This window comes from Vidua chalybeata, chromosome 10 (genome assembly GCF_026979565.1).
Source record: "Vidua chalybeata isolate OUT-0048 chromosome 10, bVidCha1 merged haplotype, whole genome shotgun sequence".
NCBI classification, from domain to species: domain Eukaryota; kingdom Metazoa; phylum Chordata; class Aves; order Passeriformes; family Viduidae; genus Vidua; species Vidua chalybeata.
This window is the reverse complement of record NC_071539.1, coordinates 14,448,189-14,710,816: the sequence shown is the minus strand read 5'-3', so window position 1 is coordinate 14,710,816 and position 262,628 is coordinate 14,448,189. Positions and strand designations below refer to the sequence as shown.

General features: G+C 39.8%; 3 protein-coding genes and 2 long non-coding RNA genes across 6 annotated transcripts in view; 3 read left to right on the top strand and 2 right to left on the bottom strand.

Moving 5' to 3' along the window:
* Positions 1-6,609: 6,609 nt before the first annotated feature.
* On the top strand, positions 6,610-9,868 carry CHST2 (carbohydrate sulfotransferase 2). The gene has a single exon (XM_053952095.1). It carries the CDS (start codon positions 6,671-6,673, stop codon positions 7,958-7,960), a length of 1,290 nt encoding a protein of 429 aa, XP_053808070.1. The 5' UTR covers positions 6,610-6,670; the 3' UTR covers positions 7,961-9,868.
* A 2,693-nt stretch (positions 9,869-12,561) lies between these two features.
* LOC128793102 (uncharacterized) lies at positions 12,562-15,007 on the bottom strand. Its single transcript, XR_008432657.1, has 2 exons — positions 14,909-15,007; positions 12,562-12,808 (listed from the first exon to the last, which is right to left on the bottom strand). It is a non-coding gene; the product is annotated as an uncharacterized LOC128793102 (long non-coding RNA).
* Positions 15,008-55,698: 40,691 nt separating this feature from the next.
* On the bottom strand, positions 55,699-238,296 carry SLC9A9 (solute carrier family 9 member A9). Its single transcript, XM_053951725.1, has 17 exons — positions 238,225-238,296; positions 235,662-235,866; positions 229,863-230,065; positions 226,968-227,045; positions 226,282-226,358; positions 195,301-195,416; positions 187,211-187,316; positions 165,775-165,913; positions 164,812-164,917; positions 154,763-154,851; positions 135,644-135,757; positions 133,402-133,513; positions 127,859-128,012; positions 103,628-103,676; positions 98,491-98,570; positions 59,258-59,363; positions 55,699-58,753 (listed from the first exon to the last, which is right to left on the bottom strand). The coding sequence occupies exons 1-17, from the start codon at positions 238,225-238,227 to the stop codon at positions 58,532-58,534; spliced, it is 1,959 nt and encodes a 652-aa protein (XP_053807700.1). The 5' UTR covers positions 238,228-238,296; the 3' UTR covers positions 55,699-58,531.
* LOC128792864 (uncharacterized) lies at positions 234,865-244,797 on the top strand. 2 transcript variants are annotated; one of them, XR_008432582.1, is made up of 5 exons: positions 234,865-234,949; positions 235,853-235,980; positions 237,206-237,359; positions 243,621-243,723; positions 243,861-244,797. It is a non-coding gene; the product is annotated as an uncharacterized LOC128792864 (long non-coding RNA). The 2 variants fall into 2 exon arrangements; XR_008432581.1 differs by having other exon boundaries at positions 243,621-244,797.
* A 15,425-nt stretch (positions 244,798-260,222) lies between these two features.
* DIPK2A (divergent protein kinase domain 2A) overlaps positions 260,223-262,628 on the top strand; it is an 18,683-nt gene continuing 16,277 nt past the window's right edge. The window contains exon 1 of the mRNA XM_053952103.1: positions 260,223-261,101. Within this exon, the coding sequence (XP_053808078.1) occupies positions 260,448-261,101 (654 nt within the window). The 5' untranslated portion in view covers positions 260,223-260,447. The remainder of the gene's footprint in view (positions 261,102-262,628) is intronic.

The following is a 262,628-nucleotide window of genomic DNA, read 5'->3' as shown; positions in this document are numbered from 1 at the left end:
AAATACAAACCATCAGTTTGACTCTTCAAGACCTTGTTAAGAGGCTGCCTGCAAGCAAGTGTGGAACGTGTTTCCTGAATCCTGGCCTCCTGAGGCTGGAGCTAGGTCTGAAATTAGAGCTTGTGTATGGTAACTATGCTTGTAGAGAGGTAAGCAAGGGGAAACGGTAAGTATAAGGTCTGTGCAAAGCTCTCAGAAATCTTTCACAGAAAGATTTAACCGGGCAGAATTTCTTAATTTTGTATGACAAATTGTTCTTGTTTTAAAATTTAGCTGGCGTGGGAAGAGGAGGGTGGAATTGATGCATACAGTTTGGATTTGTGGAAGATGGAGCAGCCTCTGCCCAGGATTGAACTCCAGGATCATTACCAGCAATCAGAATCATCACCAAAGCCATCACTGGGAGTAGAAACCAGTTTTCATCTTTTTTGAGCCATGCTAAAGAGGTACAGCTCTGGTGTTTCAGGCATAGTTTAGCCAAATGTTTTCACCTGCTAGATTCTGCTAGAGCAAACATTGACCACATTGTTGCAAATAGAAACTCAGGAAGGCAGAGGTGAATCTTCTGAAGTTATTATGGTTAGAGGTTTGCACTGCAGCTGATACTGGGCATTTTCACCATGAAGTCTGCATCTCTTGGATTGCTGGTGATTTTTTTTTTTTCAGGCATTTCAGGTTATCTTCCCTGTCCTATCAGAAAAGAGCAGTCTGCTGATTAACTGAATGGAGACTTCTGCTTTGGGCAAATTCTGGAAAAAAATTTGCTATAAACTTTTAGACATGAGACTGGAATTGGATTCTGACCATTGTGTGAACTACAGGTCTGGAGATTCTCATCTTCTGTTTTTGCACAGGGTAATTATACTAAACAAATAAATAAACAGAAAGAAAGAAGATAAGTTTGTAATAAAGCCTGATTTCTAGGCAGTTTCACCAGAGAAAACTCATCTTTCATGCCAGCCTGCAGGAAGTCTTCACTGTGGTATGGAGTAGAAATATGAAAATGCTACAGGTAGAGTGTCCCTTTTTCTCAAATCCTTGGGATTTTCAAGAGTAATTATTTATGTTACTCTGAGTTTTGAAGAAATGCAAGAACCTTCCTAGAAAATCATATATAGCACAATGTATGTTATGAGAGAAACTGAATTCTCACTCTTGCCCAAAGCTCTGTGTTTGAATTTTTAGACAAGGATTGGCAACTCTCTTCCCCGGGATTTAAATTTGTCCAATCCATAGTCAAATGAGGACTGGCTATTTTGCTCTATCACCTGAGAGTTTAGATCCAAGGGAACATTGTTGTGTGGCTTCTGCCTGCTGCTCTCGGGGCGAGGAGAGGTAAGGGAGGCCCCTGGGACTGTGCAGCAGGAGGTGTGGGGTGCCAGGCAGAGCCCTGGGACAGGGATGCTATCCAGCCCCTGGGACAGGGATGTTACCCAGGGACAGGGCTGCCCTGAGCAGCTGAAGGCCTCCTGGGCACCCCAAGCCCTGGGGGTGAAGGGTGTTTGGGTCATGGATTTGGAGTTTAGAGATGCCCAATTGTGTGGGGCTGAGGTAGCTCATAGGTGTAACCTGCTAAAAGTTTGGGAAAATTTGATGTGAAACAGTGCATTGCCCGTTGTTTTAAAGGTACATGGCTATAAAAGTAGAGTCTCTTCATTTCCTTTAGAACTTGAACCAGTTACACAACAGCCAAAAAAAAAAAATTTAATCTTAATAAAAGTCAAGCAGAGACTAATCTACACTGCAGTGTCCCCAGGACATTTGCAAAGTTCTGGAATTCCTTCAGCTGCACAAACAAAAATTTATAAATATTTATTGAAATGTAGCTTATTGAAAATGTCACCTGTGCAACTGGAAATGAACATGAAAGAGAAACTGGGGTGGCAGGGAACAGCTTGTTATAGACAGGTTGTCCACTTGGCTTTGTACTTCTGGTTTTTCAGTGGCTGCTTTAATTTTGGCCCCTGCCAGCTGCTTCTGCACACACAGTTCAGAAGGAACATCCAAGAGAAAATGGTTACTTTAGGAGGCAGATTGCAGCAGCTATCACTTAATGCAACGGCTGCTGAAGGATTCATCATTATTGGAAAAAAGTGGGTTTTGAGGGAAATCAGCTGCCACTGCTGCATGACATGTTGAATATGATGTTAAGATATCATGCACAATACTAAAAGGAAGGGTGCAAAATATAAACACCTGCAATTTTATATGCTACTGTAGAGATTCTTCTCACCTATCACCAGTGATGAGACTAAAATACAGTCTTAAACGAATTCCTAGGTTTCCCAAGTTTTGAGAGCTACTCAATTTTATATAAATTTTGTTCATGTTTTGTGGTCTGTAATTTGTGCTTTAGTGTTAAGAATCTTACTTTTGGGCAATGTTTGAGGAATTCAGGATCTCTCTTTATCCTAAATTCAGGATCTCTATTTATCCTGAACAGATTAGGCTAGATCCAGGACTATTTAATCAACACCCAGAACTTACCTCACACTAGGTTTATAACAGCATAAATCTCCATCTTTCAATTTCTTTTAAAAGATAAAACCTTGCTCAAGTTTGACTTAAGGAAAAACTTCTCCTTGTGCCCATTACATGCTTGTGAACATGAGAAAGGCAAATCTTAAAGCATGAAAAAATAGAATGTTGGGAGGTGTTCCAGTAAGGATGAAACCTTTTTCAGTCCCATTGCTTAAATGGAAGGATGTCATGGAGGGGATCTTGGAGAATTCTGACTGGGGCAGTATCACTTTAAGGGAGGAAGAAACTCAGCTAGTCAGGATTTGGGTTACCTAAATATTACATATAAGATTCACAAACATAATTACTAAATATAAAATACTAAACTGTACCATAAAATATCTAAGTACTGAATGAAAAAAAATTCCCCATATATTTTAAATTGGGGCATTTTAATTGCAGGTACTTATCCCTCACTTTACACATTGCTGGCTGCAGAGTTTGAGGTAAATGCAGCCACCCTACTTCTGTCTGAGTTTTGTAGTGTGTAACAATCTGCACTGGAAAAGGAGCATTCTCTTCTGCTCCTCAAAGCAAACTACATGTAATTGTCAGAAAGTAAAGCTGGCCTAGAAAGAAGTGTTGGGGCTTTGAATTTTACTTTTTGAATGATGAATTTTGGTTTTTGAAGAAAGGAAACTTTTTATTATTTGACATGGGTGATCTAGTATACTAAAATTAATGAGCCTAAAATAGATTGACATGAAGTAAAATAGAGGGTGGAAAATGTACACTGAAGTACCTGAATATATTTGTGAAGAACTGTATTTGTTCAGCTGCAGAATGTTCCTCTTTCACACACTTTCTGTGCCTCTTACTATTTTTTATACTTTGTGTTTCTTTGCCATATATGTTTCTGATGCTTTGCAACAGATGTACAAATGATTTTAAAAACTAACCAACCAAAGCTCCAATCTTGTGAGTTGAAAGTTGGCTGTATAAATCTGTTCCATATAAACTTATTCAATATTCATTGATATTGAATTATTCAAAGTGCTAACTTGACTATCAGGTCTGAAACTTCTGGGAAGATCAGATAAAGCAGCTGCACTGAACCTGATTGATTGCAGTTGTGTTGTGCGTGGGTACTTGGATCCTCCTGCACAGCGTAAATGCCTACATTGCTCCAGTTTTGAAAAGTAAGATTCTGTTCAGCAGCACGTAGGTCGAATTAAAGAGCTGCTGGCCTTGTGTTTTCCTCGTTGAGTTAGAGCAGTTTGATGAAGGCAGCGTTGCTTTCAGTTCTTCTGCACTCACTGATTCAGGGAGATGTAAACACTGTGTAGCAGCAGGGAAGGTGCAGAATCCAATTACAGCTTTTCATGTTTGGGTTTACTGATTAGTTTTACCATTTCAGATATTATACCTGCAGTTCATGTTTGCTTATCTTTATTTGTTACTTGCTAAATTTTAAATGCTGTGAGAACTGGAGCTGGCATTGTAGGTTTTTTGAGAAAAAATCATATCTCTCTTCAAACAAGTGAAATGGAAAGAAGGGATTAATTTGAACTTCATGGTATTGTAATGATTTTTTACTGCTATGAATTGGTTTTGCTCCCTGTAGTCTCTGTCCTTTATTGCATTAGTGCTGCAGAACAATAGTGGTGGGAGATACTGCTTTATGAACTCCAGCGTCTCAGTACTGCCATTGTCATTCATCATCTAATATAGGCTAATTGATGCTACTACAGACCATTCCAGAATGAAAAAGAAACATTTCTTCTTTAGCTCGGTGATGGTCACTTCATCTGTAGTGAGCACGGAAAGCCAAATAAATATTTGATGTGAAGCTTTATAAAAATATATTAAAAAAGCAAAAGTCTTGTTTTATGTGAGGAAATCTTGGATTAGAACTAAAGAATAAAGTAACTGCAAGAATTTTATGCTACAAGATGCTCCAGAAGGTAATTATTTTTCATTATATGCTTTGTTTCAAGAGTTACAAGTCAATCGTTTTAAGTTAATCAGGTTTAAACTGCACATTTCTTTGCTAACTAGATACAAATAATTTGTACACAATGTGGCTTTAAAGACTTCCTCTGGAGCACTGTAGGGTAAAATGGCTTCCCCTTCCCCCTCACTTTGATGAGATAGAGACTTTTTCTTGAATATTTAATGGTTATTTGAAGTCTGCTATTAAAAAATTACTTCTGTATGAAAAGTCACCGTGACATTTAAACACTGCCGCCAGGGTCACTGGCGGCTCGTGGGACAGTTCTGAGTTGCCCTGTGTGCTTTGGTGGCCGTGTCGCAGCCGGGACGGCGGCTGAGGGTGGCACTGGTGTCGCACACCAGGGGAGCTCCCTGCTCCCATCCCGCTGCCACCCTGCCCTGACAAGGCTCGGAGAGGGGAGTCCTCCTGCTGCAGATCTTACCCTTCACTTTGAGCCTGGAAGGGGCTTAGAAGTTTTTCCAGAAAGGGAGCTTGGCTGTTAATATCCCTGCAGAAAACGTGGGAGGAGTATTGAAATGTTTTGAAAAGGGATACGAAGATTGCTTACATATTTAGCTCCTTCACCCTCTTGTACTGTTTTCGTGCATTTATTGAATAGTGTGCTACCAGGCAAGACACACACTGGGTGAATTTGTGCTTTATTTGTTTTCTGAGTGTAAAAGCTTTTGCTGTAGTGTCAGATCCGTGCTGTTAATAAATGTTCCGGCAAAATCTCCCCAGTGTCGTTTGTTTGTGGAGGGATTGGTCTGAGCCAGGGGCAGCCGCCCAGCAGCTCCAGGCTCCCAGCTGCCCGGGGAGACGGGCCGTGTATATCTGTGCATGGTGAGAAAGGCTGCAGCAGTGCGAGAGCTGCTGGGTAGAGAAAGCAAAGGACAGGAGAGAGCCGCCAAATGCTTCTGTAACTCGTGAGCAGCCCCGGAGTGCTCCGAGCTTGGTCGGGCGCAGAGGAAGCCAGTGAGAAAATTCCGTAAGAGTCACTGGGCTTTGCCGCAAGCCCATCGGGAAGCCTGTGCCCCACGAGTGCGCTGTCCCCGCGGGACCCGCCACTTCGCACCCTTTTCAGGCGCGTTTTGGGTCGTCTTTAAAGCACCAGTGCTGCCTGGAGCTGCACCACTGCTTACGCTGCCCTTCCCACAGCGCTGTGTCTCCAGGACACAGGAGAAAGCGCTGCCCGTTGTCGTTCCCACCTGGGGCAGGGAGTCTCGGGGCCCATCGCCGGCCAGCTGCCGGCTCGGTGCTAGCGGGGCCGCGGCCGGAGCGGGGCCGGGGCCGGAGCGGGGCTGCCCTGGGGCAGCACCGCGACCGAAGGGGGCCGCCCGGTGACCGGGCACCGGCTATAAAAGCACTGTGAAGAACTGCGGGCAGATGGATTTGTGCTGAGCTCTGCCAGGAAGATCCATCCAGTGCGAAGATTTTTTTAACGTTTTGGAGAACCTTTGAGAACTCCGAGTTTCTGTACAAACAAATACAAGCCCCGGAACCTCTCAGGCCTTGCAGGGATCTTTTCCCCCCTCTTCTGTTTTTCCCGTTACCGGCGCAGCTCCGCTGTGCGAGGGGTACCCGGTGAGGAACCTCCCGCCGGGCTGGGCTGACGGAAGCGCCCCGGCAAAGCCGAGAGGGGCTCCAAGAATCGCCCGCCGCCCTCCGGCGGTGGGGGCCCGGCCGGGGTCGGGGTCGGTGCCGATCAGTCCGGGCTCTCCCAGGAGGCGGCCGGGCGGAGCGGGCGGAGCGCCGCAGCCGAGGCCGGGCGGCGGGGCCGCCAATCGGGGCCGCCCCTCGGTGGCGGCGGCGGCACCGGAGCTCTCCCGGCGCGACGGGGGCGGGGCGGGGAGCGATGCGCTCTGTCGGGGCGGCGCAGCCCCCGCCCGCCCCTCGCTGCCGCCCCGCGCTGTGGGGCGGAGCGGAGCGCGGTTCCGCCTCGCCTCGGCGGCCGCCGTGAGCTGCGCTGCGGCGGCGCCCGCGGCCGCTCGGCGATGGCGGCGCGGGAGAAGCGCGGGGCGGGCGGGCGGCCGTGCCGCTGCTAAGTAGGGCAGGGGCGGGGGCGGCGGCGGCGGGGCCGTCGCGGCGGCTGCGCTATGCGGGCCGGGCGCGGGGGGCCGGCCGGGACACGGCGCCGGGGGCGGCGCGCCCTGCTGCCCGCCGCGGGCCCCGGGGCGCCGGGGCGCTGAGCAACAGTTGGCCCCGCCGCCGCCCAGCATGAAAGTGTGCCGGCGGAAGGCGCTGGCGCTGTGCCTGGGCTACGCGCTGCTGCTGCTGCTCGCCGCGCTCAACCTGCTGGAGTACAAGTGGCGGCGGGAGCCGCGGCGCTGCGGGGAGCCCCCGGCAGCCCCCCGCCACCACCCCCCGCCGCCGCCGCCACCGGCCGGGAGCCGCGGCCCGGCGGGCGCCCGGCGGCAGCTGGTCTATGTCTTCACCACCTGGCGCTCGGGCTCGTCCTTCTTCGGGGAGCTCTTCAACCAGAACCCCGAGGTCTTTTTCCTCTACGAGCCGGTGTGGCACGTCTGGCAGAAGCTGTACCCCGGTGACGCCGTCTCGCTGCAAGGGGCGGCCCGCGACATGCTGAGCTCCCTGTACCGATGCGACCTCTCCGTCTTCCAGCTCTACAGCACGGCGGGCGCCGGCAAGAACCTCACCACGCTCGGCATCTTCGGGGCGGCCACCAACAAGGTCATCTGCTCCTCGCCCCTTTGCCCGGCCTATCGCAAGGAGGTGGTGGGGATGGTGGACGACCGGGTGTGCAAAAAGTGTCCCCCGCAGCGCCTCAGCCGCTTCCAGGAGGAATGCCACAAGTACCACACGCTGGTCATCAAGGGCGTACGTGTCTTTGACCTGGCGGTCCTGGCCCCGCTCATGCGGGACCCGACCCTGGACCTCAAAGTCATCCATCTGGTGCGGGACCCCCGGGCCGTCGCCAGCTCCCGCATCAAGTCCCGGCACGGCCTCATCCGGGAGAGCCTGCAGGTGGTGAGGAGCCGGGACCCCCACATCCACCGCATGCCCTTCCTTGATGCTGGCCACAAGCTGGGCGGGAAGAAGGAGGGGGCGGGCGGCTCGGACTACCATGCCCTGGGTGCCATGGAGGTCATCTGCAGCAGCATGGCCAAGACCCTGCAGACTGCCCTGCACCCCCCTGACTGGCTCCAGGGCAATTACATGGCCGTGCGCTACGAGGACCTGGTGGTGGAGCCCATCAAGACCCTGCGGCAGGTGTACGGCTTTGTGAACCTGGCAGTCAGCCCGGAGATGGAGAAGTTCGCCCTCAACATGACCAGTGGCCCCGGCTACTCCTCCAAGCCGTTCGTGGTGTCGGCCAGGAACGCAACCCAGGCGCTGAGTGCCTGGAGGACTGCGCTCAGCTACCAGCAGATCAAGCAGGTCGAGGAGTACTGCCACCAGCCCATGGCCCTGCTGGGCTACGAGCGGGTCGGCAGCCCCGAGGAGGTGAAGGACCTCAGCAGAACGTTGCTCAGGAAGCCGCGGCTGTGACGGGGCAGCGGCGCCCGCCGGGCGCCCGGGGGTGGCGGAGCGCGGGCAGAGGAGCTGCTCCGGCTGCCTTGAGTGAGGGAGGGAGCCGGGAAAAGCACCCTGGTCTCCGATTTCCTCCAAAGACTGCTGAAGGGTAACATACAGTAATGTGATGATTTTTTTTTTTTTTTTTTTTTTTTGGTTTGGTTTGGTTTGGTTTTTTTTTGTGGTTTTTTTTTTGTTGTTGTTTTGTTTTTTTTTTTTACCCGCCCCCTTTGCATTATGTTAGATGCGATTTAAAAACCAAAATCAAGTGGAACTGAAAATATGTGTAAAGCCCCTTCCTCCTCTCTACAACGCCAGGCAGTTATTCTGTACCAGTATCGTGTTCATGAAGTTCTTGTGGGTTTGAAGATGGTAACAAAAAACTCTTGCACAATTCCTAACACATCTTTATCTCCCTTGGTGTGGAGGGGATGCCCTTGGAAAACATAATGCTGAAAATCAGACTTTTGTATGAAAACAAATGTTCAGACATGATAGTAATAAAAGAAAATAATAAATGATATTCATTTTTATAATTACCTCAATTGTTTGGGAAATACAGTGTTGCTTATGTACAGCTGGAGGGGATGCTTGCTTAAAATAACAACGTGGACTTCTTAAAGGGTATGGGCAGAGGGCTGGAGTGCAACATTTGATGTGTTCAAAGATCAGGAGCTGCTCTTGCAGAAACAAATACAGATCTTGCAAGTGTAGTACAGGTTATATGGCTGTGTCAAAGCAGGTTTCTATTTAACTATTGTCTTTTCTGTTGTATTTAAAAAGTCTTTCAAGTGCCACTGTATTAGTGTCCTAAGAGTTTTAAAATGTTTGCCATCGCAGCAGTATTTATTTTTGTCTTGACATGTATGTCCAGGAGTCACTGTTAAGTAGAAGTGGATCTACAGTGTGACAAGAAATGCAGGATTTAAAAAGACATTTATCATACTGGAAACATTAGCATGTGTGACAACAAAAATAAAATTATATATATTATATATATTCTATAGTGCTAACAAAACATAAGATGTAAGATATTTCTTGACATTGATTGGTAACAGGCAGAGCAGGGGAGCATAGAAAAATGCATAAAATGATTTATTTTTTCCCTTTGTCTGTGTCCGAGGGTATATTTATGTACCAAGAGGGAGGAAATGTACAGCTGTGTGTTTGTGGCTGTAATAGAGCCTTTATGGAGCCAGCCCAGCGTTTGATTTCAGAGCACTGGTTGGAGACTCATTGCCTGTGAATTGTCATTGCTCTGTGATGGAGCCAGATGGTGGTCTGGCTCTTTCTGGGAGCTCTGCCTAGAGTCTGTCCCATCGTTAAAACTTGATGATTAAAAAAAAAAAAAAAAAAAAAGAAAAAAGGAGATTTTGCTACTTCTGCTTTTGTAATTTCTAGGAAAAAAGTCCTGATTTACTAAAGGTTAAGTGGTGTGTTGCATGTGAAAAGTGCAGACACCCTAAGTAGTTTTTAATCTTGGTGTTCTCTGCTGCTCTTTGAAGGCTCATTTTGGAACTTGAGTTTTTAAACAAACGTAGTTTTGCCAAACTGTTCTCTTAGGAGACTACAGACTTTTCTACAGGAAGTACATTTTACATTGCCTATTTGGGTGTTGTGCCTTCAGAAAATGTGAAGAGTATGAGTAGGAAAAAGGAGACTGATTTGTGAAAATAAATTAATATAAACCGGATACTGATACGTGTGTGTGTATGCGTGGGTGTATGTGTGAAAATTTTAGTGATGTGTAATATGTCTATTTCTTGTAACTCAAACAGCTGATAACTGACTACTAAGATTTTTGAGTTCTTGATGAAATTTTGGCATTAGATGTTGAATTTATTCTGAAAAGGAAAAACATTTAATAAACTAGTTAAAAGATTATTTCATAAGGTTGCCTATACACTTGCTGAATGACTGCATTACATGTTGGTTCCCTCAGCTCATTTTCACCATCAGTGAAATAACATAAAATCTAGCAATGGGAGATCTTTTAATTGACCTGTTAGGATGTATTCCCAGATTCCAGACATCAGTGCTAGAAATGGGAGGGATAGTTAATTTGGTATTTAAAATACAGATTAAGGTACTTGTGTTGTTGTGGAATGATGTGTTTTGTGTTACCACTGTGCATGTTCAGTGCAGTGATGAGAGGATTTTGGGTGTTTGGCTTTGGGCTGTACCCAGCGGGGTTTTTTATTTTCTTTGGTTGTTGTGTCCGGGGGCAGTGCTTGAAAATCTGACCTGCTTGTAGAGCACGGTGCTTGCTTTTTCTCCATGCCTGCTGTCTGAGGCTGCCTGCTCCCCTGCCCTGCCCTGTCTGTGCTCCAGCAGCGCTGCTGCGGGCAGGGCAGGCGGCTGGAGCCGGGAGCCCCTCGGAGCTGCCCGTGGAACGCCAGCCCCGCTCCGGGACACTGCCACTGCCCCGGCTCCCGCTGCCGTCAGCGGGGAACTTGCCTTGGGTCTCTAGATGGGGGCTTTCCATGGCAGCATGTTACAGCAAAAGCTCTTTTGATTTTGGGAGCTGAAGCATGGTCATTTCTGTGTGCAGAATTCCTTGGTCTTTTTTTGGGAAAGTTTTCAGGATGAGTAAAATGAACAGGAATTGATTGCCCTCCGGGAGTGTGAAACAGATGAGCCCAATTGACTTAGCTTCCAAAAATGTCCTTTGGCTCCTAATTATGTTAAAAATCTCGTCCTGTCATTCTGAGAGAGCACTTGCTGCTCTTCTAATAGTGGTGCATTGCAAGCATCTGCTTCACTTTCCCGATACAAACACTGCCAGTAGAGTTACAGCGTCTGAATCTGGTCCCTAATTTGGGCTCCACCTACTACATTGCAGCAAGGAATCACCCAACATACTGTACAACTGTACCCTGGTGTGCTTTGGTGAACAGAAAGAAACAATGCAATGTTCATTTTGTGAAAATAAAGGACTGCAAGTTTTTCAGGTAAAGCTTCAGGAAAATGGAATGGTTCCAGATCCTGCTTGTGTAAAATGCTGGTGGGCTAAGCCCTATGTTTAATGCTGCTCTATTAAATATGTATGTGAACAACTGGCAATTAAAATATGATTTTTAGCCCTTTTTTTCTATTCAGGAAATAGAATTAGAGGAACTTTAACAAGCCAGAGTTGAAAAAAATTTTAAAAATAGGGTACCAGAAAGATGAAGGGCATGGTTACAAAAGAAGTTTTCCTTTTGTGAAGATGGACAGCTAGCTGTGGTCAGAATAAACTTGACTTTTAAGCTTGAGAGTAGTCCTGAGTTTGTTTTCTGTCTGATTTAATAATTACAGTGTGCTTCTTCAGCTGAAGCTAATGCTTGTATTGGTGAAGAATCAATAGCATAAACAGGGCGCAGGGTGCACTCAGGTGCATGGGTGGGAGATGCTTCTGAAGACTTGACACGTTGGTTTGGTGGAAGAGAAAGGCCAATGGGCAAGTACGTGTTGCTTCCTGCTGTGAACAAAGCCAGAACACCAAACTGCTGTGGTAAATTGCAATGATCATTCAGTGCATGAAAACAGGAAAACCCTCTGTCTTCCACTGAATCAACTAAACCACAAGATGTGTAGAAGTGTGCAAGTTGCTGCTGCTAACTTTGGAGCTGACAATGAAAAAAATGTTAGATCAAGTATCTTTCATTCTTTCTTAACAAAAGGAGGAAGTCCTTTATTTTTCCAATCACTTTGTAATTTGACAGACATTAAGCATCATGCCGTGAATGGGAAGAGGAACATAATTTAAACCCACAAACCTTGTATTTCCATTATGATAAGAGCTTGGGTCTTCAGAGGTGAAATACTGATGGTTATAGGCAATCCTGAAACAAGTGTTTCTCATCCTGTAGGCCATGAGGAGAGCAGTGAGATTATTTCCCCTTCATTTCTATTTGCTAGTGGTGTGTTGAAAATGAAAGGTGTTTAACGTGAGCCCTTGCACACCACACAGGTGGTCTAAGAGTTGGTGTTCCAGCTTTGCTCCTGTGCCTCCCATAAATGCAGGCATGGATCCCTTTGGAGAGGTGAATGCCAGTTGTGCCCAGTTGTGTGGGGCTGCTTTATGTGAACAGACTGAACATGGGGCAAATGCTGTCTCTCTTGTTACTTCATTGGATGGATCAAAAATGTTCTTTTTCTACTGCCATTTCAATTAAGGGTGTTGTATAAATATTACTCTGCTGGAATTATGCATATGAATAAGGTAAGCAGATTTAATTTGGAGGCTCTAAGTGAATGTGAGACTGCTTTCCATTGATGGATCTGACTTCAACTGTCATTGCTTTCTGCTGAGTTATCCTGGCAGTCAGTACACAGGGTTTGTATTTTGTATCAGAGGTCCTGAGCAAGATCTTACAAAAATATGCATGTTTTATAATTAAAGAATACATAGGATAACATTTCAGCAATACTCATTATATTGTGCACATTTAAAGTAAAAAATAAGGTTTATCTGGTTTATTTGGGTTCCCTGGCAACAAATGAGCTCTGTTAACGTGTCTAAATAACAGCTCTTCGCTGTTGTGACATACATGATTCCTCATGTAAGTTATCATTCTGCAAAGAAAATGCATAGAATTGGTACAACACAGACTGATTTATATTTGCAAGTTGGAAAATTTCCTTCTATTTACTCTAATTTGCAGTTTGGGGCTCCTTGCATCATGAGATTATGAAAGAACACAAGAATGGGCCTGCATTATTGACTGTGCAGAGTCTGGGTCAATGCAAATTCAGTGAGAATCAGTGCAAAATGTAAGGTGTCCCATCTTCCCTTGATCCATGAAGAGCTGGAATTCCTCACACAGGTCAACACCATGAAAGCTATGAAAAAAAAATCGTAATATAATGGCCTTGAAAATGGGAGAACTGGGATTAAAGAATCATCTGCTTCTGCACTAAAATACAAAGCTTTAATATATGTATAAAAATATATGGCTTATTTCCTCACAGAAGAAAATTCTGTATGTGAGACTCACATTTACACCAACTGATGTGGGTGAGCTCTCTGGTGTCCACTGCAGTTCTGAGACAGGAATGTGCTTGTTATAAACAGGGTGATGGGAAGGGATTTGAGGTCGAGTGGTGGGTTACCATCTCTTTGTTCCTCAGAAAAATTGGTGAGTAGCCAGCACAGCCTGCAGGGCTTTTAATATGAGGTACTGCAAACTTCTGTCTGGATATAATTTCATTATTCTGATGGGATTTGAATGGAAATAGGATTTTCATGCTGAAAAACAAGATGAAAATGTGGTTGCAGGAACTCCCCAAATTAAATATTATTACTAGCAAAGCAGCCTGAGCGAGAAAGGATCTGCTGAGCCACCTTTGTCCCAGCATCAGTTGAAGTGGAAGTTGTTAACTGGAAGGGGCTCTACAGATACAATATTAAGAAATCTGCAGATTCTAGTAAGCTTTAAGTGTGGTTTTCGAGAATATCTGCATGTGCCATTTTCATTGGAGTTGGAATATTATGCAGGAGCCAGCAGGAGTTGTATTTCAGGGTGCCTCTGGAAGTCATGGCCTCATAAATTTGTATTGGGAGGGGGCCTATGGGGATTTCTGGTCCAAACTATTACTCAAAGCAGGGTCAGCTTATGAGATCAAACTAGGTTGCTCCAGGTTTAACTTGGTGGGTCTTGCAAACCTGCAAGGGCAGGTTTGCCTCCCTGGGCAACCTCAGTGCTCTGTGGCCCTTGTGGTGATCCATGGTGCTTCAGCAAAACCAGCCCCAAAATCACTAAGCATGTTACATAAATTTATTAATATTTGCCTGTGACTACTGACATGGATCATATCCTCACTTCCCTTTGACTGCAAGAGATGTTGGCTGCAGCTCAGCCTTTGCAAAGGGTCATTAGCAAAGTGGCTAATAAGTAGTGATCTCAGTGGAAAAATGTGGATTCACAATTAGAACGCTGCATCCAGCAATATCCCTTGTTCCACACAAGAGGGATAAAGAGGAGAGCAAAGGCAAAAGAAATTCACTTAGAAGAAAGGAAAGGAATACAAAGCAGGGCTTATCAAAAGTTGCTCTTTCTCTGCTATAGAAAGAAAGAAATACTGTTAAGGAAAATTGAAAGAAACAAATGACACCACGAAGCAAGGTCAGGAGAGGATGAATAAAAGCATTTGCATGTTAAAAGCAGCGAGGATAGAAACCTGAAGGACAGAAGATGAAATGTGATGCTTGTGCTGTAACCATTTGTAATTAATCATGATATGCAGAAAGAATTCCTCACTTCTAAGTTCACAGTTTTAGATTCACTGATTTTCCTCACAGTTTCAAGATGAATTTCAAACAGGAATAATTTTCATAATTATTCAGATAGTTTTGATGTTCCAGTTTGTTTTGTGTATAGATAGAAACAGAGTTGCTGAACTTTTGTCTAAATATTCCTCTCTGCAGACCTCTATGCATAAATTCACAGGCCCCCTAGTCTGCTAAATTCTTGGCACCTTCTTGTTTTCCATCTGCCAGATGGTTCCTTCTCCCACCAGTCAGGGTTATCAACAATTATCTGTTTCAAGCCATGCGCATGTCTCATAACAGTTTATCATGGGAGACATAAAATGGAAAAGTGACATATTTAGTGTTTATGTAACTTTGAGAATCACTCTTGGCAGCTTTCATTACTTGCTTATTTGCTACTGGTGGTTCCTATGTATGTTTGCTGTACTGATGTGGCATCAGCCCTTCAGATCTCAATTATTCAGTTAATTTACTAAAATCAGACACCTTGCACACTCAGTCAGCCAGTGTTGTTAGGTGTACTGACTTAGCTGGTGGTGTTTTGTTCTTCAGAACTCCCTTATACCTGCTTGACGTCTCTTTTCCCAAGTAACAAGTAGTAGGAAATGAGGAAATGGACTCAAGTTGCATCAATGAAGGTTTAGATTGGATATTTGGAAACATTTCATTACCTTGAAAGGCTTGCCAAGGAATGGAACAGGCTGCTTAGGGAAGTGGTCCAGTCCCCAACTCTGGAGGTATTGAAAAGACATGTGGATGTGGTGCTTAGGGACACAGCTTAGAGCTGGGTTAATGGTTGGACTTGATATCATAAAGGTCTTTAGAACCGAAATGGTTCTCTGATGTGATGGTGACATCAGACCCTGGCAGTGCCATACGGGGGTGGTTGGAAGCACTGGGGCTCCTGCAGCTCGTGAAGGAAGCAGTGAGAAAGGTCTGACTGCCAGAGCAGAGTCTGGGGCTGAAGTCTGCTTGACCTCCCTGGGCTCGTGCTTTTCACCTGCTTCACTGGCCGTAGCTCCACCACAAACTGCCAGAGCTCTCAATGGTAAAGGACACTTCGTTCAAAGAGGTACAGTGGTAACGAGTAAGTGGTGGAAAACAGGTCTTTGTGCTTCTCTGCCCCTCTCCAGGGATGAGCACACAGCAGCCTGCACTGACCATCACACTTTGGTTTTGTAAGAGTTTAATTTCTGGTCCCTAATTACATGTTCTTTCATGCTGAGCAGAGGTAAAAATACACAGAGTAAAAGTGTTGTGGCTACTACCTAGAGAATACCTGCTGTGTTATTTTAACCCAGGAATCCTCATCCCAGGACACGACTTAGACACACATGAGCCCCTCTCCTTTTATTTTACTTTAAATAGGAAAATGTTGTACCTGATGCCACACACCTGAGAGGCAGCTGTTGCCTTTCGGCAGGTGGTGCCCCACAGGTGTTAATGAGGAATGTTAATGAACCTGATACAGAAAAGGGACACCTGAAATTTGTTAGTGGGTCGTGCTGCTCAACCTTTTCCCCTCACAGACAGGTGACTCTTGGCAAAACGAGATGGAAGCCGAGCTCTGCCCTGTGCTTTGTTATTTCTGGCTGTGCTCTGCTGGGCCAGGGGGCTGCCATGTGCCCTCAGCCTCACAGGGGCAGCTGGTGGGAGCTTTCCTGGGGGACCATGGGCTCCAGGGAGGATAAATGCAGGAGGGGAGCTGCTCTTGGGGATGGTGGCGTTTGCCAGAAGCATCTTTGATGGGAAGGGCTGCTGCAGGCTCTGAGTGCCTGTGGTCCCCTAGGAACCTGCTGGAAGGTGCCCGAGCTAAAGCCCTTTCCAGCGCTGGGGCCTTGCTGTGCGCTGGGCTGTGGGGATGCTGCCCAAGCTGCCGGAAAATCGGTATATTTTCCAACAGGGAGAGGTGGTGAGGCTGCTGTGCTCAGGCACGTTTCAGTATAAAGAGTTGATAGAGCACATGGAAAAGCACCAGCTGGGACTAAGGAGGCTCCCGAGCGCACTGGAGCAAGGAACACCGCTCCAGAGTGGCGCAGGTAGCCGCGCACCGTGCGGGGCCTGCGGCCGGGCGGCGCCTGGGGCCGGTGGAGCCGAGGCGAGCCACGGCGGGGCGGCTGCGCTGCGAGGCTGGGGGTGGTGCTGGGACACCCCTTCAGCCAGGCTCGGCTGCCGGGGTGGAGCTGCTCCGGGAGCACGGGCTGCTGAGCTGCGCTGGAGATGAGCACCAGCCGCCTGTTGCTGGTGGCAGCGGGGCTCCGGGAGGGCTGCTGTGGGCTGGGAATGAGCGGGGCTGAAGCGTGCGGAAAACGCGTCTGGGGAGGTTTTGTAAGGGAATCTGTTGCTTGTCTGGGCTGGTGGCTGTGGGGTTCAGGCTCTGGGGGTGCTCTGCTGCTGTAAGGACATCTGGCTCCTGTCCCTGCCGTGGAGCGTGGCACATCACCGTGGGCTGTGGTACTGCCGTATCCCCACAGGCACCATCTCCTGCTGTGCTCTGGGTACCTGCCTGTGTCCACCTCTTCAGGGACATGCAATGCTCAGGCAAATTTCCTACGTGCGAGGAGAGGCTTCAGAGTTGATGGTTTCTTGCACACATGTACTGACAGAAAAATTTTATGCATTTCCTTGCCATTTACATATCTTGTTTGGTTTCAATGTGGAGTCCTTTAGTGTATCTACTGGTCCTGTCCCACGCCTGCAGTCACAGATGAGTCACAGAATGTGTCTGTTTTTCTTTGTCTTCTTTCTGAAATGGACATGGCTCTCCTGACCTCTCATCCCTCCTGTACAGGTGAGCTTTTGTCTTGCCCCTGTCTCATTCAGAATGGTGACCATGCTCCCTGTTGCTTAATTAGTCCTTTCATAATGAATAATTTGGGTGCTTTGCTCTGAGTAGTAGCCAGCCATTTATCTTTGCCATGTCTCTTTGAACAAAGAATTATTTGGAAGTTTAACATTTCACCATTGCTGGCTTTGACTGTGGTGCAGCCTGTAAACTATACTTAGATTGCTGAAATCATATCAAGAAATCAATGGACTTTTCCTCGCTGCAGGCTTCAGGTCTTGGCACAACAACTCGTAATGGCTCCTTATTTTCACTTATCTCCTACACTTATGTGTAGGCAATGCTAAGAAAGTGCTTGTGTGTGGCTTACAGCTGGAGTCCTGCTGGCTGCTCTGAGCACCATGAATGTGCGTCCCTATACGCAGTAACCCCTGGTTAGAGCAACAGACATAAATTATTCTCATGTGGAAGCCTTGGATTGTCTTGCCTTAGGTATACAGCTTTTTGGGTAGCTGATGAGTTTATCCCTGTTGATGCTAAAAACACACAAAGGCGAAATGGAAGAAATGAAAAATCAAAACATAATTTTAGAGAAAGGGTAGCTGAATGCACAGGCAGATGATGCATTTAAAATGGTTTGTGTTTTAAAAAAATCCCTCATAACTATTTAGCTAGTACTTTGGTAATTAAGACAATTACTTTAAATGTTCCCAGCAGTTCTTCTGCATTAGGTTACTGAAGCTAAATCAAGATCCCACTCTTATTTCTTCTCTGACTTGTGTTGAGGGGTCACTTTGCAGGCTGCTGGTGATGGGCATTCTGCTTCCAGGTTAAATGGGTTGCCTTGGAGGGAGAAGAGGGGGTATTCCATGATATCCAGATGGTGAATAAACTTCCTGTAGCCACACTGGCTATTAGAGAGTGTACTAGCATCCTTTGGTACAAGGCTGTGCTGGGTACTCTGGGGATTGATGAACAAGTGTGGCAGTGAGGAGATGATAACATGTTTGGCACAGTAGACCACATTATTGTCTAAAATGTTTGTTTAACATATGGTTATTCTAACACAAATAGTAAATACCTCATTATACAAAGCTATTATTGTTTCTAACTTGGATTTCTGGTACTTCAGTGAAAGCAATGTATCTCTGGCATTTACTGGATTGTAGTAGTGACAAAAACACAGCACACTGGCATCATTATGTATGTACAGAACTCTATTTTTCAGGCCACTGGATACATCACAGATGCAGATCTATTTCCCTTCATTGTTCATGTACTTAGCCTTAAAATCTGAGCTCTTCTACTGGCAGTGTGAGCCGGGAGAGGCAGCCCAGAGCTCGTGTGTGACATTTCTTTCTAAGTGAAGCTTCTCTGCAGAGGGAGGTTGTGGTGAGAATGGGTAGAATAGGTCATGCTGCTCCTGGGGATTTCTGACAACCCCAAATTGGGGTAATTAGGACTTAAAACAGCCGTGAGCAGCCTACAGGGCTCTGTGCCTGATAGGGAGCCTGTGTCCAAGAGCTCCTGGTTTCTCTCCTAATCCCCTGAGAATAACCAAGATTTTTGAGCCAATGGCTGTGAGGAAAAAAAGCCATAAAAATACAGTGAATCATGTAAGAATGTGTTTTCAGAAAGTTTTTAAAATGGTCCTGCAATGCTGCTAATTGTGCATATATTTTCATTGCAACTATCCAGGTTTGGTCTGTGTGATGAACACACTCAGGGGCAGGGCCAGTGGTACAAGAGGTTGCTCAGTGATCTGGTTGTCCAGATCCAGGGCTGGATCAGGACATGGTTAGATACAGAGATAAATTTAGTTCATTGATGTAATATATTCTTAATTAAAAAACCTATCCTCACTAAAAAGTATTATTAGATTTGGATTAGAATGTTCCTAACTCATAGACATTTAATTTTCACATAAACCCCTCTTAAGTACAAAAAGGAAGTAAGGTAATTTAGAAGAAGCATTTCTATGCTAATGTGAAGCATTTAGGGAACAAGTGGTGCATGAGCAGGCCACTGAAGACATAGTATCTGAAGAATGAGAATGGAGATAAGTTTGATTTTTACACCTAATGGCAAGAGCTTACCAGGCAGCAGACTCAAAATGAATTTCTGAAAACTAGGACTGGGAGCTGAGGTATGGCATGACAGAATTATGGATTTACAGGAGAGGATAGGTAAAGAGGTGCAAATATACTTTTTGTATAGATGTATCATCTTGTTTTAATAAAGCATGTTGCATTGTAACAACACTTCCCTTCTATTAGGCTGAGCAGTGTTTGAAGTGTATCCTCCCCCACCCTAAAATGGAATTGAAATACCTAATAATTGCTTCCAGGTGTGTTGAATTTTGCTTTAGCCTTGCCTTGCCTTGTTCCTGGAGTTTGGCTTGCTTTAGTCCCTGACACTTCATCTTGCCCTGGATGCCCCTGTAAGTTGCAGGCTTTGCTCTGCAGCCAAGTACAGAGCAGTATGTGCCCCAGAACCTGCTGGAACTGTGCCACATCCCAGCAACATCTCTGGCAGGCAATTGTTTCACAGTTGTTCTCACATACAGTTTTACAGCAATCTGTGCCCTGGCAGCAAGGATAGTGTTTACAAATTTCCTAATATGGAGCTTTTAGGGTCACAGGAACACTTCTGGTTCTAGCAGGAATTTAGTAAACTACAGTCCTTTGCATAAAAGGAAAGCAGGATTTTGCCCTGTATTTCCAAAAATATTTATTTATTTTTATAAGAGCAGTTGGCTTCCTGAACGCTCCTATTATTTCTAAGGTGTTGTGGGAATTGGTGTTGCTGATCTGGCACTCTTGCTTTCTTATCTGCTGCTTCATCATGATTTCACTGCAGTGACATCTGTTGTCAGAAAATCAATACACTGAGTTTGGGAAGAGCTGCAGCCGCTTGGGAAGTGGAAGCAACAAGCTAAACAGCTGATCTATCAAGTTCACTTGCAATATTTGTTTCAGTAATGGATCACAGCCTTATCCAGTTAAGTGATGGCCTTGGCAGTCACCTCAGTACCAGCTCAGGCTGGCTCTGGTGATAGAAAAATCTGTTTGTACAACAGAGGCAATACTCCTTCTGGAGTCCCTGAAGGAAAACCAGGAAGTCAACCTCAGACAGGGCAGATGCAGCCCAGCCCTTGTTCCCTCCATACCCCTTTTTTCCCTGCACATACCTGATTTTTGGCATGTGAACAGAGAGGCTTGGCAATGGAATATGCTTTGGTATTGGAATATGCTTTCTGAAGTGCTACCCTGAGGGGTCATGACTCTTCACCCTTCAGGATTGCTAAAATCTTGAAAAGATTCTTTAATATGCAGATTGATTGAATGAAATTACTAAAAAGGATGCGCTCATTATTGCCCTGAATCAGGATTGAAATTTGATTGTGTATTATATTCTTAAATATATTCAGCACAAAATGCCTTGCATATCAGTGTGTGAAATGGTAGACAGGGCATCAGCTGAAATGGGCTATGCACTGACTCATTAGACAATGTGTCTGATTTTTACTGAGTACCTCTATTTCAATGGCAAGTTTAGCTCTTCTGATGGGAACCAGAAATGTTCAGTAGGTAATATAACAAAATCAGCTGGTTATTTGATGGGGCTGAAAAATGAATTGCCTTTTCAGTTCAGTGAAGGATGAATATTTCTGAATGAAGCTCATCAGATTCATAACCATGCCAAATCCAAGACTAGCTGGCTGGAAATCTTTCTTTGAAAAGCATTACCCTTATTTTTTAGAAAACTCCCAATGTGCTGGCTGTGAGCCTGAGATGTGGTACCTTGTTTTAGTACAAAAGTGAGGATCAAATGTGTTACTGGAGTGCATTTTAAAAATACATGAATTAAATAGCTAATTTAAAAAGCTCTTGGGATTTGCCAATTATCATACAAAAAGCTCTGCTCTCTGGAATCTATTTCAGAGATACTATCCCAAAGTTTCTTGATACAAGGTTCTTAAGTTACAACTTAGACTACTGAAAGCTTAAGAGTATAGGTACCTATCAATAGGCTATATTAATGTGTCTAAATTGGTTTTCTCTCCTTTTTGAAGTCATGAAACTGGATTCTACTCACATGCAAATATTTAAATCAAGAATTTTCCTGTGGATAATCAAGTTGAAATAGTGCCTAATCACATCCTTTCTTAGAGGAGGACTAAGTTATGGATTCTGTGGATAATTTTCAGATTCTTAATAATTACCAGATTCTTATGGATTCTTGTGGATGTCTGGCATGAATACTTTCCAAAAAGGGCAGTACTTCTTCCAAATTGATTTGAGTCTGCATGATTCAAAGTAGCCATGTGCTAGCTCTACACTCCCCAGGTCCAGTGTTATATATAGATAAGGTTGGATTATTTAGGAAGAGAATAAGGGAAAGGAAAAGTGAGATTATGGAACCCAGCTGTGGAATGAAGCAGTTTCTAGCTAACCAAGAGGCACTAAACATCTATGGCAGCCTAATGAACAATGCAAGGCCAAATTTCTGTGAAAGGGAGTGATTTTTAATGCACAGTAAGTGCCAGCTCCAGGAACTGGTGGCCTCCTGTTGGTGTCCGGCGCGTTGTTTGTGTGGCACTGCGGGCGCGGAGAAGGGACCAAGCGAGGGACACGGGCAGAGGGAGACCTGTGTGCTCTTGTGCCAGTGCTGTGCAAACAGCTGTCTGCACATCCTGCACCCTCATCATATGCTGGGTGTCTGGATGCTGAACCAGCAGTGCAGTTGTGTGTCCATCTCTTTAAGTCTTCCATGATTATAAAACTCTCATTGTAATCACTCGTTGGTGTAAGCGAGAGGGAGGGTGTGACAAACTTGTGTAATTTTTCTACTTATTGTCAAGCTCCCCCACTTGTAGATAACACAAATTAAAGCACATCAGTAACCCAGTCAATGTGCACTATAGCAAATCTCACATGTGTTTCTGAACTGGGCTGGAGATCAAATTGGAATGTATTTTTTAGATAGTTTATAGCACACATACTGAACATCACGATTCTTTTGCATACTGAAAAACATGAGAAACAATGTTAAGTTCATTATATATTATCATAGGATGGTTTGGGTTTAAGAGACCTTTAGTTCCAATCACACTTTAAATTTTGTATTTTTTTTTTTTCAAAATCTAGTATTTAGTATAGCAGTATTTCAAGTAATCAAATGGTAAGTTTTTGTCCCTAGGTTTAATCTTTTTTCTATATATCTGCCTTGAGATTGATTCTGCTGCTTTTTTCTACCACAGTGCTTTTGTGTGAAGTCACTTGAACTTCATTTTTAAAACCCAATGAAATAAGACTTCTTTGTACTCTTGGGGTTGTTGAATAAGAGTCTGTACATATTTTGTGAATATTGTTACTCTTATTCATTATATATATTTGTAGATGAATAGCAATATGAATAACTATCATTGAAATATCTTTGATTCCAAGAATATCTGAAATTACCAAGGTAGTAACACCAGAGTTATTTTTGCAGAACTTATCAATAATTCCTTAACTAGGAAACTGTTTTTTCAACTCAAATATCTGGATAAACATCTGATGTACTAAGTGTGAAACTTAGTCTTCAGGGAAAGGTTTCATTGATATTTGACTTACAATGGACTAGGTACTCTGACAACTACTGTCTCTATCTGACTTCTTTCAAATGGGACACACAAAATGCTTGATCTCTGTTCAGAGCAAATATGCAGTGAAGTCTTTTTGCCGAAATACTCTTAAATCTGCAGAAGGAAAAGAATTTCTGGGTTGAACTCACATCTCAAGAAGTTCTAAGTATTTTTAGTGATTGAAATCATGTAGCCATTTACGTTTTGATTAGAACAGAACAATATATACATAGGTATTTGCATAGGACTTGTGCTGCTGAATTCTACTCTAGAAGTTAGAGTACTGACTTTATAGCTGGCTTGACTTTTGGCAATGCCTTTTGCAACAGTTAATCCCACAAAAGTACTGTGCAATGTATGAACTTACGCATTATATAGCAGTAACTTACTAAGTACTGTTTAATTTGTGTGTACCTTGCCAAGTCTCTCCTTTGGCTACAATTCCAAAAAAGAGGTCTGAAGTCAGCAAATATGAACTTTCTGACTTTAGGCATTCGAAGGAGCAGAAAGCTTTCACAGTGCCTGACACTGGTGCATTGGAAGGGTGGTTCTCAGTGCTTTCTTATAGGGAATGCCTCATCTACAATATCTCCCAGAACAATCCTTTGGCACTTTTGTGATGGACCTTATGCAGAGTTTAGTTTCTCATTGCACAGAACTACTTGGAAGGAGGGAAGGAGGAAGGGCCTGAGTTTCTGGTGCCATCACTGTAATGAGAAATAATTAGATGCAACGAGCACTTGTGTTGGGCCTCATGATTTGGTGCTGTCATGCTGTGTTGTGACTAATGCTTTTTCCCACTTTATTGTTGCTGAAATCAATGGCAAAACTCCATTTATGTTAAGAGCACATGACAAGATCCAGAATAAGTGAAAGAAGCAGATGACTAACAGTAATGGATATAATTGGGAAAAAACAGTCCTATCCAAGGGTCTATTCAGGGCTGATTTAGAGCATTAAGGAAAGATCATTCATGTCAGACTAAAAGCAAGATAAAGGCAACTGCTATTAAAGGCACATCCACTGTGCACAGAGAGACAGAGGGAAAGAGTCTCTTTATTCATTTTAATTGGGGGGGGGGGGGAATGACTGCAGATGGTAGTTATGTAAATGATCTTTTAATTGGTAAACAGGAATATTTCTCTTTGCCCATATTTATTTTTTGAGATTAAACTTTTGTTTGTGCAAACAGTGTCCTCAGGCTGGTACACAGCAATGGGCATCTGTGCTTTTTCAAATCCTTAGCACTAGATTAGAAATTTTGGCTAAAATTTGGAGTATTAAGTACTAGCTTGCAGAACCTGGTTTCAGTTGATCCACATTAGGGCGGGGTACTATCCTTTCTCTGGCCTGCTATCTACAGTTTTTGAGCCTTTCTTTTACTGAAGCAGCATTTCTTTTCATGGGAAAGCTCTGCCAGATGTGCTGCCTTCTGGCTTCTCTTGTTCTTGGTAAGGGGCTGCCTGAGAGCTACCTGTGCTGCTGGCTCATGTGCTGTGCAGAGGGATTACCTCATAGGTTAGGGATGAGCTATTTAAGAAGTTGATCTGAACTTGGCCTCACTTGATGTGACCTCAAACACTGTTCTGGCAATATGAAGTAGCTGTAGTCTTTTTTCCTTCTCAAAATGTGTGCATGGACAAGTGCTTGGTATAGCCATGAATCTGGATTGCAAGTATGGAGGAGAATGAAGCTGGGATGTGAGCAGTTAGCTATTTGCTATCAGCTTTTGTTGTGGCTCATTTGGGATCTAAGTCACATAGTTCAAGCCGCTGTCTTCCTTGGTGTGGTGCTACTGTGTTTAAGGAGTTTAGAAAGATGCTGTAAAGTGTGGAACTGTTGGGTAACCTGATTAATGTCTCTAACTAGCAGGGAGATTCATGGCTCCTGCTTGGTTTAGAGCGATGAATGGCCAGAATCCAAACTGCTCTTCTGTGACAGGGTTGTGCAGGGGAGCTCAAATTCTCTGAATCATTGCTTTTAGCTTGGTTGGTCAAATGTATCAAATGGCTAAATTACAAGTGACTCCAGGAGCCCTGATGTGATCCCCAGTATTTATGTCCATTCAGTTTGTGAGCTGCATGGACACTGTGCTCTGCAGCACAAATCAGCAGGAAAGTTAGGTTAAGAGTTGTGTGAAGAAAATGAAACTCTAGTGTGAACAGAAAAGAGGAAAACTATTTAAACATTTAAGCAGTAGAGAGACTGACATTAGAAAGCTAGAGGTGTCAGCAGACAAGGGAAATCTGCAATCCAGTTTATTGATAGCACAGATCTTGGGTATTTTTTCTTCAAAACAGTGGGTTTACACCCTGTCTGTTTGTGGATCCCAAACCATATTTCACTGGAGATATGGACCTGTGACCACTAAATTTATTGTTCTTGATTAAACCTAAAAATGCATGCTCTTAGTTTCTTCCTTTAGAGTTCTTAGAAGCCGTTTCTGGAAGTTGAGGATTCATGGCTTAGAATTAATGGATTACTTTAACTCAGGAGAATTGCTGACTTGCAAAGGAACTCAGTAGAAATAGGCAGATGTATGTAAATTTAATTTCCAGTTGCTGGTTAATTAGAAGAAAATGTCCTGTATCCTGGGGAGAAAAAGAACACAACGTGGCACTTGGCCACCATTTGAAGCCACAGTTTTTGGCCTCTGCAGTAACCTTGTTTCCTGCAACTCCAGCTACTCTTCTCTGCTGTGCCTGCCTGTGGCTCCCTGCCCCACGAACTGTGTTGATACAACTGTTGTAATATTATGCTATAAATGAGATCAGTGAGTGGGGGGCTGAGTTAAAAATAAGCTGCTTTGAACCTCGGTTATGTCACCGGTCCTGTGAGCAGCGGTCACATGGCCGGCAGGCAGGGGCGGCCACCTCGGAGCTGTGGGTGGAGGGGAAGGGGCTGAGTGCCTGGGACACACAGGCAGGGCTGGCAGCCTGTCAAGCAAGCTTGACATTGAAACTGTGAGCTGTAAAATGGCATGTTCGGGTGCTACACCTTCAAACGTGGGCTGCTACAGCGCTGTGTTTGTGTCCCTGGCATCGGGCGTGTGCTGTAGGTGCTGTGGAGCTGAAGGTGAGGGTGGCTGGCCCTGAAATGCAGGTTGTATGCGACAGGATCTCACTGCTCCACTGTGGCCATGGAGGGCAAGGCACACGGTGCTCCAGCAGACTGAACAGGGAGCTGCCACTGCTGACATCTGGAAATGGCAGGGCAGGGCTGTGCCTTGCATACCTGCCTTTCCTGGGAGCCACATCAGGGGTGCACATCGTGCAGATGCCATTTCTAATCACAAGGATGCTGAGCAATGTTCCCAGGCCATACTTGGTAAGATGGCCAAGCTGTTGGAATACCTGTGGAGGAGATGCAGGATGATTCCTTTCTTGGCTGTAGGTATCCCTTGCTGTCAGTGCTAGTGGCCTTTGGAGGGGTAAAATCATGGCCTATCTCAAATCTAGCTCTTAGTGCTGGGATGAGGCTCAGGAAAGGGTGGGCAAGGAACACCTTGGCTTTATAACCTCCTAATTAGAGCATTCACATTGAAGTGGTCATTAGCTCCTGCTTCAAGGACTGTGTTAGGCACTCACTAAAATGTAATCATCCCCCAGGACTGAAGCAGCCACATCTTCCAGGTTGCACCTCCTGGAGGTGTTCTTGTCCCAGCCACTGTAACAGCTGAGTTTGTCAGGGCTCTGCCACTTGTTAGTGCTTAACGGGTCATGGGAGAATGACAAGGCAGGATAATAGAATATTTTGTCCATGTTAATGGTTGAAATTTGGAAGTCAACCTCAACAGGGCTTCAGATTGAGTCAAAGGTGAGAACAAATAAGGTGCCAATCCTTTATTTGGAGCATTTAGTCCTGAGATTTGTGAGCACAATCAAAATAGCTTGACAAAGATGCAGCTGAAACTGATGACTTATACAGCTCTGCAGTGTCATGGGATGAAGCAGTTATAAATAATTTCTATAAGAAATTTAAAAGACAGAATAATTACTATTTGGCAAATAATGTGTGGAGGCAGTAATCTTTACTGTGTAACAGCAGTATATACATTATTGAAAACTGCTGAGAAAAAACAATCTACAAATGCTGTGTATGGAAATTTCTTAAATTCTGCTTTAATACTGGAGAAATTAGCAGGTTTTGAGTCTTCCTGGTGTTTGACTTTTTGTAAGTTATTTGGCTGCTTTTCTACATTCAGATTTCAAAAATATGATGCTAAGATGAAATGCAAAAGTTCAGCTCTGTTCAGAGACGTGGAGGAGCAGTAATGGCTGCTGTGCAGAAGCATTTAGCATGAGCCTACCCTGTGCAGTGCCTGGCCAGGGGGGTCCAGGGACAGCAGGACGGCCGTGGCACTGTGCTCTGCCTCTGCAAGCCTGCCCTCCTGCTTGGCAGAGCTCATTAGCTAAAGAGAAGGCTGCAGTCAGGTGTTTATACTCTTTCCAGGATGGAGGTGATTTCTCTTTAAAATTAATTTTACCATCTGTAGTGTCTCATGCTTTCTTTTACTGATATCTTCCTCTCTCTCCAGAAGACAAGTTTTAACACAAGCAGAAGAGGATGTTTGTGGGACAATTGTAGGAACAATGCTGGTTTTGAAGGTCTCTCTATAATGTTTGAGCTACTGGAATAAATTACTGCATCATTGTGTATCAATGCTTTTTTTTTTTTTCTTAAGAGTACTTTCTATATGTGATTACTCAGCCTTGTTTCTGTACCTCAAGAGTTTCTGTACTTAAAATAACCATACTTGAGCTTAGTTTTGCATAGTTGATCTGTGGTAAGATTTCAAGATGCTGCAGCTGATATTTTGGGGCTTTTTAATGCTTCTGAGGACACTGGCATGATATTACATCTCAGTCCTACCATAGCTGGTTTCTTGTAGAGAAGAAAGCCAAACAAATGCTGTAGAGGAGGATGAGGCACTTCCTTATTGTTAAATAGTTTGCTAGAATCTGTAGACTAATTAATGAATATTATTTATACATTTATTTATATTATGAATAATATAAACATATATTTTGCATAATATAAACATACAGGTCATTTTTAGAAGTTATGTATATTATCACCCATATTATTTGTGACTCTACTTGTTTTTCTTGTGCTGCCTGTAACTAGGATTGCTCACCTGGAAAATCATTTGTCTTTACCATACAAACTATTGCCACCTACCCAGGTTTTGTATTTTAAGGAAGTGATTAATGGTCCCTGTCGAGACTGGTCTGTTGCTGTTGGCTTTTTATGGAAGCTTGTTTCATTCATGCATCTATTTCTGTATATTTTCTTTGGCTTATTTCTCTTCAGAAGCAGATCCTCTCACACAGCTCAGTTGCAGTTGTCACACCTGTGCTCAGAAAAAGACAGTGTTGAAGGGAGGGTTTTGCTTGGGGTTGTACTGTGAACAGCATGATCATCTCTTGCTAAATCTACCAAAAACCACAGAACTGAGGGGCTGCTGTGGCACTCTGCTGACACATTGTATCCCAGAGCAGTTTGTGGAGTGACATCTTCAGTCTGTTGCCAAGTTGGAGGTGTGATATTGTGATGATTTTGGTTCATTTTAGGCTTGTGTTTATTGAAAGTAACTACAAGCTCAGGTTATTTGCTGACCTCTTTTAGGAGACTGATGACTGCAGATACTGACTCTAGCAAGAATCCATCCTTAGAACTGATGTCCTTGTTTTCAGTGTCAAAAAGAAATCATGCAGTAGTGTCTGCAAAAGTTTTCCCACTTTAATATTCCCTGTTTCATATTTTTGACACACTTAAGTATTCTGGGCTATGAACCTTTCATTTCTGGAGGCCTAAATTAACTATAAAAGGATATAGATCTCTCAGTTGTTAAAATTTAGCAGAGGCTATTGGTAGTGGGGACTGATCTAACTGTCCATGTTTCATTGTCCCTGCTTTCCCATTTTAGCCTTTTTACTGAAAACATAGCAGTGATCTTTCTAGGTAATCTTTAGTTGCTTATTCTGGTTTCATGCATGTTGACTAGATTTTTTTAAAATTTTAATTTCCTGTTCCTGCCTCAGAAGAGGCAATTTGTATTACTACTTCTGGTGCCACTGGATTTCGGACAACACCTGACTAAATTGATCTATACCTGTATTATACCTGCCTGGCTTTTGGTAGTCTCTCTATTCTGCAGATTTGCCTGACAAGTTGCTTCCTGATAAGACAACGTTGTTAGTGATGGTCAGCTGCTAGTAGAGCTCTATCATCTTTGCTGGCTGTTTTCCACTGACAACAATTTCCTTCCGTGCTTCCAAAACTCATTGCCATCTTTTACTTTGAATGTTCTTGTGAGGCTAATATTTATTTGTTTTATTCTTTGAATTTACACAGAACTCTGGTAGCTTTAATTAACAGGCATCCATCTATGCTCTCACAGCCCTGATGGTAATTAAAATTAAGCATCTCTACATTTTCCAGACCAATATATAGAACCAAATTTTTCAAAACATTTCTAGAAATGTCTGTGAGTAGGGGTTTCTCCTGCTGGCTTCCCTTAGTTTGTGCTGTTGTAGTGCAATCACTGCTGTGAATTAAGCATGTATTGTAACAGCTTTGCCTGCTGCTTCTCTTCAAAGCATAGCAGGTTTTATTTATGCACACCTCTTACACACCAAGGAGTGGCATTTCCAAGGCACCCAGTGCCTGCAGCACAAATTGACTCCTGGTGGGGCAGGAATAGGCATGCCAGAATGATCCCAGCAGGGCCCCAACACTGCTGCTCCTACAGCTTTCTGATCTGCACCAGCCATGGGTCTGGGTTTGGGCTAGTGTTATAGTGGTGGTCAGGCATAGGGTTAGGATTGAGAGAGTCAAATATCCTACAGCTCCAAGGACACTGGGGCAGGAAAGGGCATGCCAAGGCGATCCTGGCAGGGCATCAGCATTGCTGCTCCTGGATTTTTCTGATCCTACCAACCATGATGGTGGTGTTGGGGTTGGGCCAGGGTTAGTGTCACAGTTAGGGTTAAAAGATTCAGAGAGCCTACAAGTCCAAGAGCACTGGTGCTGGAATAGGCATACCAGAGTGATTCTCCCAAGGTCATTCTTTGTGTGGGTTTTTACCATTTTGAATACGGCCCCACAGTTTTTTAATAGTAATATTTCACATTATGTGCTGGAGTTCACACCCTCTCCCCAAAGGGGTGAAGCCCACAAGCTCCTGTGAAATGGCAAGGTGCTGGGAAAGCAAAATAGAGTGATAACATAAATGCAAAAGTTGTGTTCTAGTTCATCCCACGAGCTGTGCTGTTAAAGATTGTGCTGATAGCTTGCAGGAGGCCTACCAAAGGAACTATTTGTGGAGCTTGTGGGTTCCAACCTGCAGCACCAGGTTCCTGCCTCAGTGCTCCCTGAGCTGTAGAATACTGAACTCTCTAAACCCTAATCCTAATCTCAACCTTCACCCTGAACCTAGCCCAAACCCAATACCATGGCAGGTCCAGATCAGAAATCTGTAGGAGCAGCAATGTTGATGCTCTGCTGAGATTGTTTTGGCATGCCTTTTGTAGCCCTAATGTTCTTGGAGGTATACTGTATTTGACTTTAACCCTAACAGTAATCCTAACCCTCACCTTAACCCTGGTAAAGTGCAAAACAATTGTTTTCTCCCATTCAGTGTCTCGAGTTCTAATGATCTTCTTCTAGTCACAAAATAATTGCTTTTCATTAGTTTATTCTCTCTCTTCCTTCTCATCCCAAAAGCTGCAGAGTACTTTTTGGAAACTATTATTAGGTATCGGGGATTATCATTTCTTTCTGTGTGGCCCGCTTGCTCTATCAGTGTTAGTTCATTTGAACCTTCTTACCTCAGCACTGAGAGGTCTCATGGCAGTGAAGGATGGGAAGATGATGGGTTTATTGCACTGTACTAACAACCTCATGTGAGGTGCCTGCTGCCTGTGTCTTGAGACGTGTTTAGGTAAGGGCAGTCTCCAGTGAAAGTTTTTAGTCCTCTTTAATCTGGTAGAGCAGAGGTTGCAGGACAGAAGGCTGGAGGGGTAATTTCAGGGTAACCTGTAGGTAAAACTGTTGCCTCAGCCTTGAGTCTGCCTCAGTTCACAGGGGAGCTGTATAACCAACTTGTGACATTGCAGATGCCACACAATAAGCAGTGTGTTTAATATTGCTTAATGGGGCATTTTTATCTTTAAGGTCCCTGTACTGGTGAATTACTGATAAGGATAATGGGAGTTATGATGACAAGCAGATCCCAAGGATTGGGTTTTTTTGTAGCATTGGCTGTTCAGATCTATTTTGAGATTTGCAGCTATTAGTTTTCCTCTGTCTTTAACTCATGTTACCAGAGAGAGTCTGTTATAACCCAGGTGCCCTCAACATTATTCACACCAAAGTTCTCTTCTGACACTTGAAACAGTGTGCCTGCTGTCTTGCACCCATTTGCATTTCTGCTTTTGGAAGAACAGATCTGGGGAGCAACAAAAGAGGAGATTCAGGGTAGGAAAAAAACACACTAAATACCTGAGATATGAAAGGGAGCACAGGTTTTTAACAAACTGTACCTCATAGTTTAAGGGTTAATATTTTCAAGTTGCTGCTTTGCTAGAAATGTGTCAAAAGGCTGGTAACACCATCTTAGAAGCTATTTTTTCCCCCACTTACTGTTTAAAATGATTATGCTTCTGACTTGCAGATCTGGCATCTGTAGTGTATTGATTTTCATATTTAAAAATATAAATTGGGTAATCCTTACACTGATTGGTCTGGCATCCTGCACTTATTTTGGCATAAAAGACAAAATTTATGGGTTGAAATGATGTATTTTATTGGAACATCTGATCCACCTAGAAGAAAGTTGGAAACTGTTTGGGCACAAGGTCTCCACATTAGGCTTCATAAAATTAGTGTAGCCTTCAAGCTAAGGACATTAGCTGAAGAGCTGTTGTGCTTGCTGTAACCTCCATGTATTAATCAGCTGAATAATTTCAAGGAAATGTACAGGCAATTGTAGGTGTCTAAAAGTGCTATTTTCTCAAAGACAATTCATGTGACTGTTTTGAAGGGCTGAATGTATTTTGGAAGTAATTGCTAGAAAACCCCCTTCAGATAAAAGGATTTCCAGCTTGGTTTTTTAGGACCATAGACTGCTTCTAGAATAAGACTTTGGGGCAATTCAACAAAAATAATTTGTTAGCCAAAAGTAGGTTTGACTGAAATAGTCTGTGTTTCATTTGTCATGGCTCAAAGGACTCTTCAAGAGACCTCTTATGTTTGGACCTTCTGGGAAAATTGCTTTTCAGCCAAATCTGAGCCTGTGAATAACAGCAGAATAAGCACCACAAGTGGTAATCCCACATTAAATTGTCAGTCATAGTCAATGTTACTTTCTTCTATTTTTTTCCCCAATTAACTGCACTATGGAGTTGGAACATGGGGCTTGATTCCAAAGGGGGAAGCATTTATTTGTAAAATAGGATATATGGTGAGTGTAAGACTTGGGGTCTGAGCTGTTAATCCCACTCACAAGAGGAGAATTTGGAGATAGAAGTCACTTGTTTCAGCATGTGCTGGGAGGACCTACTCATTACTGGGGGTTTTGCCTTTGTAGTTATTTCCCCACCACTGAAGGGAGAAATGTTTGATGTAAGTAAATGCAGTCTAATGTGGAGGCTGGTAGCACTAGAGCTAGGAGTGAATTAAAAAACTCACTTTTGTGCATGTATTTATGCAAGACAAATACTGAAGTCAGAACAGTACCTGGTTCTGTTTCCTCTGTGAATAGATGTAAAAGCATGAGAAGAAATATGTTCAAGTATTTAAACAGTGCCATCTATACATTATTGTCAAACTTCGGAATACTGTTCCTAGATTAAAACAAACAAACAATAATAAGACTCAGCAGCCTGATACCTGTTAGAATGATAATTATTAATGCAAACAACTGCTTCATGCTAGATGTGATAGATGGGACACTTTGAGAAGAATACTCTTTGGTCCAAACCTAACCATATGGGATATTTGTGTGCATGGAATTGATTTTGTCCTTATGTAGTTTTCTACCCTCTTTTACACTGTGTAAATTGCTCAGCTGACTGAAGGCAGTTCTGTGCTCATCAGGAATCACAGCAGAGAAACTTCAGGAGGCTGATGCATACAATTCCCTTTGGCAGCTGTGTCAGATGTTGCAGATTATCCTGTGTAGGATTACCTGTTCCAGCAGCCCTGTGACTGGAAACTCCAGGGAACTTGAACCTGACAGGCAATACATCTGGTCTGGGATCTAGACTCAGTTACTCAAAACCATAAAATTATCGAGAAGTTACTCACCCAGTGTGAAGTGGGAACTGGGGGAATCTCTGTATTTGTACTGTTGAGCATCTGTGTGTTTTACTTTGTGGAAATATGTAAAAGAAGAAGAGAGGCAGCCTGGAAGAACAGGTGGAGAAAAGATGAGTAAGGGGAATGAAACTGGAAGCAAAGGGAAGGGGCTGAGGGCTGCAGTATTGCTGGAAGGGGATTTGTTGATTGACCATAAAACCTTGTGAACAAATACACACTGCATGTACGCTGTTGTAGTTTGCAGTGCATCCATATCGCCTCTCCCTCCCTTCTCTCCAATGAATGCTGCTCATGGCCTTGCTGAGGTTTGACTGGTTGCTTTGTGGCTCATTCTGGATCTCTTTAAGGTCTGGCATAAAAATAGATATTGTGCTGCTGGGTTGAGCAGATGAACTTGCATCATTCTGGAAGAATTTGTAGGTCTAACTTTTCTACTTTTGAGACTGTAATGATACAGTGTTCCCTTTCAGTAGAATAAAGATGTTCAGATAAGGATAGTGCTATTTACTATGCCAATAAATTATTGATGAGAGGCAGCTAAAGAAATAATGTGGGTTTTTCTCTGCCAGCTGGGGCCTGAAAGGCAAAAGTTGCAAATACTATTTCTTAGTGATACCAAAAGGCATAGTTCTTTAGGTTTGTTAGAATAAAGACTATGGATGTGAAATATTCCCATCGTTCTGGGTTGCTAATAGACTCTTGGTGTTGCTCTCCAGTGTGGGATCTGTATCAGCCCCCCTACCTCCCCTGCAGTGCTGCAGAAACTCTTGTGTGCCTCAATGCAGACCTGGCCTCGTGGTCTCTGTTGAAAGCACTGGGGTTATGGCAGTAGGGGGAAGGGGGTAGAGCTTTCCACAAGGCATGTCCAAGTACTTAATACCATAACTCAGCATCACGTGTTTTTCACCTTCATTCTTCATTCACGTCTTTTTGAACACAATCCAGGGCATGTTTCTTTGCTTTATCTAATTGAATTAGGTAGTTGGATTGAAATTAGCATACAGTAAATTGGCAAAGCAGCAATTGCCTACAATAACAGAGCCTGGGCACTAAGCACAGCTTAACATCTTTTCCTAAAAAGAAAAGCCACCCTTAAAGCAGAGAAAGTGAGCTGAATTTGCAAAAATGTTACCTTTTATTCCTTGGGGGATCCTCTGAGATTGCTCCCAAATCAACGCTCTGTAGAACAATGGAGCCATTGTCTGTGGGCTGGCAGCAGCATTTGCACAGCTTGCTTCAATGAATATTTTGTCAGAACGGTTTCTGCATTGCCAAACTATGCTAACCTCAACCCCCCAGGTTGGAGCTAATTAGTAATGCATAACAGAGGAAGTGGCTTTGTTTCTTGTCCTCTCCCTGGAAGAATAATTTGACCTGCTAATGGATAACTTTTGTGACTATGGGAAGAACAGGCCACAGAAATGTTTTTCTTATAGTAAAGATGCAGCAGGAGGAATTCTCTGCTTTTTAGAGGCTGTCTTGGGATTGTTTGCTTGCCAAACATCAAATATACCATGGAAAACTGACTTTGTTTCTCAGAATTTGCCTTTTTGTCCCCTCTGCTTTTTACTGAATTGGATATACTTATTATAGTTCTCCTGTAAAACAAATAGTTCACAAGCCCATGCTCTGTCACACCTACCATTTGTTAGTTTATCATCAGAAGCTCTTCTGATTTGTTTTCTTCCTATCTCCACCCACACCACAGCATCCCTGTGAATTCTTTTGTGGAGGCCGCAGCTTTCGGGGCCCTTTAGGTGAGCTCTGAGAAGAGCATCATGAGCAATGCAGTGGCCTCCTCCAGGCTGTGTCTCTTCTGAAGATGGCAAAATGTAAATTAGCTGTTGGTAAAATCCCAGATTAATTCCTCTTTTATAGCTAAGAATGGCTCAAGTAAAAATCTAATTTACAACATAATCTGAGGGAAATTCTTAATTAGGTACCAGGGAGGAGAAAATGGTTAAGGGGGAAATGACAACAAGCCCAAAAAACATCAAAACTAATGTATGCTGTGAAAATCCACAAGAACTAAAGCGGACAACATAATTTATAAAAAACTATATAAGTTTTCTTATTCCTTGAAGGAAGAGAGATACTCTGCATTAATGTTGCCCTGAACAAAGCCCTTTTATCTTCTAGGGCTGATTTTGTATTCAGTGATATTAAAATAATTCTAATTCAAATTTAAATTACTACTTGCCTTGAAATCACCTAAAGGTAGGTTTGGCCCTAATTTCTGATAACTTATTCTTCACATACTGCTTTTCAACACTGGGCATTGTGCTCTGTTGTAAGCTGCATCCTTTTATTCATGGGAAATCTGACCACCATCTCAGGCCAGAATAATTCAGTAACATTGCTATTGGGTTTGCCTCATTTTCTTCCTTTATTAAAAGTTCCAGCTTTTGGTGTTACTGAGGATAATGAAATGGTTTATAGCAGTAAACCTGAGGAGAAACACCTGCAGTTGTTGTTGAACTTCTCATAACTGGTCCTTGGCTGTGTTTGTGGATCTCTGGAATTGCATTATTTGTGAAATATATTGTTTAAATAGAGAAATGAATTCTGAATCCCATAGAAGACATCATCAAATTGGGTGAAACTGAACATGTTGAGTTATAAGTGTTTTCCTGTTGGTTGTATTTTTAATTAGAGCATTGATGGACAAGACCTCTGTTACTGTCTAGATCTTAGCACAGTTAAAGTTGTCACATGCACAATTCTCATTTCCCCTTCCATGATTTCAAGGCTTCTATTAGCTGTAATTTCAAATTAGCATGATTTACTGAGCATGTTTGTAAGACACTTATGAAACAAAATTTTACTGAAATAGCTGTTTGAACACAACAAAAGATGATGATGAAGCTACTCTGTAAAATTCTTCCCTAAAAGCAGTTTTGGATTTGGTTTTGCAAATAAATCTTTCTTCAGCACAGCTCAAAGGCAGTGTCAAAATGTGCTTGACTGTCTCAAGTTTTTGATCTTAATAGGAGAATTATCAGAAGCAATTAGGAGGCCAAAATCATGGAATTAAGAGAAGTGGTGAACAGTGAGAGTGACTGAGAGCATGACACTTCTATCACTGGTAGAAACTAATATTGAGATGAGAGATTTGCTTGGAAAGAATAATATGAGGTGTATATTGCTTTGATGGCATTCCTTAAGATCATAACGTTTTCTATATGAAGCTTGCTGTATGATGTCTCAGAAGGCTGAATGTAAATTGCTGCATCCTGTGAAAAGCTGGAATGCTTTAGGGATCATGTTTAAGCAGTTAGACTTGAAATGTTAGTCCTGGTGTCAGGACCTGGGAAACAGGAGCAGCGTCATCTCTGGTCAGCAGATGCTTGTCTCTGGTCTGTGCAGTGATGCTGCTGGCTCAGACAGTAAGGCAGTGTGTAGGATCCTGGAATTATTATCTGATGAAAAGGCTGCTGACCATACATCAAATATCTTGTCCATCCTGCAGATGGTCTTCCTCCTGTATAATATGGCATAGAAGTTATTTTCCATCTGTGACACTGATTCCTTTGAATAAAATGTATCTCACAATCGTTCTGTATGTGAATTCTTCTGGCTGCTTGTAAATGTGTTTTGTGATAAATTCACGGACAGAAATTGCTTAAGGTTGCCTCAGAAAAAGTAGTTAGACACAAGTCAGTTCTCCTGTTTTCTTTTCAATTGCAAAGCCTGGCTTTCAATTATGCATACTATTCAAGAATTTCTCGCCATGAAATATGACAGTCATATGAGGCAGTGTGCTTTCAGGGGAGGTTCTTCAGTAGCTTTATCCCTAATACCAGCACATATGGGAGCTTTTTGAGCAGTTCTGCAGGAATGTGCATCATCTTGCTAGACCATATGCTCATAAGGAACAGGAATGTAGAAGTCCTCCAGTATTTTTCAGGCACAATTATTAAACTGTTTCCTGTTTTTTCAGTCCAAGTGATCAACTGTGGCGTTAGCATCATGTTGTGATAATGTGTGCAGTTTCTCTGAGGAAAAGCAAGATGCAGATTTTAAGGGATTAGTAGGAGCATACTTTTACTTCAGTCCAGACTAGAATTGATCCTTGTGTAGACTGAAGAACAACAGCTGTGGTAAAGCTCCCCTCTGAAAGCAGCCATGCTTTTGAAGCATGATCTGAGCTATTGAGAGCAAACTTGGGATCCTGAATGGGCTTGTGCAGGCCCTGGTGGATCCCAGGGATCTGCAGTCTTACTGATATGGGTAGAGCTGTCTTGCCCAAAGCTGGTTTGAGTGTTTTCTTAGGTACTGCAGATACAGTTCTTGACTGCATTGCAGATAAACTGTATATATAACTTGATTTATGTATGTACATATTTATTCACCCTGAAACAGAGAAACACAAAGACTGTGTGCAGCATTATCCTTGCTGTGCAAAGTCTTCCAATGGCAATAAGCTGATTTCCAGGGAAAAGCTCTGCCTATTTGCCTTAAATAAGGTTTTCCAACCGCTTAGTAAGGTATCTTACAGTTTTGACATCAGCTTGCATCATCATAAAGATGGATACACGCTGATGCACAGCAAAAATAGTTGAGGAAGCTGTCTGTGAGTTACCCTTCTGTGTGTCCTGTGATACCAGTGTAGTGTGTGTGACGCTCATGGTGGTTAACATCTGGTGAACTGCTGTCCCCTCAGGTAACATGGGAAAATTGGAGAGCATATGTCCAAACTGTCACTGAGTCTAAGATTTTTAAAAAGGATTCCTTTATTATGGCCTTCTTTAACTCTTTGAGGGTATGACTGCAATTTCTATTTTAATTTCAATGAACTATTCAAGTATGTGAAAGTAGTGATATGTGAAGTGTCACAAAAAATATGGTAATCTGTAGCAAAAAGAACTAAGTGCACCCCCAGAAACCATAGGGGAGGGGGGAATAGCAATTTAGCCAAAGGTTCAGAGGGAATAATTTTGTGCCTTTACCTGCCTTTTTGAAGTTTGTGAGCATAAGGCAGAGCCAGACTTAGAATTCAACATGGCTCTAATTGGTGACTGAGGAAAGAAGGTGTATTTGCGTGTCAGCTGGAAAAATGTGCCTTCAAGGACTTGGCTTTGTTAGTCTTGGATCTGCTTTCAAATTGACTGACTTGCAAAACAGCCCTTTAAACTTAGATAATGCTTCAGAACGACTGTCAAAACAGTGGAAAAACCAAAAAAGTCCCATATATCTAACCCTGTAGTATATGTGAAAAGCAGCTCTAGGAGCAGCATGGCTGACTGTTATAAGTGATGTGCCACAGGCATCCAGCTGTGTAGATGTAAGGCTTCTTCCTCTGGAAACATGTGTGCTTCCCTTTGTGTTTGCTGAGCATTATCCAAACTCAAACATACAATATTTTCTTGGGAATGGAACTGCATTTTTAAATGCTCTAATGGCCTCAAACAGTCTGGAAGAAATACAGCTGAGTGCTGTATACATTTGAGGACAGAGGAACAATCACACCTTCTCCAAACAGGGTTACATGGAACAGAGATTGGAGAGGTAATGCTTGTCCACAGAAAATGGTGAGATTTTATGTAGCCTCCCAAGCTGTCCTGTGCAACTTTGTCCCACAATTCCAGCAGTGAATCTAGCTTTTCAGATGCATCTGTACATTTATGGGATGATTCAAGCATGAAGAGGATTAATCTGCTGCTGTTTTGGGTTCAGGTTTTGCAAGAATATATATGCCTGCCTAGGAGTTCTTTGGGTATTGCAGAGTTTGTAGGATTCAAAGACAGCAGAGTAGCTTATAGATTGATGCTAGAAAGAGCTGATCAAAAGCTGATGTTTGTTTAAACAGTTTTGGATTTGCCTTTCAATTCAGTTTTCACACTCAAACTTTGTGTGTGTGCTTTTCAATAAAATGGGGGGAAAAGTAAGTACTTATTTTGTGGTCAATTTAATTTTTTCCCCCCCTAGTAATAAAGTAGGGTTTTGGATTATTTCACCAACATAACCCCTGTTCTCTGAAAAAATTCTTAGAAATATAATTTTGATCTAGTTGAACACTCATTTTGAACATATCTTGGTATTTTTCAAGAGAACCTCATCTGAAAATGTAAAAAAAAGAGGTATTTAAACATCTCCAAGAATCCTCATCTACACTTTTCAAAAACATGTGTGCTGAGTTTGACATGGGGCTGTGAATGTTTTTGTTCCCTTGGAACTGCATTTCTTTGGGGTTGGAAATGGAGAGCAAATGCTCTGTCATGACTTGCTATTTGATGGGAGGCAAGCGGTGCCCTCCGTGTGCCCAGTGTTTGTAGGGGACACTGCACACACTTGTGTGTCCTGTCATTTCATGTTACAAGACAGGCTCAGCCTTGGCCAAAACAGACCTTGTTGGTGAGGTCTGGGGACTTCCTGGAGCTGCACGTGGTGTTTGGAAGCAGCAGAGCTGGGGAAGCAACCTGGCTGATGCTGCAAACAGAGCTGTTATCCAGAGCACCTCTGCATCTGCAGGTTATGAGCTGCAAATTGCTGTTGCCAAGCCTGGTCTTCTCCAAAGCTGTATATGTGTGTCAACAAATTACAGCAGGGGAACAAGTGACCTGGCACTCCTGGCTTGGCTTACTCCCAAAAAATGATCTACTTTCACAGTCTAAATTTCTCTTGACTGTAAGGAAGCAGGACATGAGTTTAATATTCTGGATAATAAACAGGATACTGGATTAAAGCAGGGATAATGCACCAGACAGAGAATTGTTTGTGCTGCTCTGCTTGTCTCTTCAGGCTTTTTGCCTAGCTGGCCAACACCCAGGGAGCACAAACTGCTGCTCTCCAGGAGAGCAGCAACTGAGGGAAACTGGTTGGGAATTAAGTCCTGCTTCCTATTCCTGATGATGAGAGGCACTAAGTAAGTGCAGCAAGGGATTTGATGGTTTTTCTAAGGAAAGCAGCTTGCCAGTACTCCAGAGGGAATAGCAGCTGCTCGGGGAAAAGGAGCAAAGCTTTGGGTGCAGTGGTGCATAAGGCCAAGCCTACAGCTGTAACAGAAAATGTTATTTTAGAAATTCTGAGCTAACTCAAATAAGTCTGGCTGAACAACTTCAGCATGTAACACTGCCACGATGAAGGCACTGTGAGAGACTTGCCTGAAGCACCAGGGCAGCTGGAGATCACCAACTAAGGAAGCAAAATGGAGCAGCCTGCGGAGAGGTTTCAGGCTTGATCAGAGTCCGAGTGGGACTGTGGCTGTGCTGGGAGCTCACCTGGCTGCAGAGAGAAACTGTGTGCCCTGGGGGTACGTGCAGACAGGGCAGCAGGGTCAGTTCTGCACCTGAAGTTGTCACAGGCACTTGGGATGTGTGTAATGGGAAGGTGCCCACAAGCAAAAAAGGCGAGAAAAGTCAGGAAGCCTGCTAATGTCCACTATGATGAAAATTGAAAGGGGAAGAATGGAGCATGGAGAGGGAAATGGGAAAACTGGAATATTGAAATGTAGTGGGAAAGAGGGATTTGGAGGCTGAAAATGTTTTTTGGGACCAAAAAGTACACTTCTGGGACCTGCTTTTACTACAAATGATCCTGTTCCTCCGTGCCATGAGCTTCTCCCCTTTGTTAAACTGGGACACTAACAATTGTCAATCTAATGTTGTGGGTATGTGCCCATCATTTGTGTGTGGGAAGGCCCAGAGACCCCAGTCAGGGGCTGAATCTTGTTATACCAAGTGCTGTAAACACCAGAAATGCCCAGACAGCTTTTAAAATAATTCATATGCAATTTAAGTCTATTTATGTACCACTTTAAGGAAGCTGTTAGGAGAGTCCCAGCAATATGCTACAGCCTAAAAAAAGAGGACATAGGTGGGAAGTGAAGAATAACTGTGAAATAGCAAAAATAAAATAAATGAAGCTCACAGTGTTTTAGTTCTTAGTTACAGACATGAAATAAAGGCATATAGGCAGAACTGAGAATGGTCTTTCCTGACCTTTCAGTGCAGATGAAGATTAAAACCAAATAAGACTTGTGATCCATAGGAGAAAGGGGCACAGAATTAGAATGGATTATGCTGCTCCTGCTGTGAGAATAAGGGTGATCATAAGTTCTTAGTCTGTAACTTCTGTGGCTTAATATGGTGTATATTGTTAATTATATTATTTGGAATCATAAAAGGATTACTTGGTGTCCTGTATGTGTTAACTGGCCCAAATGTGGTGCCTGATTTTGTGGTGTGGTTGTATTTTTTTTTTGTTTTTTGTTTCTTTTTCCAAATGAATAGCGTAGGCAGAGTGCATTCAATCCCGATCTGGTTAGAGGGAGGGTTGTTAAATGGGAAGTGGTTTATTGATTACTATTTTTGCACACTGTGATAGCCTACCTTTATCATTTTAAGAGATTCTTGTTTTGCCCTTTCACTTAGTGCAAGGTCACAGAACAATTGATTTGGCATTTGGTACAATTTGCAGTTAAAGGGATGGGTGAGGAACTAAAATGGTTGCAGTGTTTGCTTTACTTCTTCCTCCTGCTCTTTTCCCCTCCCCCAAATGATTACTTGCTGCATTTTCAAGGAAGATTAATAATCAGAGTGTCAATCTGTCTACAGATTTCAGTTTGATCAAATGCTCAGTGGGATCCAATAGTTTTCTCCAGCAGGTGTTGAAGATAGGATTCTTCTCCCCTTATCCACACCCTCCCTCCCTTTCCCTTCACTAAGAGAGCAGCAAATCTATATTACAAGCTGTTATCAAAAAGTGTAATTCAACATTTGGGGTGTGTGCATGGTTATTCTTTATTTATTATTTAAAATCCTTTATAAGGCTCTTGTCTAACATTACAGCTTTTAAATTGTAAAAAAAGTGTGATTTGACTGTTGTCTGCAGATAGAATTTTGAATTTATTTTTAAAAAACTGGACCACACCACAAACTAACACTCGATAAACTATCTATGACAAAGATGCTCTATTGTGATGTTAGATATTGATTTGACATAATGTCCCTCATAATGAAGCATCTCTTTCTCCATAGGGGATAGAGAGGTCCTGCTGTGTTTGGGGGTTGTCAAAACTGGTGGGAATTTTTATGCAGTGTGGATGGGCAGTGGTTTGGCTTTTGGGTTGGAACAAAAGCAGCAGCAGCTCGCTGCCAGCAGCTGTGTTTGACACTCCTGCCATGACAGAATTCCCCAGCAGCACAGCTGGGGTGGGTGTCCCCTCCACACTGCCGGGGCTGGGCAGGAAGGGCCCGCTGCAGCCTGCCCTGGGCACCTGGACAATGCACAGCACTGCCCTGTCAGTGACAGGCACTCTGCACAGCTGCTGCTGTGTGCCCAGGACTCACTGCAGGCTGGGAGGAAACACGTTGTGACACATTAGCTGGAGTTTATGGAGGCTTATGTCCAGAATAGATCATATGGGCTCTAGCGTCCAAAGGAGACACTATTCCTTGTACTGGGGACAAAAATGAAATACAGACTGCAGAGATGTCTTTCCTTTCTCTTTATGAAGAGGAGTTTGTGATTAGACTAATTTGTCATAGAGCAGATGCAAAAAGACAAACCAACTTCTGCGATCTTGTATCTAAGACCATTTTAACTTTAAAGAAGACTGTAAGGAGCAAATTGTCCTTAACCCTATTTTCACAATGAAAACAGTAAATCTAATTAAAACAGAGAAATCTAATAAGCCTTTTGTCATTAGTGATGATCAGACACTTAAGGCTGTCACTAGCCCAATTCTTTCTGTGCAACCTCTCTAGGTAATAGATTGCTCCTTGTGCTTTCTTAAGGGACATTTTCTGTTAACAAGCTCTATTTAGAATGTGCAATGAGTTAATTATATCCAGTGCTTAATGAGTTCTTAGCTTCTGAGAATTTCTCTGGCTGAGGCTGAAAACTATTGACATATTTCATAGGCAAACAATTTGCTGTTATCTCTGCTGTGGTGAACGGCTGCAATTGCTTTACCTTTGTAGGTGCTGGTAGTAGAGCAGAGAGCTGGATAATAGGAATGGGAATTCCCTGAGAAAACTGCTATTAAAAAAAGTGCTGTGTAAATTCCATGGGAGGTTTCTTACTCTTTGTATCCTTGCTCTTTCAAGCCACCCAGCTTCAGGAAAAGTAGCTGCGTGTAATGAACTACCTGTGCCATGGAGCCATTTAGAGAGGAAATGTGGGGATGAGGTGGCAATTCCGCTAGACCTGGAAATAACATGAAGATGCATGATTATTCCTTTACTTTGTAATGGAACTGGGCTTTGTGTTTATAACATTAGATAAGCTTATTAATATTGCAGTTACTTCATCTTATAAACTGCACTTGAAGATGTGGGGAAGGTTTAAGCTGTCTGTTGTGCCTACCTAATTTTATCTCTAATAAAAATCTAGTTTGAGAGCTATTGATTTTCATGTCCTAGAGCTGGGGATGCCCAGCACTGGACAGGAGGGAACCTTTTGTTTGTTTTTTTTCTGATGTAAATCGGGACTAAAAATCCACGGATGTGCTGACATGATTATGGTGAAAGAGAGAAGAATGGACCCCTAAGATGTTGTTGTGGGCTTTTTTTTTTTTTTTAATCAGGATGCTGGCTACGGCAGTGGAAGATTGCATGTGTGAATGATAATGACAAATGAATCAGGAAATGTATGGAGGAGAGCATGTCAGGAAATGGCAGTTAATATCAACTGAAAATAAAATGAGCTGTGTACAGCACTTAACACAGCCAGGAATGAAAAGGACAGGAGCATTATAGTTAATATGGCTTCTTTCATCATATTTAATTTTTTTCATGGGCCTGAAAGCCTGAAAATAAGCTGGAGGCAGCAGACTTTGTCTAATCCCCAAGCACCTCCCCCTTTTCCAGTGTAACTAGGGGAACCTGGCATTAGTCATCACTGCAGGTGATTGGGGAGCAGGAGGGATTTATGGCTGAGAAGTGAAGGGTTTAGAAGTCAGCCACAATTCATCTAATCACAGGCACTGAACTGACTTTAATTAGAGAGCATTTGGTGTGTTGTTGGCAAGCTTTCCATCCATCATAAACAAAGACACCAAACTAACAAAAATACTTGCCAGCCCCCTTACCTCCTACACGAAAACATTAAAAAGGCAAGTGGCAAAGACATATCTGATAAAGAATTATTACTGGCAGGGATGGGAGAGCACCTATTGATCTGCTTCATGTAGGCATGTCTATAACTCAGATGGCTGTGTTAAGATGAAATAGCAGGTAGAGATATGAGGTTTAGTATTGGCAAAGAAGAAATCTGCCTGCAATAATTATATGCATGGGCAAAGAAGCTTTTAAAGCAAATCAAAGTGAAGCTTGGTCCAAATTCAACTCTATTATACTCTACTGAGGGCAGTAGTGTTACACCAAGGATGGATTTGTCTTTTAGGTCCTCACAAAGGGGATGTTATTGAGGCTGGTTAAAAGAATTGCCAATACAGTGGGTCTCAGGAGGGGTTATTCAGAGCAGTAAAAGCCCTGGCCTTTTTTTGCCAGGCAAGTACTGCAGCCAGCACAAAGGGCTCAGTGCTCCCCTCAGTGCCACAGGGAGGGATCTTTCTTTTTGTGCAAGGGAAAGGTAGTGATGAGAGAGAGAGATGGCAGCCTACCTGCCTATAGGAGTAGCCATTAACATGAGAGGAAATAATCAGCCCTTTGTCTGGAGAGGTGGAAACAGCCAGCAGCCTTGCTGAACAAATGAATATGTTCAGCCAGGTTATGCACATCTCTGCTGGGGCAGGAAAAGGAAGCAGTTGTAGAGCAAGTGCAAAGCTCATGTGGTAGTGCTATTCCGTTTTATTTATGGTTCATAGTGCTTTCAACTCTGGCTTCTTTGTCCACAGCTAAAGAAAAGCAGTGCTGGACATCCCCAGACAAACAGCCTTCCAAAAAATGACTCTAAAATGATTCTGTTGATTCAGTGAGTGGTAATGTTTTTTTCTTGACTCAGTCCTATAGCACTAGGAGGCCAGGGGATACTGGTATCTGTCATTTATCTCAACACTAATAATGAGCTCTTGGTAACTTCTGACAGAGAAGGTGCCTGTTCATCTTTCTGAGAAAATGTAAGAGATGTATTCATGTGGAGAATCAGCTGCTTCAGAAAGGAAAATTAGGTTATTCTAAATGAAATTTTTGTCCATTGCTTTACACATGCCTGTTAAGGTGTAAGGGCTGAAAGTACCACTTCTCTGCTTAAATTTTCACTCTAAAAAGTGGAAGTGAAAGGCTTTCCTTGGCTCATGCTCCAGTCTCTTTCCCAGCTGAGGTGAACTTGGCTTGGGCTGTTTAAAAAAGCAGAAAAAGTAAACTCATTTTCTGGGAGAACATTAAAATCTTCAAGTTTCTGAAGGGTGTAAATGACAAGAAGGAAGAGGCTTCATTTCCATAATGATGAGCAACATGCTGGGAGCAACAGATTGAAATTAAGGGAAGAAAAATTTAGGGATTGAAATTAAGGGAAGAAAAGTTTATATAATGAAATATTGTCTTTCAATGGAGTCTATGTGCCACTGGTGCATTCTGAGGAAGAGGCACACCATGCCAGCAACTGGCTCTTTTAAAAGTGGGGAAGCTGAAACACTGATCCCCTGGTCCTGGCAGTAGCTGGTGATGGTGTGATGGTCTGAGACCAGCGTGTTCAGTGAGACTGAGGTTATAATTTTATTTGTGCCTCGTGCTGAGTGCTGGCATATGTGGCAGAGATTTGGGTCACTGCTGTGCTCCTCAGCAGGAGGGATGCAGTGCTTTCCAAGCGTTGGGCATGCGTAGGCACCACGACTTCAGATCTAAGAAACACCCTGGAAAGCTAATTGTGAAATAATTTATTTTCAATTTAGTATATATTAAATATATAAGTATGTATTAAATATTTTATGTTCCCCTTTGTCACTGGAAAACTGGAGTAGCTAGAGGAGATCAGGAAACTGGCACTGGTGACCATGTGCACAGGCTTGTGGCAGAAACAAGGTGACAGATGAAGGAAAGAGTCAAAACCAGAATTGCAATAGGAGACTCAGACCGTAATTCCCAACCTTTTCAAACTTGAGGTAAAGATCCTTTAGGCCTTGGCTTCTGGCTAGGGTCTGTCCACTCCCAGAACTGGTAGCACAAAGCTCATTCCTCCCAAAGTGTGACTGTGGCCTAATGTGTAGAGTTTTTGTAAGAGAAACAAGAAGCAGCCTCTGATGCAATCTGCTCCCACCAGATGGGTCAGTTTTTGTGTTCGGCCTCAGCTCTCTGCTGCTCTGGATGTAAACCCACCGTAATTCTATCCATCTGAACACACATCCCCCAGCCCTTCTGCAGCTTGTCATACAACAGGGGCAAAGCAACAGATTTTTGTTGGAGTAAATGAGACCCCTCTGTTATCTAATGGTTGCTGATTTGCACAGAATTGCTTCCAGCAAACACAATTTGTTGCTTTGTTGATTAAGGATAGGTGAATTAAAGCTGTTAATTTCCTCATCAATATTTTGAGAGGGATGGGGATAGGAGGAAGTTAAAGCCCCACAAAAACCCCTCCCCCCTCTGAAGGCCAGGAAACAGAACAGGAATGTATTATATGGCATGTCCTCTTTAAGAATGGTTCAGCCAGCAAGAAAACATCAGTGAATAAACCCACTCTCAGAAATGGTCTCCTTTAACTGCTCTTACTAACATCCCAGCTGTGTAAGAGCAGTGCCCAAGTCCCCTGTCCTCCTACTCCTTGGAGCACTGACCTTGAGTTCATCTTCTGCTTCAGCAGAAAAGATGATTCCAAAGGCTCTCGCAGCTTTGCCTCCCTGTACTGCAGCATGTCTGAGTTCAGCTGAGGGCAGGCACTGCTTCCCCGTGGCTGGGTTGCTTGGCAGCCCTGGCAAAGGAGACCAGACACATGCACAGTGACATGTGGCTGGCACACCTGTCCTGGTAAACTTCCTAAGCTACATTCCCCAAAATACGGTGAAGAGGAGGCTCCATTTATGCATCTGATCCCCAGGTGCAAAGGAAGGTGGTGCTTTAGGGTAAAAGGCAGACAGGATATTTTTGGTGTTATCCCCTTCAAGTTCAAAGTTGAGTTCAAAGTTGAGTTCAAAGATCAGTGAAATAAATTGATGTTTGCCTTCTGAGTTTTTAAATTTCTGAAGTCAAGCTGGTCCCCGTCCTTCAAAAAAACCCCAGTAAAATATAAAAATGCAAACCAGGTTCCTAGTCAGAAGGATATATTCTCTCAGAAAAACCAATTGACAGTATATTAGAGAAATTGGCTGCACTGTTCAGATGTATGCACTGTTCCATTCTTCAGATTGCTGGAAAACCTACTTTAGGTATTTGAATTCAAGCCACTGATGCAAGGCAGGAAAAAGCAGCATCACAGAAAAGGAAACATTTACAGGGCAATGGTCACTGTGCATGGCAGGCTCCTTTCTTAACACAAGAATACTGCCCACTGGAACTAAATCCTCAGGATGCAGTTTTTTTACACATAATGACAAACCCAAAGCTGGGCTAATGCACAGATTAAGATTTCTGCAGGTGGATCTGAAGTTAAGATCACACTGAGTCCCTGTTACTCTCTTCTCTGTTAAGGTGAACCACACCTGTTTTGCTGACATCTGAGAATCAGGGTGGTTACAACTTGGTTATTATAGGGCTGTTGTGAGGGTTGCCAGCAGCATCTGTGCCATCAGCACTGGAAATACAGGTGGGAGGCATGTGGGAGCTGCCTGGGGGTCCCAGCTCTGGTGGCTGGGAGGGTTTCCCAGGGCTGCAGTCTGTGAAGTGTTGCTGTTCTCTGTCCAGCCCCCAGCACTGGTGGCAGCCCTGTGCCAGCTCTCCTCCGAGTGTTGGGATTGTCACTGTGATCTCCTGCCCTCCTTCAAACTGAATAACACTTCATGTTTTAAAGTGTCCTAATTGCACTAAATAATTTAAAGAGATGGGGTAAAAAAAGCAAGGAAAAAAAAAAAAGAAACTGATGCTTTTCAGTTACTTTTGTGCATGCAGCTTTCTTTTGAGCAATAACAAATTAGATGTTGTGGAGGAAAAAAAGGTACTTTTCTGTTGTTTGGTTTGAAAAAGGTATTTTTAGTTTGTCCAAGAAAAACGTTGAAGAAAATTAAAGTGTTTTCTTCTAAATGTAGAAGTCCTGATTTTTACACTTACAGAAGTGATTTTACTGGGAAAAGGATTCATATACTTTGTCTCTCAAAAAAAGTTTTTTTTCCTTTTTTCTAAACTTTGTTAGATACATTCTTTTTTCCCCAGTACTTTTCCTAAAAAAACACCACACCAGAATAACTCTTAAACCCAAACTTTGCAAACCCAGAGAATGTGCCAAGTTCTCCCAAATATATGATTCCTATTGTATAGGTTTCTTTTTGACATAAAGATATATGACACTTGAAAATATCTTTTTTCCCTGTAAGAGGATAAAATGAATGTTTGTCAAAAGGACAGCTTATATAAATGACTTATAATTTTATTTTTTAATAGAAATCTGTCAGCTATGTGCAGCTGGGTGTTTAATTCATAGTGAATAATTTATGCAAGAAATTTCTCTTTTATGTATTCATAAACTGGAGTTAAGCATGAAATTAAGATTATGTTAAAAAAAGAATTTGACAGATGCTTTTGCTCATGGTCATATTAATAGGCAGCTGTCCTTCCTTTAACTAGTGTGAGTTTCCTGGCTTTGTTGTCATGTTCCCATTTAAACCTCTGGGGGATTTGAGGGCTTGTCATGGAAAAAGATGATTGCTGTGGGATGGAACTTATTTGGGTGAAGCCCATGGGGAACCAGGAAAGACAGGAAGTGAGCTGGTTTGAGAGTGCTGGAGTTCATGTGATAAATGACATTCTTTGCTATCCTGTCACTGGCTGGAGCAGAGAGATACTTCTCCTTTCTTATCTGGGAGGCCCTGTGCATGTCCTGCATCCCCAGAGGGGCTGTGGGCTGTAGTAGTTTAGCTGGAAGCAGCCTAAAACCACTGTTAGCTAAGGTTCAAAGAGACATAGTGGTGTTTTTATGGTGGTTAATCCTAGGGGAGACAGAAATTTTTTCTATCTGAAATACTTCCTCCCCTTCCGTATTAGAATAAAAGCCTGAAATTTCTTATGAGGACATTAACCATTATTGTTTCGTAACTGAATTATTTTAAGATTTGCTTGTGAATTTGGGTATAGTATATGGGCAAATAACATCACTCTATATTAATTTTTAATGCATAAAATTAATAATAAATGGGCAAAATTTTAACCAAAAAAAATCAAAATGATTAATGTTAGACTTCTGTTCCATGGAACCTTTAATGAAATCAGCACAATACTGTACAGTCTTTGATTTTGATGCAAAGGTGCTTTTTTGTTGCAAAACATTTGAGTGGTATTTTTGGTCAGTTCTACAGTAAGTGCCTTGCAAAAACAAGAGATAATTTAACTATGCCTGAGTCACCCTGAATTCCATAACCTATGGACAGCTCTGCAGTGGAACAGCAAAGGCATGATTGTCCAGGAAGGAATAAGTATAAAAATGAACCATCAGTGAATGCCAAAGTTCTCTGACTTTGTCCTGTCAACTCTTGCACTGACTTTGCCAGTTTTCTGCACTGCTGAGACAAGAAAGAATGTTCTTGTCTCTAATCTATAGAAGGGGACAAAAAAGGACATGACTGATTCTGAGGGCAGGAGGGTTTATGGCTGCCTTCAAAGGGATGTTGCTTGCTGACCCTTCCCTTCGCACACACACTGCATTTTTCATGGCTCTTGGGGCAGATCTGACCCTTCTAAAGATGACAGGCCCGTGAAGGAGGACAGCTTGCCATCTTCAGGGAAGCACCAGCATAACACTGTGACAGCAGCCACGGAGGATAAGTGCTGGGAATGAGGGATTTGTTTCTCCAGCCTCCAGGGGTGGTGGCTTCTTGTCAAACCAGTTTACCTGAGAGTAAAGTGTGGAAATACGAGTCCCTGCAGAAGGAGAGTGGGAAGGGTGAATTTCTTGTCTGCCTAGAATGGCTGCTGTGCATGCAGGTGAGGGCAGGCTCCTCTTTCCTTGGGAGCTTGTGGAGCATCCTTTGAGGGTCCTTCACAGAAGTCTGCTTGGGGAACCTCAGTGCCTCATCCCCAGCAGTTAGGCAACTGATACGTATAAAGTCTGGGAAGTTGGGGCAGAGTTTGCTGAGGCATCATTTGTCAAGTAAGTGGAAATAGGTTGAAAAGTCAGGGATAAGGTCTGGAGGCTGTACTTTAAGGAAATCAGGTATTCATGGATTTCCTTCATTGGACTGTGGTTTGAAGGCATTTAAAAAATGTTGTAGCTGTAACTTAGCTTGCTAATTATTCAGATTTTAATTTCTAGGTAATAAAATCTCTAAGAATCATGTGATGACAGGTGATGTATTAGTGAAGTTAGCCAGTTTAATTAGAAAGTCTTTTAAGTCATCTTAGTTTCAAAGAGTTTGAGTCTCTACTTCCATAGTATGAAGATGTATGATGGTGAATTCATGTAAACTAGGGAATTCTTTCACTGTGGCAAAAAGTGAAAGCATTAGAGCTTCTCAATTTATGCCTGAAGGAGAAGCCTCAGAGATGTTATGAATTATTTTCCCTGTATGCAGTATATTCCAGTATAAACTGCAGAGCTCATCTGTGTTTGTAGCTGCTTGTGAAGTGTATTTTCTTCATGTTTTCAGGATTTGGAAGAACAGATGGTGAAAGCTCTTCTAAATAAATTGAGTCCCAACCAGGGCTCTGCACATGCATAAATCCTGGATGCTAAAACCACAAAGAATGCAGGAACTTCAGGCACTGGTTCATGCTTCTCTAGCCTTACGCTATTGTGACCTGAAGTTATACGTTTTTGTATAGAAGTTTCAGAAAAAAATCCCCATCAACTGAGGCTGTTCTGAGCACGTGGCCAAATCATACAGAAGGCATATGCTGGAGCAGCCAAGGGAAAATAAGCTGCAACACACTGGGCTTTCACACAAATTGTGGCTCTACTGAGAATTCATGCAGACTGTTCCACACCACCTTGGCTGGGAGGCTGAAAAAAAGATGAGGTCATCACTCCTCAGGCTTAGTCTGGTCCACCCCAGGTAGCCTTCAAAAAAGAAAAAGGAAATAAAAAAACCTCAAACCAAATCCAGCACCAATGTCCTGAAGGGGGTCAGTCCTGTTTCAATTGCTAATTTATTCCTTACACAGAAGCTGAGTCACCCTGTGATAAAATCAGTTTCATTCCTGGAATAGGGAGCTTATTGTGCCAATCAAAATAAGGTGTATTTTATGCTGTATTTTTGTCTTGGAGGCTCTGCTGGGAGCAGTGTGTGTTGTGGCACTTCTATGGACTAATTTCAGTGTGACTTTAGGGCTGTATTAGGTTTCAGTGTGAGTTCTTGAGTATTCATCACTTGAAAAATTTTGTTAGTACACATTAAATGTGTCACTACTTGTTCATTGAGGGTATTGCATGAACAGAAAGGAATATTACAAATTACTTTTATAGTTGTATGTACAGATGGTGGAGATGTCTGTAAAATAGCCATAAGAGTTGTATTTCTTGTGAAGTTCAGCTGGAATGCCTGCCTTTGGTTACAAACATGTGCCAATAGTGCTCCTTAGGTGTAGGTGGGTTTTTTTAGGTGAAAGTTAATTTTTGGCAGCTGTGGTTTACAGTTATCCTTCCAGAGAACCTGAACTACACTAAGAATTGGGGAATCTGCATCCTTGTACCTTTTCATTGAAATTCTCTTCCAGTGCTTGAAAATTTCAGTTCAGAGATAGACCATTGCAGTTTTCCTGTGAACCAGGCTGGTGTGAAATCCTGTCAGATGATGGCCTATGGGGGAGCTCATGCAGAGGGGGAGGATGCTCATTCTGAGCCAAATATAGGGAGTTTGAGGGCTCCTAACAGATCTCCATTACTGGTGTTTAGGCCTTCAAATATCAGGGGCTCGGTGGTTGTAGACAGATTCTTGCTGTAAACAAAACAGTTAAGAAATAGAACAGCATTTTAATTTTTCTTTGCATGGGCCTGATGGTTCATTCAGCAGAAACTGGAGTACTTGTCTCAAGTGTCCACTTCACATTAGCTTTCATCAGAAAAGATGCTCCAGTCACTTCTCTAATCAGCAGTGGCAGCAGTACTCTCTGAGTATCAGCAGAAAAACGTGCCTGGACCACGAAAGAGCAAGAGCGCAGCACCACATTGCCTGCTCTGCCAGCTGGAAACCCCTGCTTGGTTTGCTGCAGTTAAATGTGAGCTCTCCCATGGGTGAGGGAGTTGTCCCTCCTGGAGATCCCCAGGCTGTGGGAATTTGTGCAAAGGGTAAAGAGAGGGTTTGGATTTAGGGTGTGTGTTGGTGCTCTTGCCTGTATGCCAGCCCCTCCTGGAGCGGTGCAATCCTGTGTGCCCAAGCTTGTGAAGGCCCATCCTCACTGTGAGATAAAACCATGCAGACAGAGTGCTCTTATGATGTTGCTGCCTGGCACTGGAAATCTCATGTCAGCCTCGCTGAGAATGGTACTGCAGCTTTTCTTAATGGTTTTTCCTCCTCTTGGTTCCTCTAGTTAAAAATACATGAGCTCTTGCTCTTAGCATCTGCAGTGATAGAGAAGTGCCTAAAGGATGTTGCAATGTGTTTGAGCCCCTGATTTTGAGCACGATCACCACTTGGGGTAGAAGTTATGTAGTTCATGCAATCTTGCATCATATCAGTTTCTTTTTGAAGAAGTATTTAAAATTGTGCTGGGTGTGGATATCATGCAGAGGGAGAATAGGACTTCATAATACTGTTAGCTCAAGGGATGGGAAAAATAAAGTTTTCATCTTCAAGATAAGGTTACACCCAGAGAAGGTGTAAGAGACAACTGAGTGAAGAAAGGGAATAGTTGGTGAAGGAGGGAGAGATGAAATAAGAGGCCTGAAGAACTTATATCTATATCTGAAGAACTTATATCTTCAGTCATTTTTCCACCCTTCTGCAAATACAAAGCTTGTGTTGCTTTTATTGCTTTCCAACAGTGCTGTTGGAGGATTAGCCTTTCAGCTTTGCTCCTTTTACTTAATTTTCTTTAAATTTGGTCAATTTTCAGCTGGTAGCTGTTCCTGCCTTTAAGTCTGTGGAATACCTAAGGTTTGCAATATAGCAGTGTCAGGGCTATCTATAGCTCAGTAAAGTTTTTACGAGTGTTCTTTGAGATAATCCTTAGTTTCTCACACTGCGTAATTTGGGTTTTAGCCTGCAGTTGCTACGAATATCTTTCTGATCTATTTAAATTTGAATCTCCTTGGCACTGATTCTTTCCACCCTTGCTCCTCCTTTCCTTCCTTCATCATTCATTTTTTCATGTAGTTTTCTCTTTTATATTTTCATTTCCAGTCAGGCATGCATTCTAAAGTTACTTTACCTCTGGAATAAGGAATCTCATTATGCTTATGGGATATTATCCTATTTCAATTCACTTATGTATAACTTGTCCTAGACTTAACATGATACCTAATATCATGGCATAAAATGATTTCTTTCCATGTTTAGCTTGTTGGATGTAAGGCTCCATCTAGTCTCATGTCCTTATTCAATAAAGTACCCATACTTTTTTTATGTCCATCTGCTTTTGCTGTAGCACACCAGAAGCAGACAGCTTTGTGGTAAATAATGATGTAGAACAGTAGCAGCAAAACGCTCCTGGATATTCTTTACTGCTTCCTGTGCCAGAATTTCAAGCTCTGCTGGGTTCTCAGAAGGATGATGTTAATTTGATGTGCTCAGATTTGGGAGCCTCTGAGGCCTGAAACAATATTTGTTCTTGCATACCTCAGATATGATTTTTGTAGGGTAATAATGTTGACCAGTAACACTGAATTAGTTGGGGAAAATGTAGCTTCTGCTCTGACACTGGTGGAGAGAAAAAGGTTTATTTGTAAGCAGAATCATTCCTGTTGCACGTCTTGCTGCCTCCCCTGGTGTGTGGAGGGAACACTGCCCAGAGCCAGGTGGGCTGCTGTGGGAGGAAGCCAGTGTGCTTGTTTACAGTGGGAAAGCTGGAAGGATTGGAATTCCAGTTTCCTAAGTGGAGACACAAAGCCTGTGGGTTTTTCCTGTGGCATTCCATGGAAGTATGAGATGGTCTTGGCTGGTGGCTTTTCTAGCACTGCTGGGCCTATGCAGAGCCAAAGGTGGAGATGGACACCTGACACACCTTGGGGTAACTGCAGGAAAGTCCCTTTTTCACAGAGGAAAGACAAACCTGGGGCATAGTTTGGCACCATGGGGCTGACTGACATTGTTTTGGTTTTTAAGAATTAGTCTGCATTTTTCAAGACGTGCCAGGATGTTGAGTAGGCAGTTTTAAGACTGGAAGTATGACTTGCACCACCAGGCTGTTGAAGGGGATAGTCACCTGGCTGATGCCTATCACTGCACTGATCACTGCACTAGGCTGTCTTACTCTTTTAATCACTTGAAAGGCATGAATAAAGAGAGAGATAATTACTATATTGGCAAAGCTTTCTTTTGTACTGTTCAGAAACTTGCACTCCACTATATGATCATGATATAAAAAATGAAGAGGTTGCCAAGAGCAAAAATCCCAAAACACCAATAGACCAGTATTCAAGGAAACATATTTTGTCTAACTCTCCTGAACAGTAATATCTACCACAAAAACTAATTACTGAGCCCAAGGAAGGATGAGGTTTCATGATCTGAAAACTGATAGGTTATGGGACCAAGGCTGTAGGATAAATTAATATTTGCTTACAAAATTTGGGTTAACTGGAGAATTTTCAAGTACTGAAATACAGTTTCTAAAATAAAATTTTGATGAATCCTTTGCAGTTCACTATGCAGAACTCATGTCTGTTGGGATTATATTGCCAGAGATGAGCTTCCTTATATTAAGTTATTTAAAATGCTCGGAACAGGTTTGCTTTAAGATGTCAATTTTCCACTTTGCTAGAAGGAAGTAGAGGAAAAACAATTGTCTTTAGAATTGGAAGTAGTATTTTTCAATCTCTGCAGTGTCTTTTAGGATGTTGTCTTGGTTCTCTGAAGTTTATAATTAATATTTGTATCCTAGGAATTCTCAATCTCTGTGAAAACAAAGAATTTCAAAAGCACACGTGTAATGCTCCTGTGCATCTAAAATACAGATCTGAATATTGTTGCATTTATGTTGTACCCAAATCTACACAGCACTCAGGATGTTACAGGGCTCACATTTCTTGATGGCTGATAGCAAAACACAGAGGAAGAAAGGAAAGAGACCAGCTCAGCAAGGCACTTGAGTAAGTTGCTAGGTTAAAAAGGTGTGAACTGCTCTCAGGGCTTCAAGGCAATTAGTTTCCTGCTGAAGTTGTACACAGGGTTCATCATCTTGGAGATAGACTTTATGTTGTTATGATTGAAAGGTTTAAGCTTTTAACACAGCAACATAAGTGTTCACTTCCAATGGCCCCTGTTTTCAATGAGGTTACCAAATATTGCACGTCTCTGTGAAATTTATCATAGTGATCTGATATTTTCAGTAGAGTTTCTTTTTGGACTGGCTCTGCTGTGTAGCCAGGATTTGTTCCACTGCTTTCAAACTTAGCAAAATGCTCTTCATAGTTCTGTATAAAATGCTAGTTATTACTTTTGAAACCTGAAAGGTTTAGTAGTATTCCAGATTTCCACCTTGCCTCACATTTTGGCCTTTGTTTTGAATATGTAGTCACCACATTTTTTGACAATATATATTACATTTCATTTTCCAAGCAGACTTTTATTAGATTAAGTCAGATAGAAGGAATGGCCTCATATTTATAATGAATAACTTGCACATTCAGACACACATTCTGTGATATTGAGTAGTTTAAATCTCCAGTGTATAAACTGTAAATTAACATTGAAGACCTCTCTTAACATTCATTACTCTGTTTAAACAGTCATGCAGAATTACTAGCTGTCAGTAATTTTTTCTTGAATACAAATATGTCATTTGTTCTAATGTTGTTACTGTCTTGAGCTATGTGTCATGAAAAGAGTATCTTAAAATAGGGAAATGGTGAGTGTAATAGACAATTGGGACTCTTATTGCAATTTAGCGGAAGCTTCAGGTTTGCTTGCAGCTCATATTGCTAATTTTCCTAAAAGCCAATGATACTTTGGTTGCTAAGCATGATCCCAGATGATAAATACCCTTCCTGCTGGGACTACTGATTCAGCCTCTTTGGTAGTCTTAGCATAAAGATCTGACCTGTGATATGTGAAGTATGACTTGTCTGTCATAAGGGATGACTTTCTTTACCAAGTAAAGTAGCCCTTTAAGGCATAGGGGTAGAACAGTGTGAAAAGTATTCGTTGCAGACTTTTTTTATAAACAGAATTTCAGACCCCAGAGCTCTCCATTTATCATTGTACAAATGTGAGAAGCCTGGATATAGGCACAATGAATAAATCAATCAGTAAGCCCCTGTACAGTATGCTGCTGGATGCATTTCAGAATAGAATCTAAGAGCAAAACTATTGAAGAGCTTGTAATTTCCAGTTCATGTTGCAGTTGTGAAAAACAGCTTTGCATCTTCGTTATGCTACAGCACTTTATTGATTTCCAGTATAATCTAAGGACTGGAATCCATGCTTCTCAAGAAATTTAGTAAGCCTGGTGACATGCCCTCAGTACTTCCAGAGGCTGAAACCTGAAACTGGCTGCTGAAGTCAGGATGGTGTTAGCGCCTACCCCAAGAGCTTCTTGCTGTGTTGCCACATTTTCACCTCACTCCCGGGTCTGCCTGCTTCTCTTTCCTCTGTTCTCTGCTGTCTCCCAGTACTTGGCCACAAAACCTTCCCTCCTTACCCATTCTCCATCCCTTCTTGCAAGCTGCTGCATGTCTTTTCCCAGCCCATGTAGCTAAACAAAGCAAAGCAGGAAGTTGGAAATTCAATAGTTCCAAGAACTTATGCCTGAATATTATTTGTTTTAAACCACATGGGGATTAAGGCCCTTTGAAGATTCTTGATTAGAATTTAGGAAAAAATAAAATGCTGGTTTAAGCTTCTGATCTTTTGTAACAGCACATACAACTCCATTGTGTTCAAATTTATGCTTAAAATGGTTGTTCTAGAGTCACATATAACCAGAAATTAATTACACTGGAAAATAATGACTGAAAATTGATTATATTTGTATTCTAAGTTTTATTTTTGGTGAAATTAAGACCTATTCATCTTTAGGAATATTAATAGAGAGAGTTTGATTTTTATCCTTCTAGATCACAAATTTCTTCTTGCCCATTATCTTTATATGCTAAGAATGATCTTCCTTAAAAGTTCCTGATGTTTTGACTTTCTTAGTAGGAGCATCATCATGCATAGTTAGTTGAAACCTCTGCTGTGAGGAAAGGCACAAGCTCTAACAACAGAAGCCTGGCTCTGGTTTTGCACTGCTTAGCTCTGCTGTGTGCCAAAGCTATCTGAACTAATGCTTCACAGTATTTGACAGCCAGCTGTATGTATGGCTGAGCAGTTGGTTATCCATTTACTGTCTTTATGCAGAACAATGAACACTTTGAAACCTCTCTTGTGTGGTGTGGATTTTTTTCTTTCATATCTAACCACCACAGTCTTCATTTCTAGCGTAACATTGAGTGCCCAGCATAAGTAGAGAGACAGACAAATTTATCCTTGGAGCAGGCAGTCTGAAGATATAACTGTTTAGCAGAAATATTTGATTAGAAACAATTCTTCTTAAACAGTAAAAAAAGAAACATTTGAATTCTTAAATAAAAGTATATGTTCAGAATGATCTTTCAAAACAAAGCCTTTCCCCCCATTTAAGCTTTGTGTGTTGCCAAGCAGTAATGACAAATGCCTTTGGAGCAACTACTGGTTTTAAATAGTGGTTTTGCCTATTCAGTGCTGCCATGAAGGGTGTTTGTTGCTGATTTCATACACCTCGATGTCTCCTAGTATCAGTGTTCAGTTTGTGGCAGCTTAGTGAAACCCTCTGTGGACCAGGCTATAAGGTGCATTTAGAAAACAAATATTTGGCTGGATGTCAGGAAGAGTCTGTACTGTGGGCATGAGGCTTTATCTATCAAGACTGAGGTGCTGCAATGCATGTTTTAAGCATTCTCAGATCACACACTCCTTGGATAAGGAATCTTCTGCTTCTTCCTTATAAATGTAATAGCTACTGAGTAGTTATGTGGGGATCTTGTCAAGACCAGTTGTACAAAAGAGCTGTCATCATGTGAGCAAGAATGTTAGGAAGCTATTTCTCTCCATTTCCACTTACTGAATACTCTAAGTGATATTCAAAGGCCTGTGTACATGTGAGGGGCACAGTACAACCAAGCGCTGAGACAAAACATTACTGTAATGGATTTACAGTAGGCTGGTACTGCCCTATGCCTTTATCCTTAAAACTGCTACAGTCATAAAACCTGCATATAGTTGTAGATATATGGATATGATAGCAAACTCCTTTCCTGGGAGGAGCAGGCATTTAGTTGCTGAAATCGAAATTTTCTTTGATTTTTGTGCTTAGTACATTTTTTCTGACCTCGGTTTACATAACAGGATCTTTTGTTTCATTGTTTCTGTCTTCTTTCTTGTGATTAACATTACACTGCTCATGCCAATGAATTCTTCTGGGGTTGACCTGCAGTGTGTTGAAGCTGGAGTTTGTATCCTCCTAATCCTAGGTCTCCTTCCTGAATATCTTCCTTGCCTGTAGCCTGGATGGAGGCTGTGCTGTCCTGTGCTGGCACTGGTATGTGAGCAGATGATTCATAGTTTTCAGTCAATTCATCATTATTGATGATATAAACAGTGTCACCGTCCTTCAGCTGGTCCTGTATTCAAACAAAGAAAAAGATCTGTGGAAGAGAGACTCTTGAGGGCGATTTTTGTTAAAGCTTAAATGAACAAGAACTCTGATGCAATTTCACTTTCATTTTGTTTCATTACTTGCTTATTTTCTCAGGTGTTCATTTACCATCTTGCTGATTAAAGCCAATAGTTAGTTACCATGTTCTGCTCTCAAGCAGCATTGAGGAACATAACCTACCCTTCAGATGTTTTAGATAACTTCAGTGCTTAAATATTGCTGATGGGTAGCCAATATTTCAGCATCTGGATGAATTATTTAGAATATATCACTCACATTTGAAGTTCATAGTATTTAGTGGCCATTCATGAAAATGTACCTCGTTGTCTTCTTTACAACTGAAGAAATTGTGTAATTCTTAGCATTAAAAGTAAAAAGTTTTAGAAAGGGGACTGTACTGAAGTGTTCAATCTGAAGTGGCAGGTTTTGGCTAACACCTTGAGCACAACAAACCAAGCTGGGTACTCACCCCATATGCCCTGGGGCTGGTCAGAAGCCTGGCCACAGGGTTGCACCATTCAGGCAAGGTTGATGTGAGAGGTGGCCCAGCGTGGGTTAGGAGAGGCTTTAGATATCTGTGAGGTTTGTTAAAGGATATTTGCAATAGAGATACTGGTGGCAACATGCTGCTCTATTACACTTAGAAATTTCATTTTAAAGCACAAGAAAATAATCTAACTAAATGGAAAAATATAAAATACTATATCCTTATCCCCCCACCTCCCCCATTACTGCATACATTCACCTGTCATCAGTCTTGTTGAATGTTTTCCAGTAACAGGAAAAAAACAACCTGAAAGCTCCCCCAAAACCCAAACTCATGATGCTCAAAGCCTGTCTTGAAAGGCTATCAGAATGGCTGGAGGGAATGTCATGGCATACATAATGCAGCAGGAGCTGAAATACAGGAAGTGTATACTAGATTGTCTCCTGATCAAATTGCATAAGAAATCACACTTGGAGCAAGACACAGAAGAGTAAAAAGAACAATTTAAGATGCCATTCTACCAGCTAATTTATATAAGAACAGGTGCAAATGTTTTCTTAAACACATATCTTTAGCCTTTTGTAAAATCAATATATTTCTTTAACAGACAAAGTGTATTTCCTCAAATATTAAATTCCTTTATCACTGGGAGTGCATGTAAGTTTTTCTCTGTAATATTTATCTTCAACATTCAATGCATTTCTTTTCCACTTCATACATCAACTCTTCTCTACATAAAATTATGTAAGTTAGGAACAGACTTTATGCTATTGTCTCATACCTGGCTTTCCAATCTTTTTATCCAGAAGTGCTTTATTGAGATAAAAGAAAAACCTGCTCATCTTGAGCAATTACATCATCTGCGTGTCTGTCAATAGCAGCTCTCCCATGAGTCCTTCAAATTGCCTTATCTTCTCTGCCATTTTTACTCGCAAAGTAATTTTCAGTGTTCTTTGGGAAGCAGATCTGTCAGCTATTTTTGCTGCTAGGGAAAATTTACTTCATTGATTTGTCATCCCACTTTTTCTCCCCTGCTCCTTCTCTTGCATTCTTGCTTGTGCCATCTTCCCCAATCTTTCTCTCTGCCTCCTTAAACATGAAAGGAACAAATGTAACAGAAGTGAATCAGGTTCTGCAGCAATATTGTAGAAATACTGAGGAAGGAACGCTGAGCCTTGGGCCTATCCACACCAGTGCCTCCTTTTCTTTCATTGTTAGCTGTTTATGGTATCACTGCTTTACACACAATACAAAATCTTTATACTGAAGTGATGTAAAATATTCTTCCAATCTCAGTTAAAAATTGAAAGGCTAAATAATTTGCTGTGTCCTATATGCTACAGACATGGAAATTGTTCCATAGTGGTGTTTGTACGTGCACATTTTGTATTTATTTTTAAAAGTTAAGCTGCATCTGTCAGAAGGTTGGGTGATTTCTTCACCCAAGGTCATATACTGAGTTTGTGTGAAAAATTAAGTCTACTTCAGAAAAGATGGTGGGATCTTAATATAAATTCTTATCTGAACCATGATCAAGGTGAGAATCTCATGAGGTCTAATTGTGGCAGGAAAAATTTAGATTGGTCTCACTTCTGTTAGAATAAAATCAAGCCAAACAATCTTTTCTGAGCCATTCCCATTTTATCTGAAACCTCCAAACTGCCAGGCTATTAAGACCTATTATTAAAAAGCAAAGTATGAAAGCCATTAATTAGAGTTGCTCTGTTTTCAGCACTTCAGAAAAACCTAATTAAAAGGCCAAAAATGGAAATACAAGCCTCATTCTAGTTTTTTAATCTTTGGGAATATTTGCTTTGTTATTACAAACAACTTGAATTGTTTGAACTGAGTTGTCAGACTGAGCATGAAACATACAGGCTTGTAAGGGAAGCAGCATTTGATTATACTGAGTTCTGTCTGCTCTGTTCTTTCATTCTTTTCCAGAATAAGTAATTGAAGATGAGTATTACTCTACCTTTCTTAATCTGATGATGTCTGAGCTAGGCCTTACTTGTAAGTGGCCTTATAATTTCCTAATGAGCATTTATCCCACTCTGTAAAAATGAGTCCTGGTTTTGCCTGTGCTAGCACAGAGATTGACCACACAGAGTAGGAGGAGCTGTGTGCTGAAGCAAACAATCTACCCAGCCACCACTGAAATCTTCAGTCCCTTGAGCCACTACTACTTTTAGCACAAACTTTTGTCTGGTGTGTTTAACTGGCTGGCATTTATGTATGTGGACATTCTAAAGTTGAGTGATTACTCCATTTTGCAACAGGTTCTCTAAATCCCCTTCATTTTGCATTTGCTCTGACACATTCATTGTGTGCTGTCCGTGCTTCTGCTCTGAAGCCTCTTGAGATGCAGTTTAAAGTGAATGCAATTTTCTTGTGCTTGTTGTGTTGATTCTGTAATAAATTATTTATCTTTGTTCCTTATTTAACTAGTTATTATTCAGCCCACTCAAAGAACTTAAATTGCACTGGCCTATTTTTCATTGTTTTAATAACCTATGCCATAAATGTTTCCTCTTTATAGTTGACACAGTTGCTTTATATTATTACAGACATAACCACATCGTTTAGGGCAGCATAAAAGAGGAAGAAAAATCTGTGTGCAGTGCTGGCATTTCAAAAGCATATCAGATGTGGGTCCTACAGCATTTTAAGGCTGGCAAGAAGCCTTATCACACTCCAGCTGCTCTGGTTGCATCTCCAGGGAGATGTAATTTAAATAGTGTAATAGAAAAAGGTAGATGTTGCACTAAGGCTGCTTTAAAAATTTGGAGAAACGAAGTGCAAACCTCTTGGCACAACAGGGAAATTACAGTCAGACCAAGTTCCTGCCTGCCCCATTCAGGGATGGGGAGAAGACAGCAGGGCAGCTGCTTTGCCCTCCAGCCCTCCCTGGGCAGCACAGCCCACCCACACTACATAACTGCCTGTCTTAAAGAATGCTATTAATATTGGAGAAGTGGCAACTTCTGAGTTGTGAAACTGGATTAAGGATGCCAATACAGGCATGTGCACAGAATTTTAATGCATGTATAATGCAGGAATGTTACCATGCCCTGCTTTTATATCAAATACCCATTTTCCCATTGATCTCCTGGCTTCCACTCTCAGTTCACATACCCAGAAATGTTTACCCTGGTTTGCCTCATTGCTGTTTTACCATCCCTTTGCCCAGGCAGTTTCAATCTTGCCAGGCATAGTTCTTCTCCCTTTCTGTCTCACTGACACCAGGCTCAGTACCTAAATCTGTTTCCTCAGTCCTGGTTCAGCTTCTGCCTATTCTGAGTTTGACTGGTCTGATGTCCTCTTTGCTCTAAGTGCAATGTATTTAAAAATAATCTCATGAGGATTTATCAGGAACCAAACCATGGAATTGTGATTTTTTTTTAAAACATTGTCTGAAACAAATATATATTATTGAAATCTTCCTTCTGTGTAGCTCCTGCTTCACAAAGATACAGGTAACCTGAAAACACATTTTTAAGTGAGAAGTCACACATAAATCTGAGGAGAAATGCTGCTGCTATTAGCTATATTGCAGAATGATTAGGTTTTCCATCACACAAAAAATTGAAGATGTAGAAAAAAGTTTTGACTTAATACTAGTACAAAAAATCAGAACCTAAAAATTTCTGTGACCACACTTCTTTTAATTGACAAGTTCTGTCAAAATTTGAGGATGCTAGCAAAAATCACTATCTTTTTGATGAAATAGCATTAGCATGTTCAAATAGAGAAAGATATTCTGGCAGAAATGTTGTGGCTGTTTAGACTTGGACTTCAGAGTTCACTTTCCTTTTGTTGGAGGAGCAGAGTCCTAGTCCAACTGTGGCTCTGCTATGAAAAATATTATAGTAAGAGAGAAATAACTTGCTGGGGGGGACACCTTCCCCCCAGTAAACCAACCAAAACAACAAAGAAATTCAAACCCAAGCACCCCACCCACCCCCTTCAACAAAGCAGCAGCTGTGGTCCCAGGTGGAAATACACGTGGCAGCTCTGTAAAGCCCTGCATTTGGCCCAAAGGTGGTTTGCCTTTTGCCTCATCACGTAATGGGGGCTCTGTAACTGAAGGCAATCCCATCCTCCTCAAAGGAAAATATGCTCTCACTTTATTTACTATTAAAAAGCCCCAAAGTATAGGAATTTGTATGTTCTATATTTGTATCTTTAGATTTTTGTATCTAGATACAAAGTATATAGAATTTGATACTAATCAAAATTGCATAGAAGAATTTTTCAGAGGATGTTTTCTTATGTCATACTTCTATAAGTGCACAATTGTTACATATGTTGTTTGTTATTCTGCTGCTAGGTGCTATATTTCTGCTGCAGGCATGAATCTCAAGAAGCTAATGTCACCACTCCCCAAATCCATCCTTTGTGCAATGTTTTTAAGATTTCTTGAGCTCTTCAGCTTTTTGTTTTAGTGTCCTTTTTGTGAATATTTTGGAGTCTCAATTTGTAGATTACTTATGAGTTTTTTAATATTACTTTTTGTTGTGTTTATGAAGAAATATAATTAAGAAAGGTACGAAAGTAAAGATGTCACTTCTATTTTTTCAATCTGTTTTTTGTAATAAGGGGACCTCACATTTTGCTCTTTGTTAGAGTTCAGTCTGTGTGTGTGTGTGTGTGTGTTTTTTTAAAGGATTATTTGGTATCAGTTGTGTTCCTAAGGAGCAAACATTCCCATTTTGGTTGTATTTGATTGGGAGCAGGCAAACCATGAAACTTTCCTCTGGCTGAGCTGTGCACGTGGCTGACTCCTGCTAACAGCTGACTGAGATTATTGGGGTGCTGAAGAGCACAGCTTGTGTGCATGACTGAGCTGGGGAGGCACGGAGACATCGCCAGCTCTGGAGTGCACGTAGAGCAGATTAAAATGCCCCAAAGGAGGGGAGGTGTGTTAGAGGGAGCTCTCCTCCTGGCTCTTGCAGGAGAGGATGCTCTACATGCTCTTGTGTACCATGGAATTTGTAGAGGATGGGGAGCTATCAGTATAGACTGGTTGAAAAATTGGGTAATGGTGATGTTAGATGTAATTGTTAGAATAACAGATGTGTGTTTGAAAAACCTGTGAGATCTATGGTGATTTTACATATAAAGGTAATCTGCACTGTGGAGAAATCACTAAATCTGGTATAAATTATGTTTTAATTTTAACTTATAGCTGTTACTAGCAAATTCTGTTCTAGTCCTTTGTGACTTTTTAAAATCTTTTCAAGGAGTGGTTTAAAAAAAATTAAAAAGCCTGCTACTGTTGTAACTTAAAATACTAAACAATTGAGGATGAAAGGAATAATACTGTAGCTCTGCAAAGTCAAATCATCAGGTCTCTTTTTTTTTAAAAGATTCATTCTTTCTGTCTTTGTCTTTCTCCTGTCTGAAAGAAGGGAGAGTAATGAAAATCAGTATTAATAAGATCTGGTTCAATGTGTATGTATGGGAAAGTCTGTCTGACTTAAATTCCAGATCCAGATGTAATGTCAAACCCTAAGAATTAACTCTGCTTTTTTTGCAGAATAGGGCTAAAAATTTGGTGCTTTCAGCTTTGAAACTGGAAGCATTGCAGAGATGTGGGCAAAATGGAGGAAGTTAGTGAAAGCAATCTTAGTTACATCTTTTTATTTATAAGTAGCTGCAGACTGAGAAGTGGCTTGTTCTCTTATGTGTGCTGAGTAAAATGTCTGGGGGATTTGCAGACCACAGTCTTAGTTACTTAGACCACTACTTAGTCTTGTAGTTAGCTCCCTGAGGCAGAGCAGAAAATTGAGATATCTTACTCAAGTTATTTGAAGTCTATTATATCCTGAATATAACGCCTCCATGTAAGTAAAAATCAGAGACCTAAATGGAAACCTGCTTATATAACTGATGAGTGGTAATGCAGCTACTCTTAAAAGTGGAAGGATAGAGCATGCAAAGGATGGAAGAATACTCATATAAGATGAAAAAAGAATATATGAAGAGACAAATTACCATTAGAAAAAGGTTTGGAAGATGCAGACTACATGAGGCTGATAAAGAGTAGAAGAAAAACTTTCCCTGCCATCAGTTGTATGATAACAAGACAATTACTCTTCATCTGACAAAACCCAGCAACAGTCCCTCAAAATAGCCTCCCAACCCTCCCCAACAAAACAAGCACTACCACCTCCACCACCAAAATCAAAACCAATCAGATGAAAAATACCAAAAAACTTACAAACAACTAAACAGCACCACCAGAGATGCATAAGAGTCAGCTACACACAGTGAATAGGCAAGACTGCTGCACTAATGACATTGGTGCTCACGACATGCATGGGACTTCTCTGAAAAATGTGTGTGATTTTAGGCTGACATCATTGGTATCCCCTATTTTCAGACACCTTTCAGCAGGTATCAAGCAGACATCTAGCCTGCCAGTCTTACTTTTTCATCAGCAAAGAGAAATGGCCAAATCCAAGACCATTAAGTCCAGCACTGAAGGATAAGACTAACTGGAATTAATTGAGGTTAGGATGAGCTTCTTTCCCTTTCTTGACTGTAAAACAGTCTAAACAATTCATTTAGATGTAGATGCCTAATAATTAAGTATCTAAAACTTGGTGAAATGAATCTCATTTCAGAAGGTGAGAATATAGAATTCCTAAGGCAAAATATAAGAAATCAAACACAATGTCCTCCATACCAAGGAAACTAGGAGTATAAAAAGCATCTGTTTTCATAATTAGAAAACATTAAGTTAAATACATCTAGAAGAAAAAGAAAGATAAAAAGCATATAAATTTCTGTGTAAGAAGTATGGCACCAAACCCAGCAAAAACTTCAAAAATGTTTAGCTAGTGAAAACCTGAGTGAACATGGGATTCATAAAAAGAAATTTGACCTCAGAAAACTTAAAAGGATTTCCTGGCATGTTTTAAGGTATAGAAATTTCTCAGGACATTCCAAAATTGCTCTGCCTGTAGTTTGGCAATAGGGTTTCTTTTCCTGCAGAGGAGGAACCTCTGTACATGGTACATTTAACATGATTACAGAACTGGAGATACCATTGGTATGAGTAAGATAAATTATTGCATTAGAAAGGATGAGCTCTGTTGTGACCTGGCTGTGCACAGACCCTTAAAGCCTTAGAAAGTCTCTGGTGCCAGCTGCCTCAGGTGAGATCACTCTGAAGCTCTTCACTTGAAGTGCAGCTTTTGTATAAAACACTTGAACCCTGGTGCTGTCAGAGGGAACTAATTTAGAAGCACAGGCAAGTTAGCAGGGGTTTCTGCACTCTGTGTGGAAGATTGTTTCATGAGATTATCCTTGGCATCACCATCTGGCAGAGAAGTATGCCAGAAAGCAGATGTGTGAAGAATGTGGACTGGCAGCAGTTACACCCCTTGCTAATGATAGTTTAATACCAGTGGCACCACAAATCTAATCATTTGCAGGGTGCAGGGAGAATAAACCTTAACCATTAAATGCAGTGACATATAAGTAAAAATTGATTTTGATCAAGTAAATTACTTCAATATCAGAGAAGAACAGAGAAGGTCTGATTCAAATGAAGTGAAAGCTTTCAGAAACCTTTCATCAATAAATTATGTCAGGTAATGAATCTGCACCAAGACAGCTCCTGAGGATAGCAGTGGTTGTAGTGTCTCTATCCTGGAACAGGAGAACCTTGGAACCAGGAACATGATGGAGGTAGAAGGTAACAAGAGAATAATGTGAGCAAGATTTTCCAAACCAACGGGCAGCATTCTGTTCAAACTAAAATACTGCAGTGAAAGCAAGGCAAGAAAATAGCTGCTAGAACTTTGTGAGTAACAGCTGGATTAATAGTCCTGCTACGGGCCTCTGGTGATGCAGATGGAGAGCTAAAGCCAAAGCACCAAAATTATGTTCCAATAGAAAAATAATTATTAGGCATTTTTCCAAGAAGTCAGATGAGATACTTAATCAAATACATGAGATATAGCAGCATAATAATAGTTAAAATAGTTCACAGATCTGTGGAGAGGGTTTTTGAGAAATCTCCAGCTTCTGCGTTGCCACAAGTCAAAGAATGCTCTCAGAGTTTTGAAGGTACAACTTGAAAGGAAAATACAATCCCTTATGAGAAAAATCCTGTAAAGAACTTCTTTTCTTACAGAATTTAGTAGAAGGACAAGCAACAAAAGTGGAAGAAGTCTTGGAGGAACAATGTCTCTTTTTATTCTGATGCTTGCTTGTTTTCGTAAGGATTATAAAAAAATAGAAACAAAAGTGATAATTCACTATATATTTTAGAAAAGAAAATCTGTATAAAGATAATAGAATCTCTCTTTCTTTGTCAGAAGATTGGTATAAAGAATAAAACACGAGATTGGTGTCATGTCAGAAGGGAACAGTAGCTCCAAGGAAAATGAAAATTCTGGAAAAGCTTTTTGAAGACTGGTACAGTAGTGAGGATAGACTGGAGTGCTACTCTCTTAGCCCAGTATGAGTGTACAAACAGAACTTGTAATCAGGGATGTGTGTGTCCCTGTGGAATGTAAAAGCAGGATCCCAACATGAGCTGTGCTGGGTGAAGCCTTTGAGCGAGCTGGCCGCACCTGCAGAACATACAGTGTAGTCATGGAAATATAGCATTGCTTTTTGTGTGATTGTGAGAAACCATGCTCATTCCAGATATGGAAGTAGATTCAAAAGCTGTGTGGCAAGATCAGGACACGGTTTGGCATTTTTGCAGGAGTGTATTTTACTAAGTAGCATGTTGTACTTCTGGCCAGATTGGTAATGAGTAAGAAGTGCTGGGACTGGCTTAAAATAAGCAGTCCTTACATCTCCCTGTGCTGAGCTGCTGAGAGCAGAAGAACCTTTGTAAAGTCTTGCTAATAGAAAGTCTGTTTAGTTTAACACAACCTCTGAAAATCAGTGCTCCTGTGAGCAGGTTGGTCCAAGGACTGCATTTGGATTCTCCAGCAGCTTTTTCTAATGTGTAACCCATGTTACAGACACAATTAGCTAGTTGGATGAAGTTGGAACTCTCTAATAGGTTTGTAAAGAAAGCACATTAAGAAGGGGAGGGCTCAGTGTTGAAGATGTGAAGACACATTGCCTAGGAATAGGTTCTGCTGTGATCCAAAGAAAGCAGCCTTCTGGCAAGCCAGATCTTTGCTGTTGTAAGGATATTTTAATACAGAGAGAGACCCGCTAGAAAGCCCTCACAAAATAATGTTCCCTAAGAGGTATGGAAATTCTAGTGCAAAGAACAAATGAGGATAATTAATTGTGGCACATACCTAAGAATAAAATAGGTTAGTGAAAGTGGAAAGAAATATGAGGCATTTATTCTAATATTAGTTTAAAATTCTGAATAGATAAACCAGAATACTTTATGAACACTGCCAGATTAAAATAACAGAACAGAGGATACATATTAAGAGATTAAACCACCTTTTGATCAGCAGAGCAACTTAGCAAATATAAATCAGAAATAGGAAAAGCAGATGGCAGATCTCCAGCCAGGATGGCTCATCACCCTGCTCCTGTCCCTGCACTAGTCTGGAGCAGGACAATTGTCTTGAGAGGGCCTGAGGCTTTCCTGTGAGCTGTGAATGCTGGCAAGCTGTGAGTGGGGACAGTGAAATGTGATGGGCAAAGCTGGAGAAACATGGGGCAGGATGTGGGTGGGAACAAGACAGATTTTTGCAAGTGTGACAAGTGACTTCTGTGGTTGGCATCAGTCCCTTGTTTTGATTGCCTGCACACTGCACACACACACTGGTGCTGCCCCCGACACAAATACAGATTGTGATAGAGGTGGGGAAAAGTACAGTACAGCATGAATGAGCATGAGGCTTTTTTCATGCTGTGTTTTATTACAGGGGGAGAGGTCACTTGTTAGGGTATCAGTCATGAGCTGCTCATAATACAAAAGCCAGCAATATTGTGCATGAGCAGGTATAGCTATTCTATGAACATGATTTGGTTAAGGAACACGTTTATTGAGATCATGGTTTTTCTTTCCCATCTTTGAGAAGTCCTGCATGAATTTCTGAAATCAATACAGGATGAAAATTAAGTGTCTGATGGTCAGGAGTTCAGACTTGATAATGTAAAAGACCATGTGCAGCCTAAAATTCAGGCTTTATTAATTTAATTAACACCTTTAGAAGGTATTTGTAGCTAGGAAAGCCATAAAAGTACTTCAAGTTAATCCCTTCTGCTAAGTTAGTTGATTGAGTATCTGAGAAAATATTCAGTTTTCTTATTACATTTTATTTTGGTGTTCCTAGTTGTCCTGGGTTATGTCTGTGTGACTACACTTGCTAAACCGTATCTAGTTACTTAGCTCTGCTTCATTTATCTTGCTAGCATTCTGTAGGAGCACATCATCTTGGATCCTCTTTGTTCTCCAGCAGTGGAATAAGCACTTCATTGTCTTTGTGTGTGAACCTGTAGTTCTTCAATGAGTTTTACAATCCTGCATTGGCTTTGTACTCAGTTATAGATATTAGCTTGAAGTTTGTCAACAAAGCAACACTTAACTCATTTAGCATATTGAGAAAAATGCTTTGTGCAATTTATTGAGATTTGAAGTAGTTTTTCTTTGTTCTTGTTGTTAAACTCCTGTCTCTAACATAGAAGAATACAATTACAGTAATCAACTATTCTCTCTTATTCTGGAAAAAAAAATCTGCAAATTGCACTGTAGATCTTGTGGAAATTGACACCAGTTCAAAGATTCCTCTGTTTCCCCAGAACTGTTGTTAGCAAGGTGCAAAGGGAAAGCACTATCTCAGCCAGAACATTAGTGATGAATGGCATTCAGAGGCTCAAATGTTTATTCTACTGCAGGTGTTGAACAAAATAGGTATCCTGGCAATAGATACTTTCAGTACTGTCACAGAAGCTGACTTAAAGCCCAGTTAAGTAGACTCAATCTCTGTGAACATGATGATGATGAATGTTTCCCTGGTGAAATTACCAGGCAGTGGCAGTATCTACAGCAAACAGTTTGGTGTGTGGCCATAGATCGCCCTGGATAGCCGGGCCATCTCTGCATGCTGTGCCTTTCTTCTCTCCTGTGCCCTCCAGTTCCTATCCTGGTGCTTTGCACAGTCTCTGTTTCTCCTGACCAGGAACTGCTTTTCCCTCCTTTCTGCCTGGCCAGTGGTGCCACTCTCTGTGCTCCCCGAGGGGCCGGAGCGAAGCTGTGTGTGACCAGCTGTGCATGGCTGGAGCCTGGCATGCAGCAGTGAGGGACGGAGCTGCGCTGGGACAGGCTGGTCCCAGTGCCTCTGCCTGTGACAGCTTCTCTCCCAGGGGCAGTGCTCATCTTCTGGGGAGCTAAGGGAACTCCAGCAGAGATACTGGTATGGTCTCCAGAAATCTCATCAGCTTTTTGTCCACAAGGCTTAATAATGTGGCAGAAGCTGATATCTGGTGTGTGAACGATCATTTGTGGGTGTCCATGTCATGAAAGGTTTAAATAAGCTTGCCTCTCTTTAGCTATGCTTCCTCAGCCCACAGAAATAACCTGAAAGGGTCAATTTCCTTGCATTCATTTGTATCAATGGCATAGACAAGAGATTGAAACCTTTACTAAAAATATGTATTTTTCACTCTGTAAGTAATTGTTTTCCACAGCACCATTGGAGCAGCTCCCTCTGCTATTTCTGGCTTATACATGTCTAGATAGTACACAAGAGCTCTCTTGTCTACAGTCTAGAGGTGTATATGCCAAATTATTTAGGAAGCTTGGCCCTTCCTAAATTATTATTTTATATATCTGTGCACGATGGTGGGTGTTGTCCCAGATTTATTCATAGTAGCTCTTGGTCCACTCTCAGGAAAACTGTTTGATCAGTGAGGGATTTGACCTAAATTTCTGCAAGACATTAAATTATCCTTTATAATAGAAATATCTTTGATTTCTCAGTAGGAAATAATTCTGGGTTTAGATGCCAGACAGTTCAATGAAAAGTCAAAATTTTTCCAAGGGCTTTTTCATTTAGTTGAAAGCTGATTTTGCAGTTCAAAAAAATTTGACCATCACATTTAATACAGCTTTGTCTGACTTATGATAGTAGTCAAGGACAGAGATTTGTAAATACTTTGGATTGAGGATGGCTATGTATGTCTGACCTCACTACTAACAAAGTCTTTGAACTACTTTTGAAGGAAAAGGGTAGTTCAAGGACGTGGAGTTACGTGGAAAATTGGATAAAATGCAATGTGTTTTTAACAAAAGCCAATTGTGTCAGATTAGACCAGTATCTGTCTTCGATAAGAACTGTTTGGCTGGGCAAGGTTGAAGTAGCAAATCAAATCTATAGATGTAGTTTTAAGTAAGGCACATAAGGTGCGCTGCCTCATGGGACATTATTATTTCAGAGAGACAAAAGGGAAAAGTATGCATTTGAAGACAGATAAAAAATTAATTTCCAGTTTAGCCAGCTTGGGTCATCTGAGAAAGGGCATTTAGAAAGGGAAGAGAGAGCATGAGGGGTGTGCCTCAGGCCCAAGTCTTGGCAACAGAGAGCTTTGAATCTGGTGGTGTTGCATGGCTGTCCTTTGCTGTGCTTGTGAATATCATTTACTATAAAATGGTATGCCCTCTCTGTATCATTCCCTCCTTGATTTTCTTATTTCTAGTTGTTTTTCTCAGTATCACACTGATTGTCACTCACAGTAAAGCACTCTGACATATGAGAAGTGCCTGAGACGTGCATGTTTCCTCTCCTGTCACTCTGGGGCACTGAGGCATTGTCCTGTGAACCTTCTCAGGTGAGCAAACTGAAAGGAACCTGTGACACATGAAGTGGAAGGAATTTAAGATGCAGAAAGGTTTAATAGCAGAGCACTCTTTTGACCTCAGAGTTTTGACAAAGAAACTCTTAAAACATCATATTGAGAGGCAAGCAGAAGACTTTTTATCCTGAGAGAAAAGATGACAGCAGATTATCTTTTATGGCTGCAGTAACATTGCCTGAATGGTTAAATCAGGCTTCTGTGTTTGTGTAAAGATGAGATGGAACTTAGAACAGACCTATCATCATTTTGAGATTCTGTGTGTCAGGTTTTATTTGCCCGCATCTCAGTTCTGTCACCGAGGAACCTGAGAGAACTCATTCAATCTTTGGCTGTAACCTGCTGAGCTACATCCACTTCACGCTCTGTTCCTCGCTTCAGCAGTGTACAGAAAATACTCTGCAGTTTCCTTGAGGAATTGAGACTGGCAGGTCCCAGCTCCCAGGCAGTATCTGTGCCTCTGCTATATCAAGTCATTCTGGTTTACTTAATAGTGCATGGTCTGTACCTGCAGGGTTTGACTTTCAGTTAAGGCATGGTTGATCCCCCTGTGTGTGTGTATGTGATAACATTATGGGGCAGCCTAGCAAAGGGCAGAAAATTCAAATACACAATGCCAGTACTAATATTAGTTTGATTTTTCTCATTGGCAGTGTAATACTTTATAGGAGTTCAAATAGCTAAAAGCTATTTGAACTCCTATAAACATTTCCATTTTGAATGTTTTTTTGGTAATCAAGGGATGATTGTTTTGAAATACATTTGTGATTCACTTTCTTCCCTCCTCCAGTTCTAAACCTGCCCTAATGATCTTTGTCTTTTAGATGCCAAGATAAATTATTTTATATGTGCATTTGTGCTTATATCATGAAAATTAATGTGAACTTGGAGGAGTCCCTGATAACAAGGGACAAGGAACAGCCTAACTGGGTGAATTTTGCAACTGGAAGATTCTGACCTTCTGTCAAGCAAGGTAGACGAAGGGGTTAGGAGAGGAGGGTCATCAACTTGTCATATTGTACTCACTCCTGATGTTTGGATGGAGAGTTGGCAGGTGAGCAAAGCCCTCAATGGGCAGGTGGCTAGAAAAAGTAGTAGCATGTACACTGATCACTCAAACCTGAGCAAAATAGTTTTGAAGGAAAATATAGGCTTTTGTGGATAATGTTGGTTTGTACCATAGTGTACATTGCATGCCAAATGAAAATAGTAGAGATATTTTCTACCTTTTGGAGCTGAAACACTGCAGCTTTAGAAGAAGAGCAAAGCCTTTAGGTGTGCTGCTGTTATTAAGAACGAGATCCTGCTTAAGGGGTTGTTGACTTATGCCCTAGATTTGAGACTTGGTGATGATTGTCATTCTTAATGCCAGGGGGTTCATGTACACAGTATGTCCTTCCTTTTTGTTTCTTCTTCCTTTTCACTCTTTCTTGTCCTTTTTCCTTGGGTTTTCTGCTTGACATAATTTTCACAGATAACTCCCACTCCATCCTTCCTTTCTTACTCAGGATTAAGAATTGTCCTTCTACCTCTGTTTGTCATCATCTTAGCACATGTTATCTACATATTACATTTTCCAGACAGCATGTTCTGTGTTGTCCCTCTCACTTTCACTGTGTTTTCTTAGACAAATACTTCAGAAAAGTGTTAACTAGTTTAAGTTCCTTAAAGTATTATAATATTATATTAAAAATATACTATGTGATAGAGGTAGAGAAAGAAATTATCTGTATCTCTGTATGGTATTATGTCTTTCAGGTTGCTATCCTATAGGGGTGGGAAAACTTTGGTTTTTGTGCAGTGTTGAGCACAGCAGAGCCTATAGCTTGTTACTGATTGTTCTGAGAACAAAGAGTATAGGAGTAATAATAAAAAAGAAGCTGATGATTTTTCATTAATATTGTGCAAGATTTTTCTATCATGATGTTTATAGACACATTTGCCACCATACCTCACCCCAAATGTTAAGTATAAAAAAAGATCTACAGTTAAAATGGTGCCTACTCACAGTTAAAGATCAAAATTAAAATTAGAAAAAGTAAAAACACAAACCCTAAGAAATAACAGTTTGGTGTTTTTTTGTTTGTTTGTTTTGGTTCTGTTTTCTTTCAGTACCCTTTTACCCAGTGCAGGAGTGATTTCCTCAAAATGAGTTTCTCTTTGACTTTTGGGCATTAATGTGCCAATTTTCTTTCTGCTGCTGAATATTATCTGATCCTGAAGCTGGCTACAGTTGAATTAATGTTGCTGTCAATCACAGCTGCTTATCAGAGCCTTATTTGGGTTGAAATTGAAAATTCCTTAATAGTGTGGTGTCAGAGCTTAGGTATTTTATCACCATGGCCAAATGGTGTTGTTCCCTCCCTCCTTGCCCTCTGCATGCCCCATTCTGTCACCAGCTGCAGTGGGAACAGCCTCTGCCGAGCCTTGGGTCGAAGCTGTGCGTTTCACCTGTGAAATGTGAGGGATGCAGTGGCAGGAAGGAGGCGTTAGCTGAGAGTAGGAACCAGCCAAGTTCTTCAGCTTTCCTTGTGCACTGCAGCAACGCTGTTGGAGCAGCAGCTCTGGAAGGTGAAGCTGCCCTATGACACATGAAGCAAGATTCTGATCCAGTCTACCCAGCCTCTTTTTCTAGGTTTTGCAGGATCCTGCTTCCTTCCCCTCTACTGCACAGCTCCCAGGAGATGTTAGAATAACATCATGTCCAGATATGTCCTTAAACGAACAACTCATATTAATAATTAATTTGCTAGCAAAGCTTGTGTTTACAAGGACACTATAACTTTACATTGTGAGCAAAATTTGATGAAAATTATGTTGGGGTCAAAAAACAAAAGAAAGTATCAAAGGGTGTTTATAAAGTCATAGTGGGAAATAAAGTTATAGAAAAGAAATGAAACCGACATGCAATTTTGAAGTATTGAGGAAGAACTCAACACTCTAAACCCACCATTTTCCTTATAATCTTTATGATGGAGTTGTGTAAAGGCATGATTAATAGTTTTAAGTTTTAAATAGTGTTTATGCATAGCATAATATTAAGTCTAATTTCTACCCAGCTAAAACATTGACTTCTGCTCCTTCAGAGAATTCATAAAACAAAGATAAAAGATCCTTTTTGCAACTTGTTTCATGTACCTTCTCTTTATATTTGATATAACTAGGTTGTGTCACATACCCTATAGAAAATTTGGTTTAAATTGGGGAAGCATAGCATAAGCCAAAGCAGTCACATGACTTCTAGCACAGCACAGTTTTGGTGTTTACGAAGTCTTGGGAATCTATCAAATGCACAAGATTTAAAAATTGGAACCAGGGGGAAACAGTTTCTCTCAGACAGATTTTCAGACTCCTTTATCTGCTTACATCTCTGAGTAAATATCCTCAGGTTTTGATTCTATGGGATTAATGTAACGATTCATTTGAAACAGTTTGCAAAATAGGTATAAGTTGTTTGGCTTGTTTCAGAAAAACTCTTGAAGTCTCATGCACATTAGAGTTTTTGATGAAGACAAAGCGTGCTGATGGGTATTGGAGCACACTGAATCCCATTAGCCCACTTGTATGTGTGCACAGATGAATCTATTCACACCAGGAGCCAGTGCAGAACAGATGTTACCTTTGAAAAATTGATTTGTTCATAGAGTTTATTTATTCTGTTTGTGCTATTAAACTTTGGCATCTCTCCAAAGAACTGCTAGAATGCTCAGACTTTTTGCTGTGTTTTGCTATTTAATTTGTTAGCTTTGGGCACATTTATATGCAGGGCTGTACCACTGAAACTTAAATCAGGTAATTCAATCATAAATTAGGTACATTTCGTGTCTAGTGCACTAAAGGTGTCCACTCAAGGTTTTGCCTGACTTAAAGTCAGTTTTAAAATATCTCTGTGGAGCCAGCGTGACTTTGAATAAAGATTGGGTGGAAGTTCTCCACCTGCTTAATGGGGTAATGCTGAGAACAGGGGAAGAGAGACATTTCACAAGTAGCATTGCAGACCAGCAGTCACATAAACCAAACTGCCAGATGAAAATAGCAAGCCCATGCAACACAGTCCTGCAAAGATGGATTGCTTCCCTTTCCCCTTATCCTGTCTAGCCAGTGTGACTGGGCAGGACTTTGTTCTGAAACAGGAATACCCTGTGCCTGGGCTGCAAACACCTCTTTTAAAAACAGAGAAGGAAGTAACTAATTTTTGCAATCAGCAGTGAACCAAGTGTGGTGGTAGTTGCATAATAATGTAGAAAAGGTAATTAACACTTACATGTAGTTATGATATTATTTTCTTATAATAGGCCAGGGGGTGCAGTTCTATAGTCCTTGTTGATAAACCATTTTCTCAGCAAGCCCCTGACCTTCTCATTGGTGTAGGTACTATGTAGTGTGCACAGGAGTTATGGAGCTCCATCTGCTGAGCTTCTATAAAGTCCTTATGAAATATGTTTGTGAAACTGATTCTTTGGGATATTTGGGTGTTGCAGCAGTCATCACCTAACTGCCAGATCCCAAAGTGCCTGTGGGACTTGTGAGCTTTGAGTTCTCTAATAACAAGGCTTAGTCATAAAGAGAATTTAGAGTCTTGATGAGTGAAAATTCACTGAAGCTACATTGAAATGAGATGCTGAGAGAGGGTGGGAAGCAAAAGTTCCTCTCCCTGTTTAGCTCTCTGCTCTGGGGGGCACTCGCATCAGTGGATCTGCCTCGGGGTCTTGTACTAGAGTCTCGTGTTAGATATTCCCTGTGGAAAGCACTGCTGCCTCCCATAACTCCAGACACCTCATGGCCCAGGGGTATGGAGCACATTCCAAAGCCTTGTTTCACATTTACTTTGCCTCATCCAGAGTTGCAAGGTGAACCACAGTGAGGGCTACATGGCATTCTGTGATAGTGTCTGTGGGTCCCATCTGTGATAGCAGTGGTAGTACTATTTACCTATTTAGATGTAAGCCTCAGTTTTCCTCATATGAGGCAAAGACAGGCTTCAGTGCATTCATCTCTCTGCCTCAGGGACTATTTAATAATTTAGACAAGATAAAGTTGTTCTATTGTGAGAAACCAAGAGAACTCTGTACCTGAAGGGGTTTTCTAAAAATTGAGGTTCATTCTCTGATGCGAACACGTGGCTCTTTATACCTCAAATAGCCAGTGAGCTCTGCTGGGATGGGGAGCAAGCTACCCTCAAAGGGTCTTGTCTGCTTGTGAGCACACCTACAGAACAGGAGCAGAGTGACAACATAGGCATGGGATGCCAGGCTTCAGGCAGCTCCAGGATGGCAGCACTTAGAGCTGGGCTGATGGCTTTGCCTGCTGGTGGCAATACAGACATCTGGGCCAGGAATTCACCACCACAGAATTCAGGTGCTTCTGGAAACTGTTCACAAATAACCAGTATCATGTCTGGCCATTTAGATTGATAACTATCACCATATGAAAAGGCTGGGAAGCTTCTAACTTGTTTTGGACATGTTTTCTGGAAATTATAGAACTCTGGTATGCTGCCTCTCACGCCCTTGTATAATTTTACTTGGGTACACTGAAAGTGTGTTCTTGAATCCAAGTCTTGTTCCTTTGGGTTTATCCTATGAATCATGCTATAGCTCTATGAAACAAGCTTACAGCCCTAAATATATAAGGATTATAATGTATATAAATATTATTTTAGCTCAGCACTGCAACCATTTTAGAGAATTATTTACACAGAGAAGCACAATAATATAAGAAATATGTCATGCGAGATGTCTATGCAAATCAAGTCAGTATATACTAAAAAACAAGAAGTAATTGATGCCCTTGGGTGACAGACTAAAGAGGAACTAGAAAAGTGAGAAATAGCATAATAAATCTAAGTATTATTAGAATTAGGAAATCTGTTTAGGATATCTGCCTGCAAAACTGAAGAATATTTTATGGAATTTTATTTACATTAGTTAGCCAAGAAGACTATGTACTGTGCAAAAATGGCAGTTATTCTTTAACTTTGGTTTGGTCTTCTCTGCTTTCAAATTCAGCATGGTCCAGTGCTGAGTGCACTGATTTCTGCAGGCTTAGATGCTTATCCAGAAGATTATTGTCGAGTCATGCTAAGGATTTCCTGTACTGAGAAAGCCAGGTGTGTGGGGCATGGTATTTTGTAATAAAGTGGGCCCTTTCCCAAGGTCTTAACTGCTTTTTTTCTTTTTAGTATCGAGATACACATATCCTTTGTGTGTTTGAAGCTGGATACAAAGAAAAGAGGCTGTTGGAGTCAGTAAGAAAGGTGTTCAAGCAAATACATACAGGAACAAACCCATAGCTAAATGAGTATTTTGGGGGAAACAAAGTAGCCTAAGAACTCAATTTTGCCCACACAAGGTAGTTCTGCTGTAGGAATATTTTTTAGTCATCTTAGTATCATTTTAAACATTAGGCAAGTTGAGTAGTGCTCTGCTAATTAATCAGAAATAGTAGGACTTGTCTTGTCAGCATGTTTTGTCGTTACAAGTTGTCTTGGAGCATTCCTTTACCAACTGAAGGTCTGCCTGCTCTGTCCAGAGCCTGCTCCCCAGCAGCCAGGACTGTGGAAAGGCAATAATCCTAAATGGATCAAGCTATTGAGAGAAGCAGGAAAGCAGAGACAGCTGGCAGCACTGGAGACTTTCAGTGGCAGCACACAGAGAAAGGGGGAGGACTGGCTAGTTTCCTTCCCTGCTCCCTCTGCTCAGGTCAGCATTTTAGTCAGTCACAGATAAAACAAACATCCTGTGCGTAGCTTTTCCCTGCTAGTTTTTTCCCTTTTCCTGGCTTCTGTTCCAGGCACTTTTCTCTTTCCCCATAACTCACTTTTTAAATGAATGGGTAATAGCTCATAAATTTTTTTTCTTCTTTTTTTTTTTTTTTGACATTCAGAATTACATTCAAAATTTCTACATTTAATATACTACATTGTAACTCAGGAGTAATGTGTTTTACTGTTTTTTTTTTCTTTGTATCTAAACCCACAAATACTTTAAAAATATGTTTGACCTTTGTGATTACTAAACCTGAAATTTGTTTTGGATGTTTTTACATCTTGCTTTTCTCTGTCAACTGAACATTGTTATGATTGAGTTAGGTTTGTGTGAGGTTTGTGTGTTGTATTTCAAATGTCTTGTATGGTTTTGAATACATGTTGGCTTTGTGGATTAGTTATAACTTACTCTAGCTTTTAGAAACACAAGAACGGATGCCCCTGCTTGATATCTGGCCAAAGAACACCAGGAAACATTCAAGTTTCTACTCTTGAATCAAAGCATATTTTTAGTTGTAACCTGAAATATGTTTACTAATCTCCTGCTTTGCTGAAAGCATATTCTTCATTGAGAAAAAAAAAATCCTTAGTGTTGTTTGACAGTTACTAAAGTATGAATAAACACAAAGATCTATTTTATTTTTCATTCTAGCTTGGATTTACTACCAGGCATCAGATTTAATAGTAGGGACTTAACAGCTTGTGTGCTAGGCAGCATAAAAATTTTATCTAGCATTCTGCATTTATCATATAATTCAATGATATTTGAGACACATTCTGTCTCTCCTATGAGGAACCCTCGGATACTTCTACTCAGGACAGAAATTAAATTAGTAGTGGTTTTACATCTTAATTTTAAAAAGTGCTTAAAATGGAAAATAATTGCTTGATACCTCATATGTGAAGATATTACTTATCTGTCCTCTGTTCTGAAGTTCATGAGATGTCTTTCACACCTGTCAAAGCAACAGGACCTAATTCTTCTTCATATGGCAGATACCACTGCAGGTACAGACACACCATTGTGCTGTGGTGCAAGGGCACAGTGTCCTTGAGAAATTTAAAAGAAGAAAAAGTCTGTCTTCAAGAAAGTCTTCTTGATCTGGTAGATAAATGTTACTAGATCAACACTGATGACGGCAGTATAACAGAAATCACAGAATATTCTGTGTGGGAAGGGACCCATCAGGATCACTGAGTCCAGCTCCTGGCCCTGCACAGGACACCCCAGGAATCACACCCTGTGCTTGAGAACCTTATCCAGACACTTCTGTGCTCTGCCAGGCTGATGCTGTGACCAGTTCCATGGAGAGCCTGTTCCAGTGCCCAACCACCCTCGGGGTGAAGAACCTTTTTCTAATGCCCAGCCTAAAACTCCCCTGATGCAGCTTCAGGCCATTCCCTCAATCCTGTCACTGGTCAGCACAGAGAAGAGATCAGAGCCTGCCCTTCCTCTTCCCCTCATGAGGAATTTGAACTGCAGTGAGGTGTCCCCTGAGTCTCCTCTTCTCCAGGCTGAACAAAAAAGTGACCTCAGCTGCTCCTCATATGGCTACATATGGCTGGTTTGTTTTAGGTTGGCAGACAGTATTGGCTTCTTCACAGAAATATGACAAATGAAAGGGCACATGGGGAAGACATTGCTCTAGGATTCTCATCATGGTATTAGATAAAATTCAGAGCTCCACCATGAACTTCAAGATAAAGGAAATAAATCTAGAATGCAATAAAGATACCTGAAGGTCACATAAGTATGTCAGCCTACTGTAAACATAGAGCTTTTGAGATGAGATTCAAAGATAGCAAAACAGAGAAAATGTCATAAAATGTAGATTAATAGAAGCAGAATATAAGGCTGTGCCAAACTTTTAAAAATATCTTCTAAATCTAGGGATGCTAGTTAAGAATCAGGGCTTGGATCTATTTAGTAATCTATCAAGACTCTGTGGTGAGATAAATCAGATTCTCAAAGACCAGCATTTTACATAAGCTTCACTTTGTTCAAAAAGTTGCCAATTAGTAGTTAATATTTTATTTATCTGAATAGGGAAAGAAGGTGCATTTTACTCCCTTTCTTACTACCTGTGGTACTTTAAAGGATTTTCCCCAAATTAGATTACTGCAAAGAAAATAATAACCTGGTAAGAGCTGAAGTGAAAAAATGCATGGCACCTCTCAAGTAACAACAAGTGCTCATCTGGCTTTGCCAAGACTGACCAAGGCTGACATTCCAACTGCAGAAACCAGTGAATCGTTCCCTTAGAAAACACATACATCATTTTTCTTCCCTTACAGAGAAAGAAGAGAGAAGGAAAATGTACAGAAATCCATGGAAATGGGAAAAGTCTAATATGGATTTTCAAATAGCTAATGAAATCATATTAATTTTTGGGAAATTATATATTTTTCGTTAGTGTAAGGTGTTTGTAGAATACTAAAATGTGCTTTGTGTTTGTGGTGAGGAGGAGAATAAGAATACACATCTTTTAATGTTGGCAAGTGTGTGCACTTTGGAAAGGACAGCTGCTATAAATTTTTTTTTCCCAGTAGGAAGTACTCTGAAGTCATCAGGCTTCCACATATAAGTAGGTCAAGAAAGACTTCTTCCAAAATTTTTACTTTTTAGCTGCAAACAGGAAAGTATTCCTCATTTTTATGTCCAAAAGGCCATGCTAAACCTGACCTCGAGCTTATGTACAGTTTTACTTGACCTTTATTTAGAATCTCTTCTGCTAGAAAATTGCCTTTTGTTGTCACTAAAAATATACTTCACTGTCACAATGAGTCAGTATTCAAAGAAAAAAGCTTTCAATCCAGTATAGAGGTGGAAATCCTGACTTCAGTGATGTCAGTGGAAATGTTTCCATCTATTCTGATACCACTAATATTTTCTTCCACCTACTTTATTATGTCAATTGCTTTCCTTAAATTTTTTCCCTTCTGTTTTTTTCCCCTCTGGATTACAAAAAACCCCCCATTTATTTAATGGAGCAGCATATGTGTTTGTACATATAGAAGCATTGTTCTGCGTTTAGGCAGTGGCAGTTACATTGTGTAACTGGAATTTTTTATCACTCCCATCTTTATGAAAGTAATGGTATTACTTTTGCTTCTCTTCAATTGTTTAACATGTGCACAAAAACAGAATCCACAAACTTGCTTCTCAATCTGTAATTTCTTCTAAATATCAGCTTTTTTTTTTTTTTTTTTTTTTTTTTTTTTTTTTTTTTTTTTAGCAAGAAGAGTGACCGTGCCTGCAGGCAGCACACTTGATAGCATAAGAAATTCACACTGGCCAGTTTTGTCATGACAGCAGATCTGATGAGAAAGTTTTGATAAAATCTGGAACAATAGCAAAATAGAGATCTATGAACTTAATGTTTTCTTTTTTTTCCAGCAGTTTAAAACATTCTAGGTATTCTTTTTCTCCAAACTATCTTCCATACCATGAAGGCTTTTCCTTTCTATTGGCAAATACTTTTATATCCACTACTTGTGGAGAGGAAAAAATCCTTATAAAGAGTGTGAATCACCTTTGAAAGCAAAGTTGCAAGTTTACTGTTACTGCATCTGTAAAAATGAATATCTGGTACTTAAAGGCTCTGTACTGTGGTTTATTCAGCTGCAAAATGGGAACAGAATATTTATATCATACAGGCTTTTGAAAGAATAAATATTGTAGAGTGATTTGAGACCTGTGCTGACAGACTTTTCTTACACATGCATTAAAGGCCTTTCGTTTGAAAATTGGGCCCAAAGAGGCCCAAATCTGTGTGTATTGAGATAAACAGCTTCCCTTGATTTCACTGGTGCTGATCATGGCCCATACAACTTTGGCAAGTTACACAGTGAAACTGCTGAGATTCTGGGCATAGAAGTCAAAGGTCCTTTACTTTACAAACCTCTGTCATATGCTAAAATTTGTAGTAAGTAGAAATTTCCTTAAGTTTCTTCTGAAAAGTTCAGGGTATTTCTAATTCAGCAGTTATTGACTATTTAGTGTATTTTGTGAAATTTGACTCCTAAAATTAGAGACATTTTTAAAGGGGAGAAAAAAAAATCAGAAGTTGGGCAATATTCTTGCTTTTTATGTCCAAGCAGTATTAACAAATTGAGACATATAGCAGCAGCATGAAAACAAACTTGCATACTGTTTTGACATGTGCATCTCATGGAAGGATTGCTAATTGGTGAAAATGCCAATCATTACAGAAAGTGATTCATGCTCAGGGGTGGATGATATCTACTGGTGCCACATGGCATAGAATCAATGCTGTGGGAACCAGTCATGACCAATACTTGAAGTATTTGGGAGAGATTTCAGCATTTGAAATAGGACTTCCATAGAAATAAAAAGCACAGAAAAGGGAGAGTTGTTTTTTAGGGGAACATTGGTGTAAAGAACAAGAAATTGCTGAAAGAAAAAAAAAGTCTACATATCTATATTTTAATTTTCTTAAAAAGGAAAAATGATGCCACTTGCCCACTCTAGGCTCACGCAGTGATGTTGAGGAATCACCAGAGTCAGTCACCGTGGGAGGGGTGTGAGTGCCCAGCTGTTCCATGGCTGCTGGAGTAGCCGGGAGCCCTAAAGCCCTGTCTGGGGAGAGGGGCGGTGCTGCCTCTGGGGACAGATGGCCCTGGCCAAGGCCACTGGGCTGCAGTGGCTGGCTGTGCTGTGCTGAGAGAGAGTGGAAAAGGGACTGGGTGCGTCAGAGCTCTGCTCTTCCCCAGATGTTCTCCTGTGCCCTCAGCACTGAAGATATTGCTGTGCATCTTATTAAAAAAAAAAAAAAAAAAAAATCACGTAGTCTTTTGCCCATCCTTGTCTCCCAGGACTGGAGGCAAAGCTCACCTCAGTGTCTGAGGACCTGTCAGCTCCGTGAGGCAGGACATTGTTCGGTTTATGTTATGCCAAAGCTCATTTTCTGGTTTGTCGCCTATCCTCTGGCTGCAGCGATGCGCTCGGTGCTGCTGTCAGAGGTGCCGCTGCAGCCCGGGCCGCTCCCGCTGCTGCTCCGAGCCGCGCTCGGCCCCGGGAGCTGCGGGATCGGCCCGCGGGAATTGGCTCAGCTGCCGGGACAGGCACCGCGCTGCTCGGGGCACGGGCAGGCTTGTCAGAGCCTCTAAATCCAGTGAGATACAGAACGTGCTCTCGTCTGTCAGGAATAAGGAGCAGCTGAAGTTTCATTAACGGGGCATGCTTGTGAACATCATAAAATAAGCTTCCATTCATTGACAATTTGCCTTCTCCACTGGCTGTTAGTCACAGCCTGTTGGTGTTAGAGCTTACAATTTGCTAAGCAGTGGACGTGCTGGGGTATATTTAACTGAAGAATGAGAACCCTCGAGAGATGGGCACTTGAATTGTAAGGAACAACATTTCAAAAAAGCCTCTAAATGAAATATAAGCTGAAATGTGTTGCAGGAACCAAGTGCTGATTTTCAAATGGAGGACAACTCAGTGCTCCTGGGGATTGGGGTAGGGAAGAAATTCAGCTACTTCAGAGTTTCACAGATTACCAAGACACAATTTTGTTAATGGAGTAGTGGGCAGAACCTTTTCTTTCTGCATCCTTTGCAGAGAATTCTCTGCCTTGGAGATTTCTCCAGGTACTAGAAAAAATACCTCAGCGAGATTTTCTGAATTGCAAGTTTGCTGGCTTGTAATTTTCAGGCTGGAGGAGGAGAGCTATGTTTAAATATGTGATCCTGTATTTCTCCTCTTATAGATCAGTTCAAAGTACTGAGATTTGTCCTGGTGAGGAGGAGTGGAGATAATTACACTGGTGGGAGGCTTTGTGTGTAATTATGAAAGTTGCCTTCCACAGTAAATAGAGAGGTCTTTTGAATAGCTCAGTTTGTAATTGTATTATATTGTATGGGGCTTAACTAATATTTATGGAAAGGGTTGTTCTTAGTTTTCACATATATCTAATTCATGGCATTTAACATATATGAAACTTAAAAAATGTACTACATGCATATGTACAATAAAATCTGTATGTAGCTCTTCAAACCAGTCACAAAGCAACATTAAAATCTGCAAATGCTGTGATAATACTGAGAATATGGATGCTTCCTATAAAGGTAATGAGTCTGTGAAAAGAATACTTGTTGATTTATGGAGATCTTTTAGCTTACAGATTGGGGCTGATCAAAGTCTTGTTTCTTCTATGCAGATGGTGTTATTAAATAATGGATGACATGCCATAGTTTAGATCAGTCCAATAAAACCATGTGGGATGATCAAAAGGACAGGATCTCACTGATTTTTTTTGTTTTGGTGAAGATTTTACATCACTCTTACCACTCCAATGAAACAACTGGAAGGAGTCACCAAGGAGAATTCTACCCTCAGTTACAGCAATTCTAAGGCAGAGTAACCAACTCCATCTGTGCTGGGTTTAGCACTTGGAGCAAGAGCTAAGTCATGTCAGGAGTCATATCAATTCCATTCATTCCAAAGGGCATATTTTGGATTTACTTTTTTGTTGGGCCGTTTGTTATTTTATTGATGCTAATAAAAGATGGCAGTGAATGGTGTGCTATTTTTGCATGAAATTCAGCTATATACTTTTCCTGTATGCTGTTTTTACAACAATTTATGTAACTGTAGTTTTTTTTAAAAACAGATAAAAAAGTCACCTGTGTGCTCTAGTGCCATGCCTTTTACAAGTGTGGTTGATGTATAGTCTAAAATTCTTTGTGGAATCGTTATACATCCTAACCTTTCAAGTTCTTTATCATTTCCTGTGATTTTTTTTTTTTTTTTTTTTTTTTTTTTTTTTTTTTTTTTGTGCTAGAAGACTTTACTCACCTCTTCTGTTTCCCCTTCCCTGAAATTTGTGCACTCTAGCAGCAGTCATCAAAACTGCAGGTATTAAGGCACAGGGTACAGAATCACAGGAATCCAATAATCTCCTGACTGTGATAGATTGTAGCTCGTGAGAATTAGTCTTGAGCATTGTTTGATAGTTACAGTTTTGCACACAGTAGCTCTAAAAAATGCTCATTGCTGAGGAATTTACACCCACCCCTGCAAGCAACAAGAATTCAAATGAATGGTAATGAGAATTGTTCATGCATCAGAAGGGGGAAAGAATGCAAGAAAAGTCATTTCTCTCCCGAAGCAGCCTTTCTCCTTGACTGTCAGGAGAAGGAATGCATACCTTAGGAAATCAGTCTTCTCTTGTTAATTCCAGCTGAAATGGCTCAAAAAGGTTTCTTCCAAGTGTTTTGACAGAAAGTACAGAGAAGGATAAGAGATCTATTCCTCTGATACTTCAGCTGGAACTAACACAGGAAGGCTTTTAAAGAATATAGTGAGGGGGCTCCGTAGTCAAAATGGGAGCTTACGCATTATTATCCAAGTTAAAATAGAACTTCTACATCAGAAAAATTCAAAACAAAATAAAAAGAAGGAAAACCTTGCTGAAAAATAGAAGCCTCGTAGCAAGTGGAAATAAGGACTTAGTCTGCTTGTCCAGTGCCTAGAAAAAAAAGGGCTCACAAAGGTTGGTGCTGACAGCATATCTTATGAGAGGAAGTCAGGAAAGTCCTCATGCACCAAATGCAAAGTAAATAAGCATTTTAATTCAATCTGTCAAAATTAATTAGAAACAAGATTAAAAAAGCTCCTCACAATCAGATGAAGCATTAGCTTGTTAACGTTAATTCCCGTTCTGTTGTTGTGATAAATTGAGTCATAGCTATTTGCTTTGCAGCTGATCACCTGCTCTGCAGAAATTTTGGGTAGAAAATATCCATCTGTCATGACAAGCCATGGAGAGGGAGGCAAGGTCTTGCTGAAGCTCCTGCTGCAGGAACTCCTTCCCCACCACAGAGCAGCACACCTTTTGGGAAGGAGAATGGGAGAGGGTCCCCAATGTACCTTCTGAGGAACACCTGACAAAGCCCTTGTGATGCTTTTGAGCTTCCAGCTGATCACATCCACAGCTTTTGCTTACAGCTGTATTTCATAGCCAGACTCCTGATCTGTTCCTGACCGTGCATGCAGGAGGCAGCAGCTCCAGCAGGGCTCAGCTCTCAGTGGGGTTTCAGGTGGCAATTCCCTGGCACAGGGAGGCAGAGCAGGCTCGGGAGCACTCGGGCTCATTGTGTGGAGTGGGCCTGCCCCTGTGTGCATGAAATCATACCCCAAACTTATGTCATGCCTTGTGGCAGGTTTATCTGAGCAGCTCTGTAGGGATGTCCCTGTACACCCCACTGTGTGCAGGGCTGCTGAGCACTCTCAGAACTGCTGTGTGCCCAGGCCCAGTGCGGTGACCTTTGGCCCAGGAGATGTCTGTTGTCATCAGACCTGTCTAATATTAGGAAAATATTTCACATGTGTCATTACTGAAATAGGTGGCAGATCATGATTCTGTGCCGTACAGATGATAGATATGTTAACAGAGGAAGACTGAGAAAAAGCAATCCAAGACAAAATGTTCATTTTGCAGTTGTACCATAATGGAGGCATCCATGTACTTATGCTTGAAAAATAGGATCCAGCCCTTCTATGTGCAAAAGTGAAACCATCAACATAAATACATGGCTGTTTTGTTAAATCTGTAGCAACAGAGCCTAAAGCAAAAACACAGAAGTAGGTGTATTTATTGCTATGTAAGAAGTTAAAGTAAAAATGTAATTTTCAGCTGTACTTTGTGTGCTTGGAAAAATTGGTGAGCGTGCATAAAAGGAGCACAGTTGGCATTTTACCCTGTTAAGAATAAACCACAAGTCACCTGCATTATTAGCCACTAATCTCCTTAGGTTCCTAATCATATTCCTGGGCTGGGAAGAGACGTATCAAAGTGGTGGATGCCTTTGTGTCCCTGTAATTTGGAAAGGGTTGTGAAGACATTTCATTTCTGCCTTATTTCCTAAAGTGACATGCTAAGTTAGTTGTCCTTGTACCATCCCTAACTCATTGAGACAGCAGTGAATTCAACCAAAAAACCCCTCATGCTGCCAGGTGAGTTACTGGCCATTTTTTTTTACATAATAGCCTAGGTGTTAAAGCAGTGATCTGTGAAGGGAAAGATCAGGTTTTTTGCTTCCTCTTAGCCCAAGAGGGTTTGAAACCACTGTTTCTATTTCCTAAAAATACCCTAGCAGGCATGATGGAGATCAGCCTGTGTTGAGGCTATGCTTTCTCTCTTCAGTCCTGCTGTTGAGGTTGTACTGTTGTGTAAGTGAGAATGAAAGTTGGGGAAATGACAGTAGAAAAATATTATATTCAATGTGGACTGCATATGGATGCAAATGTGTAATATTTTAATGTTATTCTTTCCTTATATTTTAAAATCTAAGGTATTATTGAATTGACAATCAAAGATAACTAAACATAATACTGTTTTTATGTTGCCTCTTTACATTTGTGTGGTAACTTAAGGAACAATCTGGTTCAGAGCTGTTTTATCTGCATTTTCATGGATCATTAATACACAGCATTTCCTGCATCACGCAAAGTGTAAATCTCCAGTTTAGCTGGGAGGATCAAGCCCTAGCGACCAATCACAATCTTAATTCACTGGTCCCACTGATACTTGCCATGATACAAAATATCAATAGCAATTTAACTGTGTCATAGCAGCCTCTACATATGTATTTTTTACTACTGAGTTTTAACTAAATGGGAATAAACCTCATATGCAGTCATTTGTGCAGCAAGTGTAACCATCTTTTATGCATTTGAAACTTTTGGATGCCTGCAGTACATGAAAAGCACTCTATGGGTACTTGCATTATTGCATATTTCATTATAATGTAACTCTGTATTAGATATTCTATTTATGCAGAATCCAAAAATAGTTCATGCTGTGGAGCAATGCAAATTTTTGTGAATAATCCACAAAGAATTTCAAAGCCTTAACCATTTGTGACATGCATTATTCTGTATCTTTAATGAGGACTCAACCTTTGAACAAATTATTCTGATCTTTTTATGAGTAAAAACCATTTCTGTGCCTTCCTGTTAAAGAGTAGTCTATCACTTCTTATCTTAATGATATCAGAAATATCAGGCGTTACTGTTAGTGCTCAAAATTCCTCAAACTGGTTTTAGATCAGTAGTAGAAGTGTAAATCAGGTTTCTGCACTTGAGGGCTGTGCCCCACTTCCCACCTGACAGCTGATCACCAGAGAAGGGGTCAAGGCTGTGCAGGACAGGGCAATAGCTGAGGACAAATCCACTTTGCTCACACTTCACCTCAAGGAACCCAACTTAAACCGAGGTAGAATGAAGGGAATTCCTCACAGTGTGGGGAAACAGCAGATGTGTAGGAATGCCTTTTTTTTACCTGGAGTATCTAAGACTGAAGGGATTGAAGGCAAAGATGTGCAGTGAAAGGGCTGCAGTGTGCACTGCCAGCTCTCCTGCACTGTGTGAGCCCAGGCTGCAGGGCTGTGACACTGATGTTCTGGTGGTGGGACAGGAGCTGAGTTCAGACCACAGGTCCTTAGTGGAACAAGCAGCAAAACTAAACAAGAGGGGAGCTTCCTCTTGAACTATTTGAGAGATGTTGCAAAGCTGGGGCTTCTACTGTTTAAAATAGATAGCACTGAGCAGAAATTTGCCTGCTAAGGATATAATAAATAACAATTTACTGAATCAGTTCAGAAAAGCAACAGCTTGCTTTAAGCAAATTGAATAAAACATTCCTTATAAACTCCTAATGAACAAATAGCAAAGCACTCCAAGTCCATCAGCACTAGGAATTTTTAAAAATTTGAATGACATTTTACTATTCATAGCACAACAGTGTTCAGTACATAATTATATGGAAGAACAAAATAAAAAATTCTGTAGAATTGCCTGCCTAAATAAGACATCCTTTGCAATATTTTAAAACAAGTATTTAAGAGATTAAAACTTTTTGCTTTGGGAAAATTAACACAAGTTAAAAAAATTTGAAGAAAATAATCAGATCAAAATACTTATTCCATTCCTTCATGCATTTAAGCATGCATTTCAAGAAGCTTGTATTATAGTGTAAGATGAAAGACAGCTTTTGCCTTGGGACTTTTGCATCCTCTGGCAGTAGTTAAAGTGAGCTAGTCAGATGTGAAGATCTGCTGTAATACCTCATGCAAACTTGTAGTCAGCCCTGTATCAGTGTATTCATTCCTCTCATCTGTCCTTTCCACTTTTCCTTGGCATCCCCTTGAGAAGAGCTGAATTAAGAACTGGTACTAAGATTGGTTGATTCACAGTCTGTCTGAATGCAGGATGATGTTCATGTTCCAGTGAATCATGTGCCTATTTCAATATCAGAAATAGAAAATGGCTCTTGAGTTTCTCTGCTGCCAGAAATTGCTTCATTTTGAATTGCTGATTGCCAGAGTGTCCTTAAAAATAGAGGCAAAATTTTTTTTTCCTCTCACATTTGCTCATTTGCCTCAGTCTTGTTGGTGATGCTGTGTTAGGGTGCTAAAGTAGTTTAACTAAATTTGAAACTATCATAGCCAACACAAACTAAGAGGACCAATGGTGCTTTTTCTAGAGCAACCACCTAAAATGGGGAGCATGCCAATAATACAGACCAGTCTTCCAAATAAGAACTGTGTGGAGGGTCTTGTTCACACCTACTCGAAGGCACTGGAACATCATTGACTTTATAAGGAGTTTGCATCCAGATATTAATTTTCTGTAAAAGAGTTAAATTCAACAATATTTTCTGATAGAAGATCATTAATGTGCTCTTTGCCATTCCTGCTTGATAAAATTAATCATCCTGATTCCTTCAGTCTCCCAGCTTTTACCGGAATACCACTGTAATTTAACATTAATAACAGCCCCTTACTAGGAAGTATTACCAATTTCTTGCCTAGGTGATGTTATAATTAGCACTGTCTTGCTGTGACAATTGCTGCTGTGAAAGAAGTGCCATTTATAGATGGTATTACAGATGCAGCATGTACTGCATGCACATCCAGGCATTCCAATGTACATTAAATGTCTGGAAACACAACAGTGGAAGACACACATGCAGAAGAACACTTTAAAACACTTTAGATGTACTGCAAAGTAACTTTTTGCATATACAGAGGTGTAAATGAAATAATAAGAGACTTGAAAGAGAATTCTAAGTTTTGCTTGATTAAATCTGTGCCATAAGCTTCCGGTACTCTGATATCATACTTGGGTCTCTTGTGTGCTATTAAGTATTGTCAGTCAACAAACTATAATTTCATGCTTGAGTGGACTAATACAAGCCTAGGCTTCTGCTTCTTTGTACAGTCAGCCTTTGGTTTGCTGTAATAATAAAGTGAGAAGGGGAGGGAAATAAAGAATTGTCACACAGAATAATAATACTTATCAGTAAAATCAGATACTATGATGGTGTAAGCTATAATTTGGTTGGGTCAATAAACTGTGAGTCCATTTACTTCACTAAGCTTTAGATTAACTCCAAGTTTTGACAGGTACTGTAACAGGCAGCTATGCAGGTAGAAGTATGCTGGAAGAAGAAGAACTGGAAGGTGTTTTTGTTTGGGTTTTTTGGTTTTGTTTGTTTGGGTTTTTTGAAGTGGTTTTGTACTTTGTACTGGAAAGACTAAAGTGCATTTCCTCTATGAACAATTTTATTTTTAAATTATAAAACCCCATATGGGATGATGTTTGTGATTTCTATCTCTAGTAGGTTCTAATTATAATATATTACATGAAAGAAAGTTATATAGTTGCATAAAGAGCCAAGTACTTATATTGGGCCACCTAGAATCTGTGAGAAATCTCTGTATTCAGCTGAGGTCCTTCTTGTCAGAAATTCAGAGAACACAGCACACACAAAGGGTATAATATATCATGTGAGCCAGGATGTTAAACAGAAAAGCTGGTAATTCTAAGCAATTGTCCACAATAAGCTCTAGGCCAGGTTCTGCCTTTGATGCCATGCAAAACTTTTATAAAAATCAATGAGCATTTGAGGCAAAGAACAGAAAACCTGGTGCAGCATCTCTGATAGATGACAACAAGGATTTGGTAACAGCTTCCAGAAAAGCATTCCCTGCTCCTCAGACTGCAACAATAATGACGTGTTCTCCTCCACTTGTCCCATCCCCACATTTTTTAACCATTATTTTGAACATTGATTAAAAAAAATCCCATAAAGTTACTCCCATGTGACTATTTCTTCCTTTAAAGGCAAAAGCAATGCATAATATTTTGAAGGCTTTAAAGAAATCAAGAAGTTTGATATAATGGCTTTGTTACCAGTGTAGTAACACCTTTGGCAAGAAAAAGTCCTATTCCAGAATTACTTAGTGTTTGTATTATTTTATGTAACTTTAAGAGTTAAGATTACACTGTGAAAAAAGGATCTTATTTTCTATCATTTCCCCTTGTCTGTTCCTTTTCTCCCTAATTTAATTTTTTGGTTTAAACATGTAAACATGTCTTTCTGCAATGTACTGAATGTCAGGATGAAAGATCTAAATAGTAAAAATTCAAGCTTTATTTCCTTTTGATTATATTTTGTGGAAACAAAATACCTGAAGCTCCCTTATTCCAGGATTGTGGTGAGGAAGGAGTGGGCTTAAAGATTTGCATTTTTGATAAAAATATCAAGAAATGATCATGAAGAATCTTTGTGTGTCTCCATGCAATGTAACTGTGAAAAGGATCATATGTCAAATATTGTAAGAAGACCAAAGATTTTTAATTTAATACTTTGTATTTAATTTTGCATTCATACTTGTTATTTAAGTCATGCTTAGTAATTGTTTATTTTAAAAAAAATACCTGGATATGAATGAGACTTTCAAAGAATTGACATGAGTGAAACTTTACAAATGAAAATTATTTTACTTGCTTATTCAGTGTGGAATTGTTTCAGAATTATTTATCTAGGTTTCTTTCTGTGAATGGAGGACAAACTGAGGTCACTTATTATTCTGGTTAATTATTAGCCATGTTTATTTATTAGGCTAATTCGCAGAGTTTCAACAATCCTGTGTCCTTGAAAGGGTCAGGAAATAGCACCAAATCAGCTATACTGATTATCTGTGCTGCAGAAAGAACAATGAGCTTTTCTAGATCATGTTCTTGAAAATGTATTTTGGGAATGAGCTTTGAACCAAGTCCAGGCAATTGTTTCTAATGATAAAATCCCTTCTGGGGCCCCTCCCAGCGCTGTTTAAGTTTGCACTCTTTGAGGAAGCCTTATGATACAGTCAGCTGCTTTTGTTGTGCTCATATTATGAGGTCCACTATAACTCAATTACTGTGGTTTGTGCTTTCCTCTCAGCTTTTATGATCTGTTTTTAACAGCTGCAAAGCTGATTCTTGGGCTCTCTTGGTATTTCTGTGCTATGCTGGCTGCCTTTCCAGCCAGCCCATTCTGCTGTGGTACCTGGCTTGGCTGGAGCTATGTTATCTAATGCTGCTTTGGTTCATGATTGGACTGAATTGTCTCTCAGATAAGATTCTTTTCTGTTTGAAAACTGTGTAGCAAAATGAGTTTCTGGGCCAAAACTAGGACCCTATTTGCTATTTTGCTGTTTTCACTGAAGTGCTAAAAGAAGAACAAATCAGAATATTGGTAAATAAGAAACTTTTAGTTCTCCAGCAGGTAAAAGAAAAGAGCATACATGTGCATGCTTTCAGGCTCTTCCTTGCCTTTTCCTTCCAAAGATGTCTGTCTCTGATATGAGAGTGACAAGCCAGCCCAGAAGGAAAATTCAGCTGAAAAGACCACAAAATGCTGAGTTTGTCTTCGATTGTCAGTTCACCCTAGAATGCACTTTTGCTTTTAGTAGGTTTTCCATTTTCTCCCAGGCACAGAATAGTACTTATCTTGCTCAATAGTCAGCCATTATGTCTGTTTTATCCACGTACAAAGCACAGGAGAAATAAAATGATAGGTGCCCCGATAAGGAGGATAAACTTTTGAAGTCTACGAATAATGCAATTCCTTTTGGCTGATGGATTTCAGACAAGTGCAAAGGACGTAAACAGCTTTTTTTTTTTTTTTTTTTTTTTTTTTTTAACCAACCTGAAAGGCATGAATTTCAATGATGGACAACTGCAGTTTAAGCAGAAACACTTTAAGGAGTTACTTTATGGAGAATTGTCTCACTCTCAGACACCTGCTTCTATTCAGTGTAACAGTGTCAGTTCCTCAGATTGAAAATAAATCTGTATAGAAGGAGAAAGCTCTCCTCCCTCTGCTTTCCAGGTATCAGTGTGTGTGAAAAAAGCAGAGTTTTGTGCAAAGTTAGACAGCCGAGTTGTTCTTGGGTAGCTTGGAGCAGCAGCAGGGGGGCAGTAGGCTGTCATTGCAATGCTCCTGGAAGCCATCCCAGCCAGCTGACAGCAATCACAGTCCCTCTCCTGCCTCCCTGCGGCCCCTCACTTATGCCAGACAGGCAGCCTTGGTGCCCTGGTGGTGTTAGTCTTGGGAAGGCCACACCATGTGCAGTGCCATCCTCATCCCTTTGCCACAAAAACAGGATTACACTTTGCTGCCCGTGGGTCCAAAACCTGTCTTGCAATTCAACACAAAGTATTTAAAGAAACTTACCGTGCATTTGATGTCTTTGTCCCTCTTCCTTCCCTTCTTGCTTTCTTCTCTTTAATCTTGCACATGTTTTCCTGTTACACAGTAACTATTTTGTTCTCAATGCAAGCTCCAGGTACTATCAAAGTACCTGTCCCACAACACAATGTGGGCTGCTTCTTATCGAGATGGTGAACATTTCTATCCAGAAATATCTTAGTGCTTGCATTGCACTCCCCTTTTCTTATCTTCAATTTCCATTAATTTTGCATTATTTTTGCGTTTTTGTGTAGCAGTTCCAAGTCCTTTCTTCTCTTCTCACTATAGAGCATAAGAACTTGGGTGAAAATTGTAGTTATCTTCCATCAGGAAGATAACAAGAGCAAGAATGCCCCCACATGAGGAAGCAAGAATTAGATGGATTCTGGGAGAGAATGAATCCTTAGTGGAGGAAGAGCCTTATATAAAATTATATGAAGCCAGAAATGATTGCAGAGTTTAGTCTAGAGTAGCTGGAAAACCAGGTGAAGGTTGCTTGCAAGATGCAAAATTTCCCTTCATTTTTGGAATTGTAACTGGAATTCCAGGCCTATGTAGAGGAGGAATTCCAGCTCTAGTCAGGTACATGTCTCAGGACTTTGCCAGGCAAAAGGAGGATATTTGCCTAGAGTAAGCAAGTAACCCTGCTGAGACTGAGCAGGGTTAAAAACAAATTGCTGTTAGCTGGGAACAAAGTTAGAACTTTTTTGGGGATGCTGTGGAATGGGAAAATTTTGCTCACAATTTGCCTGAGCTCTGCCCATATACACAGAAACTCTTGCCCTTGCAGGATGAAATTTCCACATTTAAACAACAGTTTAAAGATATATATATATATAATGCTGGATTGTAAATCTGTGGTGTCTCTTTCCCCTGATAAATTCTTGAAAAACGTTTGTTGATTCCCTTGCTTTCCCACTAGTCTTCAGGAGGGTATCATGGCTTCAAATGGTGTAATGCACTGTAGGCTGTAAAAATAAAACTTGACTCACTGGAAGTTGCCCCCTGTCAGATGCAACTATTTTATTTTGTATTTTTAATGTTTAAATTATTGAGATGGAAATCCAAGAGGATAACTCTACCTACTAAAACGATCTGTTCTTCATTTTTATAAGTTCAATATTATAATTTCTTAACCTAGATTTTAGAGAATGATATTTTTTTCTAGGTGTCAATATCTGATTCAAAGAAACTTTTGCTGAAAGAATACAATCCTCACTGAACCCATTTGGCTCTGGATCAGGCTCCTGATGTTTCTTTCAGAATAAAAATAAAAGGTGATTCTCAAACAGAATTGCAGGGATTTTTTGCATAGTTCTACCCTAGCATGGTGTGTTGCTATTGCTTAAGATCACTGAACTAACTGGGAATCATTTATAACAACAGCAAGGAACAGCACAAGTTTTTGATTTCCTTAGTGAGATTTCCTCCCTCTTGCTTTCCTCCTGTGAAATAAATATAGGCATAAGAGATGTTATTGCCAGAAGAGTGAGTAGATTTGTGTTAATGCCTAAGAGCAAATGTCAAACTATAGAAATGTCACAGTCTTGTAAGTTTTCAAAGTAGATGAACAGATTTGTAGGTGCACAGTTTGTGGTGACTGGGAGTGGGGCTGTGGGAGCCTCATCCCCAGTGGGCACAGCTGTGAGAAGCAGTGAGCAGCACTGACAGCAATGAGCCATGGAGTGCCCAGGGGCACTGACCAAAGGGAATAGAGGGCACACAGGTGCAATGCATCAACATGAGGGGATAAAAGGCTGGGCTAAAAAACAAGAGGGCCAGGTGCTTGCAGCCTTCTGAAGTGATCTGATGTTCCTCTGTTGGGGCAGATGTCTGAAGCCTTCTGAAGTGGTAAGGAGTTACTGTGTATGGGAGAATGCTTAAAGCCTTCTGAAATTGTATGATGATGCTCTGTCGTGGCTGTCTCAGCTGCAACACAGATGGGTTTGCTGTATCTTTTCTTTGAAAACTTTATCATAATCCTCTCTGCAATCTTGTACTGGAGACAAGTACTATGCTATGTGGCATTTTCTTCTTCTAAATCTAGCATCATGGCTTTATAACATTAGGTAGGGAAAGCAAAAGAAAGTTTGGGTGGATAATTTTTCTTTCCTTGAAAAGAATGTCTTTCAGAAATAGTCATACCAAAGAAAAGCTTAGAGCTGTGAGTCACAGCATTAGTGGGTTGAACTATCATTCCATGCAGGAATATGGGCATACACTTTCAGGATTAGTGAGATGTAGTTGTATTATTTGTAATAAATATATATTTTAGGGTAATATCACAGCTATAATCTCTGAACATCTGAATTCTAATGAAAGATTGTGGCTTGACTGGTAGTGAGACTGACATGAATAAATGTGATCTTTAAAAAATTCAATTTTTAAAAATCACTTAAAATATTTTCTTGAAATGCAAAGGACATAGAAACCAGAATTTCTAGAATAAAGCATCAGGCACCCATATTCAAGATCTCTACCATACAGATAAACTCTGAGAAGTGGTGCTTCTGGTGCCTTCTACAGACTTTTAATTTTGTATGTACTGCTGTCTGAATTTTTCACATTCATGTCTCTTTCCCTCTGCTGCCTCTGTCCCTTGTTTTCTATCTCTGCCCTTGTTCTCTTTCATGTCTTTAATTCATGCTTCTGTCCTGCTCCTCCCTTCCACATTTTTGCCTTGCTCTTTTATATTTTTTTATCTTCAGAGGAAAAATTCCCCCTTCCCCTCACCCTGTTCATCTGTTCCTTCTGACTTATAGTTTCTAGGATATACCACCACAGGCTATTTCTTCTGAAAAAGGGGTGGTTAAAGCCAGTCATATTGGTACTCAACATTAACATTTAAACATATTTTCTCACTTCATATAACATTTACCTACTATTTCTATATATTCTTAAAGAATTATCCAAGGGAGAAATTTTAATGCTAAGTGCTTTTTGGCCTTTAAAACTGCTTGAGTAGATGAATTAAGGAAAAAACATCACTTTTTAACCAAAAAGATGTTTTTCCATCAAAAGTCTCCTTGAAGGATAACTTCAGTTGAACTCTCTAAGGAAGCTATATTCCCAAACAGTTACATTTTATCAGCTGAAATACTTAATTCTAGTTTGCTGCAGCTGGTATCAGGAAAAACACATATGCAGCCTGAACATAAATTTCTGCTCAGGAGTGCAGGGTGACTGACCAATAGATGTGCTGTGGATAATGGAGACAGTATTGGCAGAGCTTTGCCTGCTCAGCTCCTGAGCCAGGATGCACAAAATTCAGCAGGTGGGTTTCTCCCATATTCACTGTGTGTCTGCTAAAGGCTTAGAGTGGGGTTGTTACTGTGGGATCTCACTGGCAGCTGTGCAGAGTCAGTTTAAAATGACAATAAATTAGAATAGTAGTGTTTACAATTTTTGCACAGGCATTAGTGTCAGACTAATGTCCTGCCTTGGCTTAGAGAGGATGTTCTTTTATCACTTAAAATATTTCCTTGAAATGCAAAAGACATGGAAACCAGACTTCCTGGAATAAAGCATCAGACACCCATATTCAAGGTCTGTACTACACATGCCTCAGTGGGAATGTGAATAAAAGCATAAAGGCTCAGGAATCCAGGGATTAGGAAACATGAGCTTCAGGAAAGTCCTGGGAGCTTTTCATAATGGATGCCTCTTCCTCTGTTTTATTAGCGGTGTGGGTAAACCAATGTTGTCTTATTTTTTTCTTAGGTAGCTACTGCTTTCTGAGTATATGGTCAGGCAGCAGGCATTTGGCTGCTTCTGGCTCCATCCCCCTGGTTCCCCAAACACAGAATCTACACCCTATCTAAATAATGATTGGATTCGTTTTATCCAGGAATTTAGGAAGGTGAATTACTTTAAATGTACTGTCTATATGCTACTGTAGCTCAGAGCTCCTTAACTTGTTTCCTCTCCCCATAGCCTCAGTCATGGCTGGACCTTCTGCTGCCTTGGACTACAGAATTTCTCCTTAGTAATACGTTAAAATAGATTACACTTTTGTTTTGGTTGATAAAAGTATAATAATTTTTGGTTCTTAAATATTTTGAAGGTGAATTGTAGTGCAATTCTCATTCATGGTTTATAACAGAAAAGGATACTTGTGGTCAAAGCCATACCATATTCTGAACAGCCATGCACTCTCAGCTTTGGTTGTATTTTTATCCAAGTTAGGTGCACTCTGCAAAATAAACAAATGATTGAAGTGAGAAGTATTTTCATAAAATAAATAAAACATGGAGTTCCAATATTAAGAATACATGTCAGACCAAATTACAATTAAATGCACTTTTTTCTTTTAAATTTAAAAAGATTTATTGTTGCACAAATGTCATTCCTGTGAATCAGTTCAGGAGAAAATTGGCTCATACAGAACATTTCTCATTGCTGCATTCATTGCAAGAATGTAGCATTTGCTCTTATGAATGATTCAAATTTTTTTTTAAGCAGTTGAGAAGTACTATACTCTGAGATCAATAAAATGATATTTTGATTTAATTGCCATTGTGGGATTACTTCAGTTTACTCCTACAAGATCAGAGGCTGCTTGTGTATGTCTAACAAAATGTCTTTCCCAAAGGGATTGAGATATTCTAATAACTAGGAAAGTCCTTTCTATACTTCTTTCCAAGGAGAGGGAAACATGAGTTGAATTGACAAGGCTCAAAATACCCTTTCCATTCTACAAACGAATTCTGTAACATGCTGCACAGGTAGAGAGGTGGACTGTCCTTTTCCTCAGGGCCATAATTTGGAATAATAAATTAGGAACAGTTATCTGTACAAAGACAGCTGGTTTGCTCATACCCTAAGGTATCACATCAGTAGTAGTGGACAGGATGAAATTAGGAATGGGATGGCTGGTTCTCTAAGGATACACAACTGTTGTCTTGGTTTTGTTTTGTGGCAAGTTAGATTAGTTTAAATGAGAATATTTTTCTTTATGCAATTTTAAACCAATGAATCTGTTAATTTTCATGTTTTAATCTAATAATATATTAGAATACCTTATAATAGACTAATATACATATAAATTGGTGATGATAATGTCAATGGTCTGACCCTCAAAAGTGCAAGGTCTAGTTCCCAGGCAACCTGTTCATGGGAACATTGGAACAATGGGAACATTGATGTCATTGAGTTTTGAATAAGGTTAGACAGAATCCATGCTGCAGCTGTTAAGATTTTGCTAATGTGGTAACTCTGAACATGCAAATGCACCAAATAGAACAAATATTATTCTTGGGATCTGTTTCCTTGTTAACTGAATTGAGTATTTTAGCATCTCTTCCCAGTAACTGAGGAAGCTGGGGGGGAGAAGATGGTACTAATCCCTAACCAAGCAGCAGTACACTCTTCCAAGCTCTAAACATCTAAAAGTGCATTTTGGCAAGATAAAGATTGGGAAAAGGGCTTTGAAACATTTAAACAGGAAGTGTGATTGTAGGCAAAATCTGTGTTAGGTCAGAACAACAAGAGCACTGAACAGGGGTAGAGATGAGGAAGAGGCAGGCATGGAAATAGACATATTGTGGAGTGGGCTACCCGTGTGTGGTGCAAAGGACAGCTTGTTAAAAGCACAGTGAGCTCTGTAAATGGCCTGTGTCCTTGGTTTGGATTGTAATGTTGTTGGTTAATTCCTCTTTCCAAGCTCATTGTACCTCTAGCTTCCTCTTAAGGAAAAAGGTTTCCTCATTCAGGAACATGAATTGTTGAAAGCAGTGGACAAAGAAGTCTACACAAGAGTATAATCCCCCAGGGGTTTTCTGGTCCTGACCTGGGCCACCTTTTATTTCTAGTTTGTCACATGTTGCACCTTCCTTCTTTTGTCTATGAAATCTGTGTTGTGTTATCAGCTTTTGCAGTAGGGGGAATCTGGGTGGTTATCTAGAGTGCAGCTCCTGCAGGAACACTGTAAGGGGTGACAGGAGATGTTGGTGTGAATGTTTCAGGGCTCTAGCAGATCCTTGGATCCTATGATTTTAAAGAGGAACTTTTCACTTTCCCTACAGTTCAGAGAGGTAAAAGTATGAGAGACAGTGCTCTATGTCTTCCAACATTTTTCTCTCTGGGAAGGGAAAATGCCAAAGTTTTTCACATCTCTTCTTCCATATGAGAATTGCCCATATGGAGATTACTCTCATTAGTCCTTGCAATAAATTCATCAACCAGCTGGCAGATGAAACTGAGGAGAACAGTGTAACTGAATTCCTTATTATACTTGCGAAGATGTAGGGACAGTTAAATAAACTGCAGATTAGTTTGACCAAGATGATAAGTGTTTTGCATGCTATTTAGTTTTTTCCTGATATCAATAGCATAACTACAACATTTTTTCTGAAGTGCCTGTAGAAAATATATTTTTACCCTCTCTCAAATGAAGTTAACATAGCAGAATTTGAGATACATAAGCTATCTGAATGAAATATGCTATTGACTGTCTTTTTTAATGGGAATTTAGTTAAATAGCTCACTGCCATAAAGCAGTGCCTTTTAAAATAGACCAACTTTGTAACTATGCTTAGTGATTATGTGACCCTGCATTGTGCTTTTCAGAGTTAGCTTTTGGTGTTTATACTCTGCATGTACATGATATGCAGCAAAGTGGTTTGTTTTTACATACTATTTTCTATACAATAATATATATTATTTTAGTATGTATTTTGTAATTTCTTTCATAACTAAGTTATGACAATCTATCAATAAGTAAATGGGTATGAATATGAGGCTACTTTTGTTTATGCTTATGCTGTGATAAAGATTTAATGATAAATGTAAGCGTGGCAAGACAGAATTGAAACTGAGATATGCTTTTGATGGATCATGGTATGGTGAAGTACAGATGTTAATTTTACATGAAAAGGCTCTACACCTTTTCTAGGGAATGAGCTCTGGGTTCCAGCTCTTACAATTTGAACTGGAATTTGCTGCCAGCTGACTGCCAAAATTATTGGTTCAGGTAGCCCAAAATAGAATATAATCAGAAGTTTAGAAATAAATGTGTACATAGAATTATTGAATAAATCAAATCTCTTCACAGAAAATTGAATTTTTGGGAGGCAAAGGAAGGAAAGAAGGGAGATAAGGAAGGAAAAAGGTTTTGCAGTCATATAGCTGGTATTGCATCTGATATAGTACCCATGAGGTTGGAAGGTCTTTAAGGCTTCTTCTGCCCCTAAAAAAAATCTAGGTATGGTTACAGACATGGATTGAGAGGCTCCCACAGCAAGACACCCATGTCCTGGCAGTTAGACTGGTCACAGAGGAGCTAAATTCAAATCTTGCTAGCAGACCTTGCAGCTTTTCCATTCTGGCTGAGTACTCTGACTGAGCAGGGAGAAGCCTAGAGGTTTCTTTTCCATTAATTTTTGCTCTCTTTTAAACATCTTATTCTTGAAGATTTTTCATTCTTATTTCTCCTCTGAACACAATCTTCCCTGAAGCTTCAATTACCAGCTCTGAGAGTAGGCATGTGGTTTAAAGTTCATCTGGGCAAGAGTTTTAACTGGCAGTGGGAGGTACTGGCACCTGATACATTATTTGTGCAGGGATAGATGTGTTGGAAAATCAACTGCTTTCACTGTGAAAACACAGTAACATAGGAAGAAAATAAGTAATGAAAGGTAAATGAAATAAAAACATCATTTTGGAAATAAAGGGAAAGAAAAGAGAAACACAGGGGAAGAAGAGGAATGAGAGAGAGATACGAGATGAAAGAGAAAATTAGAAGAAACAACCTGACTTGAATAACTATGATAGGTACTGAGTTAAAACAGTGAGCACTACAGAGAATACAGCAAAGGTCTGAATTACTAAAACATTGAGATGTCAAATATAAAAATAAAATAGTCAGACAAATGAAAATAAAATACCATGGGATGAGGGAAGAATAATCAGAACAGCAAAACTATTTTCCAAGGTATAGTATACTACTATGAGGAATGCTGAAGTGGACATGATAGGGCATGAAAAGTGTCATATTTATTTACACCTTCTGTGTTGTATTGCTCAGTTTTGTCAGAAGTGATAGGTGTTAATTCACAGAGCACAGTTGGGACACTAGATGTGTTACTGTTGTAAATAAACATTATTATTTTCATTTTCAGTAAAAGAATGAGAAAATTAGATGCCTAGCAGCCTCTGAAGAAATCAGGTTTTTGCAAAACATGCATTCAGTCAATTTTATGCTGCATCCTGCATTCCCTGATCTTTGATAGCTCATGAGTGCTGAAAAGCAGGAAAATTTCTGCAATTCTGTATCTGTACTCCAATCAAGAATAGACTATGGTTCTGTGTCCTGCTCTTGTTCAGAATTCAGGCATAGGCATTGCAGGAATTCCTACCAAGGTGCTTAGGAACGTGAATTTAGCATGAGTCCCCTCAGACTCAGAATAAAACAGTGCCTTGCCATGGTGCAATGAAGGGTTATGCTAAACCTCTATGAATAGTGACTGGGCTGTAAAATGAAAGATGTGGCCAGGGTAAATAATACCAGTTTTCCTTCTTTTAAAAGAAATATTAGGATAGTTAGGCACTTGAATTCTACTTGTTACAATGAAAATTGAGATTCACCTTATGTGCCTTCAGATACGTGTAAATGTTAGGAACACTCAGTACATAAGATACATTAAAGTTTTGCCTAATGGTATCTCTAATATATTTTGAAATGAATAAAGTATCTTATCTTCCTCAGCTTATTTTCTACATTTATGCTATTGTTGGATGATTTTAATTTCAGTTCCAGTTGTGCTGTCTGAAAGGGTGCATGGGATGGCATCACCAGCATTGGGCACTTGTTGGCTTTTGCTTTGGCACCTTGTCAGCTGTACTGTGGCTTCTCCTCAGTCCTTCTGCTGCTCCACTCACTGTGCTGAGCCACAGGTCATGTCTCTGTGCATTGACTCTACAGACTTCTGCTGCTGCAGGCAGTGCTGCCTTTGAAACTGCACCATACATATATGACAAAAAATGGAAGGGCACAGATGAGCAGCTGCAGCTTGTTCAGGAGCCCCCTTTAGAGGTTTCAAGTTCACAATGTACTCAGGCTTCCATGTGAAAAATAACTGAAAAATATTTTCATACACCTGACCTACTAGAGTTAAACATTACACAGTCCCCTTTTTAATTCTGAGGGATTAAATATTGTTCTGAGATGTCCCATTTCCACAGATGCAGCCATGATCTGCCAAACATTGAACACTCTTAAATTCAGCATGTGTGTCCAAAAGCCTGACATACCTGGCTTGCAGCTCTAGCTTTCAGATCTTCATCTGGATCTACGCCAACTCTGTTAAAAAAAAAAAAAAAACCAAAAACCAAACCTGAGGACATATGGTAATGATCTGTGTATATTAGACAGCTTTGAGTGTAAAAATATTTCTTGTGTCACTCATTTCCTACTAAGTGAGAAATGAGGAGAAGAGCTGGGAAAACATTAGGATCACTTTTTAAATTAAGGAAGTTCTGAAGTTTTTAGAAAATTTAAGTTTCCATGTAACTGCCACTCCCAACACCTGAGACTAGATCTTTATCCTGGCTCTGATCCATCCCTGGGGAGGGACAATCAAGCTGTTACCCTGTGCTAGGAAATGCTTAATTGCTGCCAGAAGAGCAGGGCTGAGGTACTGCAGTCGGTGGTGGAGGATGGGATTACAGAACTCCAGAGTGTCTTGACTGTGCTGCATTATGGATCTTTTGAATCTCTTGGAAAAGGCTTTATTTGGCACACCAGGTACAGCAAAGCAACCCAGAAGGGAGAGGAGACTGCAGTGAGTGATGTACAAGATGGTGATAACCTGGGTGGCACTTTCCCATCCCATATGGATGGGAAAAAAATAAAATTGGCTATTTAAAGGGGTGTGGTTTAAAGGAAGAATTGGCATATTTTGATTATGGCTGATACTCAGAGCTGAAGAGAAATGCAATTGAAAAATGTTTTAAGTTAAACTACAGAGGCTTGTGCTGATGAAAGACACAAGAAAGTATGGAAAGCAGTGGGGGATGATAAACAATACACCTTATTATCACCCAAATCTGAAGTCTACAGGTAAGGTGACCAACAACCCCCATACACCTTGCAAGCTCCCACATAAGTAGCAGGTCCACCAAGATAAACCAGAATTTACTGATGCAGAGAAAATTAGATATTCATTTAAGGCCGCTATACTGGTTTTCTGATAGTGTTAATTTTTGGGTATAGTTTTGCTTTTGGTAATAACACATGACATTATATTTTTAAATAGTATTTAATATTAACAATTGCATACCCCAGCATTCTTTCCTGTGAATGTTATGCATACACTCTTATTGAACTGGAGACAATGATGGGAACTATATGCAAAGTAGGTGCTTTTTATATGTAAATACTGAATGGACAAAAAAAATAAAGACATTTCTTTCTGTCATAGCTCTAGAGCTTCAACAAACCTGAGTCCTTCAGGCATAAATATTTCTATCTTTTTATTAAAAATAACCATCCTGGTGGTGACTCAACAAAGAGATAGAATGAATAACAGATTCTCTTTCTTTTCTTTCCTTTCCTTTTTTTTTTTTTTTTTTTTTTTTGGTCCTCTTGGCCCTTAAATTGCAAGAAAAAGCTTCTGATGACACTAACCCTATTCATTAGTTTGGAATAAAGCAAGTAAGGTATTTTCATTTCATTAAAATGGAAACATTTACATATGAAAAGGAAAATAATCATTACCCAGGGGCTTAACCATCTATCTGGCAGTGGGTTTATCATTGCCACGTGCAGAACAGAAGTGTCCAGGGCCTTATCTGTGCTCAGCCCTGTAAAGCAGAGCCATGTGAGACAGCCCTGCCCTGCAGAGGCTGCAGGGTAAGGCCAGTGGCTGCAGTGAAGGCTGCAGTGAAAGCTGCAGCAGTGGCACAGACGTGAGTGCTGTGGTCCCAAACTCCTGACCCAGGTCAGAATCAGAAAGCCAATGCAGTGCCTGGGCACAGGCACTGTTTATTGGGCTGTGCTGATTCATTAGATGTGTTCAGCAGCACCTGGCCAAGATAAACCCACCAGCAGCACATCAGCTGGAGATTGCAGAGTTCTGGAAGTAAAAAAAGCCAACATATTTACACGTGATGGGTGCAGCAGAAAGGCAGGGCTGCAGCACAGACTTCCCAACACTCTTCTTAATGAGCTTAACTTGATCTCAAAAAAGGTCACTTCTGGGACAGAAGTAATTTAGCCTTCATGCAGTTCTCACCTTACTGGAGCTGAGAAACCACCACTTCTGGCTGTGTGTGTTGGAGTTGTGATGTGTAATTAGAGACTGAGCTAAGACAACAGAAAACATTTCACTCAGAACTCAAAAGACTGTAACAGCAAATGGGAAAAGGGGGAGGCCATGGGGAAGATAGGACCAGAGTTTCTGGCTGTGATATTGATTCAGTAGCAGGGATATAACTAATAGCTAATTCCACTGACAGCAGGAATTAACTGGTATTGTAAATCCAATTTTTTCCCCCGAGTTCTGCAGAATTTGTGGTGTGCTGAAGCTTCTCTGCATCTATAATTTCTCATCCTTATAGCTACAGAGACAGCTAGACATTTTGCTTTGTTTATTTTGCAGATAGCAGATTATTATAATATGGCACAAAAAATGAAGATTCTCACATGACATCCTAACAGGAGTATTACATTTAAAGCTAGAAAAAAGCAACAATAATTAAGGAAATCAACCTTAGGTTTTTCATGTATGAAAAAGAAAAGAAGGCTTCTATGCCACATGAATTCACAGAGCCTGAGCTGGCTTCTTTTGGTCTTTTCTTTGTCCTCATTTAAAATACATGGTCAGATGTAATTGCTGTTTTTCTCATGGAATAGTATCTCACTACTGGGAGTTAGTCTAGACACCACAACATTACCAAGTGATTTAAAGTCCTGTGGGAAAAGAACCAAATTATTCTTTGCATTATATGGGAGATTTCTTTAATGCATTAAAATAGCAACACATTTCTGTAATTTTATGAAGTATGAACTACATAAACTCAGTCCAGTCAGTTCTGAAATTGTGGCTAATTTGGATATGAAATATATCCAAACATAGGCTTGGGAGCCTAATATCAGGCCCCTAGTGTTGAAAATCATGGTCTTCTAGAATTAGCTCTGATACACTTGACATGAAGTAGAATGCTATTTATAAATATTAAATACTGAAAAAACAAACTCTACCAAATCATATGAGACAGTCAAGATGACTGAAATTAATCACAGATATGCACTTTGAGTTTACAACCTTGGCTTCTTCAAAAGCCCTGCTAGATCTAATGCAATTGCCAGTAGAATTTGCAAGCTTAAAATATGTATCAATTACTGTAACTGCCTCTAAGAGATATCCTGGTAATATTTGTACAAACTTCTTTCCCCTTTTAACGTTCTCAGGTTTCCATTCCTGTGAGAAGATCTAATGGATGCTCAGAAAAATATTTTATTAGTATTTTTTCTCTTTTCTTGCTATCAACTTTTGTCTCTATTCTCCTGTTGTCTTTTACTTCCTGCGGCCTCTCTTCTTTCTGTCCCACTTTCCCTGGCTGTTCTCTGCTCCTTGTTTGTCTTCTAAATATTGTATGCTTTTATTTCTGCCTATTTCTGCATCTTATTCTATACATTAAACATTAGGATGATTTCTCTTCCATGAAGACAAATTCAAAGACTTCTTAATCAGTTCTACACTGCAGTGAAGTTTATGTATTTAGATAGGCTTTAGTAATACCTCAGGTCCAAATGCTCTAGATAGGAAGGAAATCAAACCCCTGACAGCTTCTCTGTATTGTCCTGTGGGGGATTGGGGTGTGGTGGGGCATGTGTCATGGTGGTTTTTTGTTTTTAAATAAGGGCTGGATCAAAACTTGGATTCAGAGAATGGTTCCAGTTGCTCTGCTTAAAATCTGGAAGGGAAACTTTTGACTTCAGCCAGCCTCTAGCAATTAGGCCTAAGAATTGCTGGGCACTGTGCATTAATCTGCACAAGTACCCCTTGCAGTGGATGGGATTTAAATCCCTGTGTGCTATCAAGTGCATCATTTTTTTAGCGAGAGTCAGAATGCCTTTGGTAATAAGAGAAGGAATTTGTCACTGAATACAAAGCAGTTGATAACATCTTTTCTTATGTGGTTTGAAAAGAAAATGGATGGGAAGATAAATCCCAAATTGCCAGGGGAACCAGTAGTAAGAAATACACACCCAATCCCTAGGAATACTGAGTTGTAAATCACTATTCAGGCATTGTAAACTTTCAATTCCCTCACATGACCACAAAATCCACAGTGTAGGATAAATTCTCTGCTTTCTACAGTGAAGTCACATAAAACCCTGTATAGACTCACATCTTCATGAGGACCTAGGCATTCAGAGCAGAACTGTTGGTGTCTATACTTAAAAGTGTGATTCTCAGCCCTCCCTCACTTTCAGTGCTGGGAAAACTGCAAATAGAGACATTTCTCTGAAATCTGAATTCTAATTACTGAAATTGTCCTTCTGGGCCTGCATAGGCTTTCTGTACTGGCACAGCAGAGCCTGGTTCATGTGAGTTAAATCTTGCTTGCAGTCCTATCTAGTCTGGTTTGCAACTACCATGGACTCACATGGGTTAGATGTGCCCCAGCTGAGGCAGCCAGGACTGCTTTTATTTGAATCCTTGTCCTGAGAGCATGTAATTAATTCTATCTAATTGAAGCCCCTAGAAAAATCTTTTGTATCTGTATTATTTAATGCAGCTAATGATTTAATGAACAAAAGATCAAGCCTGGGAAAGAGAAATCTCTTGTTATGCAGGTAGCAATCTTCCCCTGATCTACATGTATGATGGCAAATGTGCACCTGGTGGAGCAGGACACCACTGAGCTGTCACCTGAGGGTCAGGATCAGCCAAGTGTCCTCTGTATCCTTTCCTACACCAGTGGGGAAACAAAGGCAGTGCAAGAGCTGTGAAAAGTCTGGCATTTCCATTCATTTCTGGCCTCATAATATGAAATGGGGATTACAGCACTTCCTTCACCCTATTGCTTATCTGTTTTGTATATTTAGCTTGTAAGTACACACCCTTTATTATGTTTGTACAAAATCTAGCGCTGCTGTGATTTTGTTTAGAGCTCCAAGAGTGCTGCTGTAAGTTAATTAATAACAATATTGGCTTCTTTGCTTGTCAAAGGTTTCACTGGAAGAACTCTGTCAGTGCAATTGCCTCAGCCTTCCATTGGCTGTCTCACTGTAACTAAACCAGTCCTTAAGCCTCAGCTTACATCTCAAAAGCTACACATCCCAGGAAGGGTTTTTCGAGTAAGTGATTTAGAACCCAATTTTCCAAGATGGCCATTAAACAGCATTTGCAACAGGAGTCTTGAATATTTTTGCATAAATAAATCTCAAGCTTGTAGCTATCCATCATCAGCATATTGCATTCGGTTCAGGATTATTAACTGTAAAGAATAGAAACATGTGCAAAATCCAAAAAAAGGTTGTTTCATGATCTCTAATAAATCATTGTAATTGAAATTAAAAAACCTTCAGGATAAATAATAATTTCTTAGGACATTATTCTTGTCCATGTGGCAGTAAATGTGATGTGTATTCCTAACAAACTGATACCTAAAATCTGATTTGCCTTCTAGATTCCACTATTGCTGCTACATGCTGCTTTTTCTGTGGACTGATGCTGTCAAAAACATCTGCTTTTTTATAGCACAGTATTTCATTGACAAACCCATGAGGAATTATGGCATGAGTATAGATCTTCAAAGCTCAGCTCGAGCTGATTTTGTTTATAAATGAAAACATTTCAGTTTAAGTTTAAGGCAAGAAAAATCACTTGCTTCTCACAGCAGAAAGAACAAATAAGTTTAATTTCATGCTGAGGAGGGTTAAAAGTAATTAGCAGGTAAATTATGCTTCCCAAATGGTTATGACAGCTGTTTGTCATGTAGCTGGTGCTTTCTATATGCAACATGTTGAAAAGGAATGAAAAGTATAATTTTAAAATTGTCAAATAATGTAAGAGGTAAAAGTGATACAGTTCGACTTTTGAACTTGGAATTTCATAAAACTGGTGAGATAATTTAAAAAAAATGCTAAAGATTTGTTCTGTGATCAAAATCTATGCACCATATTTGGTGTACATATGGAGAACTACTTGGTTGCAGAATTGACAGTTAAATTAATGCACCTGTATAAATGGTGTCCAAATAAAAGTGGGGTGAAATGCATGAAGATAATGGGTAAATGCAAAGAAAAGGCTGAAGAAAGAACTGTAGAGCTCTATAATAGATCCACAAGTCACAGTTTTTAGATGTGACCTTAATCAAAAAGATTGTGAAATTGAGAGTAATGTCACTGCATAAAATTTTACTACTTTCTTATAGCTGTGCAGCTGTGTGAAGAAAATGCTGAAGTTTAAAAATAGATGATGGCTTGCATTTACATTATGAACTTATTTGCAGAGCAGCCAGAATGATGAACTGGATCTGCAGATAGCTGGCATCTGATTCTCCATTCTGATAATCCTATTTTATCCTAATATTGGGGCAGGGGCACTAAAATAGTATGGCCACTTTGGAGTCACAGGGTATACCTGCATGGCAGAATGCAATGTCAGAGGTTTTAACAGCCATGGGAGCAGGGCACTCCAGTGCAGCATCCTGAGCAGCAGTGATTTACATCCCTACAGAGCTGCTGGCACACATGGTAGATTATCAATGTTATTGTGCTGTGTGGATATACCTGTAGAGGAATCAGGCCTCTTGCTTAAAAGCATGAACCTAAGTTGAACCAAATTAACATAACTTCTGTAGAATTTTTAGAAATCATCATTTGTAGTAGTATCAATGCCCATGAATAAAATTAGAAAAAAATCAGCATGAAATTTGGCAGCAACCAAAATAACATAAACTTCTGGTGACAATGTCAGACCTGGGATGAGTTTTCAGGTTTAAGGAAAGATTATTGTAATAGATTCTATGACAGAATAAAAGGTGTTATTGTTTATTATGACACTCAGGCTTGTTACATCGAAGATCACCAAATCTAGGTGGATGGGAAGTGCAAGTTGTACATTTATGTCCACAGACATAACAATTACACGGATTACACCAAATTCCATGAAAAAATAACAGCTACTGACTGTGCCAAACCCATCCTGCCCCAGTACCATGCTACTCACAGCGAGCTGAGGAGGTTTAACTCACAGCACAAGGCTGCAGATCAGCTCAGCACTTCATCTTCAGGCAATGGCTGCAGGGGGTTCCTGTTTTCAAGTGTGATGCTGAAAAATGCAGGGTTTTACATGTTTTATATCCTTGTGTCCATATGTACATGTGTCTTTAGGGACCCAAACGCACAGTTGTTTCCTGCCTCTGATACAAAATAAATGCGTGGGAAATCTGATTTCTGTGCTTTCTCTAGAACTGCTGGATTTCACAAGAATTATATCATTAAAAATATTCAGTATGTGGTTCACAGACAACTAGTGCAACCCACAGACCCTTGGCAGCAACGTTAACTATCCTCTTGGGACATCAGCTATCAGCACTATTTTGCTTCTTTTACTTCCCCCTGCCTCCACAACCTCCCCCCCCCGCCCTCTGATTTTGGTTTCCCTATTTATATATGCTTATATATGTTGTTCCTGTACCTTTCATTGCACTGTGGTAGGTAATCCAGCTCTCACCTTCTACTTTGGTGTGTATAGCTCGCTTTGGTGAGTAACAACTCATTTGCATGTTTTATTTTTCTACTTCAGCCTTAGGGAGAAGGAAAATCTGTCATAAAATTATATTTTTAGTAATCCACATTTAGATTAATAAACTTTCTATTCTAAAGTATGTGGAAAACACCACCATTTCCCCTTCTTTTTTATATCCTTAGTTGGAAAATGCATCTTGGATGCAATTGTTTTTCTAGGAACCTGGCAGTGCTCAGATCCCTCTGACGGTTTGTCAAATCTGTGTTCTGCTTCCCCCTCCTCAGTAAGGACTGGTCTGTGTGTTATGTGCTTGTATGTGAGCCATTCCACTCTCCCTGCACCAAAAGAGCAGGTTTTTTTAAAAATCTGTTCTTATCCTAAAAGGCCCCACTGGTTTTTGAGCAGGCTCTGGGTTGCAGTGTGTGAGGGGAGGTTTCACAGCTCCCAGTCTAGCAATGTCACTGGTGTCATTGGCTTCACAGGAGCACAGTTACACCAGCACTGTGTCTTTCCTAAGACAGTTTCCCTGATGCTTTTGAGCTTCTCAGCATTTCTGAGTTATACTGGGGTGTGGTGGTCATTTTTACTTTCCACTTAGGATTGCACTGGCATCTCTCATCAGCCTAGGTTTCACTAACATTACCTGGACACTGGCACTCACTGGCATTGCTGTCATTTACTCACTGAGAGATGGTTTTATGTAGCTCATTTGTGTAAAACCTGAGATCTGTAGAACAAGGTAAGCACTTTGCTGCCTGTTTTTCAAGCATTTAGATTCTGTCTATATTCTCCCTCTTGTCTTGCAGTGCAGGAAGGGCAGGAATTCCAGAACAGGGTTATGAGGAGGCTTGGCCACAGTCAGTTAATGGGCACTCACAGCAACACTGCACTTACTGAGCAGGAAGGTGATTACTTGTAGGCAATCAGACATAGATTTATGGGCAGAGGATGGGAAAGCTTGAAAGGACTGTAATCCTCCTGAATTTTTATTTTTAATCATAGCTACAGAAAAAAGCCAAACCCCAGACCCTCAGTAAATCTAAAATTCAGGATAACTGCTACCAGAAGTCTTCTAAAATGAAACTCTCATGCTAACAGTAGATTATTTGATATCAAAATGTTATAAAATTATTAAAAATTTGATTTTTTTAGATTGGAAAAAAATCTATTCAGACTTAGTTGAGATGGAGACACCTCTGGAGAAAAATGTGGTTACAAGGGTCACATAGCTCAGGAATACTGTGTTCCAATCAAAGAAACTGAAGAATAATAACACATGAAAAATAATGTGACTTGAATAATTTTATAAAACTGCAGGAGAAGTTCAGATACGAGGAGTGTGCATGGTAGTAGCTGAGATATACAGGGCAATTATCACTTTCTCAGCAAGGTGTCATTTTGCAATTTAGTTTTCACCTGAGTTTTGTATCTCAGCTGAGTTTTATATCTCAGAGAATAAGAGAATCCCTAGATATCATATTGTAGTGTTGATGCAGCATTGACTTTGAAGGAAGGATGGGATTGGGTCCCTTTTTTGGTAGTAATGATGTTACTTCTTTTGAGTGCCAACCCAGTTAATCCTGACAAAGGTGAGCTTTTGAGATACTGAATCGCAGCACAGTGTGGGAAGGTTGTCACAAGGTGACTGTGATGCCTCCCATTCAAAATCTTTATTGTTTTGGGGGAATTAAAAAAGAGAGGCAGATACATTTTGGTTTCCATTACTTGAAGTCGAAGGTGTTGTATTTTGAATAACACCAACCCACATGTCTTAAGGAGCTACTGGTGATGGCAGGTGCTTTTTTTGCTTTAAGATGTTGCAAATGGGAGATTTAGACACACACGTGCATCTGTGTATCATCTTTTCAATAAGAGGCAGTAAAGAAAACACAATATTGATCGGCCTCCATGTGCTTTAAGAATTTCATTATTGTTACCATGCCTCTCCCCATGCTATGAGGAAGTCTACAGATCAAATGCTCTGTACACAATATTGGAAATGTGTTAATAAAAAAATCCCTGGCACATTATTAAAAAATATTTTCAGTTAATTCAGAAAGACAGAAACACCACTGCATTACAAAAAGTATCATTTTTGCACATAGTAAAGATCCTAACTGCTACTTTACTGAAATCCATGGAGATGATTACAGCTTTCAAAAAACAAAACAAAACAAAATTAAGGAATTAGGCTGTTTTGTTGGTGTCTTACTTAGGTTACTAATAAACTTTGTCAGCTAGGAAAAATGAGAACTGGTTTTACAGGAGATCTGTATGAGAAAAAGAATCTGTACGCAGCTGTATTTTGACAAAATCTTATAGATGAGATTAGTTAATTTCTGGCTCAGAAATAACAGTTCCCTCCAGTGAATTATGTCAATGATTTTTAGAGCAGTAAAATGTTTGTTCTCTGAATCACTTTAGGTGTCTGTTCCTTTGTTTTCCTTGAACATGAACAGCACAGTGTTGGAAAGAAGCCCAGGCCATAGTAGATGCATTATATTATTGCTAATGTGATTAACCCAAAGTAAAACATTAAATCCTCCTGAGGCATTAGTCTAAATAATGAGATGACCAACTCTAAGTTCCCATGGCTCACGGCATGGGGTAAAATATATCATGCACTTCATCTCTTGCAATGACACTTGAAATTTATCATATGAAGCTGGTACTGGGAGCAATTGTGGACAGAGACATTGTAAGGGCAGAGTAATGCTGGTCAAGCTTGATGCATGTTACAACCAAAACAGGCTGAGTAAATGCCTCTGCCTTTGCTGCTGGGATCTGATGCCATGAAAGCTATCACCCTTCTGCCCATCTAGGCTACTCCTTTCACAAGAAGCTTGTAAATCAGCTGCATTGTTTAAGATCATATTTAATTCCTGCTTTGAAATATGTTCAGCTAAGTTCTATCTGAAGTGCTCAGAACAGCAGGGAATTATAGTAAGGACTTGTATGGATTGACTGACCCAGGGCTGTGCAAAGCAGGTATATTCTCCTGTATACAATATAAGATATACTGTACTATTTTTTTAACCAAATATTAAATAAAAAGGGCAGTTCTGAATTCTCAACACCATTCAGCACAAGGGTGTGTAGAGCTGAGGTCACTGCTCATAGGCAGAGATGCTGCAATGCATAATCTGAGTAAGCACTGACAGGATCTTTCCATGTTTCCTTATGTAGGAAAAAGGGCTCAGACTCAGGAAAATGTTAGGTACTTACACAGAAAAGTTTCGCCTAAATTTTCATTGTCTGATGTATATAGTGCCAATAATTATTACCCTTTTGTTTAAATGGCAGAATAACACCAGTGCATGTTTGTGTCAAAACACTTTAAAGCTACTTTAAATACAGCAGGATGAACAGTAGTGTCTTTTCTGAAGGCAATGTTCTAAGACACTGCTTAATGGAAAATTTAACTTCTCATTTCTTTTCCACCACTTTGCTTCTCAGCAACACAGAATAAGATAGTCACTCAAAGCCACCCATTTTATTTAATTTTTTAGTATACCATTTTAAACCCCAAACCTACATAGATTATATCCTCCTGATACAGCAAATATCAATTAATGCATAATGGTCTTTTTGACAGAGTGACTATAGAAATGCTGGAAAAGTGTGCTTCCTTTATCTAGTGTTTATGCTGTTCAATGTTGTTTTTATTTCATGAGTTGTTTGATAATTGCACTGTTTAGTTTAGACAGTACAGATTTCTGTTGATTTTAAATTTGTTTTTGCAATATAATCATTCCTTAAGAAACTTGGCCATCCTCACCAGTTTCAAGCAATAAATTTAGATCTTTTGTGACTGTTTAAAATGATATTTAGGCCATTCATGCAAGAATTTACTGTATCTAAAATAGAAACGGATCTATTTATGATCTATGTATTTGCACTGTTTATAGTGCAATATAATGTTTATATAGGCAATGCAAATCTATTACTGACATAAATATGTGTGTGTGCATGCCCACAGACACCCTCCAACCCCTTGAGCTGCAGAGGTTTCATAGAGAAAAAATATTTTCTGGTACAGTTGGCAAATTTGGAGCAGATGTCATCCAAAACTGTGAGACCTGCCAGTGTCACTGGGCTCATGGAGCAGCAGGTGTGGCTTTGGGACAGTGCTGTTCAGGGGGCTTTGTTTCCTTTTCACTTTGCAGATGACTTTCCCTTGTACAGCAGCACCAATGAAGAGAGACACTTGTAAGTTGGTTGCTGTGGTCATCAAGAACTATAGGAAATGGCCTTATTTCACAGTGTGCAAAGGCCCCTTGTAGAGTTTAGAAAGTACACTACGTACAAATGCTAGGCTTGGGGTTGTTTTGAATTGTTTTTACTCACGTTTTTCTTGAATTGTTTTTATTCACATCTGTCTTGAATTGTTTTTACTCACATTTCTAAATATGTATGACGTGGGAAAAATTCATTTATTTGGAGAGAATAAGAGTTTAAATGGAATGTAAATGATCCAGAAGCTTGAGTCTGGTGCCCTTACAGATGAAATTCAACTCGAATACATGTATTTGTGTTGTGTTACATTGTATTCAGGAGAATGGAGGAACTATCAGGTATTTGCTTTGCATTTGAGCTTTCTTATTCTGACAAAGCAAAGGATTCAGATGTCAATGTTGGCTTTTTCCTTTTACATCAGCAATTCAACTGTGGCTGCAAACCTCTTGATTCTCTTGATCTCAAGTCAAAAATTTCCTAATTTTGTTTTGGTAATGAATCAAATTGGTGATTTTGCCTTATTTGCTGGGGGCTAGCTTGTAAACATGTGTTTTGAGATTTTTTTAACACTGCCTGCACCAGTCCTTGCAAACTTTTCATGAACAGCCAGGATGAGGGTTAATCACCCCTTTGTTGAACAGTACTTATTAACTGGGAAACACTGGTAGAACACTTTCATTTTAATTAAATTATGTCTCTTTTTTTCACAAGTGCATTTGAAGACACTCTTCAAAGTTTCTAGTGCTTGGGTTTTTTAATTTAAATTTTATTTTGTCTTCTCTCTATAGCCATATACAGCTTGAGCAATAATCCTGAAGTACCCAGTTGGAGCTTAAAATGAGTGCAGGGGAAAAGGAGTTCTGGAAGGATGAGATAGGGAGTGTGCTATAAAGCCTCATAGTTTTATTTAAGCTTCTTGTGTTGCTTTGTAGCGTGTTGGGAGGTGTTTGCTGCATCACGGTTAAGAAAAGCACTCCATTCCCATTGCCTTCTTGTAAAAATAAGAATAAACTGCTCTATGTAGCAGCTATGAGCTATCTGAATTCTAGCTGTGATGACAAGGAAAGCAATAGCTTGCATGAGATTAAGAAGAGACAAAGTGAGAAAGTGGAGTGAGAAATTGCCTTGATCAGGGATTCTGAAAGCATAGTATACTTCTGCCTATGGGCCAAGAAAATAAATGCATGTCATTATGACATCCTGCACCAGTTAATATCTGTCCCCATTTCTCCACTGCCACTCAGCTTCCCTGGGGCTCTAAGTACTTCTCTGTGGCCAGTGACTTCAGGCAATGTGATATTTCTGTCAATGTATTCATAAATATGTGATATTTTGGTATTGGCTTCAGGTTCTGAGGTACCTGAGGCTCAGGTACTGAGCAGAGCCAGTAAACTTCAGAGCTGAAAGGCAAATCTAATGCCTAAACCAAGTCTAATGCCTAAAACTCCCCATAGATTCACAGAATCATTTAGGTTGGAAAAGATCTTTAAGATTGTAGAGTTTAACCATTAGCCCAGTACTGCCAAGTCCACAACTACAGCCTGGGCCACATCTACATATGAAAAGGCAGGAGCCTTCTTCCCTTCTTTTGTGAAACAAAGAAAAGATTAATTAACTTTATATTTTAAAGTGTATCATTACTCCTTTCTGGGACACGCAAGCTGAGATATTTGTAATAAACTGTATCGACATTGCTTAATCTAACTTGGGGAGCTTGTATTTATAATTCTGATTTTCAATGTAAGTGATAGGAAAGTGGCACACATCCATTATGACTTCGATTTCAAAGTCACAAGGTGACACAAAGAAATGTTCTGATGGAGAATTCAATGACTCTTTCCCAGTATTGCATTGAGCATAAATAAGAAAGTACGTTGGCTGCAGACTGTCTTTTGGAATTAAGTTGAGAAAATAGAATTCAAATTCAAGTATATGTAAGGGTTACTAGATCAGAAAGCATGTGAGCAGTCGTTCTTCTGTAGACTAATGAATAGGCTACTGGAAGACCCGGATTCTGAATTTACTGTGCCAAAGATGAATGTATTTTAGCTGATAACTCATTTAAAATGGAACAGAAATACTTGCTTGGACAGAAGCTGATACCTCCTTAGTGAACACGTTAGCCACCAGTCTACACAATGATTTTATCTCATTTTCTGGTGAATTAAAAATATTTTCTAACTTCTCTGTTTTCCTCACCTCATGATGCATATACAGCCAGATGAAGAATTGATGAGGTTTGGGCTAGAATTCTTCTAGAAGGGTGGAAGAAATTGAATGAGGCAGAGGAAGCAAAGATTCAAACCCAAGCAGGCACGAGGGAGAGCAGGGCTGTGGCTGCTGTGTCTAGGTGGGAAAAGGCTGCCATGGCATTTGCAGGGATTTTTTGGGGTGGAGATTAGAAATGCTCAGGGACTGATTAAGGCTCAAATCAAGATGCAGGCAGACTCCCTGAGCCCACTCTGTAATTTCTGACCAGGCTTAGTGCTCATGAATAAGTGGATAGCAAAGGCAACTGAGTAGTTCCAAGGTCACCCTATACAACACCTTGTACAATAAGATGAGCAAAGAGTGATTTTTTTTTTTAGGATTCCTCTTTGGATATTTTACATAAACAACACTTATATATAAACTTTTGTACAAACATCTTTTCTGTATATTTATTTGCATAGAAAATATTTTGGATTTATAAAGCCATAATTTTATGTATGTTTTCAAGATCCCTTTATATATTATTTGTCACTAAAACAAAATGATGTATCTATTTGAAGAAGTAAAAAATGCAGAAGCTGAATATAATTTTAAGGGCAACGAAATCAAGTACTTCTTGCTGAGATAAGAGATGATTTTCTCATTTAAAGCTCATCAATGTACTGACCAGCCAGTCACTGTTGGGCTGTTTCTGATAACTCACTATACAAAAGTCTCTATTACACTGTAATTATCTGTTTATTAAAAGCTAAAAGCCCAGGCTTCCATACAGAGCCTTGATTACTTAATATCTGCTTTAATTAACTTTTCACATTCAACAAATTCTGGAACAATTTGATAGGCTTGTTATCAAGCATGCCAGACCTGTCCTTCCACTCTACATTTTAAAAAAGAACACAAAGTTCAGAATTTCCAGAGGAATGTTTCACGAGAATTGCAAGTTTCATGAAAATTGAAGTCACAGTTCTCTTCTGCTACAAAGTTCCTCTGTAAACCCAGATGTAGCCAGTAATGTTTTTATTTTTAGATTCACTATTGTTTTGTTAGAATATTCAGGTCATAGTCCACATGTTGCATAAGACCCTCAGGGCCTGTAAGACCCCAAATCTTCCTAATTAGCACCTTTATCCTTGTTGGAAGATACAAGGTCTGTTCTGGGTTTTTTTTTCTTCGTGTAGAGTTTAAAAATTGAATGAAATGTTTTTTGCACTTTGTGGAATATTTGATAACAGAAAGGAAAACTACAGGAAAGCTTAAAAAACCTGAGAATGTTTGAAAACTTTTGGGTCTTTTTCATACTGAAACGATGTTTTAGGTCATGCTGAAAATTTTTATCCCTTCTAAATGAAACATTCATTTCATATTCTTGCTGAAGAAATTCTAGTATTCTTAGTCAAGCAAAATAGGAGAAGGATGAACATACACACTTTGGAAATTATGCAAACTAACAAACGTGAAAACCATTAATTCCATGCTCTTCTATTTTTTAGTCCAGCTGACAGCATCACACAGTTCTTGAAATATCAAAGTTCAGTGAGTTTTGAGACCACTTCTTTTGCAGAAAGCATCAGTTTCTGACCAATAATAGAAAAAATTAAGCAGTATCTTGTTCAATACTTAAAGACCAGGAATATAAGATTCATCTTAGTAAATATGATCCTTAATTTTTCTAGAGTCCAGTTTGATACCACATATTTATCTCAAATTTTAAAGGCTCAAACTATTTTTCTGTACCTTTTGCTTACCTTCAAATGACACAGTTTTGACATATGCTTGAAAGAAGCTGGGTTTATGTTTGCTCCAATTTAATTCTGACAGAGTAGTTAGAGCTCCAGATTAATTTGGGATATTTTGGTAGAATGCAATCATCAGTCTCATTCCAAAGTTTCAAATAATTAAGATGTTCCCTAGCACTATTTCCAGATAGGTTTATTTGATTCTTTGTAACTTGAATAACTTCATCATATTGACTGCTGCACAGCAGTTATCTTTTGTATGACAAGGAGAAAAGTTTTAATGGGAGAAAAAAGTTACTGCATTAGATGGAAGAAAACTTTTTTAGCATACTCAAGCATATCAAAGCAGCAGTATTTTAACATAGGATAAGCTAAATAGTTTAATTGACACAAATCCAGCTGGATGGTTTTTATTCCAAATTATAGATTTATTTATAGTTTTCTGGAACTAGTCAGCGTTTTTGGCCTGTGGAAAGTTAATCTTATCATTTGCTGCTAGTAAACTGAAAGGCATGAATCTTTTATTGTTGTGTAATTTTCCTTCTCTCCTGTACCAAATATTCTAGCAATAAAAGTGTATCTTTCATATATTTATTTTTCTGTTTTCAATAGCCATGTGGAGCTAGAAATACAAGCTGTGTGAGGTGGGATTTAACTGTCTGCCCTGTTAGGAGACTGTGCTCAAAATTAGACCCCTCTGGCCAATAAAGACCAACAGAGTTGATAGCTGGAGTCGTGTACAAGTCATGCATGAGTCACAATTGCAATCCAAAATCTCCTATTCAATGTCTGCCCTGGACTGCCTTCACAGTGGCAGTCAGAAAGCCAAGTTCTCTGTATTTTAGTCTTTTATTTTGTTATCAAGCACAAATGTTTATAAATCTTGTTTAGTGCCATTCAGGCAAAATGCTGTGGTGAATAACTGTGAGAGATCAAATGCACACCTTATCTTTGCAGAGAAGTACCTTGCAAATAAATGACAGGCATTTCAGGAGATCACTGAGATTCATTACCTGGATGATTTCTCATTTTCAGATAGAAATGAAAGGAAATTATCCAATTTCCTTTTTTTATAATAACATCCAATACGTTTAATGTCCAATTTTATAGTGCTTCTTGATTTATAGCATTTCCCAGGCTCATCATTCTCTAGCTACCATTACAAAAGCTGTTGCCATCTTAACCCTTTCAGTGTGGGGGTACTCCAAGAAATGTTTCCTTTGCTCAAAGATAATTTCATGTGTGATGTTGAACTCCTCTGGGTTTGAAGCAGAATGCCTTTCTAATATGCCTTCAGTCAGCAGCTCCAGACCATTTGCTATTTCTTGTATTTACTACATACACATGAAGTACTTACATACCCAAAATCCAGAGCTGGTGGCAAAAACCACCAATCAAAGAAAAAATAGCACACCTAGCAATACTTTTGTATTGAAAAAGATCCTTGACTCAGTTCAAACCCAGTATTTTAGCCTGTGCTGCTACAGGGGATCAAGGGGAACAAAGTGATAAACCAGCATCTGATCTCCTGCTCTCTGTGACCCATGTCACAAGTAATCAATACATTACCAAGCAAATTATTCAAATGCTGAATGACAGCGATCTCTTGGCTAAACTTGAAATTGCTGATAGTTATTTATAGTGGCTCGATGTCCTATAGCTGAAGTCAAAACTCTGCCTTTTCCACTGTCTTCCTGGACTAGTTGCTCCTCACCCTGCTGGGTAGGTGAGTTACTGGGTGGACAATACAGTTTCCTAAGTGAATCACAAATTACTATTTTTCTGTTGTACTCAGAATATTGTGTGCAAACAATGATGGAGTTCATCAGTAAAACAATGTGTCTTGAAGATAATGCTCCTTCAATAAAGCTGGGACAGCATTTCCTCTGAGCCTTTATTGTGGGCTGTCCCACAATAAAGAACACACGAAAGCTTCCTTGTTAGTTTAATTTTACTTGAATAATTTTGAAGGTATTCTTCACAATCATGAAAATCACTTTTTCATGTAGATTTTGTGACCTGAGAGTCTGCACATTGATCAGTAACATCCTAAGGCTGAGGAGAGCCTGGGGATCAGCAATATGTTTTCCCATGTACATGCCATTAGTGGTAATGCAAGAATATTCAAACTATCATCAGTATAAAAGGTGCCAGGCAGAAGGCTGTCCTGTAGATGTTCACAGGAACAGATCGTTGGCCAGCTAAGGACAGTACATTAAAAATAGTTGCATCATTTATGGTTAGACTTGTTATGTTAAATTACAGCTGTTTCTGGATTTCAAAGGGTTTTTTTTAGGATTAAATGCTTTTCCAGGTAAAGACAGTGTGATCTCTCTTGAAGGAGTGTCTGGGTGAAAAAATTCTCAGTGGGCTGAAGAGACTTGGCTGAAATTGGCCTCTCAACAGGAGTGCTTATTGCAGTGTGATTTAAATACACACTGTACCATGGCTAAAGAGCAGTATGACCCTGCAAACCAGATCAAACTTTGTTTATCGGAGCTATATTTGTTACTAAGAGGGAACACCAGTTAGGCTGATTATGACTGTTCTAAACACAAAACAAAATAATAACCAGTACAAAGTGCACAGAAATACAACCGTGCTCGAAAATATCCTGCCTTTAATTGCACTGTTCATCTCTATGTTGTGGTCACTCACAAATTACAGTTGAAGATTCTGTTTCCAACAGTAAATAACAGATGCTTCACTTCAACTAAACTGTTTTCCAGGACTCTAGAGGAAATATGACCCAAAGGAATATGGTTATAGAAGAGAGAATCTGCCAAGGCCAGGAAAACTATTTAGCTAAACCTTCTTTTCTAAACTGGCTTTCCTTCTTCTTGATGAATGAGGACAGGAACATGTGTTGTTCAAATGAATACAAGCAAAACAATTAACAAGATTCATAATAATTTCTAGGTATTGAATTATGGCTCATCTGAAGATATGTACACACACTCTTGGCTGGTACATTCAGTGTGTCTCATGGACTAGCCATGTTTCAGGATGGATAATCCTTGTGTGCCCATGTGAGGGAAAAAGGAAAGCCAAGATATTTGTCCTTAATTTAGGAATAAATGAGAGGCATTAGAGATCAAACTCTAGTTTGACTCTAGTTCACAGGAATGGCTGTAAGGAGATGTGCTGTCTCATGCTCTTCTCCGTGAGCAGAGCAGCACTCTGTGATGCAGTGCAATATTCTGATGAGGCTTCTCTTAACCCACCAACAGGATCATTCCTCCTTGCCTCAGCTGACCGCAGCCTCGTTGCCCAGATCACCTGTCAGGAGACCATTCTGTCCAGTGCCTTTCTGCAGCACCCCCTTGAACACAGCTGGACACAGGGAATGCTACTACAGAGTTTGGGAATAATGAAAAGAATATTTTTGTTACTGAAGCAGTAGTGCTGTAATCCTGGCCAAGATCATGTAACAACATGATGTGCAACTGTGAGCAACTGTGGTTGCTCTGTCATAAAGTTCTGTCTTTCAGCAGTCTATAATTAGCTGTTAAAGGGCTGAGATAAACACAGAACCATATTCTACTAACCAGGTTTTTGGGTTGTTTTGTAGTAGACAGCCATATTCATACACAGTCATGGCACAGCATTTCATCCCGCTGCCCATCTACATCCCTAATGAGCCATCCTGGTACACATATGCACTGCCTTACCCTTTGGTGTTGAAACAAACTATTGGATACTGAAGGATCCAAATTGTTGGCTACTTCTGCTGAGTGAGATGATTTGCTGAGAATGTGAGTTCAGTCAGCCTTGGTCATCCCCCAAAAATGGGGTATGCCAGGCCTCGGTACTTAGAGAAAGTTGGATGTTTGGAACTGAAGTTTTAGGTGAACTAGAAATGGTGTGATTTTAAGGGCAGCCAGGCACACAGACAGGTCTTTTCTAAAATACATTTACCAACAGTAATGGCCAGATAGGCACAGTAATAAAAGCTACTATTCAAAGCTGCTCAGTATTTATTTAGATTATGGAATAAAATTCTTCCTATTAAGTGAAGAACAGCTGCAAAGAGATGCACAAAGAGTTTGCAAATCTCTTGACAAACATTTACACAGAAGGTGATGATAAACAAACAAGACCTAATACCTAGCACAATGCTTTTATAGGACATGTTTTATTAACAGCTTTGAATTTTTGCTCTGCCTGTCAGGAGAATCCTTTATCCTCAAACCTCTCAGTGCAGATTTACTGTAAGATGTAGCTCTCTATTTTTAATCAGAGTATGGGGAATGAAGGGAATCATATATCCAAAAGCATTAGCAAGTAATGCTCAACATCTCTGAAGGCACATTTATTGAATAGCTCAATTTGACTGCGAACTTAAATGGCTATCTCTGCTTTGGTGTTGATGTATTATGAAATTATTCTCACATGCTGATCCAGGTTTATTCATTGCCTGCCAAGAACTGAATATTGTAGTCCTTTCACATGGGGAGTAAAAGCAATTTTTTTTCCTGTTACAACTTTAAGATAAGTCAAAAGACAATGTATTACTTAGGAATGTGGTGCAGCCAGCTCTGCTCTTGGTGTGGCAGCTGATAGTGCTGTAAACACCTGCACCACCACTGTGCTGGGAAGTGCTGGGTTACTGCACCAGACAGCTGGGAACTTCCAAATGCAACCTCATCTTCAGAAAGGGAGCACCCAACACTCCCTGAAACTCAGAGTTTCAGGTGTTTAGAAAGGAGACAGCTAAAATAAATAAGACATTTCCAAAAGTGTGTTTCATTCTTTTAGAACAAAATGAAGAAATATTCAGTCTTTGCCAAGAATTTTTTAAGACTTCTTTTGAAGGCTGCTGTGTATAAGTAAATGCAGTAGTAAGATAAGAATGATTGGTATGGATTTCTTTTAAAATTGTGTTTTGACATATAGACACATTTAGACATAAATTTTGTTATTAGCAGGTCATATTTCCAAGGCTTTAAGAACTTTTCTTAGATTCAAGATAGAGTTTAAGTAGGAATATATGTTTTAATATAATTAATTTGTTAAAGGGAACAAGAATTATTATTAATAAATTTAGTGGATTCCTGGGATCCATTTAAGCTTTTTTTAAACAAAAGCTCTTAGCTGGTTTCTTGTGACACAGCTGATTGATGTTGCTGCATTATTATGGGAGATGGAAGTTGATGTAGATCCTCTCTAGAGGATACATCCTATCTTTTCTCTAAAAATAGAGTGACAGATTTTATTTACATTATGTTAAATTTTAACTGAAAAAGAAAAGCGCAGATCTGATGCTATTGCTGTGAGGAGAGGGGGACAATTATGGGAAATCCAGTTATTATGGAGACAAAGACTGATTTTTTTCAGAAGTTTGATTCATACTCTTATTTTAATATTGTCATTATTCTATTCCCTTATACACCAAGTGTCCTGATCACGGTTACGAGAACCTCACAATGTAAATTAGGAGAGAGCAATGAATAATTGAAACATGCTATAATATGTGGGCAATAATATACAGCAAGAAGGCTGTACAGATCCGAGTACTGTCTTCTGCCCTAACACTGTAATGCATTATGGCAGAGCAAATGGTAAATATATGGGTGTGGGTTCTTTCTGATTTATGTTATTTTTACATGTCTTGAACTGAATGGATGATAGATTTATTTATGTTTTAAATCCAACCTGTGGGTAAGTTGGTCTGTACCATATAAACTCAAGCATTTATCTCTAGGATAAGACTGAGCTGATTGACCTTGAGGAGTTTAGAGTTGCATCTCCTGAACTAATGATAGGAACTGGACCCTATTTCACAGAGGGAGAGGGGACACAAAACAGTGCATGTGAATGAGATTCAATCCATCCAAACAGATTCAGAAATCACATGCTCCTCTCTATTAGTCTCTGAATGCCTCCAGTTCAATTAAATACATAATCTGCTGGATAACCATTTTATGATGAAAAATTGGCAAAAAAAGCACACTCTGCTATTTGCTAGATTGTGCTGTTTTTGACCATTCTCTCCTGAGCAGGTTTACCAATAGAGCACTTGTAGTTTCTGTTGGGAAAGCCAGTGTAGTCAGTGTGACCATTCATATATTTTTAATTTCCCGGAAGCGCTATTTTGATAAGGTGAATACCTTTAGTTATTTAGATTAACTGAGCTGGCACTGTGCTTGGGATTTGACTGACAGTGGTAGATCTGGTTCCCTGGAGCACTGGGGAATCTCAGAGAGGAGTTTCAAACTGCCCTGGGAAGGTGCCTGAGGTACGTCTGTATCAGCTGATCACGAAGGGCTGCTGTGAGACCAGTCCCCCTCGTCTGTGCTCATAGCCATGGTTGTAGCATTTCCCTGGCTTCAGCCCTTTTTTTCTGTAATTGATGGCATGCAAATCCCTTCCAATAAATCTCTTCAGAGACAATCATATCATTTTTGTACTTGTAATGCAGTTTCCCTTGGCTTTGTGAGCTGAACCCTCCAAACTAGCTTGAAAAATACCATCTTTTCCTTCTAAAGAATCATGGGGATAGATGCAGCTCTGAGCTGCTGTTCAGGCACAGGTGCCAGCATGCTGGGGGATTTGACCAAGCAAGCTGGTGTCATCTGCCACAGCTCCATAACTTTCCTCAGCAAACTAATCTACCAGAATCCATACAAGTGTCAATTTTCTAGACTTACCACCACCTTTGAATACAATTACTTAGCAAAATTAATTAAGACTAAAAAGGTAAATGCTGGTAGCTAAGGACAAAAGTGCACATTGAGGTGTAATAAATTATAAATACAATTTTCACTAGAAGGAGAAATCAGAGCCTCAAGATAAATTTGTAATTAAAGATGTCTATTTAAAATTTTATCTTAATTTGACATCCTCATAATTTATGAAGATGTATGTTCCAATGTCAAGAAATTAAGTGTAAATTATGAACCTAATAGTTTTATAGTAAAAAAATTGATATCCTGATTACAAACCCAATTTATTTTATTGATAAAAATGTCTGGCAGACCTGATGGGATTCAGGAAATCCTCAGAGATGAACATTTCAAATCAGTAATGATTGTCTACTTTCAGTGTCTTTGGTGAAATCTATTGTACAAGAGGCTAGAGAAGGAAGCACATGCATTGAACAGTATAAACAGTTAATATGAGAGTCAGCCCCTCACTTGTGGTCTTGGGGGGCTTTGCACCTCTGGGTAGCACTAAGTAGCAGAATAAATGCCATTGCATCCTATTCATTTTCTTGTTAGTGAAAGCACTGCACAATCTTAATTTTAAAATTCCCTAAAGAGCTAAACCACAAGGGGCATCTAGTGACCCAAGCTCTCAGACTGCACACTGACTACTGCTCACAGCCTTTTTCCCTTACTGTATTCTCAGCATTATTCCTTATCTCCTATTATGGAAACCCAGACTGATTTGCTCCCCAAGATCTAATGAGAAAGCTCTTCCTCACCCACGTTTCCGTTGCCACATAGAAAAACTCTTGCTGACTGACAGTGAAAAAGTGGCAAATCTCAGAAAGATGACTGATAGTGCCAGAGTGTATCCAAACTGTAATGGCCTTGATTGACATTATGGGACATGAGACATGTCATGAAGAAGAATCAAACTGTCACAGAAATAGAAAACCTCCACGCCGAAGATGGACGCCTGCATCCATGTTTATCCAGTACATTTGTACGCTAGTCCTTATTTTGTCTGCAATTTTATCTATGCTCTTTGTAAAAGCCCCAGTTTGGTTATCTTCAGCTGCTATTTTATAGCAAGAGTCTGATATGAAGGCTTGTAATCAGACACCATTTTGTAAACAAGGAAAACATATGCTATATATAGAATAAATGATAAGGAATTGTGAATTGCAGGCCTATCTTGATACTGAGGATTTCTGTGGTGATCTTGCAAATCACAGCAGGGAGTTCTGAATGGATTGTGAAGTAACCAGAATCAATAACCAGCATGAGTACACTCATTATTAAAAGTTGGGTTTCAAAAAAGCACACTTGGAAGGACACTGCATTTAAATTAGATCCTTTTCACTCCAGTTTTCTATTTCCCTCTCTCTTGTAATTTAACCTCCCTTGTCATTTATTGCTCTCTGTGAATACAAGTGACTATGAAGTAATTTAAAAAATAATATAGTGAAGAAGAATATATAAAACAATGCATAATAAATTAATGCCTGAATGAGGCAGCAGCGGAGGAAGATTTTTCCAGCATATTCTCATTATAATCAGAAATGCATGATTCATTACGTGTTTGTGTAGTAACTACAGATTTTAGGATGAGGGCAAAACCTGCCTGTATAGCTCATTCTTCAGCTTCAGTGTCCAGTTCAGGCGGACACTATTAAGATGTATTCACGGTGTTTAAAAGCAGCAGTAGTGAAACAAACTCTCAGGAAAAAAGGATGCATCTGATCTATGTCTAAGCCCATAACAAACTTAGGAAGAACCTGCTCCTTGTGGTCTGGAGCCTCTAAGAGGTACATAAATACTCCCTTTGTGTGTGTTAAAGCTATAAAAAGCACACATATAAGCATTAGGAAGCTGTAAGGATGTAGTGGTGGATCCGTAGGGATCCCGTTCCGCTCTGCTGGCTGGTGCTGCACTGACAGTACTGACCTGATCTGCAGCCAGGTGAGCATTGCTGTGGTGCCCCCTCCAAACACCCAGACCGTGAAGAACACCATCAGCAGGGCTGTGGTGAACATCATCTGCTTGGGCTGGGAGTCTGTGTCCCGAATGGCCAGCGCAAACGCAATCGCACCTCGTAAACCTGAAACAAGACGGGGTGAAGAACTTAAAGCGATGGAGAAACAGAATTGTAATGTTTGCAGTCCAAACCCAGTTCCAAGGGCAGAGGAAATTATCAGACCATAATCCTCCTTATAAAGTACTGAATCGTGCTAACTGAAAGGGTGGGATTTAATGCAGCAAATTTGCAAAAGTGAACAATGAAAGGACTCTCATATTCACACAATAATCATGCTTTTGCTTTACATTCACTGAATTCTTTGTCTTGAATAATTGCAAATAAAGTAGTAATCTGAACTTAATGCAGGTTGAAAGAGAAATCTATATCCTGTGTTAAGTAGGACTACTCATGAAGTCAGGAGCAAGTGAAAAAGAGGATTGGCATTAAAATCTGCACCTAAATATGCTATTAATTTCTTCCTTGAAAATATAGAATATATTCCTTTAAAATAATTTAATGTTGTAAAACTAGTCAGAAAAACATGACTTACAAGCAATGAATAGTTTTTCAAAGATGATTTTAAATATCTAAAAGGGGATGCAGAATAAATTAATGTACTTGAAACGTTATAATAGTTGTAGAATTATACACCCATAGAGACTGAATAAACAAGGAATTACAAAGGTGGTGAAAACAGCTAAATGAGTTTAAAAAAAATCCCCATAGATTGTAATAAGGGGACTAAATAGGTCTTGACAAAATGCCATATTTAAAAATTGAGGGGGGAAAAGCCTGCTAGTGCCTGCAGCCCTCAGGATGCATAATACAAATAATACTCCATATTTTCCCATGCCTTTCATGTATCTATTTAAATGTACTTTATCGTTCTCCAAAAAACTTTCACAAAATAATTCTAGAGAGCAAAATCATTATGTGTATACAATACATGTTGAGTCCAAAAGGTACCTTGAAAAGTATTGAGAGATTAAATCAATAATCAAACCTCTTGTAAGGCACTGATGACATATGCAGAATCATTTAATTAACTGCTAAATGCAGCTGTTTTTGGCCTAGAACTCCAAAGCTCTTTAAGTTTACATAGCTAGAATGTGAATTATTTGGCATAGAAGCTGGGATTTCAATTATTTGGTATAGAAGTTTATCCAGGAAACAGCACAAAGCCATTTCTGCAAGGAAGAAGCAGACTGGGGTTGCACTATCTGAAAATACTCAGTGGCAGCAGGTTCAAAACCCTGCAGGCAGATACTGGGCTTGTCCTTGGCTTTGCTTTTGTGTAAACGACACCTCTGAGGATGCAATGCTTTACTATTTTCTAACAGGGGAAGAATATAATCTCATTTTAGGCATGTATCTGAGGAGGGAATGAACTACTACCGAAATTATCTTTATCTCAGCGGTTGCAGTGGTAATCTGGATGATTAGCACAGCTAAATTTCAGTGGAAAACAGTGCTGCCTCACACAGTTGCATCACACCTTTAATTTTAAATCTAGAACACCTCTTTTTGTAAGAGGGTATATATATATATATATATATCTACAGACACAGAGACACACACACACACATATGCATACAAAAGTTAATTAGTATTCTTGAGCAGTGGACTGGCTGTTTCTTCAGTTCAGAAAAACAGTGAGTGACTTTGCATTTTTTGTTTATAAAAGACTTTACATAGTCTATAAGAGATAATTCAATTTCAACTAAAGACATGTCTAAAGCAAAATAAATAATCAAACTAAACAACTAAAGCAGTGGGAAACAGATGAATACACTTAAAATGTAAAGACTCAATGAGAAGCAAGGACTACTATATGTGTATATATATCTCTCTCAAAATACTTTCCAGGTAATAATACAAGTGAAGGAAGGAAATTTTAACAACCTCAGAAAATGTTGAGCTACAGAAATGGACTGAAGTTAAGAAAGATTAATTTTGCTGTAAAACTTCAGGGAGAAATGCCACCAAAGCCCAGTGGAATGACTGGATGCAGTGGATGTTGGTACACTTGGACAGAGTGGTGCTACACTTTGACAGGGTGGTGCAGCAAAAGACCAACTCTGATGAACCATTTGCCCTCATCTTTCAGAGGTGCACTGATGGTAGCTCCACATCTGTGTTAATCCATTCATCCTTGGGCTGAATCACAGATTTCCTAACAGATTTTTTTTTTTGTGCCAGCCATTAGTGAGTTATCTTTAAGCAATGTTCTTTAACGTGTCAGAGCCTTCAAAGCAGTCCAGACCAGGGTTAAGGTCCAGAGTCCTTAGAACAGAACCTGTGTGCCCTGTAGGGCTGTGAGCCATCCTTTGCCACACCCCACACAAACACCTCTCCAAACCCAGCCCTCTGAAGAGCCCATGGGCTGGAGTGTTTGTTGTTGGTGGGAAACAAATCTGCCAGGAGAGAAGACTTTCTGTGGGTAGCCCTGGTGCTTTGGTTTCAGTTGTTGTTTTCTGCTCTTTTTTTCCTTGCTTTCTTTTCTATTTAGCTGATTTCTTCACATTGCCACTTCCCACCTCTGTGTCTGTATGAGTGTGTAGATGTAAATGCCTGCACAACAGCTGTCTGTACATGGGCCTTTTGGCTTAATTCTGCATCTGTGTTGATCTTTTCAGACTCCACTGATGCTGTGATACCTTATATTAACAGCAACCACCCCTGTAGCACTGTGTCCCACAAGCCTCTCTGTTGTCTATATTTATGTGTTGTAGAGAAGAAGAAAACAGAGTAAAAGGTAAATAAAGATGTTGGGAGAAGAGTGGAAAGTGCTATAAAGTCTAAGACTTTAATTTTTTTTTTTTTCCACATGAGCAGAGACTGTTGGACTGCTCACTTTAGCTGATGTTCAACTTAATTTGAGAAGCTCGGGCTCAATTAGTCTTTGTATAAGGGACTAATCAAGTTTTCATTTACAATGGAATGTTATCAGGAATCATGATTAAAAACAGTTGTAGAAGCTAATCCACCCTCTGTAATGTATTTTTAGAGGAGTGGTAGAAGCAGATAAAGAATGTGATAAATCAAAATGCTCCATAATCCACCTCCAAGCCTAACTCTTCCACCTTTTCTCGACTGTATTGATATGCATCAAAAAGCAGAACTTAGTGACTTCAGGAGAGTTCTTTGCAGAGTAAGGTATAATCAAAGGCTAATCAACAGTGTACTTGCCTGACCTTAATTGCTTTTCTCAGCAATTTTTCTCAGCAATCACTTCGGTGATTGTGGCAGTAAAACAAGCAGTAAATGTTTGGTGGATTTGATAATAAGATAGAAAACAAAACTAACCCCAAATTCATTGTTTTCTTCATCTGAATGTGTGATGCTGTGGTGAATGAAGGCCATTTTCCCCTGTGATCAACTAGAACCTGTTCTGCTTTACCAGAACAATGAAGGTGGTAAAACCCACACCGAGGTGGTGGATGCTCCATCCCTGGAAACACTCGAGGTCAGGTTGGACGGGGCTCTGAGCAACCTGATCTAGTTGAAGATACCCCTGCCCATTGCAGGGGGTTGGACTAGAAAACCTTTAAAAGTCCCCTCCAGCCCCTCCCCTCCAACTGTTCTATGACATTTGCTACAGATCATTGTAGATAATTTCCTTCAAACTCAAATTCAATGTCTTGTTTTCTCATCAGAAATATCTCTCTCCTGGCAGCCATTGTCCTGTCTGCTTTTCACTATATGCAGTGTTATCAGTTTATAGCACTATGAATGATATTGGTAGCTAAGCACAAATCTTGGTGCATCTTAAAAAATAGAATTACAAAGAAAATCTGTGTATCCTGTGAAGTGTGCAGCTGCTGGCAGCATGAGAGACAGTCTTTATTATTATAGTTGCAGATGATGCCATTACTTTATTATAATGTAAACACATTTTTCTCTACAAAATAGAGGGGGTTTTATCTTTGAAAATAGATAAAAATTACCTTTCTGAGAATTTTAACATTTACATTTTAGAAGCCTAAATACTACTGCTTCAGTTCTCAGCTGCCAGATTGTCCTGGAAAGCTAATGTGTGTGAGTTCTCACGTTCAGTTGCTGGCTGCAGGCTGCTTTCTGCTCCTGTTCTGTGGAGAATGAAATTTGACTGCAGAAAACGAGGACAGAAAAGTTAAAGAATAAGAAAGATTTCAGAAGGTTTTCCATCCTATACTTTAGCTGATGAAAACCATAAGCCAAAATGGAGCCCAGGAACTAGATACCAAATGATATGAAGCTATTTTTCATACTGTTGTCTAGCTGGCCACCTGCTAGGCTTACCAGAGGGATCCCCAGGTCCAAGTCACCCATGGAACAATGGCAGGGAAGCAGTTGGGCTGAAAGGCAGCTCCTGCTGGATGTGTCATCATCCCTCACTCCAGTCTCGCCGGAATTAGCTGACATTTTCAGTGGCAGCTTTTAGCAGAAGGATTGAATGGGTATAGAAATGAACTGCTGTGTTGCTCTCTAGAGAGCTGGAATTACAGAGGCACAAATGAGGCCCCCTGATGTGGAGTACTCCTGATGAGGGAGCTTGAAATGCAGCACTTTGTATTTCACTCGTTATCTGGCTAAATGGATCTCTGTACGTCAAGGCGTCAATCAAGAACTTTTATCCATAAAAATGTGGAATAAATTTTTTGCATAAAAAGCAGGAAAATTAAGCAAAAAATGTGCTGAGTTTCTAATTTTAGAAAATTATATCATCAATAGCGTAGGGGTATCTGCATTTCTGTCTTTTACTGAACAGATATTCTTAGCTTATAAGTGAGTTTTTCCTAACTAGCATTAGAAAGTCAAGTGGAATTATTTCTAGCTTGTACAAGTAAAAAAATACGGAATCCAGATGAGCCTTAACATTTCTGGGGATGATGTGCAAATCAGACTAGAACATGGCTCCCTCTTCTGGATTTTAATTTTTTTTTTATTATTCTACAAGGTTAACAAGATAAAAAAATTAAATATCAAGCTGGAATACATATGAAAAGGTCTGTGGAATTGAAATTATCTCATCTCATGTTTAAAAGTAAAACTGTTCCAGAAGTTTAAGGAATTGCCAAAGACCATGTCTGATCTGAGTATCAGTACTAACACTGTCCAAGCTGGATATTTATTTGCTGCTATGTAAAATACTTTCAAGTATACTACAGGTGCCTCTAAAACAGCACAACTTAAAAATGTGGCTTTCCCAAATTGTCATGGAAGTGTAGACAGATGGGGGACAATGGATTGAAAGACAATGGCTTCCTGGGAAGTGAGTTTCCAAAACATTAATTAAAATAGGGCAAGAGCACAGTGAGGTTGATCAGAAGGCATCCACTTGGCTTCAGTAGCTTTGGAGAGATGAACTTGAGTTTAAGATAACAAATTCTTTGTGATAGATGTGGCTTTTTCTAGTGATAGATGACTATTTTTGTCATTCACTAAACGTGGACAGGAAAAATACTAAAAAAGCCAAAATAGGTCTTACCTGAAAACATCATCATGTGCTGAAAGGTCCTGGGAATCTTTTGTTTTCGACCCAAATTCAAAAGGAAAGAAAGTGGGTATATGTTGGAAGCTCTTGCTACAAAAATAGCCATCTAAAATGTAAAATGTTGAGGAAAATAGTGGACAAACTACTGATAAAACCAGAATTAACCCAAATATTTCTTTAAAATTATTTTAAAGATGTAATTAAACAAATATATTATCTTCTTTCATGTTTTATATGCCATGTTCTAATGCTCCCTGTGCAGTGGCAGAGATCTGCCTTCCCCAGACATCCTGGTTTTATATTCATCCTAATATATCTCACTTCAATCACTCTACTTCTCTCATCACATTTGTGTCACATGTGACTTCATCTTCAGTTCTTCAGGAAAATGCCCATCATCAATTGCAGAGAGAGCATTATCTCCTTGAGCAGCAATTTGCAGAGGATAAATGTGCTGTTGGACCTGATTATTACTTCCTTATTTCCTGGCAATTCTTATTGTCTATATCCAGCACTTTTTGCCTTTTCTTCCCCTTTTCTGCAGAGATTCTTCTGATGAAGTTCTGTGGAACTATCCCTAAAGTTGCCTTAATTAGAACCATGAGGCCATTATCAGATTGAAAGAAAGGCAGTCGGAGCTCCTTATATATGCCTTTTGCACATTTTGCACGTTTATTGCCCTCCCCTCGTCTTGCGGCTCAATTATGGCACTTCCAGTCCGAGCGGCCGGGACTGGAGAGCAGGTGAAGTGTTTGAGAGGCCATGTCTGAGTCGCAGCAGCTGCCCCAAGAGCTGCCTGGAGCTGCAGGGCTCGGGAGAGGCGGCCGTGCTCCTGCCCTGAGCCCTGCAGCCCTCTGCAGCCCCGGCTCCCGGGGACAGCCCGGACACAGCCGGGGCCCGGCGCTGCTCCGCAGCCCTGCCCCATCCCGGGGCTGCGGGACAGGCTGTGCCCCTGCCCTGCCCCATCCCGGGGCTGCGGGACAGGCTGTGCCCCTGCCCTGCCCCATCCCGGGGCTGCGGGACAGGCTGTGCCCCTGCCCTGCCCCATCCCGGGGCTGCGGGACAGGCTGTGCCCCTGCCCTGCCCCATCCCGGGGCTGCGGGACAGGCTGTGCCCCTGCCCTGCCCCATCCCGGGGCTGCGGGACAGGCTGTGCCCCTGCCCTGCCCCATCCCGGGGCTGCGGGACAGGCTGTGCCCCTGCCCTGCCCCATCCCGGGGCTGCGGGACAGGCTGTGCCCCTGCCCTGCCCCATCCCGGGGCTGCGGGACAGGCTGTGCCCCTGCCCTGCCCCATCCCGGGGCTGCGGGACAGGCTGTGCCCCTGCCCTGCCCCATCCCGGGGCTGCGGGACAGGCTGTGCCCCAGCAGGACAGGGGCACAGCCACTCCTGGCTCCTCGCTGCCATCCAGCCCAGCCTGGAGCCAAGGGAGCTCTGGTGCAGTCCTGATTATTCATTTAGAAATTACATGTAACAATTACTGCACGTCAACAGTATGCTCCCAACTTTCAAAGCTATTACAGTTCATTTAAAAGTGATAAGCAGAGGGCTGCTGCTCTGAGCCAAAAAAAATCATTGAATAAATTGTCAGTGTGAAAAGAATCTATACTGCTGTACAAGTAAGATTTATTGAGAAACCATAGCAGAATTAAAGACACAGCGCTTTTCTTACCTCTTAGGCACATGATGGTGTAAGTAATTCCATGTATGCTAGAGATATCAAATATAAAGAAGGAAAGATTTGAGCAAAGCAGAACTGTGTGATCTTTAAGGACTTCATATAATTCAAGTAGTTTTGGGGAAGTCCTGCTTATGGCACACATCTGTCTGGAGGCAGCTCTCCAGTTTGTGGATCTGCACTGGTTCCAGACAGGAAGGAAGGTTTTGTGTTGCACCTGTCCCCACAGATGTGTCCCAATACTTATCCCAATTTCCCACCTCACTTGTAACCATTGACAAAAGTTCCCCAGCTGGTTTAAAGCTATTTGCCTGTAGCAGAGGAGCAAAACAGCAACTGTCCAAAGAACATGTGCTTACATGCATTGGGGTAGTTGTTAGGATATAGGTAATAGATGATTGCAGTTGGAATTGACAATATACTGATCTTTAGTATTCAAGGAACTGATTGGTTTGCTTGTTGACTTCTTTTTTTCACATGGAACATGCATTCTTTTTTTTAATTATATATATACACACACAAATGTACAGAGATATGTACTTCTTTAAAGCAAAGGATACAAGTGCACCAAATATGAAAAGAGGATTGAAGATGTGATTTTGAAACGTAAATAGTGCGAGTCCCATGTAACAGAAGATGACATTCTCAGCCAAAAAATTCATGAACTCGAACAACTTAAATGAGAGAGAAAGAACATAATTATGACTCATGTCTACAACAAACTACTGATTATCCCAAGTTCCCTTGGAATACAGAACTGTTTAGATGAAAGGAACAGAAATTGCTGCTGTTTCAATGGTGGATTTTAAACCCACCTAATTTGCTGACAAATTAGACACAAGGTGTCTTTTAGCTTTAAAAATCATAGTTGTTTGCATGTTTTTCTCTGATTTGTATTTGAAAGCTTGCCATAGACAACTGCTAAAACACATAAAGAACAAGTAAGTTATAAGAGTTTCAATGCAAACTGCAGAGAAGCTGAGGGAAATTAGCTTCATTCAGGTTTACAGGGGCGAGCCTGGGAAATGGCTCATGGTTACACACGTGGCTGTGCATAATGCAGCCCTGGGTATGGATACACTAAGGCCTAGGGAGAAAAAAAATCCTAAATGGACTTTTAAGAACTTGTCCCTTTAAAATATAGCACAGTCTTTTTTATTACCATATTATCCCACAGATGGAAACTCTTATTGCACTCTATGGACATCAATATCAATACTAATTTCAAACCAAACTATTTAAAATGTCATTTACAGGTATTATAAAATAAGCTTAAGATACATGAGTAGGGTAGAATTTCTTCTGTGAAAAAACAAGCAAGGCCAAAGTATTCATTTGCCTTGAGGGGATGTTTTTGATCATATTTGCAACTGATTAAATTAAAACTAATAAAATAAATTTTCCTATATAACCACATCTGGAAAAAATCAATCATTGCTGCCAAATAACCTCAGAGAGGAAAAAGGGGCATTTCATTTCTGAAGTCACTTTTGAGCTCAGGCTTCTATGCTGACAAATCCTGGTGCAGAGTTAGGACTGAAGTTTGTCAGTCTGTCTGTCTGTCTGCAACCAGCCATACATCACTATCCAGAATGTTACTATGGAGATGTTTTATTCATCCTCAGTGGGCTTATGTATTTTTTGTAATATGTTTGTGCTTCTAAAAATAAATATCCAGTAACAGTCACTAAGATTTAACAAAGGAAAAATGAGAGCTGTCACAATTATTAAAACAAATTTGAGAGCCAGAATGGCAAAAACCCATTAGTATATGGGAGGATATATTGGACCCCAAGGTAGCACCATCAATTATCCTAAGCACATATTCCATAGCCCTCATTTTATGCTGCAATACTGAAAAACATTAAAACAAACAAAAAATATTTGCAGGTTAGCAGTCTTAAATTATTTGAATTAAATTTAGATGAGAGGAACTAGTTGTCAAAAACTTCTAAGTATGGGATCTTGTGACCCATAGAAATTATGATAAATTCTTGCATTTCCACTTGGGAGCAAACATGATCCCATGTCTTTGTGGGGATACCACCTGATGCATTGTTTGAAACAATAGAAAAATGTAGCAGGAGTGCCACAACAGGATCTACATCTCTCTAAAATAGATATCTGTATATATATGAAAATCTTTTGAGGGGAGGATACTGCTATGAGAAGCCACAACTGCATACTTTAATTGTTGGGGTGAGATACAGTACTCCACAGGTTTTAAAGCTGAATGATATTTCATTTTTCATTTAGAAAATCTCATTCAAGACTAAAAAGAATTTAAAGTAGATGTACTATTAATGCATTTTAGAAACAGAAATTCTTAAATGAAATTTCCCTTCTTCTATCTTCAGAACTTCTCTTAATATAAAATTTTTGGTGGAAAAGATATTTTTTCCATATCATAGCCTTTGCTCTATACTTTTTCTAAGCAATCTTACTAAATTCAAGCTTTTACTCTTGCCTGGAGTGCTTTCATGGTGTAGCTGATTTTAAACTTCTCACCTCTTGTCTCCCAGCAATCCAATCAAGATACAATCTTTATGGATTTCTTGCAAATCCAGTTTAGTGCATCTTTTTCATTTCCCCATAACTTTACCTCCTTTTACTCACTACATGCCTCCTGCTTCTTCCTACTTCAAACTTCCAGGCTGATTTCAGTAAATGTTAAAGAGAAAAAAAGTTCCTCATTCTTGTCTGGGTGTTTGCACTCAACATGAACAACACATTTTTCCTTTGCTCTCTGGGTGAATGTGTTGTGTCCCACATCACAGGCCTGCTGGTTTCCTTGGCCTCTGTTCACAGTGGATGTAACATTTGCAGCCACAGCCTCTGTGTCAGATGCCTCCAGTGCTGGAAATGAATTGCTGGACATGATTTTTTTTTTTTTTTTTTTTTTTTTTTGTGAGAGCAAATATAATCCAAATGCTTTTTTTTTTTTTCTGTGAGTTTTTCTTTTTTTCATGTGTGTGTGTCTTCGCTGAACTGTGCTGGTTTTTTTCCTCTTATCTCTAGTTTCTCCATATTTTGATCTTTGACTATCAGAGCACAGCTTGCTTGCTGGGAGATTAAATCCAGATTACTTTTCTTTCTTTGTGTAACAAAAATCCAGGTGCTATTTCAATAGCTAAATTAGAGCAGGCTCCACTCCTTCCTATTCCAGGCACAACCATGATATGGTCTATTAGCAAAGATTCAGCTCCTTAAAATGGTAAAAGTAGCTTGTTAGCTTCAGTTAGAATCTTCTGTGTTCCCCACATAGTTTGCTCTCTTTTTTAAAAGTCTATCACTCACTCATGTGACACATTTATTCACTGACTACAACTTAGTCAAATTTCTCACCATGAGTTAGAAAAAATTAAATAAAACAACTGCTTTGGAACTAGTTATTGTCATAAGAGGAGTGATATCTGAATACTTTTTCCTGGAACATGACACTTACTCATATAGCATAAAAATGACCCACTGTTCTCTTGACTTTACTTTTATTCGCGTATTTAAGAGTAGTGTTTTATTTAGTGTTCAGCTTCTGTGTTTTGTTCAACAGTCATACAGAGCCCATGGAGTGATTCCATTTAGCACTTAACTGTCAGTGCTGTGCAGCACAAATCCCTTCAGAGCAAAACAATTTGTTCTAAAGACATCTTCTGAAAACCATGTTAAGAAACAGCTTCCATAGGAGTGTTTTCCCAAATTGTCACGTCTTTCAGTCAAGTGTTTCTGTAGTTATTTTAAAAAGGACATGTCAAGACCTTTTAATGAGAAGTAGAAAAATAGGAGCAATAGGCTTTTAAGTGGAATTTAAAAAATCCTGGGTGACCCAAGGAGTTGCACCATCCACAGTAGCCTCTGGGTGACATCCTCTTCTGTCTGAGGGGCCATGAGCCAGGTGCATGCTGTGGTCCATGGGCTGCTTAAATGCTACTCAAAAATTCTTAATATTTTGAACATATGTACTTGCAAGTGGGATTATTTTTGTGGGAAGAAAAAGTTAGGATTAAGGTCTTCTGGATTTCAAGTGTTCGGAAGTATTTTTTCTATAACCATAAATTCCTTTCCCTTGTCACCTACTGACAACCAACCTCTTTCTCCTCTAAATGAAATAGGCATAAAGTGCTTATGCACCACTATTAATTTTCCCAGGGCTACCAGAAAACCATTTTAATATACACATAGCAATAAGACATTTTTTTCTTATAAAACTAAAACCCCTCATTTGTAATGTGGCATTTCTAACTCTCCACGAAGTCTATAAATCTGGTTATACTTTTAATGTAAGAGCTGTAATAAATCACCAATGTCAACACATTGCAGAGTAGAGTATTAATTACAAGAATGCTGGTTCAGAACTAATCCAGGCACTTGGTTTAGGTGTTTAGCTCAGTGAATTACTGAAAATGGTATTTGCTTTGCTCTGGTACTTTCCTCTGTAAATAGTGGTTATTACAAAAGATTTATAGTAAAATGGACATAATATTTATGTATTTAAAAGCACATCATTCATGAAATATGCTTCACTTTTCTATTGCTCTCAGCTGTTGTAAGGACTAAGAGAGATGTGCAGAAATTCTGTTTTAAGCTGGGACATTGTTCCTGAAAATGCCCCTTGCAGTTCAGTTCTCACTGGCAGAGGAAGGACTTAATTCAGGCTATGTGTACATTAAGCCTTGCTGTAACCACTGAGTTTATCTTACACCAATGTTTTATTTTAACTCTAGTGAAAAAAAATATATGATATAAAAACAGTATTAGCTTTATCTTTTCAGTAACATAAGAAAAGCATGATCTTTTTTCCTCTCCTTCCTTTCCTCCTCCCCCACAGTTAAGTTCCAGCCAATTAGAGCAATAAGCTATGCCAGAATGCCTTTTGCAACTCGATTTATTTTCTAGAACTACTTATATTTTCACTGAGTGTTAGAGAGATTTTCTAGGTAAGTAATTAGTACACCTGGAAGATGGATATATGTGTATATGGATAGATGTGTATATGGAACACACTAAGTACCAATCTCACCTCCAATGAAAATAGAATTCCTTAAAGGAGCATCAAAAGGAGAAAATGAACATAATCTGTGGCTGGGGAGATGGAAAATGTAAGATTTTTCAAATACTGATATTTTAAGGATTACTTCTCATCTCAAGAGAATAAAGTTTGTATGACAGGACTGGGTAAAAGCAGAATGGCAAATAGTATTCTTTCCTCTTGAGGGAATAACATTAGTAGGGAGGTATTGGGTAGAAGCTGAATTACACACGCAAATTCCTTCCAGCAAAATTGACTGAATTTTAATCATTGATGGCAATATTGCATTCGTTCTCTTGATTTAATATTTGCTGAAGGAATGTCATCCACCTCTTGCAGTACCTGCAGGCCTTCTGTAGTTGCACTGGTTTAGCTAAAAACATGGAAAATGACACCTGTCTGAGGGGTGCAGCCTACAGTGATATAGTTTTGCATCAAAACAGGGAGAATTTCCATATTCCAACAGCAGCTAGGAAGCTAGGATGTAAAATTGATTATAGTTTTAAGGGAAATCTAAAGGTGGCAGAGCTACTAAAAACCCAAGAATTCAGTGTTAAGTGATGGTTATAAAATTTATTATATTTGAATAATGTTATTTAATTAGATCACAGATATCAACATAATCCATGAAATCAAAGATATTGATAAATTAATAATTGATGAAAATTGTTTTTCCTTAACTCTTTTGAATTAAAATGCAATGAGAATTCAAACTACTATAATTTTCCTGAGATCACAGAAACTTTTATTATAACCTAATTGCTTTATTTTATTTCTCTTCTGATTAGAAGTTTCAAAATTAGGAAAAGGTTTGGATTTGAACCTTTTTCTTGAAATCTTATACAGCTATAATGAATGTACACAGCACAGTGATATAATGCTCATTTCTGAATATGCTTAGATGAAAGAATCAGCAAAAGTAACTCAAATTCATGATAGAATATAAACTTGTTTATGGTGTTAATTTTGATATGCAAGCATATCTGACTCTCAACTTGAAAACACACTAACAGAGAGAAATTCTTACAGGATCTTTAATGTCCTGGGGAAAAATCCTGGTCTTTTTTATCAGTAGGCTTTGCTACTGAATTAAATGAATTTCACCCCAACAGATTTATGGAAGACACACAATAACTTTCTATTTCCCTACAGATCTGGGAGGTTTAAAGGATTCATAAGGCTTAAGAAGTAGGAAAGGGAAAAGATCTAAAAGAAAACAGTTGCACCAAGGAGAAGGAAAGGCCAGCAATATTTTGCTTTTCCATGGTATAGCTTACTCTTTCTGGCATAGTCTACTCATCACCAAAGTTCAGCTTGGGAGAAGCTGGATAAACTACTGGCACAGAACACACTTCTGACCACCAACAGCAAAGCAAAACTGCTGGCCTCAGATATAAAGGCCAATTCTACAGTCAAAATTATCATAGGTCTTGAATGGCTTTGCTTAAAAAGAGAAGTTTAAACCAAAAGTATTGAAAATTAGGTAGCCAATAAGAATTTGGCATTTAAATTAAATGTTGCCTTCAATCAAATTTGGATCTAGCTCTAGATCATTAGTTTTGTTAAATTGCTTAGAAAAGGAGATTTCTGCAAGGTTGTTTTTCTTTTCAAACGTGGTCCAGTTTGTGAGAGAGGGAACATTTTTGGATCAGTATCTCCTTTTCATGCAGCACAACCAACTTTTGCTACTATACAGCATCTTAAATGGTACCTAATAATGTAACCCCAGAATGACCCCTGAATGGAAGCTGCCACCAAAAGAGAAGGGATGGTGCCGTTGTTCCTACAGTTTGTCAGCCAAGTTCTTCTTTGCTTCACAAACTAGAAACAATCATTTCCAAAGTGCTTATTTATCTTAAATTCCTGAACTGAGATGTTGCAGGCACACAGGAAGGAGTACCCCAGTGCTCTGTTGTCTCAAGATTATGTGCTCAGGGATTCCTGCAGTTCAAACTCGCTAAGTTTATTTTAGCAGGACTGGTTTCTGCAAGGATTAAGGAAGGGTTCTGCTCCAGATGGGGCATAATAGAGTGCAGCTGGAAAATTGTTTGAAGGCATATAAAGAACTTTTGACTGGTCAGCAAATAGTGGTAGTACTGGAATAGCTGTGTTCAGGCTGAATTTGGACATTTTTGCAAACAGTGATGCCTCTTCCATTCCCGGATGGAGGCAATGATGGTAATGGAAAATGAAGAGGCTGTTAACAGCCTGTGCTGTCCAGGATTAAGCAAGTATTCTTATGAAGCTGAAATCAGACTCTGTGTAGAAAAAAAGAATTTTAAAATGGCAGATAATAACAACATCACTGAAAATGAAGCTTAAGGACATAGTCTGAACAACTTAAATGACACTTTCTTGGAATGTTCTTTCCGGGATGGCAAATCAGTGATCATGTGGAAGTGGGAACATAGAGTTAAGAGCTATGTGGAGAAATGGTTAAAAAAATAAGCAAAAGAAGGAAACAGCTGGTGGCTTTGCAAAAGCAGACTTCCAGTAACAAAGGAGATTTAGTTGCTTTAAGACATGACTGATCTTCTGATCAAAGAAAAATAGAAATGTTGTCAATGTAATATAGTTGTCTTTAAAATGGCAATGAGCTAATAGATCCTTTGCATCTCTGTATTTTTATTAGAATTAGAGGAATTGCTGTTGATATTTCAAAATTAAAACACAAAATCAATCTCATCTTTCCTTTTCATCCCTCTGAAGTTTGTTTTTATTTTTTTTCTATGACCTGCCACCGCAGTCCTAACCTCTTGCAAGCAATTCAATTTCTAACAAGGACAAATGCAATTTATTCTATTTCAATTTGTTGAGAGGAAATATACTCTAATTATTGAAGTGTGTTCTTAAAAACATTTTCCTTCCTTGCCAAGTTTTGGATATTGGAAAGAAATTAAGTTAGTCTTTGCCATATTAGGAATTAGTGACTTATATGGGGGTCTTTAACCTATCAGGACTAAACCCAAAAGATTCTTATGAAGTCTGTGGGGTCTTTTCTTCATGACTATGAGATTTCAATTTCACTGCCAATCTGACACCACAGGAGAAATACTTGCCCTCTTTGCATCTGTTCTATAGACATGATATTGCAGCTTCTACCTACCAACAGTAATGTTTTCCTTCAAAGTTTGTAAAACTAATTCTGTGGAAAAATAAAGCTATAGAGCTATAAAATAGGAATTACTCTATTTACCTAAACCAGACAGCAGTATCAGTATTCATATGCATTTTTCTGATGCCATGTTGTTTTCTTTATTCAGGGCCTAATCTAGGATAAAAGAGTTTTTAATAAATAACTTGTCTAGTTTCTGTACAACATTTACTTGTTTAGGGTTTCCCATATTTACAGTGCTTTGTTTATAGAGGCTGGAGGAGAACGGACACAAGGCATTACCAGTTTCTAACCCAGGCAGAGCATCCTCATGCTGAGAATTCTCTTGCTCTGAACAATGTTGAATAGTATGAGATCCTCATGATATTAGGCTCCTTTTGCTTTTCTTTAAGACCTATTATTGATGAGTCAGCTTTTAACTACATTACCTTGGCAGAATGCCACCCTGGAGTTACATTGGGCAGAATTATTTGCAATTACTCTGCAATTTTAATATCAGTACCTGAAGCAGAATACTGAATTAGTAAGTTCACCGATCTGCTCTTATATGTCTATATGTGGGAATTTGGGGAATTCTTTTGTTTCATTTCTACAGTTATTTTTAAACAGCTTCCCTGCCTCCTGATGTAGGCTGCTATTCAAGAATTGAGATTCATTTGGACAAGAAGTCTGAGAAATGTGAATAGCAGCTATGCTCTGTGTGTCACACTTTTCCTCTAAGTATTAGAGTACGTGGCTTTTCTCATCTAACAGTCCTTTACACTTAAAGTTGTAATCTAGAGTGCTCCATGGAGATGTGATAAATGAGAAATAATTTGACTCCAGCTGAAACAGAAAATGCTAAACTGTTGGAAAAAGTATTGCAAAGATTTCCAGTGTTTTCAGGTCTACTAAATTACTTATGGTCTCACTGATGATGTTTTACTGACATTCACCAAAGGGAAAAAAAAAGACAGTAAAACAAGCAGAAATTAAAAATGCTACACTAAGATACATCTTCAACAGTACTTAAATCTGAAAGCTCAGGTGACTATTTCACATAAAATTAAGAGTCTGTAATGAAAAGGTACTATTGCATCTTAAAAATACCTTCTGTAAGATTCTGTGGGAAAGCAGGTGGTGGGTGTACTAGGGACATATCATTGGGCACCTCAGAAAAATGCTTTTACAAGAAAAATATTAATTACTACATGAGTATGTGCTTCTGGGGGTGCTGAATGTCTATTTGGAATTTTCAAACCCTCCTAACTCTTCTCAGGTTCTCTGGAGACATAGCGTGGTCAATACCTCCTTTAATTTGCATGACTGAATTAAAAGTCAAAAGCTTGAAAAAGATCCTCAAACTTGTACCCCAGTTCATGACTGTAGGTTAATTAAAGTATAAAGGTACCAAAATATGTGCAAAGATAGGGCACTTATTTGAATCCTAGTCATGATTGAGACATTTAGTCTGAAAACGTTTGACAAAGGGCATTTTAGCCCTTAATTATGTGCACAGACGGTGCCATGAGGAAGAGATGAGCTATAGTCAGCTGTTTAGTATGTTTTTCACTGTGCTACCATTTGGTACAAATGTCTCTTTGGAAGGTAGGAAATCCATTAATCATGTAATGGAAACACAGCTGCACAGTCACTAAAAAGACAGGATGCTGGCAAGGGCTTTAGACTATTATAATGCCTTATTTACATTTATTTATTTTCTTCTTGCAGCTTATTGTGTGAGAATTCTATTACCTACATACTTCTAAAAGTTTTGACCAAAGCTTTTGTGCAGTTCTTACAGCTGATAGGGAACTTTGTAGATAACAACCCTTGAAAGAGAATTGTGAGGAATCAGGATTTGTGCAAAAATCATGTAAGTTAAAAAGGAGAAACATCAGACTGCAAGAAATGGATCTTTGTCAGCAGCAGTTTGGTGCTGTTAGGAATCACACAACAGCTCAGATTCCTTAAGGGCTCCCATTGCCCCAAGGCTCTTTGGCAGGGCAAAAGCATTGCTATTTAAAACAATATAAAGTAAAAAAGTAGCAAAGCTCCCAAAGCCTGCAGACTGCTTTGGGTGAGCTCAGTCCCCATCTGCAGCAGAACTCCTGACGCTCTGCAGAGATCCCAGTGTAGCCTCTCCAGCCATGCCAGAAATAGCATCTTAATTGTGTTTCCAAACACAGGCCTCGCAGGAAGAGCAATTATGAACCTGGTGACACATACTCATGCAAGTGTAAGGCAACACAGGGTTCTAATTAAGGTACCTATTACAAATACCCTCAACTTTAAAAACTATTTTAACCTATGTGCTGAACAATTTTACTGCATTCCAATTTAGCAATTTTAGCAATTTTCTGTACTATGCAGAGAAATACAAAACAGACAGGTTTTTTTTCTAGAGGTTTATTTCATAACTGAAGAATTTATTGATAAATCCTGCATTAAAATCATCTAAAAAGTCAGCTAACATAAAAACATGAAGTGTCAGTGTTTCCAAGCTAGAGAAAATCATTACCATTGTGACATAACTATATTTTAAGTAAGAGACTGAGTGTTTTTACCTCTGTTGTCATTATATATATTTAGAACTTGCTCATTGGCATAAGCCAAATGTCATTGAAGTCAAAGGGCTTTGGTTCATTATATAAAATTCTACTAAATTTTTCCTATATGATTAAGGAAGACTTAGAAGAATCCTACCTTTTTAATCCTTGTCACAAATTCTCAGATGAGGGAGTTCTGACTACGTTTCAGGGAATTGTTGTAATTATCAGCTTTTACAAAACATGAGATTGTATAAGTTATACTTCAAACTAAAGTTAACCATATTTGTTCTAAGTATGGCATGTTAAAATGCACCCTGCTCTGTTTCAGCACTACATGATGATGTGAGAATATGTTCCCAACTCAGGACTAGATTGATTCTGGTTTGCTTTTTCTCTTTATGCATTCCACAGTTGCTGTTATCAGGGTGGCAATAATTAGGATGGGCTTGATTTCACATGCTACATACACAGAGAGAATTCTCTTCACAAAACTAGGTGTGCTTTACACAAGGCTGGATATTTGCATAGCTGCAGACTGAAAAACTAGGGATAAGTGCTAACTGCCCAAAGCAGGGAGAAGTATCTCAGAGGTCGCTCTTCGAAGCTCTCGTGAGACTGACGGCAGCACAGCAGCGATGGGCAGAGGTCTGTAAAGCTGTGTTTGGTTCTGCAGCAGCTCACACAGCCCCAAGCAGTCTGACCCCCCTGCACAGAGCAGGACACATGAGAGCCTCATTTGTGATTCAGGGCAGTTCCAGAGGAGCTATGGCACAAGTCTCTCACTTTGGAAGTTCCTTACACGTTTCTCCATATGCCAGTGCAATTTTGGCCTATCTGTTACAATTCCAGTTGGTATATGTTAGCTAACTGCTGGCATCTGATACTGTGCTAGAAGAGTAAACTACAACCTTAACAATCTAAGGTCTTTATTAATATTTAAAGAAAATGTTTAATGTTTAAACAGATTGTAAAAACTTTAATGAAGCCGTTTGGAAACTAGTTTGCATATGGTATTATGTTCCTTAGCCTACCAGCATGAAAAATGACATCATTTTTCAACAAGATGAGCTTCTCTGTAGAAATACTGCTTCATTACAGTTCTGGGTTACTTCAGGGTATGAATTACATTTCAGTGTGTTATTTTCCAGTTTCTGTGCTTAAACAAAATGAAGGAAAATATTTTTTTCTTTGTTTTTCAAGAGAATTTCTCTTCTTCATAGGTCCAAAGTACTTTTTTTTTATTCTGTGTGTGTGTGTGTGTTTAAGACACTAGAATATGATATTCTTCATAAAATGCTGATGACAAAGGGGCACATGCCTTATGGGAGCTAATGAGGCCAGAGCACATCTGCACATTCTCTGTTTAAGGAATCACTAATGCAGGTGTACGAAAAGAGGGAAAATGTAAACTACAGAATGAAGTATAGAACTGAATATTCTAACAAGATTTCTGTATCTGGACACCCAATATTTTCAGTATTATGGGTCGGAAAGCAGCTAATTTATTATATAAACCATAAACGATGTAGGTGATTACTGATACACCAGAGTTATAAAGTCTGCTGTTATTGGTTTACTCATAGCAATGCTTTCTAACTGTTTACCATCCATCATGTAGCTCACAGCTGAGAGGAAATAATTACAGCATTTTCACATAAATTTAAGGGGAGTCACATGTAAAGAGACTGCAGATTAACATTCTTCTAGCATGGTGAATTAATCAGGAACATCAGTCAGATAATGAGGGATTTTGTTTAAAAATTCAGATTGAAAGACATGGTAGTATAATTTCTTCTGCAGAAATCAAGATTTTCTTGTGTTGTTATGATTCTTCTTGTTAAACCCATCCAGTAAGCAACTTTAGATTTCCTTATAGCATTACACTGTTCTACAGGGTTCCATAAGATCTTATGGTACATCTGGTCAAACAATGCACCTGGCATGTTTCCAACATTCATCTTTTCCTGCTAAACACAGAAAATAGCTGTGCAGAGAACTGGAATTCATTGTACACTTCCTGTCAATTGCAATCCATTTTAAAGGTAACAATTATTACAAGCACTACGCATGTGGTGCATATTCAATTAGAGAAAAGAAGGCAATTGCTGAACGAGGGCAGGCTGCTTGTGACAGACCCAGGGGCTCTGCAGAGATGCTCTGGCTCTGCAGTGAGAACACAGGGCTCAGCCAGCACATCTGACACTGCTGGAGCTCAGGATGGAGGGAAAACTGGAGCTTAGGAGGGAAAGCACAGGACGAGAATGAGGGACTGCTGCTCTTCATGGTACATAGGCTGGAGCTGTAATGGTAGCTTATGTCTAGAGACCTCACCTTTTGGACTTTTAGAAGAGTAGAAGACTCTGGCTTGTGTTGTTTCCAATATAGGTTAGTTACCTCAAAATTAGAAGTAGTTTTTACCTACAGTTTCAGGTGTCTGATCCTCATAGCCATAAGATAAATGCTGCATAAACCATTCTTTTTTAAACTGTGCTTACAACCCTTTTATGTATGTATCATTTTCTTCTCTCAAAAAGAAAAAATACCAATGGCATTTATGTGTTCTCCCCAATTGTTTTCAACAGCATCAAAATTAAGATTTTTGCTATAGGCCTTGTCTCAAAAAAAAAAAAAAAAAAAAAAAATCTGGGTGAAATACCAGAAAACAAGAGCAAGGTTTTTACCTAATATTAGTCATTTACAAAGTATTTAAGCAAAACTGGCTAAAACATGGGCAAAACTATGCTAATGCTATTCCAGTACCACAAAATCTTCTCAAATGCTATTTTATTTTCAGATTCTTGTTGTCAAAAGGAGTATCTTCTCCAGACCTTTCTATTGAGCCCTGATACTTGGTCACCTGTGCTGTTTCCTGGGCAGCACTGCCTGAAGCCTCAGCCTTTATCACTTTCGAGTCTGAACTTGCAGGAGTGCAAGGAGGTTGGAAATCAGGGAATTTTCTTTTGTTTGGCTGCAGAAAGGGAACCATGAGACATGCCCATCAGAGCTAACTTTTATGCTCAGTCTCCACTTAAATGGAAAAATGTGCTTCATGCATGCAACCTGTTTAATGCTCACCAAGAATTTGGACTTCACTGGATTCCTTAGGCAAAGACCTCTTGTGTATTATTGAGGAGTGCCAGACCTGAATGCCATGCATTAGCCAGAAAGAATTTCCAGTTTACTCTCAGAGGTTTATCAGGCAGACAGCTATATACCTTGGAGGATAATAACCCCCCCATTCTGGTATGAAATTTTCCTGTAGGCATGCTGGGAAAACAGATTCCTCCTGCACAGCACAGAGGCAAAGACAGATTAGAATCTGGTACTGGTGGTAAACTTTTTGGGAGAATAAGTTTCCTCTCAGTCTTTCTCTCTGCCAATTATTTGTGTGGAAATACCTGACCTCGTGCAGTGCCTTAGAGGTCATTTGTCCCCAAGAAAAGTTGCTGAACAAATCACAACAACTGTCAATTAGGCTGCTCATTTGAAAATGATGAGAATTATCCTTGTGTATCCTTATGTGTTGTGGTAGTTCTGCCTTGCTAATAATCTAGGGCATTTTATTCTAAGTAGGGTTTTCCTCTGACTAGAAATACTCTCAATTTTTTTATAAATTAGGAGTTTGAATTATAAGAGCCATTATAACCTGACATTTGTGCATGTACTTTTCTTCCTAGGAGTATAAACTCATTATCTATATACAGTCCAATGTTTGATAACAGAAAATAGTAAGCATTAGCCAGAGATAAATTAATATAGACTGTGTAACATACAAGCAAGCCCAGCTCTCTTTGTTTGGTCTCTTAAACACTCATGCAAATAGCAGAACCAAAGCCCCAGGGCACACACATGTCCAGTGTGACTGTGGAGGGTTTAAGATAAAGGCACCAAACAATTTCATTTTGTGCTGCAGCTCCCTATGAGGTTAGAGGGCTGCTTCTCCCAGGTATGGATGCTGGATATCTGGAGTGGGAGCCTCACAAAGCAGATGCAGTTTGGGTGCTGGTAGTGCCGAGTCATCTCTCCCCAGCTGCTCTCCTTCTCTCACAGAAAACAACAGTAGCTGCAGCTCCTGGCACGTGCTTTTAACAACAAACTCAGGAGAAATCGTTCTGCTACTAAAGCAGAATTTGCACTGCATTATTTATTTTCTTATCAAAAGACAGCTGATGGGAGAATCCCATAAGACAGTATTATGTATCTAGAGAAAATAGATCTGTTGTTGCAGTGCTGGCTGTAGGTCTGCTTGTAACTGGTTTACAAGAAACAGCAGAAAAGCAGTAGAATGTCAAGATCCCAGTGATGGTGCTTCATTTGGATACAGTGACTTCAGTCACCTCTCTGCCTTTAGTCCTGCAATGCTCTTTTTAGTAAACATTGTCTGTTGGCTTTCAGGTAACACTCCTTTGATTAATTGATTTTTTTCCCCCTTTCAGTTGATTTAGATACCTCAGTTGCCATACTTTACTTTTGCTCTACTGTTTTTCTTTGCTTCTGAAGTGAGTCCATAATCATGGATGGAACAGCTCCCCAGGGAAGTGGTGGAAATGCCATCCCTGGAAGTGTTCAAAAAATGAGTAGATGTGGCATGGTGATTTTTGGTTAATGATTGGACTTGATGGTCTTGGAGATCTTTTCCTACATCAATGATTCTGTTATTCTAAGTCTATATTGAGACTATACTATAACATACTAGGGTCAAGGGATTGTAATGATTTGATTTTCAGTTTTTGAGAAATTAAAAAAAGTTTTATTACTTTTTTTTTAACCTGTTTTGATTAATGTGATTAATTAGAATTAAATTGATATGCTTATAAACACAATTCTTTTACAGCAAAGTGTCTTTGCAATGCAGCTTAATTTCTGACCCAGAAATCAGCTGATTGATCCCTAGTCAGTGTCCCTGTTGGAAGACAAATAGCTGCATCATCAATGAGCTAGGAGTGTTTTGAAACCTTCATGTATTTTCCAGAGATTTCCAGGAAATATTAGCTGCCCCCCTTGCAAAATGATGACTTTTATTAATCAGAGATAATAATGTCTGCTTTATAGTAGAGAGATTAAAATTTGAAGCAATCAGTACTGTGTCCATCAGTGAGCAAAGCCCAAGAGCAGTCTGAACTTTCAGTCCTCCAGTGCAATCTGATCTGCTCAAGCCTCTGAGTGAGACTGTATGTCTTGGTAAAGTTACTCACAAGTTAAGCAGCAGTAATGTTTCTCTCATTCTCCTGCCTATGTTAAACCTTGGAGGTGAAGGGCCACTGAAATCTTAACTTGGAATCTTGTGCACACAGCACACCCGGTGCAGCTGAACAATCAGGCCAGGAGCGCTTGTCTCTAAGGCAGCTTGTTCCCTTAATGGGCTTGCTATCAGGAGCAACAAAACAGCTGAGTAACTGTTTAACTCCTCATGTGATTAGAAAGGCTACTACACCTAATTTGAGAAAGCAAACTTCACCAAAAGTTAGACACACCTGTTTCAGAGGTGACCATGAGAACAAGGCTTAGATTGGGGAATGAATGGAGACAGGCAGGGCAGTGTGTGACATAATCCCCTCTTGGCTGGACATGCTTTCCTTGTCTTTTTTAATTCCCTGGCTCTTCCATAGGTAATGCATTTCAGAAGTCCCTTTCCAGAATTTGTAACTTGCTGACACTATTTTGTGTGCAGAGAATTCTTCATACCCTTGCAGACTTAAGCAAAGAGAGGAATTGCCCTGCCCCACTCTCATTGTTGCAGCTGTTCCCCGGAGTTAAAGGAACATAACCAGAAAAGATACAACTCATTGGTATGATGGATAATATTTATGGCCACTAGTCAGTACTCCACCACTAGGAAAATGTGCTGGTCTTAGCTTGGCATTTGAGCGAAAGTGATAGAGGGCAGAGAGAAAAACAGAGCAAGGAACATAGAAAACTGTAGAAAACACAGTATCATCCATGAATCCTTTTCTAGAGGTGACTGTAGGGATTTACACTGCCCACTTTTAAAAAACCAGGGATTTCTGTTTATCTCATACCACCCTGCCCAGCCTCTGACTGACTTGTAGCAGAGCAAATCAACTCAGCCCAGCTGTACATCTGAAGCCTAATGTAAAATTGGAGCTGCAGAGTCCCAAGATTTAGAAGTGTCTGGCTGCAGCATAACGTGAGGGGAGATAGCAGCTGTAAATAATTCTGGAGAAAGCTGCTCAGAATCAAATAGCTTTCGATCAGATCCCAGCAGTTTCATCTTCTCCTTCACTAAAGATACATTGGATAAATTAAACTTTAACTGCCTGAAATTCAGGAGCACTCATGTTAGACCTAACCTTGCTGCCATGGAGGGCAGGGTCAATCTCACTGTAAAATCATGATGGCTGTTGTCAGGTCAATGATGATGACTTAAAATTACTTCCATAAAACATCACCCATGTTAAAAAAATGACAGTAAAAGCACACAGAATGTTTATAAATACTTAATGAAAATTGGGATAATTGAATCGAATGAAAACTATCTAAAGCCTCTGTTTTTACTAATTTTTTTAAATCTTACTTTTCTTATGAGAGTATTAAAATAATTAATTTTTTTTGTGAAAAGATTAGTGTTGCTTTATAATTTCAGATTCTGTAAGTTTCAGATGCTTGAAATCAAATATTTCTCTTTCATGGAATCTTAAACAGTGATTGACAGAGTAATAAAGGATACATGGGGACTAATAATTACATGGCATCCTTTAACAGGCCTTTTTAATAGATACTCTTAAATTCTCATTTAAGAACTGTAGATAAATTCTCATTTTACATCAGTGACTGAAGAGAAACTTTTAATTTTTTTTAGAGCAAATGATGATGTATTATGAGAAATGCAGAACTTGGCACCAGGATCGGAAATACCTTCTCTATCACTCTAAACTGGATTTTACCATCAAGCTATAAAATTTTAAAAGCAAGTAAAAAATGTAAAGAAAATTACGCAAAGCCGTAAAGAAAAAGTGTTTGTTTAAAAACAGCAATCTGATTTACAATTTTAAATCTAATTTCCATAGTTTTTGTTAGCTTTAGCTTCAGCCTCAACTCACTGTTTTGTCAGTGTGCATTACAGTTCAGCACTCCTTTCTGAAAGATCTGTCATATTGTAACAAAAGAGAGAGACTGCTTTGGAATAATTCTATAAAAGAACTGAAAAGCCCTTGATTTTGGCCAGTAATGAGTAATAAAATGACTTCGATTGGGAGCAAAGCCAACTGTCTGAGCAACAATATTCATTGAAGATGCACTGAAGTTATATATGATTATGAGAATGCCAAGTGTGTGGCCTATTAAATTTGCTTGGAGAGAATTCTTGGGAGGAGAGAAAGAAAGAGGCAGTGCAGATCTCACTGAAACAGCTGCATATGAAAGGGTAATATTTGGATTAGAAAATAAATTAGAAGTATTCAAAGGAATTCAACAACGTTTGAACCATATCATAAAGGAGGCTGAGGATTAAGGGCTTATGGGGAAGAGAAAACAGAATGGAAAAGTGTACATAAAACTCACAGCTCCATAGAGAAACACATAATCCCTTTTCTGTGTGTTCAAGGGTAAATTTAGTTTATTTTCACTCTTTTGTTTTGCACTTATTGAATAGGAGGGAATAACAGAGTAAACATGAACAAAACCAGGATGCATTTAAACAGTTAATCAACAGTTAGTTGATTCTGCAGCTGAAAAGCCTCATAGATAATTAAAAATACCACAACCTTGGCTTTTTATGTCTCTCTCTGAGGCTATGCATCATTAAAACATGCAGATGAATCCCTGAAAAAACCTTCTATTCAAATTATAAGTTATATGCAAGGGGAGTAATGGCATATGTAATTCAGTCTTTCTGCAGAACAGAAACAATTCTGTGGTAGATTTCAATGTTGTTCCGTTACAATACAGTTATCAGAGAAAGGTTAGTTCTCTGCTGGAATACTTTCTGAAAGCATCAGACTCTGCTGCTATAAAGAAATACAATTGAAAAGACTTATCCTGTTCCATAGCTGACACTTTATTATGGGAGTAGTGACCAGAAACTTTTTTGTGATCTAAAATCTGTGAGACTCTAACAGTTGAACTGATACTGTGGCCAGTATTTTTTTCTATCAAGCTGTTTTTGATAGAAAATTGGATTTTTGATTAAATTGAGATGTGCAAGAAGTGATGAATTTTTCTACGTAAAATTTCCAGTGCTCAAAAGAAAGGAATTGCTGAAAAAGGTACGAGATTGCATCATGAAAATTATAGTATTGGGCCATAAGTTTCCATTTTATTCTAGGAGATCGATTTCCTACAACCTGGGGGTCTTGGGACATATGAGTCAATGTTACAAGGGAAGAAAACTGCATTTAAATGACTTCTACCAGGATCAAAGCAGTGGCAGGGTTGTCTAAAATGACTCATGCTGAAAATTATTTTGAACACTGCAATACCATAGATCTGAGAACAGCCTCACGTTTTAAAAAGAATTACAATTGTATTAGTCACTTCTTCAAACAAAAACCAGGTGATCAAATTTCATATTTCTAAACTCTAAATAACACAATGGAAAGAAAAAAAAAATCTCTTTCTAATGATGACAATTTTTAATTAAACCAGAATTAAATAATGTCACTGCTTAAATCTGTGGGGCAGACTGCAGTTTATACAATCCCTTTGCAAAATCTGCAGGGATCCAATCTTTCAGCCACTTCCGTCTTACTAGAGCTCTTTGATTTCCTTAATTTTGAAGTATTTTTGTATGAAAGTTGGTGTAAGCTGTTATTTCCATACCTGTCTGACATTTCAAGTCTCTTGGGAAGAACAGATACTTTTATATATATATATATATATTTAATTATTATTATTATCCTGGTAATTGTTATTGCTTTCCTGGCAAACTCTCCTGATGAAGACATAAGCCTCTTGCTTTTCATTAATGAAATCCCATCCAGCTGTATTCCAGTAACTGTTACTCCTTACACCAGTGTCAGACACGAGGTCAGTTATTTCCATGTCCTACCTGTTTAGTTCTCATTTTGGAATCTGGTGACAGATTGTTGTAGGTGTAATGGGCCTGTGTGACTCCACAGAAAAGGACAGCAACAATACCTGAAATTTAAAGAAAAAACAGAGTTAGCTGCTTTTGTTTTCTTACTTAGGCTTGCAAAAGGCTACATAAAAAACCAAATTAGTCTGTTAACAGCTTTTTATAACAAAAGAAATTTGAGCTATGTGTTCTAAGAACAATGATGCTTTCATAGCATTTCCACTGTTGTGTATTTGGAAATTCAAAGGCTGTAGAAAATTTCTTTCAATGAATACATGGTATGATCCAGCCATAATTTGACAGTAATTGTAAGTGTAGGACTAGCATAATCGTAATATGTAGGAATTTGGAGTATTTGAAAGAATTTGGCAGGGGCTGAATAGGAAAGGAAAAGAAAAAAATGTTACATTTTAGTGGTTTGAGACCACTTGGTACTAAATGACTGCAACAGGGTAAAATAATTTCAGTCTGTGCCTGATTGTATCTTATCACAAGCAGTGTGTATCGATGTCAAGGTGAACAACAGCACATTGCTTAAAAGTGATGCTCTGGCAGGTGCAAGCTGTGCTGCCCAGAACAGCAGGTCAGTGACTGTGGACACGTGGCAGCACTTATAGTCCCAGCTGGTGGAAGGTCTGGAGGGGCAGGGAAGCAGGATTGTCAGGAATAATAATAACTAATTTGTTTTATAGTGATATTTTTCAGTACTGCCTTGGCCCTGGTCGTAACTCACTAGAATCACAGAGTAACATCACTGTAGTGCAGTATTGTAATTAAAGAAGCTGAAAAGATTGTGAGGTCTGGACACAGATAATGCAGGAGGAAAGCACATAGGGAGAAAACAGAAAACCAAAAATAGAGTTCACCAGTAGCCGTGTGTAAATGCCCATGGAGGAAGAAAGATCTGCCTTTTTCTTAAACTTGGGGCATATCTACATAGATAATTATTTACACAACAGCTCAGGGCTCTCTTGTGTCCACTCTGATCATTGTTCCCTGAAACCCTGCACGTTCCCCAGGCACGTGGGGCTGAGCACAGAGCCAGCAGTGGGACTGCTGTGTGCCATCTCTGTGCTCACATACACACAATTGTCACCCTCCAGCCTAGTGCTTCAGCCCTTGTGCCTTTCAGCCCTGCTCCTCACTGCCTCCTGTGCAGGAGCTGCAGCATGCCCTAATCAGCTTTTTAGTTCTGCCTCCTCATGGGCTGCTCTGCACACTGCTAGATAATTTTCAGCTCACAGGCTGCTCACATGTACTGGCATTATACTGATGAGTCTGACACAACAAAGCAAGCAGAAAGATGCCTGTCCAGCTTAGGCACTATTCATCCTTGTGATGTGATTGTGCTACACTTTCTAGGCATTTATGGGGTTAAACAAGCATGAACAGAAACATATAAACCAGTTCCACTGGAGGCAAAGAGCATGAAGTGGAATGGTGAAAAGAATCTCTGCCTGGTCCCCCAGTCCTGGGCTGGAAACGGGATAAAGCTCGCTCCGTCTTCTCCAGGATGGTGACTCCTGACTTTAGGGCAAGAAGGGGCTCACTAAGGGGGCAGAGTCTGCAGCACTGCACCTTAACACAGCAAACCCAACACAAACAATCTGCTACTTCAAAAGCATCAACTGGAGCAGGCCAGGCTTCAGAGTCCCTGGAAAAATGGATAGGAACAGACTGAGCAAGTGTCAGTTGCCTCAAGCACTGGTGCCTCGGCAGGTTCTTTAACAGGCTTATCCAAACCTCAAAATGTTTGAATTTTAGCAGCAAGAGGGCCCTTGAGGTAGGTGAAATATCCTCCTGCCCTGAACCACGCACAGAAAAGGAAACAAATCAAAGTAGTAATTTAGACAATGCTGAAACTATTTCATTTGGAGGAGACTGTGTGTGGGATCTGTGAATTCTCATGTATCAGTTAAATTAATCATTACCTTACCATGTTTTTCTTTAGACCTCCTTATATTGCTAACCAAGCAAATACTGGCAAAAAATATCCAATTTTCTTGCAAGCCCCTCTCTTTTCTTCTGGGAAGAACTGAGGCCATTAATATGTCTTTGATGGAAGAAAAAAATATGGAGCAAATACTTCTGATTTGATTTGGCACATGGAACGACTGTCATCAGAAGGAAAACAAGGAAACAAATAAATGTTTTTCCCCACAAACCACTTCAGACATTTTGTTTGCTTCTGGGTTCTCTTTATATTTTAAATTTACCTGTACTGCTTCTACATACAGAACACTGACCCTTTAGCCAAGAGAAATTCCACTGAACCTTTAGTGTGTCTTTGTTTTTTATATTTATTTTCTTAAGTCTGTTTTGATTTTTTTTCTAACTACACTAAGACTTTTCTTCATGGTCAGTAATATGGGGTGTGGTGAGATTGTCACCGCTGACATACAATCCAGGAAGTTTATATTTTTGTGAGGTCTAATTGCTCTCATGAATGTGTCTAATTATTTTTTCTCAGTAACTGTATTTGATTGTGCAGAACTGATCTGGGGAGTTTAAAAATTCTCAAGGCATTAATAATATGCACTGGGATGCTCAAACAATGACATTTCAGTTAAAAATACAGCCAGACAGTAATGTTGCTAAGTATCACTAGCTCCAGGCTCAGTAACTGAAATGGAGATAAGAGTTTCTGATGCAGTTTCTTCTCTATTAATCATCAGGATGTCAAGTCTTGCATTTTTAAAATTGACTATTAAATTCAACTGTGATTATAAACCGGTTTTGACTGCTAAGAAACTGTTAATTATGGGTAGTGAGAAAACTGAGAGAGTGTCATGAAGAATAAAATGGCTTAAATCTGATTTTGCAATAAGAATAAATGAACTGAACCATGCAATTATGCAAGTGCAGAAACCAGATACCCTGTTTCCAGGGAAGACTGGGGGAATGCAGTGGAATATTTCAATTGCTACAATTGAAAGCTTCATGTGTACCAGCCATGACTCTCACAATGAATAGTTCGTTAAAAGGCTTGGAGGAATTTTTTTGTAATGAATATCCATAAAAAATGATTAGTTAAGAGTAATGACCAATTACATGTTAACTGAAAAGGAAAGAGAAGTACCTAAAGAGGCAAACACACAACTCTTTAGCAAGGAAAAGGCAATCTGGATTTCTTTGTAGCACTATTAAAGCTGGATTTTGAAGTTAGCTGGGTAGCAAAATACTGTATGAACAGAGTGTGGCACAGAATGAGGTTGTTTTTGTGGGCTTGCTTTCACAGAGGTAAGAGGTGAGAGCAAATATGGCAATACTGGAGCAGTAAACAGAAAGTATCCATTCGATGCAGGGAGGCAGATAAAGCAAAGTGGCCCTTTTACTTGTCCTCAATTTCAGGCTGCTGGAGACAGCTCAGTCACTTGTTACTTGTTCAAGTGGCAAAATTAGCAACTACTGAGACAGTGCTACAATTGCAGAACAAAATGTTAAAGTAAGCAGAGAATGTTTTGAGTTGAAACAGGTGGTAAGTTGTAAAGTGAAATACAGCTCATTGTGTTTATTATAGATTACTGACATTTTCCTCTTCATATAAAAGATGAGACACTTCACAGAAAAAATGCTTATATCACTAGTAAATTTTCAGCTACAGATCAACCTCTGTTTTTTTAGAAATAAAAGCCTTACCATTTTATTTGATTTTTTTGTAAAAGAGAAATTGAGACAGCTTGTTAGCTGTTAATACAGCTAGAGAACTTATTCTTACATTAGTTTTTACAAATATAAGTAGTTGAAATGGTTGTTGAGTCTAAAGCTAGTAATATAAAAAAAGACAAAATCTTCTTTTACATCATTTTACAAACATGCAAAAAGGAATGTCAGAGAAGTGCAGCATGTACAATGTTCTTTTAACACAAACCTGCAAGTGAGTGGCCACAATCAAAACCCGAGAATTTGCTAATTTGAGAGATTAAAACAGACATTTTTCTCCAGCTGTCAGGTCTTTTGGTTATAAAAAAGGGAATTTAGAAAAAGAAAACCTCCAAACCGCTACCTTCTGGGGAGCAAAGGAATAAATAAAACGTATAGCTTTATTTTAAAGACCTGTAAGCAAACTGAGCAGTTTTCATCCCAACTTTGAAGGTTTCCAGGGCTTCTGGGATGCCTCTCTAAAGATGCACAAAATCCTGAAATCTCTCAATAAAGCAGCAGGAACTGGTCCTTCATCAGAGGTGGGGAAATGCATGGAAAAAGGAACAATGAAAATTGGGTAAAAGAGAAATTATTTAAATCAGATAACACTTACTTTGGACTCATTTATGTCAGAATCTCCACAGCATCTCTTAGGATGCAGCTAAATGTGTGAGTGGCAGGAAATGAGATTCTCTCTACCTCAAATTGCTGCTGTAATAGGGCCATACACCCAGTGGCAACAGTCTCCCTATCCAGGCTGTTTTCACTGGGGTATGAAGTGTGAATAATCATTTTCTTGATACTAAAGAAAAGATTTAAGGCTTCTTACACCAGACCTACACCAATGCAGAATCAAAGCTCGTGTTTTGTTCATGAGGCTTTTATCTCTGGAGTTGTCTGAGGCTGATTTTATTTTGAAGTGACAGAAAGCAACAAAAGATGGAGCTGAGGGGATTTTTAGGCCCTCATGTGAGGACTGTTCTTTGGTATTGCACCTGGCCTCTTCAGGTGAGACCTGGGATTCAGTGTTGTACTTTTGTAACCCCAAATAAATTGCTGAATTCAGTTTACACTGGAACTCCTATGGTGACATATAACAGCTTTTATTCTGGCCACACTAAGAGTGCTTACCCTGTTTATCCTTAACGTCTGCACTAGCACTAAGACCCCACTATCCACACTTTATGCAACTGATCTTTGGTGTCACATTAATGCCTTGCTAGAATATGTACTTTTCTCTAAAACATATACATTTCTCTGTTTTTCTTACTGCCTTAGAAAACTGTACCTACAGCAGCCCCTAAATTAGGCAGACCCAAGCCATGACTCCAGTAAGGGATGTGCAGCAGACCAGCTCAGCTGTCATCTGTCTCTGCACAGCAGGGCAAATGCCATCTTCCTACCTATTGTTTTCCTAATTAGGCTTAGATTTCTTCCTGTGCTCCTGGGAGTGGCAGAGTTAGAGCTTACAAGAGTTGAGGTCTCTTTCCTTTTGACCTGGAAGCCAAAGTATCCCTTCTCCCTCCTCACTGGCAGGAGTCTGCCTACTGTGCATGACACAGCATGGCACATTGCTAATGAATCAAGAAAAGAAAACCCCACAGTTTAGAATTGAAATCCCAGAATAGCTTCCTTGTATAGAATAATGCCAGCTCAGTGAACTAATGCACATCAGGCACCAAATTGCCTTGGGCTCGCAGCGCTCAGAACTGCAGACAGAAATGTTTTGGTAGATCCCTTCTGAGAGTGTCCACAAGAAGACCTGCTCACAGCATTTTAAAAAAGTGATGGGGTAGATGAGAAATTCTAGACAAATCACAGCAAACAGATAGGAGAAGTGAACAGCATGAGGATAAATGCACTTTGTCAGCAGTATTAAAGAAAATGAAGGTGGTGACATTCATGCTTGCTATGTCCTAAATAGAAAAGTAGCACAAAATTGCCCCAGTGAGAGACAAGATCTTTGGACTCATCCTGGCTACCTCATTCATAATATGCTGCTTATTTATTTTTGGAGGAAAAGGAGGACAAGCTTTCCTGCTAGGTAGACTCTGCTCTCCTATGAGTCCCTGAATAAGAAGGCAGGTGTCACGAAGGCAGAAACATCACAAAATGTCCAGACAAGAATTGCTGAATGTGAGAAAGCAGCAGTGACTTATTATCACAAGCATTTTTGCTTTAAAATGATCAGAAATCAAAGAGCTCTGAAAACCAGTAAAGGAACAAAAATTACACTCTCCAACAATTTTTTCCTTCAAGGTCTATTGTCTTTTTTTTTTTTTTTTTCTTCATAATGCAGGTCTTTACTGTGTTAAAAATCAGAGGAGCTTGGCTGCAATTTTGATGCCTTTACACTAAGTCACTGTGTGACTTTGAAGTATGCATCAAATAAGCCCATACAATCAAGTCAATTCTCATACATATGCTTGAGTGTATTTCTGCAGGTAAATTAATCTCTTTTTATTTGAATATCTGGTCACTTCAAACAGCTGTAGATAGAGAAGGTCCAAGTGAGATGACCATTAAATGCCCATGTACATCATGGAACCTTTCTCAGACTGAGTGATCATTCAAAATTTAGGAAATATTGTTAATTATAAAACAAGATAACAAGCAATTAATAAATGCAAGATGTACTTTCTTAATTTATTTCAACAAGTGTTTAATTTACATTATTTATGATTTTTTTTCATAGCCTACTAGTAAATACTATGTAATGAACTTTGCAAATGAAAACATCTCTATTAACACTGACCTTACTCTAGTATTCTGCTATTACAGCTTTGCTTAGCAGTCAGGAATGATATACTCCAGGGCAAATGAGAAAATGCACAAATTAGATTCTACTGTATAAGAATCAATTTATCATGCATGTGTCACAGCTTGATGATATAGCTATAAGATTAATAACCATAACATTAATTTATAATTTCCAGTTCCCAGTATAACAATAATTGTGTAGTCATCCCAGATTTTTATTTTGATTTACTGGTTCGATCACATCCATTTTTCAGCCAGAGTCAGGCCCATATATTGTGTGTTGTATATCATGGGATATCTTGAGGCAGAGGAATGAAATATTTTCTAAAATATTGACCTGTACTACTTTCCATTTAAATTTTATCTTTGAAATCTGTAAGCTAAACAAGTGAGCCCTGCCACCTGCTTTGCCCACTAAAAATCAGTATAGCCCATTATTTCTAAATTATGAAATACTACAATATTACACTTCAAAAAGCTTAGAATGATTGAAGAACTCCTATGGAAAGCATTATAAGCATAAAATTATTTTGCAATTGCATTACTTAATAGCTAAAGGGAAGTACTAGTCTTTGAAGTTCATTTAGAAGGAATGAACGGAGAAAACACAATATCCAAGGAAAATGAAGATGAATATAGGCATAAATGTCTAATGGAACCAGTTACTTTTTGAAGCATGTCGACACCAGGAGTGTGGTGCACTGAATGCAGTGGTGCAGCTGTGCCATTGCTGCAGTCAGGCTCTCTGCATTCCCACAGCTGCTTGCAAGGACAGGCACAGGGCTGTAAAACCAGAACCTGCATGCACTGAGACAAAGGGCAAAGCAAGAAAGCTGGGAAAGACTGGAAAAGATAGAGTGTGGATTAACAGCTGAGTGTGTCCTGAAGCATGACTGCCTTTTCCTGGGCTCCCCCTGCCTGCTGCAGCAGGTGCTTTGTGTGTACCCACCTGTGTGAGCCCTGCACACAAGTGCATTGCACAGATTTCCTTAGCATGGCTGTGAGAAATCAGAGCTGAACCAAAGTCTGGTGAAAATTTCTTAACCAACAGAGTATTTCTGCTGCTGAACTTGGAGTTTAAAATAGTATTTTGAAAGGAGGAGAGTTAGAACTGTTTCAGAGAAAACTGAGAGAAGACAAAAGTAACATCAAAACTGGTTAAGCCAGACAACTAAAGGGTAAGGTCAGCATAGTACTAATAAAGTAAATGCATTTACAAAACATAGCTTTGAACTTCTGAAGCCACAAGAAAGGCTCCATGATTTTTTCTGTAATAACAGCTTCTGACAAAAGCCTTTTACAGAAATTAAGTGACAAAGATTTAACTGATAAAAGTTTCAAGATTAAACTTTGCCTTCTCACAACAGTAATTAAACAGTTTCCACATGAAACTCAGAACCCATGAAAAAAATACTCATGAAAAAATGCTAGTAATAGACCTAAAAATGCTTGATACTTTTTATTGGAGTATATATCTTGGTGAATTAATTATCTTTCCTCCATCAGTTTTTTTTTTTTTTTTTTTTTTTTTTTGATAAAAATTAGTTAAAATTCTAAACAGTTTTCTATTTTTCAATTAAATTGAAACTTTACTTTGGTTCTGCTCTCTTCCTCTGTCTCTGCCTCTGTCCATTTAAAATTCCTTACCATGGCTACCACCACCATCTGTGGTGTTCAATAATTAAGTCTTTTATTTCAGATATTTTATATATTACAGCAGAAAAGAGCAATGAAACACTCTTCAGGGTAACTACTAGGAGAGACTCTGCTGTCCATCATCACGATTGCAGCATGCAAAAAAAGATATATGCCAGTTATTTTTATCTGGACATCCAGTCTGTTCCTATGCCTGAGAAATGGAAATTACCTTTGGTGCAGCACCTGAGGCTCTGAAAGATATCAGTGTTTCCTTTACAAATCTACCTTTTGTGTGTAATGCATAATCAATTGTTCAGTTGCTGAAACATAGCATCCTTGTGCTCTGTGAGGAATGCATTTTCAAACAGTCCTTACTTGGAAGTCACTGCATTAGGAAATCAGTACCTCCAGTAGCAGGCAAGTGACCAACAATCCTCCTGCTTTGCTTGCATTTTTCTGCAGTACTCATGCCACACGTTTGAGAGCTTGTTGAGTCTAATCCCAGGCAGCAGCTCAGACTCTCACAGCTGCTCACTCCCTCTCTCCCTCCTCCTTGGTGGGATGGGGGGAGAGAATGAGACAAGGGTAAGAGTGAGAACCCTTCTTCCTCCAGCTTCTCTCGCTCTGGGATGGCTCAGCTGGGGTCAGCTGTCCTGGCACCCTCAGCCCCTTTGCTGGTGGGCTGAGGAGCAGAAAACCCCGTGGCTCATGTAAGTGCTTCTCAGGGATACCTGAAATATCCCTGAATTGCCTGGGCTGATTCCAGCACCACATTAGCTACTGTGAAGAAAATTAATGCTACCCTTGCCCAAACCAGTACAGAGCTGTTAAGAGACAAAATGGACTTTCATTCCACCTGGTATCTGATTTTCTTGATGTAATGAAATACCACCCTTTTGTTCAGTTCATGTACCACTGTTTTTATTCATTGGCCTGAAGAATTTGACAATAAACAGGATGCAAAGTTGTATAATTAGTAAGACAAAGATGCAGATGTTAATACCCATTCAGAAATAGTTTGATTGTGTGGCTGATATTAGAAAAGTAACATGCTGGCTCCAGAGAACTCAATAAAAATATAACTGCTGCCTTCAAAAGGCTTTGAACAATTTTGCAAACAAACCAGCATGGGCTGCATTACCACTCCATTAAGCATTTTTCTTCTCCCAGTTTTCCCTGACATTAATTAGAGCACTGGATTTCAGAGGTGACAACCTCAAGAGCATTAAAACAATCAAGGTCATAGAAACTTTGTTCTTTTGAATCACACTATACAATAGGTTGCTGTGTATGTAACTATATCCATTAAAAATTTTGCCTAAACTTCTGTGTACCTTTTAATGGAGGCCCTGGTACATAATTGACTGTGATTGTACAATTTCTTTCCTGGCATTAAGGAAAAAAAAAAAACAAACAATGGGATCACAAATCTTTCTACCTGTCACTAGGACATGGCTGTGCCAAAATGTCCATGTAGGTGCCCTGGACAATATGACTTTTTATTTTCATAATTATAAAGGTGGTTACAACCCACTGGCCCTGTTCTTGGTTTACTATTGATAATTGCTTTTAATTATTGATAATTGAGAGAAACAAGAAGGGCCCAGGATATGGAGTGTGTGCAGAGGAGCACAGAGTCTGGTAATCACAAGGCACTGCCTATTTCCTTCCTTGTGCTTACTGTTATCTGTGGTCCCATAGCTGCCCAGAAAATAGGGGGATTAATAGAGGGACTAATAGGGATGGGATAATGCAGGGAAGAAAGACTGAGGGCTTGAGCCTCATCTATTATGTCTTTGTCTGGAAGAATTATTCAATATCACTACAGAATTGTTCTTAAAGATGAAACAATCTTCAATATAGCAATAAGGCTTTTAGAAGCTTTATACAGGATGTCATGCCTAAAATAAACCATGCATTTTACCCACACTAGAGGCATATTATGAAATTGCTTTTATTTAATTAAATGCAATACTTACCTGTTAGCCCAGCGGCTTCTGCTGATAAGAAGGCACTCCAGGATAGCAGGAAAAACAGACCTGTCTCCAACATAGGAAACTCACACAGCTTTGTGAATTTTGTCAAGTGCTAAAAGATTACTAAGGAAAAATAAAAACCCAACTGTTCTGTAAGCTGAAATTACCCCTAATCTGAGAAAAGATGAAAGAAAGATAGAAAGCTCCCACCATACCCATCTACACATGTTGAATTTGGGAAGAACTGCACAGCTTCTAACTTATTTCAAGGAGGAAAATCCAGAACAGATTTTAAAATCCACTATTTTAAGTACTTTTGTGGAGTTTGAATTAATACCTAGTTGGTTGCATTTGATATTCTTTTTCCCAGAAAAAAAGGAAAAGGAAGTAATTTTGTCCAGTTTTATAAACAAACTGGCATTTATTTACATTTGTGTGAATGCAAGAAGGATCAAAATCACTGATCTTTCTAGCAGCATTTTATATGAACTTTAAAACATGAGAAAAAATGCAGGGCAACAGACAGACCTTTCATTTCCAGCTTAGTTAAACTGATGGGCTTGCTGGTCACACTGTCACGCTGTAGTGTTTCCTTTCTATTTTTGTATAATTGCTGCTAGCCTGGAGTTCATAAATAAGTTGCTGTTCTTAATAAATTCATGTTTGAACCTCAATATACTTCAAAATACTTTCCTTAAAGTACAATTATTTCCAAATAGGGTGATAAAGGCCAGAGTCCTGCCTAATGATAAAGGTAAAAAAGAAATTTGTAGATTCTGATAAATGACAATTCCTGTCAATTTATGATTTATCTGTTTCTTTACAAACACTTGAGCCTAGAGTGAAAAGCTTCAGGCTCAAACTAAAGATGGTCACTCTCAGATATTGCATATTTTTTCCAACATATATAGATTTGCTCAAACAAATCTATATATAGATTTGCTCAAAACAAACCATAAAGGATATTAAAGCTGTGACAACAGCATAAGAGGATCCCATGGCAAATGATCCAGCAAAGATCCCCAGAAAATTTCCCACTGACTGGAAGAAAGCAGCAGCATCAAAAGCATTAGGATTCTCCTTAGGACTGTAAATGGATATAGAGCTGAAAAGAAAAAAAAAGGGTTGGGGGAGAGGGAGAGAAAAAGGAATAACAAATTAAATCACATTGTAACAATTTTGGAATCAATAATTGCAAATGAACAGTTTTAGGCACTCAAAATGCAAAACAAGACTTCTCTGGGCTAATAGCAGATGAGAGCAAAGCAGATGGAGACTGGGGAGAACCAATTTATTTCCAAGGTATCACCCTGGAAATAGTCTACTGCCAGTCAGCAACACTTTTATACTTGAAGTGCCATAAACAATATTGTTTCCAGGCCAACAAAACATTAAAAGGTGGTAGGTGGATAAGGAAACTGCAGGGAAGATAGATAACTTTGAATTATTTATTGTCCATATGTCCTCAGAGCAGTTACATATTTGCAAATATCCTTGATAAAAAGTGCAGCTTTGTGGCTGAGGTTCAAATGGGTGACACAAATCACAGCAGGTACCACACATGCAGCAGCAATTTTGTCACAAACCACTGAGCATTTTCCTACTTGGTGTAACCCTTCATAACCAGGGCTGGAGCTGTGGCAAGAGCTCAGCAATAGGAAACTTGTGGACAGAATGAATGTTGTCCCACAGAAAGAAAGTCCTGCAGTTGTCCGAAGTCATCTCCTGTTTCCCACCCCAGAGTGCAGCCACCACAAGTATTTTGGGATGGGAAAGGATGCCACCAAAGCAAAGGGGTTGTGCACTAAATAATTCTTTGAGCATCTCAGAGTTGTTATTTGCCAGCAGTTAATTATTACCAGAACACCAGTAACTCCATATATGCATGTCCTTCTTCTTGTTGTAATGTTATATTGAACAGATACAAAATAGCTCTAAGCCTCACAAACTAATTAAGAAACATTTTACATCTTTGTGTTCTGTTGCTTTGAGTACTGTTTTGAGTACTTTTATGATCCTTGTCAAAAAAAATGTGCTGAGCTTGGCTTTGGATTCCAGAACGCGCCTTGGATTGCTGGAAAATGATTGGTATTTTAAGAATTGAAATTTTAGAATTTTTAAAAAGCTGTGAATATTTTAAGCTTTTGGATATTAAGAATGCAATCCTTGCAGTCTGATGTTTTTCATTGGGAAAGAAGGCTTAGGGTTGAAGTTGTGTATAAAGGATTTTCTAAACAGATGCATTGAAATAACACAAAGATGTGAAAACAGTTCTCATGCTTTCAGTCAGCAGAAATGGCACAAGGATTCTCAAGGCATATGGTGGAGCACCACAGATATGAGGAGGGAATGCTCATGTACCACAACAGAAGTAACTAAGCACTAAAATCTCTTATCTCCAGTTATGCTGAGTAGCACCCCCACAAAATCACTGAGATGATTTCTAGTGGAAGGTGCTATTGATACAAGGACACAGACTGGCAGCAGAGGAACTGGTGATCAGCAACATGTTGCTACCAAAATTTTCCATCCTTTTTCAACTGTGGCTTTCTTAGACCAGGGGGATCAGTTATAATTCTTTATTTCTCTTGCCTAAAAACTTGTAGGTGTGTCTTGACAGCAAAGCAGCCATTTGGTTCTTTGATGTTTGTCCCAGCCAAGTACAAAGACTGCAGCTGCTGGTCTGTTTTGCTTAGTGAATTATAAATCAGGAAATGATCTTTTGTGCCACTGGTGCTCTGGCCTGCATTGAGTGGTGAATTCAGAGAGGTCCTAAAATCAAGGAAAATGGTTCTGTTAGAATGATGGGCTCTGACCATAATAGGGATGCTCAGTAACAAAAAAGGTCTTGACATGGAGTCAGAATTTATTAGTCAAATATAAGCCATAGTCAGTAAATGTTTTTGTTTTTAAGTATTTTAATCTTAGGGCAAGAAAAGTTTATTAAGACTGGTTAAGGTTACAGTTTGCCCTCCAACCTATGAACAGATTTCAGGGATGAAGAAAACTAGAAGAAAGCATCTTGTTCTTAATGTAGTTATTTCAGGAACAAGTATGAAGTGACTCATTCTCACTGAAAAGTTTTTCTACTCAGTGTGCCCCCTATGATTTTTTAAAAGCACCATAACATGACATATGCTCATTATACTACTGTGGTTTTTGGTCTAAATCTTTTGAGAACTCCTGTTTCCCTGCAGCAAAAAATATCTACTTCTATTTTTCATTTTGCATTATTCTCTAGTAGAGCTGTTTATTTTTCTGGATATGTTTCTTTTTAGCACTAACTTTTAATCCTTTCAAGCATCCACAATACACAATTTACCTGAGATTTTCTATATAAGCTGCAATTTAACAGGACAGGATTTTATCCTGTTTACTCCACTACTTTCTGCCAAACCAATTATTTGACCTAAAAACAAAATTGCAAAGTTTAACACTGGAGAGAACCATAATTAAAATTATAGTGCCTCTACTCATCTTCCTTTTCCTTGGAGAGCAATTCAAGAGCCCTGCTGGCATGACTTGCCCTCTCTGCTATCTGCTCTCTGTGCTCCCTGTACAAAGGGGGTGATTGCAGTTCATTAATAAGCAGTGCAGAAGGGTTTGATGCTAAATTTCAAACTGTTTTGAGGTTTTAGAGGCTTTCTAAATGCTGACTGAGTTTAAGGGAAAAAAAAAGGGTTTATTTCTGTAAATGTGTATCAGAGGTGGATTAAGGGAGTCTTCAAAGTAAATGCAGCAGAAAACTGTTTTCAGAGACTGATAAATGAACAGATTTAATGGCAAAGGCCTGCTTTATCTGCCAGCCATAATGAGAAAGAGTGCAGGGATAGGAATGAGAGATTTTTGTTGATGCCTCACTGAATACTCCATATATGTATCTCATAGACACCTGTCCCATCCCTACTACCTGTCTGTGTGTGAGCTTGGTAACCTCTGCTTCTCCTTCTAGTTGGAGTCAGGAATAATACTTCACCTCCTGGCTGGTTTCATAAGGATTAGTCAGCACTTTCTATATTAGACAGCTATTTTAACAGATCTCTTTTTATTTCCAGTTCTTCTGTGCTTCCTTGAGCCAACAACATTGGACAGGCTCAAGTGCTTTCACAGCTTTCAAAAAAGGAAATACAGGCAATATTTATTTATGCAATATATTGCAAGTTGGGGTGGTAGTTTTTCTTGGAGCAGCTAGAAGGATTAACAGTTTGTGTCAGTTGTACCACGCTAAGCATTCCACTTCCCTCCCCTCATCTGCTGAGATCACTTTAGGGTGAAAGCTCAGCATGACAAACACTTTCATTCTACACACTTCAGAGGGGTCTAATACTAAAGGTCTGAATGACAGAAGGGCGTCTGCAATAGAAAGCATCCAGTCACATTTCCAATAATATCTTAATTGATTACTTTTTGTTTCTTCCTTTATTCATAAGATCTTTTTCTTCCCGTTAGTTTTCCCAGCCTATGAGTACAGCACAATGTATTTTCATTTGAAAAAAGAAATAAAATAGAAAGCACTTAGTATTGCAGCAAAGATTTTCCAGTAATTAAGTTTTTTGAGGAAAAATCTGTTGTTGAGGTTAAATCTTGTATCCTACTTTTGTTTCTGTCCAAAGCTGATGTGCAGAGGGCTAATGTGGCAGCATCAAATAGAGAGATGCTAATTAGTCTTAACTAGCAGAACAGCATAAAGATTCTTTGTTTTGATATAAGCCAAAGTGAAGCAACACCTGTATCGGATGAATTTCAGAAAAATGCATTATGCTGAAGAAAATACACTCAAGCATCAGAAGCAAAGTATGTGGAAACAGCAGAAAATTTCTAATAGAATTATGTAGAGTCAGTTATTAGAAATAACCAGTAAACAGCCTGGTTTATTCCTGTCTTTGTCCTGTCTATTTGACCAACATGAAAATAAACAGCTTTGGAGAGGAACATTTCTTTCCACTTGCTAAGCCACAGGGCTTCCTTTAGCCAAGTGCCCTTCTTCCTCCTTGCACTTCATCATGTGCCATGTAACACTGCCCAGAAGAGAATCAGGAACAATGTGAGAAAAGAAAAAAATACCTGAAAATACAGGAAGGTCAGATGTTCCCTAAAATACCTTCTTTGAATAAAGTGGGATCTCCCTCAGGTGATAAATAATTATAGAACTACATTGTGATTTCATCAGCTGCTAATTAAGAAAAATAAAACAGGCCAGAAAAAAAGTATTCTAGAGTTCAAGGTTGTTTTTAAGAGGCAAAGAAGGTTATTTTTCCTGAAATTATAATTATGCAGAGAAAGGTAGGTCACTACAGCGTGTTAGAAAACTTGAATCTTTCAGAGAAGCTGATGGAATCAAACAGTTTCTGTTCCCACACAACTTTTTGGCTATATAGTTTTCCTAAAAGTGTTGGAAGGAAGCCAAAATGTCAGAGCTGTAATTTACCCCCAGTATGTGCTTGAACTAGAAGCCAGATGTGAAAGTCTGTGCATGGAACCAGACACCCACACCTTCTCTTGGCAAGTTGGTAGAGCCTGCTTAGGCTTCCTCACAAAAGATCTCCTCCCACAGGAGGAGCAAGTAGATGAACTATAAAGATAAAACAACTGGGGAAGTTTGGGATGGGACCCCGCCAAGCCAATAAAAGCACATATGAAGCAGAGAAGGTTTGCAGGCAGTTAAGGCAAAGCAAAGACACACCAGAGCAGGAAGGCCTAAGGACTAGCAGAAGTAGCCAATTTTAACAGTTTTGAAACAAATATGCAGAGATCTTCTAGATAAAAATTTCAACAAAGAAATGCATTTTTCAGATGTGTTAAAACAGTGATCAGTACAAAACAGGAGCACAGAGGAATCTTTTGTACATCTCTCTATATAAACAAATCTGTCTCCATGGAATTTACTCCTGACAATATTAGCAAATTCTTAGATATTTAAGGTTCCTGAAACAGAGACTTTGCAGAAATATAGATATTAAGCTTCTATTTATATAGAGCTTTATAGAACAGCTAAAAAAGAAAAGGAAGGAAAAAAAAAAAGAGACTTGTAGTTAAATTACTGCCCAAGTGGCCAGTGTTTGAACCTTCATTATGGATACCCAAAATTTTATTCACCTTGGCAATACAGCAGATCATGGTTTTTATTCCACTTATAGCCTGGGTTCATCACTGCTAGTATTAGTACTAGTATTATTGTTTTTAATTCTAGGAAAAGGTCTAGCAGTTGTTTCTAGAAACTATTTGCTATCTGGGCTTACACTCTGTTTCTTTTTATCTGCGTCATAGCTTATTTTCTTCCTCTGTTTTCTGACCTTACTTTGCTCCTTTGTAGGCTTTTCCAGAAATTTTAAAATACTAGAGGACATTTTATTTTGACTACTTTAAACCAAGCTAACACTTACTGTTGTTGTATATGAGCTTTTATTGCTTTTACACTGGTAACTATTTTCAGTTTTCTTCTGTGTCCAAGCCTGAGCCAACACCCAGCAGGAGCAGCTTGCCAGAGAAAACAAGTAGTTTGTGTTGTTCAAGTCAGACTTTCCCTAATGCAGATCTTAGTTGTCATCTACCCCCAAACATCAGGGACTGCAGAAAATCTGACATCCTCCCTCCTTCTTCTCAGTCTCCCTACCCATTATCCTTAGGAAGTCTGCTCTACCTCCTATGGGAGCCCTGGAAGCCGTCTATCCTGGTGATCCCATTCTTGCCCTCAAATTCCACCACCTGGGCCATAAAAGGAGCTGGTATCTCGCCCACCTGGATGGGGTTGAACTCAGCTTCCCTGGTGCCCAGGAACAGCTTTGCCAGTCCCTGTGCCAGAGGTGCTGGACACCCTGCATCCTCCTGAGCCTGCTCAGAGCTTGCTCACTACAGGGCTGCAGTCACTTTGACTCGTAGAAAGGAGATGTGAGATGATAGTTTTGACAATGATTAAGGGCCTAATGGGCCTGCAGACAGAGCAATTTCAAATCTAACATCATCTCTGATCTGGTGTGGAGCTTCTCTGCCCCAGTGCACCTGAGAAATGGTGTGCACTGCCATCTGTACAAGCATCTGAGCTTCTCATTACCTTGTTGTATCCTGTTTTATCTTTGACAGAAAGAAATCCTGATGAACAGCAACATGGGCTTAAAATCTATGTAAAAGAAAATTAAGGCTTTAACAGTAAAATGTGTTCACGTATCTCTGAGGCTTGGCATAGGAATATTTCATTCTCAAATGACTGCTATTGCTTCTAAATGCCTAATTTTCACAAATCTATTTGGAAATACCACAGTCACAGTGACAGCTCTTTCCTGTCCCATATCTTTGAGAGGAATGAAGCACATCAGCAGAAAACAGATGGCTGATAGTGGGTTGTCTGTGACAGCATGTGCTGCATTCTGTGTTATCCCTCTGACTGTCCTTACTTATGAGCTGATCATATCCAAAAGCACATAATTTACACATTTCTGTGCCTGCAAATATGATCCTTTCTCATTTGTATATCAGACTCCAACTCCCTTAAATTTCCATTCTTATTAAGCCTTGCATGAAGAGGAAAGGCCTGTGTCTATCTAGAGCAACTTGAAGTCTATCCTCCCAGTTAGGGAGCTTTTAGTGGCTTCAGCAACTGGGAAGATGCAGATAGTGCTAAGAAAGTAGAAAAAAAGAATCAACCACCAAGGAAGAGATAAATATATTGTACTAATACAAAGAGTTGGACTTCTCCCCTGCCTGGCATCTCTCTGCAATCACTTATGCTTATGCAAAATAGAACAAGGTAGAACAGTACTGTAAAAAATGCACATTTTTTCTGCAAAGAAAACATGACTGTAAAAGTTGCAACCCATCAACCCTCTGAGTTAACAAGAAACAATGAACAATTAAAAATTCTACAGTCAATATCTGGAAAGAAGAATGAAATAGCTTCTTCTAGGTCATTTGAACCAAATCTGCTTGCATGATGCTAACTGTGCCATAAGGGGAGTTGGATGTGCTGTATGTGTTAAGACTCTTGCTAATGTTGATTCATGGTCCTGAGGAATTTTTTTGCCTCCCTGCTCCCTGAGCTAGGAGCTATTGTCCACTCCTGGATCTTGCACTACTAACTTTACATTCTTCTTCATTGTTCACCTTTGTGTTATTTATCTTTCGATTTTTTACTTGTGAGCCACTCATCTCCAAAGTTACTTAAAGAGCTGAAAAATATTTATCAGAAACATTTCACAACCTTCCCCTTATGTGACAGTTCTTCCCATTAGTGCAGGGTGATAAGACCCTGGAATAAAGATTTTCTGTGAAAATGATATATCTCTCTTGAAAGCCAAAAAAATAATTAATGTGCAATTGCAAGTGTTCTGTGAGCATAAGCAGGAGTTTAATGTGCTCCTGGAGGCCTGATTCGATCCGTGCCTCTGGTTTACTTGTACAAAAGTGGCAGAATGTGATACTATGGGACTTCATTTACTCTACAAATGGAGTGCAAAGAATAAAACAGAGCACGTTCACAAGACACTGACTCATGTGTCCATAAGGGGTAGGGAAGGTGATTACTGGAAGAATGGGTAATCTTAATAAACATCCCCTTTTTCTGCTAAAATTTTTGGGATGAGTCAAGGACGAGGTAACAAAGCCTTTCAACTACCCTAGACTTTCACAGTGACTTCACTCTTGCAAACAAATTTTACATTTATCTATGTCAATTGAACTCCACCTCCTGTTGACAAAAGGATGTGGGCTGATGGCTGCCTGCACAGAGCAGAGCATTAGAACACTGCAGCAGATTACCAGGAAATCACTGTGATTTACTGTCATCCTGCTCTAGAGGAGAAACTGCCTCAAATTACCCTTGCAGTGATGAGTACCTGAAATAACTCCACTCATTCAGTGCAGTTGGTATAGATGTGCACTAGTGTTACAAAAAAAGCAGGATATGTCCCAAACACTTTAAGGAAGGTTTTAAGCAGGTTGCTTAGCCATGAAAAAGCCTTTGTTCTTATGGGCAACTAGCAGAGATTAAATGGAAAGAGTTTCCACTAAATCTTTATTAAACAGTAATTTTCTCATAATCACACAGCCCATGATTTTGCTCAGGAGCAGTTTAAGACTGAAACAACAGAAAATTATGTATAGTTTATGCCAGACAGTATTTCCTTCATTTAGGCTTTGACTCATCCTCATAACACTGCAGGAAAACCCACTAGACCTGTGAGAACTGTGAAATATCCAGCGAAGAAACCAGCATTTCTTTTGTAGTAACAGCTGCTTCTTATCCTTCACAAATGCACAGTTCTACTCACCTCACTTCTTTCATAGTCAGAAGGGGGTTAAATGAGAAAAATCTACAGTTCATGTAGCTTTTTAATATCTGCAGTACAATTTGTCTATCTCCTATCCAGATTCTTAAGGAGATTTAAAAAACAAAAAAAAAAGCTCCAAGAAATATTGCCAATAGATGCAAACAAAATGACCCACATGATTTCTAATGGGCCCAGACCACGCATTAGATGACCCCACCCCAGTCCTGACTTGGAACAGCCTAACCTTGAGGTTGTGCCAAACATCCCTCTTTAGCCACATTTTACTCAGGAAAACAGTTCCCTTCTCTCAGGTGCAAGGGATGTGGAGGGCAGGACAGCTCACTTGGAACTGTTCTGTGTTAGCACTGCAAGCTGCCTGGGGAGTTCTCCTTTGCATTCATCATTAGCACTCCTCAAGGATGGCTCACAGCATTTTTTCCCCCAGTGAAGACACACCCAGTTTTCAGTTTCTGTGCTGCAGTTGAGAACGTAGCTGCTGTGGGAATGGGATTTTCAGATATATCCCACAGCCCTATCGATTTTTCCATGTGCCCACCAAACAGCTGATAATTTTTGCCTCCTGCTAATCTGGATTTGAGATGAGCCAGTAATCTAAAGAAGAAAATCTTTTTAATCTCCTGAGCTGTTCAATCCCGCCTACATTTCATTATTGAAAATATTTTCTATATTTTTCTTCTAAAAAATGGAACAGCTAGGGAAAAATGACTCTGGCATTGTCTGAATGAAATGCTATCCTGTGTGATAACAAAGCTCCTCTCACAAATATTAGTTCCACTTCTATTGCTTTATAATAAATGGCTGCAGCTGTTGCCATGGCAATTTTAATTTTTAAAAATGTATCCAACTGAAGACAAGAAATGCAGCTGTTGTTATGAGAATTTCTAAAATAAATCCAGATGTGAATTGTATGATCTAGTGTTGGCAGTAATAACGTCAGAAAGAAAACATGTGACATGTTTTGTTTTCTTGATATACTGGAGCTGAGGATGGTGATTTAGGGATATTCTGAATTCCTGATCCAAATATAGCAAATAAACAGAATGAAATTTCACCTTAGGGAAAGGCACTTCACTTGCTAGAAAAGCTGGTCAGCCTTGCATAGAGAATGGCAGTAATATTCCTGTAGGAGAAAGGTGGGCCTCAAGCTCTCCTCTACGTTTCTGCTAATATGCTAACATTTTATTTTTTACAGCACATAAAAAGAAACATCCTGGCCATGGCAGAAATCTTAGAATTGTAATATTACCTACTGTTTACTACCTTATCACTCTATAGCCTGAAGTTCTTTAACCTGTTAGGCCTTTAACGTTAGAACATTAAAACAAAATTGCTGGACAGTGCTCTACAAAGAAAGCATAATCCAGCAAGTCCCAGTACACGTACTAATAGTCATCCACTGGAAAAATCCTCTGTGCTGGGAAGGTAAAAAGTCCATGTAAGTCTCTTTTGGGAAAAAATATTTAAAGATAGAATTTCTGAGAAGGTGATAGAAGAATAGGTCCAGACTTGTTTGAAAGTGAACTTTACCTCCGGTACGTGCTGGCTGAAGAGCAATAGCTCACAGCACGAGCAGAGAGGTGCTGAGAGCAGCCTGTGCAGCGACGGGGAGCGGGACTCGGCCAGGGCGGCACACGGGCCGAGACGCGGCTTTGCATCCGTCTCGTACCTTTTCTCCTTGCCTTGGAACTGCAAAGGCTGCTCTGCCTGGAGCCCTTCGAAACTGTAGCTGGCTCTCCACAGCCTGGGGGGTTCATTTCAGCAGCTTGGGGCTGCTGAGAGCAGAGACGGGGCCGCTGAACCTTGTGGAAATTGGTTCGCTCAAGCGTGAAGCCAGGGCTGATTACGGCACCTGCCAATAGCTCTTGGCAATCTGGAGGATTACTGAACTTCACTCATGGTAAAATTAAACAAAGAGAGGGAATCACCACTTAAGCGGGGAAGTTGATGTGGATAGAATTTCAGTCCCAAATTCTAAGGCAATCAAATCAGTAAAACCTTCTTTTTATTCTTAAGGATTACAGCAAGAAGAGAAAACAAGAAAACACACACAAATACACACTCAAACACTCATTCACTCGTTCTGTTTCTCTGACTTCCATCTTTGGGGACATTTTACTCAAAATAATTGGAAGTCTGTATTTCTTTATCCTTTGTACAGGACTTTTGAATGATAAGTCACCTTTAAGCCTTACTACTTAAACATATGCTACTTGAAGGATGTCTAAAATTTAATGAGAATCTTGAAAATATTCTAAAGGATAATAAAATCCTACCCATCCCAATTTCCTAAATATAAATCACTTGATCAAAGCGACCTAATACCAAATATACTGGATGAGAGGTTTTGCTTTGATAAGAATTAATTATTTGTAAGTACAAATGCTAAGACTTTTGGACACACAGCTGCCAGCTGATCATGAATTATTCCTTAGTGCTAAGATTGAAAGAGTTAAGGAACATCTTCCTTTGTTAAAATTAAGGTATATGCTATTGGCCTATCCAATGCACTGTGAAAAACCTCACAGAAATGCCAGGCAGCCAAACAGATAATTTTTCTTTCTGACTTTGTAAAGACTCCATTGATTTATGGATAAACATGTAGTATAACACATTAATTTCCACCACTTAGTTTAAAAGTAAATACTTTCCCTAGACAGGAAGTTCTATGAGGCTTAAACACAGCTATTAATAAGAGTAAAATTATTCTGCCTAGCTTCATTACCCTCATAATTACTAGAACGTAGGAGTCTTGCCTCAGAAACTTTTGCATTTGCTTCACTCTAACAATGCACAATGAAAACACCCTCCAAACTATGGACTAAGTCCTGCTAATGCTAGAAATAAAATGTAAAACTGTGAACATCCTATAATGAGAGTTTAGACATACCTTTCACCTTACTCTCTAGGAATGAAAACACTGTAATAAAGAAGATGTACACTGTTAAATGGTTCAGGAGGCTGATATATTTCTTCAGGAATATTTTCATCTAGCTGTAACCTTCTCCCAGAGTGTCTGAAGCAGGAACAGCAGCCTGCTAGGCATTCCATTATTCTCATTTCTCTCACTATCGCTTCTGGCTGTGCTTGCTACAGTAAGAACAGTAGAACAATGTGGAAAGAAAAACAGTTTGATTTCTTTTAAATGAAAATAAACTTTCAGTGAATGGGGATACAAAATTAAAATGCTTTAATGTCTAAAAGCTATATCACTTTTTTGAGATTTTACAATGAGAAATTACTAAGGGAAAAATGTGAATATCGGTTTATTCAGTGTATTGTTGGGATACTACTTTGTTCAAGGTTTTAATCATATTTAAACCTTCCTTTTCAAAATCCAAATTCTAGCATCACTATGTCTCCCCAGAAACATGTTGAAATTTCATTAGGAATCCAAATAACATACACATATGCACATTACATTCAGAATATGTAGATCGTTATAATTAGCAATTAGTTAGGGAACATCAGCATTCCAAATGCATTAAGAGCAAACTGATAAAAAGACTGGATGTCTTTCCTTGGTATGATGGTCTTCACAGGGAATGTTGATAAGTCCCATTGCCCTGAACACAGTAGAAATGAACCAGCTCTGTCCCACTGAGCTCTCTCATGGCCACTTGCACAACTGCTGCCCTGAGTGTTTTCTGTGTCTGTCATAGCTTGTGACTTTGCCAAAATGTCACCATTGAGACTATATTGCCATGTTGCATTTGCAATTTCCATGAAGATTTTTTTCTCTCTCTTCTTTCCCCCCTCCCCCCCCCCCCTTTTTAAATTGGCATTCTGCAGAGCCATCATAGAGAGACTACCTCTGTGCTTATCTTGGACAGAAACCTTACAACCACATAATTACAGAGCTTTCTCACTGTACCACTTTGAAATTCAGACTTGTCATTTCCAAGGGGAGGAAAGAGGAAATTATCCATCTGTTTCCTACATATCTTTCGCCCTTGTGAAAGTGTGACAAAATTATGCAAATTTTTAAGGGTTTCCAAAATGTTTAGTTGACAAATCTCAGTGGAGATCTGATAAACTTCATGAACTAAAAATCTTCCAAGATCTCATTTTTTTAGTCATGTACCATCTAAAACTTAAATATATGGCTTTTTTCCCTGCAATTGGTCCCCAGACTCAGCCAGCTGCTGTCCCCAGTGCTGTGACTGTCACATCACCCCTCTTGTCCTCATTACCTCCACTGTTTGTCACAACATAATAAGAAGGATAGTGAAGAGGTGCTTGCACCAGAAATGAAGACAGGGTTTCTCTTGACTTTAGGGTATGAAGGAGGTTGGAGTTTACAGTCCTAGGTTATCTCTAGAAATAATTTCTTTTTATCTCAGGTGGGAGACCTAGGGACTAGTGAGTGCCACAGAAGTGGTGGAGCTGGTCATGCAGTTCAGGGCAGTGGGTAGTGTGAGATGGAGATGGTGACAATTGCCTTTCCATTGTCAAAGGAGAGAAAGATTGAGACCAACACAAAAGCAAGTGGAAACAAGGAGAGAGTGGAGTTCTGTAACCATTGGAATAAATCCTAAGAATAGAAATTTGCTGAGTCTCATCACTAAAGTAGCTGTGAAGTGCAGTAACTAAAGGTTTGCAGTCACTCCCGCTGAGCCTGGCACTGAAGGAAGGCAGCTGATGCTACCATTATCAATTATTCTCTTTGCTCAAGTAACAGAAGTATATCCTGAAACCATTAAATTTCCTACTCCAAAAGGTGAAACATGCACACTGAAAGGATGTCTTGGGTATGGAGAGTGGGGGGGTTTCTGCGTATGAAAAAATAAACTTTAAAATTGCATTTAATTAAAATGTTTATGAAAGGTACCTCTCAATTCCTCCTGTGTAAGATATGAAAAATTTTTGCCATTATGTAACTTTTGAGTATTTGATAACATTTTGCATTATTTTGATGTGCTTTATGGACAATTCCCCATGCATATATATATATATATATATATATGTATATATATGCAAAAGAATTTAATGAAGAGTTGTGTCAATTCTAACAGCCTCAGTATCTAAAGGATTTGATCCTTAAAAGATCAAGGCTTGCAGGAGGAAGCAGTTTACCCGATATTGTTGGTAAAAAATATATAAATGTTTAGAGCAGGCCAGAATGATGAAATTCAAATTGAACTGTAGCACAGAGGTTCTGGAATGGTTGACAGAGGGATGACGAGAGACATCAGTCTTTCCTAGTGTTCTGGGTAGCCACTGGAAATAGTCCATTCTCCCACAACAGGAATGGGTTCTTTGTTCACCTAATCATAACCTGATCTTCAAGGAATAACAGCATTTTTATGGAGTATCCTGTTGTGACAAACTCTCTGTCTCTCTGAGATAGCTGTGCTCTCCAGTACTGTATTTCTGGGAAGGATTTGGGCAGTGAATAGGAATTGGTGGCTACATCACAAATGAAATGGCAGAAAGGACTCCCTCATCTTTCTGACACACACTCCTCCTCTATCTTCTCTGCCAGAAGACATGATATGTATGTTAATTTATTGTAAGAGCCAGATAAATTCTTACATACAGTATTTCATCCAGAGAGGATGAAATCTGCTTTCTTTTGGAACACTTCAAGGGAAATAATATCAATACTATCATTTTAAAATAAAAGGGAGTTGTCTCTGTAAGTAGAATTAGACTCTGTATGTAATTATCTTGCTCTCAGGAAAAATCTGTCTTATTCACTAGAAAAAGGTTATTTGGGCAAGAAAAAACATCTGGAAGAGCTCAAAAACCAGGCTGACTGATACCACGATGTACTTCAGTTCTGAAGAGATCCCAATAGAAATCTTTGAAATTAAGAAGCTTTGACGCCAGTTTGGTCATTTGCAGGGAAAGTGTAGCTAAATAATTGCCACTTAGGTGTGATTTGCAAGGACTGCAAGCAGTGCTCTTAATTCTGAACTTAAAACTTACCTGTCTATTTGTGTATAAGTGGATGGAGATACCTGTAACTACTGTGGTTGGATTGGGTCTGACAAGTACAGACATTCCCAGCTGATTTGAGCTAAGCTCTATCTTCATACATCCCTCAGGGCAATCTCCAGAACGTTACTCACTAAAATCTTAGCAGCTTAGCAGTCTGCAACTGAGGGCTGCCTGTTCAAATAAATTGCATAGACAAACCAGTGCCAATTAGAGAACTGTGGAGGGCTGGCCCTGGCTGGGTGACAGGTGCCCACCCAGCCACTCCATCGCTCCCTCCTCTGCAGGACGGGGTGGGGGGGAAGAAACTAAGATGGAAAAAAGCTCAGGAGTGAAGACAAAGCCACACTAATAAAGCAAAAGCTGTGTGTGAAAGCAGAGGACAAAAACCAAAGTTTTATTCTCTGCTTCCCACGGGTGGGTGATGCCCAGCCACGTATGTGGAGCAGTTGCTCCAGAATATAAATGCAGTAACATTTATCTGCCCCTTCCTCCTTTCTCTTAGCTTTTATTGCTGAGCACATCATGGTACAGAATATCCCTTTGGTCAGTTTGGGTCAGCTGTCCTGCCTGTGTCCTCTCCCAGGACATTATTCACCTCCTACCACTGGGATGCTGGAGAGACAGCGCTGCTGCTGGGCCAGCACTGCTCAGCTGCACCAAAACACAGCTGGGTTAGCAGCACCTTCTGCTCCCAGTGCAAAGCACAGCTCTGTGAGGGCTGCTGGGGGAAATGAACTCCAGCTCACACAGACCCAGCAGCACAGAGAGTAAGACCTTTAGCATATATTAACTAGATCCTAACAAAAATTTTAATATGGCACTAATATTGGAAAAAGAGATAAGAAATACTGAAATGTGAAAAAAATTGAGGCGTGAGAACTACTTCCTGAAAATATTCTCTTCCAAGTGCCCATTTTCATACTGAAATTTTGGCTTTAAGAAGCATTACAGAAATTCAACAGCAATTTTTTCCTCTGATTTAAGTATAACACTGGTCTGTACAGTAAAGCTCATGGAGGAGAAAAGAAAGGAAGTTTTGTTTAGCAAACATACAAACATTTTATGTGGGATTTCCTCTATCCTGGGAGAGAAGCTCTTTTAAAGTTCCTGCTAATAGCAAGTTTGGTTAGTTTCCCAGTGGTCACATCTCCTGTTCCAGATGGTCAGTGACGTGAAACTCTAATTATCATCAACAAAATAAGCTGGGACTAAACCCTTCCTCAAAGGTAAAAAGAGCAGATGGACAACCAAAATGTCATTATTATAGAAATAATAGAGAAAAGGACTCCTCATCTACCGTTCAAAATCACTCACCAGCGTGATGCACAATTAACTCTTTGCTCTATTAATATATAAATTACTCTATTATTTGAATGTTTGAATGGCTGTTTGGCATATAAACCTTGCCAACAATATTTGGAATAGCAGCCAAATCCATCTTTTCTAAGGGAACCAGTAAGTGAGATGGTTGGGCTGAGCTTCCATCCGGCATTTCATTTGCTTTCAGGTTTTCAGGGGATTCTATTTTATTCTCCTCCACAATGTTACAGACATCCCTCCTCAGGAATATTTATGGGAATAAAATCACAAATAGCATTTATCTGGAATGAGGCAAAGCCTGTATCCAGAGATCCAGTTAGTCATTCATCCAGAGTTGTAGCTCACAGACATTGAAATCCCTAAATATTTGCAAAGAATTCAAAGTCATGCAGGTCAGTACCATGGAGCAGCTCTCCCTATTCCTGTTGGGTTCCAGTGCTGGTCTCACTTTGAGCTGTGATTTCTAGGTCAGGCTTTGCAAAGGCAGCCCCTCATCTAAACCTGCCACTGCCCAAACTGAGCTCATACAGGCCTCAGTCCCTCCAGGGCTGCCCAACCAGTCAGTGTAAAGACAGCTACAAAGAAAGGGTCTGGGAGCAACCCCCTGTATTTCTGGCAGAATCTCATTCCTTTTCTGAATTCAGATTCACTCTCTGATTGCTGCATATCAGTCTTTAGAACTGGCTGTCCTAATTCCTATTCTGTTGCCAGTTTTCTACAGTTCAGGAGTAGATTTGGATGTACTACTTAAGGATTTCAACACAGATATTCATCACAAAACAATATAAAACTGCAAAATTGCATCAGAGAAAGATAATCAGGTTTTCCTTTGCATCCCTATGAGTAAACAAGCTTTTCTTCTCTCTGAAGTGTCCTAGATACAGGTTTATGTATCACTGTCATGATCTGTAGTTACACAATGAGCCTTATCTTTGTTTCTTTCTTCTTTTTCCTAGCCTTGCCTTCACAATGTTAATTTGTTGCTTTCACCAGTTCATTTTCTTACATCTTTATTTCACCATCTCTTCTCACCTTAGAAATCTATTTTCTTTAAACAGGAAAATGTTGTATGTGTTGATACTTTTTACCTGTCACCTGTCTGATGGCACAGGTGCTTTTATTTCCCTCTTTCCTTCCTGGAAAGGCTCTGTGCACGCTTTGTACATTAGTTGGCAAGGAGTGAGACTTTTATCCTTTTGAAAAAGAATTCTTAGGCTGAAGAGTTCTATGTGTAGGTACACTAAATCTATTAGTTGTGTGTACATAAGGGCCCACTTATGGATAGAAGTGTTTTTTTACACTATTTCTATGAACTGATATGTCTAGGATGTGTGAATAACATCTTAGCACTCAGATACATGTTGAGAATAAATAGAACTTAAATTAGTTCTATTGGCTGTTCAATGGCTGAAATAGTATTGTAAAAGACACTAAGGAATTGCATGAACACAGGGTTTAAAAAGTGGCTAAAAATATAAGGGCTATAGAGAAACCAGCATCCTTTTCTTTCTCTTATGTGATGACTCAATACTTTTTGCCATTTGCTAATAGTGCCTAACAAATCTCAGCACGAGGAAGGGGGTTCAGGCTGACAGAATTCCCTGTGTTCTTAGACTGAACAAACTCCCAGTTACCTACAGGTGGGGAGGAAGCTGAAACAAAGGATTAGCTAAGAGAAAAGTCTTTGTTTTTTAATTGATACACATGAAACAAAAGATTTTAACACAGTACATATGGAAACCCACAATGTCGTTTTTAAAGGCCACTTTCTGAATATAACTGCAGTTTGTGGGAAAAATATGATGTGAGAACATTCAGATGTCTTTCCTTTGTAAAATTTGTTATTCAATGTGCTCAGGGATCAAAGTGTGGCAAAAACTATACAGAATAATGCTTCAAAAATGGAAGGGCAAAGGATCCAAATTAGAGGCAGTCCATGACAAAAGAAAAAAATAAAAATATAATCATAAAGGGAACTTCACATCTACTGAGATATGCATCAAGGAGACATCCATGATAACTTTCAAAGCTAATATTATTCCTGCAACTCCCAGCTCCCAAATTAATTATTCAGCAGCATGGTTACAATATCTGTTCTTGTCCTTTGCAGAACAGCTGATTTTAATATATAATACTCAAGGAACAACAGTTAGAAATTGTGAAGAGCAGGGACGTAACACTTGCTGATAATGGACAGTTGGCACTCACTGGGATAATGACCACATGAAATACAGACTGAACACTTGTAACTGCATTTGATGCTTGTCAAATGTCTGCTTTTCAGACTCTGATTACATTTCTCTCTTGTGTATGCTATGTTCAAGTTCAGTGACATGACAGAATTGAATCCACTGAAATAATAACAATACAGGTAAACAAGTACCTAGAACCAGAAAGGTTTAAAGATTCTTATTCATTTTCTATTTGAGGTCCATTATATCACAAGTTTCTTATATTTTGAAAATATCTAAACTGTACTAAAAGTACTAATACAATGGCTGTGCCTACCAGTGAGAATCACCGGTGTGTCAGAAGGAATTCTCTTGGATAATTATAGGAATCACTGTCTGAGAAAAGACAACCTTAGAGGGTGCTCAGCACCTGAATTGAGCTGAACTCTGGCTTCTGAGTTATTTTCCCTGAAATTGATACTGTTTTTCAATACATTTGTTACTCTTTCAATAATCAGTTACCTTTGCAATGTTATTTTAGAAAGCCCTGTACAAGCTTCTGCCAAGAAAGAAGGATTTGAGCATGATATCAAGGTATGTCTAGACTAGAATGAAAGTATTTTTTGAGTGAAGAAGTTGTACAATGACCTGAGTTGGTATATGTTCATCCTGGAAATATTTAAGAGGAACCACAAAACGACTTTTATCAGGATTTTCCTCAGTCAGTATTCTGGAAAACAATGTATAAGGGAAGTGTTTGTGGCATAATTAATCATATTGGTTTTTCTGGGTGAAAGCAGGTGTGTTTAATAATCTAAAAAGTCTTGTAAGGCTCTGCTATAATTTTTCTTAAATACTTGGAATTCTTGATGTTTATTTTCTGTGAGAATTCTCACAAGTTTTTATTAAAAGGAGAATTTTATCCTAATAATGAAAAGTTGTAAGAAACTCTGGAAGTGATTTTGATATGAGAAAATCCTCGTTGCATCTCCCATGCCCTTGTTTAGAGAGGTTCTTGTGTGTGTGAGCTCTCCCAGATGCACAACAGCTTGTCAGCCTTCCTGCAGCCACTGCTGTCAGTTTGAGTCACAGTGATCTCCTGCACGGATTATCTTAAAATAGCCCACTAGAAATGAAGCCTTGCAGTTAGCACAAACACCCAGGTGTTTGGTGGGGCAGGATGGCCAGAGGGGAGCTGTTAAACTGGCCCAGAGAACTGGTGTCCCTGGTTGGTATCTTCACTGTGTGCACACACTCTTGCAGCAACACAGCTCGTGTGACTTGCTAAAGCCATAGAAAAATGCAGGGGTGTCTGGTCCTGCTGCTGTCCTTCTTAAATGGAATGATAAACAGGACAGGAAAAATAGAGACTGGAGGGAGAAGCCGAAAGAAAGGCGAGAGATCAATCTAAGCCCTTGTTGGCAGACAGCCACGCTGCCTTCACCTTGCCAAATTGCCACCTCCAGCCATAAGGGCCTTCTCTCCTTTCTCTTCCTGCCTCTCCTGCAGTGAGTCACTCCTGCAGACATTATCTTACCTATTCTGTTAGATAATGAAAGACAATGTGTATTTTCATATTCTATTTTTCTGGTTATCATTATGTAGTGTACTAAATTACTTACTCTTGCTTTTCCGGATTTGTAAACATTATTCTCACACCTTTTTAAATAGACATCTATTGCTGTAATTATGAACATGTTGTGTTTGCACACAAGAATGGTATGGGTTACAGGAGAAAAAATAGCTGTTCCTTTGCAGTGACAGAAAAACAATTTTCTTCATTTAAACTCAGGTTGGTTTAGTAGGGTGTTAACGACCTGAAGCCGGCAATATTAACAGTATATCTTTACTTAAAATGCTACAGGAAGATTATATTGGGTTGCAAAAGTATTGTATTTGTGCAGAAGCTGATTATTTAAGCCAGAGAGTAATGAAATGTGAAACTAATGGTGCCATGTATTCTCTTCAGTCTCTACAAATGACTAGAGAAATCAAAGAATTAGTCACAGTGAATATATAAAAAAACACATCAAATTTCCAGTGACAAGAGATTCTATACTAAAGATTTGTAATCTCCCATGTGACAGCAAAGAAAACATGAGAAGTAGGCAGGCTGAGGTGCATAACCTAAACTTGAATACTGGGAAGAGCAGAGCTTAGAAACTCATGAATCATGTACTGGAATACTGATGGAACTGGAATCTGATGGGACTTTTCCTTTTAGATTTGTTCTGCAGTTGAGTTGCTCCTTTGGGAGATCTGTGTGCTTTGGCATCAGGGTGACTGAAAACTAGAGAGATTTAAAACACTCCGGCTTCCCTTGAGTTGCTTGGAGCCTTACTATTCCTCTATGGGAACCTTGCACTAACAGATGAGGAGTCTAAATGAGCTGAAAATGTCTCGGCTGTTATTAAACGATGCCAAGGGAGAGAGATAAAAATCTCAGACATTGCCACCTACACGCATCTTTCCAAACCTAATAGCTGCTTCAATGCTTTTCTGTGGCTCTCTCTACCGAGTTGTCTGGTCTTTGCTTACTTTTGCTTTTGTGCATTTTATTATCTGATGTACCAGAGCTCTCCCAAGTGACACATTCCAACCCCAGTCCTGGGATGTGACAGCCTTGCTGTATCTAATCCTGGACTGCTGTGCTTAGACACTGACAGCGTTTGAAAACATTGCTCTTGCTCTGAAAACTCTGGGAGGAGTTTAGTGTAGGTGAAAGTTACTAGACTGATAACTGGAGAATGATAAATTAAATAGGAATGCTATTTCTTTTTTGTAGTGTGAAACAAATGCAGGGTTTTTTTTTTTTTGCAGCAATTATTATAAGTTCAAACTCCATGAGGTTTCAGACAAAATATTAAGCTCATCCTTTAACTAAAGTCTTAAAGTCTTTTATTCTGAAAGATGGGATAAATCCTTGTTCAAGGAACCACGCTTTAAGGAGAAAGCTGGCACTGAACTGAGGCTTACTGTGAAACACCTTCAAACGTCGTGGAGAACTGAATTTGACTTTGCAGTTCTGTTACTTTTAAGATTATCTGAGAGGATTATTTGTATTTCTAGCAAAGCTCTGGGAAGCATGTAATACATGTAGAGTGGAGTAAACTTGAGATCCCATTAATCATGTACGTAGCATCTGTGTTTTTAGGACAGCACATACTTGTGTGATTTGGCCCATCATTTGTGATCTGTTTGAGGATTCCTGAGAATAAAAAAGCTATATATAAATTTAAGATACTATTATCAGCTGAAGTTCTGCCAGCTTTCAGAGACAGAAGTAGAAAAACAGATACTGTGTATCACTTTGTGGTTTTAATCTTGGAAAATAATAAATTGCAAAAAATAAAAAGAACCTGTCTTGAATTTTATAGTTGCTCTATGTCCTAGGTGCTCATTTAGCATTATATTTTCAAGATACCATAAGCTTACCATCTTACAGAATATACTGCTTTCTGGGTTAAAGAAGATGAACTAAAATTGCATTCTGGATATATAGTTGCTATGAACAGTATTGGAATTCTAGTGTTAACAAACCAAGAAAAAAACCTAAAATTACATCTTTGTAACAAAACCTTCAAATGGTATAGCTATACTTGAACAAACTATATCAGTGAGAATGATACCTGGGAATAAAGCTTTAATTGTCTCACCAAGTAAAGAATGGAGGTGGGTGTAACTTACTGAGTCAGCACGATAGCCACAGCATCATTTAGGACACTCTCTCCAAACAAGAGTGTGTATAAATCTGTATCCACATTCAGCTCATGGAAAATAGCAAGGACTGTCACTGTATGGAAAGAAAGCAAAGAGAGTTGGCATCTTCATCTTCCTCTGGCAGTTCAAGAAATAAAGCAATGTTAGAGCACTGGTTTTGAGAAGCTCAGTCCTACATATTGCCTAAGTGGATAACAATGAGTTAAGAAGGATGAACTGGAAAATATAAGATCCTTAAATTCATTAAGTCTATGACTTTTGCTGCTTCAGCTGAGTTAGGAAGAAGCTTTCCCTCTCACACAGAGAATCCTACAGAAATGAAAATGTCACCATGTGTTTCACTGTGCATAAAGCACTGTGATCTTGTGACCACAGAGGAATAAGGGAGCTGAAAAGAGTTGGATTTTGTGTGTGATGAGTAGGGGTCTAGCTGCTTTAAGAAGGATGTAATAACACTTATCCATCTGTTACACATGTTCTCTATGGGATGTGCAGCATAACCACATCCATGCTCAGCAAGGATGTGGCTCATGGTAGCCAGGAAGCCTCTGACCCAGAACAGGATATTTGACAGCTACAACCCTTTCTGAGGCTCCTTCAGCACACCAGCAGTTTAAGTTCCTTCCTTCTCCCTGAGTTACACCCTATATTTGATTTTCAGTTCACCAGTGCAATAGAAAAAATAGTGTGGTGAATTTAAACTGAAGGGGAGCAAATGATTTAGACACACATCATCAGGAGTATTTAGACATTTGGTTCATATTCAGGCAATTAAGTCCTGTAGATATTAACTTAGGCCTTCTCTGTTTTTCCCTCTTCCCTGCAGACAGGGGATCACAGTCCTTCCTGTGGTCTGTCTTGCACTTCATAATCCCCAGCTGAAGAAGGCTGTCTATGTTCTGTGTAAGTATTTTTTAAATTCTTGTTATTCTTACTATTTTCTCTTTGCATGGACAAAGCAGAACTTTCTCACTTCAAACAAAATTTAATGTAAAGACCCCCAATTACTTGTCTGGTTAAAAATTACATGGTAACTCACTGATTCACTGGTGCTCATTCTAATACATAATTGTGCAGTTGACTCAGCCCTCATATCCCAGGAATCCCAAGGACTAGGAGTGCCTCTGGGATGCCATGTTCACATCTGGCATTTTAGAAATAAAAATTATATGCTTTTGCATTCATGTGACTGCTGATAATTCATACAAGAGCATGACGAGCTGATTATGCTTTGTCTTAGAACATTTCTTGGAACTTTGAAAGCATTACTGCTAAGATTTTCTAAATGGCGCTTAAATATCTATGTAATCTCAAAATGAGTTTATAAACCCAAAATAGATTCTCAGTTCTCCTCTGAGATTTTATGTTAAAGTGATCTCTGTTGATGTGTTATCTCTGAAAAATTTTGGAAGTGTTATTCTACAGAAGACAATTTAGGAGATGTGTGTAGCTGAACATTTGCTGATATAGCTATATTTAAATTAGCTAGTTATATTTAACCATCCTGGTAACCTCACCCATCTACTCCTACTGCAGTTATAATTTAAACTAGGAAAAGAGTTCTTTCCCCAGAATAACTCAAAGGTGTAGGCAGAAGCTTTATTGACAAAAGATATTTTCTTGGTTCACCAACATCTATATTCAGGTTTTTGCCTGATTAGCAGTGCTGACTTAATGTGCTAAATGTGGACTCACTTTAGTCTCCTGCTCTCTAATGTCATTGGCATAAAACCAGACTTTTAGTTTTCTAAAACTATTTGCCACTTTCAGCTTTTGCTTATTAGCTAATTAGTTTGGGTTTTCATTAATAGTCCCTGTGATAATGATAGAAGGAAAAGAAAACAGTAATCAAAGTCAGTGTACTGCTGGGGTGTGTGTGGAGCAGGCCAAGCCAATTAGACAGATGCCTACACATTCCTCTCCTTCCTCCTGCCTCCTAAATAAACAACTTTTTCTTCTTGCTTTCTCTCCCAACTCTACCCCAAAAATATTACTTTAATCTTTTCAAATGAAAGCAAAATAATAAAGCAAGCAACACAGTAATGCATCAGTTGCCTCTTTTGGGAGGAACTCCCCAGTTCACCCAGTTCTCAGAAAGTATCTTCCATTTCAAATGTTTTCCCATTTCCAGGGGAGGTTATTGGATCTTCTTTACATGTCCCTGACTGAAGGGTCCTGTTCTCTGCTCTGGACCTCTGCTTGTCTGGCCCAAGGCAGAGCAAACTTCAGCCCTACCTCTGCTGACAGATATTTATCTGATTTGGTTTTAAAGAACTGAAATGATGCTGGTTCCACAAAACTCAAGAGAGTCTAACTCGCTCTTTAGTATTCATGCCATTTATAAATGCAATTATTCCTGAATCATGTCTAACCCAAATCTCCCCTCCTGCTTTTCAAGTCTGCAATTTCCATTCCTAGCCTAATGAGAGACAAAAATTTGTCATATTTATTCTGATTTTCTTTCAGCAGAATTTGTCTATTCAAAGACTCATTTCAGACATCTCCCTAAAATGACTCACTTCATTCAATCTCCTACTTTAGTAATGTTTTCTTGCCCTCTAATCAGCTCATATCTTTCCTGAAATACAGTGCCTAAAACCACATCCCAGTAATGTAGTTGACACTTGCTGTCAAGAAATAAAATGAAAAAATGCTGTAGAACATGTTAATAAATCCTGTTTTCCTTTTTTTTTTTTTGCTATGTATTGGTACTCATGACTCATTCTCATAGGTTATAAACTCGAAATCATTTTCAAAAGTGAATGCTCACTTCTTATCTGCTATCTATGAAGATGCCTTTTTAAAGTGTAGCATTTATCCTTGTCTGTTTTAAATCATTACAAGAATCATACTGAGTTCTAACCACACCTTTCAAAGTGTTTGCAATTTCCTTTCAGCAGAATATTGTACAATAAAGAAACATCCTCTGTTGCACTAGTCAACTCATTAATGAAAATGATAAATAGTATCTGCACAAGAACAGAGATCTGCAGGATCTGTAGCACATCCACCCTTTTAAGAGCTCCAGGAAACATTTTCACCTTGTTTTGACCACCACTGTCTAGGCACTTCCCCATGACCACATTTGCCTTCATTAATAATGAGAATCTCTGGGCATCGGTCAGAATGGACACATCAAAGGGGATGTGCTACTCTGCTATGGAAGAAAGTTAATTTAAGTTACCTTAGAATAATGCTCTAGGAATAGTCATCATGCCCAACGAAGTCACATCATGTTTTACCAAACAGATGACTTCAAAACTCAAGGGAAGTAATTTAAAAATAATCCTATATGATGGTAACCTGTCCAGTCTGTGAGAACTTTGATATCTAAGTAAAGTTTGTAGATGCTGCACTGCAGTCAGCTGGGCTCCTGGCTTTCTGAAGGCACTGCTCAGGAACAGTAAGTAGGGCTTGGAATTTGTGTGGTAACTACTCAAGACTCATTATAATTGATTAGATACAATCTGTATTACAAAGATACCAAACTACTTTTCATTCAAGTACTCAGCATCTCTTGTTTCAGTGCAAGTAAACGAGGACAGAAAAAGAGGTGGGTAAAGAACTGGCTGGAAGGACAGGTCATTGGGGGAGCACTAACACCTTCTGTGGCAGTAGAACACTGACACTGACAGAAATAACACGTACCAGAGCTGCTGACTCAGAAAGGGTTGTGAACTTAGTTAAAAACTCAGTGATGGGAAGCAGGAAATAGTGAGGCATCTAAGATTTTCACAGATTTTATTTATGCCAACAGAAGTCTGATTCACTTCTTCCTTGACTTCATGGGCTGAGGTAACATCTGTCACATGCTTAGCCCAACATGATTTCAGTTGTACCCAAGTCATATAAGTGTCTCTGGAGCTGCTTTGTGAAAGGTATCTTTTGACAAATGCAGAGACAAAATGCCTTGTTACTTTAAAAAAAATAAGGAAACAAAAAATAAATTACACCATTATATAAGGTACTAATATTATTGTACTTCAGTCTTCTGACTAGATCTATTAATATCTTTCATAGCTCATGGACCTAAATTCTTTTAGGAGTGCAGGATCCAATGGGAAGAAAATAATATTAGAGAAATCTTTTATTTCCTATTGACTTTGTCTAAAAATAAAGATTCCAATTTGAATTATAGACTCCTTTCCCTATTAATAAGTCACAGCATTCTCAGATTAGTTCAGTGGTGAATAAGAGGAAAGCAGATATATATTAAAATTAAAAACACATTTAAAAACTGTTTTACATAAAGAGTGTTTGAAATGCATTGCCTTGTTGTATTTATACATTATGCTTCTTAATGCAAAATCCTTTGATTTTATGAGAAACAGAAACTGCTCTTTCTGATAAATATCCAATTTTATCAATAACAAGAGCAGTGCAACCCACAGCTCCAGTTCAGCTGTAACCATAGTAACTTGAAAAAGGGAAGAGCCTTGTGATTGTCAATGTGACCAAAGGTAAGGGAGTTCATATAGCTCAGAAACAGCTGTGCTCCAGCAAACCCTGTGAAGATAAATCGGTTTTCTATACTTGAAACATCAAAAATTAGAAAAAAAAAAACAAAACAAAAAAACAACAAAAAAAAAAGAAAGGGCTAAAGACATGTAAAATGTCTTTGGATGAAAGGTGGTTGCCCAGAACGTGTTACTAGCAGCAGCCCTGGAGAGTGCCCAGAGAGTTGTGCTCTTTGTGCATTTTTGGTGGCTGGGGCAGAGGCCCATCTTTGCACCCCTGTGCCAGGTCTGTGCTGTTCATGATTCCACTACAGGCACTGCCCTGCAGCAGGGCTCGCTGCTGAGGCTGCCGGTCAGCCACAGGGGACAGCTGTGCCACCCAGCCCTGGGCAGTGTCACTGAGCAGGTCTCTGTTGGCAGGGACCGGGGCTGGGCTCCACAGCACCTTCCCTGCTCTGCTGCTCTCGAGCAGGGAGAGCACAGCGAGGAACTGCCCTGCACCTCTGCCGGGAGCCCAAAACCACTCCCAGAGTCAGGGCACATCAGAAACCAAGTCCCAATACTAACACAAGGAAACCCTTTCAGCATTGAAACAAGGAAACCTGTGCTGTTTTATGCCGATGAAACAATAAGACATGATTTCCTTGACAATGTGATGAATTATGCCTATTGATCAGAATAAAGAAAAATGTAAATACTGGTGTCATGCTTTAAATAAAGAATAATGAAGGGATGTTTGGGGAATTTAAAAATTCTATTTCTTAAAATTTAACCTCTTACCTGAAATCTTAAAATGAGAAACTTTCTCGACTGAAAATTATAAATTATTGGAAGGAGATGTTCTCTGTAAGATGAATTATTTGGTTGAGAGTAACCTTGTTTTGTCCCCGAAGTTTCTAACTCTCCTTTATAGAGATATGAAAGTTTTTTGAGACAAACTATTGTCTCAAAATACAATCATAAATAAGTATTGTTGATATTTAAGGACCACAGTCCCAAGTATATCCTAAATTAATTTCTTAATCTGAGTTCAAGTGTTAGTTTTCTATGTAAGAGAACACACAGCATATAAGAGCAATTCTTCTGAATTATTTTTATGCCAAAATAGCTAGATTAAAAATCTTCTGATAAACTTCAGAACTAAAACCTACGGAGTGCTGTGACAATATTTCCTTCTTCTTAACACTACTAGAAAATTCTACCTGGCATATTTTTGTTTACTACCTTGATAATAAAAGTCTTTATTTAACATGTGAACACCTACCAGTCATCTTTACTATCACAAATAAGGAGCTCAATCAAACCAACTTCTGTCAAGTCAACAGATCAGTTTTTAGCATCTTTTGAGACTTAATTGCTTTCTATAGCCAAGGGAAATTAAATCTCTTTTTGAAATGAGTTCATAATCCTACATAGTGAAGAATTAAATGAAAAATCATGTAGGAAATTTGATAGGAATTTATTACTTTATCTTAAGACTAATTTATTGTTGATAACACCAACAACATTTTACTAAAGTTTTCTTAAAAAAAAAACCAAAATGAACCTGAGTTATCACAGGTAAAATCTTTATACTGACTACTTTATGCCCTAATATGTATCAGTCCTCTAGGGAACCATATTTGAATTGATTTTGGAATGCCAGTGAGCTCTTTACAGACTTGAGATTATAATTCACTAGCAAATGCTAAAACACAATGAAATATTTTCAGCAGTGTCGACCATTTAATTGATGAAAAACTTAATTCAAAATTCTCTTAAGTCTTTGAGGGGTTGAGATTTATGGACAAGATTAGTGAACACACGAAACAACTTAGAATAGTGAACTGATAGCAGAGGGAGCAAGACTGAACATTAAAAAACTCTTGGATGTGCACAGACTATATAAGCAGAGAAGTAATTAGAAACAATATTAATCAATGACAGTTTGTCACCCTAAAAATAGTTTTCTCAACTGCAGCTTTAACTTTTTAAGCCTATTTAAAACTCTGGGAAAAGTACTCCTTGTAACTTATTCCTTACAGTTCAAGAGGAGCTTCTGTTTTGTTGATTTTTTTTCCCCTCTTGATTGTTCTAGATTAATCAGTGGTTATTTAATACTCTTATAGTCAAAATCAGTGCATTTGTCTTATACATTACTCATCATAAGTCAACATTTGTGAAACTAATTAGTCTTGGACTGGGAAATGGGAAAAGAAATGAAGCCAGCTGCAAAACCCTATTCATAGGACTATCAAGAAATGTACTTGGAAATTGTAAGAATGCTTTTATTCCATAAGCAGTTTATTTTCCTAGGTTTTCCTTGTGCTTCCAACTTCTTTGTTTTTCTCTTGGTCTGAGGATAGGCTTCAATCATGTGCTGAATTTTATTAATATAACTGGGTGATCAAAGAAGTGGCAGCATATTGGATGTGTACATTAATTTGAGAATAGCAATTTGATGCAGCTTTTACAGTAATCTTGCAACAACTGGTTTTGTGGAAATAAATTGTTTTATACTGTACTTTTAAGCTGTCAGAATGATAAATCACAAGCCCCAAATATTTTGTTAAATATTGAGACTTCATTTAAAGACTGGAAAAAATTTGTAGAACAATATTGCTTTTTCTCTTATATTTTACAAGCCAGGAATTTGAAAGCTTTATTCCTAAGTCTCTCAGAGAAGCTTCTCAAGGGTTGTTTTTTAACACTGACGCAGCATTTCACATGCATCACAAAATGTTTTCTGTTCTGTCTCCTTTAACAGCTGAGCTGAAAATTTTGAAAAAATCCATTGCACCCTTGCAGATTTTATATTTTGTCTTAGTAGATAACCTCTAAAAAATCTGCTCACCTTCTCCTTTACTGTGCTCCCACAGCTGCAAATAGCAATACTTTCAATATCTGAGTACTCTTATTGATATTATGAACATAACAAAACTTGGACAAATCTATGAAAGCTAGGCTAACTTTGAGATTAGACTGTTTTAATTAGAAGGCAGGACTAGAAGACCTCCAGACATCCCTCCAAATCAAAATTATTCTGTAATTCTGTGACTCTAAAATTGACTGAGTCTGCTTCCTAGACTTTGCCATTTACTGTAACTTTGGGCTTTAAATCTCACATCTGCAAATTCAAGTCAATGTCTTGGTATCTGTTATTTTGGAGTTGTATTTATCATGAACAATTCATTGATATCATATAAACAGTATTTATATGGGCAGATTTGAATGCTCCATTCCCCATGTCTTTAAACGGGGTTAGGTCACACGTGGATGTGAGTTGTGATTATTATCTGTGAGGCTCCAGCTTCCAGCAGTTCTCATATCAGCCAGCAACACGTGGTGTCCTGAAAATCAGAGAACGTTTTCCCAATCTTTTCAGCAACCTCAATTACAAAGTTTGTGATCTCAGCCTAGGAAAACTACTAAACATCCACAAGGGACCTCAGGAGCTGACTTGGACTTTGACTTATGATTACCAGAATATCAGACATTTAACATCTAAGGGAAGGAAAAAAAATAAAAACCAAGAACAGAGATTTTGAATATTTCTATGGCATATACAGTTCTTATTTACTCTTCTGACTTTTGGAAAAGTAATGTATTTGAAATGGTTACCTGGATCTGTGGCAGACATCAGCGATCCAAAAAATAAACAGTCAGTGAAGTGGAATTCCCATTGCTTTAATTGGCCAATGTGTACCATGGCCTTCACAAAGCCATACATTATCAACCTGTCAGGACAAGGATAAGACTGGTATTCAACAGAGTATTTAATACTTATGTTTAATTTACAGAAGTAAACAGGTTCTTACTCTCTTCAGCTTCTTTTCAATGAATGTATCACATGAATACTGAACATAAACTGGTATCATATAAAAATTCTATTTCCTGTTCAACTGTCAAATATTGTATTGAAATGCCAGAGACAATTCCAAATCAAAGGTTTTCTGGGTAATTTTCATCTGCTGTTAGCAGAGAACAAGGTTTGGGTTGATTGTTTTTCAAAAGGAAAGATAATGTAAGCTTAAGAAGACATTATTAAGACAAATTTGTCTAACGTAGAACATTTAAACAAAGGCAGTTCTAGTATCAGCTCTGTGGCTTGCTCTGTATTTCTAAATGAATTGTTTTATTCTATCAGCTTTTAAATGTTAGCATCATGCAAAGTTCCACATTAAGGTCTCTAAATGGGCATATTTAGCAACTCACAGTGTCAGTGAGCCAACAGAGTCACACTTCAAAATGCACTGCTACAGCCTCACTAGTTTCACAGGAAATATTATCACTGGTTTATGTAACTAGACAGTGCTCTCTGAGACGTGCATTCCAATTAGAATTTTGAAATAACCTGGAAAAGAGATTAACTTGTTAGAATCTGTTGCAGATTTTTACAATATTATTAATGTTCTGTCTAGTTAATAATAAACTCCATTGCATTCAATGCCTGTTCCATAAACACATAAATTGACAATTGTGCTCTTCTAACTTCAGACTCGAAACCAATCATCTAAACAAGTTCCATGCATGCTCATCCTGAGCTAGGTTTTGCCCTCAGCTTTTCTCCTAAGGTGCTCCTGAAGTCACAATGAACACAGACCTGATGGACAGATAAAGTGCAATTAATAAACAGCCTGAGAGTTAATTACAAATTGTTTTCAGATGCTTCACCAAGCTCACTGTATTGCACACAGAGAAAAGCAGAGAGGTCACCACAGCCTTCCCCAGTGGCCCTGAGTATTTGTGTACATATTTACAGAAGTTCTCTAGCACACAGTTCACCAGCAATCACCCTAAACCACGGTAAGCAGTTGTGGGTCTCCTTGATTGATGAGCTCACTTTCTCTCCCTTCCCAAAGAATAACAACTCAAGACCTTGCAGTGAACTTAGTCTTTTTATCCCCAGCAAAATTTGTCAGCTCTGAGGACTGAGTCCTTCAAAACCTGACTGTGCTGCTGCTCTCCCAATTTTCAATTGTATCCAAAGCCACAGTAATGGAAGTGAGCACAGCCATGTCTTTTAGAAATAATTCCCTAAACCTACTTGCAGGTTTGACCAGAGACACTCTTCTCCCTCATTTAAAAAATATTTTAAAATAGTAAATCAAACTAAGTTCTAACTATTTGGCAAATTTAGTACTGATAATTCTACATCTTGAAAAGATGGATCCCAGTGGATACCTGAGCTCCCAATGGTAGTGATATTACACATCATCCAGTAGTACCCAACACAGCTGTTCTGGATGGAAACCCAAGAAGGAAAGCACACCCCAAAGACAGCAGGACATTAATCCCAAGGAAATTGTCTGCACTGATAGTACTACTGCTATTATAAAGTAGGATGGGGAAAAAATGGTCTTTTTGATTTTTTAGGGCTGCTGTCATTTAATTTGATACATTTAATATATTTTTAGCAAGTTTACACCAAATTTTAGTAAATCAGATTGCTTTATTAACCAAACATCCATTTAATATATGTTTAAAAATTTGTGAAATGTCTATTAGTAACTTGTACATAAATCAAAGCATCAGTGACTCTGAATTTCCTGTGGAATGTTACTGTCTCATGGGTACATGTTCCCACCCAGTGCTCACTGCTGACACAGAGCAGGCTAGTGACACCAATGGAGTTAACATAAGAAGCTTTGAATCTGTTGAGAAGGATAGAACTTCTATTTCCAATTCCTGTCTGTGAAATCATCTTTTTTACTAATAGATAATGCTAAATTTTATTTTTCATTGTTTTCGAATTTCAGAACCGAGATCTTCAGGGCAGTGTAAAGGAAACAGAACTTGAGTGGCAAATCAGTGTAACTCTAACTTTTAATGTGGCTTTGAAAAATCTCAATTTTAAAATGATACCACAAAATTATTTTATATACTTTGTGAAAATATTTTTTAAATGTATATTGCAAATACCTTGGTAAAGCTGTTGTCTCTTGAAATGTGGGATCTTTATATCTGTGTTCTAAATGATCCTTATCTGATAATTTTATAGAGTAAGAGCTATTTTCTGTATAAGCCTGGATTTTGCATCAATATTGTGAACTGTGCATCATTTAGAGCACTGTATTTACCACAGGAGAAAGTGTCCCTGCATTTTCCCCAAATGAAGCAGTGAGTAGGATTCCGTGCAACAAAAAGAATGAGGCACAGAGTTGGGCAAGGACTTAGGATAGGAGACTTCTGTTGAAAATCTGAGTCCTCAGAGCTGCTGCCTTAGGTCCCTGCTGCACTTTCATCCACAAAGCCTCTTAACTCCCAGGAGGTTTTTTGGAGGGTTTGTCCAGCACTGTGTGTGTCCAGCACGTCCTGGTTGTCTAGAGATCCTCTGGGATTCCCAACTGATGAATGGCCTGTCTGCCAGTGAGAACTGTAGGGACATCCTGACTGTCACAAAGCCCAAAGCTGCAGGCAAAGGAGGTGGCTCCACTTTGCAGTCCCTTTCCACTCTACTCTGATAGAGCAGGACAAGTGAGCCTCAGAGCCAAAACCTTGCTTCACCCCATTGTCCTTTAGTTTTCCTACACTAAGATGCCGAACAGGGTTCCAGTTCCTACAAGCAGCTCCACCTTGCTCAAAAAAAGCAATTATTCATTAAATTAGGCAGTTGGGATGTGCATGAATGTGACAGTGGGATATGCCACCAGGTGCCACGGGTCCTATCCTGGGTGATGGAAGTCTGACCTTAAGCCTAGACTTTGAAGTCAAATTCTTTTCCCTCTGTCCCTCTAGCTTTGTGTAAGTGTTTCGAATTCTGTTAGGTGATAAAGTGTCCCAAACTATGCAAATTTTTTTGCATCTAGGTATATATGTCTGTTCTATAAGCTACATAGAATCAATACCGAGCAGGGAGTTGATTTGGAATTGTCCTAACTCCTTATTAACTTCTTTTTGTCATGAATAAATCCTCAAATTCAGCCATGTATTTTTGTGATCAGAAAGTGGATGATTAGAAACATGATACTTTAGAAACAAATTGCAGCTAAATTGATCAGTAATTAAAAGTTGCTGAAAACGTCTCAGTTGGACTTAGTGATGGTTTGGTTGTTCAGAAAATGTTTGTGAATAACTGATTTGTCATAGATTTGGAAGTGTCATAAAGTAAGAAAACAGAAGAATAAAATGCAGATTAGATTTGCTGCAGGAGACCTGACATTTTCTACACCCAAACATATTTTTTTAATGTCTGGGGAGGAGCCCATCAAGTTAGAGCAAGTATTGTACCACTTCAGCAGGAAAAGAGAAAAACAGTAATGTAATATAATGAAACCCATGAGAATTCAGAATTTTCCAGATTACTCAATTCTGGCACTTGCAAAGTGCCTCATCACTAAAAAATGCTATATAGAATGCTGTCATTACACAGTAGAGGAGGCACCATGTAAACATTTGACTTGCTGAAGTAAGAATCTTCTGGGAAACTGAACTTTAACTACCACAACTTTCAGTATGAACCAGCAAGTAAACCACACAAACCACAAAAAATCTCAGCACAATGACACAAAAAACCCCTTTAAACTGACAAAACTAACAAAAATAAAAGTAAAGAACCAGAACAAAAACTGTTCAAGGCTTTAATTATTCTGAGCATTGGGTTTTTGCAGCCAGACTGAATTTTGAAGCTTGTTGGTGTAAAATAGTGTGGCTGAAGAGTCTATTTGTGCAGGGTCCATTCTTTTTACTACCACAGTTCTGCTATGCATTGAGGAAAGGAGTTTGGAAAGCACACTGACTGGAAGGTTCCAGTGAGTTTGTTTATAAAGCTGCTCTCCAGGAAGGCTTCTCTGGGACTGGGACATCTGCGGACTAGCTGCTGTTTACATGCAGAGGGAAAAAAACTGAAGGCCTTTAAAGAGTAATTACAACATACAAAACTTTCTAAATGCTCAGGAAGAGCTTTAGATGCAGCTCAACAGAAGCTTTTTTTTTTTTTTTTTTTTTTTTTCCAAGAGTTTCCTTTAGTAGCTATCTGGTTTTAAGGGATCTGAAAAGAGACGGCAAAATTGCTTTGGGGATTTTGGGAAGCTCTTGTCTGAAAGCTCTCAGAAGCAAAGCCTCTCTTCAGCAAACTGCTAGAGGAAGAGAGATAATTGGTAGTGTTAGAGCAGAGGAAGTGGGGTATGTCTGGTGCAGAATGGGGAGGCTGCCGGAAAGATGCAGAGGACAGAAGCATTGCGAGTAATCACTAACAGGATCAGAGAACGCTGGGAAGGGAAAGATACCAGAGTTTTGAAGACAGGGAGGCTGAAAGCCTGGCAAGAGTTTTAGTCCTCGGGGTGGCAAAGAAAGGCCATGTCGGTAACAGGTGAGCACAGCACACCCAACAGGTCATCAGACAGCAGTGGCTGTGCTGCTCCCAAGGCAGCTGGGGAAACCAGCACCCCTGGCAATGTGACACTGCAGGGGTGTCCGAAAGAAGTGCTGAGAGCTATGAACAGTGCACAAAGGGGACAAGATGACAGTGCATAAGGTACCTTAGGTACATGTGAGATGAGACAAATGCAAATTGAAAAAAAATCCTTCAAATTCCTTGGGGTAAAAATATGCCTCACTGGTGTAGTCAGACAAGAAATCTGTGCCAAGCTTTGCCTCCTAAATATCCCAGCCACACCTTCAGCGTGCAGGATCTGGCATCACAGCACCTATCCCTCTGCAATAGAGCAAACTGAAAAAATTATGGCAATAAATACATATTGGCAGGTCAGTTTATAGGCTACTGCTTCTTTGAAAACTAACTGCATCCTCTCATGCAAACTAAAATGGGAAAACCTACCAGTTCTAAAAGAATCTACTCTTAATTTAAAGCTCTAGGAGACATAAATAGAATGTAACAGAACCTGCTAAGTGAAGATATACAGCACACACACATGCTCTGTATCCTCAATACAGATAGCCCCATCTGCCTGATGATTTTATCAGCAGTTGTATTTTGTTCAGCTTTGTTATTCATTGCATTATCACTGCTGAATCTCACTATGGGTCTTTATTGTGTTAAAGGTTTTAAAAACATAATTCCAGATTTAAAGTGATTGTGCAGTTATGCTGTGTGGCATGGAAGAGACTTGTAATTTAAATCTTTCCTGCCAAATATGCTTTCTCGTCTGCAGAGAATTTTTTATCTCATAGTCTAACTCCCTTAAGAATCTTGCCCTATCTAGACATGATTATCTTGTAGCTTGAAGCCAGTTGAACATAGCTACAGATTGTAATCATGCAAGTAAAAGATGAAAAAATATTCCTTCACATTTCTTCTTTTTCACAAGGAATAGTGATATTAATAAACCAATGACAGGAAAAGGGGATGATTTTATTCTCAATTGTATCTGAAGTAACATAGTGATCGACTGATACCATAGTAGAAATAAAAAGTCAGTTGTCAGAATTTAAAATATATGCTGAAAAACCCAGATAGTAGAGATGAAAATAAAAATTTATTTCTTTATTTTGATCTTTCTGTTTCTAACATACCAATATATTTCTATAACTTTTTCCACACAATAGAATTCTTCACATCAAATGCTCTGGCCGCAGTGATCTGTTATTTCAAATTGCCCTGTGTGCTACTACTTCCTTCTTTTAGTTCTCTTTTAAATCAGTTTTGTCACTAGAAAGGGTAGTATCATGGGCTTTTCTCCAAAAAAAATCATTTTCTCACTAATCAAAGCAGGAGAAAACCTCACTGAAGTGTGTCAGGTAACAATAAAGCAATAGTAACATTACCTGAAGTTATTCTATATAAATCACACAAGAAGCAAACCCCTCTGGCTATAGAAATAACAGAGATCAGAAAAGAACCCGACTTCACAAATCACTGCATCCCCAGTTACCTGGGGCACAGTGACTGTCCAACAGCTGAGCATTAGAACTACAGAGCTGCAGCTCTCACAAAGCTTCAGCACCAGCAGATCTGACACAGCTCCAGCGAGCCCTGCTGAGCTGCAAAGGGCCTTGGCTTGGCTTTTCCCAATGGGCAGTGCCAAAGATCTACCACAGAGATTTTGGCAGACACAGATCATCTTCTGTGTGCTTCTTACATCAGAAGTTGGGATGGGAAGCTAAGTGGAAAGAAACAGACTTTACACCTCAGAGACAGGGAAAGAAAGGCTGTGTTTCAGTAACCTCAGGTCCACAGGCAGCTTGGCTCCTCAGACAGTCCTGTGCTACTGGAGTTTTGGGAAAGTGAAGGCTGTTCAGAGTTATTCAGTCAAGCAAACAGGTATTGAATGTGAATAAAAAATCCAGCCCAGGTTTCTATATCAGTCAATTTGGGGGCCACTGGTAATAGAAAAAGTGAAGAGATCTGAAAGAGGCTTCAAAATTGCAGGGCTGTCATGCCCTGTTGTTTCACTTAAGGGACAACCATCCATATTTGTGTTTGAGGCTTTAGGACTGGCTTGAACAAGATTATGCCAAAGGCCTGAGTGCTCAGAAAGCCTCAGTGTCTGAGCCTTTGCTCAACTACAAATATCTCCCTATGGACTTGTCCTCATGAAAGTAAAGAATAGCCACACGTCAGTATGATTTTTATTTTGGTTAGTCTTCTGTAGTACATTCAACCATGGGTTGAATTATTGAAATCTAGAGATGCTTTCCTTTAAAATGGAAAAACCCATTTCACCCAGGTTCAAAATTTCAAGATACAATTGTAGATTTTGCTGATAAATGCTAAAAGTGTAGCAAAAGTAAGGAATGACAAAAAAGTGTAAGGTATGAACACACATGAGATGAAAATTAGTTGAGGTCATCAATCTTCACTGGAAGCTGTCAATAAATGATTTTTTTTTTTATCTCTTATCTGCTTTTTTCAGCTGACTTTCAATAGCCCTTACTGTATTAGAGGTTTATAACATACAAACCAATTCACCACCACTCACAACTGCACACTATGATTTAATGTATTTTTAATATTTCTCTAATGAGTATAACACAGCTTCAGGATCCTGTGCTCCTGAGCTCCACTTAAATTAGAGCCATTATGCATTATATGCATAACAACCTGAACCTCTGCAATGAAAAACCTGCACTTGATCTCAGAGTGCTGAGTAAAATGTAATAATTACTTGGGTAAATGAGCCATGAAACACTGTCAACTGTACTGTGTCCCAATCATAGTGCCACTTAATGTTTTATTGCACTACACAAATTTAAACATTATCTCAAGATTTACTTTACTCAGTGTTATAAATTGAGAGAACCTTTGAAAAGGAGATGAATTACTGACAGTCATACATACATAATTTGAGACAGATATCCTCATCACAGTAAAAATTAACTCTAGAAAAGATTTTCCAGATATAATAATGTAAATTATTTTAGAAAATTCAAAATCACTATTTTACAGAAGGTGGTGGCATTCTAAAAAAATATTAGTGACACCAAGAGACTTTCATTATGAAAAAAGGACTGAAAATACCCAGTTTACAGAGAGAAAATAAGACAGTGATTGTATTATCTACAGGTGTTAAATGTAATTAAATGTCAATAACTCAGAGTTCTCAGATTACACAAATGTTGTCTTATCCTGAACTAACACACCAAGTCAGTCAGGGTCAGGTATATTGTGTTCACTGGTTAATTGGCTCATTCAGTCAGTCAGCAACAAATTCACTTGGCCAATGAGATACTTCAATGATGACCATAATTCTAGCAATCAGAACATGCAAGGTTTTTCTTTACCTACAAGAAGTCAACATTCTGAAGAATTTAGTCTGGTCTAAATATTTAGGGGTTTTGTAAGGTCAAGAAAACCTGTTGCAGCTCATAAAATTACCTCCAATATGAGAAGATTCTCTCTAGTTCTCAGCTGAGTGGGTGCTTTGTATTCTGAAATGTTAAGACCCCTAATCCCATCCCATTATCAATATAAATGTCTGACTTTAATATTAAAGACTCTGCTAAATCCATGGCTTTAACCACATGTGATAGCACTAAGTGTCTCAGATTAGCTATGGACCCAGAACAAAACTTGGTATCTGTTTTCTTCACCTTTGAAGCTTCAAATGTGCCAACATATAATATCACTGTGTAGCACCTTATTATTATCTTGACAGAGGGATATATGATGATAATTTTGTCTTTTCAACCTCAGGAATATGGTATGTGTGAACTCCACATGACAGAAAAATCTTACTTTCAGAAATAGTTTTCAGGACAGTCAAGAATGCTAATATAAAGAGAATGCTTTCCACTGTCTGTGGGAAGTCCTCAAACCTTTCAGATCTGAGTGATTAAAGGGAAAAAACAAGTCTGATTCAGTAGAAATTCACAAAAAAACTATTTTGAGTCAAGAAAGTGAGAGCCAATAATGTTTTGAATTCCCTCTCCAAGTATAGAAACATTACTGCATCCTAACCTGCTATCAATCCATGTTAAAGGCAGACTCATGCTTCTGGTTATTATTCATGCTGAACTAATTAATGAATAATTCAGCTATTCTCTAAATTTCAGAATGAACTCCTTCAAAGATTCTGAAACAGCAATATGTTTTCCCCACATTTGAAACTACAGTGTAAGTATTGAATTTTACACATAAATCAAGAAAATATTTTCATTTAGTATTTCATATCAAAATACATAAACCCCATGATCTCATTTGCAAGGAACTTCTACAACAGGTTTTCACTGCAGCACCTGATGTTTGCTTTAAATTAACTTGTATTATCATTAAAAGGTAATCAGGATCAGTTCGTGATTTCAGAATAATGTAAATTAGATTAGAGAATAGCCTGCTGTAAAATAGGGCATGAAATGAACTATAACGAAAAATGTTTGAAACAATTTCAACATTTTTATTGGATTAGCTCAGTCAAATAGTGGTACAAGTAGCTCAAGAACAAAGAAAAGAGGAATTCATCTTCATTCAATAAATGAAGATTGCCAGGTACCCTTGACAGGCATTTAAGTTAGTGCAGTTTTCAAATGTAAAATTTATTGTTTGATGAAAAAGTTAAATGTGTTTAGGACAGACAGGGATATTGCCAAGGCTTGAGAGTTTCCGGGTGCCTACCTGGGCTTGGTTCTGTCTCCCTTAGAAATAGGGGACACTTTGGAATATCAACCAACTTTAAGATACTGAAGTTCCACTTTTCTAAATTAGAGTGTGGTTACATCTTGGGATTTGGATCAGTCTTGTGCCTTAGTAATTGAAATCTAAAATTGAGACCTCTGAAAGTGTGAGAATTTCTGTAAGTGTATAGACAGGAAAAGAAACACATCCAACCTTTAACAAACATTTCAACTTTAGGTTTATTTTTAAACAGAATCCTTGCTCTGATGAATAAAGATGGAGGAGAATGATAAAATTTCTTGTGCCCAGGCTAGCTCCTGTTTCTAGTGATAAGAGTATTGATGTGCATGATGGTCATTGCTCAAGTGAAAACAGTTTTTTTTTTGTTGGAAAAGAAAAATTAGCTGATGGACAGGCTTGCAGATAGGCCTAAAGTGACATGAAACTACTGTGATGAACTTTCAGGAACAGAAACCTTCCAAGCCAATAACTAACTTCTCAGGGTGGAAGTATTTGTGGTGATACGATTCAGAACGAATCAGCAGCACATGAACTTCAAAACATTTAACCTGCGGCAAGCAGATCATCTCCTGCTTATACAGTTATCCTTAACTGGTGTGCTAGATAGAAAGAGTTTTTAATACATTAAGTATGGCAGCAGGGTCCCCAAGAAGCCTACTATTGTGTTACTCTATATTTATTTTAAACACTCTTACTAATAAGTTTGTGGCTTCTGAAGTTGTAATAACGAGTTTGACAAGTATCAGTGCCCTACAGAGGAGGAGTCTGCTGTCTTTTGGGAGCTGCCTCCTCCCCACCAGACTGTGCTCCTGGATCACATGGATTCAGTGCCAGTAGAACACAGATATTTCAGTCAGCTCCTTCAGACAGTGGTGTTGGTTCTTCTCCATAGCACACAGCCTTTTCTTTGTTATAGTTTTGTTATTTTTAGATCAAAGTGCATCAAATATGTATCTGTTCTTTAATTATGGCTAATTATGATAATGAGAATGATGTGCAGAAGAGTTGCTATTTTCCTCTGATGCCTCAAAATGTGTATGGCAAAGACCTGGGCAGCTCTGGGAAGGAGGGAAGAGTGAATTTGGGTAACAAGAAGGAAGTAAGACAACTTACATTTCTGTGTTCCCTCAGGCAGCCTCAGGGTTTATGCCAGTGACTGGCCTAAAAGTTTCCAAAAATTTCTGCCACATTAGTTGCCAGAAATATCTACCTTCAGCCTTAAGAGGTGCAGCATTTTCATTGTAAATCCCTTGAGGCAAAGACTCATAATAACCAAACACGTGGAATGTCAGGCGCTTGCTGTTTGTGGAGAGTGTGAGGGGTGGGACAAGAGAAGTCATTCCCTCATCCTCTGCTTTTAAGTATGTTGTGAGCAACTTGACAAGTTCAAGGTAGTGAATGAAAATGCCAGTGGAAACATCCTGTCCCCACTACCAAGAAGGCTCTAGATATTCAGAGTGCAAGGTGCTTTCTGTCAGACCTGGACACACCAGGGGGATTCTCACAGGCTTTGACCACATAAAAAGCCCTTCATAGAATTATTTTTTCCCTTCTTTTACTACAGTTGACACTGCACAAAGCCCACCCACAGAGCAGTAAGTGTATGCTCTGTGGCTCTATCCTGTACCCATGCTTCTCACTGACAACAGCCAGGGATCCCCTTTTAACCCCACTTAAGCTTAGGAATTGCCAGAACATTTGGTTGGTTATTGCTAGCAGAAGGCAGCAGGTGGAAGTTATTTTTTATTCCTTTTGAGATTTAGGATATAAACCTATAGGATCCTGTAGGATATATGATTGAACCTCTAGCATAAATCTAACAGATGTGTCAAGATCTACTTCACTCCCTGTCCAGATTTTCATTTCCTTTCCCCTGAAGGCAGAAAAACCTTCTAAATAAATGTATTTTAGTTTTCTAGCACTGGGATGTGATAAGGAGACTTACACAGGCACAAGCTGGATGTATAAAAGAGAGTTTTACCACAGCATTCCTGAACAGTTTGTGGAAGTAACACCTGTAGGACAGATTGATTTGGTGCATCTCATGGAGGTCACTTCTCTAACTAAGGGATGCCCGTGCCCCGTTACAGGACACGCTGTTCCCATTACAGGGAACAATCTTTCATGATTGTTGTGTCTTGTTTAACAAACAAAGCTTCCCATTCTACAGGATGAGGTTTGACAATCTTTAAAATCCAAAGCTACTGCTGTAGCTTTTAGTGGAAGTGATTAAATGGAAAATTGCCTTTAATGTTTCCTGGGTGAGGCGAAAGAATGATAATTAAATTAATTAAATGGAAATGCAGTTGTAAGATACTGGCTGCTTTCTCATGGAAAAAAATTATTTTGTAAATACATGAAAAATGAGTTGTTTTGATGAGAAAAGATAGAGATATTTGTTTAAATGATTTTGACTTTGGAACAGTACTAACAGTGACTGGATTACAGGAAATAAAATTCTTAAATGTGTATGTAAAAACATCATGGGACAAATGATTTTTGTCTGACTCATGTACATTACATATCAAATTAAACAGAAGTGTAAATAAGACAAATATATGGGATTTGGCCAGATTACAACACTTCTGTGCAGGGTGATTGAAAGCAAGCAGTTATATCTTTCCTGAGAACTGCATACTAAGCTTAAACTGGCCTTAAATTTCCAGGGTTTGTGAAGGCAGAACAAAAGTAGTGATTAGTAGAAAAGCAGGTGCAACTCATTGGGATTCAGAGTAAATATACAAATATGTGTCACACTGTGCAGATACGTTAGCATCAGGATGTAGCAGTGGCTCGATAGTGCTTATCACTCTGACAGAAGCATGCAGAAAGGGAATGAGAAACAGCCTACAGCCAAAGCTGGGGGGGAAGTCTGGGTCAGGAAAATGCAATGTGATTACTAAGGCTAAGGCTAGCAGGGACGCTGGGGTAAATATTACTATTTCTGCAAAGGTGTGTAAGGGGATCTTTCCACACCCATTATTTAGGGTTTTACAGTTCTAAAAGCACAAACACCTTTGCATATCACGCTGGGCAGGATTCTGTTAGAGGCCCAGTTACTGACAGACACTGCTGTAGTGTTTCCTACACACCAGCACTGCCTTCAAAAAGTCTCCCCCAGCCCTCTGGAGATGTGGGCCTGGGCACAGGTGAAGTGGCTTTGCAGTAATGCACTGCAATCAGACATAGATTTGACAAGAGGCTGGAAAATATTTTTCCAGCAATAGGACTGATTAGGCATTCACAGCTAGAGCTGAAGCACTGTAGAAATGCAAATAGATTTGTTCTCTATAATGGCAGCAATTACTGCTTTGCTTCATCCTATAGCTGGATCAAAGCAGAGAGAAAAGGACTGACATTTCTGCACACTAGAATTGCTCCTTCATTCTTCCCGTGCTCCCAGGGCTTTAGGTATACTGGACAAAGCAGCCAAGAATGAACTGCAAAGCAGCCTTTTAGGGGTGGAAGAATGAGCTCTACAGTCTAATAGCGCTTTCACTGCTCTAATTTCTATGCCTCCACAATCTACTCCTTCATTTCATCACTTCAAAGATCAGAGAAAGATTATATTCTTAAATGAGCAAGACTGAAGTACATTCCCTCATTGGGAGGACACTGAGACAAATTAACTGATACTACATCACTGAGCATGGCTTACCATGAACTACAGTAACTTTTGGGATTGATTTTATACAGCAGCTGCAGCCAAAATTGTTTAACACTATATTAGCTTTGTGTGGTGGGATTTTGGTAGTGAGAGGGGCTAAAGGGGTGGCTTAAAGGGGTGGTTGCTGTGAGAAGCTGCTGGAAGCTTCTCCTGTGTCTGATGGAGCCAATGGCAGCAGGCTGCAGGACAGACCTGGCCAAGGCTGAGCCCACTGGCACTGGTGGCAGCACCTCTGCGATGAGGCGTTTCAGCAGGGGCACAAAACCTGCACAGATGGAGACAGGAGTGAGGATATGGAGAGAAACAGCCCTGCAAACACCAGGGTCAAGGAAAGAGGTGCTTCAGGCTCTGGAGCTGAGATTCCTCCTGAAGCCCATGGAGAGGCAGCAGGGCCCCTGCAGCCCCTGGAGGTCCATGCAGGAGCAGAGATCCACCTGCAGCCCCTGGAGGAGCCCATGGCAAAGCAGGTGGATGTGCCTGGAGGAAGCTGTGACCCCATGGGAAGCTGGAGCAGGGGAAGAATGTGAGGAATCCTCCCTCTGTGGGGGAAGGAGCAGCAGAGACAAGGTGGAATGGTGTGATGAAGTGACCACCACCCTCATTCCCTGTCCCCCTGTGCAGACACGGGGAGAAGTGTGACTGGTTAAGCTGGGGGAAAAGAGAAGGGTTTTTTTTTTAAGATTTGTATTTATTTCTCATTAACCTACTCTAATTTGATTGGCAATAAGTTAAACTAATTTCTTCAAGTTGTGTTTCTTTTGCCCTGAAAGTAACTGGTGAGTGATCTCTCCCTGCCCTTATCTCGACCCAAGAGCTTTTCATTGTATTTTCTCTGCCCTGTCCAGCTGAGGAGAGCAGGGACGGAGGAGCTTTGGTGGGTCAGCAGGGTCAGCCTGGCACAAAAACGGTTTAACAGAGGGTCTGTTTAGACCTCACTGTAAGCTGTAAGTTGCAGAAGTATTTTTTCCCCTTTAATCTCATATGGATAACTGATTACTCAAAATGCTTGCCAGTAGCAGCTTTTCTATAGGTTGAACCTCAGTTCATCAGATACTGCTCATGCCACATTTGAGGAGTCCTTCTTAAATCAGGCCAGGCCTTCACACATGGAAAAGAATTTGGGTCTATTCACAAAACTTAAGAGTGCTTCAGAAATCACTAAGCATTGTTTTATGCTGCCTGTTGGTATAACTCCAGGTAATTAAGTTAGTAGTTATTTCTGGATTTTCTTGACAAAGCTTTAAAAACTGGTCTTAAGATCTCCACTTCCTTCAGTTTGGAGTTCTTGCTGTGTTAACTTTATATTATACATTTCATAGTTTGGTTCAGGTGTTTTTTATACGTGCAGCCTTTTTTATTTCAGGGCAGTCTCTCATGTACAAAATCACTGGTCCATGGGAGCACTGATGGAGATGTTACAGATTTACTCACATCCCCAAACCGGAGGCACCACTCACTTGGGCTGAACAAGGGGCCAACGATAGCAATGTTTGGTCTGTAGCTGAGTGGGCACAGCAGAGCTGGCTGCAGCCAAGCAGCAGCACCAGCAGCCAGGTCAGGGGACACATCTGGATCCCACTCACAGGCTGAGGGAGCCCCGGGGTGGGCAGTGCCTGTGGGATCCTGGCCTGGCCGTGGAACCCAGGCTGGGGGAGTCCCTGCACACTGAGCCTGTATTTGCCACCCCCTATTTGGGGTGAGACATGGTGTCCATGGGACAGGCAGGATCCTGCACCAAAGCTGGTCCCAGATGCCAGTCTGGCACCACCATGCACTGTATGGCTTGAACTGGCCTAAGGTGTCCCCTAGGATGGATTATTCCCAATTTTCCTGCTCTTTCCCATCTTGTTGCAACTTGAGTCTGAAGAACACCTGTGCCTTGCTTGTCCTAGAAAGACTGTTTGTGCCTGCTTTTGCTGATTGAAAATATCCAATCTGAAATTAATTTCAGAGAGTGTTAGAACTTCTGAAGGATAAAAAAACTGGTCCAGGGGCTCCATTTACATTCACTGAAGCTTGAGTCTATTCGGTGGCACAGAAAGCAGAACTGCCTGCAACACCTTGCCAGGAGAAAAAGCACAGATGAAAGGAGGAATCACAGAACTAAGGATTTTACATTTCCATTGCACTTTGATGTTCAGCTCTTGCTGCCCTCCCTCCCTGAAGCAAACTAACACCACTCATCCTTCTAAGTGCTTGAATCTGCCTCCAGGCGTTCCCCTCCCAGTCTTCCTTGCTACATTTGAAAGATCATCTGCCTCCCCAGCATCTGTTCATGAGTGATGGCGATCAATGCTAAAGGGAGAGCAAGGGCATCCCAATGGCAATTTTATCAACTGGAAATCATACATGAGGCTTTCAAAACGGGACAGCAAGAGGAAATTAATAATGGGTTAGCATATAATGATCAAACAGATGAAAGAAGTGCGAGAAAGCAACTCAGACATATTTTTAGAGGCAGAAAACCCTGCAGGAAAGGAAGTATGAAGGCACAGATACCTCAGCACAGCATCTTGGCACTGCACTGTTACACAATTCCCTCGAGATAGCACAGCTTACATAGTATCACTATTGCAAGAAAAAAGTATTCCAGCAGGGATATTTGCTGAATAATACTGCAGCGTTTCCATCCCCGACATGTTAAAAACTCGGCAAAAGATAAATAAGTCCTTGAACAAGATTTTTATTAAATTACATAGTTTGTATTCTTTGGATTGTTCAGCTTTTAGTTTGCATCTGGATCATGTTTCCCAGTTTTTTTTTGTCTTAACGAGGCACTAAAAAATAATTCAATATGATGTTTTTGTGCAACAAGAATATCGTCAAGAGTAGCACAATAATTAAAATATCAAAGATAAGGAGGTTTGCAAATAAAGCCAGGTTTGATAACACAGAGGTGTGGCACTCCTCTGAAATGTGTTGCCGGGCTTCAGCCATCTGTCCTGGCTGTTACTAAAGGTTTTTGTCCTTGTAACACAATGGGGCTAGTTATTGTTGAAAAAAGACATGTAGACAGCTTGAATAATTAATTCTTTCAAAACAGAAGCCACACAAGGGCCAGTAATGAGAAGAGGAAGAACAGAGAGGAGAAAAAGTTTTGAACTGTGGCTATGGACACCTTTGTTTACAGCCCACGAGGAGCTAACCTCAAGGGGTGGCATTTTCTCCTTGGCACAAAAGCCCTCCTGAGACTCTGTAATCAGGGAGAGTATTATCTGAGAAGCTTTGTGCAACTGTTTGTCCTTCATGGTGCATTTATGGGCAATTATTGGGAAATGTGTTAAACTGCTACCAGTGCTCTACTGAAGTGGAAGGAGTCTGCTTGGATGCTCTGCAGCTCCCAGGTCAGTTTAATGGGAGAACAGCCAGGTTTAAAGAATCTACGAGAAAAACTGAGGCACAGTGGAGAGATAATGACGTTCCTTGACTACATGCATCACCTCATGCTGTCAGCCAGACTGTGCTGTGAGGGACACCGAGGGAGTGCTTGGAGACAGCAGTGACAGACGGATTCCTAATTACATAAATTTCTTGTCTTGGTGGAGTACCTGAACAGGACCCCCTACTGCCTGCCTGAGAACAACTGCTATTGCCCTACAGTAATGTTAGTGCATTTCAGTCAGTCACTGTTGTTGATAGATAATTCTTATTTTCAATTAAAAAAAAAAAATTATATATATATATGTCATCCTTGCATATGGAAGAGTTATAAGTTATCTAGAACGTCCACACCATTAACGAGGGAGTTTTGAGAGGAAAGGAAGCTACTTTATATTACTGCATGTGTCTTGGCTCACTGGGAAAATACAACAAAATTTATGTGCTTACAATTATCATTAGATCCTAATTTTTGGCAGGTTTAACTACTACCTTCTCTTCCTATTTATTTGTAAGTGAGTTGTGAGTTCGTGAATGTGCCAGTTTGATGGCCCCAAAGACAGAGAGCGTCTGTTTGCCTATAAAGGCAATATATTTACAACATTCACTTTCACAAACTGCTCCCGAAAGAGCGCTTCAGTGGCACACTTGAGGGGCTAACAAGAGGATCAGTAATGTAAAACCCCCGTCATCTTGCCAAGATTACTAATGAGGCTGCAATTTGCCAGTGAGAGGTTGCAACTGTAATGGGTTTTGCAGTTTATTCCTTTTACTAGAAGGGCATCCTAACAACTCCTGCAGGCTTCTGAGTCACTTCCAGTTTTCCAAGTGTTCCCACAAATTGTGTAACTTTGTTAGTGATGTCCTTAAATCGTTGTGTCGCAACTCCAAAACTAAATCCCTACTTAGAAAACTACATGAAAACTTTTGAAAATCAGACTGATTATTAAGATTCCAGTAATTTTGCAGACTGGACAACAATTTTAGCTAAGAAACTCTGTTGTATCCCCAAGACATCCCTAGTTTTCTAATAATTGTTCATCAGAATAGTTTCATTTATTTTATTATTCAGAACCCCTGGGTAGATCAGTGTTGGGAAACTGACAAGTAAAGGATGACGCTTGTTTGGTAACTTGTAGTAAACCCAGTACAACCCGTGCTCAAAGTCTGAGAAAAGAGAAGGGAGAGTCCTGGCTGATGCTGCTGCAGACTTTTGGAAGCTGTTCTGCCACAAGACAGACAAGAGAGCTGGCGCTGGCTCCTCCTGGTCTGGAACAGGAGCACATGCTGGACCTGGACGTCCCAGACTAGGCCCCCATGTGGCCTGGTGTCCCCAGGACCAGCCTAGAGAAGCCCTGAATAGGAGCCCCTGGCGATGAATGCAGTTTTGCTGGCGATGAACCCGGTGTCCTCACCCAGCACGGTTCCTGCAGTGCCCCCGGCCTAACCCAATCCAACCCGGCCCGGCCCAGCTCGGCCCGGCCTAACCCAATCCAACCCAGCCCGGCCCAGCTCGGCCCGGCCCGGCTCGGCCTAACCCAATCCAACCCGGCCCAGCTCAGCTCGGCCCAACGCAATCCAACCCAGTTCGGCCCGGCCCGGCCTAACCCAATCCAACCCGGCCCAGCTCAGCTCGGCCCGGCCCGGCCTAACCCAATCCAACCCGGCCCAGCTCAGCTCGGCCCGGCCCGGCCTAACCCAATCCAACCCAGCTCGGCCCGGCCCGGCCTAACCCAATCCAACCCAGCTCGGCCCGGCCCGGCCGCTCCCTTGGCTGCGGGCCCGGCCGCCCGAGGGCGGAGCGCGGGCGCCGCCCGGTGGCTGCTGCGGGCACTGCGGGCAGCCGGGCCGCTGCTCGGCCGCGAGCACGGCGGCGCCGGGCCTGGCCTGCTCCTTCGCTCGTCGTTTGTTTGTTCTAAAAGTAGTCGGGATGAGTTTTTTTCTCCCCCCTCTGGCGCGTGGGAAGCAAAGCCGACGGTTCGGGTCTGACGGCGGAAGGAGTTAAAACTGCACAGCGCCAGTCACGCGTGCTGCGCGTTCAACTGCGATTAACAGCGGAACGGGACCATTCGGAGTCTGAACGAAAGCAGAAGTGAAGCTCTTGCACCGGTCTGATGGGGGATCAGACACAAATGAGCCTTTGGCCGCAACTGAGGGTGCTTTGGAAAGGTGCCGAAATGGGATTAGGACAGGAAAGCGGATCCCGAGTATCCCAGCTACATCGATAAGGCTTCTGGCTCCGGTAGTGCTCGGCGGTGCCAGCCTCTCTGAGGCTGTTCTCCCTCTGACACCTGAGTTCTTGAGGGCAAAAGATGCTTTTCAGCACCTGTGCCTGCAGCACAGCCCGCGGCAGGGCAGGGCAGGGCAGGGGCTGAGTTGTTTCCCAGCTGTCGCTGACACCGCTGAACAGTCACACCTGAAATCTGGCAGCCAGTGCGTTTCTCCACAGCTACAGTGAGATCAATGTTCTGCTTCCTAGATATCAAGCCCAGCTTAAAAGCTGTTTTAACATCTTTGAATGAGAAAGTCTGAGTAGCAGGCAGGTTAGACAGCTACTGTGTTATGCTTTAGCACAAACCATGGATTTCTGTATGTGCCAGACAAGACAACTTTCATAGGAAGATTACTGAAAGCTGATTAAGCCACCCATCTGGGAAAGACTTGGAAGGTGGCACAGCCTCCCTCCTGCTGGGCTGGGAAAGTAATGACCACTGGTTTGAAAGCCAGCTGCACTTGGACACTAATGCTGCTCCTCAGAGATGGACACTGCGATGCATCTAAAATGTGACCAGCAGGCTCCACATAACCTGCTCCAGCTTTTGAAGTAAGCCTTGTTTACGTCAGGGGATTGGACCTAAGGTAAATTCTATCCTAAATCATTTGCTGAGTGTGACAAAAGAGTGGTGAAGAGCAATTTCACTCTGAATGTTATTCAAAGGGCAAGAAACTGAAATTTTCATAGGGCAAGAAACTGAAATCAGCTGTATTCACATCCCAATAAACAACAGAGGGCAACTGCATAAACCACATGGCATGATTTGCTAGAGAGAACAACTTCAGATATATTCCCCTCTTCCTTACTTTCATTTTATGACACTTACTTTTCATTGAGGTTACATAAACACTCACTCTTTCCCCTCCCAAATCCAATAAAAGGAGATCATTCACAGGGAACACATCTAATGTTTTCATGTGCAGTCCCACTTGGGTTAAATAAAATAGGCAAACAGAACTCTGAAAATAATTCCTATTCATTAGAAAATCAGATCTTTCCTTGTTTTCATCAATGAGTGGGTAGTAAGGATGGAAGAAGGGAATGTGAGCAATTAAAAAATAATTTGGATTTTTCATTTGAAGTCTGAAGAAAAACAACCCTCTCATACATCAACAAGGCTATGAAAAGGCATCTCTGGGTCAGTTGCTGTGCCTATATATGACCTTAAATTCTTGTTGCAGAGGTTTTGCTGTTACTTATTGTCTTTTTGCAGATCAAGAGGGGTTTTTTTGGTTTTTTCTACAATGACATCATCCTGCTCAAAATTTTCAGTGTGCACATAAAAACCATATCAGAGATAAAAGCACCCATGCTCTCAATAAAGGAGAGGTCAAAAAGAAGTGGCAGCCGTGGTCCTTTCACATTTCAATTTTGGTTGCTGCTCAGCTTCAGCTGGAGAGTGGTTAGCTGGGGGGAAGCAAAGAGCAAGGAAGTGCCCAATCAGTGTATTACAGAAAGGAAAGTGATTTTTCTTTTTTTGCTTTTTAAGGTATGTAGCTGACTAAGAATTGAGGTTAATTAGCATTTTAAGAGCCATCTTCATGCATAAAGTACTTGCTTCAGAAGGAAGTGAAATAATCCTAACTTTTCTTCAGAAAGACCTTTTTTATTGCAGATTCCATATTTTAACAAAAGGTGAGGAGAAATAAAAATATCCTGCAAGCTAAGCGTTGGGTAGGGGGTGATGGAGACCAAGGAAATTGAATCAGAAAAAGTGGCAGAAAAATTAAAGTAGAAAAAGGCTGAAAGAGATGAACTAGGGGCAGCATACGTTCTGCTGTAAGGTTTGCTATTGACAGCAACATAGAATTTAGACTAACTTGTGTTAGAAGGGATCAGAGGATGTCTCTAGTCAAAATTCCTACTCGAAGCAAGGTTCAGCTATGAGCCCAAACCAGAGTAGTTAGGGCTTTAGCCACTAAGGTTGTGAAAACTCCAAGCATGGAGATTACACATCCAGCATCTCTGGACAACCTGTTCTGATGCTTGAGTGTCCTCATGAAGAAAAAGCTTTTGCTTATATCAAGTCAAACCTTTATAAAATACAGTTTATGTCTGTCAATTTTGTCCTCTCACCATGTACTGCTGTGAAGAGCCTGGCTTTTCTTTCTTGGTAATCTCCCCTCAAAGCCCCTCTTACTTAGGCTAAATGAGCTTAGTTTCTTCAGTTTCTTCTTTATGGGGCAAGGTCTCAGCCCCTGTCCATCTTGGTGGCCATCCACTGAACTTGCTGCAAGTTATCATCATTGTCAAAGGTATGGAATATGGAGTCAAATGTAATGGGGTTCTTAGACAATCAGTATTTTAAGGAGAACCAAGGCTCGGGCCACACCTTATATGATTTATTGTCACCTTAATAATCAGAAGGAAAGCTCTGTGTACTATTTAAACGTCATCTGCCTCTCACTGTGTAGGATCTGGTTACCTGACCAGACCAGCTTTTGTAGGTTCTGTCTCCAGTGAATGCAGCATCTGTCCCAGGGCCATCATGAAAACGGGAGTGTTTACAGAACATTTCAGGCCAAAACCAGTTGTGCTCCTTAAAAGACTTGTCAGATACAAGAACACCATTTGATCAGCTGGCTCAGAAGCGGAGTATGTAAAATGGTGGTGGGTGGGAGAACAAAGCATCCTTTGAGCTGCTGTATTATGAATTTTTCAAGGTAACAGGCAGGAGGTGTCAGTCACCCCCTCTCTTCCTGCTCCAATGAGCTACTTGCTGCCTGTACGCTTCCCAGTGTTGCTCAGCATTTGATCTAAGAGTAAACGTGTCAGTTTGAAGAGACTGCAGGTTGCAGGTAGCTCCATGCTACTGTAGTGGAATAGGTTTTTCCTCCTCTGTTTTAAATTTCTGTTGCACCTTTCATCATGAGGCAGCTTGATGCATTTTGCAAACAATTCACAAGCCCATGTGCTCCTGATAGAGGGCATGCAGTTGCCTATTTTGACTCAGAAGGAAACGTGGCCTGGCTCACTACCTAGGAAAGCCATACAGGTATTTATGGCCTGGAGCAGTGCCCAGCCAGGGCTGGAGATGCCTTCCCCAGTTATAGGCTTGGTGTGCAGGTTTCTCATGCAGTATGGAAAAATACTGTAAGAGGTGGAAAATGAACTAACACATCGGAGTCAATGCACCTCCCTCTGCTTTCCTCTGCTCTGTAACCTGATTTGTTCTGGAAAGAGAGGATGTACTGAGAAAGGCAGTGGATTTCAGGATAAGAGGCCATAAGGGATGCATATCTTCCATTTCACCAGCTCTGTAAAGATGTTTTCCCTGAAAGTCATTGTGGAGACTGCAAGAGCAGGCTTGCAAACTTAAGACTGCACATGATGCTTCAGCCAAGGAAGCTTTTTTGTACAGGTGTATGGATGATCTATAGCCAGAGACATAGGAGACTGGCAATCTTTGGAAGCTACACTGCATGTTCATTCTTAAAGGATGCATGAATATCAGGGAAGAAGACACAAGGAGCTCTATTCAAGAGTATTCATTCCTGCAGTTAAAGCTTTGACATTCAAGGCAATTGGGAAGACACTTTGTAAAAAACCCACAAAAAAACCAAACAAAACCCACACAAACAAACTCTTCCTTCCAGGATAGGGTTTCTTCTTGGGAAATATCTGGACTTGAGTGTTTAGCCTGTTTTACAACAAGTGTCATTTGCATGTTTTTCAGAAGAGCACAATTTAAATTCTTTGATGGATTCCTGGAGAACCTGCTGGGTATCAAATACCAAATTAAACATACTTTTAATTTTAACTTAATCTCCTGCTATTCCAGGTTCTGTTTGTCTCTGCAGCCCCACACCTTTGGTGTTCCCTGCCATGCATTTATTTCCTTTGTATGCTGAGGGGTTCTTCTGGATGATACAAATAATTACATCCTGCTGCTTGGCACATCTGTTTATGAGAAGAAGAACTGTTTTTTGCATGATCAGCTCTGCTGCAGTAAACAATGTCAGATGCTTATTGCGAAATAGCGACAAATTCTGGCTGAACTTGCAGCCACATACTTGAAGGCATCAAAGTACTCTTGGAAGAACTTTCCACTCTGTGTGGTGGCAGTGGTCTGGGAAACACTATTTTATATCAGTGTCTTGATTTAATCCAGCTTCTTATCCATAATTTCACATGTCATACAAACAGAAAGTGCATTTTAAAATACTTTGTAACTTTTAGACCTGCCAGAACTCTCTGAGTTATGGCTATGAGGAAGCCTCTTCCCTCTCTACTTCCTGTGCAGAATTCCCCAACCCAAGTATCACAGTGGGTGTATATTTTCAAGCTTCTCTAAACTTACACTTTACAAACCCATTTTGGATTCACCACGCACCTTTGAACAAAAGTGAGAAGCAGCAACTACCCCTTGCAACTGCAGCTCTGAGTTGCAGGTGGCAACTCCACAGACTGCAATGGAATTACCTCAGATTTGGACTGACCAAAGAATCAAAGCTACTGCTTTGGGCAGCTGAGCTGCACATTAACAACTAAATACCAGTTCTTTTCCTGCTGGGGATCGGTGTTCATCTGCCTTGGGAGAAATCTGGAGAGACTTAGCTTGATTTTTCAGCTAAATCATCTCTGTTGAGTTTCCTCAAGTCAATGCAAAACTGGGGCAATACTGTCTCATGAGTGAAAGAAAATGCCTGCATTCCCTCCAAGATGGGACATGGAAGCAGCCATAACCTCCAAAAGGGGTACCAGCACAGGCACTGTACTCTTACAACAGTTATACTACATTCAGTGAATGTTTTCTTACTCATTTTCTCTTTATTTCCACTCATAGGCTAAATATCTGGCCTCAAAATATTGTTAGACATTATTGAAGTCAGACATCTGATGTTCAGGGGCTTTTACCACTGTGGAGGGAAAGTGGTCTATGTATAATTTTCCCTCTTTCTCCCTCAGTTAATTTCTACAGCACTAAGATACTTTAACACTCCCCCTCACCAGTTTCTGTTTGTACCAAAAAGAAAGCTTTTATTCTTGCTTGTGGGGAGGTTAAGTATTTGCTATTTACAAGTGGTGTGTGGAGGAAAGATGGACTTGGGGGTTTTTTATGTGTCATTTGATAGGAAGATGCAGTGCAAAAGAGTATTTTAATTAGGAAAAAAATATTACTTGTACGTGAATTAAGCCTAAATTAATACAAAAGTTATCACCTGGAAGGCAAGAGCTTAGCTGGTACAGCAGCAGATAATCCATGTAAAGGTATTTGCTTAGTTTATGGAGAGCTCTGTAACAGAGATTTTGTTTTTTGTTACCCTTAACCTGGCCCCATTTTCCCTTGCAGAAACAGTTCCAAAATCCAGAAGAATCCCACAGCACCGCACAGTAAATTCAAACCAAACAACATTTGGCTTTGCTCTGCTGGAGCACATAGGTACAAGTGTTCCATTTCCAAGCTGTAAAGTCTATCCATAGCCCTCCAGTGAGAAAGAACAGCCAGATTATAAGGCCAGTACTGCTCCCTATCAGCAGACCCCATTTGTATATTCCATTAAGCTCCCGGCAGAAAGTAATAAACACACCCATAACCTCACTAAACTCCCCTCTAGCCCAAAATACTTATGAAAATAGAAAAATACTCCCAGTCTTGCAGAGCTCAGTAACCACAACTACTGCCTGCTGAAGCTTTTGGGTACATGTCTCCTCACTTTTAGAATAATGTTTGGGCAGGTATAACAGTGACAGAGGTAAATCTCTGACTGGACAGTTATGTCAGGATGATCTCACCCAGGTAAACTGTGTAAAGGAAGGTTGAACGTTCCTTGCTGGTGCTGCACTTGAGCAACAATGTTATTAATTCAGCCCAAGCCATCCTTCTTTAGAAGACACAAAGAGGGACTGCTGTAGCAGTACAGTTAAGAGTGAAGAAAAAAAATTTCATGTGATGGTGGAATCTTTATATCACAGACATTTGAATGGAGAATGCTTTCACAGAAAGTTATGATGGAAAATCTAATCTCATGATCAACAAAAATATCTGTATTGGTATTTGATATTCTTGATACTCCTTTCTCTCTTTTAAAAATTGTTACTTATGTATGTATATGTGTATATACATATAACAAAAAAATTATTCTGGTTTTCAAGTAAAAACCATCTAAGATTCAGATTATAAAAGAGAGAATTTAGAAAGTATATGTTAATTACATTGTATGATATTATATTAATTATATTTATTAAGTTGTATTATTATAGTCTCAACATTTAGTGATCATATGTGGACAGCATTTGAGTATTCATTTGTAGAATGGTGAGGAATGGCAATGGAAAGGATTCTTGAGTGCCGGTGAGAATCAAATATGATGGCTTATTCTTCACGCTTGAATTTAAATGTCAGACGAGACTTTGTCCAAACTGTTAGTCACTGCAGTTAAACACAGATACACAAAAGAAATCTTTAATTCTGTGAGGGTTTTTAAATTAGAACTTGAATTTTGAGCACTGATTGCCATGAAGTGATTTGACACGGTTACTGTAAATCCAGCATCCATGTGCTCACAGATGTACTTGAATGAATCAAGCCAAACTAACTGCCTGTGGCTCCTGTTGAAATATGGAGAAGTCCTGTCTCTCAGCCAGAGAAGGCTGTGCAAACTGAGCAGCTAATAAAAACACCAACATCTTTCCTCTTAAAACAGGGATCATCCTGGAATGGTTTTTCCTAACACCACTATTATCAGTTATTTGCATTTCGTAACTTCACTTGCTCAAGACGACAATTACTCTACTTTTTCTGATCCAAACCCCATTTTTTTTTTGTCTCAGCTTTATTCTCACTGCAAAATTCTCACTGCAGCCACAAAGACAGATCAAACTTGGCGGACGTTTTCTGTAAATACATTTGTTATTTGAGTTGCACACTCAGAGAGCTTTAAATTCCAGAAAAATCAGGCCTTGCCAAACGTAGTAGACAGGCTGGAAAAATATGAGTAAGTGACTGCAAACATGGTGCATTCTGAATATTGAAAATGTGGTTTTGGCATTGCAATTCGAGACAACCCAAGTGAAACCAAATAAAAAATCACGGATAAGACCAACTTAATGATCTCAGTGCTCACATGCATAGGCATCTTGGCCCTGGCTGCCACTGAGAATGCTGAGCAAAGAAGTCAGAAGGATTTCAAGAGAGGGAAGAATGCAAATAGTTCTACACCCTCTGCCACTCAATATGTTGCTCTGATAGGTTGTTATCACAGTGTCAAGATTTTTCCAAATACTTAAGTGCTCTTCCATTTTCAAAATAGAAAATATCTATGACAGACATCAATTCTGGAAGATCCACTCCGGCACAGTTTATTAAAAATAGAATCTAAGGGAAGAGAACACTGTTCCTTGCAGAAGTTAACATTAGGTCCTTCTCCCTGCTTCTTCCTAAAAAAGTAAAAAAAGGCAAGAGGGGGCAGATGTTCATGTAGTACTTCAGCAGCCCCGTTTTCATGCACTGGCTGGGTAGCATCAGCTCTGGGGTGCTTCAGCTTACAATGGTCATAATACACAGCTAATAGTGAGGTACCTATGGGGAAGCAGAACAACCCTATGCAGCAGTCCCACAGAAGCATGGCTGGCTACACAAGTATATGCAGAAAACCCCTGGAGTGTCGCTGTTGAGGAAGAAACAACACAGACTCACCAGAAGGCTGGTTTGCACAGCATAGTTGCTGTACTTTGAATTCTCTCTTTTTATACATTGTTCTGCTATAGCTAGACTAGATTGGTCAATTAATCAATACATTTCACCTGACTGGCTAATTAACAAAATGCTTTTCTTATAAACAATTTTTGAGAAAAACAGGAAAACAGAGACTAGGAAAACAACACCTGTGGGTTGTTTATAATAATAAGCTATCATTGTTTATTTTTAACTCTCTAAAGTCTCACAAGTCGGTTCTGGGAAAACTTATCTAGTTTTCTCACTCTCTGACCAGGCTGTCACATCCACACTGGAGGATATGAAATGGAGCACAAATCAGAATGGGACTTCACAAGAGCAACTATGACTGCAAACCACATTGTATTCATGGAGGCACAGTGACAAACCAAGAGAAGCCATTAAGTCTTTTGTTGGCACGTGGAGGTGACATGTGGAATAGAGTGTTTAATCTTGGACTGCAGTGCAGGGAAGACAGAGAGGGGACAGAGAACCACCAAGATAACTCGAGGGCTGTGGCGTGTGAGAAGAGACAGAAGCTGAGCTTCCTCATGTAGGTGGGAGTGGAGCTAAGTGCTATCTTCAGGTGGGTACAGAGGACATGAAGCCCCCTTCTGAAAGCTGCAAAGGGAAAGGATGGGAGGCAAAAGTTACAAGGTGAAGCAAGGGAAATTCCAACTGGATAAACAGAAAGACACTCTTTATTATTTGAGTTTTTTGAGTTGTTTGTAGTGAGGGTGGTTAAGGTTGGAACAGATATCTGAGTTCTGGATGACTACAGACATCCAGATATTGCTTCCAACCAAAGTTATTCTCTGAGTCCATGAAACTCAAGAAGTCTCCTACAGCAAAAGACTGCCTGCCCTGAGAGACTCAGCCTGTATGGTTTTTCTCAGGAAGAGAGAGCTGTCTCAGTGGTTATTCCACACTACTCTTAAGAAGATAGGAAGCTGGAACCACTGACAGAGAAAAGATTTGTAGAAGGACTGGATCTTCTATGATTTTATGTCATGCAGACCTGGAGACAGCAGACTCTGTTCACTATGAAGGGGACCACTTCAGCAATTCTGCAGTTAAAACAGGGCTTGGAGAGGGGGAATTTCCCCTTTCCCTCATGGGATCTCTCTGCATGGATCCTTGCTAGTAGGATTTGGTGTGAAGGGCATAATTTGTGCACTGTACTGGGAAAGCTTTATGTCTTTCATGTCTGTTAAGTGGCTGAGGACAGTCTTACAGCCAATATGGGATGGCATTCCTTAGAGCAGTACTTAGCTGAAAGCAAGTACGTTTTGGCACAATCTTCACTAAAAAAATCAATCTCTCTTACTCCTTCCCCTACCCTCAGTGGGAATATCTGATTATAGCCTTTTCACTCAAATTCCACACAGCTCCTCTTTCTTGAGGCCTTTCACACAAAAGCAAAGATTCACAAAGAGCAGACAGGCACCATTGTATCCGTGTGTTCCATGGCAACGTTTTAGCACTCTAAGAGTTGCAGCAAATCCAAATGATGTTTCTGTTCTTCATTAATGATATTTCCCAGCTGTTTCTGGTTGACAAAGAGAGGTCTGGTCCTTCTTTGTTAGAGGCTGTGCACTGCCACTTCAGGGAGCCCCAGAGGGATTCACACAGAGCTCTGTAACTCAGGCAGCAGGAGCACAGCCCCAGTGAGAGGCTGCAGACACACAGAGCTTGAGCCTGGGGATGTTGAGGTACTGCCTATGTGTGTGCTGTGCTCATATAATGAGAAGAAAGCACAAGTTTAATCATACCTGTGCACAAAATATTTGTCTACAGCAATGAAACCTAGAAGTACCTCAGGGTTCTGTCTTTTTTTTTTGTAACAGCAACTAGTTCTTCACCCTTTCTCTCTTAGGACATATTTTTATTTTAGGGCTTACTTTTCATTCCCTTCAGTAAAGTTTTCATATCATCTTTCTTCTTCATGCAGTCATTGTCTCCTCCTTATCTTGACATGTGCATTATGCAAACATGCTTCACATTCACACAAGCCCTGCTCTGAATATATTGCTGCTTTCTCTGCAGAGGTTCCAGTGGGCTTGTACAAGAACACAGTGCAAGGCCCAGTGATTACCACTCTCTACCCTAAGGTCTCCTTTGGATCTTCATCCCTGACTTTGGGCTTGAACTTTGAATTGCTAGTAGGAATTGTTCCTAATAGGAAGTTTTTGTAGTAGAGTCTATCTGCATTTATTCTGTTTTAGATAAAATAGCATGGATACAGGAATGAAAGTATTGGGAATAAAGGCTAAATTCAATATATTATGTTTATTTTAACAAACTTATCAAAGCTGCTGTGGCATTTTCCATTTACAAGGGGCAATGTCAGAGTCATAAGCCAAATGCATATTTAAAAGCATTACTGGGCTGGGCAACCCTAATGCTTTCATGCAGTCTCACAGATCCACTGGCTTTGGTTTAGGTTCAATTGCTGAGACAAGAGAGAGGAAGCACAGGAAGAGTCCTACTGAGATCCAGAACCACTGTTACCTCAGAAATGTGCTACCATTTGGCTCAAACTATTGTTTGGATGTAGATTTTTTTTTTACTGAATTTATAATTTCAGTCTTAGGGGTGCTCTCTGCCACAGACAGGTAAGAGCAAGGGTCCTAGGTATGTTAATGCAAATAAAGACAGGGGAAAAATATGAGTGATGTAGCTGTCCAAGCTGTTAAATTCAAGAAGTGATGAGGTGCCATTTCTTGAGGAAAGCAAAATTTCAGAAAGAAAAATGAGATTAAGCTTTTCCTCTTCAATAAATGGGACACATGGCACAATGCCTCCTGTAGTTACAGATTTGTGTCTGAAGCTGAAGGCATCCTTTTTCCTGAGCCCAAAGATGTTTAGTGTTTTTTTTTACATGAAGGGGAGATAGCCACACTGAGAGTTTACACTCCTCTGTATTCAGCATGGAAGATGATCATACTTTGATTGCAGAGTCTAAATTTTCCTGGCACTTGGAGCAACCATGGCTTGCAGAACTTTGAATGCCACAATGCCTCTGGTGCATTATGCTTACTAAGCTTGATTATTAGAAATCAAGATAGGTATGATGACATACCCATAAAAGAATGGTTTAAAAATCATTGAACTTGAAGTTTTAGGTCATTCATATATTTTACTATTATTAAAATGACATTAAAGGAGAAAATTTCATCTCATAATAATGTCAGTAAGGCCTTTATACCTTGATGCGGCACATACATCTTTACTATAAAGAAAGGGAAAGACAGACATTAAAAAAAATTAACTGCTTCTATTATTTGACACTGCTGTGAATAGGTACAGAACCTTGATCAGTTTTAAATGCAAGCACTCTCACAATACCTGAGGTTTTTCCACATACCTTTCCATATAATGCAGAGATTAAATTATATATTTCAGAGTTCTACAGCCCAGGCTCTCGAATAAGGCCTACAAATTATATTGTGCTTCCTAGTCTAAAGCCTGAACACCAGAGAGTTTTGTGACTCTTTGCCAATTTAACTCTGCACAATTCCAGCACGAGCAAGGCCTCTCAGCAAGACTCACTGCCATGCAGCACTGCTCCATCACCTCCCCAGACCATCCACACTGAGGTAGCTCAGCTGTCTCCGTGCAAGTGCCCAGCACAGAAATGCCAGGGGATGTCAGTGATGCTCAGGCTAAACTGGGAGCAGTGCACTGCTCCTTGCAGTAAGGCTCTGGGCAGGCACAAAGACTCTCTCACTGCAGAATCCAACTCTGCTAATTCGTTTGCACCTGCATCAGGAATTTTCCCAGAATGTGAGAGCTGAAGTGTCTTTGTGATGTTCATAAATAGGATTAAAACCTTAAAATTTTAAGGTCCAAAAGGATTTTGAAATTATTTGTTTAATTTTGATTGAGCTAATCACACAGACAAACAGAATTTTCACACCATGTCAGCCTGGAAATATATAATTAATTTCTAAGTAGCAAATATTTTCTTTAGTTAGGCAAATTTTGACACAGAACTAGAAACTTTTCCCTAAGCAGGTCTGGAAATAAACCAGAATATTTTGCCTTTCTGCTTTTTTTCCTTCTTTTTCTGTAGAAGCTGTTTAGTCACACCCAGGCTCAATTCATACATGGTTCCAGACTGAGGCTTTTTCATGTGATCTTCAACTACAAATTTCACTTAGCCTTTGACTCCAGTTACTTTACATACGTGCCATGAGGTATCTATTCATATGGCCTGTGAGATTTAAAGTCCTTCCTTTACTGTTAGAAATCTGCTCTTTTCTAGAAGAAATTCCAGTTAGAAGCGTGGAATTTCAATTGAGAGAATTGTACTATTTCTCAGGACAGATGTTAAAGCTGTGGAGTGTTCATGCTTACACCAATCATAGGCCAAAAATGAAGGACACAATTTTCTCAATGCCTGGGACAGTTCTTGGCTACTCACAGGTTTTACCTTTTCCATCTCAGCAGTCCATGAGAAGGAATTACTTTATCTGCTACACCAGTTGCTAAGTATATGGACCATGCAGGCTCTGCAATTCTTTTTACAGTTTAGTTTTTAACTGAAAGAAATACCAAGCATGCGATAATAGCAGAAGGCACTCACTTACCCTATGACAATGCAGGAGATGGCAGTTCCCAAAAAGGCGTAGGTTAAAATTGATCCTAAGTTACGAAAAAAATGTCTCTGGGGAAGAAAGTTTGAAGGAAAGTCCTTTGTTATATAATAAATTAAAAAAAACATTCAGACCAAGTAGAAACACATCTAGAAATGCCATTTGTTACAACACGTTTCTCATATAGAAGATGGAGCAATATTGGCTACCTCAGTTATTTTGGAAATTACGACTTAAAGGTGTTTAATTTTTTTCCCCTGGTGGAATGCCATCAAAATTCCCTCTTTTTTATGTATCTGGCCAAATGTTTCAGGCACATGGCAGAAGTTCACACTGGAAGTACCTGATGCAAATGGTATCATGACCCCATCCTTTGAACAAAGTCCTGATCAGGCAGGATCTGAAACACAGGCTGTTCCTGCCTGCAGTTCACAGCACTCAGAGTGGTCTCTTCTGAAAACAGGGAGACCTAAGTGCTATAAACTGCAGAATCAGATCTTTGCACAGGGATGGAAAGAGAGCAGAATGAGGGCCATGAATCATTCATTTTAATCCACTCCTGCCAAGTCCTTCCCAGGCAATGAAATTGTTAGCTGACTCTACTCTGTCCCTGGCCTATTGGGTCTCCAAAGCAGCAGCCACACTCAGACCCTTCTGTCACAAAAAGAAAAGACACGTACCTTCTTCAAACTGTATCCAGCATGAAATATAATGGGTGGCAGCAAAATGTTGAAGAAGATGGAAGGATCAAAGGTCATCTGCTAGGAAGGACAAAAGAGAGGGTAAGAACAAATAAAGTAGCATTTAATTTGATATGATAGTGTTTTAATTGTATCTTCTTATCAGGACTGATCTCAGGCTCATCTCCACTATTTGTGGGATTATACTGAGTTGTTTTTTTGCAAGTATAAATGTGTAGTTCCTTACAGCTTATAGATGCAGAATACTGCTTGAAAAGTATCCCTTCAAGAAGGAAATCAGTGGTGCTACATGACAGGGAACACATAAAAGCAGCTGCCCTACCAGACGTCCAACTTGACAGTCCCATGACATAACTCCTGGTTCAGACATGATCTCCTGGTCACTTTCAGGAAAGACTCATCAGCAGTGTTGTGCCTCAATTCCCCATGTGCAGAAGGGTGATAAAAGGCCTACATCACCAAAACTAAGGTAACATTTCCCTTGAAAGAAATGATTTATAAAATAGCCATTAAAAGTTTTAAAGTAATGCTAGAATGAGGAAGTGCACTGATCATATTGGCCTTCAACTTCTGGCACAGAGAAAGGTCAAGGACATTGCTCAACCATTGCAATTCAATACAATAGAATAAAATTCTCTTTAAAATTACAGCATTCCTGGAGGGAAAAAAAAAACCAACTTAAATAAGCCCAGGTACTGCTTAGTGTTCTGTCAGTGGGCTATATTATACCAGTACATTTAAGAGACAGGAGGTAATTAGTGCAAAGGCTTCCAGCTCCTTTGTTCAGATGAAGTGATATTTTAACGCTACAGTATTCTAGATTATTTCCCTTCAAAAGAGTAAGACCTGCCCACAAAATTACTTCTGCCTTCTTACTAACAGACAGCTTGATTCGATAAACAGGAAGTGAGAGCTGAGACTATTTTCCATCCTGCTCACTTTGAAATATAAAGCTAAAAAATGTAACTAAATAACCTGGCAACAACATTAGCTGTGCTGGCACCATCATTGAAAACCTGATGAAAAAAGGATTTTCTTCATTTATGAACTAACATTCTCAAATGTTAATTTTGGAATTAATTCAGCAGATATGTTAAAATATCTTTTCTGTGGGCATCAGAAATCCTGACTGCATGTTTTATTATTCAAAATCATGTTCTGAAGAATACATGTTCGTAAGTCATGGCACAATCTATTCTCTCAGATAAAAGGCACGAAGTAAATGCTTTTAGTGCAGTCAAAAGGGAATTACAGTTGTACAAAACCCAGACTGTGGTGTGATCATGCTTTCTGTTTTTTACATTAGTGCTTTTGCCAGTCAGGAAGGCTGCCAGGCATTGTTATTTTCTCCTAAATACAGCTGAATTCATCCCCCTTTCCTTTTTTATTTATTTTCTTTTCAAGAGGGCATCTGCCAGGTAATTTTAAAGGAAAAACAAGTGAAAATCGAGGCAGACTGAAGTCTCTCCAATAATTTAGTGGAACTAAAATTCACAGTTGAGACCTTCAAGAGCCTTTCAACAAAGTGAGACTATAGAAACAAGATTGGGCAGTTCCCTGTAAGGGCAAGAGAAATTTCTGTGCAAGTCATTGCTCCTCCTTTCTCCTAAGTCAGCTCCAGAACCAGGTCTGATGAAGAGGATCAAATGTAATGGATAGTACACGTGCCTTGGAAATGAAACACACACTTTGGCTAAGACAAAGCTGCAACTGCAACCAACTAGCAGGAAAAAAGAATGGAGATTCAGCAAAACCTGATCAGTCTGACTGCCACAGTATTTTCCTGTCTCCACCCACCACAACTCTAATGGTCCTTGACAGTCTGGTTCTTTCTGAGAAGGGCAAGTCTGGCAGTAACAGCAGACAGGCACACAATGGTGCTGCATCAGCAAGAAATTAGTGCAGATGGTTAAATCCTAATTCTGCTGAGCTCCCTAGTGTACATTCTAAGCATAACTTAAAAGTTTTCCCAGCAATAACTGTATAATACACAGGATCATGTATCACTGTGCTAGACAAACAATAATAATACTTGGAAAAAAGCTAAATAATACATTGCAATATTGTAAAAAGACATTGGTAAGGGCTTAGGAGCTTCATGTAAATTTACAATGTTTTTGAGCACAAATCCAGGTTTTAAAAAGTGCTTCTGCACTCCAGTGTTCTTCAAATGGCTGCCATAAAAAAAAGTGAACATTATAAGTAGCAAATATTACTTGCGCAGGGAAAGACTACACTAAAAAATAATTTTTTTTTTACATACTGGAAAAAAAAAAGGCCATGACATTGTGAAGACTGCAAATTTTCTCTGACACTTCCCTTTTTGCATCCAACCTGAATTGCCCCAATGCTGTCTCCCTACTGAGCACCACTGCAGGAGTGGAAGAATGTATGAGAATGCTGTGATGAATTTAAGTGTACATATTTACAAGTTTGTGTTTTGAAAATGTTTAGAGTTTGCAGTTTCCTGTGCTATCCACAGGAGGTAACCTCCCCTTGCATTATCCTGCCAAAGCAAGTCACTTTGAAGACAGAAAAAATAAAGATATCAGTGGTGTTCATAAAGGTTTAGTGGCAGTGAATCCAAGTTGACAGCTGTGTCTGCAATGAACTCGGTGTCTGCAGGAGCTGGGACTGTCATTTGAAACAGCTCAGGCAACCATTCTATGAGTGCACAGTCAACTTGGAGCTAAATGATGGTCAGGGTTCTACCACACTTCCTTTCCTTTACTGTTCTTCTTCTCCACCCTAAATTCAGAATAGACTCTCTCTCTCTCTCATTTTATCTTGAAGCTTGTTTTCCTCTCTCAAGCATGAAAATAAAATAAATATCTTACAGAGTTTAGAGCAAGAATAAGATAAGATAGCTTTTACCTTTTGAAGCATTGCATTGCCCTGGTGACCATTGACATTGTGGTGGCTGATCTCTCTTTTGTATTGATATTCGTAGACCTGGTTAGTTATATTAATAAGCAGAGTGGATGGCCCAGATTTCAGTTTTTCACATTCATAAACAGTCCCACTTTCAACATCTGGTGATTTTGTCACATATCGTATAATTAATCCCATTACAAGGCCTGGAGAGTAAAGAAAAAAAGAAAAATGAAAGATATTCAAGTACTTTTAAGCATTTGACTCCACACATTTAGAGAAAAACTAGCTCTGCCAAAGCTAGGATACCTTCTCAGTGTTTTTACATTTACAGAACGTCTCTCAACACTTCATATTTTGGATGACCACAAAATATTCTTCCAAAATGGTCATTTCATTAGAATGCAGATGTTGGTTTGATATATGCACAGTCATACTCCTATTTTTGTGATCCAGTTGCTGGCATAATAATTAACTGAGTTTCTCATCCACTGCATTTTCAATAGTTATTTAGAGCAGGGAGATGTCTGTGCAACTCTTGTGCTGAACTGAGCATATAAACATCAGCTGTACTGTTGGGTATTTTACACACTTCATTTGTGGGGACAAAACTCTGACACATCCTCAGGCACATTTTGCTTTCTGTAGAAGACTGCATTTTTGAGATTGCATAAACATAGAAAAATAAAACCAGGAAGATGGGAAGGAATAATAAGACTATCTACAATTTAGGGCTTTTACAGATATTTTGTTGCCCTTTACATTTAACAGAAAGGAAAGTGTACTTCTGCAGCCATCCTCTGGACAGTATGGCTCTTTCCGTTGTCTCTAGTGGGAAGCTGCATGTTTACTTTAGGAGAGGTAATATTTAACTAAATAACATTACTGAGATTATTTCCACCCTCAGAGACTTTGATTTGGTTTCAAATTTAATTTCCATAATTATTTTATTTCATGTATGCTTTCAGTCCCGTGTATAGAATGAACAGCTTTACAGTTACTAATTATTAACACAATCATAAAATGCTAAGAATGCTCAGATGAAATATTGATGGAAGACACCTAAACATCTAGATAGATATACTTACTATTAAAAGACAAGAAAGAAATTAAATTGCATGAAATAGCAGAGAAGCATCTGCAAAATATGATGTTAAAGTTTCAGCTTGGTCCCATAATCAGAAGGGGATACAAGTGATCACAAGGACCTTGAGAATCCTTGTTATTGTTACATCTTCTCCTAACAGAGATTCTTGGAACTGCAGATTCCTGGCATACCTGTAAGTCAAGTTTGTAACTTCTTGGAGTGATGCTGAGTAACAGCTGTAATGTCTGTTTTAGTGTGTGCATGCATTTGTGCTTGTTTAGAATCTATTGTTTAGTGTGGTTGTTTTCTGTAAATGATAGAGGATTTCAATAAGCCGTAGAAAATCCCAAGACCTCTCTCTTAAGTTACACAGCATTCATGCAATAAATCAGATAATAAATCTAGCTGTAGTAAAAGACAGAATTCCACAAAATGTTAGGGGAAGGTATGTATATGTAAAGGGAAGCAAGCACTGCATGTGCACTATGAAATATGACTTCCACAGTGCTCAGCCCAGATGTCCAAAATAATGAGTCAGAAACCAGGAAACCATTCATTAGTTAAAACTGTCAGGGTTTTCAGCTTATTTTTATTACATTTCCTCTAGAAGAATCACATATTTAATTTTTAAATTCAATTTCCAATACATTAAAAATTCAACTTAATTTGATAGACCTGATGTTTTTTCATTCACTGGATCAGAAAACGTACAGGTTTTCCTTTACCATTTTTGTCCTTATGACTCAGTGTTTTAAACTACAGCCTCTGATACACTTCTATTACCAGGTATTACTAAATCTGCTCAGGTAACAGAAATATTTTATATTTTGTAATATTTTGTACCAAGGTCTGTGCAAGGACACTGGCAGAAAAAGACTATTCAAAAAGTGTTTTAAGCACATTTATTTAAATGCAGCATTGAAACAGAAAAGGGTGTCACTAATGTTATGGATTTCTTTAAAAAAGTCTCAACTGTCCTTTGAAGTCAAATCTTGCAGGAAAATCTCACTCTAACTACAGCTCAGTCATGTTTCACCTGAAGGCAATGCAGGTTCTCCAGGTTCTTCAGTGGAAGCAGGATAAAATCCTTAATTACAGATGTGACCATTGGTGGGCTTTTTTAGTCATCATGTCAAACTCCTGAGCTAAACAGGACTGTTCTTTCCTCAGGATTTAATCTAGTCAGCTGTTAAATGCTTTTTGTAGTAATAACACTCAGGGAGGCAGTTCTAGTCATTACTTGATTTTTCCAAATAGTTAAGGTTTTCTTTCAAATTTCTCTGTCTCAAGAATGATGTTCCTTTCTTCACCTCATCACTACAAAATTTCAGTTTCTGCCTTAATTGTGATTTTCCTCTGTCTCTTCTGAGTCCCAACAACCTTTCTTGTTGTGACTGTTGTAATCAGGAAGACAACTAAATTCTCTGTTTTATTGAGGTTCAGAGATTTCTCTTACTGGCACCTGTTCCATCCATTTCTGCCTGTGAGGTATAGGGATACTCAGAACACACCATCAGAAGGCAAATAGAATTATTTCACACAAGAGGCATACTGGATTTAGAAGGTATAAGAATCATAGTGTTCATCATTAGACACCTCCACCAAAGCTGAATCCAGAACTGATTGTGCCTCACTTCCAAACTAAATGGGATCTTCAGAAGGGGCTGCCAAGGGCTACTGTGAGTCAGCTTTTCCTCTGCACACATGTCAAAACCTGTCCCCTCCAAACCTGCTGAAACACCTCTAACCACTGCAACCCAAAGCCATTTCATGTGAGCACCACAATGGCTCTTCTGTCATTCAGCCTTTTTATGTTTTCCTTCCTTCCAGTCTGATCAGCTAATGCCATGGAGCACAACATTGAAGGCTGGTACATCTGCAACCAGCATCACCTTCAACTAGGGGGTACCACCCACTCCCCAGGGGTGACAATTACTCAAGCTGAGAGCAATTTCAATTTAAATTTGGTAATTAACCCCATATAAAAGGCACAGCTTTGCTTGCTGCTGGTTTGGTTTTTTTTTTTTTTTTGTTGTTGTTGAGGTTCAATTCTGGCTGCCTACTTGCCAGAGTGTTTTAGCCTCTTACTCAGAGCTGAGTGGTACCTCTGTGTGAGCCTGATACTTGAGTTCTGGGGAGAATGAGCACTTTGGATACTTGCACTCAGTTTGCTGCTGCATGGCTCTGGGTTGTTGCTGCACTAATGTGAATGTGAATGGGGGATTTGGTACCTAATGGTTTATGGCTGAGGCATTTGAAGATATCTGGCCTGGCAGGAGGTGGCTACAGGCACTTTGGTGTTCTATTGGCTTGTGGTGTCTTTTCTCCAGCACCAAGAGGCCACATCCCAGGGCTGGTGTTATGAGAGGGCTCACCTGCTCTGATCCCAGGCAAGTGGCTTTGTTTTCATCAGTGCTGGTGTAGATCATCTCCCCCACTCTTCCTGAGTGTGCTCTTGCATAGGAAACTCTCTCATACCCACCTGTCTCCCTGGTATGCAGAAATCAGGAATTAAGTTGAGTTTACTATTAGTGGTCTGTTTGTCAAACCCAACTACAATGTGAAGAGAAACTTGCTCTCTGAGACTCAGGAAAACCAGGGAATGAATGAACAGGTAAGTCTGTATTCTTCCTTGTTGTTTGTGATTGATTTTTCAGTTTGGTCTCAAAACAAACAAAACAAATTGAGTCTTTAAATACTTTCAATCTAAATGCCTTACTATATATATGTGTGTGCATATATATATACATATACACACTTTGTAAAATAATGTCAAATTTTTGTGAATTAATTCTGCATTATTCAAAATGCTTTTTGTTTTTCTTTACTTTGTAGAAAGAATTTAAAATTAAACATAGCTGTACTTATTGTTGAACCATTGCTTAGGTTAAAAAAAAAATACACCCCCCCCCCGCCCTTCCATTTGTTCTCTATTTTAAATAGCACTTTCTATCAGGCTGTGTTCCGTTTGTGGCTATTCAGCATTTTGCAGTAACTGTAAAATTTCCTGGTTTTGTCTTCCTATGTTTGTTTTTTTCCCCTGGTGTTCCTCCCACTGCCTTCCCTGTCCTCTCCACTGCTACTCCCCTGAGGGCACAGTTGAGGAATATGGGCCCACCTGTCATGCTGTGGGACACACTCTGCAATGGGTGCCCATAGCCTATCACTTGAAGCCAGTTTATCAGTTCATTCACATATCTATTAAATAGCTATCTATAGCTATTCATATATCTAATAAATAGCTCAATGGGCCAGAGCAAAGCAAACTGTAAGGACTGGGACCTCTTTTTGTGCAGAAAAGGTAGAAATTAGAACTGTTTGGAAAGGGAAGGTGAAATCAAGTGAGGGCAGGACTTGTCCCACTGTCAGTGCTTAGTATCATGAAGATTTTCTCCAAAGTTGCTTCCAGTTGATCTGACAACCTCTCTTATGACCTCTGAAATTTCACTTTCTTTTCAATATTGCCATTCCATGGCATTAAAGATAACTACACCCATATCCAAAATTTTGAAGGATTAGAAGAACATCATTAGCTTTTTAGATTGTAAAGATAAGCTTTTTTCCCTGTTTGAAGGTTGCCATAAATAATGCAAGACTAAAGAGATAGTTTATTTACAATCATGAGGAATGTTTTAATAATTCAAAAGCTCTGTCCTGCTGGAGCACTCATCTCTTAACCAATCCAAAGAATATGAGCAGGTTATCCTCATGATGTGCAGAGTATGTTCTGGGCAGGCAGCAAAACAGAACCAAATGATGACTAAAACTCTAATTCCATACTTATTTATTTTTGTTTTGTTGTATTTTCCCACATTTAATTTCTGTTTTGACAGCTTTTGTCTAAATCTTCAGAAAATGCCATCAGCTGCACATGGCAAACAGCACAATGGTGAGAAGGAAGCTACTGCAGTAGAGGCACCCATCTTAACAACACCAGTTTTGTGTATTGCACTGCTAGAGGATGTGGTGTGCATAGAATGTGTCAGAACAGGCTGACACTCAGGTAATGACTGAGCTGTTGATTTCTGTCTTCCATCTTGACAGTTTGCCCTCCTGTATGCATCTTATGGCAGCAGACATGGCAGTAGAGTCTCTCAGTGAAACAGCACTAAGAGAGTGACAAGAGAAGTCATTACACGTGTGTGTGCCATTAAACCAGAGAGTACTTAGAGGACAATGTGGAAAGTTCTGTGTGAGAGCAAAATGCAACATGGCAAAACTTCATCAAAGATTAGAACTAGGCAGGCAAGCTAAAGTTACCCTACAATGACAGCATTGAGAGCAAACTTGAGACACATTCTTCAGTGTGCCTTTCAAAGGCAGAGCAAAGCCAAAAGAAAGCTCTCAAGATCATTTAAACATTACTAGCCATGTCTGTATCCACAAGGCTCCTTAGACTAACAGCTTTGAATGTTAGAAAAACCCAAGCAGACTGTTTTTGTCAACAGTGCACTCCCCAGCTCTCTGCTGCCGGAGCACAGGGAGCAGAATGCACATGCTGGGGATAACCAGCTCGTCACAGCTGCTCCCCTACCAAGGCAGCCTCTGGCTACTTCAGGAGAGATGCTGTCACATCATTATTTTACCCTACGCTTATGGAGCTGATGACATTTAATTCAGCACATTTCTGAGCTTTGTCAGCACTTGATCTCAAGTGCCTGATCATAAATATGCAACTAGTCCAGTGTTATGCTGGCACTTGAATTTATACTCACCATAAAGCATAGCTCCTCCAGTTTCATGCAGAAAGCGGAATCGATGGTTTTTAAACAACCAAATTGTTAATATTGTAAGAATTAGTAGAAAGTTAAAGATGAGCAGCTCCACAGCTCCCTGATGATAAAAGTGTTCTTCGTCTTTCACTGATACATATTTCTTCAATGTCTCCATTTCATTCCCTTTATAGAAAGTATGTGAAAACTAAAAGAAGAAAAAAAAAATCCCAGGAAGGAAAGTGTTGTCACCTCTAGTACAAAAACTCCAGACACTACAGAAATTCACAGCAAGCACATCTGTTTCATTTGCAGCCTCATGGTAAAGTGCCCCAGCTCAGAATTCAGCTGGATTCTAGTTACAGCTTCCTGTTTCTCTCTTAAAGCTGCCCTGTCTCATTTTTAATGGTACGATTGTGTCGCTGGACTGCGCTTGCTCTGGCTGTGGATGCACAAATTGCCTCCAAGGCTCGGACTCTCCATTTCTAAAATTCTGTAGTAAAACTCAGTGTGTGTTCATCATGTTTTCTTCCTGCAGTTTACAGCCCAATCTGAGTCCTAGGAGTCCTATTTTGTCTTCACAGTTTAAGTTGGAAAAAATTATGTTTAAAAATGGCATAACAACTTTTACTACATTTTAGAAGTTTAAGAACCTTTCCTCTTCCCACTTCCCCATGTTTAAATGTCAATGACATAGAATAAAGGTGGCACTTTACTGTGGTCCAAAGACAGAAGAAAACAAATCAATAGATAAGGACTTTGAGATTTAGGCACTTGTATTGATGCTGCCAGAAGACAGATCTCTGTAAAAGCAAGGGTCCAATTACCTGGAATTAGAAGTACTTAAAGCACTTATTGAATTGAATAAAATGCAGTGGAATATACTTTTTGTAATTTCTGCTGTTTGCACATTTTGATTTATTTAATTCATGATTCCATTATACCAGAAAGACTCTATGTATAGCAAATACTCCTGAACTTTTCTGCCTGTGGTCAAGGCTGCAATGCATTTACATACAGAGAATTTCAAACAAGCTCTAATCTTCATCAGAAAAACCAGCAATTCTACTGCTCATTATAAAAGATAATGTTCTCATTATTTGATATTAAATTCTCATAACTTTTTCTTTTTAAACACATTTTGGAGCTAACTAATCTGTACAAAATCCATTCCAAGTCAGGCAGGTGTCAAAGGTGAATAACCCTGGAATACCCAGCTGTCCATACTCTCAGCAGTTTTTGAGCTGTAGCTCATAATAGAGTGTTCCCAGAGAGGCACTGTTTCTTCAATCAATCTAAATATTTTGTTCTCAATAATCAATCAGTTCTGTCCTCTGCATAAGCAAATTTCACCCCCTTTACAGGTTTCCCCTTTTTTCTTTCACTTTGTAAGAAAATTATTTTCCTCCTAGTACTTTTTTAATTAATGCTTTTTCTTTGCTTACCAGATATTTTTTCAATCTCTATCAGTGGTTTCACTTTGTTCTCTACGTGTTCCATGATTTTCTCTCCTTTGTGTTTCCCTTATTTTCTCTTTCTTTTTGTAGGTTTACCTTATAATTTCCAAACACAATCAGGGCTGTTCAAGTCAAAACGGTATTTCTCAACTGATTTTCAAGGGGCACTCTGAGATGCAAAGCTGGCAGAAACCCGAGGACACCTCCCAAACAAATGAACTCTGCAACTCAATTTTAAGCAAGGGTAATGATGCTAACTGGTATTTTCTGAGAATTATACAATACTGTATTTTGAAGTAAGAAATAGTGTAAGGGAGTTGGGTGTAGCAATTTCATTATACAATTAATGCAACTGTTTAAAGAAAATGTTGGTCACATAGCCAAGGTGTATAACTTTCATAGAGGAGAAAAAATAAAAATAAAGGCTTGATATGGTTTTCATAGTCACAATCTGGAATGACAGTGACCTCAATTTTGTGGGTCTGATCATCCATCTCCAATGTGGAAGTATCAAAAGCAAGCAAAAAAAAAATCAATTTAAAATAATCACATTCGCTTTCTTTTGCAATAAAACCCAAATATTTGTTTATTATGAAAGCCAGTTCTTTTCCACCCTGTGGAATAAGTAATTTGCAGGCACTTATAATAAAATCAATGGTGAAGCAGAAGCAGCCCAAAACAGTGAAAGAAGGTAATTTTATTCTGGAAATCTCAGTGATTGGACTATTCACTTCAGATTTGGGAGACCAGGCTCAGGTTTTTATTTTAATTTACCCAAACTCATATTTTTTACTAAATAACAAGGAGTTCCTTAGTCTTACTGCTACAGCAGGTGTGGTATGAAATATTTGAAACACATAAGTGTTAATTTCCAAAGCTGCCTTTTCTCTTTTGCAAAATAGGATTGTGATTCTGCCCTATCTCACAAGATAATGGGATACATCTTTGTGAAGCAATCACATATTACGGCAATTTGCACCACATCAGAGCTTAAATGAAAACAGAATTTCAGGTTTTGTATCAGGCTTGCAGGTGTTGGACTTGGGGCTTAAATTCTGCCAAAGCTCCTTATATAATTTTGGGGAGGTCTGGTTCTAAACAGCACTCACCATGTTACAGGACTGGGGTTTCAGGTGTTGCTTTCCTCTCAGAGGTGTAAGACAGTTTCAAATCAGCTTTTCAGACCCAGCCACTCATCATAGTTGCAGCTTCTGAGGAATCCAGAATTGACACCTAAAAACTGTTGTTTCTCTTTGCATTCTCAGCCATTGTATTAATTATTACTATACACTATCTGAAATATGCCAAAGATGTGATGATTAAGTCAGATTTACTGTTGCAAGATGTTTGTAAGTGATAATTTTATACACGCATTGTTGGGGAAATATATTGGAATGAAGTAGTGCAGGACCTTAAGAATGCTTTTTGCTTTTAATAATCTGGTGTCATTTGGCACCTATAGGCTACTTAGAGGGATGCCTCAAATGTTCAGAGTTGTACATGGAGAAGAACTAATGTGAAAGCTGTGGGTAATAGAAGAGTCAGTATGAAATGTTTCAATCCTGTTAGTTTTGTTACACCTTGTCCTGACTGGAATGGCTGTATTATTTTTCTCTGCATTCCATGTGATTTTATTAGAGGTACACAGAGGCAGAAACCTCTTGAGCTAAATTAAGCCAAATCACCTCTCCAGTGTGTCTGTAGCAAATTTTTGTTACATACAGTTTTGTAAAGAATGATGAGTCTGAGTAGATTAGGAGCAGCTCTATTGAGAAAATAGAGCTACCCATGGAAAATTCACAGAAAAACAGTATGGACTCAGAAAACCTTCTCTGGGTTTGCAGTAAGGTCTCACTTGAAAAACTGTTGGCGATGTAACCAGTTAATGTTTTTTTTTTTTTGGTCAGGTCTTTCCACATTATTTCAGGTAAACCTATTTTTAGGGGCATCCAGGCCCTGCAGCAATTTCCCTTCCTAAAAATGGAATAACTTCTCTCCAAGTTTTGGTTGGTTTGAAGGTTAAATAGGAAAACAATCTGTTGCAACAGCTGCATCATATTTCCAATATTGATAACAGATGATAAATTAAGAAGGAAGGGAATTTGATAAAATAGAAAGGTACATTTTGGCTTTAAGAACAGGCTACTGGGTGAATAAAGTAAGTCTTCATGGGAAAGATATTTTGAAGATTACTTAACAAGTGAAAGAGACAAAACAAGTGAAAGTTTTTGTGGAAGGCAGTATGTAATGTAATTCTCGTAATACTATGTTCTTAGTACAAACAGTATTTGCTTCATCCTCTCTGTCATGGAATTTTAATGAACAAGAGGTAGTAGTCTTACTTATTTTCTGTGACCACCTTATCAACTCTATGGGTTTCACAGAACCATCCTTAGTTTGGCAGATGTAGAAGTCTGCTTTAATAGAAACTATCAAGATGAAATAGAAAGCAAGAGGAGTTTTGTAAATCAGTAGAGGGATTCTCACCTTGGAAGATATAAAGTCAGAAAAGGAGCATAATGTAAAAATTGTAATAAATTATAGTTAGTGGGAATTCCAAGCAAAGGTACTACGCTTTAGCACCACTGGCAATTCTGCAAGCATAGGAAAAATATAGACAAGATCTTGTAAAAGCAAATACTGCAAGTGCATCTGTATATGTAATTAAAAGACCAAGCCAAACCAACTCTGAAACTGAGAAATCAATCACTTTGTGAGTACACAGATAACGAATGTTCTGTCACAGCTCACTTGCCTAAAATCCCCAGACAGACTGGAACAGGATTAGTGGGATCACAAGTGGTTATCCTTCTCTAATCCATTCCAGCCAAGAAGATCTGCCTGGCTCCTGCTCTGATACACAACTGCCCAGGAAATACTGTGGGCTAAGGCCACTTAAGGCCACTAAGCCCACAGTGGTGGCCTAAGCATCATTTATAACTGCCAGGCCTCTGTGCATTTTAAAATCTAGTCTTCTACTGCTTAGAACAGTCCTCCTATGAAACCAGTTTGCTGGTTGCTATTGATCTTGGGCTCTCTTTTTCTGAGGTCAGACTCTGGTTTTTCTTATTGGTATTGCTGGTATTCAATCTACATGGGTCACAGAGCCTCTAGAGACAGAAATAAATCCACATAATCTCTGTATCTTTATGTTACAGCTATTACACTTAGCTGAAAAATAGCTTTAACAATAATTTCTGCTTAATGGAATACAGCTTTCTATCCAGAAGATAAAGTCTGTTTTGGTTTTTTTCCCCTCCTTGGTTCAGAGGCTGTTTTACTGACTTTTTAAACTACTGTACTAATTATGATGAATACACATGGAATTGAGTGGAACTGGATTTTTAATCTCCCAAGACTTGTGATCCTTCTGCTCATATGTCACTGTCTAAGGGCATTATATCAATGGAGAAAAATCTTTTCTCCCCTTAGAGCATGAGTAAATTTGATGCACCCTGTGATAACAGGTAACAGCCAGGTCATCATGCTGGAATCTGCCTTCAGAGACCAAATTCAGTTTAGACAGACATGAAATGCTCATGGGTGCTTTTCTTGATGGTAAGACAGAAATGCAAGCATGTCTGAAGTAAAAACTTTGAAAGACAGGAAGCACTTTGGTTCTATGAGTTGTTGGAGGAGAGTTAATCTGTTCCAGTTTAGACAGTTTTAGCCAACAGGTTCAGAACTAAATGACTTCTTACAAAATTGTGGAAAACTGATATTATCTATTTATGCAGTTTAAATTAATCCACACAATTGAATGTCAGGATTATGAAGGAAGTATTTCCAAGTTTACTTCTGTGGGTTTAATGCTCATTTTCAGCTTGAACTGCTGCCCTGTGGGATTTTAAAAAATATTTTAATAAACTAAAAAACAATCTTGATAATTTTTATCATTACAATTTTATATGAAATTGTTCTGAATTACAGTTTCCTGGTAGTAGACTACTTTGGGGAGCTGACTCATGTTCAACTCTTAGAACTGTGGACTTGTGCATATACACTGGTCTAAGTTTAGTTTCCTATAAAAGCAGGCAGTGCATCAGTCTCACAGTTTATGCTACAAGCTGCAATGTCTGTACTAAAAACTGGGGCAAAAAGGTCACTGAATTCCTTTGTCTTTTCCATGTCCTTTGTCAGTAGTTTCCCTGCCCCACTGAGCCTGGGTGTACACTTGCAGGAGCCACTTTTGCTGCCCTTTTCCTTATGTCCCTACTGACTGACAGCTCTGTGGCAGCGTTTCTGTGTGTGCTCAGACAAGGTCTCTCTATTCCTCCTGGGTTACCTGTTTCTGCTTCCATTTCTCCACTTCCTTTTCCTGTTTGAGCTCAGCCAGGTGTTTCTTCATCCACACCAGCCTTCTGCCAGGTTTGCTTGACTTTCTGCATGTTGGGAGGTCCTTGTAGTTTGAAGCAGCTCTCTTGGAGATCAATCTCTCCTGGGCTGTTGACATTAATACCCCACACTTCCGTATCGATGGTGATACCACATCACTGACCCAATTGTGTTGAGTGAACAGCAACTATAGAAAAACTGCTGAATTCAGGATTGCCCCACCACAGCAGTAAATATCTTGACTGTCATTGCCATTTAAAACTTAACCCCCCCCCCCCCAACAAAACCACAAAAGTCAATCCCCCCTTCTTCCCAAACCCTCAAAGGCTGCCTGAAAAAGTATTTTGGTACAGTGCTTTTTGTTTTACTCAGGTTCATTGTTCATCAGTGTGTCATTTGGTGACTTCTGTTTCAGATACAAATTACATTACATTGCAATGTGTTGTAACAGAATACTAGTAAGGAATGCAGGAACAAATACCTGATTTAACTGCCTTGCATGACAAAGGCTGCTCTTTTCCATGAGCCGAATCTGAAAGCACATCCCACTAGAGGGCTCTCGTTACACGTGAAATGGAAATCTGACTCGAGCACTACTCAGTCTTTTATCAATTTTCCAGGTTAAAGATAGGTTTTGGTTTATGTAAACAAAGCATTGTAGTGCTTCAGTATACTGGATTGGATCCTATTTGGAATTTGCAATTACTTTTGTGACTTTATTTTCAGAGGAAGCATGCTGATCCCACTGAATTACTTTTAATTTGTGAACATTTTGGATAATTCCTAATTAAACTAGACATCTTGCCCCAGTTCTTATCTCCATTAGAACAGTAGGAATCAGATTAGCCTAAAGTTATTATTTTATAGGTTCTGCCAATATCACTAAACTATTTTTTGTGGGGACTTAGGTTTACCTATTGCTGGCCTTTATGTGCAGATAACCCTGCTGCCTAGCTCAGAGCCTAAAAGTGTATTTTACAGAAATAGACCTGTAATTAACACTGCTGTTTTCATCCCTAACAGTATCCAAACAGCAGCTGTTCCTTTTTTCATTTCAACACTGTTTAAAAACTTGTATATAAGTAATATGAAGAGCAGTTAATCATCATTTCTATATAATTGTACTGTGCTATCTGCAGCCACATTTCAAGAGAACAGATTGTGTTCTTCCATTTTGAAGACAAACAGGGCTATGTTTGTAAAGGAATGTGGGCACAAGAAATGCAGGCAGGTACTTTTGAAAATCCTGGTGGACTGTAACTCCTATAGCAGACAAAGTTTGGCCCTGTATTCTTTTGTAGTAACCAATTTTTCTTTAAGAGAATTATGTCTGAAACATAACTAATTTAGATCTGGGAATATCTCTTTGGAGTGCCATATTGCTTTCCTTACAAGGGAAGGTCCTCTCTCATCTCCAGTTGAGCCCCTGGCCTGTGCTCTCTCTTCCTTTGCCATTCTCTGTGTATGTTTGGGACAATAATTTCTCTTTACTCCGAGCCATGTTTCACCCTTATGTTGCTCTTGCTTCCAACCTCCTAATTCACAAACCTCTTTTCTTCCAACTGACAGTTTTCAAATATTTTTCTTGTTCTCTGGAAACTCTAGTTGCTATAGAGACACCTGATGATTACAGAGACAGTGACTACCTTTGTTGGAACCTCAGTTGCTATAGCAATGACTGTTGGCTGTGGGTTCAATGAAATCTGCTACATGGTTCATGCCCTTTTACACAGCAATACAGCTTGTAAAAGCTTCTTTTAATTGTTATGCTCAGTAATGAGACTTTGAGCCAAATTCTGTTCTAATTGAAGTCAGTGGGAGTTTTGCCATTAACTTCGACCACAGTTTGATCCTAAACTCCTCTGTCCATAAATAACAAAAGGAATCCACTTTCAGCACAGTGGCCAACAGGGTATGGCTTCATTCAGTCAGTAACAGCTGAGCCTGGGAACAAAGCTTTGATGTCTGTGCCTGTATTTCAGTAAAGTGTGACTTAAATGATAATATTTTTCTTTTGAATATCATAGAAGTTCTGTGACTAAATAGTCAATTCTCAGATCAAACATATCATAGTCCTTGTGAGGACCTATGTGTATTTTTTTAAACAGAAGAATTGTGAAACAAAAATGTAATCTTTAAAGTACTTTTAGACTATTTGTTTTTCTTCTAGGAGAAATGTTTCCCCTGTGTTGCTTTGTGGGAATAGTGACAAGAAAGTAAACATTTTCAAGGAGATATCATCACATCACAGAAGAAGTATCCCTACTTAAAAGGTAGATATAATACTGTTCTTCCAAAGGATGTTATTTCTTGGCAGTGTCCCTGAATTTTTTTTTTACACTGTGGGAATGACCTCTGAAGAATGTCTTAAAGTCAAATTTGTCTTTGAGCTATTTCTGTTCCATTTAAGGTATCCTGGAGATATTTTCAAAGGCACAGGAATCCCATTCAAGTAGAAGTTGAGGTTGGAAAGCACTGTATTTGATGTGTTCATCCACAGGTGTTTGTTTCATTATGTTATACCCAAATGATCACATATTATGACTGTTGTCATCGTTTGTGCTTTTATCTGGCAGCCTCTTCAGGAACTCATTATTTTTTCCTCTTTCTCCTCTCTCCTTCACTGTTTCTGTGAAGTTATGGGGAAATTTGCTATGAGTTTGTGTCAGAACAGTTCTTACCCTTGATCCCTTCTATAAGGGTTAAGTTACAGGCAAAATTACCAAATGTCTAATTTTCAGCATGCCCAGAATAATAACTCTGACATGCCCACTTCAACAGCTGCTGCAAACTGAAAAACCGAAGAAGTCCTCTTATAGACTTCTACCGTGCATATTTTGTGTGACAATCTGCTCATTTTAAGCAGTCATGACTAGATGAATAAAAGTACCTGAAATAAGTGCCATTGAACTCTTTAGAAAGAGCTAGGCCAGAATGAACAGAGTAGAAATTTTCATTAGCTATGGGAAAAGTAAGAAATTGTGAAACATTGCCATTACAGTTGAAAAACTCAAGTGACACCTTGTATCAGCACATACTGTGTATACATTTCTACTAGAGTCACTCCCCAGGTATGGTCAGATGTCTGCAGAACATCAGGACTCTCTGGTACTCCCATGCTTTTGGTGTGCTCACTGCTCTGTAGCATTTTTTTGTACCCAGCTCAAGATACAGAAGGAATCCAGACTGACCTAGCTCTCTTTTCCCTTCATATAATTTCCTCAAAACCTGGCATTTTTTTCTTGCTGCAGCAGTCATTTTTATTTCTCTTTCTTCTGCTCTCCAAAGATAAGCTGTGCAAGACTCCTCAGATGAATCATGAAAAAAAATAAATCCTTTCTTATGAATTCTGCTCTCCTCTGGTGATCAGTTTCATCTGCTGCTCAAAGACCATTTAGGCACTCCTTTGTTTGTACACAAGCCTGTTGGTCAAAGTGGTTGTTCTTACTGTTTATGAATGCCAGGCTTTCTGTGAGTAGAGGCTCATGAATTGTAAACAATGATCTATTGTGAATCCTGTACAATTATCTTCTTGAATTTCTGATTAATTTAGCACAAAAAAAAAAAAAAACCAGAATGAAAGAATAATTCAGGTTTGAAGGGACTTCAAGGATCATCTCAGCCGAAGTCTGGGTCAACTAAGACTGAGCTCCAAGATGCTCAGTGTCCTGCTGTGTTCTTTTTTTTTTTTTTTTTTTTTTTTTTTTTTTTTTTTTTTTTTTTGTTTGGGGTTTTTTTGTGGGTTTTTTTTTTCCTGGGTGTTTAATTTGCAGGTATAAGAGAGAGGAAGCAAAGAAGTACTGCATTCAGTAGTGTTAGAATTTTGAGTTACATACACACAAAAAATTTATAATATAGAGATTAAATTCAAAAGTCATACATAAACTCCATCATACTCAAAGCATCTTGTGGTGACTCCAGCATTTTCATTCCTCTGTCAGTTTGGACATGGAATAACATTAGAACTGCTGCTTCTCTTGCTTAAGTTTCAGTTTCTTAGGCTTTACATGAACATCTTCCACCAGTCTGTTAGACACAGGAGAACTGAAGACACAGGAGACTGAAATACTAAAAATTCTTGGGGACCATTAATTTTTGTGAGATTTTCTGCTTTGCTAGGAAAAGCTTTATGAATTGTGATTTGTGTAATCTGTTCTATTTCTGAGCCATATGAGGATTTTTTTTCTGTCTTCTAACATGCAAATACAATGTATTTTAGATTATTTATATAGTCTGCTTGGATGTCTAGTGAATTGTATGATTTACAGACAAACTGTATTCTGGTATTTGAAAGAGAGATATTATTTTCTATGCCCTTCTAGTAAAAGTATGTTATCTGACATGAGCAATAAACAAACCCAAGGCTGAGTTTGTTGCTGTCAGAGGGCAAACAGATCCTTATTCCTTGTTTGAGGCTGTTCTTTCCATCCATGCCCCATATTAGAACTTGCAGCAGTTCTCTGGCCCTGGTAGGGAGAGGAACTGTTGGGGCTCCTCATCCCAAGGTACTAAAGCCTTGGAACAAGCTAGATTTGTGAGTCTTCAAATCACGCCTGCTTTCTGACAAGTGCTCCCTAATAAATGCTCAACTGATTAAACAATGCACTGCCAGGACACTGAGACTGCTGTGGATGTTGTCTCTCCCCAGTTAGACACTGTTTAGGAGGAAACAGCATATCTGCTCAACATCCTTGGAAGTACAAGAAAACAATTTTAGGATAAATCAGCTAAGTATCCCAGACATAAAGTGGTAGGAAGTTACTTAAACTGAGCCAGCACTTGTGGCTTTCCTGCTTTGTTCTCAGATTTGCTGTTAACAGTGCTCTTTATCCACCTTGTCCTTTCTCCACCAGTCTGCTGCCTCCATTGCAGGTCAGGACAAACAGTTGTTCCTTATAGAGCAGCTCTAGCAAGAAAAAAGGAAAAAGAGTGTTGAACTTAGATTTACATACTGCTGGTGCTTGACATGTCTTCTCTGGAGCACAGCTCGGACTCTTCCAATAATGTTCTCTCCACCATGTCTGACAGTCTAAACCTGGCAAACACTCTGCCTGCTGAGCACAGCCCTGCAGGTGTGCAGAGGACTGCAGGGGAGGGCCTCACCCACCACAAACAAGATTCTCTAAGGTGGAAAAAGCCATAAGTAAGGGATTATTAGATCAATGTCTCACAGCAGTCCTTTTAAAATTTGTCTTGGTAGCAGCAAACCCCAGAACTTTTGTGAATTGACATATTCTGCCATTTCCAAGAGGAATCAACTGAACTGGTCTTGTAAAAGAGGAGAAATTGGGACTTACTGACCAGTTGCCTTTTACTGGATGTGAAGGCAGAACAGTCATAAAAATTGAGCATTTCTCTTGTTGCTTGGATCTTCTTCCCACCTTCTAAATGTATAGAGAAATAGTCTTTAAATGTAGTTCTTCATATATTTCACAATATTCCCCATGAGAAAAAAAACCAGGGTAGTTCTGGGGTCTTAAATGGGATATATTACATCATAAAACATGTTTGCCGCATTCCTGTGCAAGCTTAAAGGTTCTCTTTGTGACTCTGGAAGACTCTGCCAGCAAAACACAGGCTATTATGTTTATCTGTTCTCTGGTTTTGAATATGGCCTTTTGTTGAAAGATCCATTTCAACATGGGTGAGCAAATGGTCACTTATTGCCTCTGAAAGAAAGCAATTCCTTGAATTCCATTCACATCTTGCATATTGATTTCATTTTAGGGACTTTAAAAGAAGTAAAACTGAAAATACCATTATCTGGCTTTGGGAGTTGTTCCTCTATCTAGGAATTATGAATTTAAAAATATAGTATTATTACAAACAACATTTGGAATGTGGTTATAATAATGTTTTATAACAATAGATATTTTTCATATGTTACAATAGTAGAAAAAACCAGAACGTTGGTATTCTGGTAACACAATGGGTTGCATTTTCCAGATGAAAGTTCAGATTTCAAAATCTCCTCCTGAATCCCCCATAGAAAACAATTGCATGGAATTTAATAATTCCCTTCTCACATAGAGCTAAACTTCTCAGGAAAAAAGTTAGCAAAAGTGTTTTAATATTTTATTTAAAGTTACTAAAACATTCAGCATATCCTCAAAATGAAATATTATATGCTGAGAAAAACCTCTTACTATACTGCTTTTTTATAAGAAAGTGTATCATATAAGTTTTCATGTAGTATTTCAACAGATATACAGCATTTTAAAATGTAATTTTTAAACTGAATTGCAGTCATGGTAGACAAATAGAGGAATATTTGGATACCAAATGGGAATTGGCAAATTTTTATATCCTTCTTTAACAATTCTAGAATTCATATTAAAATTATAATTTTGTAAAGGAAAATAGGACAATTTTTGATATTGCATGAACCCCCTGCGACAATCCTCAAATTTATCACTCATTTGGGAAGGGACCATAAGAATAGCTAGCCAGATAAATAATGTATTTTAAACAGAACTTTTGCTCAGGAACTAAATCTAGAGTTAGCTTGATTTGCCATCTGCTCAGCCATAAATTGTTGTTTTCAGTTTGGCTTTTTCTTTCTGTGCAATCTAAATCAGACACTTTTTTTTTGCAGTTCATAGAGTTGATATTGCCATGAAAACAAACAATCATTACTTGTTACTTGTGTTCTGTCATTCTACCTGAATTCATTATAAAAATAAATCCCATTTTGATATTTTTACATCTGTATTTAGCCACTTTAGGCCACTTTTTTTTTAATACCATGTAATGTGGTTAAATACAGTATGTTCTTTGTCCTAAGGAAACAGTAAAATTACTTTAAATAGTCCAAACATCTTCCTCTAAGTGAGGTAACATTTTCAAAAGTACTGTAAATAATGGATTTTGTTACCAGCATTCATATCTGTAAGCAAAAGTTGCTTTGTGAGCTTCTGTTGCAAAGCAAATAGAAGTCAATGCAGTGTGACTTAGTGGGGAAAAAGATATTTTTCTTAAATAACAATAAAAACTTGGGGCTTTATAAATAGGATTTTTTCCTCCTACTCCTTTACACATGATGGATTTTGTTACAAAACCCCAACCAAACAAAACACAACAACAAAAACCAGACAGTGATTATGAAATCTTGAAGGAAAATGTAAAAGGGCTTCTGGAATTAAACTACTCTTCACAACAAATCACCATGTATTTTCCCACCTTGCTCTTCTTGAGACATTGGACAACTGTTACAGCTCATGGTAGCACATCTACAAAGAAAATGGGAATTGGTCCCATCTCTCTTTCATGAATAGGCAGAAACCATTTCCTCTGGGACAGTCACATCATCTTGTAAAAAAACTTATACAGGAAGGACAGGCAAGTTCAGCTAATATGTAGAGTCAAGGAATAACTCCGAGCCCTCAATACTGAGACGAGTGTTGAGATGGAACTGGAAGCAGGCAGCATCACTCAAAATATGGATCCTCTAAACCAAGAGAAAAACTGTCTGCAAAGGACAGAGATGATAGGAAGCCACTTCCCAATAACTGAGTGGTTTTGTTTTTTCTTTGAACCCAGCATGACTATTTTGGGAGCTATGGTACTTCTTTTTCAGAAATTGATGCTTTTGGTAAGACAAACTCAGAGTGAAAATTGCTAATAATAAATGTAGAACTAATGAAGTCAACTTCTTCTAAAGTCCAGATATGAGAGAGCAGACATCTGAACTCCTTTCCTGCCTTTGCCACATATTTTCCATAGGGTAGTTATGACTTGTGGGATATAATTTATTTCTGTTTCCAGATGATTTTGGGATTCCTGAGTAGTTACAGTGCAAGTGTTCAGAAGTGTAGTTGAAGAATTGCCATGTAAATCAACATTTTTCTAAAGTAACATATCCAGCTATAGAGGGGCTTCATATTTTGATGTCACCATGCCTAACCCTTTATTTGGAAGAAATGCTGCCAATAGCTGTACAGAGGTCTTTCTTTCCCTCCAACTGCCCTCTGCTTCAGTCCCCTTTGCAGTAATCCAAGATGTCTTTGCTCTCTAATCATTTAACCATGGAGTATAATTCAGAAGCCTCCATTTTTAAGTTACTTCCACAGTGTACAGAGGTTTGCATGGGAGAATGGCATTTCTAAAACTGTAGAATCACAGAAAGCTGGAACCTTGCCTGTAGGAGTACAAAATTATGGTTGTCAAATGTGAGCATGCCCAATTTCTTTGTGCACCTGTAAGTGTGAGATGTACATTAACGCCACTGAACAATATTGTATCATAAATGGGTTGAAGGAGCACCTTCTGTTCACTTGAACACTGAATAATATACTGAGGAAGATGAAATCAACACCAGTTAGTGCCATACATAAATAAGCGTGGGGAAAAACTAGCATGCAATCTATGTATTAAAAGGTGTTTTTCAGAACAGCAGACCTCGATGTTTAGCATGTCTTCATACATGATGCTTTTACTGTAAACTCTGCAATGTCTTTTTCCTTGTACCATTAATGTCTAGGAAGCAAGATTTTCATCTGCAACAGCAGCATTTGGGCAGATATTAAAAAAATTTAATAGAAAAAAAAGAAGCTGTTGCAGTGAGTTGGTTTTCTGTCCTGTCCCTGCTGGAGACACAAGGTTGGATTCCGAGTCGAGTCACAAATGAAAGAGTAATTTTATGCCAGTCATCATCTGTGCAGCATCCCAGCACTACCACACATCCAAGCATGGTTCCTAATGCTCTGAAATCCAAGTTACAAGGACATGCATCCTTACCTCAGTAGTGAGAGGTACTGACAGTGCTGCTTGGGAACACTTAAGCAGCGACTGCATGATGGTTCATTGTGTTACTGCTTCACTTATTAAAAGCAGATCCTCATCTCTCTTGTATCAGAGGGAAACGAGATCACAATTTGGCACCATAGCAGTGAAATAACTCATCTGCTGCCTAATGCATTATTCTGTTAAGCACCAATAGACCAACCAGTCCCAGATATAATCCCCTACTTTTTGTTTTAATCCTCCTGCACTTCCAAATGTACTTCCAATGTTGGAGATTTTTTTTCTACATGGAAATAGAATTACATCTTTAAGTTTGGGCAATGAAACATTTGCATCTGGCATGAGTGACTTTGATACCTACAGATAGATTGCATTAAGCTGACTTTGCTGCTGAAAACTGACAGGGCTTACAATTATGCCGTCACTGGATCTGCAGAAGCAGAGCAGGGAAGCAGCATTTGTGAGGCTGCTCTGTGCCAGATGGCACACCATGGCAGAAAAAATCTATTTGAGCCCTTGTGTTCTTGCATTATAACCAGCAGATTGTCAGCTGGAGTAAAGTACAGAAAGTATGTAATTTAACTGACCTTTGTAGTCATTTAGGAATGAAGTCTTTGTAGGAATTTTCAGATCAGAGGATGAAACTCTTGATGTTTTTCCTTGGTGAGGCCGTTTCATTTTTTCTTCTCTCCCTTGTACGAGATGTATCAGTAGTTGATAAAGACTGCTGCAAAACTTGCTCTGAAATGTGAATGATTTTTGAACTTGAAAGACATGCCATTTTAATAAAATGGCACTCTTTAATACTGCTGCTCAATCCTATGACCTCAGATCCCTGACAGTAACTTTCTTTGGACTGCAAATTACAAAATACAGCTCTATTAATTTTCATGAGTGCATGCTAGAAATTGTGTAATTTCATGTTGTGATCTTTAAGTCAAACTTCAGATACAAAATCAGGCTGCTTTGTAATTCATCTGCAACTTCCCTGGATAAACCACTTCAGTGTGAAGACCAAAGCACCTGGTGATGTAACACAGAGTGGCCAGTAGGTACCAACCTTTGAGCTGAATTTGCTGTGGTTGTACCTAAACCCACTTGTGTGGATGTAACCACCTTTCAGGAAAGCCTGAGGCATGAGTAACCATGATCTCTTTATTCTAGTCATCCTTATTACAAGGTCTGCAAACATGTAGGCCTTGTTGTCGTGTCCATCTGCAAAGCTGGGTAAGCACTATATGTTTTTCCATATGTGAAACTGTTGGCTGAAGCCAAAACTAGCTAGAACTGGCTTTCAAGTTACACAACTTGACAGCAATTTGTTATTTATTTCTCAGCAAAGCCTCGGCAGAGTGTTAAGCAGATGACTACATATATCAGATGCATTTTTCTCCTTCTGATATATCTACTATTGTAACATATGAAGTTGGGTTTTCATGAGCTTCATATTTCCTAGACCAGAAAGGACACTCAGACACTTTGGTGCCTTACATACTGCATACAATTAAATTTTCTTGATTAAGCTAAATCCATTGCTTAACTGACCAACAGTTTATTCTGCAAATGTGAATTGGAAAAATCACAGAATCACAATTTAATTTAGAATGCAAAGGAAGTCAGAAGATCATGTAGTCCATTTCCCTGATGAATGTATGCCCAGTGTGGGTTGATTTCAGCTGATTCCATGAGACCTCAACCTTTCTAGGCTTGTTATCAACTTGTTATGAGCCTTTGGGACAGCACTGGAATGGCTCTGAACACTCCAGCAGCAGGTGCTGACTGACACAATGGATTCCACCTCTCAGCAAATATTTATTTTCCAAACTTGTAAACCAGCCTGCAACACTGAAAGAAAATTCTACTTCCAATACACCTTGGTTGTTTTATTGAATTTTTAAGAATCCTCAGTGGTTGCTTGACTAAGAAGGGAAAATTTGCCTGCATAAGCCAAGGCAAAATTGTTCTAGGTAATTATTTCCTTGCTGGAGATAAATGTCTCTTTTATTAGACAAACACTTTGGAAAGATTTTTTTCCTAGACTAAACTAATTCATCTCATGAGACAATGTGGAACTTTTCATAGCTCCTATATAGTAATAGTGCCGATTCTGCACTAAATAACATTTCTAACATTTAGTTAAGAAAAAAAAAATTAATTTTTTTTTAATTGTATTTTTGGGGAAGAGGTATGCTAATTTCTTATGTGGTCAGACTTTTCTTTGAAAGCATTGCCCTTGCAATTTTTTAAGATCTGTCTTGGTGTGGTTTATTATTCTCCAGGTTGCTTCTCTATGTGATCTCTTTCATACAACAGTAACAAAACTAGTTTGGTTTTATCCACTAGTTTGTGGATTTTCTCCATTCCATAGAAATTAGAGCTTTATCCAACACTTAGCATTAAAGCAGAAATATTTTAATTCCCTTTAGCAGTGCTGTTTTCAGTGACTCAGTCTTCCATGCCTTTTCAAAAACCCTCTGCTGTTTGTTGCTTTAGCACATACTCCTTGATGCTCTCATCAGATATAATTGTGTTTAAAATGAGTGGTTCATTTATCAGTGACACTTGAACCTGTAAGGAATTAGCACTGATGCCTCCAGAACACTGCAGAAGTGCTGACAGCTGAGAAGTCTGTGACTGCAGTTATGACCTACACAGGAGAAAACAACTTGGGAAGAGTCCTCACAGGAAAAAAGAGTAGCCTTAGTTAAGGAGGGACATGTAGGCCATTAGTGGATCTTGGGAACACTTTCACAGTTAAATCCTTTACTTTGGAAATCTGATCTTGACTGCAACATTTTCTAATTTGAAGCTAATTTCAGATCTTCCTTTCCTAAGCAAATATTCTTAAAATGGTGCAGTCCCTTGACTACAATTATTTTCAATATTTTGCAGTGTTTTCAGAAGCTCTGCTTAAAGACACAGTTATATTGGCAGCCCTATGCTAAAGCTTGAATGTATCTACCAACTCCTACCTGTGTTCTATCTTTTCTACATCAAATCTTAATTTTTAAACATATTAATTGCCATGTACTATGTTCTGTTTTCATTCTTTGTATTTAGCCGTCCTTACAAAAACATAACTCCTATTATCATAGTTTAAAATTTAGCTTTATATTTCTCGTTACTATAATTCTCATTAGCTGTCATAACATGTTCTAACACATACTTCGTACCACAGTAAAATTGATTTAATTTCTCTTTTACTTTAGGTAATTATTTATCTGTTAGGTGAAGCTTTAAGATTGTTTGGCAAGTATAGCATATTCAAATACTTAATTTTCTCAACCATTTCTGTACTGGGTTTATGTGGCAAGATTTTGCTCGCAGGGGCATGGTGTGTGTGTGGTGCAGGGGTGGTATGAATGTACCTTAAGTGATAGTGATAAAGGAATAGAAAAAAACCTCAGCTCTTAAAAAAGTATCATCCTTTGTGGCAGCTATTTCTAAGTCAAGTTCTGTGTTTCATGACTGTGGTAAGTACTTTCAGAGTCACCAACTGTTTCTTTGTTTCTTCCAGTATGACTTAATTTTAATGAGCTCCATGATTTCACATTATGTTCCCTACTCCTGGAAGTTATCAAAATGCAGTTAAGAGAACTTCTATATCCTTTAGAAGATTCATCCCAGTGGCAGCAATCTTTCAATTAGGTTTTAAAAAATATATCAACAAATGGACATGAAAGCAAGTGTTTTAGCCCTTCAGTTTACACTGAAGTTGAAGCGTTTGAAGATGCAATGTTTTATAAACAGAATAATGGAACTACTGTCAAACAGTTGATCTGCTGACAATGTTCAAATATTTGCATTTGTTTCATGTGTGAAAACCAAATATAGTAAAACTAAATATCTTATAGTTGTTTTAGAATTTAAAAGGTGATACTGTTCGCAGGGTATGGACACTTAGGGACAAGCTAGTGGGCCAAAGCAAGTGTCCCTGTAGACCAGTAGCCTGTCATGAGGCATATCCAGGAAATGGATGTCTAGGAAGCAGCAGGAATAGGGTGTACACCTACTGTTGCCTAATACTTCTGCAGACTTTTTGCACCTGAGCAATCCTTTTCAGCTCAGGGACTTCCAAAGTCAGTTTCCATGTACTTGGTTAGCACCAATGTGCTTCTTTTTTGTGAACTGTCCATTTCTCCTTAGAACCAACAGAAACTCTGGCCATCTGCAATGCCTTTTGGCCTGGAGTTCCACAGGTCTGTCACCCAGTGCAGCACTCATTCTTCTGAAACAGGATCCTACAAACTTAATTTGTGGGGACAGGTTAATTGGTTCTTGTAGTAGAAAAGCTGAAGAACTTCTGAGACATACCCATCCTTTCCATCACACTCACCATCTTGTACTTTATCAGATCCTTCCATGATACCTTTTCCTCAAACCCAATAGTCCTAGTTTATTTCATGATTCCTAGGAAGGAAGTTATATTTTTGGTCAACCTTCAGCTCTTTGAATCTTTTCCAGTCCTAGTTTATGGTTTGATTTTTAACAGGACCAGCACAACAAACAGTTCAGATTTTAATTCTTTCAACCCTTTTCTCTGCCACATAATACTCTACTTCTGCAAGTAAAACTAGAGATTTCAATCTGACTTGTAATCTCTCTGTGTTATATTTTCCTCATCTTTAAGGACAGGATAACATAAAATACTACTCTGACAAGATTTCTAAGTAGATGGATGTGATTATTTTACTCTTACTGACATGAGGAATATGTTTCATATTTCCTCTGCCCACTGGACCAAAAGACACTCACTCTGTTTAGGAAGTGTCTCAATGGCACAGCACAATGGCATAGCTTAGGTCTAAAGACATCTCTGCAATGTAAAACTGAATACAGCATGGAGCTGGAGGACAACTGACTGGATTTTAGTTCTTAGTGTATGGGACATTAAAAAATGGAACAGAAGCCCCAGTTATAGATTCCTCCCAGAAAGGCTGGCAAGGGACAAAAACTTTTTCATAACTATTGACTATAATTGCTATAACAATCAATAAATACAGATAGCAATGGCATTTTATGAAACTGAATTACTGGAAAATCTTCCAATGTTTTGAATTTGACAAAACAGTATAGAAGAGTAACTTCTTATGGCACAAAAATCATGTTAAAGCTAAGGTTCTATCTATTTTCCAACAACTCTTAAGACTGAAACCAAAAAACTAAATCAACCTAACTAACAGATTGGCTGCATTTGACATCAGATGTGTAGCTTTTGAAATGCTGATGTCTTTTTTTCAGGCTGCACATGTTAAAATTGAATGAACAGGCATTGTCAGCTTTAATGTATATATGCAACAGCAATGAAGAGCAAGCAGCTGCAGTTGTGGATCCCAGTTACCATAGTAATGCATTCCCATAGACATTTTCAAACTCATTTATAATAACAGTGCCTTTAGTAAACAAGAATGCAAAGTTGCTGATAGCATTCATGAGGCTTCCTGTATTATGGATTTTAGATGGACTTTTAGATGGATTTAGATTTTACAATAAAATGGCTTCAATTATCGATGGACAGTCCCCACTGAAGGAACATGATGAAGTAAATTATTATTTGAATCAGTTACTTCAGACACAGGATGACTCCATAGAAGTCCAGGCCAATATTCAAACAGTGATATATTACATTTGGTGCAGTTTTACCAGGTTCATACTTATACAAAATAATACCAAAAAAAAAAAAAAAAGTATAAAGTTCACATGCCTACAATTTCCATGCCATGAAAAGTCTGATTAGTATAATATAAAACAGTCTGATCATAGAGTGGTATACAGGAAGAAATAATCCAACCTAAGCCCTCTCAGCAGACAAACCTGAAAATACATATTAAGCAATGATGCTTCTAAATGAACAGATGTCAGATGCTATATAATACACATAGAGCTAATTAAACAAAAAAAAAGTTACACATAGAAGCAGCAAAATTCTCCACTGATAATAAAAATATGTTATCTGATAGTAAAGTTATGTTGGGTTTAAGGTAAAACTACAGTGTAAAGTTTGAAAATGAAAACAAATTATTTCATTGAGACTCTCAAAATTTCCATCAGAAACAAAATAATTAGACTTCACCCAAGGACATAAGCACTGTCACCTTTTCTTACACCAATATAAAGAACATACTGCACAAAATCAGGATAAAAATAGATGTTGACTTTAAAGGACAAAGACCATCCTTAATCTGTACTTGAAGAAGTGAGGAAAGAGAAAGGAGAACTTGAAAATACTTTTGCAGCTTTTGATATTCAATTTCAGTGCAGTAACCAGGCACTGTCCGATTCATGATGATAAAGCACATTTGCTAGGATGTTTATTCAGCTAAATAATCTGTAATGTTGTTCAGCTGCTCAAAGGCTGTAAGAGGCAGCAATTAAAAGGAAGAAGAAATTGAGGAAAAATGCCAGATTACTAAAACCAAAAATTCTACAGAACCAGTATTTCTATTACACTGCACCAAACACAGTATGCTATGTGCATAAAATTCAACACAATAAAAAAATTATGATTATTTATAAAATTGTCATCTTGTTGCTTTTCTTTTTTTCATTTTTGCTTTCACTCTAAGCAAGAATTAGTATTGTACACAGACAATTAAAACTCCAATTTACTGCACTTCTTTATTGGTTAAAGAAAGAAACTGCCTTCCACTAGTAAGATTATCAGACTTTTAGGTGGTTTTTTTCCAGAAGCACAATACTGATTTTATTTTGCCATCAGTAAGTGGCACAACATTACAAATAAGATTTTCAATCTGCAGAAGTTAGAGCGCAGAACAGAAGTTGTGCTACACATCCTCAGAGAACTGCTAACAGTGTTCCTCTGAGTGTTATGGATGGCTGGTTGGGCAGATCCTTTACACAGTCCAGCCATATATCCAGATTCCTTCAGATATCTTCTACTTTCAGCTCAAGGATGATGAAAGATGTCTGAGGATATTGAATGTTTGTCCCAACCTGTGGCTGTCCCCCAAACATAAAAAGGGAAAATATTAAAAAATCTCAGGCATGCCCATTGCAGCCCTTGCTGGGACACAGGTTTCTGAACTATGTGTATGCAGTCAGTCTGATGCATGTGAACATAATTATGTATAATATTATTGTTCTTCCCAGCACGTCTTTCAGACCTGCCTGGCTAATAGAGGCAAAGACCCCTATCTGAAAGTGGCAGGGTGGATTTGGTGATCGAGTGTGGGAATGAGTGTCTAGACAATTAAAAAAAAAAAAGATACTCCAAACTCTTTTGCAGTATCTGCAAGGATTTTGAGGTAGCTGCCATTTTGAACAGCTGCTTATTCTGTAGTTTGAAACGATCTCAGAGTGAAGTGCCCTAGTAAGGGAGAGTCTGTTATCAGACCTTTCAATAGAGCTGCTGGATTCTGAACTGTTTAAATTCTGAGAGGTTGTTTGCTTTCTCATTATGGAGGCCTGGAGCTATTCAGTCTTCTTTCAAATCAATATACTGGATAATTTAACGTTGTGTAGGACGTCTCTGCAGCTGTAGAGTCTGTGATCACCATGAGGCCTCTTGATGTCTCTGAAAACAGTGGGAATATATTATGTCCGCTTGTATAAAAGGTCTACGCATAACTCCAACCCACCACTGTTATGGGAGATGTAAAAATCCCCAGAAGGAGGCAGCAATATTAGTAATTGTTGGAATGGCCCTTCCTACCACACAGCAAACTGAGACCCTGTTGCTGTGCTCCGGGCCAGCCCTTTGTGAGAACCTGCTGCACAGCAGAGAACATCGTCGTGCACTGGCACTCCACTGCTGGCCTGTGATTGCATCCCACTCACTGCAGGCGCTGAGGATTTACACTGTCATATATAATGAAGTCTTCCCAGGAAAACTACTGTAGTTGATTTTGAAGGCTAGTCAGAAGGTGGCAACTCTAGAAAGACAGGGAATGCATGCATTATAATGCATTATCTAGTTTATTTTGCATTCCCCTGCTCTTTGAAATGGATCATTCACAAATCAGGCTTTTTAACACTACAAGATATATCTGTCATTCTTTCAGAATTAACAATTTTTTAGTGAGCTGGTCCCCCTCCTTTGGTTTTTCTTTCCAACTCTGCCTCAACCTTTTCTTTCCACACATTTTAGTCTTCCAAATGGTTGCATTTTCCATTCATTCTCCTTTTTTTTCGTTACCCAAAATTTGTAAATCTGTGAAACCAAGTCAAAGACACGTTGAAAGGCAGACTCCGCCTTCCCTTATCCCTCACAAACAATCCCCATGGTCTCCAGTGAATGCCAGTGAAACCAGAAATAGCTACAGAACAAGTTTTCTGATCTGTTTAGAAACAGCAGAATTATTTGTTTATGAATTTGCAATGTCAAATGCTTTAAGAGCACGACATTGTTGTTGAAAGAGCGTATTAAACTATTTAAATGATTCTTTGTACTTTAAAATATTTTCATCTAGTAAAGATTAAAATATTCTGTGTGCGTTCAGAAGGATCAAGCTGTTTCCCTATAAATGAGCAAACGAGAAAGCCTGAGAAATAAGCAATGCAGAAAATAAACATTAATTCCGTATATTTGTTTATATTTGGATTTGTTAGTGATTTAATAACATACAGACTAGATATTGTTAGATGAAAAAACCCACTATCAACATGTAAAGACCAAACATGTTTAGCTAGTGAGTTTGGAGTTTCCATGCAGAAAAAAAATCACTTCATCTTTCAGGATCAATGATTATTTGAAATATGCCGTCAAGCAGTGCATCCTCTAATGAAGACTTGAATTAAGGAAAATTTTATATATTTATGTATATAGTTATTTTGTCGGAAACCCACTGGTTTGTAGACCAGAATTTGCTGATGGAATGTTTTGACCCTACCAGCAGCATTTAACAAGGTATATTGAAACAGATATGGTCAGTGACAAAATCTCAGTAAAAGAAATACTTTAGGCTAGTCATAGGAGTGTTAAAACACAGTATATAGGATATCAGTACACGCCAGGATGAAAAGACAAATCTATGCCGAGTGCTCTAGATACTAAGCACCCAAATTTTTGTATAGTGCGTGTAAAATAACTGGAAATTATGCAGTCTGCTACACTTCTTTCGCAACGACCATCTCCCTACTGTACTTTTGGGGCTGAAAAAGGTAATAAAGTGAGTTACTTCTCACAATATGAAGGTTGTCTTTTATTTGCGAGAGTATAGTGTCAGACGAGATTAAGACTTTCACCCTTTTTCTTAATCTCTGTTACTCTGTAGTGTGTTATAGACCGGCTCTTAGCCTGAGGCAGTGCCGGTGACACCACTCCCAGGGACGCTGTGGAGGCAGCCTCACAGCACGGTACATTCCTCAGCACGGCTCTGCACGGTCCTTCCCCCCGCATGGGGACAGGCTGAACCCGTTTCAGGGGATCAGGTGTAGCGTTCCAACGATCAATCCGCACGCACCAACTGCCCCTTGCCGGCTCCGGGGAAGAGAGAACGCGTCCCGCGGCACCAGCGAGCCAAGCGGGGACGCGGCGGGACTCGTGAGGGCGGGCGGCGCGCGCCGCGAGGCTGCGGCGGACGCGAGGGGCGGGCAGGACACGGGGGTGGCGGACACCGCTGGGGCAGCACGGCCGTCCCGGGCCGGCCTCGGGCAGGGCGCTTTCCGCGGGCACCGGGAGAGCGCTGCTGCCCCGGGCGGGCCGGGGGCGGACACGGCGGGCAGACGCGGACAAACACAGCCACACGTAACATGGCGCCGGCCAGCGCCAGCCCCGCGCCCCCTCCCCCGGCAGCCCGAGAGTCCGGCGGGGCCGGGGGGCTGCGGGGCGGGAAGGGCGCCGCGCCCCGCCCCCCGCGCGCGTGGCGGCCCCGCCCCCGGCGCCGGGATGGGGCGGGGAGGGGGCGGGGCCGCACGCGACCGCGCCGCGTCACGAGCAGCCAACCGCTGGCGGCCGGCGGCGCTCGCGCTAGGCCTCGCCCTCGGGGGCGTGTCCAGCGGCGGGCGGGGGCGGAGCCCCCCGGGGCTGGGCGGGGGGGGCTCGGCGGCGGCGGGAGCGGCGGCGGCGGCGGCGGAGCCCGAGCCCCTCCCCGGGGGCGGGTCCGCCCGGGCCCGCGCGCTGCAGGCGCCGCCCCCCCTCCCCTGCCCTCCCCCTCCCCGCCGGCCCCTCAGTAACTTGGCCGCCTTTTATCGGGCGGGCGGCGAGGCGGGGAGTTTATTGGAGCCGGAGCCGCGGCGCGGCCGGGGCGGGCAGCGAGCTCGGCGGAGGGCGGGGGGCCCGGCGCGGCCCGGGACGATGCTGCGGCTGGTGTCGCTGAAGTTGGGGCGGCTGTACCGCTACGTGAAGCTGGCGGTGCTGGGCAGCCTGGCGGCGGCGCTGGTGCTGAACACGCACTCGCTGCTGGCCTCGCTGCAGCGCAACGAGCTGTCGGAGCGGCGCTTTCTGCAGCTCAATAAGTGCCCGGCCTGCTGGGGCACCAGCTGGTGCCGCAAGTTCCTCAACGGGCAGCTGCGGCTGGAGAGCTGGGGCCGCCTGCGCCTGCTGGACTTCTTCAACGTGAAGAACGTGTACTTCGCGCGGTACGGGGAGCCCCGCGAGGGCTCCCGCCGCGTCGTGCTGAAGCGCCTGGGCTCGGCGCAGGAGCTCGCCGATATCGACACCAAGATCTGCCGCCGCGCCACCGGCAGGGGCCGCTGCGACCTGCTGCAGGCGCTGCCCGCCACCGAGTTCGCCAGCCTGAACGGCGACGTGCGGCTGCTCACCCCCGGCGCCGTGGAGGGCTGGTCCGACCTGGTGCACTGCCCCTCGCAGCGCCTGCTCGACCGCCTGGTGCGCCGCTACGCCGAGACCAAGGACTCGGGCAGCTTCCTGCTGCGCAACCTGAAGGACTCGGAGCGCATGCAGCTCCTCATCACCCTCGCCTTCAACCCCGAGCCGCTGGTGCTGCAGGTAAGCGCGGCCGGCAGTGCCCGGGCGTGCCCTCGCCGGCGCTGCCCATCCCGGCGGGACCCTCTCCGGAATGGCCCTTCCTGTCCTCGCCGTGTCTGCGGGCGGGGCCGAGGGCTCCGGGCAGCTGCCCCCAAACCCCGCCGGGTCGCGGGGGCCGCCTCTGGCTCTGTGCCGTGACTGACTCCTGCCGGAGGTGCCGGCAGGGCGGGCTGAGCAGAGGGTCCCCGGTCCCTGCCTCTGGGCAGGAGGCGTTTCTTTAGCTCACTTAGCCTGATCAGCTCTCCTGCTTCCTTCCTCCCTCAAAGACCGCGTGTGTTTTCCCGATTTGCCGTCCTCCTCGGGGTTTTTAAACTCCATCCCCATCCCGCTGTGCCGTCGGGTACCGAGCGGCAGCCGCGGTCCCCCAGGAGCGCGCGGGTCAGTGCTGGAGGCTGATGCTCTCTGCTGACTTGTGCCTTTCGCACAGTTCGGTGTCGGCGTGTTCCGCAGCTCACATATTCCCGGGCAGCAGTGGGTGCCCGTGATTCATTTCTTAGGGTCTAGTTTAAGAGGGAGTGCGTAGAGACTGTGCTGCGATGCTGCTGTGCTTTCCTTGTCAGAAACTGACTCATGTGCTATGTCATGTTCTTAATTTGAACTAAATATAGTTAGTGCTGGTAGAAATTAAAGATAGGTATTTGTAGCCTGAAAATAGACCGACAGATAAATGAACAGTGTTCTCTTTTCAGCGATTGCATGTTCTCCAGTCTTTAATTAGGGGGACGGGTTATGTGCACACACCTGAAATTTGTGCTTTAATGTATTATGTACATTTTTAGGTGAAAATTGCTTAGGAAACTTCTATTCTGTGGCACCACTCAGTTGTTTCTATTCTATATCTGTTTAGATGGGGAGCTTTGCATTTTGGTTTTTAACATTATCAAGGGAACTCCCAAGTGTGCCTTTAGCATTTAGGTTTGGAATTAGAACTGTTTTGTCTAACTACTGAACTGTCCTTGCCTTTATCCAATGTATGATTAAAATAATATTTGCAAATATGTTTTGGAAACATTACCTCATGATTGCTATTAACATCTGCTGTTTCTCTCATGAGAGGCCAAGAAATGCTCAAAAAGCAGTGCTGCAGGCTTTACCCTCCAGAAAGTTTGCCTACCAACTAATTTCTAGAAAATCAATTTATGAACTTAATTACCATTATGTTTTTTGGTAGTATGCCTTCTGCCCTTCAGTCTCTCTATCTACAGCTCTTTAGTTTTGTTTTCAAAATGTGTTTCCAGTTTGCTTCTCAGCAGACTTGAGGGTACAGTAAGTTTCCCATTTTACTGTGAAGTTCCTCCTGAGCACAGTGAGAAAGGAAACTTCACTTAAGTAAGAAAATCAAAACTGCTTTGCTCTGCTGAGTATATTCGGAAATTCTTGGAGAAGTGATTTGCTTTGGCTGCGTTTCATACAACCTACGTTTTTGGTTGTTGGAACCAACAGTGGTTCCAACATACTGAATGTAGACCTTGATGGCCAGAGAACAGC

What these genes read in the sequence shown, in the direction of transcription:
- SLC9A9 (XM_053951725.1), bottom strand. An exon ending in CTGGATACAGTTTGAAGAAG is followed by an intron (nt 226,359 to 226,967) that starts GTACGTGTCTTT and finishes TTTCTTCCCCAG; the next exon opens with AGACATTTTTTTCGTAACTT. An exon ending in GTGGCTATCGTGCTGACTCA is followed by an intron (nt 165,914 to 187,210) that starts GTAAGTTACACC and finishes TTTTCTTTTCAG; the next exon opens with CTCTATATCCATTTACAGTC.
- CHST2 (XM_053952095.1), top strand. Translation starts at nt 6,671, where the DNA reads ATGAAAGTGTGCCGGCGGAAGGCGCTGGCGCTGTGCCTGGGCTACGCG.